The sequence below is a fragment of the Falco peregrinus genome, chromosome 7, assembly GCF_023634155.1.
Source record: "Falco peregrinus isolate bFalPer1 chromosome 7, bFalPer1.pri, whole genome shotgun sequence".
Lineage (NCBI taxonomy): Eukaryota > Metazoa > Chordata > Aves > Falconiformes > Falconidae > Falco > Falco peregrinus.
Window position 1 is genome coordinate 7,219,848 of NC_073727.1, and position 257,335 is coordinate 7,477,182.

The following is a 257,335-nucleotide window of genomic DNA, read 5'->3' on the forward strand; positions in this document are numbered from 1 at the left end:
TGTCTGCTGTGAAACACAAAGATGATATTTTTGAAAGGAATAGTGTTATCCACGTGAATGAAGTTCATTACTGGGGGTTGGATGGAGTATTCACTCGTGTCCCAGGATGGGATATTGCCCTGTCTCAGGTAGAGATGTATCTTAGAGTTGCTTTTCACAGCAGAGATAAAGTACTGAAAAAGCAGGATCCAAATTACCGCTGCTTAGAATGCTTTTCTGACTTGAATCCATGATGTTAGAAAGAACTCCAAATTAAAAAAACAGGTGCACTATGTCCAGAGGCATTTAGGTGCCTAATTGTCTATGAAAACAGTACAAGCTGTTGAAGACCTTGACAAATGTGATTATTCTTAAGGGGAGGTGGCACTCTCCTGCATACTCGCAGCTTCTCCTAAGCCATGACCAGGTATTGCCGCTGCCACCTATTCCACAGGCGGCTGAATTATCACGCGGATAAGCTATGTGCCAAACGCTCTGCATCACCAGTGGGATATCACGTTTTACGGCTCCCATTCGGCAAGATGGCTTTAAAGGGGAGTTATTAAGAAGCCACAAGTGGAATACTTGTGCAGAGTGACTATGGCATGGGTCCAGCTGCTGGGACTGAGGGAAGTCAAGACCAGGAGGCAGTCACCAAGGAGAGACCAATCCAAGGCTCCAGGTGGAAAGCATGCTCAGGAAAACAGAGAAACCAGGGCTATCCCAAACCGAAAAGCAAATCAAGAAATCAAAGAGCTTGTACTAAAAGCCTTGGTTAAAGCTGTGTTAGGACTAGAAGGAGGTCAGGCAGGTTAGCCAAGAGGTAGGAACCATGCAGAGCCAAAGGGGAAGCAAGGCAGTGAAAGCAGTTTGTGGGATTGCTCCCAGTGCCTGAATCAGAAAGATATGCCAGCCCTCAGCCAGTCCGGCTTTTCAGGACACGGACCCCCTAGGAGGGTATCAAGCCCAGCTCCTGCCTACAGAGCTTGGCTGCTTAGCAGGGGCTTGAGAGGGGAGGGTGCGTGCTAACCACACGGATGGTCGGTTTGTTCATCAGTGCGGATACGTCCGTTTACAAGCAGGGAAAACCCATATAACGGCATGACCAGCTCTCTCTGGTTTCTTTTTTTCCATCTTACAAAACTCTGGGGATCGGGTCTTGGGGCAGAATGATGCCGGGGTGTGTGGCGACTGTACCATCCCTCAGGCCTCCCTGGGCTCGGGGGCTGCGCTACAGCCCTTCGTGCTCTGCAGGCACTCCTGCCAGATGTGTTCACAGATGAAGACAGCTCTGTGTTCAGGGCTGCAAAGCAGAACCGAATTTCTGGGATGGCGGTGACAAAGATACGGTCCTTGCTGTGAAGGAGATGGGCACCAGTTGTTTGTGTTTCGTCTCAGTGTGAGACAAAAGGCACGGATTACAGCCATTCCTGAAGCGTAGCCACATCAGAAGTAGAACGTAGTCATGAAATCTGTAGATTAAAAATAGGTATATGCTTCAACAGCTTGCTGAATTAATGGCTCTGTAATTGCCAGGGGCCATTAGGAGGTTAGGCTGCTAGTTTAAGTACAGAATACGATAGGAGTCAGGCACCCACACCAGCAGAAAGATGCAGCAATAACAACATGAATCTGCTTTATACTGATACTGCTAGGTAACTGCTATCTGCAGCATATAACTACTGGAGTTTTAAAAGTCAAAACAAAACCCACCACCTAACTAAAGTATTTTTATTCGCATAAAATTCTAGTTGTAGACCAGAGCAAAGGATAAACATGCTGTGTCTTTCTATGTATTTTCTATGACAGATCAACACCCTTTGCAGTTCTCATTAACCAAAGTGTAAAAAAAAAAAAAAAAAAAAGAAAAACAAAAAGTTGTTTTGAATCGAAAATATCTCAGTTAGCCTTACTACTAGATGTGTGGAAGGAATATGTGTGAAAAACAAACACTGACCAAATAGAAAACGTAACATTCCTGTTTTAAACATCAGGCATGTAATGAGAAAATAAAAATTATTTATGAAGTCAAACGACTTTTAAATCTTTAAATTCCCCACATACCTTCTAGGATTATAGTAACCTATGGAAGGTCATTATAGTTATAAGGGAAAAGATTAAATAAGCACTTAAGCAGACATAAATAAAACGGACAGGTTAAAAGCTATTAAATTGAACATGACTAGAGGGAAGCTTACCAGCGCTGTAAAGGAATCTGAACTAACACAGAAGGAAACAAACACCACGTTGAGAATGGCTGATGAGAAGTAGCAACACTGGAGATACAAAATCTTATGAAGTCCCAAGTCGTCTGTACAACAGAACGTTCTTGGGTTATGAGGAGGAGCACAAAGAATTTCTTAGAGGAAAACTTCTGTAGCAAGTTCAGAGCTTTTCCCCCAAAATAACACAAAGCAGGAGGTAAAATTTGTGTGACGATGGTAAGATAATAGAGTTGAAAACCAGTAGCTAGAAAGAGACCGAAGGGAGCAGCCTGCCATGGTGCTTGCTGCAGCAAGCGCTCAGCTGGGGGGCCGTACCCCTTCCTCCGCCCCAGCTATCCGTCTGTCAAGGGAGAAAAACGGGAGGCTGGCAAAAGGGCTTGAAAATGGAGCATGATTCAAGAGCTAGCATTCTTCCTAGGAAAAACGTCTGGGTGCAGGAAGGCACCACCATCCGAATTGGGAAATACTGGAGGGCAATCAGCCAGTCATTTGGATCAGGAGTGGGTGGGGAGAAATGTGCCCACTGTAGGGGTGTCAGGGGGTGCTGGAGATGCAGTGGCTGCTGTGCCTCCTGGGCCATGGCTGGAGATGTAGCTAGATTTCTAAACTAGTAATTTTGTTTCTCCATGGAAAAAATAAACAGGCAGAAGGAAAAACATACAATGAAAAAGAAACATGATTTATTCTTTTTAGTTACTCTTGTGTTCCAGAGGTGTAGCTCCACTGAATTCACCAAGGGATATTTTTGCTAATAAAGCTTTTAAAACGAGGGATGGATTATACTCCAAGTATGGATATTTCTAAATGTGTCTGGTTTTATGTATTTCTCAATATTTCTATTTTAATTTTTCTGACTTTTGCTTGAACAAAAAACAAAAACATAAACGTTTTTTAACTAGTTCTGTATGCCCAAAGAGACAGAAATATTCATGCTTTCTAGAGAATGAAAAATAGCATTCAATTTTGTGTCTATGTGGGAATTTAAAAACAGAATCAATTAAAAATGTTATGGAGGTTACCCTTTAAAAATGTACATGCTGCCGTCACGTGAAAGTATCTGTGCAACTCCATTCTCTGTATCAAATGCTACAGTCTGCCAAATCCAGATAAATGGTGGTTTTTAATGGCACCTGATGCACCAACAGGCATCGACGCTACTTAATTCAACAGCGTTAGTTAAATGCAGGTCATTGCATGAATTAAGAGTGCATCTGTTATAAGCGATCATTTTTCTCTCCCTAATTTTAATAAGGGATTTTGCCAACATGTTTACTGGAAATATTACATCTTCCCGTGCTGAGAAAAACCCATAGGGCTTATCTATTCGGTTCAGCTGTGTTCTTGTTCAAACAGGGGGTCGGTCACACCACGACTGAAAGCTTGCTGCTCTGCCCAGAGCCAGGTCCAAGGCTTTGACTCCGGCAGGTCTGCAGGAGGGAGAACCCTATTCCGCAGGCCACTGAAGTCACCCTGAGCGAAAGGAACACCGAGATCAAAGATACACCGAGGAATGGCAATCACAGAGGGAATAACCCCAGATTTGGGAAGAAGCGGCTTAGCATCCCGGTTTCATTTTCCATGTGTGCGGTGATCTGACGTGCAGTTACCCCATCAGGCCGGGAACCCAAACAGTGCCAGGCTAGCAAACTGCAAACAGCAAACTGCACGGTGCTGAGCACCGAAGGAATGCTGCGTCCTAGCTCAGGCTGAGCCCTCAGGTGATCAGGCGCTGCATGCTTTTGATTTTACCAGCTAGGGATATTTTATTCTTTTTTTAAACGTCCAGAGAACAAACGCGTCTGACTATTGAGCGTGACACGACATGTCACGACCTCCTAAAGTCGCGCGTCCTGCAGCCGGACGAGGAAGATGCGATCCCGGGTCAGATCCCGGGTGGGAATGTCCCTGCGTAAACAAAAGGCTGGGGCTTGGCGGTGGCGGCAGGGAGAAGGCGGCTGGGAGAAGGGCCGGGGGCCAGCTCTGCCCGGCGGGCTGCGGGGCCGGGGGCCGCCCGGCTGGAGCGGAGCGGCGCGGCGCGGCGCGGCGGGAGGCGGGCGGGGGCGGCGGGCGGGCGGGCTGGGGCAGCGCCGCGGCCCGGAGCCAATCGCGAGCTGCGGCTGGAGCCGCTCCCCGGGCAGCGCCGCCTGCGCGGAGACAGCGCCCAGCTCCCCCCGCCCGCACCCGGCGCCGCGCCGCGCTCGCCCGCGCCCCGCTCTGCCCACGGGGCGCCTATGGGCAGCTGCGGCCGCCCAGGGCTTCGCACCAGCGGCAGCGGGCGGCGACCGCCACCCCGCTTCATCAGCCCCGCGGAACGCAGCTGCAGACCCTTCCCCGCCTCCCTGCAGGTACGGGGCGGCCGGCGGCTCCGCCCGGCCCCGCTGCTCCCGCGGCTCCCTTCCTCCTCCTCTTACGCTCCGCCGCCCCTCCGCGGGCAGCGGTGCGGCGCGCAGGGCCCGCGGGCGGGCGCGGGGCGGTGACAGCGCGGGGTCGCCCCGCAGCACCTCCGCCCGCGGCCGCGCCACGCGTGGGAGCCCGTCCGCCGGGCCCCGCTCCGCGCCGGGCTCCGCACCCCTGCGCTCCCCGCTCCGCGCCGGGCTCCGCTTCCCTCCGGGCCCGGCTCTCCTCCGCGCTCCCCTCCGTGCCCGGCTCTGCTCCCGTCCGCTGCCCTCTCCGCGCCGAGCTCCGTTCCCTTCCGCGCCCCCCTCCCCGCCGGGCTCTCCTCCGCGCCCGGCTCCAATCTTCTCCGCGCCCGGGTTCCCCTCCCGGTTCCCTCCGCGCCCCGCTCCGCGCCGGGCTCCCCTGCCCCCCGTCCCGGCTCCGCTCCCCTCCGGGCTGCCCGGCCGCAGCGCTGGCGGCGGGGACCGGCCGTGCCCGCGGGGAGCTGCGCGGGCCGCGTAAGTAGCGGAGCGGGAACCGGCTGGCGGCAGCGCCCGGTGCCGGTGCTGGGCGCCCTCGGGCGTTACCGGGGTGGCACAGCCCGCGGGGTGCGGAGCGGCGCCCATCGCGGCTGCCGGCCGCCTCCCGGCACAGAACCGGGGGGTGGGGGGGAAATCACCTCGCGCATGGGACCTGTGCCCCTTTGTACCTTCCTCTCTTTGCTTTGGGTTAATGATGGTCTGTGATTATGAAACTCCACGAGGGATCAGCTGTGAGACGGAATCGGCTGCAGATTACTTAAAGTCATTACTTTAAGTCATGGGTTAGAAATCTATCAGTGTGCATATACGCGGCTTTGGGGTTTGGGTTTGGTGGCGTGTTGGTTGTGGTTTTTTTCCCCTTGCAAATGAGGATTATAATAATACAAACCCGTGTCTGTCTCACAAGGAGCTCCTGCTTGACTTTCTGCTAAAGCTAAGGAAATATTTGCACTTTCACAGGTCTTGCAGAATCGGAGTCACAGGTCTTATAAAAAATTGCAGTGGCATTTGGCTGAACGGCTCTTATTTTTAGCACACTATTGTGAAAGGGGTTATATAACTTTCAGTCGCCTTTTTGAGGACGAAATTAACAGCTTACAAGAATTTACACCCCCCCCCCCCCCTTTTTTTTTTTCCTCCAAAAGAGGAGAAATAAACTGAATGAAAGCCAAATGATTAGAGTCAGGTGAATGTCAACCTGACAAGTGACCATGACAGCGATTCTCTAGGAAAAGCCGCAGGTTAGGAATCCCCCCAGTCCTCCTGGGAATCACAAAGCAGCAGGTGCAAGACCAAGCGATGCCTGTGCGCAGCCCCAATTAGCAAGCTGGTTATCAGGCCGCTTCAAGGCTATTTCTTGCTAAACCAGGGAGGAATCAACATCGCGTCAGCATCTCGTCTTCCCACTGGTGCCAATACAATACAGATACTGTGTTCCCTTAGGGGATTAGTTTGTTGCTCGAACTCCAAGAAGTACGCACCGCCTGAAATATTTGCTTAGAAATGCCTGATGTGTTTTAATGCAGATGCTTCGCTTGCTCAACTTGGTGCTTAGTACTCAGGCTGGCCTTTCCTGATTGCTTTCCAAAAGTTAAGAAGAGTAGTGCTCTAAAGATTTTAAAGACATGCCCTGAGAAAATAATTGAAGTAAGGAACAGCAATCTCCTTATTATGGATGGCCAGAACATGAGCGTTTTGTCTCTGTATTTGGGCTCTGAGCAAGGGACCTCTCTCTTCTCACGTTCGTGGTCCTCATGAGCTGCCATCATCCAAGGTTTGCAGGGAAGTCCTGTGTTCTAAACATTTGTGCAGCTGAAGAGAACAGACCGATTTGCTAAGTCTCAGTGGTCTGATGAGTGAGAAACCTAGCAGGTAGAATTCTGCCTTCTCGCCTCTCTTGCCACTCGCTGTTGGTGCAGAGCTCTTGTGTGCAGGGAGGAGGTGCGTCTGGTCGCAGCGAGGTTTGCTCAGCCTTCCGTTGCAGCATGAGAAGTAAGTGCCAGGTGTGTCAGTGAAAGGCATCAGTAAGAGCCCTAGAAGGGTACCACAAAAGTAAATGCCATTAGCCCTAGATTTTTTTAGGGGATTGGTTTAGCTGACATTTTTGCTTTATGTTTGTCTTTCAAATTGCTGTCATGAAACATGGCTTTCAATGTAGAATAGGACAAAGGTATGAGAAGTTGAAGAATTAAACTCCGGAGATTTTTGTTTCGTTCTGTAGTATCAGTTCAGGGTAAACATTAGTATCTGAATTACCAGCTGAACTATATTGATAAATTGGAAGATACTTGGTTTCAGTGACCATTTGTCAACACTTATGAAAGTGTAAGTCACGCAGATCCAGATCATCCTCTTTTGTAATAAATACTTCAGTCCTGCTGTGGTTTTGCTTGATAAAATCGGTACCTGGTAAATTCCAGCTGCTCGATTTCATAGTTCTATACACTACTACTAAATTCACATCAAAATAATTCTAACTCAGGCATCAGAAACTGGTAAATTCCAATTTGGAATTGGTAAATTGGAATGTACCGGTTTCTGATGCTTGAGTTAGAATTTTTTCAATGAGTAGTTCAAGTCACTGCAGATTTACTGACATCCGGAGCGTCTCTTGAAGAGCAGCACAAAAAGGGCTTTTGCTCCACATTCACAGATGCTCATGGGTGTGGTTGTGCATTGACATCAGTGTTGTGATTTGTCTCAGGAGTGTACTTTTGATGCCAGTCTTCCAGCTGTTGCCACTCCATCTCCATATACCTCACGGTGGGCCAGCTGGATTCCTTTAGGATGACTCTAAACTGGAAGATGTGCTTGTGTCCATTGCTGGAAATCCGTGAGACCAGAGCTAGCCTGAAGTAAAACGCTATAAAGTGCATATAGTGTCTTCCACGCTTCAGTGTTTTGCTCTGCGTGCTGCAGTCGGGCTGTGCTGGCTGCTAACATAGGCGCAGTCTGTTTGCAGCAGACTAGTACCGATGCACCACGCCACTGGAAGCCAATACTAACCATTTTTCCCAGGGGTGGGAGCTAGTCCCTGCTGCTTGCACCACTGCCTACACGTGTTACCAAAAAAACCCTCCTGGCTCAGCAGGAGACCACAACCCTGCACCAGACTCTGGCTGCCCTCCGTGCATATACACATACTGAGATCTCTTCAGTTCTAAATGATGGTGGCTATTTTATATTTATTTTTTATAGTCTGGCATGTGATGGCATCCTACATTTTGAGTGGGAGCTTTGGCGATTGCAGACGTGTGCTTGTCTGCTGAGTGGGAGCCCAGCGGCTGGGTTTAGGAAGGGACAACTGGAGCTTCTTGGTTGTTTCCCTCTCACTGGCTGTAGCACTTCCGCGTGTAAAGGTTTGCAAGGCTGTGTTTATGTTCCTCATTGCGTTTGGCAGCGGAGAGAAATGTTGGACTGAAACTTAAAAACTGTCATTTAGAAGTGCCGTGCTCCCCTGGTGCAGCATGGCGGCTGATGATCCGGGAGGCATCCGGAGGAGCGCTTTGGAGAAGGTCCCGCCTGTGGTGGCAGGTCCTGGTCACAGCACATGATGGGAAACACATGCTGGCCCTGGAGCCAGTTGCCCAGGCAGGTGGGAATGTGCGATGCCCGAGGAGATGTGAAACATCCACTTAAAACTTGAAGCTTCTGATTAAAACATGTGAAAACACTTTTTTTTTTTTTCTGCAGTTTTTTGCTTTAAAGTGGATAAATTTTCCATTCTCTGTTGTTTGGTGATTTGGCTGGCATTTTACAGTTCCACGCTTTTTCTTCAGTTTGCGTCTTTGGGGAAAACTATTTTAAATAGAAAAATGATTCAGTTAATGATAAATGGTTATCTTTTATATGAAAGCATTTCTAACTGGAAAATAAATTATTGGAGCAGTTAGGGATCAGATCCTTTTTACTCAGTAACAGAAGGTGGTCGTCATTGCTGCAAAACCTGGGCTTCTCACAGATTCTGGAGTTTTACACACGTTTTCCACAGGGTCATGGTGGAAATTGTAGGGTTTTGTGTATAGCATGAAAGATGCAAAGATCCTCCTTGGTCCGCAACACTGTGCCTGCTCCAAGACTGCTTTTGGATCGCAGAAAATGTTGTGCTGTTTGGAGCAACAGAAACTGAAAAACGAGGGAGCTTCTCCTTCCCAGGTGACTGTATTTTTATTGCTAGAGGTTGTCTACTCCAAACGTCATTCCAAGGCATAGCTGCTTTGTGGGCTGAAGTGTAGATTTTAACATGAATTGTGTAGATTATGGATACGTCACCTGAAACCGTGGTATTCCTTGTTCTCAGTGCATTAAGCCATTTGTTATCATTTTTAGAGAAGATTTCTGAAACCCACTGCAGAAAGGGAAACAGACATTAAGAATCTGTCTTGCTGCGGGATGTTAAAACAGAGAGCGATCTGTCTTTCACTATCTGGTGTGATACAATCATGGCAACTTCAGTTGTTACTTTTGTCAAAAAGTCATCTTACAGCATCTACTTTTCACATTCTGTTTTGCTTTTTCTTCTTCTGGGCATATGAGATTCTGTATTTTTTTTTTTTTTTCTTTGTCGCTGTCTACATAATATCTGTAAGAGTTATAGTGGCGTATTTTAGATTAGTCATAAAACCAAGGGGGATTTACTAAGGTCAGTGTTTCGTAGGGGCTACATTGCCGTATTAGAATTAGTTATACTGTAAACATATGTTGTGTATAGAAATATGCATGCTACTGTCTTTACTAAAAGCTCCTTTATAGAAAGGGAAAGCTAAATTTATCTCTCATTCCAGACAGTTTAAAAGTCATTATTGTTTAGGAAGTGAGTATTTTAAGAAACTGTAATTTGTAATGAAGTTAAGAGGGAATTAAAACTGCGATACATGCAAATACAAGAACTCTTGTAAAGATTTAATTTCTGCCTATTTCGCATTAAGGAAGCGGGAGAAGTAAAGTACACTGGGAAAGGAAAATATCTTATTTACCTTCCAAATTTCATTTTGGAACTAGTTTTTATTGAGTGTGATGGGCAATGCACAAATGCAGCAGCAGGCCATGGATTTAACAGCAATAAATCTTAAAAAAATTCCTGAATTTTTAACTTCTCTTAAAACTTGAGAACAGCATTTGTACAGCTCATGCAGAACGCGTTGTTGACCTTGTCTTGTACAAACACTTGCTACAGTTGGAAAACTGTATGGAGCTGGTGCTACAAGTGAACTAGCTGCCCTTCTTTGTTTGTGTGCAGTTTTGTGGATTCCAGCTGTGTCTAGTCTACCCTATTACTCTGCTTAAGTGCTGGTATGATGATGCTAAATAGCCTGATATTCTACAGTAGTGCTAACAAAAAAACCCGAACAGCATTGTAAAAATTCTGCATGACCGTTTCTGGCATGAAACTACAGGATTTTTCCTGGTGCAAATCTCAAACCTAATCTCATTTCCAGTCAGGCCAAAACACTAGTTTGGCTTACAGTGAAGCGGTATCCTGCCCATAAATCTGGCCAGTCTCCATACAGATAACATCTGGAAAGTTGTCCTTTAAAAATATGTGGGAGAGCTTGGGACAGGGTTTAAATAGTGGGTCAGAGCTTCTATCCAAAATGAAAACATCCCAGCTCTCAGATGTGAGACATCCTTGCTCTAGGCATGTTTTTTGTTATGATCTGTCTATCGTTTGTCAGTTCTCGTTCTGTCAACGTGATTTGGAGCTCAGTGTCCTTTGTGAGGAGCAAGAGGAGGTTGACGGGCAGAGAGGAAGGGGAATACATGAACATGGTGCATCACTTAATGGATACATCCAGTAAAGTCTCTTTATTAAGAGAGAGATGATTATCACTTGTATTTCCATTTAATTTGTTCTCTGGCTGACACCTTTCAGATCACTATACACGATGGCTTTATAATAAACGTGTTTGTTGACTTTGGTCTATATTCTTCATTAATGAAGCCCATGGAAACCTTGCCTGATCCTTCAGTGAGAACAGCTTTTTCCAAGATGGTCTTAAAAGTGAATATTTAGAAACTGAAAGAAATTATAGGCAACTTGGGATCTGTGTAGGGAAGGGTTGTTGATCTGCTTCTCTAATACTCCATTCGGTACTGAAACTGTGCCTTAAGTGATGTCGTAGCCCAGAACTTGTGACTTCTTCAGGGTATCTGAAGCTGAAGATTCAAATGTCACATAAACTTTTAGGAAAATGTATCACATTATTAAAAAATCACAGAAGATATGTGAAAATTTGTTTTATGTAATAACCCTTTTTCTATAGGAACCCTGAAGCAAGCAAGACAAATTCACGTAGTTGGAAGCTGAGCTAGTTTCTGTCATCTGAGACTCTCTTGCTTTCAGGTTCCCCAAGTCCCTTCAGTCACTTACACGAAGGTATTCAACAGCTCAATCCAAATTATTTTTTTAAAATGTAAGACAAACCCCACTTTTGTCTACCATAAATTACTCCCAAATGAAGAGAAGTTTTAAATACAAATTGTACCATAATAAATGCCATTTGGTTTTCCTTTTTTTTTTTTTTTTTTTTTTTAAAGCAGAAAAAAAGTTGCCTGCACTTGATGTTTTTCTTCTTGAAGGAGCACTGACAAAGCTCCTTCATGAGCTACAGTCTACTATTTTCTGAATTCTACATCCAAAGTGCCAGTTGCTTTATTCTTCAACTCAGGTAGACTAGTTCCAACTAGAACAATATTTTTATGTTGGTGTTTCAATAGCTGACTTGAAAAGTGTGATACATGCAAACATGATTTGGTGTACCTATCAGAAATTGCCAGTCTTCTCCTTATATAAATAGTCTTGTTTTTTTCAGTATAAAATCCAGTATTTTAGAAAACTGAAGTTTCTTTGGAAACAAGTTTATTTTGTCATTCCAAGTTGAGCCTAGTTCTTTTCTGGACATCTCTAAGGTTTCTTTAAAAGAAGGATATGATATTACAGGAAGAATGTTACTCTTGTTTGCCAGAGAGCTGTACTATGTTTACTATAGTAAGATTAAAGGAAATTTGAAAGTCAACGCTAGCTCAGTGGGAAACTGATAAACACACGTTGTACTTGCAGGAACACTCTGCCCAGTAGTATTAGGAAATTTATCACTATTTATTTAGCAGTTCAGACTTTATCCGACAAATAGATTTGCTGTCCATTTAGAACTATGCCAGATGCTGAAAGACTTAACATTATGGATGTGATTTGCGGAATCTGCACTATTATCCTGGCATAGTGATCTCATGCGGCTTGGGATTGGGACTCTCATACCTTACGCTCTCAAAAGAAGGAGCCTGTAGCTTATGGATCCTGTTGCTTTCCAAAGCCTGTGGTTTGATTCCTGGCACTCCTGGTTAGGTCAACTATTATAGCCACAGTCATAAACAGTGATTTTCAGAATCTGAGCGAGCTAGACAAGGGTGTAGCTCCTTGGAAACATTGTTCTGGAAGAGGCAAACCCAGCAATGTCTCTGGATCCATATCTGGTATTGGCAGGCTCTGCTGTTGAGATGCAATGGCAGTCCAGACTCGTATTTACTAATGTTTGTTTATTTGTGCCTTGGCCAATGTTTTAACTAGAGAGTGAATTCTGGAGAAGGAAAAGGCCACAGGGATGACTTTCCATTCCCGAGTACGTGTTAAGAGGTCATTTTTACATGGACTCAAATGCTGCTTACAAATCAGTAAGATAGAATAAAGTAATTTTGCTGTGAAATGCATGCAGGATTTTATTTTTATTTTTATTTTTTAGTACATATCAAGAGTAGATGGGAATGCATAATCACAGTGCAATTAATAAGCTACTATTGTAAATGTTTTCGTCCCCTCCAAAATGGCAGATACCTTACAAAAGCAGGCAGCTAATCACTGTGTCCTTCTGAGCGCCAGAAAGGGCCAGTGGACTGTTCCCACCATGTGTTGGTGATTAGTAGGAACTGCAGGAAGGAGTCAGTATTGGTTATGGAAGCTACTGCTGGGAGCTCTTCATGCCGTGTACGCTGATACAGTTATTAGATACATAGGTGGTTAGGGAAATTAGTTGATTTCTAAGCTGCTCTCAGCTTTGAACTGTCTTAGAAAGGAGCCTAAAAAGCAAGGTTCACTCTTTGTATGAAATTTATGGGCTTGTGTGCTATCTGTGAACTCGCCCCAAAATACTCATTTTTTTCTGCTGTTCACGTAAGATGTGAATGTGAGCTGCTAATCTGCTTTGAGATATTGCAAGTCTGAAGAAATCTGTCTCGTCCTGTTCGACACACTTGTGCTGAGGAGGAATAATCTCATTTCTCCCGTGTTCCTCTCCTACCCAAAATGATCTTTAAAGGTCTGTGGATTCACTGGGAACGACCTTTGCCAGCCAGCTTAGGTATCATTTCATTGCAGTCCATGCCTCTACTGTAATTGTGCCCGTAGTACTGTCCAGCGTGTTGTGGAGTCTCCGAGACTGCCAGCAACCATGGGAATTTTCACTTTGGTTTTAGGTGGTCCGTTCAGCCAGTGGAAGTGCAAATGCATGGGTGAGAAATCCCTACCGAGGGTTTCCCGTCTTGAGGGAGACTGCTGTGTGTCTGGCTCCATTGGCAGTCCAGGCTTCAGGTCGTGGTGGGGCTGAGTTCTTCTGCAGGTCTGGCCTGGCAACTTCAGCTGCAGATTGGATTTTTTGGTTTTCTTCTTGCTTTTCATTAATTAAAACAGAATAATGCCTATCTGAACTCTTTTGCTTAGCTTCATCCCCGTAGATAGAGTGCTGGCAGTTAGCTTTGTTGTATACAAACTAGCTCAAGGCTGCGGCAAGTTGCCAGTTAATCTCCCCACTCGGACACCAGCTTCATTTACTCATATAAATAACTGGGTAACAGTCAAATGTGATTGACTTAAGCTGTTACTTTTTCTGACTGTGTAAAATATAGGGAGCTTGAGATGCTAATGATGAGCTTGTTATTTTTTTCCCCATACTGAAATTTAGTTGTATTTGGTGAGAATATTGAAATGGATTTGTCACTGTATTTGTCACGGGTTTAGGTTTATCTTTACTGTTTACAGGACAATGCAAAATTAGTTGGTTTTTATTGCCCTATTAGAATATGCATGGTTAGATTTATATTATTTAAAGAGAGGCTTAATTTCTCAATAAAAGTGAATTGTAATTTAGGATGCTTTAGTTATGAAGTGCTCCAAATCGGATTTTTTTTTTTTCCCCCCAAGATACTTATTTTTCTTTTAAGAACATTTGACAACTGGCTTATTTTACCATGATTGAGGCTGATGCCTTAATTTGGGCACCAAATGCACTATAACTTTTGAACTTCTAGGTGCATGATACAAACTACTGACATACAGCAGTGAGTCGAATAGCAATGCTGGTGGGATTTCGGGGGTGAGAGTGATGCTTCAGTTTTGCTTGTGAATAAGTACTGTGTTCTTGCTAATTGTAAACCTTTCCTAAAGCTTCTGTGGCAGTCTTTTGCTTTCATTGCATGACCAATGTCTTTGAGATGACAGAATCTAATAGTCTCTTAGAAGTGTTAATGGTTCAGTCAGCATTCCTGCTTTGTTGCACTGCAGGTGGTGTCACATTTGCTAGGCATAGGTCTGAACTTGTGCTGAAAGGGTCATCCTGCCCTTGGCTCTGCTGCTGGCCACTAGGTTGTGTCTTAACTTCTGTTACACGCTTTCTTTGTGCCGTCTGGCACGTCTAAAATGGTACACTCGACATCTGTGGGAAACCGGCTCAGAAATTGCGCGGTGTGAATGTTGACATCAGTGTGCAGAACGCTGTATATCCTCCAGCTGACAGTGTCCGTAGGTGTGGACTCCTTGCATGGCGTCTTGAAAACCTCGTTAGTACTGGGTGGCCTTAGTAGTGTAGATGGGCAGGCTCAGTTGCTAAGAGTAGATGATCTTTGAATAAGGTTGTTAAATGTGAGAGGCAGCCCAAAGATCAGCAGTCCCAGATTGGACAATGACATGGGCTAACAGGGATGCTGAGACACTGGAACAGGTTGTCCAGAGCAGCTGTGTATGTCCTATGACTGGAGGTCTTCAACGTTGGGTTGGACGGGGCTTTGAGCAACCTCATCTGTTGAAAAATGTCCCTGCAAGGAGGTTGGACTGGGTGGTCTTTAAAGGTGCCTTCCAACTCAAACCGTTCCGTGATTCTGTGATTGTATAATGAATGCTGTCATTGTTTGAACAGGACCTTATGGGTGGCTTTATGGGCTGTAAAAACTGTTACTGTCATTGAACACTGTTTTGTTTGTTTCTGTTTTTTTTTTTTTTTTTTTAAAGCATTAAAGGCTAAAATGCTTCTATTATAAAATGCTTATTACAGTGCGATACGCATGTATGTAAGCAAATACAAACAGTATGTAAAAGAGGTGACCATGGCCTTATGTGTAGATGCAAAAAAAAAAATAATGATGTTTTGCTTTACTGCAAAGCCTATAAGGATGTGAATTCTAATGCAGATTTGCACACACTGGATTAAATTAATTCCTGCACAGAGGAGTAGAACAGCGTATTACTTCAAGGCAATGTAAAAATACTTTTATACTTTAAAAAAAAAAAGAAGGTAGTGTTAACTGTGCCTTCTGTACAGTGGGAATTTCTGCCCATTTCTGCTATCTTCATTATTTAACATTTCTAACCTGGAACATCCAAAGCTTTTGTTTATGCTTTGCTCAAGGTTATCTACAGCTGTAAAAGAAAAGGGATGACAACAGCTAATTGCCTTTGCACTTTTCTCTTTTGAAAGCAGTGTATCTAAACCCAAGTACTGCAAAGTAGGGAGGAGAGGATTTGCTTCTGATGAACTGAATTATTCCATAAATAGGTTGTTCTGGAACATTTCACTTATACTTCATGTAATTTTGGGGGGTGTTTTCAATTAACATCATATTTAAATGGTAACTTTAAAAACAGCTATGTAAATACTTAGCGTTTATGATAAAAATAATGTAATTTTTTCTGGAGTTATTCCATCGGTTTTTCTGACTTGCATATATTACAAAGGTTAGAATTAATTGCAAATTTGAGTTAAGCTAGCCTTAGGTACTTTGAGATACTGAGATACCCTACCAAAGATACGTCCACTGAAGAGTTGACATTAACACTTCTGAACTTCATTCTTTAAGAGTCACCTTATTTATAGCAAGATAAATGCACTTTCAGCTCTAATTGCACAGAGCAGCAAAAACATTCTTTGGATAGCCTAAGTATTCTAAAATATATCTGATCTGGGAAACCTCAGAGGATCTATTTATTCAAGAAGTTATGAAAATTTAAGGGATGTATACTTACAGCCTGGATTTCAGAATATACAACTCCTGCTTGCACATTTTAGGAGGTATCTTAATTTCTTTTAATGAAATAGAAGGTTTTAAACATCATAAGCTGTATTTTCAAAGAGTTTATAGGACAGATATCATGCCATGCCATGAAGTATATTCAAGAAGACAATCCAAACAGGTTAATGCTTTTATGTAACTGAAAAAGAGAAAAATGCAAATAGTGATGGAGCTGAAAAGTGAGTTAAGGTTTTCTGTGGTCTGTCAGCTTGAACTACACATTAGAGTCCAAACTGTTCGTGGCTTCAGAGTGTGTGTGTGTGTGTGTGTGGTGGTGGTGGTGTGTTCAGCAACCCTTTTTTTTTTTTTTTTTTTTTTTAATTACCTTTAGGATATTTTTTATGCAGTACGTACTCTTCCCCTCACTCTTTTGCTGTTTCACTGTTTAAAAATATTTTTTAACTGGAAATGTAACCCATTTCCTAAGATATACTTACAAAGTGCATCTTTACTGTAAGGTGCCTGGCTGTAAGCTAACGATCTCTTAGGATATAATCCTTTTCTAGGAGTTACATACAACTTGCTGTGCTTAAGGCTTTTCATTAAGCAGTCAGATGGGTTCTGTTGCTCCATAGGTTTCCTTGGTGAAGCATGTGTGGGGGAACCCATGTCAAACTGCTACTAGATCTTATATTGTGCAACCTTTGCAAGTATTCATTGCATCTTAACTCTTGAGATACAATTACTTATTCGCTATTGATTTCTCTTTGAGGGATGATTTACTTTGTCACTACTTAGTCACCTTCATGAGATGTTGAGACAGCAGGCTCTCTCCAAATCACCTTGTGGCACACAGCTGGTTGCCTGGTGCAACGTTGTAGTCAGGGGTCTGCAGAAGGAATGGGCTGGAGAAAAGGGAGAAAGGGAAACGTTGGCATGTTTTTGAGTCTGAGCTTAAGGCAGCAGCTATTGGTATCTGCGAAGAGGAGGGTTGTACTTTTGTAGTTTTGGCTTGCTTGTGTTCATTGGGCTGCTCTGCGGGATATACTAGGGGTGTAGGGAGCGAAAAGCTAAGTGTTTAGCCTTTTTTTTTTTTTTTTCTTTCACTCTTTTTGCCCAGAGGTTTGTGTTGTTTTGCCCCACTACAAAAATCACAAATCAAGAACCACTGTGACATTGCCACTCGTGAGAAGGGTCACCTTCTCATATCAGCTTACCCTTTACTTACAATATGCATCTTAGCCCAACCTTGCATCTACATGTGACTTGCAATAAAACCTTGGCAAATGCAAAAGTTAATGAAAGGAGCATTTTGCTTTTACTCTAGATGTTTCAGCATGATCTCTGAGTAACTTAAGAAGAATTGAAATGTATCTGGCCCCTCTGGCGCTGCTTAAATACACAGAGGTTAAAAGTAGCCTTTGCCTTCTTTCCTTCCACCTATTTTCACTATGTAGAAGACTGGCCTATGGTGAAGGTCAAATGAATTCTACAAATAACACTGTCTAGAGTGCTAGTTTGGGAACATGGAGCCACAAACTTTTTGTTTCATGGTGGGCAACTCAGCTGAAACCTGTGTCTTAAGAGTGCTTAGACTTTCCTCTGCTTAGCATTACAAAGACAAAGAATGTTGCAGGGTCCTGGCTCAGTGTGTGAAGCTGTGAAGAGAGATTAAGCTGACAGGAGTCTGGACTTGCTAAGTCTTGCAGGGAAGCAGGAGAGTACTAGCTAAGGTAAACTCTTTAGTGGTGACCTGCCTAGATGTCTTCCAAACAAACTGAAAGTGCTCGGTGGACCGAGCTGCAAAGTATTATGGAAGTGCGAGTTCTGATTTTCCAAAGCAGCTGGTTTTAAGTGTGGAAATGAGCAACCTAAATAATTCAGTAGAAACGTCACCGTAAGGGCTGTTGAAGAACATAAAAATTAGATGACTGGCATCAGGGATTCCCACAGGTGAGGCAGGCACCTGTATTCCTTGTGGTGTCAATAGGGAGAATTTGGGGTTTAGGCTTATGGTGTACACCAGTCAGTGTGGCAAGGTGGGGAATTAATTAAACTTCAGGTAATACTGAATACTGAATGTTTCCAGACCCCTGCCTCACATGAGTGCAGGCTCTGACAGAGGTGCTGGGGGTAAAAAAGGGGAAAGAAAGTTAAGCAATGCTGTGAGATGCTTCTTAGTGTTCCAGTCTTTGGATGTATCTGCTGAGATGTTCCCTCTGTAAGGAAAAAGGTGCAGCTGAAGGCTGAGGAGGATCATTATGAGGGTTGAATGCATAGGTTAAGTTACACTCTGGAACTAAAGGTGATAAAATCCTCAGAGCTATAAGAAGATGTAATTAGATCCAAAGTACAGCTAGCACATTTTACCCCCTCCCCTGTACTGCCAAACCCTTACGTAGGGAATGGCCCCTGGTGCCAGTAGCCAGAATGTCACAGTTCAGAGCTGGTGAGCCTTTCCGAGGCCGCTGGGATTTCCCGGATGCTTTTGAGGGTCACTGAACATGATTTTACTTTAAGATGAGAAAGTCCTGTATAACAACCAATTTTACGAGTCCAAAGTTCAGCTGGGAGCCGAGCACACAAAGCAACACAGATACGGAATTCTTCATTGATACTGTATTAGCATTGCATGAGGAGAGATTAGGATCAGCCCTTCTTTGCTTAAATGATTTGCCTGGTACAGCCAACTGGCACTAACTCCGTGCTTCCAGCCAGGAGGTGGACCAAACAAGACACTTGTGTTATGAAGCCTGCAATTAATGCACACGTTGGGGGAAAGCCACCGTTTGTTTTAGAAAAACAGTTCTTTGTCACCGCCGCCGAAACTGAACCTGATGACTTCAGATGGTCTGGTATCTCTGAAGTAAACATTAATCAGATCTTAATTTGGTTCAAGCCGGCAGTGTAAGTCAGTTGGGTATGGGGTGATTCCAATTACACTTCCATATGTCTTGCTTTAGAATATATGGCAGTCATGCAGTGAAAAACTTCTCATTTCTTTACATCCCGCCCCCCCCCCCAAAAAAAAAAAAAACCCAAAAAAAAGACAAAAAGTATTACAGCTCCTTCTCCCTCTTCACTGACCTCAATGTTTTACCTACAATGCTCCTTCCTTACATTCTCACTAGATGCTAATACTTCAGGTTGTGAAAAAGAGAACATGAGGAGCTCATTAACTGTGGTGTGTTGATACTTAACTATTGTAGGCACAAACTTCTTAGAAAGGCAGGTAGTGGGAGACTGATCTGTTCTTGGATGTCCCATGTGAGCCTGCTAAATTGCAAAAGCAAGAAAAAGCAGAAAAGTTGGGGTTACCACTGGCTTACAGCATGTTGCTGGCCTGGACATCTTTAAAAAGAGGGAAATTGTTCAGCCTTACGGACACCTTTGGGGGATGCCTTTTTAGCCACAGTTTATAGAACCTGTTCAGATACTGGTGCCCTTGTAGAGCCAAGGGCTCCTGTAGCCTAGGTTAGGGCTAACTAGGCTAGATTTATATATACATATATGTAGGTTAGATATAGGACTAACCAGGCTAGATTTATATATACCTATATATATGCTAGATATACACTAGGTAGAAAAGAGGCATTTGTCCTCACCCCCCTCCCCCCACCTTTATAGCCAGCTGAAGCTTAATTAATCAAAAGTAAAACATAATTTAAAATATGCAAAATAACTAAAGAGCATGATGGAAATGAAAAATAATTTGTATTGGAATGACAAGATATTCCAAGGGTATAAATGTTGTTAATCTATTGTTTTAAGTTACTCCGTGGTAAACATTTTTGGTGTGGTTCTTTTTTTTTTTTTTTTTTTTTTTCTTTCCCCAGCTGTCACAATAATTTATCTGTAAGCATTTGCTGATTACTTCAAACTGATCAAGTGTTTTTAACGGCAGTACTTTTTTTGTCCATCTGAACTGTGTGAAGTACCAGTCAGTCTATCTGAAGACAGATCCTTGCCTGGTCTAAATGACTGTATATTTTAAATCTTAAGGATACTGTATTGATATTCCCACAGTTAAAGTTATTGGCTCCATTGAATTAAAATATAATTTTTTCTATTCACTTTAATGAAGCTGGTGATGATGATGGTAATGAAAAAGAAATTTATTTATTTCTCAAATAAATCCTCTGACATAACTTTTAAATCCATATTTTCAGAGAATCCTCCCTCCCTCCCTATTATTTTCCCCCAGAGCTTACTGGACACAGTGGAAAGGTGTGAGGAGCTTCTTGTTGGTAGAAAACGTTGCAGCAGTGTCTAGTGCATGAAGCCTTGCAGCATCTTCTCATCCTTCGCTGTACTAACCTGTTTCAGGATTCTGTCTTGTATTAAGCTTTCCTTTTGTTTCAGTCCTATGGTAATTCTTTGGCAGTGAGTGATGCGCTTTTTATTAGAACCTGAACATACCTATGTGTGTTCCATCATGGCTTTGCCCTGGGTTACAGCAGTGTAACTGTAGCATTGGTTTCAAAAGCATACCAGAGCAACTGGCTTCTCTCAGGAATAGCAGTACTAAGGGGAATTGGATTATAGTTACCAAATAAAATTAAACAAGTAATAATAAGAGTAAATCAGAGTAAATAAATAACTTGTATTGGTGGTGTACGTTGCTCTTAGGTGGGTGACGCTTTCCTGGCTTTTAGGAGATAACACACTGCAATATCATCCCACCTCTTTAATGTGATCAGAAATATTAGACTGTATCTAGGTAGGGGAGCAGTTCCTCAGAGGGAAAATGTCAAGGAGACACCTTTACTCTGTAGGCTAATTTTAGGGAATTAGAAACAGTAAATACATCACATTTCAAAACTTACCTCAATTTGAGGAGGATAAAGAAGGCAGATGGGAAACTGGAGTTTTATTCCAGTGGGTGTTCGGTTTCTGTTTGATGACAATTTCAATTATTTTTATTTGTTGTGCTTTGTGGCAGAGGGAGGGTTGGACAGTGGGTGCATCTTCACAGGGTATTGCTGTGCTTGTAGGACAAATACCATAGCTCTATGATGACAGCTGTTGACAAACTATTCCACACCTGTTAATTAGAAGTATTACAAATAGAGAGGAATTTGGGTGTTTGCTGTCACAAGGACGATACAGATGTTTTGGTCTGTGCAAACCTCTGCGGTTGGCCTCAGATCATAGAACGGTTTGGGTTGGAAGGGACCTTGAAGATGATCTAGTTTCAACTCCCCAGATCATCAAGGAGGTGGTTGTTCCTGAGCCTGTTCTGCCGTCCTGAGGCCACTCAGATGCCCCATTCAGTTGCTGGTTGTGGACTTTGGTTGCTCCATCGGCCGGTGCAGCAGCACCATTGCCCACCTTCTGGTTCAAAGTGTCTGTCCCTCTGGCTCCAAAGGAACCAGTAGGGAAAAGCATCATATGGCATGATATTGGCATGGTATCAGCGTGATATTGTCTACCCACATTGGCTAATTAAGCAGTTTTGAATTTTCTGCCTTGGATTCAATCCTCAAAGGCAGTTTAAAACCGTGCACAAATTAGCCTTATGTGGGAAACTGTGTATGTGTCTTATGGGCATTTAAATATGGTTTAGGAAACCTAACTTATTTTCTAATTGCTTATAAATAGCATTCTTCTTCAACAAATCAGCTAGGCAATATTTCCTTTAAATGACTTAAATTTTGGAAAACCCAAGACGCTCTGGAGCATTAAACCAATGTTACCTGTTCTGCCTACAGCAAAAGAAGTCAAATGGAGTCTTTAAAGTTCTGAAAGCATCTGATAGTATCTGCATTGTAAGCCTGGTAGGTTCACAGTTAGCAGGTTGCAGCGTGTTACATACAAGGCTGGCTTTGAGTAGTGCTTTAGTGACCCCATAGCAAATGTAGCTTAAGCTGTACTGCAGAATGCTGCCTTTTTTTTGCGACAGCTACCACAAAACCTAAAAGCCTAGGAAGGGAAAAGAGATGACAGAAAACTGGGCAAAAAACTATTAAAAAGATGGTTCTTTGGAGGACAGTAATTGTTCTTTATAATATATATGCGCATCTACTTAAAAGGGAATCAAAGGGACTTTGAGAAGTCATCTGGCTCATCTGCCTGTTAGGGTCCATTTTATCTGATGTCATGTGTGGCAGATGTGTGGTTTTTTCCTTTTGCATCACTTTCTCCTTAGTAATTCTGATGATAAGTCTACAAACGCAGGCAAATCGATTCCAATGCCTCACTCTCTGTATCATGGCGCTTGCTAATAAGGATATTGTCTGAAATCTTATTTGCTGACATTATTGCATTTGCATCCATGAAGAGTATAGACATACTGTTTTGCTCTTTGCAATAGCATTTGAAAGCTATTAACATCACTCCTCTGGTCTTTGCTTCTTTATATGAAAGATCCTTGGTTTCTGCAGTCTTGCCACACTGAGTTATAGTTTCTGTGTATATAAATGTTGTTATTTTTCTTTCTTGCCTCCTCTCTAGAAATTTTCATGGCTTTCCTGAAGTGTGGTGCTCAGAATTGGCTCATAAGCTGCTGTTTCCCATTCTGTATTTGTGCAGCCATGTTTTCAAGTCCAAAAATAGAACCTTCATTTGTCCTTCATGGCCTCGGCGTACGATGAACAAAGTGTGGTGGGCATAGACCTGATGGGGTTTGGTGTTTGAGATTTGCATATAAGTTGGGTTAGCTTCTGCTTTTGGAACTTTTTTAAATTTCCAGGTGCTTGGGAATCTCTTGTCCTACTGTGGGATGTGTTGGGCAGCCGTGTTACTGTGATGACCATTGTGGGAGACGTCAGTGCACACAGAAACAATATAAAATTTGGTGTGTGTGTATGGAAGCTGACTTAAAAAAAAGCTGTCGGTGAAGTACAGAGCCTAAGGCTTCCTTTAGGAGGAATAAGTATTATTCGAGGCAGTTGATTAAAAATAAGAGCTATACATTTGAGATGGCAGACAGCTTTACCTGTTTAAATACCATCTGATCCAAACTGCAAATTATTCAACCTCAATACAATTTCCATCTTTTAACTTTAATAACAAACGGGTAGGGTGTGTTCCCTGATGCATTTGCCTTGCTGGTGTGTAGGGTCCATTATCATGCTTGCTTCTAAGGTCTGGTAACTTTAACAGGCTTTTGGACCTGAATGCAGGAAGCCAATTAAGCGTTTGCCTAACTTCTACAGTGTTAGTTTAAAGCTGTCCTCTCTTAATCAGTGTCTTAATTACTAAAATGGTGTGAGCTCATACCTGTATGAGAGCTTAGTCCTGTCTGTTGATCAGTAAGTATATTCTTTTTAAGCGTGCATGCAGCTGGAGTTAACTGGAAGATGTTAGCCCACGTGGTACTCAAAATGGTCCGGGCTTTGGAGAACAAACATGCCTTCGTTCAGTAACAAGGTGTAAGCTTAATGCACAGATTCTGTGGATGAGCCTGTCCCCTCTGGCTGGCTGGTCACTGTGGTGGTTGTTCCCTTTGACTGGTTGCCAGAGAGACGAGCTGGTGCTCTTTGGCATTGGTTTCACCTCAGACCCCGACAGGTCAGATGCTGTTTCAGCCTTCTGCCGAATGGAAACCTGTCTCCTGTTTTCCTCCTTCATGTATTAGCATCAACACTCCACTTCTTACCATGTCATGTGCACGCACAACTTGTGCTTTTGCCTCGTGAGGGTGAAAATCCGCATGGATTCAACAGCAGGAACAAGGGACCAACTTTTGTTAGGGTTTCAGTGCTCTGTTCTGAAAAGGAGGTTGGACAAGTGTTTGCATTCAAATTGTGTTATAACTTCTGGTAGATATTTGTTTCCTCCAGGCTATTAACCAGCAGATTGGTTCTGTCTCATGAGCATTTTTGGCTCATCTGTTATGTGAAAAGAGAACGCAAAACTATTTTCTCCAGCTTTCACCAAACCACATCACTTGTTTCTCCTTTAATTCAGGTTTGCTTAATTTTGCAGTGCACTAATTGCATGAGTATGTAGCATCTTCACACGAGGGAGGAAGAGCCACCTCACCACAATCTTCAGTGCTAGATTCTGGATCAAGTATGGGGAATCAAGCAAGGGTAGATGTTAGGGCAGGGAGGATGAGGGGGCATGTGACTAATGGAGAAAGGGTGAAGCAGAAGGCATCAGTGCTTCATACATCATGTAGATTATCCCTATGCAGTCTGACCGGTGGCTGTGTTTAGTCAAGACACTCAAAAATCAGACAGTGGGATGCAGCAGTTAGGGTACATTTTTGTGCTTCTTTTTCCATGTTTAGTATTTAGTTTTGCACTACAGTCACAGAGCATGTTTTCGGGATAAGATAAAAAGAGGATCTTTTTAAGTACCCCATCCATTGATCCATTGAGGAGTCGCGATAGATGGTGCGCACCTCTTTTGGAAGCCTAGTCGTAAGTAAGAGCTGTAATGTTTAAGATGCTTGCAAAAACTCGAGTCCTTGTGCCTTTAGAGCAGAATGAGGTTATGGCAGAGAGTTGGTTGCCTGAGCAGACGTGCCTGGTGCCTGTTGGGATACCCCATGTCTCTCACCTGGCTCAGAGGCTGCTGTGGAGGAGCACGCATCTCCCAGAGGGGGTGTCTCTGATGTGCCAGCCTATACGGACATCTGGGATGCCCTTGGGCATCTGAAATGATACTACTTACCACATTCTATTATTATTATTTTATTTCCTCTCACTGCTGTGGCGCAGACTGTAGTCCTGACACCAAGCCCTGTAGATACAAGGGCCATACATCTATAGGAAGCAAAAGCACGCAGCTCTGTCAATCAACGCCACCTTTATCAGCCACACCTTTCCAGTTACATTAGCCTCCTCCACCCTGAAACAGGTAAGTTGGCTGACAGCATTCCCAGGCACCGGTTTGGAAGGAATATCGAGGTGTGGCTTCCCAGCTGGTGGAAGGCAGCCTGCCTGTAGGCTGGTACTGGCAGGGCACAGCAGCCCGGCGCTGACACGGCGGCCCCACTGATCCTGCAGGCGGTTGGGAAGCAGCTGGCACAACAACAACAACAAAAAAAAAAACCTTTTTGGCTGGATCAGCAAGCTTGTCTTGCTGACTGTGTGGCTGCAAGGTTGTTAGTACTGGCACAGAGGGAGCAGGGAGTGTGTGTGTGTGTGCTGGGGGGGCGTCGGGAGCAGGGGGGCTATGGCTCACGGAACCCTGGGCTGGGTGACAGCACGAGGTGGTTTAAGCTTTATTGCCAAGGGGCATGGGTTGCGGTCAGAAATACATCCAGCTGACATGAATTGCTGTTTTGGTTATTTCTCAAGGTTAGACACAGGGTTTTCTCTGTGCCGTTACTCTGCCTGAAAAGCGGGATCGCACTATTCTACAGCGAGTAGGTACAACTTGTATGTGTTTGAACCCACAACTTGCAGTATTCTTATCAGAACGTAAAATGGAGAGGGAAAAGGCGTGTGGTTATTTTTTGGCCTGTGATTATTTTCATTTGGATTCAAAAAACTAGAATAAATGACCACATTAAAGTGTTGGGGAGGATGATAGAGTTTGGGGAGCTTAAATCAGGACTTCACCCTCCACATCACAGAGCCTAGTCACAGAAAAATAACATTGGCTATGGTATTATAATTTCCTGTAGGCACAGGAATTTTATGTTTATTCCCTACATAATAAGCCAGCTTTACCAGAAAGTATGGCTAATGCCTTTTTGTCCTTCCTGCTTTCCCACCAGCCTTTTCTGCAGTTTTTAGAGGTGATTGTTTCTTGTGGGGGGGATGTGAGGCTGATTCTCTGCAGTTCATGTGGCTACTGAAACCCTGAGCGTATGGTCATAAATGGGGAAGATCTTGTTGCAAAGCTGGTTATGAGAAAGAGAAGGAGCATGGCCCAATGGCTGAATTGTTGGATGACTGGTAGTAGTTAATGCTGTTCACCTTGCACTCAGTGGTGTTGGTAGGGTGTATGTGAAACACACGTGACGAAGCAGAACAGTCAGGGAGCTGCCGAGTGGCTCCCTAGCTTTGCCTGGCTCTGTGTGCGTGGCAGCAGGCGGCGTGGCCACCTACCCAGGTGTGCGTCTGGGAGCCCCAGAGGCGCCAGTGTACAGAGACGTAAGCGATGGCGCAGCCCAAAATCAAATGGCAGGCTTTGTAGGTGTGGGAACAGGAGTTTTCTGGATGGCTCACGTTGATTCAAGTGGCATGTATCTCCCTGTCGCCTATTTCTAAAGTGTCTTCATATCTCATCTCTGGTTTCTGTTAGATGCTTTGCCATGGATTTGGCAAGCAGCGTGAAACAAATAAATTATTTTCTTCCAAGGAGGGTGGAGAACAGGCATAGAGAGGACCTTGATAAAACCATGGTGTCTTGGTGAGCTCTTTGTCTTCTGCCCAGTTGTGCTGTAAATCCACTCGGTAGCTTGCATTTTCAAGTCTGTTTCTATTAATTCAAATGTGCCTCTCTTGCTTCCTTTCCTTTTCAAGTCTGCAGTGCCATTGTGTTGTACATTTGCTTAAACCACACAGTTTAATGATTTAATTCTCACTCCTTTTTTTTCTTTTTAGATAAGCTTAAGAGTCCTCCCCTTCGGTCTTACAACAAATATGTAGATATGGAATTATGCACTTGCTCTGATGTCTTTTATGCCTTTCATGTTGTAAAGCGAGTTTGATTTTGGGGGTGGGACGGAAGAAAAAAAAATTCTAATGTGCCCTGTGGTTTTAATGAGCAGAGTTTTGGAAACTGGTATTCCTTAGTCTTTGTGCTAATTAGGAGCTTCTTGGGGTCCCCTAAGAAAACCATTTTTTGCCAGGTCAGCAGATTTTCAGACAGGTGAGCTACTTTTAGCTTTGTCTTTGCTAGGTGCATTTTTGGTAGTGCTTTTCCTAATAGCTTTTGTGTTTCTGTTTGATGCTCTGACATTATCCGTGTTCTTATGCTGCCCAAATCACTTTTCTGATCCGTGTAGAGTTTCTTTACAGTATTGTGCTGGAGAAAAATTACGGAAGCTGAAATAATCACTCAAAGCAAAAGCTGTTGTTCTGAAACTAAGTAAGGGAAGAGAGGAAGCGCAGTCTTGTTTTGCTAAGCCAAATTCTTTACTGAGCCTCCTTTCAAAATACAAGCATAAAAACCCCCATGGGGCTGTGCTTATTCTTGACCTATTGAGGACCATCATGCTACACAAATTGTAGTAGCTGGCCCTAAGGGTTCAGATTTGAAACTTTTTCTTTTTTTTTTCCTCTCCACACAGTGGGAATGAAAGTTTTCAGGAGAAGTGTCGATCAAAACTCTTTATTCAAAGTTGATTTTTCACAGGAAGAGAATTCAGCATCTTTAGGGTGAAAGTACCTGAAGGTTCTAGTTTAATTGATGTGTATTTTTTAGGGCTTTCCCATTACTGAGACAAAAAGGTGTTTCATGTTAGCTGTGTGAAATGACTTCTTGGCTTTTCAGAGTTTAATAATTTTACATTGAAAGTATCTTAAAACCAATTTTTGCTCACTTCACCACCTTCTTCAGAAGGAAAATAAGGAAGAATCCAGAATCTAATAGTTCAGCTGATGTTAAGTGGAAACACAGGCCAATGGTCAGGATGTATCTTTTCCTCCAGTTTGGGCATGAGGCTTTCAATATGTCTAGTTCTCGTGGTGTCAGAAAATATTTTCCACCTAGCCTTATTTGAGATTCCAGTCCTCTTAATCCCATATTACATATAACTTCTTTAAAAAGTCTACTGTTTAGTCAAGACATAGGAAGAAGTCTAGAAAGAGCCATCTGCATGGGTGCATAGAGTTGTTTGTACCTGTGGTCTAAGTCACTTCTAAATTGATGTGTGAGTTGTGTGTGTGATCACTCAGCGGGAACCAGAGCAACCCTATGGATCAGAGCGTTTTCCTTGGGGAGATCTTATTTGGTCTAACCAACTACAGCGGGCCTTAGCACGTGGAACAGGTGGCATGCGGTTGCTGAGCCAACTGAATGGTTTATAGAGTTGTATATACAAGTTTAAACTACTTGTAATAGTTCTAGCACCAACACAAAGCTGTGTTAATGCTAGGAGAACCGTTACAAGGAGTTTGCCCAACCTTTCAGCTGATCGAACGCCCTTGCTGCTTCAGCAAGATCCATATAAATGCTTGAAACCACACTTAAATGGTAGGATTAGTAAAACCAGCATAAACTGTAATGCACAACACGTTCTCTGACTGCTTTGCAATAAGAAAAAAACCCCACCCCAAACCATGAATGAGCAAGCTTTCTGATCACTCGTTCCTCCTTTTCACAATGTTTTGCATTTAATGGTCACACACGGAGATGTTAGCCAGTAGCTAACGCTGTAGTCGTGTCAAAAGGGAAGCTCCATTGGCCACTTCACTTGGATGAGTCATTGCTCTCCATCAAGTCAAGCACTGGGATGAAAGGGAGCCTTGATGTCTTATGTAGTAACACGAGGTCATCAAAGATTACTAGAGGTGTCATTTGTCTGCTCTAGATTCAAGGAAGTGCTGCCTAAGTTGGAGCTGGGGAAGAGGCTTTGAATAAACTTGGAAGAGCAGTGGAGCTTGCCATCTCACACTGAAATTTATAGCTAGATGTTGGCTAACACTTTCCGAGATACCTCCCTGACCTTTCTGAGAATAGCTTGCTGGAAGAGCCAAAGAGAAGAATCTTCAGATTTCCTTTTACTGATTGTCTACTTCTACTGAGCTTGAAAGCGTGAGTAATGGAAAAATATTTTAACCTTAACTGTGGTGACACAGTGTGAATGGCTTATGGCCAATCACTAAAAAAACCAAGGTCACTTTAAGTTAATAAAGAGCCTCTGGGTGCTGTTTGTCTTTTACTTGTGTTTATATAAAGAGGGTCCCCAGTTACTAGCAGTCAAATAGAAATCCCTGAGCCAGGAACTCCCAAAGTTGGAATCTTTCCCCTCTTTGATGCTGCAAAATGATAAATGCAACTGAGGTTCCAAGGCTAAAAAAAATGATCCTGAAGTTGCCTACAGGAGGGGAGCTCTGGCACTTTTCTGTGGGTTTCTGAGCAGAAGAGGTTGGCATTTGCCTCTGTAAGCTTCCTCCCTTCCTCTTCTTCTTCCATCATAGGGGAAGGTATTTGCCATTCCTAAGAAATGTATGGACTCATTCCACTCCGCGGTGCACCTATATGATGAGCGTGATTCCTTGTCACTTTTCTTTCTGGATATTAAAACTGGATCTGCCCACCTGACTCAGAAGGCTGAACTTTCAAATCCAAGTTGGTTCGTCTGTTTCTCGCGCAACACTCCCATGTCCCATGTCCTATATTTGACTGACAGCTCAACTCTGAGACTCTTCAGCTCCACAGTTTCAGTCATTGTCAAAACTACTCAACAAAGGTCTCAACTTCCAGATGGTGAGGAGTTACTCTAACTCCCATCACCAGCTTTGCCTCTGATGTACTAGTCCAGTGGCACGCCACTGAATCTCCCCTCGTTCTGTGAAGGGAGTCTGAAGAAAACAGCTTGTGTGTGTGGTTTTAATTACATGTTTGTTCAGCCCTCTGAGGATGTCAGGAGCTGTGAACAGTAGATGCCAAGTGATTGCCAGGAAGAAAGCTGCTGACTGCGGTGCATCGTAGACAGAATCCTTCTGTGTAACTGCCACTGCCTTGCCATGCGCATGCCGACGATATCTGATTTTGATTATAGTCTCTCCTCTGATGATAGTGCTGTCTCGGGTTCTCCTGGAGACAAAGTCTTGGTCAAGTGAAAACATAAGCAATGGTGTAGTCAAGGGCAAAGTTAGTCTCCCCCAGATTCCAGTCCATTGACTCTTCTTTCTTCCTCATTTGGAGCGAACCAAAAGGCTAACAGTCCTCCTTTAAACGAGCATAACTTGCTGTATTATGTTAGTCTAGACAAAGCAAATCAAATTAATTAGCAGAAAGACTGTAAATGTGCTGTGTAGGAGGACCTGTCATTAGAGTACCTCATCCAGGCTCCTGTGGCTTGGTGTGTGTTCAGAATGATAGCTCTGGTCTTCCTCTCAGCAGAAGAGAAATAGAATAATATGGGGTTGCAATTAGAGGCAGAACTATAATTCAGTCCTGGGCAAGGAGAGGGGGAGGTGAGTAGGAAGACGGCTGCTCTGCAAAGCCTAAGTCATAAAACATAAAATCCCTATTTATGCATGGCAACAGATCCTTCTATGATTGAATTACAGCCTTCATATTCAATAATGGGCCAAGTCTGTAAACCAGAATACCGACAGAACAAATATTTACATTCTTCAGGCAATGACGGGAGGAGAATCACTGAGCGGAGCATGAATCAAAGCCACAAGGACATAGATGTGGGGCAGCCACGTGTTGCCATCAGTGTGAAGTGGGAGGGGTGGGGTAAGTTTCCAGTATTTGGATGTGAAATTTCCTGTAGTACAGGTCATCCTGCTGCATTTCACTGAGAATTCATCTTTTGGTGAAGTGACACACGCTGCTGATGACAGTGAGTAAACTGGAGTTTATCCATTCGTTCTGTGCGCTGTACATTTCCCAGTATAGCTAGAAAGTGCTACTGAAATGTTTAGGTATTTAGCATTTTATGTTGCTATTGCATACCTAATCACAATTTTTTTTGTATTCCTGACATTACAGCACCTGGTAAGTTCTGTACCTTTGATAGTTTTTGAGCATCAGCTGCTGTGATTTATTTTAGTCCATCTGACAGCTGTGGCAGTCATAAACATTACTGGAACATAACAATTTGGAAATACCAATAGACGTATAGTGAAATAAATTAAAATTCCTATGGTTATCTCACAAAACAGCTTGAAAACAAGGATCAGAGTAGTTCCAAACTGATGAACTTCCATCCAGACATCCATTGATGCAGTACTAGGGTGGCCAAGAAGCCATATAGCTCTGAAGGTTTAGAACTCCAAATGTCACCTTTGTCTACAAACTTGTGTCGTGGTTTAATCCCTTCAATCCTGGCCAGCAACTAAGTACCACACAGCCGCTCATTCCCCCCTCAACCCAACACCCGGCCCTGGTGGGATGGAGAGGAGAACCGGAAAAAAGGTAAAACCCATGGGTTGAGATAAGAACAGTTTATTATTTGAAATAAACTATAATAATGATGATATAAGGGAAAGGGAGACAACAAAGAGAGAGAGAGAAATAAAACACAAACCCAAGAAGAGCCAAGTGATTGGCATCCCCTGGCCAGCTGCCCCCAGTTTATATACTGGGCATGACGCTCTATGGTGTGGAATATCCCTTTGGCTAGTTGGGGTCAGCTGTCCTGGCCCTGCTGCCTCCCGTCTCCTTGTGCGACTGCTCACTGGCAGAGCCTGGGAAACTGGAAAGTCCTTGACTTGGGGTAAGCACGGCTTGGCAACAGCTAAACCATCAGTGTGTTACCAATATTACTCATACTAAATCCAAACATACAGCCCTGTACCAGCTACAAGGAGGAAAATTAACTCCATCCCAGCTGAAACCAGGACAGCTTGCAGATGCGCATGTACAGCCAGCCCTCAGAGCATGTGGTTGCCGTGCTTCTCAGCCCTCACAGGTTTAAACTGCATTTCAGTTGCATACCTGAATTTTCTCATGTGGGACCTGGAGTGAGCAGGCTTCCTTTCAGAACAAAGCCCACAGCCAAGTTAAATTTTGCAACAAAGGTAATTACATGGGGATTCTGATGGACCATTAGTTAATCCACAAACAATAATTGCAGAAGGAAGCCGAGTAGAAGCCTGGTGTTCTTAGGGAAAGAAGAAAACATCTTGTAACTCTCCAAGTAAGTTTGAGAACAGAAAGGGATGCAAAATATTACAGGATCAGCCCAAGGGTAATACCGTGCGTGGTGTGCGGCAGTGACTCGGTACTGCCTGGCTTCCATCTATCGCTGGCACAGATAAGTTTTACAACTGTTGGGCCATCTTAGACCCTGAGCAAGAAAATATATTAAAAGCTTTGAGGTGACCCGCTGTTGTTTCAAGGTGTCTTGTATTACAGGTGAACATTAGAGCTCATGAACTTTGGTTTTCTATGGATGTGTTGGGTGCGCCAGTCCACCGCAGTAACCCTAAACACCCTCTTTACCACTCTCACCTCCTGTGGTAGCAAACTGCCGTATCCATCACTTGTGTCCTCCCCCTTCCCGTTTTCTGAAAGACTTTTCTTGCTTTCCTGTATACCTTGGGAGAAAACACACATAGTGTAATGCAGTAGAAGTTTCAAAACTGCCTTGCTGTCCAACTTGTTTGAAATTTGGTTGCTGGATTAAAAAAAAATGTAATTTTTGGGAACTATCAGATGTGGAATAGCATGCTGCTTATTAACTGAAGGGGGGAGGGGGGGGCGGGGAAGGATGAGAGGATTCCCTAGGTTTAGCTTCACTGAGGAGAAAAAAGCTTTTCTGTGAAACTAATCATTCTGGCAACGTACATATGTGCGTGGCATAGACCTGGTTGCGGCTAATGGGCTTAATACTTGTTTTACTTGCTCATTAGCGTAGGTCGTCTGCCCTCTGTCCCCACAACTGCTGTACATTTTAGTTAGGAGACCAATGCTTTGTCAGGCAAATTTGTAAGCAGAGATAAATGTAAATGAAAAGCTCTTGAAGCAATAAATCTATGCCATTTTTAGGACAACTTTATGGAAATACAGCTGCAATGGTTGTGGTAGGTGGCATGTTAGAAAAGAGTGGGATACGCAGCTGAAGTTTGGGGTGTGGGGGAATTTGCATACTGCCTGTTAGAAAGACTAGCCTTAGGATATTGAGATAAGAGTGATTCTTCTTTGAACCGTCTGTCTTTCAGCTCTATAAATAGGATGTTAGCTTACAGAAATCCGTAATATAAACACTAGATAGTCAATAAAATTTTAGATTTTTCAGACGGGAACTTGACTACTCGAGAGTCCTAACGTAGTAACAGGGTAGAATCTTGAATAGAGAGCTTGATGAGTAGAAGTATCTGAGTCTACCAGAAACTCTGGAAAATGTGAATGTTCCTTTTCTCTTGATTTATCTAGTGTTTCTCATATACAAGACAACATGCCACCTATTGATTTTTAGAAGTAATTGCATTTTTCTGCCCATTAAGAGAAGCAAGCAGAAATTCTTCTGAGCACTTTTATGGTCCTCTAACGTACAGGCCTCTGTTTTCTTCTAGAGTAGATCTCATCCAAATCCAAGTGGTGTGAGTACAGTAACGCACATGTAGTGAAGACTAATGGTCTTGCCCTGTGAGCTGGAAAATGAGCCGTGTGCGCTGCGCTGGAAGTAGTGCATTGTTTGACCCTACAAAGCAATAAAGCTTCTAACTCCATCTCCCTTCTATCAAAACTCAGGGAAACCATATTGAAAATTTTCACACAGAACCATTTTCATACACAAAATTATAACATGTTTAAAGAAAAGCTTGCCGAAGGGTAACAAATCTGGATTGATCAGAAGAAAGAAGAGCATTGGTGCCATGCAGTGCAATTGAAAGACGTTGGAAATGGTCCATTCTCAGTTCGTTTCTGACCTCCAGTAAGTCAGTTCCCCTCTGTGCTCAGTTCTGGTCCCACCATATGTTGCTCACCAAGTGAGTCTACAAACATTTGAAGTTGTGTTGCTTAGTCAGGCACTGGTCTTGGATGAGATTTCTATGTTCTGTTGTAATGCAAAAAAACAAAAATATAATGGAGACTACTCATTGCAAAATAGTCTTTTGTAGTATTGATTCTCCAGTGAGGAAGCAATGAAATGAGCTATTGTATTTAAATGCTGAACTTTCCCCATTCTTGTGTTGACTGTCCTCCTTTCCAACAGGCTGAGGGATGGTCACAAATGAAGACATTTGCTGAAGCCACCGCTTCCCTTCTGATTTAGTTTTTCGTTTCCCAAGGGCAGAAGTCTGCTGTTTTCTCCTGAATGAAACACTGCCAAATGGGAGTGTACCAGCTGCCTTCTGCCCAGAAGAATAAAGTTAAAAGTAGGCTATTATTGCTTGCTGGACAAAATGTTCGTGTGGAAACAGAACTGACTTGCCTATTTGGGGCTCTCTATCTCGTGCTGAAAAGCTGAGGAGCACCGAGAAGGAGAACAAGTATCTTTTCAATGTGGTTCACTCTTGCAAAGAGACATCTTTTAGATTCGTAGAAGAACTAACTTTCAGTCCTTTCCAAAAAAACTAGTCTCCTTGTATCCAAGGAGTTTTTTTCTTATTTATTCCTCCCCACCCCCTGACTGTAGCATTCTCCAGAACCAGGTTGGGAGAAAGAAAATCAACCTTATGGACAGAGAGCAGAAATCTGGTTTTATTTTGTGGGTTTTTCCCTCCTCCCGCTCCCCCTTCTTTTCCCAGTGTTGCATGTGCTGCCAGTACTGATGACTACCCAGACACTTCTGAGTAGGACATCTCACTCTGCTTGGGACAGTTCACATGTGCTCACCAGGCAGACATTTGTCTGTGGTTGGCTCTAAAACCACAAGTTCCTGAAGCTGAAATTGCAACAAAATTTAGGAGTTTTAATCAGAATAGTATTCCAAAAAGCCTTTGTCCAGTTACCTGTTAGTGTTCAAGTGGAGTTCTGCGTATTCATGTTCCCCGAAAAATGGCATTGTGGCATTACCAGAACTACTGTAGGATGGCTTAGCTTTTACATTTCGTGGAGCTTTTTTTCCTCCTCTTTATTTAACTTTTCCTATGTTAAAATGAATAATGCTGACACAGTTATGTACTGATAAATACAGGGCAGTATGAAGTTGATAGAGTCTTGCTTCGCTGTATTAATCGGCTAACATTTAGCCTTAAAAAACCCAAGCAAACTCAGAGCATGGTTTCCTTCACTATTTTATTCTAGTTGAGTGATTGCCTTAGTAATTGTATTTCTTATATATGTCTGTGTTTTTTGGGGACGCATTGGTATTTATCATGGATGTAAGTATTAGTGACTGTATCTCAAAGAAAATTACCATGGCTGCCTTCACCAATGCTCCCCCTGCCCCGGACCCCCACCCAGTCTTCTGGAACTCCAGTTCATATCTTGGATATAATGGATAAAAACTGATATTTCAGCTAATGAAATTTTCAGTGACTCTCCTCACAAAGTGCTTGTCCTGGCTCTAAAAAATGAGAAACTTACCTCAATTCATCCAATACTAGTATTACTTAAAAAAATAAAGTGAAGCACAGGTTTAGAAGCTATGCAAGATAAGAAGGACTCAGCCTGTGGAGAGCCTAATCCCATAGATCAGTAATACAGTATTTAAATCAATATATTTCCTGGCAGGGCGTCAGTGCAAAGAGGAGCAGTGGGGTAACGCGATCTCCGATGAAGTGAGCAGCTGCGTTCCAACCTGTGTCAGACGGGCTTGTCTGAAGTTTCTGGAGGAAGGAACGGTACAGCGGTTATAAACATGAATTTCTGGAGGCAGTAAAGATAGATAAGAAGGATAGAGGACAAAATGTGAAGGAAAAGCCAAACATTCGAGCTGGTTAGTTTTGGTGCCGAGGGTGAGTTTACCTTCAAGTTTTCTTTATAATTGCTCCTGTCCTAAAAATAACATATCTGACACATTACACGGTGGTGGATGTGGCAGGAGTAATTGGTTGAGCCCTTGATTCCTCTTACATTTTTGTGTATGGATCAGGAATTCTAAACTTCCAGCCTCTTCAGGGAGAATTCAAGATAAAGCTCTTGGCTGTAGAAAATCTATAGTGAGAGCTGAAATTAGTATGAAGCAGCACCCCTGAGCTGCTCTCAGCTAGCTTCATCTTAGCGTGGTGTCCCCGCAGGTTGTCCTTTGCTCAGTGTGCTTCAGTTTTGTCGATGATGTACTCTATTTCTCAATATTTTACATTTGGTGTCTTCAGGAACTGTCTTGACCAGGAGAACTTCTAATTCCTGGCATTACGGGCAAAATGTTGTCCTCTCCTGAGGCATCGGTGAAACCCAGCCTGCTTCCCCTTTCAAAACGCGAACAAGAGCCTGGACAGGACGGTATGGTCCCTGGAGTGTCCAGGGTGCAGGAAAACCTTCCTAATTCCCTTCAGGCTTCCTGGTGTTCCCCATGGGCATGCCTGGGCCTCTCTGGGGGAGAAGTGTGGGCGCAAGGGAGCGAGAAGGATGGATCTCCTTGGTGGGGGGGAGCGGGAAGGATGGAGAGGAGGAAGGATCTTCATCCAAGCCAGCCAGTGAGGGTACAAGGAGTTCATTAAGTCTAAAAGAAATGTTTTCTGCCTCTACCACCTACTGCTAGGGCTGTGATGCAATGGAATAGCTTTCTCTCAAATCACTATAGAAGGTTCTTAGAGGGCAAGAATGGAAAAACTTCTGGTTGTAATGGCATTAATTACTGTTTTTTAAACAATTATTCCCTTCGGTGTTGCATTTAGTGTTTTTAAAGTGTTGCTTAGTATTCCTAGTACATGGTAACTCTTCTTTACTGCTAAAAAGCAGAGATTTTGTATCTGAATACGAGAGTAACACATTCTAGCTGCGTTACTGGCTTTTGTTTTGTTTTCTTCATTTCATCCCCCCCCGCCTCCTATGTGTTTTGTTGTTGTGGCTGGCTTCAGTCTTGGCAATTTAATAATGAGAATCTATTAATGATGGAATGATTTACTAAGAGGCCCATGGCTCTGTGAAAAGAAAGATACAGTACAGTGTTCTGTTACTGCTGACGTTGAGACACAGGACAAATAGTTTCCAAAGGATACTTAAAAGGGAGAAGCTTTCACCAAATGCCTCCCTTGCACAAAGATGCCTGATTTGTATAGACTTTATGCAAACATTGTACCATTAGAATCATGCCTAACCATTAATAAATTAAATAAATAGCATTTTTGGCTTCCTGGTAGAGAATCTGATATTTCCTGGCTTCCCACGTCTGTTGCTAAAGCCAAGTTTTAGTTCTTTGAGAAGTTACTGCCTGGCTTGTCTTCAAGGAACACTTCTTGTGTCCCATCTTAAAATGCTGAGAACTGACCATGTACACCGTGTTCTTACAGTAATATACATACAGCTGGTTTATACGGATTCTTTTTTGACTAGGTCTAACAGGAAAGTAAGGGGGGAGCAGAAAAACTTCTGGTAACAGGGATTCCCACAGTCAGCTGAATAGCTGATCCCAAAGGAGATCTCTTGTGTCTCTGAAGTTTGCAGGATAGAAACTGGAAAAGAGTGATGCAGATGGTCAAATGTGACCGTGTGTGTACCATGCCACAGAACTGTACCTGATTTAATCTACCCTATAATGTCTGCCCTTTGCTGGTAGTTGACCAGAAACCGTTTTCCAAGGCAAACTCTTCAGCTGTTAATTAAATTAATAATTTTTAAAAAGGAAAGTAGCTCTGAATTTATCGTCTCTCCAGTCATTGGCTCTCATGGTGCTTTTGATGGGTGTAGGATAGGTTTATAGTACTGGCTCTTCTTCCACGTGCGTTTACAGGCTGAATCCATCCTAGGCTTCATGGTAGGAAAGTTCCACGGTAGGAAAGACAGGTTTTGGAGGTATCTTTTCAGTTTTTAAAATTATTGGCTGGGGTTTTTTTTCTGAACTCCTGCCAGGAAGACCTGGTGAAGGGGAGGTGATTGTATCAAACCGGTATCAGAGCACTGGATGCTTCCACGAGTGCTGGTAGTGCCAGGTTCTGTGCAGGTGCTGCATGCTAAAAAAACTATCACAGATCTTTAAGTTACATCTCTCTCTCTTTACATCCACCTGCAACCCTGAAGGAGGCTGATAGTGAAACAGGAATCCCCAGTCAGAAACTGCACCCTGAGCTGAGAAACTGGTGACAGCTTTGCAAACCAGAGGAAGCGGTGGAGCAGTCGCTGGGCACAGATGGATGGTGCCGTTACCTCCTGCCCTACCTTGCAGACCATAGCGCCGGCTTCTGCGCCGGGAGGCTTCTCCAAAAAATGTGCACTTGACTTCTGAGGTTAAATCCAACACTTCAGTTCCCAGAGAGGTGCCCTAACGACCAAACTATAGGCTATTTCGGGGGCTACACTGCTGCCTGTGCTGCTCCGGAGCTGGATTGCTTTCAGGAATGCGTGAGTTATAGGGCCAGAAGGTCACTACGCAAGAGAGAGCCTGCCTTGGTAGATATTTTATGTTACACAGTAATTGGATACAAAGGCGAAATAAAGCTGAGGCCAGACACAGCAATCCTGGGTCTCCCCTCCTAGATGGGTGCCCTGACGTCCCCAAATTACAGAGCTGTGTCCTGGTGTTCCTGCCTCCTTGGCCAAGGATTTTTTACACTCCCGAGTACCTGATAGCCCAGCCCCAGCATGATGGGTTTGTTGAGTTTATGAACTCATACTTGACGCTGATTTCCTTATCTCAAAGAGATAAAAACTTAGCATGTGAAATGTAAATGCAGCTAGGGCTGGCTTGGTGTCTAGTCTAAGGTTATTTTCTGCACCAGCTCACACACTGGAAAAAGGGGTGGGGGGGACTGGCAGCAGCTGGCAACGACCCTTAAGGAAGCTGAAAACTGTCCCACGGGAGCTTCTGCTGGCTGGGCCATGGGCACCCCCAGGTGCAGCGGGGGCGGTGGGCCCGGGCTGGCGTTCCTGCAAGCTTCAGAGGCGCTGGTCTCTCGAGGCAGTTCTGGCTTGCTCGGGCTCAGCCCCATGTTCAGTTCTGTGACATCTAAGTAGGACAGAACTGCCCTGTTCTTGCCAGAAGCCAGATTCTTCTCCAGTACGTTTTGTCTTCCTTCTCGTCCCGCTCTGTCTGCAGCCGGCATTCACCATGTTGCTTTGCATTCAGACTGTGTTTACCAAAAAGTTCTGTGTCTCTGAGAATACTGAGGTTTCTTTTCTCTTTGCATGTGAACACCGAAAAATATATGTAGTCCTTGGCATGTTGCTGGCACCAGGTGACCTTGTTTGCACCCTTACTTGCTTGAATAGGGGGTTTGTGTGCCAGGGCTTAGAAAGGGGTGATTTGCAGGCTAGTAAGGGGCAACCCTGTGATTAGAAATTCCACGATCTGACAGGATGCACATTTGACCTGCTAGTGTAAAATAGATTATTATTCTATTATGTAAACATTTTAAGGTCCAGGTTTGATAAGGATCATTGACAGAAATAGGTGGTGCATTCCTACCTGTCTGTAGAAGTACTTGCTAACGTGTACTGCAGTGTTTCGTTTATAACCTTACAATAGTGGCTTTGATTAATAATGCTTTATTAGTTATAAATGTAGACTTACTGAATAAATCCTACTTACTCTGTTGAATGGCTCTCCATGCCTACATAAAACTATTCCAGTAATTAGAAAATTACTATAATATTTCTCTATATTGTAGAGTTTGAGTTGTGAGCCCTTTGTCAGCTTTCCTGAATTCCTGCGTAGGATTTCTACTTGACCCCACCCCTGACACAAAAGGGAAACGTTTTCAACTCGCATTTTGTGATGAGAAAGGGTGGGTGTGGTAAGACAGGGTTTACCATAGAAAAGAGGAAGGGGTGGGGGAAAGTGTCTTTGTCCTTCTGATGTGGCTTAGGACCTGTGTTGTCCTTTTCCCCGCCAGGATCAGAGAAATGAGACCGGAGAGGCGATATCCCTGCTGAAAAGTACCAGCCTCCCTCCCTGAAGAACAGTAGAGTTATCACCATTGCTTTGTGGGCTTGCGTTTCAAGAGAAGAGTGGAAGAGTAGCGTTGCCATAAGGCATCTTGTGGAGACCCCTAGAAGGTATAGTCCTGTAACTCCTGGGTCTTTTCCTCCTCTTTCTATATAAAGCACAAAGCAATGGGGATCAGTTGTTTTATCTACTACTGAAATGCAGCCATCGGTGCAGAATAACACGAGAACAGTTTGAAAGGAAGCGTGGAACGCTATATTCAACTGAAACTAATTACCTGATTAGGTTTTGGCCTGGCCGTGTGGGTTGACATCCAACGGTCTTGGCGACAATACTTGCGAGCAAAGCCAAGTCTAGTCTCGCTTCGTTTAAAGACTCTGGACAAAACTTCTGGACTTTTATGCAGAATGCTAAGCAGTGTGAAAATAGGCCACTGCTTTAAAGTACCCATGGCTACAGTGGGTGTCAGTGGGCAACTGGCATGGTTGCAGATGAATGGGCTGATCTGGGTTTTAGAAACAGTGGCTTCCCTTTAAAGATGATTCTCTTTCAAGCACACACTCTGGTGAAATTTAACTCTGCCTCAGAACATCCTTCGTTCACAGCTATAGGATTAGCACTTTCTTTTCTTTCAGCGCTTCTCCCCTTAGAAATTTAGTCAAAGCCTGCCATTGAGATCTCATAAACTTAGAAAATCGCCTGAAATTATGTTGTCTCACCTAGTCTGCTACAGTAGTTCCTTCACTTTATCTGCATAGGGGTTAAATGTGTTAGGTCTGCTTTGTTAGGTAAGACGTATTTGCTATTGCTGTTGTTATCTTCTCTTGCACTTTTGCAGCAATGACTCTTTCAATCTGTTGGTGTCTTTGTTTGGAAACAGGCATGTTTTCATGTTAGGAGTATCTATGCACCATCTTAAGTGTCTCTAGTGTGAGACATACCTATATTTACTGGTATGATGGTATTGTTTTCATCTTGGCATCTCTCTAAAGGAAAAATAAATAAATCATTACTTGGAAGGGTTTGAAACTTTACTGGGAAGAGAGGGATGAGTCTTTCATCTGTATGCTATTATAAAAATACAGTTCACTAAGAACACTTTCAGAAAGACTTGAAGGGTCCTTGCCTCCGAATAGGAAGCTTCTGGGCTGCACCCACTTCTGGCACCCTAGAGACCCGCTGTTCCCCCTTCCCAGGGAGAACGGCATGAAGTGAACTGTAAAATGAGTTGTGGCAGTGCACTGGTGAGAACTGACTTTATGAGGAAATTTAGTATGTCTACTCTGATATCCTGGAATCGCACCGAGACACATTACTAAAATGAATTGGACAAGTGGTTGATGAAAATCCAAGAGTTGGTAAGGGATGCTCCACAGAACAAGAAATCCTAAAAGACAACCATAGGAAAAAATATTTTTGCCAATTGGCTGACTATTTTAACTTAGCAACTGGCTTGTGATCTAACCTATTCCTTAACATCTAAAATAAATACTGAATTCTCTCCTGTTTACAAACCTTCTTAAACCATTTGCCTAAGAGGCATCGCGCTAATGAAGTCAAAGTTGTGTTTAAGCATTTCCTTTTACTGGAAGAATAAATCCATCAAGTTTTCGGCCTCCCACAAAGGCAATAAATGCAAATCTGTAAGTTCCATAAAAGCCCCAAGAAACTTCAGAAGTAATTTAAGATAATAAAAATCGGCTTTTGGACACTTCTCGCTACTTCTGTGTGGAATGAGGCTGTGCAGGGACTCGGGGGCTGGGGAGGCAGATGGGAGTTCACCTTGTGTAACCTGGCATTCCCTTCCCTTCTCCCCCGCCGTCCCCAAATCAGCTGTCACGGTGTTGGCAGGAGTCTCTGGAGCCTTCGCTAGCCAGGACTTTGCCCAGCTGTTTGGCTCAGGATTTCACAGAGGAGGAGGAAGCTTTTCTGGCTGGAGCTTCTGTGAAGTCACTTCTTCAGCGATCGAAGCAGCACTGTCCCGGTGGGGGGAAAAGCAAGTAGTGGGAGAGCTCGCAAGGCTGGGGGGGAGCGATGTGACTTTCACAGGGCTTAGCCACTTTGTGATAAGTAATCACCTGAGAATAGAGCTAATCTCCTGGGGAAAGCTGTTGGGACTACAAAGGTGGCAAGATCTCCGCTGCTTCTAAAAGCAGGCGTAGAAGAGTTCACCGCCGTTACAGTTCTGTGGTTTGAAAACGTGTCTCTCCTAACAGCTGCTTGTGTTGCCGTTTGCAGGATGATTTGGAAATTCGCCTTGTCCGTTTTCCTGATGGCAGCGCTGGTTCGAGTCACGGACACGAGGAAAAACCGTCCGGCGGGCGCCATTCCCTCCCCTTACAAGGACAGCAGCAGCAACCACTCGGAGCGGAGGCAGCAGCTGAATAAGGAGGTGCTGGCCTCCAGCCAGGAGGCCTTGGTGGTCACCGAGAGGAAATACCTCAAGAGCGACTGGTGCAAGACGCAGCCCCTGCGGCAGACTGTCAGCGAGGAGGGCTGCATAAGCCGCACCATCATCAACCGCTTTTGCTATGGGCAGTGCAACTCCTTCTACATACCGCGGCACGTGAAGAAGGAGGAGGAGTCCTTCCAGTCCTGCGCGTTCTGCAAGCCACACAAGGTCACCTCTTCCACCGTGCAGCTGGAGTGCCCAGAGCTGGACCCACCCTTCCGACTCAAGAAAATCCAGAAGGTCAAGCAGTGCCGGTGCATGTCTGTGAATCTTAACAACTCGGGCAAACTGTGAGAGCAGGCGTGTGGCTACTGCTTGGTGTTGCCCCCATCAGATTTACTGCTGCCTCCCCTCTCCCACTGAGCTGACTGTCCATTTTGTCACTTTGTTTCTTCTTTTCCTTCTTTTTTTTTTTTTTTTTGGTGTTCTGTTGTCTTTCAGGAGGCATCTCTCGAGCAAGGAGAGGCTCCTTGCCGCTTGCCGACTGGAATAACGCTGTTTAATGGGCTGTGTGAGGCACTTCACCATCAAGTTTCATTATATTTCCAGTGTCATTTGGCGGTTGAATCTGCTGGAGTGGAGCAGGCTGCCAGGAGTTGCGATCGATCCTCTAAGTAACCAGTTGGCTGAAACCAGCATTAAATGTTTCCACTGTGTGGAGTAAAGCCCTCTGCCCTACACTCCAGTCCCCTCCACGAGACGAGGACGCCTTCCCCGTGCTTTGGGCCGGAGCTCGCCGCTCCCACTTGGAAGTGCTGGGGCGCTGCCCAGGGCTGGGGGACGCAGATGAGGGACGAGTAACCTGCGAGAAGCAAGCGAGGCTCTCTGACGAGGCTCATCTCCTCAAGACAACTTTAATTGTGCAATGACAAACGGTTCCGGGCTTCTTGTCTGAAGGCAGATAAGGAGCGAGGGGAAGAGGGCAAGGCGCTGGGTCAGCCACCGTCACCGCGGAGCAGACTGAGGGTGGGTTCTGATGCTGTTGTGGTTAAGAGTATATCCAACACGTGGTCTCTGCAGCAGTGTTTATTTTGTAACCTAGCTATAGTAAACAACTGTTTTAAAGTATTATAGACCTAGCCATGTATATTTTTCTTGTGGCAGAATGTGCCGGAGATTAAAATACGTTGAGTAAGAGACTCGGTTGCTAGGTCAGCTGCCTGGCTTAAAATGGACATGGTTTAACTGGGCTTTCGGTAGGTTTTTGTGTGTTAGATGTGTGTGTGTGTTTCTTACTCCAGGAAAGACAACACCCATGTATGACCTTATATTTATGCCTGCTCAGACCAGGGTAGGTGGGAGGGTAGTGGGAGAGATGCTGAGAACACTTAAGGGAACAATGTTTCCCTTAAGGTATAAAAGCACTGTCGCACAAAGGATAAAATTTGGTCATGGCTGGACTGAATACAAAAGCTACATCAGTGTCATCAGGTTTTGGGAGTGGTGTCTCTCCCATGATTGGAAACCACGTTAATGTGTTAGTGTTAAAGGACAAGCCCATCAGTCAGTGCCGCTGGAATGGGTCACAGCTGTAGGAGCAGGGAGAGAGTAAGTGGTAATTGCTACAGTACTGGTGGTCTGCGCGGGTTTTGAGTTCTACGTAATCAGTGTCGGTGAACACTTGCAGTTCATTTAAAATCATACTGTGTTGTTATTCAGTTGATGGAGTTTAGCATGTCCTGTATAATCTGTTTGTTACAGATCAGAACTGTATTAGTCCCAGCTGCATTAAAACCCCATGTCTCAAAACAAACCAGCCCCTTCCCCCCAACCCAGAGCCCATGCGTGCTCAATTGTCTGAAGCTTACAAATTAAAAATGACACGCCGACTCCCTGATGCATGTCTCGCAGTTCAGCATCTGCATCTCGTGAAACCAGCTTGCGGTGGGAGCCCTTCCCCACCAGCCTCTTCACATGCAGCCGCTTCAACGGGTTAACGTGCCTGGCCCCTGCTGCCAGCCAGGGGTTCAGTGCCACAGGTCGCTGTTCTGTGCGACAGCCGGCTCTAAGAGGCTTTCGGGACTGAGCTCCACCAGAGCTTGCCAAGCGGTTTACGGGGCTCGGCGTGGGCAGGGTGAGGTTGGTCAGGTCTGTTAGCCTGATTACGTGAACGGCTGTGGCTTTTCTGCTGTGCTCTTTCAGCTTGTCAGCAGGGCACGGGGAGGTTCCTCGCACGGGGATTGCTTTATCAGTGCTCGCTGCTGCCCTGCCAGCATCGTGCCAGCCACCAGGCCAGCACCGGTCAGGCCAAGCTCGAGCACTGGTGTGGCTGCGGGGAGCTGGGCGGGGGGGTAAGGTGGCAATAACTACAGTCAAAGACTCCTGGGATCTCAGTCTCCACTTGAAAGAAATGAATGGGAAGTCTGGCATTTTGGACTAGAGAATGAAAAGCACCCTAATAACTTCAGTTAAAAAAAAAAAAAAAAAAAAAAAAAAAAAAGTGCAAGAATCTTTATGTTTAAGCTATGCCCTGCCTGGGTTTTTCACCAGTTTGCAATATGAATATGCTGCAGCTTAAAGCTCCTTCTAGGAGCTGTGTTTATGTAAAAACTGAGTTGAGCTTGTAATGGTTAAAACTGTATTTAATTCTTGTTTTATAAATGAAAACAAAAATGAAGAAATGCTTTAAGTATAATGTAATTATTTTATAGGTCTACTATTAAATTATAGATTAAATAATAAAGCTACTCTAGGGTTATATGGCATCCAGGTTTCCCGGCTTTGCTTCAACACCTTGTGTCCAGCTGCTCTCTCGTCAGTATATTCTCCGGCTTCCTTTTGACCCTACCAGATACAGGCTCACCTTGACAGCTTGGGAAAACCTAGCTACTTCTTCCCTTGTCCCCCACCCCCTCAAAAGTACCTGCAGGGCAAGAGGGAAGCATGAATTGCACTAATCCTAGATCCTGGAGTCGATTCTGCATGCACAAATTCTGGGTTTTTTTGGTTAACTGACAGGAAGGCAACCAAAGCTCCACCACTGGCTGAACTGCTGGCATCATTTGCGGTAAGAGAAGTAACTATTACCCTGACCAAAGTGGTTTTGCTTAAAATATAGCGAGATCCTTATGTAACAGGCACCAAACTACTCAGGGAATGGAAGGAAAAAAAAAAAAAAAAAAGAATGAAGTATATCTTAAGATACAGGAGAATTTTATTGATGGCTGTCAGCTCTTGCATGAATACAGTGTATGTCTGTCCAAAGGTAGGATAGTGTTCTGTGTTCCACCCCACCCCACCCCCCTTTTTTTTTTTTTTTCTTTCCTACCCAGATAAAAAATATTTGCAAAATAATCTTGAAGAAAAGCTTCAGTGAGGAAAGGGAGTTCTCACACTAAGGAGCGAGCCTCCACGTGACCAGAAGAGATGCCTGTCATGGGTCTTGAAAGCAGCAGGAGCACCTAGCGCACCAGGAGCAGGGGAAGGCTGTTGTCCTTTATGGCACTATGACACCGGCATGAACCCTTTGCTGTCTCCTTCCCCATCTCTTGCCTGAATCCTCTCAGGGTCCAGGAATTTCATGGATTTAAGGACTTTTTTTTTCCCTCTTTTTTTTTTTTCTTTTTTTTTCTTTTTTTTTTTTTTTTTTTTCCTTTCTTGTAGTAGCTTTTAAATCCAAGAATTAATATTTCGCTGTGCTTTAGCTACCTGCGTGTGGTCAGGGCCCTCTGCTCAGAACTTGCAAGTGCCTCTATCAGTCGGCTCAAAAGGAGCTCAGGCAGCCATCTCCTCCCATACCCCTCTCTTGTTTCCACCTGCCTCTTCGCCATGCTCCTGCTTCGCCGGTGGCTTCATTGCCCAGCACCCATGTGCACCTCCGCTGTTGGTGGTGCAGCCCAGAGCCCATGTCCAGCTCACCCAGCCCCTTATTGCCCACCTGCTGACCCCGCCATACCGCAGGCGTACGCTGCCATCCAAAACACTCCCACTTGCGGAAATGATCCAAGAGCAAGGCAAGTCTCCTGAGGTAGATGAAAAAAAGCTTTAAATCAGCTAGATTCAGTATTGCTTAGTGATGCTGTGGGACAGGGGAAGGAGGGGGACAGTGAATGTCAAGCTCTGCCACCCCATGGTAGTGTCACCCTGGCAGGGCTCCAGTTTGGGGTTGAGTGACAATAAGTTGGACCTGCAGCTGGGAATAAATGAGAAAAAAAGTGCTGACGCTGTAAAGATCCTTTATCTTCAGAAAGATGCCTTTTTTTTTTTTGAGGCAATGGACTTGCTCTTGGATCCCTTTAAAGTAAGTTGGATGGACATCGGGTACAGCGCAGGTACCAATGGGTCTGTCATAAGCAAGGTAATGGCTTGAAAAACCTATTCTGTGATATAAATCCCATTTGATTGGTGAGTGGCAGACCTGAATGGTGGGAGACATGGTTTTCCGTCTCCTCTTTTTGCTGACTTGATCACACAATCTTCAGAAAAACTCAGCTCCATCAGTTTTCACTTATTCTGTCTGCAGCGGTTTAAAATAGACGTAACTTAAGTAATTGATATAATGGGGTTGGCACAAACTTGGCTTTTGCTTGTTACGCTAGAGTAGGCAATGAAATAATTGCAATGCAAAGACTTGCTGTATCTTCTCTCAATGAAATTAGCAGTTGTTTCCAACATTTTTAGCTGAAAAATTGGGCAAGAAAAATACCAGTCTAGAAGATGTCACTAATTGTATTCCCACTGCCACTGTTGGTTAATATTTAACTAAGTTTTGGAAGTGCTTCGGGATGATGAAAGGTGCTACAAAAAAAGCTGAGCACTATTGCATGGTGACACGTGCAAAGTACCATGCTTCTGAAAGGCATTAATTTGCAAGCAAAACAGCATGGATCTTCTTAGTTCCTCTTAAAAAAACCCAGACGTTCTCAGTAAGTCACATCTGCTGCTCAGGTACGAAAGTCAGTATCTAGCTGCTGCATTGAAGTAACGGTGAGTGATCAGCAAAGGCTCAGAATTCTGTCCACGAGAACTCTCGTAGGACAACAGCCAACTCAAAGCGTGGTATGCTTGATGTTTCAGGAAATGGGGAGAGAGGGGATCAGTGGGATGTTCAACCTCTTTAACACACACACACACACACACACAAACAAAAGAACATTAGTCCAGAATGCTGTAAAAAGCTGAACGCACCACTGAAAAAAAGGACAGTGGTGAAACTTAGGCTGGGAATCCCCCCGGGAGTGTTGTGGATCCACTTTGGTGCTGCACATAGTGGGCTACTTTACTTTGAATGTGTGTTTGAAAACAGGCTGGAGAGAAAGCTACATAAAAGACATGTTCAAAGAGGAAAATCTGTGCAGCAGCTTGTATCTTAAGATCATAACATGGTACCACCAGCTGCAGTCAGCCTTTGACACTGTTCTTCAGAGAGGTTTGCAAATAACTTCCAGCATCCATGCTGCAGATCCGGTGAAAGGGGTAGGGATGTACGTATGTGACAGTGCTACCAGGTTGCTAGACAACACTTTAATGATATAAAATATACGTATAAAGACATTATAATATGCAGATAATACTTTTTTTATGCGTTTTTTGTCCTAATAGCAATTTCTGGAGACTTACGTAGGCATTGTGAGTAGGCACAGGTTACAAGCCTGAGCCAGGTACAATACTGGAAGGCGTGCACAAGCCACAGACCCGAGCGAGCGACAGCAGGGTGGGTAAAGGACTCTGAAGCTCCTCGCTACCACCACCTGGGGAAAAGGTAATACATCCACATAACTGGGAATTACTGTCACTGTGCTTCCAAAAGGCAAGGAAAGAGAAGCCCCGTTTCCACCCATCTGTTCACAAAGTTTTTATCCTTGGTCACGGGAGCCTGAACGGGACAAGGTGGTTAGGGAGCAAACGGTTGCTAGCAAACTGCAGCATAGCCTGACAGTGAAGAGAGAAAGCAGTTACTTCATTATTATTCCTTTTATTTTCATATAAATTAACATTCTAAAAAAATTGAAATAGAAACACTAAATACAGTATTGCACATAGTGATCTTTGTTAGATGATCTATTATTTCATTTAGTATAGTAATATACATACTGTAGGTACTGAAGGGAACAGGAAGGCTACAAATGAAAACATGCTACTGTATCCTTGCACTTAGGAGCAAAGTTAAGAGGAAAAGACTATTGTTTACATAAATACAAACATGGATTTGAATCAGTGCCATTAAAATAGCTTCATTTTTTAAAGTTTTTTCCATAAGTTAGTTGTACCAGCTAATAATCTCTCCTTTTCACTTTCCCAAATAGTAATGTTACTCCCATCAACACAAAATTTTAGAACTCCATTCTCAGTAACTTATATCCCTGCCAGAAATTATTACAAGTAGAGATTTTCACATAGGTTTGTCAGCAACAGGAGACTTGCTTTTCACATAGTGAAAAAACCCATCTTTTCTAGTGCTTGGTATATCTGAAGAATAACAGATTCCTGAGGTCATATTTTGCACTTCCATTTGTGACACCCTGTAGGGTACATTAGCCTCTGGACAGCTAGGAATGTCTCTTGATGTGCTAGATTAGACAGGGAATAACGCAACCCAGCAGGTTAGAGCTCGTTTGCCTCACCCCAGTATCTTTCAGGCTCCAAGGCTGTAAGCATGTGCATCCAATTCAGTCACACACACAGCCTGCCTTCAGGAAAAGTGCGCTTTGAAAGAAAAATGTTATCAATCGGGCTGATTGGTTTGGGGCTCTTCAATTAGGACTGGGGGAAGGTTATTGGTTGAGCAGATCAAAACTGATAGAATTAATTCTGGATTGCAAATAGGAATTAAGCATGTGGTCTAAAATGGAAGCCCTAAGTCATAGGTTTCAATCATTAACCTCCTAGTCAGGGACACTGAAAGCCCGGAGGAAAAGTCTGCAATTCTGTTAAGTGTGAACTTGATGCCAATTAGTTGGTAGGCTCTGGTCTGTCACTAGAACTGGCTGCTGTTTTCTGTAAATGGCAATCCCCATGTGCATCTTTTAATGGCTCTCTAAAGGAGTTTTAAATTAAATGTAAAGCTAATTCCAAAAGGGAAGTCATGTACATGTGGCCAAAAGCCTGTCTGATTTAAGTGATCAGCAGTTAAAACTATACTATATACCTTTTAAAGTTCATGTAAAAGTATTAGCTGCTTCATATATTAACAAACTATAATAGCCAAATCTCTCTCATACTCTATCATACTTCTGTGCTTTTCTGTATTTTCCTGATTTTCACTTACTCTTTTTTGGTTTGTTTTTTTTTTGTTGTTGTTGTTTTTTTTGTTTGGTTTTTTTTTTTTTTTTTTTTTTTTTTTTTATAATGCTGGATTTCTGACCCCCATACCACCTGGCATTCACTGTCTGGCAAAAGATGAAGTAAAAGTATGCTGCCTTATCGATTTTAAAGATAGTTACAGTAAACATCTTGTTCCACAAATATTTAGTCATGGAGGGCAACCAAACAAGTTGGGAAAGCATTGATTATACTGTATAAACAGCACTTAACGATTCAAAATACGAACTACAAATGCCAACATGAAACGGATACAAACAATTCACTAGGAGTAACATTTCTTTCCCTAATCTAAGTGCAGTGCCATGAAGTATTTGTGTTAGACAGATGTTGCCAGTAGGAATGGAAATGTTTTACTGTATCGAGTAGCATTCTTATGAAGTTCAACTTAATGCAATTTGCTGCATGTTCAGAACTGATGCAGATGCCGCTGTTTATGCATGCTGACTTGGCCTATTTGTAATATACCGTACGCTTCACAAAATACCGTTTGGAGTGGCAAAGGGGACGCAGAGTACAGGGTAGGTGTTTCAAGTCCATACCTAGTCTATTGCTGGGCACTCCATTAAAGTGATTACATTCATGAATGAATGTACCATAACACATCAATTGGTGGAAAACTCTAGAGAACAAAAAGCGAATTTATAAAGGTCGAGAAAGCAAATGATCAGGATGATGCAGTTTCCTTCCTCCTCACTCCCCACCCACAGGTGTGTTGAGTTTTGGTAACAATGGCTTTTGCTTTTCTTCTCTCAGATTTTCATACTTATCTTTGCTTTCTGAAAAATAAAATGAGTAAAAGAAAGCAGAAAATTGAGTAAATATTAAACCCCCTCACAGAAATATGAAAAGCACAGAAAGACGCAGGCTAACGCTCAGTTCTACTTACTGCAGAACTGACTTCAGAAATAAATTTCCTTTGAAGCTTGAACTGAAATAGACTGCAGCTACACAATGCTTTTGAAGTAGTTTTGTTCACTTTCCTTTTCACTCTATCAAATTTTCAGTAACACTGAAAGTCCCAGTTTCAGTGCAACTAATAATGAAAATGACACAGGAACAATTAAACCTATGGTGGTTCTCTAAAAAAGAAAAAAATTTACAAAAATCCGTCACTGTCTTTACATTTGGCAAGATATAGGTGAGATGGAGAAATTCAAATCAGTGTTAGTTGGGTGTGGTTTTTTTGTTTGTTTGTTTTTAAATAACATCTTGCTCTGGTTTAAAATAAAATTGATAAAATAAAACCTACTTTATCATTCCTAACCAAGCTGTTACTCCATTTACATTTCTTATGGCACTAATCACAGCCAGCTCTCCCTAAATATTCAGAATAGGAAACAATAAATGCAATGCTATTTTGTCCTGTGTCAGATTATACTAGTTAGAATACAGTAAATTACCACTTGCTTCATTTCAAGGGTGTGTCACAGTAACGTAGCTGTGACTACAAAGCACAAAAGAATTAAATCATGGCTGGTGGGGGGCAGACAGGGACATGGACACATGAAAAATATCTTCTGTTATAATATTTTACAAATAGAATCGATGGGTAATTTCCACATGTATAATTTAAATGTGAGCTGCCAGACTAATTTTTCACTAGAGGAGTGTTTATTTTCTGTAAAATCAGTCATGATCCTAGCAATGCTTAGACAATTATAGTGGAAAAGTTTCACTGAATGACGAGGATTACTCCTCTACTATCACTGAAGTTACTTAGCGGTTTTCAGAAGAATGGTGAGTATTATCTTTTTCTAGGGTTTCTATTCCAAACAAATCCAGATCAGTGCAACAGGAGCCATTAGTATTGGGTACAAGGATCCAACCTGAAAGATGTCTACCTATCACAATTCTTCCTTACGTTTTGTAACTGTAGAAAAGAGAGTGGAAACAGACTGAATAAACTTGAAGACTGGAAACGCCTTTCTGCCTTCTAGGTGCATCCCACAGGAAAACTGGGATGCAGGGAGATTGGTAGGGTGGGCAGTCATATGCTGCTCTTGCTTGTGCTACATCTGTTTTGTCGAGCAATATTTATAGGCAGCATTCAAGTTTGTTCATCTAACACCTTTTGTGGAAATGTTAAACATTCACAATAAAACAGAGCAAAAACCTAGATCAATAATAACACATCTATAAAGTGCAAAGAGAAAAGAAAAGGTAGAATGAGTGATGGGAACAGAAATATTGCTACAATTTTTACTTACAATTCCAGAGTCATGTTTTGGTCTTATATTATATAGCGACTTCCCCTTTTTCTGCCTGCAGACCTCCTCTGCTTCTTTAACTCTGAAGAGACAAAATTTATAAATATACCTTTAGGCCAAAGCCATTTCCAAAGTGCAGTATATAACTTACAAATTTAGGCCTGAGGAAACAACATGGATAACATTCTTCCCCATATTTTCCTTAGCATGCTCCACAAAACAGCACTTGCTCCGTGTGGCTGGCGTGCCGTGCTGTCAGACTCCGGCGCTTACAAGGACAGGCATCATCAATGGTATCATCAATTCTAGTTACAAAAGCAATCAGGACTTGCTGTAGATGAAGATTCAGATGTATCAGGATTTAAAATACACTGGACTACATGAAATGTACCTTTCCAAGCACTCATACCTAGTGCTGCTAAGAAAGCTCCTTTTCTTTTTATGACTTTTTTTAAAAAAAAAGTAAAATCATTCTTAATCTGTTCCTGACCTCAGTACTTCAGCCACAGTTTGAACAAACTGTCTCACCAACCTGTCTTCTCCTTCACCCGATTTTGTTTGCATTTAAAATGGCAAAATAGATTAACCTAGATTTCCAGTCTTCACACTCTAACTTAAAATAAAAAAGGAAGATTACCATGGAACGTGATGTTACCAAGTGACATGTTGCATGTCACTGCACCCATGTCTCTACCCGAAGCTGAGGGTGAGCAGCAAGGCTTGCGTGACTGCTCGGGGTGAACCCACTGGGGCTGCTTGTGTGTAAAGGGAGGAAGAGGTTCCAAAAGTGAGGGTCCACTTCTTAGGGCTTCCTGACTTGGCCAGCACTGCCAAATCAGCGCCTTGTGAAATGCCACCAAATACCACGTTTTCAATGCCATAAATGCCCTTTTTATCACACAGGTAGGGAGCAAACTGTGAAAGGCAGAGGGCTATACTGACTGGGAGCCTGCCAGAAGCAGTCTGCTGGGCTCAATGGCACACTGTAAAATGTTTCTTTACCATTTTTACTTGTTTTGTAGATCAACCTTACAAACACACATGGTTGAAACACTGATAATACACATTTACGTTATGAATTTTCTGAGCTTCAAAGGCTTACATAAAACCTTTGTATGTTATGGCATTAAATGGTGTGAGAGGTGTAATTTTTTTTAACGAGATATGAGAATATAATTTATAAATAAGAAAGTAGAAAATAAAAAATGTAAATCCCATGTTGGCTTGCTCTTGCCCACAATATAGACTTCAGATGGCACTTACTCTGCCTTTTCATCATTATCCAACAGTGAAAAAAAAGAAACAACAGTAAAATGATATTGAAGAAATGATATATCCTTGGCTGGTTCCTTGCAGTTCATCTCCAGACCACTTGCACGTCTGCTATTTCACTGAGGCTACACAGGGCAATGTGAGAATCAGACTTCGTGTTACTATTATTTTAAAATATTTTTTTGTGTGTGTGGTAAGGGCCAGATTTTGAAAATAAGACTCCAGCTGGGTCTGCTAAGCACATTAAAAAAAAATCGCCTTCACATTCATCTTTCCTTTATCCAGCTTCACCAGACACACCTCATTCTTTTCATAAGTTTCAAATTTATACTTTCAAAAATTAATTTAAACGTCCATTCTTTTCCAGCACTTCCAACAAGCTGCTCTCTTCATTTGATGGCCTTATATTTTATTAACGTAGGAGGACATTTACGTGCACAGGTGGGGGGTGAAAAGGCTTTGAAACCTATTCTTTTCAAGCTGTAACACTTTCTGTCTGACTGCAAATCAGATAGATTGCCGCGCCATAATATAGAACAAAAATGTCACACAGCCAATTCACCTTTAAAACATATTTAAATAGATTCAGTAAAAGTGGCAGCCAAAACGTGGTGATAGCTTTAAATAGAAGCTTATGGGAGCGATACAGAATGCAGTACAATTCAAAGACATTTTCCTTTTCCTAAAACACCACCTTTTCTTCTGCTTTGTGTCTACTTACATCTGAAGGAAGAAAAGTATCTGTGACATTGATCTTCCCGCGGTCTTTTCCAAAGTCAGACACATTCCAGCCCATCAAAAGCCACTTTTACAAAGTCAGATATAAAATAGCTTGTCTATCCTACAATTTCCTTTTTTTCCAAATACAGCTATAGCTGGCTCCCTTCACTGGTAGGCATAATTTAAATAAAAAAAAGAAATGTTACTTGGAAGCAAATTAGTATCAAAATCCTGAGGACTCTACAAGTACTATTGAGGTTATCCAAATGACTTTTATAGAAGCGATGTAATATATGCAGGTATTCTGACTACTCATCATGCAAATGACAGCATATGTAACATACAAAAATATTTACCAAACCAGTTCACACAGGTCCAGATGTTATTCTCAGGAAATGTCAGGGAATCTTTAGTTCCAGTCTTTGTCCCATCTAAATATCTCCCCCTTCCAGGATAGATTACCCACTGCTTGCCTAACATACCAGGTCATGAGACAGCTCAGCTCTCTGTGGGACTCATGTTAATTCAAAACAAAAATCCTCCTACAGGACGGCACCGTTGGTGAGGCAGCAATAGGGCTTGTTTTCTGAAAAGCAGGCCCCGTTGAGTGTCACTGCCAGCGTCACATCCCCCAGGGTTCTGCTTCTGATAGAGACATAGCTGTTTGGAGAAAGGCTGTCTCCGCTCCAAACAGCAACGTGCTGATACCAACGCCACTCCGTGAGGAGGTCAGAACTTCTGTGTCCCTTTGATTGCGCTTGAAAAAGCGATCCGCAGCCTGCAGGCTGCTCAGTGACAACCTCGGGCTTGTGCTACCCATTTTTCTGGGATTATGTAAGAGGTTCTGGTCTCACTAGCATGGTTGCGGTCCTCAAGTTTCTGGGAGCTTTTGTGAAATTCCTTGGAGTTTGAGCCTATTTATTCATACCAACGGGAATGCAGAAGATGAGAAGTATTACTCCCTAATGCACTTAAGACGAAGCCGAGAGCTAGCAGCCGCTCAGTTCCAGTTCCAACCATATCACTGACTCACTGTGTGGGTTTGGGACAGCTCGTTGTCTCTTGGCCCCCATCCTGCTCTCTGTGCAGGAAGATTCAAGATGTTGGATAGAGCCTCACTGAAGCAGATATGACCTATATGTGTGCTTCTTCAGCAAAAAATGTCCTTAGAAATATAAAGATAGCATGCAACAGGCTCGTTGTTAGGAGGCTTGGTTTATGACCGTGTTAAAACTGGAAGCACAGAGAACTGTATAAATCTACAGCTCTTACAAATCTACAGCTCTTATCTATGAAGGAAAAGTTGCCAGACTGGTGAAATATAGAGACAAAGGCAATCATTGGCTTTCCCCAGTGCTAAATCATAAACCAGCAGAAGAGGTATCAATTTCTACAGTGCGCAAGTGTGTTTTCTGAAGACAGATCATTCAACTAAATTAGGATTTCAATAAACATAAAATTAAAATAACCTAATCCTACTGGAAGAGCCAAAGGGTATGTTTTGATATGAACATCAGTACTATTTAAACTACAAGGTCTAGAAAAGCAGATAAAAGGCTACCTTTGAAGGAAGGGCAATAGTTTTAATTCAGTCTGAAAATAACTTAATTGCCACTGGTAATTTTTTGACAAATTCTTTGGGTTTTCTCCACTGGCCCTGAATGAGCCTTCATCTTCCCATCCATGAAACTAGAAAGATTTTGGCAAAATCACCTTGGTTCTGTCAACTCATGCCTAGTCATATACTCACAGAGACAAATTCCTCCATACATTCCTCCATACATTTCTCTTGCTCAGGCTTTTCCTGCAGTACTTCCCACCAACTTCAGTGAGACCCTGATCACTGTGGAGGCGCAAGATACTACCCTGAGACCAAAAGGTGCAAAAATTGTACGAACGCTAGTGGTTGTATCGGGAAGACTGGGTTAACTATTCAGCTGTGGCGAGTTCTTAGAGCTCCATGAAGAAATTAATGGATCTAATTCAATACTGGGAGGAAGGAAGAGGATGTTTGGAGAAAACAAGACAAGGGCTATGAATCTGTGAGCCTCCCAACAGTTACAAAAAAAGTTCCTAGCAAAGGAGTAGGGATTCAGTTGTCAGGTCCTATGTAGAAAGATAGGATGCCACCAGGGAGGCTGTGGAAAAAGAGTCTGAGGAAGGTGGGTATTCCTCACCTCCTGAGAATTATGACCCTTAGGCAAAGGCAGGCACGTGTATAGATTGATTTCTCAAGATCTGTTTTCACTTAAACTATTTAATTCTATGCTAATACTTTCTGTTATAGAGGCTCTTCAGCCCCTTTATAGAGCCATTACTCTCAAGTACAACCAAATACTCAGAAGCAAGGACACATGCTCAAGGCATGATCTCAGAGTGGTTAGGATAGAGGTGACAAGGGACATGGTGTCCTCTTGATGAACCCAGGTGGTACAGTTAACTTGGTAAGTGTGATGAGAAAAAATTGCAGGCTTACACTGTGGTAAGCTTCTTTGCTAGATTGATGCTCGAACTATCTGACTTCACACTTTTCAAGTACTTCTCAAACTCTCTTTCAGTAAACTGACTTTGTTCTTTTGCTATCAAACCCTGTCTCATCTCATATCAGTTCTTGAAGTGAGTGTATCATTTTGATAGAAAAGATAACATCAACAGCATTACCTTTAGCAATTTTTGCCTCTTACTACCTTTCCCGAGTAATTTCTTGATTTTGGCTCAATGAGAACATAATCCTACAAAAAAATAGTCTCAGCCTAGAGAAGCAAAAAGTTGCTTAACTCTTACTGTAGTAATCTGAAGAGCAGAGGTATTAACAGTAGTGGACCAAACATCAGGCCCAGGGCAGATTTTATAAACACTTATTAAGAGTGTTCAGACAAAAATGAACCAAAGAGACAAACTTATCTCCTTAAATATTAAATTTAGCTAAAGCATAGCCTGATTTTTTTCAGAAAGAATATACTTTGAAACTGCCCCAACAATAAGAAAACATGTAGGGAACCTAAAACAGTGGGCAATCCATGGATCAGCTATAAAAAGAAATACTCTACAAGTGAATGAACAGCAGGTCACTTACAGAGCCCAAGAATTAAAGTCTAGAAATTTGCTAGAAATTCAGAGAGTCTACTAATTTTCACCCATAACAAAGGAGGTAGTTTCTTATCTCCATCATAATAAAAACTCTTCTCCAGCCCTTTCACCTCCTCTACCTCATATTTATTGTTTGACAAACATATACAAGCTATGCTTAAGTTGAAAGACGGTCCATAAGATGAATAAGCAAGTTACAGTTTGGCTCACACACAGGAAAAAGAGAGCAGCCATCCTTACAAATCTGAAGGACAAAGAATCTTTATCTACCTTCCAGACCAGAAGCCAACCTGGACACAACCTTATCAAGGCTTAGAGACTTTCTGTCATCATTCAATCCACTCAGGGGGGAGCCACTTCCCTGCCACTAAAGATTAATAATTTTATCTGAAGTATCTGTGGCAGACAGATTCATTTCCTACTGGCTCCATCTAGGCTTGCTAGCCTTGCGCTTCACTCGCGAGCACTACGACATGACAAATGTAAGCACGGTGAGGTGGCTGGAAGGTTATATGCCTTAGGTACTAAAGTTGCTCACAAAAACTTCCACAATAAACTCCTAGATATTACTTTTACAGTGTGACAGTATAGTTCATGCAACCCAAAAGATAATTTTCTGCAGTGATTCTGTATTTTTAACATAAAACAAAGCTGAGGTCAATACTCCGTATACTACTAAGTGCTTGTTGCCAGATAAATAAAAGGGGTGTTGCCAAAATATTTTATGTAGGGCTCATATGTGTCTGGGTTGGAGATAACTTGTGTATACTGATAATAGTACCTTTACAAATCAAAACAAATAGAAAAAACCTCAGCAAAAACAGCAAGTGCCAGACACCTTTAAGACTTCAAAAGCAGAAAGCTTTAAAACTCCTGCTTTGAAAATTCTTCTAGAACCATGTGGCTGTTTTATTCTTTAACCCAGTTACTGAAATATTGAAATGATTTTTTGCTAAAGAGTTTCTCTTTAGTGATAAAAACAGAACGGAAAATTGCAATTCCCAACATAAAAGTAGAGCAAAAAATGTAGAGCTTATCCCGCCAATAGGGTTAAAGCGATGACACAGATATGATTCAGCAACTGACTGCAAAGACTTTATACAGATAAGAAGCACATTGTAATGTACTTGGTTCCGTCAAGCTGACTGATGAAACCTAACCTTTGCTAACCAACAAAGAGATTAGGTATTAGACTATCTTGACATCCCTGCCAGCTCCTTGCATGGCTGCTTCAAGGCCTACAAGGCAGACAATGGCTGGCTGAAAGACACAGAGATTAATCATACCTTGGCTCAGAGGAACCAAGGACAAATAGATTAAAATGTTTTAATCTGGCCACTTATAACACAGAGACTGATCTGCAGCAGAACCCTGAATAAGATCCCTCCTATGTCAACAGTTTAGAGCAGACTTTGGGGAATGTATTTTAGATTTTCTTCCATGTGCATCCTGTCAAATGGGCCTAAAATAAGGCTTTGAGGCCAATTGAAATCAAAGCCAACTGAAATGAAAACGAGACCTTCCCATTTGCAGAGTCCTACTGTAATCCACAACACACTTCAAAATATTCTGAAAGAATTCCAGTTCAGAAGTATTCGGTTCTATCTGACAATTATATTCTTGGTGATCTAGGGATTCTGCTCTTATCTGCGTGGAGATATGCAGATGTGCCCAAGGACAAAAAAGGATGTTGTGCTTAAATGTTCTAAAGTTTATAACTTTAGCATTAAAGAACATTTCACCTTGAAAATGTGAAAAAATGAAACTGTTACGGGTGGCTATGGTTCTAATAAGATGCAAACGTGCATAAGCCACTTAAACCCACTTCCTGACTTCTGCCATCAAATTCATATTTCTTTTTCTCATCAAAGTGGCCAGTATTTCAGACTATACCTGGCTACCTTCAGGCAAAATAGAAATCACTTTCCTACAGACCACATATGAAAATTGAGGTTCCTCAAAGAAAAGATAGTCATCACCTTCCATTGTTTTTCTTGGAACTGAAGCCAGGTTGCTCTCAAAGAAGCTGGCTGCATTCTGGGCTATTTGGTTAGGAAATTCAACAGGAAATGATAAGGGACGGGAACAAGACTGGAGGTGAGGGAAAACTAGTAACATAAGCAGCAAGCAAAAGAAAGGAAACTTGTGAGTGAACGGAAATGTGAAACTATGTGTTAGCTGTAAAACATTTTTAAGCAGCAGATGGCATAAAAGGAGGAAAAAATGCAACGTGTAAAAAAGAATGAGAAAAGTCTCACTACACAGTCTACATGGAGAAAGGGACTGTTTTAAAGTGGATATGGACACCTACCCTGGACAGAGGGGTTGCTACATTGGGTATACTGGGGCTACTACTTTGGATAATTGAAAACTGTAAGACTGGCAGTACAAGCAAAAATGAGAATCGAGTGAATAGAAGAGGCAACTGGAAGGAAAAGACAAAAAGTTAGAAGTCATCTGGAGAGCCACAGAATTAGAGAACTCCAGTGCAGGAGATGGGGAAAATAAGAGGCCTTCAACTTTGCTGCATTAGGTGAAAATAGTCATATCAAAAGGTGCCCACACATAACTACATAGTGACTCAGAATGACTGCAGACACAGTGAGGCTTTTTCCCAAAAATGTGAAAAACCCCCCTGCTGTTAGCATGTGCCCTTTACTCATACCAGAAAACATGCACACAGCCGAGCACTTACACTTAATGGATGCTGTCATTATTATGCCAACTTTATGCACTGGTTTGGCAAACTCTCAATAATCAAGGAATCTAACGTCTTCAACAGTTAGGGATCAGCCTGGGTTACAGCAGATTTTAAGTCTTTGAGACTTAAGTCTTCTATATGGTAGGAATCACCATATCCCATCTCACTACACCTTGAACTGTCACACCTAGTTTGATGTTACAGCCATGAGAACAGGCTGCAAACTTCATTATGAGATGATGACTGGTATCTATCTCCTTTTTTGCACAACACATACTAGGATGCAATGTAGTGTACCAGTATAATACACCACCATCACTGGGTAAGTAAAGAAGAGACTTCTGCAAAGCCCTTCTGCTGTTTATGTGGGTGCATTCTGGAATCTGGTGTCATCCAAGTCACAAAAACTAGGAAAGACCACAGATTTGGAATTAGTTTTACTAGATCCTTCACTTTGTTCAAGTTTACTATTTGTACATACCAGCTGGCTTACAGTTGCAGATGGAACTATTTGTTCCTGCCTTACAAAACACATTATTACTTAAAAATGTTAAACTAAGGTATTTAAAAGTAATTTCCACCAAAGATGTGGATTGAGAAACTTATCTCCAAATGCTTTTATTTTTCCCAAACTTTTCCCTCAAAAGCAATGCTAAGAATGAAAGTTACTGCTCTCCTCTCCTAACCAAAATATGATGGTATTTTCATTGAAAAAAGGACTAATTGCTGAAAGTACACAGGGAAGAAAAGAGAAAAGTACTGCTATGTTGAGCAACCCCTCTCAGCTGGACAGAAATTTGTCTCTTTTAAGGCACTGCCTCAAAGGACTGTTCCTAGCTCTGAACCTTTGGTGTGTTTGGGCTTCTTTTAAGAAGATTTTTTCCAATGCCTGTAACAGTATTTTCCGATCAGAAAGTTATTTAAGTTAAAATTTTGAAATATGCTCAAAAAACGGAAGAACTTTCTAATTATTCAATTCAAAGTCACGTAAGCTGCATTCTGTTTTGAAATGTCATTAAGAGTCGTAAAACTAAGCCTACCGGTATGCAATTCAGTCTATTAAAGAGCAATAAAGACATTCAGATTAAAGTTCCCAAGTCAGAAAATGTATCTACCCATAGCTACTTACTAACATACTGCTCGGAGCTCTTAGCTGGCATTACACCAGCATGCCAAGCAAAGTGACCCCGCTAAACATACTCCACATTTTCATCATTTCCCTCTCACGTTGCCACTCCATATACAATTTTCTTCTCTTTCCTTCCAATCTCCAGGTTTCTTTGCAAGTGTGTATTCCCATGTCCCCCGATTTCTCACTCTCAAGTCTGACTCACTGGTTCCTATTATAAGCGTTAACAAAATATCCCTTAAATTACTCTGTGAGGACGTTGCTCGTGCTATGGGATTTAATGCCCTCCTCTGCAAGCAGCAGTGGCAGCTTACCAACATGCTCCTCACTGTGCAACGTACAGATATCCAATGCCAGACTGTAAATTGCTCAACAGCAAGTTTTAAATCATCCTGCCGAGGAGTCTGTAGGGAGACATACCAGTCTTTCTGCAGAGGGAGATCAATGAGCTGTGGAGACACACTGGCCAGGAATCTCCCTTTCATCTAGATATACACAGTGTGACACACCAGGTGCCAGCTTAACTGCTATTCTTAGGGGAACGGGCAACTTTCACATTTGAGACATGAGCGCATTTTTTTGAGTTTATAGATTATTTTTAATGTGTCAAAGATTTATCGTGGGAGTTAAAGGGTGGAATAAAGTCAGCCAAAAGAATTCTCAAGTTTAGCATGATGCAAGATACCAGGGACTTACAGAATTTTACCATCGTGTTGATCCTGCCTATGAACTCTCCTCTGCTGGCATCCCTGACACAGTCAGTCCCTGTTCAGTGACATGCCTCTCCATAAAGCCAAGGGCCAGGCTGAGATTATGAGCAATATATAGCTTGTGTATACACTTACAGGGCACCTATAGCTGTCCCTTCCTCCCCATCAGCCCCCTGCCTCCCAACACAACTTTCTTTCCCCTGTTTAGATAAATCTTTGCAAGGCTGCAGCAGACTACCTGAAGAAACAGAAACATGTCCAGAACTGGAGTGGGCAAGTAGTGTCAGCAGCTCACTTGCACCCAAAGAAAGGGAAGGTGGAACTGTGGCCCTGCAAACATCTTTCTGCCTTACTAATGACCTGTTTCCACTAAGATCTGAACCGGCATCTAAGGCCTAATGATATTGATATTAACCTTTGACAGCAATGGAACTTTTCTTTAAAACATAAAAACCTGCAAGGACTGGCTTCTTTCTGTCACTGCAATGAGCCAGGGTGTATTTCATGGCTGGAAAGAAAAGATGAAGTTTTAGTCCTAAGGATGGATCATTGCTGACCACATCAAGATGAGGTTTTCTGATAAATAACTGTAATTTTAGCTACCAAGGATTTGCAAATTCTGTATTTGATTGCCACAGCCAGCAGTTGCTTAACTTTTCCTTTTTTTTTTTTTTTTCTTTTTCCTTTTTAATTTATCATAACATTTCAAGACTTCCCTCTGAAGGATTATATTAGGTGTTGCCTCATGAGCACTTTTATCTTTTCATTCCTAGGACGTACTACCTTTCCTTGGTTCCTAGGAAAGCAGTAGGGTCTAGGCAACAGTTCCGAAGGCCTGTGCTGGATGTCAAGAAAAATTAGAATACTTCTTGTTCTAACAGAAGTGCTTGACTGGAATACTGTGCTTAACATTGAATATCTCTACCTCAGAAATATAAAGAAACTGGGATGGGGGTGAAATAAAGACAAATTAATGAGAACAGAGTTAATGTATTTACAAGTCAGTTTGTATGAGACACTTGCTCTCACTAAAAAGGGAAAAAAAAAAAGGTATTTGAAGATTGGTGGTGTGACACTGTAAGAGTTTTACTAAGAAGGTGAGACTTTTGCATAGCTGTCACTGCAGCTGTGCATTATCTGACAATACGTATTCAGAGAGCAACGTGCATCTCAGGGTACGCAGCGCCTGAAATACATGTCTGGGCCATGAATATGCTGAACAGAAAGCTTGCAAAGTTCAAAATCATACTCTTGTTTTTTCAAACAACATTGAAAAAATATTAGGGGAAATATGTCAGCTCTTCTTGGCTTTCTTGCTAATCACATGCAAAGTGCAAGCCCACTGACAGATGCCTTTCAAGAGTTTTGAAAGTATGAATGAAAAGCATAGACTACCAGGGATACATTTAATAAATAATGTAAGGACAATGATAGCAACATTTAAAAGCTCAAAACATGCCCTCTTTAGGTTTAGTTGTGGTTTTCCTTTTCTTTCTTTTCTTTTTTGTTGTTTGTTTGTTTTTAAAGTTGCTTAATCAGAAAGATGTTCTATTACATTGAAAAATTTCACTTAAAAGGATACATACACTTAAAAGGATAGCCATAGCTTCAGAAATTTCAACCTGCACAAAATTTTAGAACTTTAAAAACACCCAGATAACAATTTCTATTGGCCCTGACTACAGTGTGACCACAAAAATAGTACCGTTCAGAAAACCTTTTGGCAGACCTGTGCTTTCACTGTAATTTTCAGGTGCATTTTTCTTTTTATTGCTACTGTATTTAACAGTTTGTCATGCATAATTTTCTCTACAGCTGGCATTTTCCAGTTCTGCTTTATTTCAAGTGAGAGAACTGAGTGAAAGCAGTAGAAAACTTCAGAAAAATTAATTTGTTTTTAACGTTGCACCATTTTTCTTTTTTTTTATTTCTTCATCTTCTTGTAAGGAAATACGAAGTCTGACACTTCAGTGTTTATCTTTTGCATATAAATGCCTGGCAAACCAATATACAAGTTGAAATGCCAAGTGAAAAGTGTTTAAAATAAGAACTGGCTGACTGCTTTCTTTAAAACATACACTTTTAATCTATTGGTAACAAAAAGTAGTACTACGTTAGGAAATACCATCTATGAAAAGCCCTTGGGTAAATTATTGTAAAACAGTGTGACTCATATTTGCAGAGACTAAATAAAGAACAGCCTCTATTAACAGTCCATATGGAAAATGGGATATAAAATATTCTAGAAACATTGCCCACAGCATAAAAGTTTATTAAACTAAACACTGAAGTGGAGGGAGAAGATGCAAAAAAACCCTCTAAAACCACCAAGGAGTGAGAAAGAAAGATGATCAAAGTAAAAAAGAAAAGGGAATACAGTTATACATTTAATAAATTAATTATGATAATTAAGGTATAGTTCATGAGGCAGCAACCTAGTAAATAATTCACCAAAGGTGACATGCTGCAATCCTTTACAAAGAAAACTCTCAATCTGTCACTTGATTTTGCTACCAAAGAAAAAATACAGAAAGTTACTTCGACCACTAACATTCTAGCCTACTCTTCAACTTTAGCAACAGGAAAACTTTCAAGAACATCAGCTAGAGGGGAAGATCTGGTTTCTTGAAATAATATTTTTTATTTCAGTGGCAATAGGCAGATTTCAGGTTTCTGTCACCTACGGATCTGTTGATCTAGATTGAGATTCTGGAAACCATCATGTTGTACATTCTTATACTTTTGGGCAACACCTATTTTTACATCAAGATGTTTCTCTGATTTCTCGATACCAAGACACTTTCACATCACAGCATCTTGTCTTGCACTAAGAAAAGGGGAAATGTAAAAAACAAGAAAAAAAGCCTGAAGGACAACTTCAGATACTAGGTTGAACTATGACTGGAAGCAAAATATTTTCTGTGTAAAGGCTTGATAAGACAGTTGTTTTACCAAAGATTCTTCATTTTGGGGAAGATAATTTGTCTTAGAAAATTGTTACTCTTACTGCCAACTTGGCAAAAATACTTTAATTCCTAAAAGGCAATGCAGAGAGTTTGACTTTGTCAGATCTGAAACAGCACTGTGCCAAACCTCCCTGAGAGGTGAGCACAAACCAAGACACCAAAGGTTTCCAAAGCCTAAACCCTGCCTCAGCTGAACAAACAAAACCTAGAGAGGAAGGTTTAAACTTGATGAGACAAGTAACATTTAAAATTCAAAACAAAAATCTACCCATGATTTTTGGGATGGATGATTTTCAGTCTTAATCTCTAGTGACTTCCTGGACTGTGGTTACGGGGTCCTGTCTGTCCCCCTGGGAATGTCTCTTTCAACCCATCAGCTCCAAGTCTGAGTTTGGGTCTCTTTGCTGTTCTTCCTGGGGGTCTCCGTGTTCCCTCTCCCACTGCAGGTCCTTTGTCATTGTCCTTTCCCTCCCCTGTCACATCCTGCACCTAGAGCCATTTTGTAGGTTGTACATGTTCAGTTCCTTTCTGGCTAAAAACACCCTTGTCCTGGGAAGGGCCGTCTGGCAGCCACTTTTTTTCCTCTGCTGCTTCAACACTTCCTCTTAGCATACACATGCGCTGAACTGAAAGAGAATTAAATGATTGTATCGCAAACCCATTCTTCTCTTCAGCTTCAGATGTATAGGAAAAGCAGGAGGAAGAGGTTTTGTGCTTATTTAGTTAATGCCTTTTAAAGAAAAATATTTTGCAACATGAACCCTCTGGAGTAATTTTGTTTGTTTGTTTTTAGAAAAATAGCCTAGCATTTTGGAAATGAAAGGACATTTTTCTTATATCCTGTTCTATAAAAAAATACAGGATTAAATTAACCTGTATTAGGTTGGCAGCTAAATCCCTTCATAGGAAACCATAGTATTTAAATGTCAACTCAATTCCAAAGAGACATACTTAATTACATAAAATTAAGTCAGATAGTCAGTAAAATGAAATAGATCCCTGGAGAGCTGCTGTACTGTGCTAACATTTGCACCACGCTCTTGCAATAGAGGAAGAATGCAGTTTTCTTAACTGTGAGACTGCTCGTTCCAAAATGTATCCACTTATACTAAACATATACAGTATACGGAGCATTAATCATATAGCCACCTAAGGAAAGTTTTCAATAACTTCCTTAACCAGTAATCTGATGTCTGTGACAATTGCATAGAGTGAGCACTCTTGAAAAAGAGGCTTGTTCTTGTCCATTTACCTACAAATGTACTCAAATCAATAACTTAATGAACATAAAGCTTCAAACCTATGCAGGCTCAGAAGTAGCTTCATTATCTGTACACCAAGGTCACTCAAGTTGCTAACAGATGCAAGATTATACAACAGTGTTTACAGTTTCCATGTTTGTATTTGTTTAATTTGTCCTTATATGGCATTTATTACTTTCTAAACAACTAATTAGTTCTTGGCATAATTTTTTATAAACAGAGTGTGACCACAATGCAAGACCTGCTTGCAGAGGAAAGCAAACTTCATAGCTCTTCTAATACATGATCCAGGCACTATGGCTAATTTTTCAAAACTACCGTCTCATTTCCTTATGCCATATATACCACATGTAGTCATGTCCATGGGCTGAGATTTACAACGTGATTCAGTCTGAATCTTTTCTTAACACAGGGTCAACTGACTTGTTCCTTCTGTTTTCCTGCTTCCCTTTCCTTTTTCCCAGCTTCATTGGACAAATATTTACAATATGTCATGTCTCGATACCTTGACTTGTTTTCACTAAATATGCTAATAGGAAATCTTTAATCAACTTTCAGACCTGAAAAAAGTCTCCCATTCCTTGGATTCATAGTAGCAAAGTTGTTATATGAACTGCCAAAAAAGTTGTTCAGGTCATGGACCCAAAAAACTTTTAGCATAATGTGATATTAACGTCCCATTCAAAAATTATGACAATTGGCGGGTATGAGTGGGAAATTTGTTGGAAAAAGCCCCAAAAGACAGACAAAACTCTGAAAGGCATTTGATAGTTCACTAATGAAGTGAGGCTGACTGGTTTCTGTGTGGTTGCTCCCAATAACATTCTCTAAGAAAAGCCTTTGAACAAACAAACAAATGTACCTTTCTTGAAGAATAAGTTTGTTTTCCTTTTTCCAGAAGTCTTTGAAGTCAGAACTGAATTCGTGCCAAATACTGAAGAAAGAATGTGGGGACACCTCTTTCTCTCCCATTTTTGGTTTCATACAGAAATAGGCTGCGGTTTCCAAAAAGCTGTCAAAGAAAGCAAAACCAGCAAATGTTTCAGTACCCACTGCTGCATTTTTTTCTTACTTAACACTGACATTGTATTTCATTACTCTTGTTAGCAGATCTAAAATAAAAGAATATAAAAGCCTAACAGTTCTGAGCTCTTTGTATACAGGCAGACGCACAATATAAGATGATCCTTCAGCGAAGCTGGTATCTGGCATTTATCATAGATTCTGGTTTTGACCAAAGTATTTTCCATTTCAAAAGCTAAAATGAACACACCATCCACTGCCTGGCAAATCCAGACATCCACACCTGCCCATATACTGCTTTTCTGTTGTGCTTAAAGCTGTTTTGAAAACACAAAGTCAAAGCCCATAAAGGACTGTAAACAGACTTCTTCACGTTCTGTTCGATCTACACAACAACACAAGAAGGTAGGTAGGTTAGGTCGAAGCCTCCACAGAGATGTTAAAGCTCAAACCTGCTGTGTACTAAACAAGAAGTGACCAACAGAAAACTGGGCCAGGAGCAACGGTGGTAGAAAGCAGGTGCCCAGCAATACTCTACCAGAACGATCCAACAAGCCCTTCTGAGCTCAACAAAAGTACAACACCATATTAAACACAAAAACTACACCTTGCGTAAGAACTGCTGCTGAAATGCAAAGGTCGTATTTCCCAAACTGAGTGAAGACTGCGACTGCAATTACATTCAACAGCTTTCTGATTTTGAATTGCTTCTATTCTGTTTCAAATATAAAAATATGTAGGAATGTTATAGGAAACCTCAGAAAAAATAATTCAAAAATTAATTGCTTGATGAACTATTATCCCATTTTCTTTGGTTTTTTGTTTTTGTTTTTTTTTTTTTTTTTTTTAATTAATGTTTTGTAAATACTAGAGCGTTCAAGAACAGTTTTCTCATCTAAAGCTCAACATGGAAGCCCATGAAGAATTGGTTATTTTATGGAAAGCTGTCTCTTGAAATGTAGTTGTAGATGCTTTGCTCACTGATCTATTACTACTGGTCAACTCCTATGATAAGTTTTCTATGAAACACATTACAGTTTTAATCACTTCAATTATGGTGAAAAAATGCAATTCTAGTTAAATGGATGGAAATGTAATTTTAGTTACAGAAGTTGTATCTTCATTCATGAACTACTGTATCTGGAGAAAGAGTGCTTTGATAGTTGTTATAATATAAAGTATTTAACGGTAACGATAATATACAAAAATTCAACCACTCAGAAGGGTCAATCTTACAAAGACTCTGTGAAACTGTTTGTCCTAGTTCTCAGGATGCAACACTCTAGTTGTTTTATCCAAAATGAAAAATAAATATCTACATAAATTATCCTATTTCTGTTTATTTCTATTATTATGTATTTCTACTTAAGCCTACAGCTGAAACATTTAACATCAGTTTACCAATCAAATTCTACACACATTTTCTTTTAATTTGTCATTCATTTCTCCATCTGCTGAAGCAAAAAGAAGCTGTTGAGCAACAAAGATGCAGCACAGAAAAATATAAGGGACAAAACCATTGTTGCTGTTTAACTCACTGGTCTGATACTCAAATGCCACCTTACCTGAGTGTACCATCTCTTCAGCGCTCTCAGCCAGCCTACCCTCTGTTTTGCAAGTCAGTACTTGGTTAATAGGGTGTCTTTTTTGTGACTGGGTTTTGCTGGTTTTTGGTGTTTTTTTCTTTTCTCTTTTGTTGTTGTTGTTGTTTTTGGGTTTTTTTCCAAGTGATTTATGGAAGAGTGATAGTACTGATTAAACTAAAATGTTCCATTTTACTTACCTATTCATATTTTCCCCACAGTTTTATACGGGGAAAAATATTTATCAACTATCCTGTGATCCCATGGAATCACTCAAAAAGGATATCCCTCACATTCATCAGTCAGCTGCACTATAATTTAATTTTTTCTGCCTACTTTCACATATTTTCAATCTTTTGCAAGACTGCAAACATGTCAGGGAGGTCTTTTGGTTTTCCTCCCAGCCCCTTCCCGCAGACTCACAGCTCTGGAACTGGCTAATGGGGAAGTCATATAAAAGACTCATTTGATTTTTCAGAATGAACCTGCAATGTTTTTGAAGGAACGTGAGCAATACAGGAAAAGAGAGAAATCTGGAGGCATAAGCTGACTCGCTGGCTTATTTTTAAAGAAGGTCTTTGAATGAAGGCCATTAATGATTTACAGAACATCGAAAGGTCGGAAGTTCAAACAAGAAGCCTTGTTTTGAGAAATGTGTTTTCAAACCAATGTGCAAATGACAATAATGTGAAAAGCATTTGATAGTGAATGGCCATCCTAAACAATGCTTTGAAATTGAGGTAACGAGCAAGAATTCCCTCACAGGAAAACATCTCAAGAAACAGGAAGCCAAGACAAAATGAAATCCAGTCTGTACAGGAGAATGCTCCAAGAAAGTGATCAACTGCAACATTTACTGGAGATGCAAAAGCTTCCATTAGTCTTCAATTATTCCAGCCCTCCTCTGGGAGTAGACGGAGATGGCCAATGTTTTTTTCTCTGGTAACTGAGAATCTCCCTGAAGACCCGGTTGTATAACCAGTACAACTTCACACATGCATACAGATGTGTCTAACAGCTATAACTTAATTTCTAGGTTTATAGAAAGAAGAGTGACGTTCAGCCAGGTTGCTTGCCTCCCTGGCAGTTACTTTGGAAGGTGAGGGACGTAAGCTGTTTGTGAAATGTGAAAGCGCAGCACATTGTCATCGTTAATACCTCACACCTTTCTCATGCCTGGTAAAAACACACAAGACATCAGGTGCAACACATAAGACATCGGGGCACAAATTTCTCTGAATCAAATATTTTTTCTATATATGCAGACCAAACAGTTAAGACAGTTGCTGTATTTTTTTCCAGTCAGAGAGGTCTACCTTTATTTTGCACTTAAGTCTCTTAGAGTACGTTTAAAAGACATATGGAAACCTGCTTGCTATATGTTTGATGCTGTCATTTTTGTAGTACAAGACAAAGTGGCACCATTCATCCATGAAAGACGAAGCACATAAAGTGAATCCAAATGCATAAATAATAAAACATGCACAGCAATAAATCCTCTATATTACCATGCTCTTTAAATATCTGATTTGGAAATGTTTACGTATGTCAAACTAGACATATCTCAAAGCTGATTCCAAGAGGGGACATGCATTTTAAATACAAAGAGAAATTTCGATGACATCACCATAACCCCAAGGCTGGATATCATCCTTACAGACTTCAGCCAGGCAGCAAATACCTTTTCTCTGGTGCTTTGCAGTGGGGCATCCCATTCAAATTTTCCTGTTGATCCTTCAGCAGATTTTGAAGCAAAACATCTGCATATGCCATTGATACTGTTCCTGACTATATATGCAGGCACACAGATATTTGGAATCAAATAAGGGATTAGAGTTCAAAAGGATTTTGTTCCTATACTCAAATTAATTTCTGTATTATACAATCTTGGGAAAACCATCTGACCTCTCTGGTTTCCAGTTCACCAGTCTGCAAAATAAACATTTATGACCAAACAGGTATTGCAAAGCTTGTTTAGTGTCCATTTTTGAAGTGAAAAGGTTCTTACTCTACCAAACCCTTAGCAAGTGTCTTAAAAGAATGTGCATTAGCGAAGAGGTAGCAGTCATGGAAGAGGAAAGGAAAGGCATGCGAGTTATATTCAGGGATTAAAAGAGGTAAAGGAGGTCACTGGCTTTGCTTCAAACAGCCTGACTTTTCAAGCATGATTGAAAATACGGTGGTGATGCTCATACCACTGTCTTATCCTGACATGGCAAAAGCCAGAATTCTTCAAACAGATTTCAGACTGAGTTTCATATCCCTCATGCTGGACCTGAAGGAGAATTAAACAGCATCAGCTCTCCCAAAACAATGGAAGAGTTGCTGATCCCTGACAAATAAGGAACGAAGATCAAGAAAGATGGTTAGTTCCTTTTCTTCTCTTCTAGTTTCCTTGGTTCAAGTGTTTGTGTAATTCAGAAAAATCACTGCAGACTGACATGACTGAACTCACTGCTTACTCAAATGTGGAAACTTGATGAATGAATCACTGGACTTTTCTGTGTGCTCCCTTGTGTACAACTATGAGACTATGTAAATTATTTTTCTATTTGGAGGGAAGGAAGGAAGGAATGGATGCGCTAACAGCCAAACCAGATTTAATCATATGAGAAAGAAAAGAAGCCGTTCACATTGCAAATGGCTCATTGACAGCATTTCTAGCTAATAGATCTGATCCGCCAGGAATATTTAAAGAGCAGCTATGGATTATTCAGTCTTTTTTCATTCCGTTCTGAAGCCAGTTAGCAAGTAGTTGCAGACAATGATTCAGATTGGTCTGCCGAGTGCAATGCATTGGTCAGTTTATAAATATGTACAACGCATGTTTGTACACATGCATATATGTATGTGAATGTATGCAGTAGATCAAGCAGAAAAAGAGGCAGAAGACATAAAGCAGCTGGCAGCTACAAAAATACTTCTTTTGCTTAAAAAAACCCACCAACAAAACACAAGCACTAATGAGACAAATCACCAACACTAAGCAATAGACAGCAGTAGTTGTATCCCAGCACCATTTGATCAGGCTTCAGTGGCCAAACAAATAGCAAAGTAACCATCGGTAAAGACATGCCCTGGCTGACCTTCCTGAGAAACAGTGAACACACATGAGCACACCTGCATCTGGTTTCCCCATACAGCAAACTAAACCACCTGCAAGAGTAAAGATCAGTTTCAATGTGGCTATAGAAGCAGAAAAAAAGAACGTTTCTACAATTCTGCAAGAGGCATTTGGTACCATTTAATGAATTATGTATTTTGGTGGAACTTTGAACCTGGATATTCTTCACTACTTGGGTTTGCCTTTATAAATTATGAAGCATCAATTATGTACATTTGAGATTAAGAACAGGTAGTGTTAGTGGTGGTGCTGTGTTAGTTTTGTGAAGCATTTGGCTTTCAAAAGCAGTTCTGAGCCAGGCAGGGGCTGCTAAGGTACATTTTAGCCTGATTAAAGTCACAAGTGCAATTTCAAACTAAGCATCGTGTAGCAAAAGAAAGTAAAAAGGGCAGAAAAGACCATATGTGCCTCTTACTACTTTAAATCTGACATGAGTTATATTTAAAAACGAACTGAGTTGGCAGGCATATAAACCTGTTCAGGGTGCTGATCCTGAAGTGATGGCTACATAAAGGAGAAGAATACAATATATAGATAATGACACTTGCTTCCTGGAAAAGGTAATCATATGAATTGTCATATTAATTCTTGTTTCATTTTATAAAGAGGAAAAGGCTTTGTATGTATTGTCTGTGTGTTTTCAACATCTGAAAGCATTAATGAAAGTTAGTCTTAAGACAGAATACCGAGCAGTTCAACAAAGTCACACAAAACAGAACCAGCAAGCTGCTGCAGTGCTGGGCTGAGGGGGCAATGCTGTGGGGCATGTGTCACCTCACTGTCCAACCCTGTGTGAATTACTGAGTGTGGCCCAGAGACCCACGTATCCTCTAAACCCTCTAAAACACGTTTCCAGGGCAAAAGGAGGACGGAAACATGGTTATTGAGGTAGCACCAGATTGTAAGGAAAGTTAATATGCGCAGCATCCTACAAAGCCTCTCATTTTCTATTGACATATTTTGTTGAGGGTCCTCTCTGTGCTATAACTTCACTTTCTTCTACAGTTCTATATAACTATAGTTATATATAGTTCTCTATATATATCCATATGTAGAAAGCATATGTATAACTTTTATAGTTATAGGTAACTGTAATATCATTTTCTTCACTTTTTTTTTTTAAGGTATCATTGCCTCTCCTCAGTGCTGTCACTTACACTGCATAATTAAAAGTAGAGAAAATATAAAAACATAGTTTCATTCAAAACACCTAGTACTCAAATGTGCTGGTGAGAAATTTCTTAGGGTCCTCCTGCCCCCCCCCCCCCCCCCCTTTTTTTTTTATAAAGAAGAAAAATAACTTTCTTGTATTAAAAAGAAAGTTGAGATAACATGCCAGCTTAAGTCTGCTGCCAGAATTATTAATACCTTCTTTCATTTGCCAATTTATATTGTGTAACTATGGATTTTGCAATATTGTTCCTTAGAAAACAAAGGTCTCCAGAGATTTTTCCTTTCCTCTAAAAAAAACCTGCCAAACATTTGCAATGTTTTGAATCCTAAGTCATCTCCCTCATCTCTAGTCCCTTGTCTCCTATAAATTCATATTTAGCAGAAAAGTGTTTTATTGCTCCAACTAGATGAAAATCAACAGCTTCAACAACAAAAAAATCCCTCTACCTTTGAGGTACTGGTTTTTTCCCTCCAGCAAAAGCCCACCAAAAAGCATCCAACGCAAAGAACAGTAAATTGGGTTTTGACAGGCTGGTCTGCCTTGTGCCTGAGAGTTTTGATCCCCACCCCACCATACCAGGAATACTTGACAGCTTCAATGTTCATCAACAATGATCAATACAATTAGTTGTACGCATCTATTAGTAATGCAAATGCACAATTTACATATTTTATACTTTATGCCACATACTGAAGGCAGCAGGCCCAGTAAATGAACCAGAGCATATACTATGGTACAGATTGTTAAATTCAGTAGGTATTATGAATATAACCTTGCACTTAAATATTTCAGAAAAACTAAAATTCTTAGAGGACTGATGAACTCGTGGAGTTAGCAATGAATAAAACCTTCACGTATTAGATTGTCGCCTCAACCTCAATTCAAACTGTTATTCCAGGCCCTTATATTTACCTAATTCAATGGGTGGGTTTTGCTTTAGTCCTCTTTCAGGAACAAAGTCCCTCATAACAGGGTTAGCAAAGTAGCAAAATAATATGGCCATAACTGATTTAAATTATAGTTTTGTTGGAAGGTGAATTTGAGATTTTCAAAACCTGAAATGAAGGTATGTTAGCTGGGCACGACGAAGAAATTTGCCAAATCACTTCTTGTTTATATCTTCTGGAAACATGTGGTTATCGGGGATTGTAGTTAACACTACATCTGAAAAGTATTCTTCAAGATTCTCCTTTGCTTGTTTGTGGTTGTGTTTTTTTTTTTTTTGGGGGGGGGGGTGTTTGTTTGGTATTATTATTATTATTACTATTATTCTTCCTATTTTAATTCTCACTCTTCTCTAAAACATTAGGTGACATCCTGGTCCCTTTATATGTTTGCTTATGGTTTGGGATTTTTTTTTTTTTTTTTTTTTTCATCTGATGTAAGCAAATGCTCTGCTGACATAACAATACCGTTTTTCATCTGAGGTGGCATAGGATTAGGTGTTAAATTACGTCACAAGCAGGATGGAACTATCTTAGCAGATAGAACTTATCTGATGACAAAAAAATAGTGTTTGAAAAGCCATTCTGCACAGTCAGGCTCCAGCCCTTTGAAAATAAAAGGTCAGGAAATGTAGGTTAGAGGTATTTTTGCTACCATCACATATCAGGTACAATGTATTCCTCAGCCACAGCTCACCCGATAATTGGAGTTTATGTGAACCCAAAATTCTGTTACACATATTTAAAGTTATGTCTCTGTGAATACATTTCAGATTAAAATATGAATTGAGATAATACATTAAAAACATAATATAAAAAAAAATAAAACAAAAAAACCCACAGAGCTGACCTTGTGGGTTTTTTTTGTCTCTGACCATTGTATTCTTACAGGCCACTCAGGAAAAAAAAAAGCAAACATTTAGCAAGACCTTTCTAATGCATTTTTAATTTGCACGTGCTTTCTTCTGTCATTTTAAAATGACAGTTTTAAACAGGTTCAAACTTTCTCTCAAAAACTTGGCCTGAGGTATTTACAGTTCCCTAGATGTGTTGGTGTTAGCTGCAATCTACCGTAATCTGCATACTTTGCATGAACACGTAGGTTCTCTTTCTCAGAGTTTAATGCTTTTAATTGTGTGTTAGTGTGGGTATCACGCCCGTGCATGCCAGCTAGCTGTTACGTAGGCACACGGACAGCTCTGTGCTAAACTGGGCAAATAAAAAATGAGCGTGCGTAAAGCAATGTCATCCAACACATCTAAGAGAAAACTGTTTTTCACTCTTAAAAAGACTAACATAGGAGCTTCAAATGTTAAATAGCCCTTGGCCAGTTGAACTTGAAGAAATAGGAAATAAGAGGTGGCAGCTGACACAAAATACAGCGGTGGAATGAATTTCAATAGCAGTGATCTGACACACAAGCTGCTAGCCTCAGTGCTGTAAGAAATAGCAAAATGACCCATGATAAAGCCAACTTGTCTCCAGATCTTTCTATTAACATACCTCGTATTCACTGTCTAGTGCAATGAAGGCTTTCTGGGCAATTATTACAAAAGTAAGGAGTTATAATTACATATGGAGGTAGCGTAACTGTTGTGTACTAAGTATTGTTAAAAGTTTTACTGTTTCTTCAGTTTATTGATGTCAGTCTCAGCCTTGTAATCTGCCTGCTCCCGTGGTATGACTCACTTTTATAGCTGCAATTCATGCAGGGTCAAGGTCAGAGTTATCAAACAAAATAAGAAGTAATTTGCTTTAAACCCAGAGGGAATTATTTGGGTATCTAGACAGAAACCACACAGATGCCTTACCGGATTTCATGTACATATAATATTAACCCACGCTCTAAGAACGTTATTCAGTATAGATTAATTTTTATACAGGTGCATTTACAAAAGTATACTCCAAAAATAACCAGTAAATGAATCAACAGGTCTGACTGGGAGTATTGTCACGTGCTGCTTCTATTTTTGCTGTCAAGCCAAACTTAGGTTTCAGTTTCTATTCTTTGAAAATTATAGAGTAAAAATGTTCTAAAATAATTGGGTATTATAGAAACCCCTAACATTTTAAATGTTTTGTGATGCAGTTTCATCTTACCCCTTTGGGATTGCTCTGAAGAGCATTCTTCCATCATTCAGTGTACAGGAGCTCTCTCCACATTCATGAACATGAGATTCCCTAATATCATCAAAAGCCAGCACAACTATGAGTGGAAGAAATCCAGCCTTTGGAGGAGAAAAATGTTCACGGGGGCTTTCATATTCTTAGAGTCAATTACAACAGAATCCCGTGAAAGTAAATTGAAAGACTTCAAAAACTGAGTTGATGAAGTGTCAGATGGAAAAGGTCTTTACATGCATTTTTCAAATGTTAGACATTTATGATTAAACTCCTGACTTATCCCAATACATTCTCCTCACATCAGTGACATTATCTTTGTTTAGATTAGCAGAGAAAAATGGGTAGCGTTTTCTTTAAGGATCAAGTTTAAATGCAAAGGTGGCAGCCGTTGGAATTGATGGAAAGATTGTAATAAATAACCATATCGCTCTGGACATGTGAATCAGCGATACTGACACATCCAAGCAAAGGTAAATAAATTATACTCCTTTGGCCTAGGATACTTTCTCATGTCTGGAGGAGCTGTCCCCATCCCTCCAAAGGATTACACAAAGGTTTCATGGTGGTTCTGGTCTGGGGTGACCATTGTCCTAGTTGTTTCCTCTGGAGCAGAGAAGGAACTTTTCCCTCTCAACAGACTGATTAAGGTAGAACCATCAGGCAGCAGTTGAGAAAAGCAGCGGGTGCAAGGTATCCTGTAAGAAGTGTTCGTTTAAGACACAGTGTGGAAGAGATCTGGCTCACTAAAGCCGTTTCTGAATCTACATTGTTAACAAAGACAAGCAACAAGGCAAAAAGGCTGAGGAAGAATAAAGAGGCAACAATATTATTTTTTTTTTCCTGGTCACTTCATCTCCAGATACAAGAAGCACAGTGGGGTTTCAGCAGTAGGCTGAGGCAAGCCCTGTACTGTGGAGGGGCTGATGCCAGCCTTCCCCCTCAGCTGGCAAGTGCTGTGGAAGGAACAACCCCTATTGTACAAGTTATTACTGGATAGTTCCCATATGAGTTAATGCAAATTGTGACCCAGTGAAACCACATCCCTGACGTTCTGCTTTCCTATTTGCACGTACATGACAACAGCAATGTACCATAATAATCCGTAAAGTAAATCTTAAAATACAGCAAGGACGAAAGCAACACCGGTAGTGGCAAAACAATGTAAGAGAGTAAAAGCAGAGTGTTATCCACATTTAAGTCACAGGTACTGCAAGTGTGAGCACTACTTCCTAAGGCCTTCACAGCGTAATCTGACTTATCAGCTCAGGTAGATGATGAAAGATGAAAACATGAAAGAAAAAAACTACTGAACATGACCAGAAGCTGATGCACAATGAAGAGGCACTGGACCAAATCACACACACACACACACACGCACACAAGCATTTTCTTCGGCTGTAGCAGCGCAAAAGGAATATCTTGAATTTTTGAGGACTACTCAGTGAAACCACCTGGTAGACATAAACTGGAGGTCAAAGCATACTGCCACATTTAAATATTTTAATTTCTGGTTCTTTTTAATTAATTTTATTAGCTACATGATTTTTCTCTTAGTGATTTTTAATCCTGTATTTAAGGCTATAGCATTAGTTTTGGGTATGATCAGACCCCAGTTAAAATAACTGTATTGTTACCTGGGTGTTACTTAGCTGTATGGTTATCAATGCCACATAGCTATGTACCTGTATTTGTACCTTAAATTAATATAATTTCTCTTTTATGGTACAATCTAAGAATAGGTCCTCTACACAAACTGTAGAATAAGTTACATAAAGATGAGTTTATATTGCAGAATATTAGTTCTCTGAATTGTAACCCAGTCTGTTGAAAGTTATATTACTATTTGTTCACACTAGCGCTGAATCATTAAATGCCAACTAATTTCAACCCAATAAGATAAAACCATTTTTTTAAGCAAGCAGCTTGGCATCTTTAAAAGAAACTATAATGCTCTTACAGGCAAAAATCAATCATGCAAATGGTTAAGAACTTGCAGTCATTTGGCAAATATTTTCAGAAAAGGGCAAAGACTTCATCTTTCAGGGAAAGATCAATTACCCGTATTTCAGAAGAGACTTTCTGACATAACTAAACTGCCCGCAAAGTTTCCATTACTGCATATTTACAGCCCCTGATATTTTGTCAGAGACAGGATCCTAAACTAGAATGATCTGATCTGTTTAACAGTCTGTAAGCTTCTTCTATACACATTTCCTTTGCTCACCAAGTATTTACTTTTTGCTGATCCAACTAATGTATACCTACAGTCTGAAATGTATTACCGTGAGGAATTTGAGTCTGCATGCCGGGAGCCACACAGCAAGAAAAATAGACCTAACAGTAAAGGAACCAACAAAGGATGAATGGCCAAAGAGCAGCGAAAATGGGGTCCAACAGTAGGGTCTTGCCTTTCAGTTAAAAGCGTTGTGCTGGTTTTGTGGTTTTTCTTTTTTTGTGTGTGTTTTTGTGGGTTTTTTTAACTACATACCTCTCTCCATTCTGGGCTTTTCACCACTTTATTTCAATCATTAACTCAATTTTCACTTTAACTTTACAGTTCACTTTTGGAAACAATCAAAACCATTGTGTAGAGGGTAGTGAGGTGGGAGGAACATTTACTCTTTTAAAGGATTACCAGACTTAGGTGCTACGTTTCTAGGTGTTGCTTTTCAGCAGTGCCATTGTACCGTACTGTCTGCTATTCCTCTAAGTGTCATCAACTTGTCAGCTCATAAGCAGGTGTAAAGCTTTGTTCCTAAGTCTTGTGTTCAGTGAAGCCAATGGAAGTCTGGGAAGATTGTTGTGTCAGGAGTACTTTTTTTGCAGGGAGTTTAAAGGTAAACATTTCTCTTCAAAATTTATGTCATTTGTTGCTACAGCAAAGAAAGCAACACCACACTGCTAAATGGATTATTAAAAGTCCTGAAAACACAAAAGGTGCCTGGGAGGCTGCATTCAGGAAGCACTTAAAAGCCTAAAAATCACTGGAATGTGCAAGTAATGAGAGCAAATTATAAAACAAACCAAATAAAAATAGCCTGACACAGGAAGATGACCTTTCCATACCCAGCCACACACATCTTACATTCCCTAGTTAATACGTAGGTCAGAATGCAGAAAGTCCTGTCTATATCTGTTTTAAAAGAAGTCATATTCTCTTAATGCATTAAGATTTACTAAAGAACAGATTAAATTCTCAGATTTGTTAAAATCAGTGATGTACACAAGCCATGATAGTGAGCAACGTTTCAGTCTATCCAGCCCTCGCTAGGCATCACGGAAGGAAAAACAGGTGAACAGTTTCACCCCAAATCAAGCCACCATTATACAGGGCTGTTGTCTTACTGACCTACGTTATCACTTCAAGCAGGGTTATACTATCTGAAATATTAGAAATAAAAGGATCTGTAGTGTTCTTAAGAGGTTCTCAGTACACATTGCCTCTTCCATGAATTCAGTATGAATAAACACAGCACTGAAAATGGCTCAGTTTACTGCACTGAATTCAGAATGTGATGCTTCATTGTTTGACTGAGAGAGAGCAGGAAGAAATGAAGATCATCTGTGTCTCAGGTCTAAACCAACTGTCTCCAGTTCAGTTTGTGAATGATTCTCAAGATGCTAGTCCAAGAAGAGACAAATCATTGTGGATAGAGGGGAAGAAAAAGAAAATCTCAACTATTTCAGTGGAAGAGAGATGAGTGTTACAGTCTGGATTGATTTTCTTCATAAAAAGACCCTAATCTAGAAACCTTTCAAGATCAGAAGCCAGTCCTGGGTAAGGTAATATAAGAAAGTAATAAAGCTACATGCTATTCCCTCACACTCAGGCACATAGAGGTACCAAGGCAGAGAATTAGGACCTTCAGCTTCCCTAAATGTTGTTTCTGGTAATTCTAGTCAGGTTGTTTAGCTGTTGTTTTTAAAGAATGAAGTGCAAGAAGAGGAGTAACTAGCTTATTTCTGATTATAACCAGCAAGATTATATTGCTGCTGTTGCTATTGCCTTTTACCCCAGCACAGAAAACAAGTCATCAGCTATCATGTAACATTTGACAATAACTTTGATGTCATCTTGGTTCCTGCTTGCTGTGATTGAACCCTGTCTCATTTTAAAATTGTTGTAAGTATCCCTGAAAACAATAGTGCTTCTCATTTTTTCTCACAGCTTAAAGCAAATCACGTCTTAAAAGGCAGAGATATTTAGACCTAAATAAATGAAAGTGCAGAAAACAATGCATTTGATGCGTGGTGCAAAGTGTGCTGTATCTCCCAACTTTCAAAGATGTTAAATTTTGTTTAAATGTTATATATAGCTGTATGAGTTGAGCATATAGCTATGTGTCTTGGGACAGAGGGCATAATCTAAAATAATAATAAAAAGTGCCCAATTGTGAGCTCCTAAAATATAGCAGCATCTCTTTCCCTCCTCCTCTCCTCCTCCTGTTTTATTTCTTTCCCATCCCCCCAAACCAGTGGTTTTTATTTTAACTTGTCAAGTATTTCACAGTTTCTCAAGCATTTAGCAATGAGAATCTAATTGGAAAGTGCCAGGTTCTTTTTTATTACACTTTATCAATATTCTTAAGGGAATGATGTAATTGTTTGGGGTTTGGTGAAGACATTCCATGTCACTTCAGTGTTAATACCAGGCTGGAGCCTTCCTTGTCTGCCTGCGTAAGCTAGATAAACACAGACCTGTGTGCTTTCTTCTCATCTCAGGATACTTAGAGAGATCTTGGAACATATGCCTATTGCGAGCTAAACATTTCACTTTTCATTTTATCCGTGTGCCAGAAATCCATTCCTTGGATAAACACTTTACATACTGACACTTTTAAAGTCACTAAACACGATAAATAAAGAGAGAATACATCATTTCAAAAGCGATTAAACATTTTCTCACTTGTGACAAATGAACAGCTATACACTGTATGGAGTCCCTGGAGCAGACATTCCATTTTCTTTGTCTTTATTTTGTGTGGAAGATTAACTTTCCATTTCAGCTCATCTGTTGCACAACTGAGCTTTTCTAAAATACACATTGCTGCATTTTCCCCAAATCATTATTCATTTTAGAAACATTTTTGTTGTTATTGCTGCAAGAGTCTGTTCTTTTAGACTTTTCTATTTTATGGAGATATCAGCTTTAATATTTTGTGCCCAAAATAACAAAAAAAAAAAAAAAAAAAAAAGAGAAGAAAAGAAAGAAAAATTGTAGTTTTTACTGAAAGCTAAAGAAATGTTATCATGGGTAGACCTGAACTTACACACGGGCTGAAGTTACCCACTTCAAAAAAGAAAATCCAAGCACATTAATCACATTAATTTTGCTCCATCTAATCCACCACTTTTCCTTGCAGTACTTGCTTGCCTAGTCATCCTGCGCATCACTGTTCTACCTATGATTAACCAAATGTAACTAATCTTCTATTTAGCTTTTTAAGTTCTCATCTTCTTTTTCACCCACCCCTGGACAAAAAAGATTTCAAGCATTTTATTTCTGAGCCCAATTAAAGATCTTAGAGAAACAAATACACATAATACTAAAACTATACTATGAAGCTGTCTTCAATGTTTCAACAAATACCACTAATCTGATGAAGAATTTCAGTGCGACAATGGAAGGAAGAATGAAAGAGAAATGTAGCCTAGATAACAGTAAAAAATAACTTTGCCCTAATGTTGTCCTAGTGTAATTCCTCATGTGTTCCACGAAAGGTTTTGCATGTGAAGTTATCCTTGCTAGATATTTATAGTAAAGAGGAACAATGAACCTGAAATTTCTGCTTTGACAAACTATGTAAGAGGAGCTGCTACACTCAACATAGAGGGAGAAAAAAAGAATTAGGACAAGTCAGATGGAACAGACCAAGCTGAATGAGAAACCAGGGTGCAGTTTTGCTTTCTTCCCCTGTATTGTGGATGCTAGTTACACCAATAGGAAGTTTTTGATGTGATAGTTCCAATGCAGTTAGGGGAATAAATAAGAATGGAGAGTGAATTAGACAGTGAAAAGTCACAAGATTTCTGAACAGCTTGAAGATTCCCCTTGTCCTTAGATATCTGTCAGCTTTGGACATGTAATCTAATCTATTTTCTACAGGAGAAACAGTTTCCTTAAAAGAGCAGAGAGAGATCACAAGAATTTTTTCTAACAGCAGTTTCTTCTCTCAAAGTTTTATTGTGAAGGAGATTTTTAAGGATAAGAATTATGTAACTCAGCAGTTAAACAAAATTAAGAAATGTCAGGAATGCCTTTCATACGCTTAAGCAAGAGGTATGATACTAAGCCAAAGCAATACTCCCTTTGTTCCAGTTTTTCCATCATGTTCCCACATCACTGATGTGCTACTCAAGGACCTATGACCTCCTCACAAGTAAGAGGGGAGCTTCTTGTGGCAGAGGAACATTTACTCTTCCCTTGGCTTCCTTTTCAGGTACTATCTTTAGTACATGACCCAAGGTATGGTGCTGTACCAGGGAAGATCTTAACTGCATGGCAGCATTACAGCAGGTAGCAAATTTGGTCAGCAGGGTCATAGAATGGCTAATAAACCATAGTAAAAACTAGAACTTTTTACAGTGGTATATTTCAGTGGAAACCTGTTGTGAGACTTCCCAGCTCTAGCTATAAATAATGAATATTCTTCATTAGCGTATATTTGGTGGCGGTTATAGCAAGTACAAAAAGAAGATGCTATTTGTAGTGAAAGGAAAACAAACACAGACTGTCAGTTTCCCTAAATCTGGACTATAAATGGTGTGTGTCATAGTTTGGTCTTTTGCTGGGACAGATAAAAATCTGTCCCATTTAACCACTGCTTCTGGAGAACTTCTGGAGAACACTGCCAAAAAATCAAAAGAAACCACAAGTTGTGCAATGCAGTGAAGTTCCCAATTTTGAAAACTCTGTCAACTGCACACATCTGTAATGAAATTTAATGAGGTATTTTGCTTTTTGCCACAAAAAAATTATTTGAAGATCTATTAGCAGTTCTACAGAGGAAGTCACATTTAATTATACATATCATTAGTATATTAAAAACTGGATTTCCGTTATTTTAAAGCAGATATTTTATAAGCACAGGAAGTGGTACCTAATGAGTGGAATGTTTGGGGAATGTTACGTGCCTGTCAAATCACTATGATTCTGGTGTGGCATGAACAGTTCTCGCTCAGTCCAAATGGTGTATTCTGAATTTATTTTTCTATAAGGTATATGCATTTTCTGAAAGACAAGAGTCATATGCAATATTTCTCTAAAGGAAGGTTGTGTGTCTATCTTCCTTCAATTTTTTCCCCTAATTGTCAAATTAAAATTTACAATTAAAAAGTATTACTTAGTTTCCAAAGTGCATTTCTTTCACTATTCAACAATGCAATAATGCTGGCTACCAATACAGCAACTTGTACCAAGACACGTTTTTCAAAGACAGGTTTTACTGCAATTGTTCTTTCTTACCTTTTATGTGCTTCTGTCAGCGACTTCTCTTCATTTTCTTGGTCTATTTTAGCTGTAGAAATACAATCAAAAAATTATTAGCTACAAGGTGAAAGATAAAATTGTTTCAGATTAATGTGCATCATAAGTATGTTGTATAAAATGAATAGAAACCACCTGGAGATATACTCGTACCTAAATTCTGAAAGAAAAAAAACAAAAAAACAAAACCAAAAAACCCACACACGAACAAACCCACATGAATTTTGATACCCTTATTTAAAAAAAAAAAAAGAAACAGCAAAACCCACAACCACGAAAAAAAAGCCTGCAAACTTGAAGCAAGTTTTGAAAATTAAAAAAAAATAAAAAAATCTTGCAGTACTATAAACAACCAACAAGTCATGAAAGTGACTTAAAACCAGATCTTAAAGAATGAATCTGAAAAGTGAAAAGCTATAGGAACAGGTATATATGTATATATATATATACACACACACACACCAGAAGGAGGAAAAGCTGAGTGAAAAGCAGGAAGGATTCAGTCTTAGAGCTTTTCTAAATTTTCCTTGATAGTTACAAATATTATTAGCTCTCTTATCTTTCCCTGCACACACCACCTCCCTCTGCTCACATCAGTTAGTGAAGTGCTAGAGGCATAGCAGACCTCTTGAAAACATGAATGTTTTTATAAGAAGGAAATTGTAATTTGGTGATCATGTGACAGAAATTAAAAATATGAAACTGCCATTGCCACACATTGGTGTGATCTATTTTCCATGTGTTGTCTTGCATTTTATTTTGTACCCATTTCACTTAACTTGGGTATTCTGATCCACAGAATCTACAGGAACATGCGTAGTAATTTAGGCATCACCGATGTGCAAAGCGATAGCACAAACTGCTCTGTGCATGTGTGCTTAGGTGAGATTTGTACTTCTATAATCATTCAGGTAGCACAACTCAAGTCCCATTTAAGATCTCTGCTTTAACCAAAAGCCTTTTAGTTTGGAAGTTGTTTCTTCTTTTCAGTCAGCCGGACTAATGCAGCCTGCTAATTTTCAAGGAGAATTTTAGGCTTCCCAAGAGTCAATGGGTTTGGGGATACAAGAAGGCTCTGAACTGTCCTGGAAATAAACGTCAATGGTACAGAATTCACATAGAAATCTAAAAACAAAAAATAAAGCTTTAAGCTATTTGTCATTCCACTTTCTGTACATAGCTCTAAAATAATAACTCATTAAAATCACTTTGATACATTGCAGATACATTGCCTGTGATAAAGGAAATCCTCATTTTAGATTTGTCAAAATCGAGAAAGGCAATGGGAATATCTGGGAGCAAAGATAACCACTATTTTTCTGTTACAATGTTTTAATCAACAACACTTTACAAAAATACACTAACACTAGAACAGATATATGAAATCTGTAGCAAAGATACACAGATGGACTTTCCCTCTTTTTTCCCAGTCAGAACAAGGGTCAGAGCTGTCTGATGCTGCAAATGCTTTTTATTAGTAGCAATATAGTCTGCTGAGGAGGATGAGCAGTGCCTGGATGCTTGTAGCAGCAAACATTATATTTAGCAATTGTTATTTGAAGACTCAGGCTCAATCATTGTTTCGCTGAAAGTGAAAAAAAAAAAAACCCACCAGCAAACCACAGAAAACTTGAGGGAGAGCTGGGTAAATGTTCTCAAGGAAATTTAAGAGCACGTGAATCCTGCCTGATTACAGATTTCAATACCGACTTGAAACTCAGCCCAGATTCTTCAAAAGGTTTGTGAGGGCTCACAACTCTTTTGAGTGAACTTGGGCCCAGTGTTGAGTGAATCTGGGCTGACTTAGAGTTTTTCTTGAAAGCCTTGCCTTGCTTTGGATATGAAACCAGGTGAAACCTGGCAGCTTTGACAGAATCTCATTAAGAATTTTTTTTCTCTTCATACTTCAATCCTGAGAGTCAAGGTATGACTTGTAAAACCATATGGTGCAAGAGAGAAGAAACTGGATGAAGGGAGATCCAATATCTCATCCTGCATTAACACTTTCACTAAGTATCTGCAGAAACAACTTTTAAAATAAATAATTGTATACTGAAAAATGTAATTTGGACTCCTTTCAGTTAAGTAATGCTTAGAAATGGAGTCAAGCATGTTGCGGCCTAGTCTTTTAGTACAGGCATCATATCTCTAGGATATAACTCTTGTTATAATTTCCAGGATTGATGGGTTATAACGTTGTCTAATCTGTCTAGTTTGCAGTTTTTTCTTTTTATTTCAACTCTTCTGCACATGTTTACAAACAATTATTTATCTACCAACAATGAAGCAAATATTCCACAGTTTACTTTTTCCAAAAATGCAAGCACAGCGTATATACTAGGTTTATCAAAGGATGTGTCCCCATTCTGGAGCAAATTTTATTTCAATTAAAAAAGGAAGTTACTATGGTCCAGAGAGGAAGGAAAGAGAAAAATCCTTCAGGTATCTGTACTTTCAATAATTTTGTAGAGAATGGGTATTATAGAAAAAAAAGAATCTTGAGAATCCCTGAATGATGCAGGTTCATGTAACAGCATCTTTTTTAAAAAGTAATAAGTACATATGCATAAGGCACCTACTATACCCACAGAGGGAGATTTCATCCTGCATCAGATTACCTCTTGGCATTAAACAGTCTTGCGAGGAAAGAAATCTCTCTAAAAGAGAATAGCCTTGTAGTCTGTTCCAAATACGTGATGACACTTCTAAACCTTTTGCATGTTATCAGAAGGATATTATTCAAGTGTAAATTTGACATGCAATCCATTTGCTTTCTCATTGTTCCAAACATAAAACAGTATAAAAACAATTCTGCTCCCACAAGACGACAGGTGGCACCAGTGAAAGAGAAGAAAATACAGTATGTACACTCAGGGATCTGTCCTTGTCCAAAGAAAATATTTAGATGACAGCTTTTGTAGTGGTATATAGCGAACATCTGAGAGCTGTGGGCAATGGCTGGTCAAAGGCATGCACTGAAATTTAAGCATCAAGGGAAGAAAGCCTCCTCTAAACCACAAAAGTCTTACTGTCACCTGGATACTGTGGAGTAACTATTAGATGTTGAAGCAGCTGGAGATTCCTATACTTTCTGGAACTGGCCACTAATATGACCACCTGATATTAGTGGTTGTTGGTATTTTGCTCTGTACTAATCACCCCATTGGTAAACTGCTTTCAACTCATTTTTCCTGTTAGAGTAGGGGAGGGGAAAAAAAATTCTGGTATGACAGATTCGGTTAAAGTGTCCCTGAGTGCATGAGATTTTACCATTTCGTTCAGTATAATGTATCCTTACTGTCACTTCTTCCTTCAAAGCAGTTCATCACAACTGTATAGTGCCTGAAAAGCACTGGTTTGGCATTCTTCCTTCTTGGCACCCTATACAATTAAGTGCTCAGTACCAGTTGCAAAGTGGCCACCTTGGGGCAACAGTCTTGGGAGAAAAGTGTCTTTACTTTTACAATAGAGAACTCCTCTCTCTATTGTATTACACAACAGGTGAAGTAAAAAAGGAGAAAATCCCTACTGGCTCCACAGAGATTCTTCCATGGGAATGACTGATACAGGAAAATTGGGTCATTTCCAGGGATACCACAGCAGCTGAGTGCACCTGAGCACTCTGTTCTGCCACTAAAATTTCTCTTTATCTCCATCCTAAAGAAGCAAACTTACTTCAGAAAGTCCTGTGGATTTCCTTTGGAAAACATTAGAAGTCTTGTAGTCATCCAGTAGCCATATCTGTTTCATATGTGTTCAGAATCCATCAGCTGACCACAGCAGCGACTGCCTTTTCTGACATGGAGGAGTTCCCACTCTTGGGTCAGTTCCCAAATTAAAATATTTCATATTTTATTGACTCATCTTTTATCCAGCTCCCTACTAAGAGTAATTTTCTTGATCCTTGACACTAATTTATTAAACCACCTCTAAATACACTGTTCAAAATCTATTAGACTACATCATACCAGGAGATACTAGCTCCTGTATTTCATGTAATGCATCAGTAAGCAGAGGTAAAACAGTTTTACATCTCTGCCTGCACACACTCAGTATGTTGTGTGGCGTTATATGCAGCTCTTGTAATCCTGAAGGCAGACATACATATTCTGTAAAATCTACTTAAAAGGAAATAGTTAAAAATATGCTCAGTTCATATTGAAAACTGCCATATAAAAAAAAAAAAAAAAAAAAAAAAAAAAAAAAAGAACGAACATTTTAGAGTGAAAGTGATCTCTCATGGAGCAAAGCTACCTTATCTACTATTTACAGCATATACTGAATTAGTTATCTTTTAACTTTTTCCTTTGAAAGCATCTTTAATGCCTTGTTGGATGATGTTCCACTGTTTGCCTGCTTTTTCCATTAAGATACCTTCAGATTATTTAAAGATGGTCTGCCTTTAGAACAAAGTCTATACTTCCTAAATACTTTATATATTTGGTCAAAATTCAAGTACATTCCTTCCTCCCTACGTCATTCCTTACTAAGAATGAGGACTGTGCTATATCCAAGACCCTTCAATAAATTCTTCTAACTATAGGGTATGTGTATTTCTTCAAAATTTACTCACATCAGATGTTCTAATTTCTATCTTATCCCTTTTCATATTTGCTTAAACGTAGTGCTTGATAGTTTATAGTTGGGGCATAAAACTTGATTTCATGCAATTCAAAATGAGGTTACCGACAAGGGCTCACAAACAAAGTCTAGTTAATTCACAAAACCTCTATTATCAGCATATAGCCACATTCCAGAATGATACATGCCACTGTTTGGTCTGTTTGCTCTGCCAAATCTTTTAGATTAGAGTCCTGCAAAGATTACATGCAAATTTCTGCAAAGGCACATATATGAATAGCCATACTAAAGTGACCTATGCATTTATGAAAATCTGAAGCACCTCACAAAATTAAATGTGAGAAGTGTACAGAAACATTCTAGAAAATAATGGTATTTAATAGAACAGTGTAATTCACTTTTCTGCATAGTCCTTTTTTCTTTTCCTTTGCTTTAAGAAGGCTTGAAGATTAAATGGAGTTCAAAGATAAGGACGTAAAAGCCATTTTTTGATCACAAATTGTCCCCTCTGATGTCAATGGCAAATGACATTTTGGATGTATTATGCTAAAATCTCTGCAGTAATCAATCCACCACTCTGCAAACTAAGAACATTGCCAAGTATCTCCTCATTTTTAGTCCAATAAACTTTCTATATTAGTCTCCTCCAAATTTAACCATTATAATTCCTGCATCAAATCTGATTTTTAAGAAAGATTATTTACACGAATATAGCAATTTTCTGCACGTACAGACTACTGTCTATATGGACAGATATTACATATAATGTCTGTTGTTTCTATTAATAGTTGTTGCAATTTCTTGTTTGAAAGTGCTACATTTCCCTCTTTATTGTCTTTTCCAAAGGATTTAAGAATATTAAGAAATATTTTATCTAACACTAACAGGGAGGTCAAAGACTTACTGTTTTAAACTGAGACTATTCTGCCCCTGTGCTATATATGTGTTCCTGAAAAGTTTGTAAAAATCTTTTTTACTGAAAAAAAAGAAAAGTACTGCTAACACTTCTACAAACCCTTGCCGCAGATTTACCAGGATCTTTAAAGAGGACATTTGGGGTTTTTTTCCACAGTGGTGCTGAATGAATAGTAGCTGGGACTTTGAAAACATACCAAATATCTCCTCTGGCAGAGTCAAAAAGCCAGTAAAAACCCAACAAACCTAAACTAAAAAGTTAGTTGAGGGATAGACTTTCTTAAAAAGTGTATCCCATGAGTTCCTGACAGAGGCCACAAGGATACCTTCTGTAGGTATCTCGTGCATGGGAAACAAAGCGAAGCAGAGAGAAAACACTGGATGAACAATCACCACAAGCAAAGGCATGTAGTTACACTGGTAGTAGTATCAAGGTGCAAGGTTTAAATTTACAAGACCTCCAAGAGAGTTCCTAAGAGAATACCTCAATTCTCCTTTGTAGCATGTACTTTTAAATGCCCCCAGAAAACATAATGCAGCTGGTTTATGTGGCAATTCGCATTATATTCAACACTATGTTTTGAAATACCTTGAAATACCAAAGCAGAATAGCAAAGACACCAGGGTCAGTAGAAAGCTCATGAGAAAAAACCCTCTTTCTTTCCCCCTTTAGACTTCTAAATGTGTTTTGCCTCAATTTTTGGATTTTTTTGTTGGTTTTCTTTGCACATTTTATTTAATAAGACTAATGTGTTTGGGGACATGGGTGGCATTGGGAAGAATTAAGTAGCCATTTTAGATGGGAACTATCAAAAAGGAAGTGGGTTTTAGGGAAGATTGTAGATGATCATTAACTTTTAAATGATGACAGGGGATTGTGCTTAGTGGCTTTGTAAAAAAAAAGAAAAAGAAAAGAAAAAAGGCATTAAAACTTAAGCTCTAAAATTGGATATGCAATAATATCCAGGAATTTCATGAGAAAAATAGACTGAAAGCTAATAGTTCATAAGAATTATGAGTGTTGTTCATGTGCAAATGTATGAGATAACCATAGTCACAAAACAAGTTGACTCCAGAAATTATTCCATGTAGACCTTGCAGGTCTACTCAAACAGCATTCAAACGCCCTCTCAGAGCTTTCGTCCCACCAGAACATTTTGCTGATAGTTTGTGGAATGGTCTTGACCCAGTGATTACCGTCTGTTCTCACCGTCTGGCCCCAAACCCAGTTGCAATTTAAGCTATTTCTGCTGAACAAGTTTCAAAGGGCTATGAGTAAGAAGATGCACGAAACTGCCATCCCTTCAGATCTCCTGATCTCTCTTAAGGGAATATCACATCTTTGCAGGTAATTGAATACAGGAATGAATCTGAGTAATCTCAGATGGGAGGCAACAAGAATCCTTTCATCTGCTCATGTCCTAAATCCTTTTGGTTTTTTCCTCTTATTTAAAGTGTTAACTAGTATTTGTTTATAATTAGCTATGAATGTGCTTGCCAGTAACTTTCAAGTGAAGCCAGTTGTTTTTTGTTTCTTTGCGTGGCTTTTTTTTTTAGTTTTTTTTTTTTTTTTTTTATTTTGACAGATACAATGCCTTCTCAGTGAGTCATTAGAGCTACGTTGCTATAGTTTTGAGAATTTCTGTTTACACTGCACAAAAATCTAAGTACATTTGAATGTTTTATTACCAGGTATATTCATGCTAAGGCGGCTTTGCAAGAGAAGAAAGTAGGATTTCTTCTGGGAATCCTATCAAGGCCTTATATCCTTCTGTGTTTCCTATGACAAATTCATAGGAGGTTATGAGCATGAAGAATACTCACTTTGTCTCTCCCCTTTTCTAAGATACATACATGAAAAAGATTATTTAAATACTTCATTCAGACTCCCATTTCTTGAAGATAACTGGGGCTTGAGCATCTGATATGCTAGACATTTTTGTGATTATGTTTTTCCAGTTTTTTCTGTTGAAAATTGAAAAGCCTATGATAAGTTAAACATATACATAAACGTTTAGATTGATTCCAACCAATTGCACTTCATTATGACTTTATAGTCTCACACAACAGGAACAACAAATTATGTGCTAGCCCCATAGATGAGGGCCACGATCCATGGAACTACATCTTAAACTCTCAGTAAGTACATGAGCACTGAAAGTTGATCTTTGTTGAAAGTTAAAAAAATTTAAACTTAACAACAGACTCTATAAAAGAAGACTGACTCTTCAAATTAATAACTGTAGTAATTAATAACCAAACAAAAAAAAAATCCTCAGCACAAATCCTATCTACCCCTCATAGATGCTGTGTTTCAAGGTGCGAACTCTCCACATTTTGCTATTTGTGTCCTCTTTTAATCCATCTCAGGCAGCAGTCTGGTAAGAAGCTAGGTTATTTTTACCTCAGTTTTCACCAGCAAGTGCTCCAGCTACACCACTCAAGTCACAGATGGCAAAGGCAGGGACTGGCAGAATGAAGAATCACCTGCTGTAGATCAAGTTTGAGAACATCTAAGGAACCTGAAGGTGCACAAGTCCATGGGACCTAATGAGATGCATCTGTGGGTCCTGAGGGAACTGGCAGATGAAGTGGCTAAGCCACTATCCACCACATTTGAGAAGTTGTGGCAGCCCAGTAAAGTTCCCCCTGACTGAAAAAGGGGAAATGTAACCACCAGTTTTTTTAAAATGGTAAATAAGGAAGACCTGGGGAACTACAGCCTGGTCCATCTCACCTCTGTGCCGTGCAAGATCATGGAGCAGAATCTCCTGGAACCTATGCTGAGGCACATGGAAAGTAAGAAGGTGATTGGTGACAGCCAGCATGGTTTCAATAAGGGAGAATCATGCTTGAAAAATGTGGTGGCCTTCTATGACAAGGTTACAGCATTGGTGAATGAGGGAAGAGCAACTGTCGTCATCTACCTGGACTTGTGCAAAGCATTTGATGATGTCCCACACAACATCCTTGTCTCTAAACTGGAGAGACACGGATCTGATGGATGGACCATTTGGTGGATAAGGTATTGGCTGGAGGCTCACACTCAAAAAGTTGCAGTCAATGGCCTGATGTCCAACTGGAGACCAGTGACAAGTGGCATTCCTCAGGGGTCCATACTGGGAGCAGCACTGTTTAACATCTTGGTCAGCAACATGGACACTGGGCTTGAGTGCACCCTCAATGAGTTTGCTGGCACCAAGCTGTGTGGTACAGTTGACACGCTGGAGGGCAGGGATGCCGTCCAGAGGGACCTTGACAGGCTTGAGAGGTGGGCTGAAGCTGTGGATGCCTCATCCCTGGCAGTGTTCAAGGCCAGGCTGGATGGGGCTTTGAGAAACTGGGTCTAGTGGAAGGTGTCCCTGGCCATGGTTGGAACTAGAGGATCCTTAAGGTCCCTTCCAACCCAGACTGGTAATTTCAGTAATATGCTGTATTTTTCAGAATATTTTGGGGTGGATGATTTGTACCACGCTATTGTTCCACTCACATATTGATCTGTTCACAAGTGATGCCAAAATACTCTACCACACCTGTGCTGTCTGCAATCACATTATTGATTCCTACAAAAACAATTAAATGAGGTCCTACGCCAAAAGCACAAACAGCTGCCAGCCCCAGTCTAAAGGTTTGGCCTTTCATGGACTTTGAGGCAAGGTAAGGCTAATTCAGTGAAGCCTCTTTAGTGCTGCAAATACAATATAATCTGAATTAGGATTATTATCTAATAACACACACTAGTGGAGGTGCTGACATCTGAAGTAGGGACAAGTTTATACAATACTGATGTTAAACTATTTATTAGCATTAAGATGTCAGTGTGAGATTAAAAAAAATACTTTCAGCACTCAAAGAACAAGTTTTAAAAGCTCTTTCAATAATCCAACAAAAAGAATACTAACATAAAAATGTAAACAATCATGGAATTAAATTGTTCAAGTGTGAATTCTTGGATCTTTTGTTCTAGTGACTTTATGTTGCTCGCTCTTCATATCCTTCCAATATTTTATTCTGAAATGTAGAAAACCCTGGGGTTTTTTAATATTGTTATCAAAAATACTCATTACTAATACTTAAAGTAATAATCTCCACGTAAACCTACCTATCTCCCACCCCTTAATGTTCTGTGCATTTATTTTTTTAAAGAAAACCAAAAACTTTATTCATATATATTTCTAACGGCCTTTTAGTCATATTTTCCTCAATTTTTAGAAAAACTATCAAATAGTGCTATGTTGTCCCTTATATTAATCAAATTATAAAAGCAACATTTAAAGAATATTAAATCTGCAAAATCAATCATTCTGGGTTAGAAAATGCCAGAATGAAGATTACCCTAGCAGCATTCATTTCGCAATCATCCACAGTACTTCTGGAGCCAGCAACTGAACCCAGCCATCCAAGACTCAGTCTGATGCTTTAGTCTCATTCACAATCCATCATTTGATGATGCACAGCCTTTTGCTGCTTGACCTAAAAGAGCAAGTCACAGCCAACTATCTGGTTGCAGCGACAGCGGTAAACACAACACACTTTTGATTTATACACTAATTTACTAACGGTTTGGAAACTGGATTCCTGAATGCTCTTCCTGGCAAAAGAGGGAGATGGTTACAGACAGTTCACCCAGGAGGACAATTTTAGCATCTTTATACTGCAAGATCATGAGGATGTGTCTAGGATTTGGGCCTGGAGAAGAGTCTGTATTCTTGGGTCCAGCAGAATGAAACCTGGGTCTGGCATTCACTAGCAAGAGCAGAACTGTGGAGTTTTGCATAAAACGACTACGAGGAACCAAAAGGTTGAATGACTACCTTGTATTCCCAAGCTTACAATCATACTGGAATTATTCCCAATGTTTTTAGATGAACTAGCTAAACATCAAACAATTATGTTTTCCCTTCTTCTATAAACAATGCATTCTAGTGTTCAATTCCCTTACACCATAACGCTTTTTCTAAACTCTAAAAATAATTATATTGCTTTGGCTTCTGAATACAATATCGGACAACTTGCTGAGATTTGAAGTCTGTGACATTTGCAGGATCTATAGAATCTCAATGGAAGAGCTGTGATTCCAACACATCTCTTCCCAGTTCCCAAACCAGACTTACTTTCCCAAGCTTCCTGCTTCTCAGGCTGGCAGGAACGCCCAGCCTAGCCGTAGCCCCAACAGCAAACACCCAGAAGGTGCTTTTCACTGCATGTTTCACCACAGTTTGTCGTTCATGCACACCCAATTATTTCAACAGGAGCTGGGTATCATATCAAGTGGGGACAAGGTAGAAAGGATTACTGCTAACAAAATTTCTCTACAAACTGCATGACAATTAGCACCCTCAGGATTTCCCCACTGTCCCGTGTGTCAAGACACATATACCCCAGAAAAAGAAGTAATTTCTGAAGCTTTTTGAACTGGTGGATGTGATCTCTGATGTTTTTGTGTCCTTATCTATCCACAGCTACATACAGAACAAAGCCAACAGGGTTCCCAAATAGTTTTCTTTTGCAACCTCTCTTATTCAAATTCTGATAACTTGTTAGGAGTAACTCAAGGACAGAAAACTTCAGTGAATGTGTACCTTATACTGGGGAGATTCAAATAGGACTTTTAAAATGCCTACCATTTGGTCTGAATAATATTTCATTGGAAGAGGACTGTTCTCCTACATTTCACACTTATATTTTATATCACTCAAATACTGGAATACTTAAATGTTTAGAAATATGTAACAAACAATATAATTTTTAAAAGCCTTGTATTTTCTGACAATTTTTCTCCAATCTTTTTTATTCTAATATATAGCTGCTCTTTTTTTTTTTTTTTTTTTTTTTTTTTAATCTCTTTTCCTTTTCTCTTTTAAACCCCTGGGCAATAGAGAATTTCAGGAAAAAATCTTAACTTTTGTGAAAACAAAAGAACCACATTATATACTTTGTGACTGATGATTTGCAGCATGTGGACCCAAAAAGAGGACAGAAACCATGGAAGAACAGTGAGGACTGCCTTGGAGGTTCTGAGGCACGTAAAGCCTCAGAAATCAAAAGCACAGGGTGAAGCATGCTTGCAAATATCCACTAAGCCAGCGTAGAGAGGATAGGACAGGTAGTATGAACGTCTGCTAAGTAGAATGATAATTTTAAGAATGACCCTGAAGTCCATCAGAAAAAGAACTGGCATCCTTTTTCTAATTTGCTTATTTTAAAGAATATGCCAGTTATTTAGCCTACTGACTTAGGCTGACAAAGCAAATGCTGAGCAGCCTCAATCATATATACCAGTAACATTTTCATCTAAAGCGTTACAACTCTGAATACATCCTTGCCTCTTCCCTTTATCTTTTGAATGAAATGATCTTTACAAGTAAGCTAGTAATACCAAACCTTTTCTTGTCCCTGATGAATCTAATGAAAGTATTAATGTTTTAAAAAAAATATTTTCTATGAATACATTAATAGTAACAGTCAGCTAGACTAGTTACAATGACTTAAATCAAAGTTATATAACCGTGCCTGACAATAACTATTCTTATAAAGCAGTGCCTTTCTAACCCCCTGCCAAGGCTATTTAATTTGATGTCCAAGTTTTTTTGCCTATGGGAAAACCATTTTCCATTTTAGCTGCTAGGAACAACTATAAGTGAATATGCTGTAAATAACTAGCTACTTTGAACTTTTGGGTCCTATTATGCACACAAGTTATCTGCTCTGAAAAGACATCATATAAACATGCCAAATTATTCAACCCTATGAAAAATGCTTTTCATCTGAATTGTAAGTTAAAACTTTTTCTACTTTAGAGAAACTGGAACTTGAAAAGATAAAAAAAATTAAAGCTTGATTTTTCTTTGCCCAGAGCATATGTTATATAAACACAAATCCCCAAAAGGTGCCAAGAATTGTCCCTCTGTTTTTCTAAATGATCATGTGTGCAGTCTAGCTGAAAAGACTCATCGATTATGTCTACATAAACAACAAAAGCCCTTAGAAAAAATATCTAGATCAAAAGCCTGTCAAACACTGAACAGGAAAGAGAAATCCTGCTTTAAACATGGCCTCTTTCAAGTCTGAATTCAATCCCATGAAGTAAAAACAAAGGATTTCATAATGAAAGGTATTTAAAATTACTTTATTTTTGGAACTTAACCAGGGATTCTTTTTTTTCCAATATGGTAACCTTTGTCTTACACTGGGACAGAATTCTGCAAAATGTATCTTACAGTTTTAAATAAATGTAGAAACTGTTTAGTCACAGTCCACTGTTTTCAATACACATTTGCAATTATTTTCATTAAAATGCAACAATGTTATTTTACTGACATTATGGGTTTCTCCTTTTGTCAACCACCCGACAATACCCACTGTTAACTAGTGAAAAAAGTTCTTAACAGATAAGATACATTTCTTTTTCTCCTCCCACCCTTTTTTCCTCACTTTCCTAAAGTACAGACACGTAATCAGGAAAGGAAATAGCATATCCCTGCAAAACCAGAACAGATTACTATATAGCTTATATATAATTATGCTCTGGAAGTCACAGTCAGAAATCATAAAGTAAGCTAAAGTGCAGAGTCAGATACTTTGTAAAGTATGGTTTCTAAAAGAAGTGAAAGAAATTTAACAGATATACATCTGATGAAATATAACCCTCATGTTTGATTTCCTACTCTGTTATTAAGGTTAATATGCAAACATATGGCATGATTTACAGTGTACCATTAGTGATCTCTTTCAGACAACTTGTGATTTGATTGTCCCCTATCTATCTAAATATAAATAAATATATAAGCCTAATGGAAAACACTTGCTACATGTTTAATCATGTCACTACTGTAACATTTGTATGTCATGTACGTAATCAGAACCCAGTTATAAATCAGTTCATACCTACAATTGCTGGAGACAGCACCCTGTTTGCCAGGTTTGGCTTACAGACATGTCTTAGAAAACACAAGTTCACATTTGATGGTTTATAATGGTGGATTTTCTCAATTTTTTCACTGTAATTGAGAGTTCTGTAGGTTGGATCAGTATATACCAGAACATATGTACTCCATTTATAATGTTCAGATAATTGGTCATCTTGGATATTCTAACCAAGAAGAGATAAATGTGTATCTGACTGGCCTTTCAAACAGCGCACATTCAGTTAATAATGATTTCTATGTACGATAGCTCACTAACAAATTGTTAGCTCTAGGCTAACAAATTACTGACAGCTCCATTGAATCCGCACTAGAAACAGACTTTTCACATAACTTACCTTTTGGTAGACAAGAGGTCTGTTATCTACTATAAAATGCAATATCAAAGCAAACAGAGCAGCAAAGTGGTCAAGAAATTTAAAATTACTTTGGTAATTATTTTGGTAAAAGTACTCAATCAGGCCATTGTCAGCCTGATGCATTGAATTCTAACATACCAAAAAGTGAACTGGTCAAACCAGAGTATACCCTTTTGGAGCAGTATTTCAAGAGATGCTTTTATATACCACTAGTTGAAAACTGAAGTTATCTATACCTCTTATAGTCTTGCAAAGAAGGGTCTAGTAAAGCACTGAAAGCACAGTCTATTCATTTTTAAAGTGTTTTCTTTCTAGCACTCAGGATGGCAGTTCATCATGGATATTTCTAATATATTTTCTCTTGCTGTGTTTTCCACTAATCACATCCAAGTACTTCATATGGGTTTGCCTTCTATCTGGAAAATTTTAACTACTTTTGCTATGTTCTATGTTTTTGGCACATACAAAAGAATTATCTCTTTGGAAAGAAGTTAATGGAACAGATTCAGCTTCAATAATTTTGCAAGGAACAAAGGTTGTAAAATTGTTTTCTACTGGAATGTTGAATTTATCAGAAGATCACCCACTCAAGCCAATAGCATTTGTCTTTGCCGTCATGCAAAACAGAAAGAGTCACCTACAGTACAACAGAATCATTTTGCAAATCTTTTAGAACTGTGTGGCATCTGATTAAACTAATCCACATCTTTCTATGATGCCAAAATAAACAGTCCCTTTCCCACAATGTATAAACATTGTTCCCATAACTTTCCTTTGAAATGTCATGAAAAGGTTAAGTGACGTTTCATTATTTACCTTGACTAATGAATTGCTCCATGTTGTCTTTGAAAGGCTGGAGGTGCTCTTCTAGTGATAGCTGATAAACTTTTGCTGCTTCTGTCTCACATACTGAAATTGAAGTAACAGATTAGTTTAGGATGACACATCATAGTATGGATCTGCAGACTGTAATAAAAGACACACTTAAATTACCACATCGCCAGTGAAATTGCTGATAATGTGTGCCTCAAACACACTACTTCAAGTACAAACACTATAATAATATATTCAGAAGCAGTTATGTTCCTGGTCAAATATTTTTGCCCAAAATATACAGATAACTTGCGGTCAGTGTGTTAGTTTAAATGACTGTAGCAAAAATTACAAAACCACTCTTTTTTTTTTTAAGAGAAAGACAAATTTAAAAAGCTGAAATGTATGGGAACAAAATTGCAAACTCGGATCCCATGCCACATTGATGTACCTGGTCCCAGGTGACAGTGCCTGAATAAAAAAAAAAGTTCAGATGCAAAACCTGCACCAAGTAGTAGGAAAGACCTTGATTTAATGAGTAAAGCCAGATGAAGGCTTAATATATGATAGAAACAGAGACACAGTGAAGTGTCTTGCATTGTTCAAAAGTAATAGTACAAAATGATTAAAATGAAAGATAAGATACAGTCAGGGCTTTCTATCAGAGACCTTGGAGGAGGACAGCTTGGTTCTTGGTCTCACCAGAGACCAGAACAGAGAAGCTGGAGCCTGAAACAAGCCCTGACACAGATTATTCATTGGTGAGGTGGTATTATCATGCTTTCACCAACTATCCAAGCAAACCTAACACTAACTTCAGACTGTGATAAGTTCCCATCATTCAACAGAAACAAGCCCTGCTTGATTCTACCTCAAAATTTCCAGTAAAAGAGCACACAGGCAAAAATATGCATTTTCCTTGTTTACACTACAGGGCTTCTTTCAGTCAAACAGGACTGTTACTATATTTCTAAATACAGAAGACTGGTTAGGCATTTGAAAAACAGATTTTGAAGCAGCATAAAGTACTATCATAATTATCTACTTCAAATATAAATGATGTCTACACTTGCATCAATCCAAATATCTACAGATGAGAATTGTAGTCTGCTTTTGAAGACTGGAAACAATAGGCAGTTGTTTCACCATTATATGCTTTGTGGTTCTGTAATATTTGAAAAGGTTCTTAAAGGAGAAAAAAAACCCCAACAAATCAACCAGTTGTCAACTTGTTCTTACTTCAGAGAGCATGAATTTATAATCTGTTGAATAATACCAGTCTCTAGTTTACTGCAAAAAATGAATGACATATACAAAAATCATGGTAGAGCAATTAAAGATAACATAATTTTATAATAAAAAAATAAAAAACAGACGAAGATCCAAAGGTTCATTAATTTTGGCCAGCACTGGTTAGCCAACCCACTACAGATCTGTACCTAGTCATTTAAGCTAGAGTGCCAAGAAAGTAAATATATGCTATGGTAGTCAAGTCTTTGTAATCTATCAGCTGTGTAAATTGATTCACCTTTACTGTACTACTCATCTGGTCTGCTATATCTGGGGCAAATCTTTGGACAATGCAGCTTTAGATCTCATAAACACTGGTTAATAATTTTTTTCTCATAGTTGTGAATATACCAAAAAGAATTAGAGATACCAATTTTTTACATGCACATATACAGAAAAGCAAACTGACTCAAATAATTGCTAACTCCACACAAGTGAAGTGACAATAAAAATGACAGGTTTTAAAATACTTTTTGTTTAAGCTTAGAGGAAAACTGAAATAAATACCAGCTGATATTTAGGGGGGGGAGGGGAAACCTAACATGAGTATATTTAATTAGAAAGGTAACCCTGTTTATGAAGCAATATTAAAAAAACCTAACAAAACAACCTGAAAACCCCCACAAATACAGTCAAATGGACAAGCCTATAATGTTTAAACAAATCTTAGTCGACACATCTGAAAAAGGGGAGAGGATCCAAATGAGTGTGAATTTTCTTACAGCATATGTTAGACAAAAAAAAAAAAAAAAAAAAAAAAAAAAAAAAAAAGAGAAGTTATGTACTATTCTGTAAAGGAAGACATTCTGGTGATGGCATATAGAATTTCTATTAATCTTTTCTCTCCTATTCAGAAATAAGAGGCAGAGCTGAAAGATGCTATAGAACCTCCCATAACATTTAATATTACCAAAATGCCATACCTTTTTCCAGAATATGGATTGAGTATTCTTTACAGCAGTACATTATACTCACTTGAATTAATGTCTGCAGCTCACGATGAACTCCTGATCTCTCAGCTGATTTGACAGAAGTATCAATCTTATGGAGATATATACCGGCCAAAAATCATAGCCCATACCCATGCCAATAGCCTGAAGCTATTTTGAAAGACTACAAGGAAATGCAGGGATATACTATCTTTATATTACTCTCTATAGAAAAGAAAAACATGTAATATTGTCCGAAAATATGTCTGTTCTTTAACCATTCAGATGCTGGAAGCTCTCCCATGGCTGATTTGTTTGTGTGTATGTGGGCAAAAGGGAGTACAGCTGATGATCATTTTGTTTCTCCAGTTTTTGGTGGAGTTTGTTTGTTTGTTCCCTCCTTCCTCTCGTTAAAAGGCTAAAATCAGTGATATTCAGAAGGTTAACAGGTCAGGTTCATTTTTTACCCTAATCCTGCACAAAAGGTGTTTTAAGTAAGTTAAGATCCAAAAGAAAACACGGGGGAAAAAATTATCTCTTTCCTGCTTCATATAAAATGTAAGATAGCATATGTAGCACCCAGCTTTTAAAAATAGGAAAATTTCTGTCATTATTACCATACTAATTTCAGTATTTTGATGCTTAAAATAAACTACTTCATCAGATGCTTTCTTCATTAGAGAATTAACAGGACTGTTAGCTCTTACTAAGTTTCTCGGTTCTGCAAGAGCATTAATAGCAGAACTGCGGTCTCCTGCACAACCTGCCGGGATATATCACTCATTTATCATGTTCTTTAATTTGTCACCAGCGTATAAAGCCCTGCTATTTGGATGAAATACTGTTATTCCTTTATGTAACTGAAGAAATTAAAGTGCTAATCACATGAAAAGGAATACAAAGCAGTAGACAGATATCAGTTTTTCTGCCAAGTGAAGGAATAGGATACTGTAAAAATGTGTCAGAAGAGTATTTGATAACTTCTAAGCAATGTGGAGGTGAAACATGAAAAAAAATAATGTGAGAATATCAACATTTGGTTTTGGGGGTGGTTTTATACTTGATTTTTCTTTTTCCTCAGCTTCATACTCAGACACGTTTCTTTCCATGAAACAGCCCAGCTAAACATCCCAGATATCAAAGCAGTAGGTTGGTAAAGGGGCTTTGCTGTGACACAGTTTGTAGTTTTGTCTGAAACAAAAGTTCGTCTTTTTTTTTTTTTTAAAAGACACAAAATTTGCTGTTACCATCCCTAATCTCACAGGTTAAGTTATTCTCTCATCTTGCGAGATGTTTACACAACTGAAAAACTTGGACAAATCTAGTGTATTCCTAAACTGGGTTTACTTTAAGCAGATCCTAAAATTTCCCTATAATGCAAGAATTGAAAGGCACCACAAATGAGAACCATGTAGGCAGTTATGAAACCCAAGCAGTCGGTAGAAGCTTATCTCACAACATGGAATTGCCTAAACGGGAATAAAGAGAGATAAAAACTTGTTTGTATTGCTTGGCAGCAAGGTGAAGGTTTCAGTTCCCTGTAGTCCTGCATATCCAGTCCTCATGCAATGATCTCAGACCTTCTAAAGAGCTCAGATCCTGAGCAGAAGTTGGCATGGGCAGACACACCTCTGACCCTCTAAATCAATTTAAAACATATAAACAGTGTCTCGGTCATTTGAAAGGCCAATAGTCCATCTAATTTCATCACCTCTCTAACATCATATGCTGCAGAGGACTGTGTGTGATTTTCCAGAGAAGCCATATAAATGGATTTTTGTGTGATCTAAATTTTGGGAAATTCAAACTGGTAGCCCTTTGCCCATACATACACAGATAGCGCAAATGCTTATGAACTGGAACTGGCTGTGAAAATCTGTGTTCAAAACTGGTTTAGAGATTTAAAAAAATTTCAATTCCAACTGTATCCAGTATCTCATGAATCTCATCTCACTCTCTATTTCTATGTTAAAATACCATTAATTGCCATTATTCAAGGTACTGTGTTATCTTGCTCATCCTTTTTTTATTATTATTCTTTTAGATCAATATGCAAAAACTATATAAAGTTTCACAACAGCCACTATTGATTAAGAGACATCTATACAAAAAGGAATAAAGTCACAAAAACATTCTCTGCCTTGTACTAACACTCTCAGTAAAATATTCTGGTAAGCCCTCTAAAATGTGCGCAGTCTCATTATCAAAAATAGTTGCTTTACCTGTTAAAAAACGAGAAAAGTTTTCAAGATTCAGAATTCTTAATGAGTGTTTTCCACCTATTTCTGAGTACTAAATTTTAGCGCTTAGAAGCACAGATCTCTTCTAAAATACGTGGGTTTTTACAACTTGTGTGACCAGATGCTCAGATGCTCTTCAGGCTTACTGTATTGTCTTTGGTCAGGATAATGATGGGCAGCATGATTTTGCTTTCAACACCCTCAAAACATAAAAACAATGAGCAAACACCACCACCACCACCACCATCACAACCCACCAAGAAACCTGGTAAGAAAGCAAGCAGAACTGTGGATTATCTTGGATAAGCAATTAACAGGTCCATTGGGCTGGTTTGGTTACAACTTCTGAAACCACATACTGGTCTATAGAAGTCCTATAGACTTTAGGTGGATTTTCAAGACTGTTTAAGGTACTTCAAAGCACAAGTTGCAGTGAGATTTATTTTTTTTTTTAATTCTTTAATGGAGTTTCAAAATTATTTCCTTTAATTTTCAGAGGGTGTGAGTGCCCTGGCTCCCATAGATATGCCTGTGTCCTACTTGCCTGAGAAGTATGTAACAGCACAACCACGGTTTTCACAGCTTCCTCAGTGCTTTCTGGATGCCTTACCACTGCAACCTGTGACTTTAAAAGAAAACCTAGACTTTATCTAAAAGAAACAATACTGGCCTCAGCAAAAGACAAACTCTGATGAACTTGGCCACAAGAACAGAAAAAGCTCTTAATTTTCTTTTATTTATATATTTTTTTGAATTGTAAAGACTTACACTAAAAACTGCTGAGTCTTCAAGGGCTCCCATAGACAGCTCCTTGTTTGGAGTTTTAAGGACAGTAAAATATGACTCACAGATTGACTGAAAGCCTGGCTTTAGTTTACATCTGGTTTAGGTTTAGGAGTCTGCATGCTGCATAGCTGCAGCAATTAACCCTTTCAGTGATACCTGAACAAACAGCTAGAGTTGGTGGATGCACAGCTGTCAGTGAGTAGGCAAAATTAAAGATTTAATTTGGTTAAAACAATAGCTGTTTCTGTAAAGGTAAACTTGATGGATAACTGTAGCATTGACCAAACTGACTAATGTCGCTATATTATTTGGTTAATAATTACCTTGAGAGATTTGGCATTTTGTCATAAAAGACTGAAGGCATCTTTTCATTAGGATATGCATCTCTAGATTGTATAAGGAAAGATCCATTCCTTTATTCTGAAAAATCTTCATTCCCATTTATATCAAAACTATTGATAGAGAATAACAGAAACACAAACACTTCAAGATGTCTTAAGACAGAAAGTTTTTGATGAGGCAATGAATCCAAACTTTTCCAGAATACAATTTTTTCTCCATTTCATTTCTCTGTTCTCCAGCTCCCTGTCATCTCTTGAAACAACTTGGAATACCAGTGTAGAAGCACATTTTTAAAAAAAAAAATAGGTTTTTGAAAAACCCGATTTAATTTCATCAAACTTTATCTGTTTAAAATATAGATCACCAGACTAGACTCAAGACCTTTTCCTTAGCACTCGATTTTAGGAGAGCAATCCCTTCCTTTTCTGTTATCTGTAGTGGGTCCCGAAATGGCTTTAGGTTGCCTGACTTTGTTAATTGAGGTTGAAATTAATATTGCTTCTGTTCTTGATCACGAAGTGGCACTGAAATGTTGCCAAAGTCTTAGCCCCATAATCAGAACTGTGATGGAAACAGAACGTCTTGTGAATATGAAAAGATATGAGGTATGTGTGAGAGGGGATGACGTGCAAATAGAATGGTGCACTTTTTGCATTTTTGCCTCCTAATGTTAATATTACCTATGAAAGAACTAACAGTGGATGTAAACTTATTTTGCAAAGCAATCCATGTGCCCCAGACATAGAGTTGGCCACAAAGTGAAAAAAATCCATCTCAAACTACAGCTTGGCTGCACTCTGAGGGTTGGGGCCTCTTCCTAGGTGCGGGGGTGACCATTCCTGAGGCAAGAGGAATGATTTGTCACAAGCTAAATAGAGATCACTGTGTGGGAAAGAAACGGCAAGGGGTCAAAGCATAGCACGCCTACCACTACTCCAGCTCTCAGTCCAGCATTGATACCACCCCAAATACAACTTTTAAAAGTCTTTTCTGTTGCAGAATATGGCACTTGCAATGCTCTGAGTCACACAGCAGGTCTTAAACTCAAGAGCACATACCAGCTATACAACCAGCACATCCAAGCTGAATAGCTAATTCTAGGCGACCGTAAGAAGCACAGAAAAAATAAGGAATGTGTATTTTTTCAAGTTACTGTGGGACTTTTCCTGGCACATATTTTTTTAAAATACAAAGTGCTCAGCAAATGCTTAACACTTTATAAACATTCTCTGTCAGATTTATTCCAAATCAGAGATGTACTGGGCCACACAGCCTAGCTTCTTATCAGTGGAGACTTTTCAATGACTTGCAAACACTCACAGTAGGAAAAAAAAAAAAGCACCACCACAAAAATAATATATAATTATCATAATTATTACTTGTAATCAGTTTTCAAAGATATCGAATATGACAATATTATGACATGTAAACAAGTACTGACTTCAACTCAATTTTATGTCTTCATTATACAGTATTATTCATCTTTTCAAAATTCTACTAGTCAGATTTATTTTCTGCCTGACATTATTTCTAATTCCCTTTTAGCTGACCCTGAGCAAAAGTTTTGCAATAAGTGACAACTGATGGATTAGTTTTTGATTTGCAAGAATAAACTTACAATTATAAGGCTAAAATGTTACCGTGTAGCCAAAGAAAGTTTCTAAATGGTTTTAACTTGCTCTAAGTGTTTCATAAATACCGTAACTCTCACTGCCATTTTAGTGTTATAGTTCTTTCCTAAATGGAATACGTCTTGAAAAATTTCATGGGCCACAAATCCAACATTTTCCTAAACTACAATAGTGCCAACGGTGTCAGAGCAGAGAGGATTAAAACATTAACTAAATCAATACATGTTTTCCACATATTTCTGCCCCAGCTCTGGCATTCTGAAGTGCCTAGAAAAATATACTACTAATAATAAATACACAACACAGGTCCTAATCAGTGAGAGTCACACCCTGCTCTTGTGACCCTGGATGCCCAATTTTCTTTACATGGTGAGTTGATTTAAGTCATGTGGCAAGTGCTAAAGTTTCTTCTGTGGAATGACATAGGAACAGAAGTCATTGCTTGGCATGACTGCATCAAGGAACGTTGCTGACAGCCAAGAGAGATCAAAAGCAGATCAAGTTGCTTAACAAACTATATGTCACTGAAGTCAAAAAGGCTAAAGTGAGAATCCTGGAGAGCTGTGAAATCTGGGAGCAACAGATGGAGCCAAACTTGCTTGGTTTGTTAGTAAAGAGATCTACCTGTTGTTTGGTCTTCTATCTATAAAAACTTTATCTCTGGGATCTATATTATTTTAAAAAACAAAACAAAAACCCTGCAGAATTTGGAAGGTTGATATTACACGGTTAGTGTAGCTTCTACTATATTCTAGAGGACTTTTTTTTTTCTAATAAAAAAAATTATAAATTTCTGTCTTATTAATCTTGGAACAGACACACAGCATGCTTTCTGAAGGTCTTTTGGACTTACACTTTTAATCTGAAATCTTAAAAGATACTTTCTTTTCTAACATGTACAAACTACAAGGCATACAGTTCATGAAAACAGGCAAAACCCTCCGCAATCAAAAAGGAAGAAAGCATACAAGCTTGAATATCATGAGTGTGTTTTCTTTTTAAGCAATCAGCATAACTACTCCTTTAATACAGATATAAGCCCAAGCTCAGAACTGTGAAAGAGCATGACAATGAAATTATTTTACAGAACCAGAAAAATTATTTATATCTGCACATTCCTCTGTGTGGTACATAAATACTGATGTATTTAGATGGAAAAATACAGCATTACTAGAATGAACTGCTATTCTTATGGTTAATTTTTTTTTTTTTCATTTAACTTTACTTTGTGGGTTGTTGTTGTTTTCTATGTGGCCCCATAATTTTGTGAAAAGATCCTTCTGGGTTGAAATTTACTTTTGAATAATGATCATGGGAATTTTTTAAAGTCAGAAATAAAGGATCTGCAAAAGCTTTTGCTCCTGGGTGAACCAATACACCCTTCCTTCATTGTACTAAGTGTGATGTCCCTGTGCTTTGTTTGCAGGGGATTTGAAACTAACCTGGGCAGAATATCCTTAAACTGGTGATGCTGCCTGCATCAATGTTTTGTGCAATTTCCAGATTTTCAGTGATAAAAGAACAAAGTAAACACACACACCTATAAACGGTGAAATCATCTCATGAAATCTTCCACCTAATTACTGATGAAAACAGATCCAAGGTTACAGTCTACATCTCAGTATAAAACTGGAATGCATTCATAGGCATCTACTTCTATGGCTTTAAAGTCAGTATTTCCCCAGGAATACTCAATACTCATTTACTCTCACTGACTTCAAAAGGAAAGGATCATATTTAAGGTTTTGTCAGAATTTGCCCAGCATCTTACAGTCTTCTTACATCTCAGTCATGTAATGACGCACTTGCTAGCTCTAGTAACTCATAAGGTTCCAGATGCGCATTAGCAAATCTGGTAGCATACTTTAAAAAAAATGCAGAGGAAAACTACTTTGGAGCAACTTTATCCATTCAGCTAAAACTTGTATTTAATTTTTAAAAAGACTGTCATTAAATTTGCTTATCTGTCTCACCAAAGGCACTACAACAATTAAGCTATTGGAATAGCCAGAAATTTTAGTGAATGCTCTTGCAGTCATAATTTTTTTTTAGCACAAAATATTTTCAATGTAGAGTTACACTTGTCTTTGGAAAAAAGAGATAACAAAGCATTTTGCATCACTCAGGGCTGATAAGGAGTCACAAATAAGATTGCAGACTGGTATTGAAACTGTCGCTTCATGTCTAGGAGAGGATGCAGAAGGGGGTCGATGCTGTCCCCAGAAGAGTTTATACCAAAGGGAATAGGGAAAGAGTGGTGGTGTCTGCAGTTATTCATCAGTTTCATTAACTACAGAATCGACTGACAACAGAGACTCCAGCCTAAGGGTGGAACTGGAAGCACAGAAAGAATTCAACTGCAGTCTGATGGCAGAGTGAAGCGTGTAATTTCCATTTTTACAGATCCCCTGCTTTGATCACTGCACAGTGTGGATTTATTCCATAAGAGATTTATATGCCTGTGTGCAAATTTCAACCTTGATCTAAAAATATTTAACCTTTCTTCTAAATTTTTGGTGAACTTGCAAAGAATAACATCTGCCCCCAAGGATTTTCGTGAAAATGCCCTGAATTCAAGTACCTTTTTTCAGTCAGACCTAAGCATCTTTCTTCTCTACGTGCAAGTTTGAGATCAGCCCTCAGATTATTTGACAGTTGCAAGAAGAATAGAGATAAATTTTCATGGCTGAACTGTGGGATTTTTGCCCTCCTAGATTGTTCAGGGCAGCAAACTGGTACTGAAGTTCACTCCTCAGTACCACACTAAGTGACATTGATACAACTTCAAAGATTACCTCTGAATGTTTAAATAAATTTTAAAACACTCAGACTGAAAGGTTGATGGGGCAAGAAGGTAAGGTCAGATATCATTTGGTAACCATGTTATGTTTTTGTTTTGATAGAGAACCTTCCATCTCAGGTTGTTCAAGGACTAATTGTTTACCAAACCATCCTTGGTCTCTAGACACACAGCGTTCGAATCAGCAAGGCAAGAGAAATATAAAGATCACATCACTCCTTGATTTGAATCCTTCACTCCAAGATTTAGCATAATGGTACATAAATGGCCTATCTAGCAGAGACTTAGCAAAAATATTGAAGATCATGGATATTTTCGTCCAAACTACTCTTGCTTAACTTAAAATTAGTGCTTAGTTCCCAATGTTAGTAAGAAATGTATTAAAGTGCTTAGTTCCCAACGTTGATAAGAAATGTATTATATGTGATACATGTTCCTTATTAAAGTCTGGCAAATACATCTTATATTAAACTTGCTGAGTTCATTTAAAGAACTCATTCCACAAGCAGGAGAAAGAAATTCTTCCTTTGTATATTAGTTTTTAGTAAAGTCAGGCTATTTCAACTTTCTTTATCACCATAAGATAATATGAATTAGCTGCTAGATAGCATTCGGGCCTGATTCTCAACATTTTTTTGTCATAGACATGGTCCAACACTTTGCAATTCTTTTTGTAGTGAAAGACTGTTGAAATTAGTTTGAAAAAAAAAATTGTTTGGTTTTGAAAGAAAAGGTTTAACCTAACTGGTTTGATGTTATTTGTGTTAATAAGCTCTACCAGGTTATCTACAGAAAATTATGAACTATTGCTTAAATGGTCATAAAAAAGCAAATCAAGGAAACAAAACAGTAATTGAGGAGTCAAAACCACCCAACTATTTTTATACTATCATCAAACTTCTCAAAATTATACAAATAGTGATAGCAGGGACATGTTGATAACATGGAGCTAGCTTTAATCTAGGTTCAGTACCTCGCAAATCTTTCTTCATTTTGCGGAGATCTTTCTGAAAGTCTTCAAACTTCATTTGTGAAGCCTGGAAGAGATCTTGTGGGTCTGGAAGAGGAAAGATGCATTGTTCTTTTCCAGCATCCTGACAAAACCAGAAATGAACAATTAGTTACATAGTGCTCATTACTTCTTCATATACTAAAATATATAACTGAAAGCACAAAGAATATTTGTGCACATTTCCTCATCTTGGCCAGCCGAAGAGCAAATTTAGTGAGTTGACTTTTTTTAACTTGAATTTAAAAGAGCAAAATTAATTCTTACCTCATCAAAATTACGCAGATAGTATGAGACAATGTAAGACAGAAGACTTCTGCTGTTGTCCTGTATAGAGGAGAATAAAGTTTGCTGTTACTGAAAAACACAAATTCAAAAATGGTAATTCAAGTAAATGAAATATTCTGTGTAAAGCACAGAAAAATACTTTGCTGATTTGTTGCCTTCACTACAAAAAAACCCTCAACACAGTGAAATACAATTTATTAATTAAAGAAAGTAATAGATGTTATAACACTTGTGTAAAACCACTCCTGATTCTGGAAATTTACATGACTGTAAACTGAACTCTTCCATTTTGAAATTTCCAAAGAATGAAAATAGAATTCCTTTCTGGGTTGATGCATCAACATGTATCACAACATTCATATTGTTTTATTAATCTATAACTATAACCAAAGCAAATAAAGGAAGTTATTTTTCTAAATGACATTTTGGCACTTTTGGGGGTCTTTGGGGGAACTCTCTCATTGCTTCCCCTCTGCTATTCTTTAATGATACTTCAGCAGAAAGTCCTTGATTTGAAGAGTATTTTTGAAAAAATGACATTTTCATATGTTTTCAGAAAACTATTTCTTAAGGACTTTTCTGATTCATCAATAGTAAATAAACTGCAGATGTATCTTGCAATTGCAAGGTTAATGGTCATAGTATTTCCAGCAAATTACATGCTGCAGACCTGAGTCACCAACCCAAATTTAGTGTACTTAAATGTTCTACGGAGCCAAATTCTAAACTTGGTGGTGTATCTAGAGTCAACCAGAAGGTTCAGCTAAAGCAAGCTGCCCTAAACACATGGTACTAAGGCTTCATTCACATCACCACTCCCTTGGCTTACAAAGAAACCAGCAGGCCAGAATGAAGTTCCTCAACCCTGTTAAAGGCAAATGGCTGACATGGTCTCCAGTCCAGGGCAAACAACATCCTGCTCACATTCCCTAACCCAGCAGCTAAAGCAGGCATATTAATGAGTGAGGAAGGAGGGAAAAAAGCTCTTCCTTTTCTGATGCTTTCAGAACAACAGATCTTGACAATGACTCAACTAGGTAGATGTAGGGGCCACTTTAAAGCCTTGAGAATTATTGCTATAGTCTTTCTCTTACCATTCTCTACATTCAGATGAGTCTTTTCATCATAGCCCTAGAGACTCAAAGATTATTGTTTCTTTGTAGACATAAGCAGATACTGAATACAACTTGAAGCTGAATAATCAAAGCCAAAAAAAGTGCTGGTAACACACAAGCTCCAGTTTAGCACTAAGCGAGAAATAAGACCACTTATTTTTCTCTTTACTCAGATGACTATATCAGACAAATCTTAAATCAATAAGTACTTTCTGTGATTACTCTTTATTCTGGTGGTTCCATGCTCCAATGTGAAATGTATACTCTGAAATCATGATTTATATAAAAGGTTAATTTTGGGTTATCCCAAATGCCCAGGATGCCTATTCAGTCATTTTCAGGAGAGCCTTTTTTTTTTTTTTTTTCCTTTCACAAATATTTTGAATCAGCATTGAATCACAGTTAACTTTCCTTTTACAACTGTAAATACACTTTTGTAATACACCATTAAAGTGTAAGGATCGGAGTATTGCTTCTGAATAGTTAAAACTATGAACTACGACAAAAGTCAAATACATATCAGATTAGGAACTAAGACATAATTTAACGTATCTTTGTTTGTACAGTAATGAAAAGAGATGGTTTGTCTTTGGATTTCTACAGAAATGCATCTAATCCTTGAAGTGTGAACCGCTAAGTATATTAACAAATTAATTCCCTTTGACAAGTCTTTGTAAGTTTCACACTTAATTGGAAATGGAGACAAAGTAAATTTCTGAGAATTTAATAATTTCAGGCTTACAGGAAGTCTAGAATCAACTTACACTGCTCTTGACATCTTTCAGTTTTGGCAGGATATCTAGTCCAAACCCATCAGCCTGTCCTCGTGTCCTGTTTCCACCATTCATGTAATTTCCAAAGGCAAGAACCAAACCCAGGACCTGCATAACGCCTGACCCATTTTTCAATGTCTAGAAAACAGAAAGAGAAACAATTCTCTGTTCATACTCTCCACAAAATTTACAGTTCATAGTATTACTGACAAGTAGATTTGTTGATACTGTGATTAGAAATACTATTTACATAAAAGCTCAAATATAGGGAATTAACAACCTTCTACTGCAACATGTAGAAGTACAATAATTTCAATATGTAATCTCTTGTGGATGAAGAATGTTATTTCCAAAATAGGTACTTAGAAAAAAAAAAACTAATAGGAAATCTATGCAATATTACCAGAGATGACCTGGTGAGAAAAAAAATAGGTATTCCTTAACTGATGATGATATTATGAATGGTATATTTAATTTAGGAGAGAATTCTGCAGGAAGTTCATAAAAAAACCATATGGAACAATTAAAACAATTAATCAAATAAAACTGTTAAATGGTGAAACAACTACAGAAAATATTTCAATTAATACTGTTATGAAAATACTAATGAAACCTGCATTTTAAAACCATGTTTTTGTTTTGTATGGGACCATGAAATTCCAGTAATCTTTTCTAGCTAGAGCCAACATTGCCACCTTTAACTAATTTTTAATCCCAGTGATATTATTTAGTTTCACACTTCCAAAATCGAAGCAGACACATGGTGGGCTGAACAGGCATTCATCTGGAAAGGAGGGATATGGTCACTATGAAGACAGAGGATTTTGCTTTAACAAAAGAGGAATGTCCACTGTTTTCCAGAGACTGATACACATTGATGGCCAAAACATTATATAGTTCAGTACCAAAAGCTAATCTTAAAGTTCGCTTTGATGTTGAAGTACAATCATAAAACATTCTATTCTGCTATCCTTCAGATTTAATGAGTACTTAAAGTAAACAAAGCAAAAACTTTTGAAATATGAGTACAGCTTTACAAGATTAAATATCAGAAATCTAGCTCTACCTTTCCACACAGCACAACCTACCTCACACAGTTTCTGTAACAATTCAAGTTTGCGACGGATTGAACAAATGCTTTCTGAAAACGTTGATTGGAACAGGATGCAAAATACACGTTCTGAAAAGTTGGGAATTAGTGAGAGTTCATAGAGGAACCTGTAGAAGTGATGAAAGATAATTATAGGAGTCACTGTCAGTAGGAACAGTGGTTTATTTTCTTTTATAACATCTCTAAATAGATTACTATAGGAGGAAAAATTTTCTGAAGTGAGCAAAACTTCTTTCACAAGTATGTTCTTACTGTTCTGGCTTATCCAAGGACTTGGCGTTTTCTTTTTCCTTGGATGTCTTGCTATGCTTTTCTATTTTTTCTAATTCATCTGACTGTGCTCTCTGGAATAAAGGAAACAAAATAATTAAAAAGGTTTAATTAAAAACCCAGTCAAAAAAACACAGATAAAGATGCCCTTGTAACAAATCATGTTCTCAGATTTTTCTTTTCCTTCTAGCATCTGTATGGTAGAACTACTTAGTCCACAGACTGACTTTAAGTATAAATACATCCGATGGAAAACAGAACATCTTGCATATAATATTGATACTAGTACTGTACAAAAGATTTATTCGTTCAACTGAGACAATAATCTTCATTGTCAATCCCTTTTCTTTGGCTGTTTATAAGGTCTTTGGATCAAAAAAACTCTCTTCTTGAGTTGTATTTCTCTTTCCAAATCTGTTGGGTTACATTTGAATGCAATCTGATCTTTAAATCTATGCTTAAATAATATCTTATTTTAAACTAAATGAAAATAAGTTTGTATTGTTTACTGCAATTTAAATTTTAATTGGCATTTGGAAAACACTATGGAACAACAAAAATAACTGATTTATAGTGGAACTATCATACATATCATAATACATGAGAACTACTGCATGCTACTTTGAAGTAAAATGATTTTCATTTTTATCTTAATAAGCCAAAACAATTACATGTAAAATGCCTAGTTTCTTGGAGAACCCTGTGGCACATTGTGCGGTCTTTTCTTCAATATTCCAATCAAAAGAAACAGCCTCACTTCTTTGTGTTCCATGCTACAATGAAATTATTTTTTCCTACTGCAGTACTGGAAAATTGAACCGCATGGAAAGGAATAAAATGGAATGGAAATTTCTCCTTCTGACCCTTCTTTTGACATCCATGGTGGTTTCAAATTAGATTCAAAACATGAATCTGTGCAGGAGTGAAAAAAGAAGTAAATATATCTACCTTTATTCCTTTAAGAAAACATCACACTCATTTTTTTTTTTTTTTAGCTTACTCCATCACAGAACTTGAAGACAATAGTGGAAAATTATATTTTGAGTACTTAAATAATGGCAAAGCAAAAGATAGGCTGCATCTGCTTTCTTTCTTGCATGTGTTTGCATGATCAGCAGAAGAGGCATGAAACTATCTCAAATCATACTGACTCCACCAGCAACCTGAAATCAGAAAGTCAGGTTTGGACAGCTCTTCTGAGGTTGCTGAACATCTTTTCATGTGAAAAGGAAGAAAATACTGATGTGAAACAGAAAGATGAAGAGATTGAAGAGTTACTCAGAGCAAAAGCACTTCAGAGTTTCTCTGATTACTTCAAGAAGCCTGGAAATGACTGCAAGGCCATCTGTCTAGAATACTACATGTGCTAGTATTTAGCCAACACCTCTGTGGATGTTCTTCAAGGCCCATCTTCTCTAAAGTAGCCTGATCTTACCTATGAAATACTCCAACAGATAGGAAATATTGCAGACAACTTCATTTCCCCTCCCCCAGCAATAAACTTTGTTCTTGGCTAAGGAATTATAATGGTGGTAGCACCTGTATCGCAGATTAATAGAATATTTGAGGTTTGAAGGGACCTCTGGAGATCGTCTAACCAAACTCTCTGGCACAAAGCAGAGGCAGCAACAGCAGGTTGCTCAGTATCAAGTCCAGCCAGGTTTTGAATATGTCTAAGGATGGAGACCTCATGACCTCTCTAGGCAGCCTGTTCTACTGTTGGACATCCTTGCAGTGAAAAATGGTGTTTCTAGTATTAAATGGAATTTCCAGTATATCACTTTCAGGAGGCCCTCTACCTCTTGTCTTGATGCTGGGCATCACTGAGTCTACCTGTGTGTTCTTTACTCCCCCTCCCCAATCAAGTATTTCTACATGCTGATAAGAGTACCCTGAGCTTTCTTTTCTCCAGGCTGAACAATCCCAGTTCTCTCAGCCTGTCCTTATATGATATATTCTCCAGGCCTTTAATCATTGTCGTGGCCCTTTGCTAGATCGCTCCAATACATTCATGTTTCTTGCACTGGATTGGACACAGCACCCTGGATGTGGTCTCACCGATGCTGAGAAGAGGAGACTAATCACTCCCCTTGACTTTCCTGGTCCTTCCTTGATCTATGAACACTGTATTGTGTCTTTCTCAGATAACAAGGGGTAGGCTGACACTAATTTACCAGGTTTTAATTTTAGCATAATGGCAGTGGCCCATCCATAACACCTAGTTTCCTAAATTCCCTACCCCAGTATCACTTCTGTATAAGGAAAAAAAAGAAACAAAACCAAAACACCTTGGGAATTCATCCTACTTTTCTACATTTCTGTCAAGGCAAGCATAGGGCATACACAAGAAATTATAACAGCACATCTTGTTTGTATAGTTCTATTCTGAGAGGGAGGAAATTTTCAAGCTACTAATATCAAAAATGTATCAATTTTTAATCTTAGAAGATTAATCAGGACACAGAGTGAGGACTAGGAAAGATGCAACTAACTGCAGAGGTTTCCACTTAAGTATTGCAGATGCTGTTAAGAAGGACTTGCTTTTGAGTTTGCGTTAGGGAGCAGGTGTAGATGGAACATTTCTTCACTTCATCTAGAACGTGCTTACCCAATAAAAAGTTAAGAGAAAAAGAAAGCTTTAATTTCTTTTCAAATCAGTAAAAACTCTCTTGGCAACATTTGAAATCTTCAGATTCTAGAAATCAGAAGGATGCCAAGAGAGCTGGCATTGTCCCACTAGTCACATTGTCAGACCCATGGTGGTCTAGTTATGCAAATGATGTGACTTTGTAGGAAGATCTATTTAATTTATTCAACTTACACTTAAAAAAATTATGTATTCAATTTCAACTTGGTAATTGAGAATGAGTTTTCTGTAAAAGTAAACAAGTTTTTGTACTAAAAGGATTTGAATTAAGTTATATTATTTCTGGCCAATCTATAAGGTATATTATCTACTATTAAACTGACAGGAGACCACTAAAAACTTTTTCATAGTAAAGAGAAGAAAATATTTTAGCAAGGAGAGGAAAAGCTAAATGGTTATGTGCAAATTCTTTAGAATACATAGCGAGAGCACTCTCTCTTCTGGCCTTATGCACACAGTGAAGTATTAGAGGGCTTATCACAGCACTGTATTATATACGCCCATATTCAAGCTGTTAATGTTTCTCCACCAAATCCCACAGGCTCACTATTAGGCAGACTCACTATTCCTTATTTAAGCCATTATTCTCAGATTGTGTATGCAAAGAAATAACAACTGGCAAAGATACAAAGGCTAAGCACGATCCACTCATGGGTGGGCCTGAGCAAAACTCAGGAAATATGGTTCACTCTTCACCCAAATTAAGAGGTCCGAGTATGTGGTGCAAGTTCAGAATCAAACCCAAGTTTCAAGCAACTAGTTTTGGCTCTGGTATCCAGAATTCTGATTTATGTGTATTTTAAATTACGATACACAAGGAATAAGGCTGGCACGCTTTCTGCACAGGTATTATTTTAAAATATTTCTCAGAATTGTTACTAGTTAACTTTACGGTTAATATATATCTATTCTCTAACTTGCAGACAGATAATTAAAAAAATAATAATAAAAAAAAACCCACACAAACTTTTATATTGCCCTCAGCCTTTGTGTCAAGGAAGAACACATTCAATAGATAATTCTCAGAAAAGTCATTAATCTGATGGCATTAGTACCTCTTTGAATGTCACTGACATTTATTTCCTTGAATTTTAGCTATTATATAGAATCCTAAATGGAACAAAATAGCATAACATACCAGAATTTTATATTAACTATATCTAAAAATCAAACAGCATTAATCTGATAGAAATTACTGCAAAAAAATATACTGCTTTACTTTAACTCTTTCCTACTTTTGTCAGAGTATAAACTTACTCTATATTTTGTCTTATCAAAGTTCATAAGATCTATTTTTTCCATTTCACAACATAAATCTTAGATTTCCTGGTTAGTTTTTTTTCCCTTGCAACAGAACCTTAGCTCTGAGTTTAGATCAGTTGAAATACATGTACATTTTTTTAATTTTGATGTGGAATTATTTTTTTTTTTTTGTCAATTTGATTTTCAAAGTCAATGTTACATCCTTCAAAAACATCAACTGACTTGTCTAAAGAATGTTGCCAAAAATAACTGCAACAACAAGGATATACAGAGATACACAGGTTAATAACAATTATCATAACCCTTTGAAGCTGGGTCATGTGTCAGAAGTCAGGTACAATCTATAGTCTTTGCAGAAAACATATTAAGACATTGCATTGTAAATGCCTTTTTTAAAACAAAACAAAACAAAACAAACAACAGCCAAACAAAAATACCCCCACGAGGAATAATTGAGGAGAATGTTTGTATTTCAGTGGCAGGGCAGAGGCATGCACTTCAGACTTCTGGGTGCCTTTCACTTGCAAATGGAATTTTGAGGTTTTTGAAAGCATTGACCCAAGTCTTTAAAAGATAGAGACAGGGTAGTCAATTTACCAGTAGTCAAATTAAGAAAGTATATACATTTCATTTTGTGATGTAACAAGATTTGAAAAGGGCAAATGCACAGATCAAAGATAATCCTTTGATACAATTTTTGATCCATTTTTTAAATAGTTATTTTCACAATATAGTAAAGACAGAAGCAGGAAAAGGCTTATCTTGTTTGTGATACTTTAGTTACAATCTCAGCTGCTAGGATGCTGTTTTCAAAGTAAACATTCACTTATTTGCAAATAAGTAACTTTCTCATCACAACCAATATGGCCTAACCACATAGAGCAAATTGTCAACTCCACTGAATTTTATCTACCTTCTCCCTCTCTAATTACAGCTGCCACCTGAAGGCATTGCTATTAGAGTTTGTAAAAGCACAATTAAAGTAAGCATTCCACACCTAGTTTCATCTATTAAGACCCTCTTATTAAAATTGTCTAGATCTTAAAACATAGTTGATTATCAATACATATTTAAACAACATTTTATAAAGCAAACTACACAATCATGCATAAGAGCTACGTGACTGCACTACACAAAGCTGCAGTAACAAAGTCCTCACTTGATGCAATACCTCTTAATACTGGTAAATTATCGAGGGCTTGGGTCTTTGATGGGGTGTGGGTTTCTTTGTTTATAAAAACTCACTAAGATGTATACAGTAACTTTGTGGTTTAACAAGACTTTAATTCCTCAGTAAACAGGAATTGAGCCCTCGGGACTGTGGCTTTTGAAATTAGGGTGTGTTTAGGTTTGGAGACTGCCCAAATTTCATTCACATTTAAGAAGGGAAAGCACCATGCCAGACATATGCAATCAGAAAAAGTGATTACATTCTGAGGGAAGATTGTAAACCAAATGCTACCATATGTTCCATACAGATCAAATAGAAAGGCCGAGAACTAGTGCAGCGGTATTTAAATATCCAGAAAAAAAAATAATCCCAATCCAATACATAAACAAACCCTGAGAAATAAAATTTAATGGCTACAAAGTAGCCACATGAGGCAAAATTATCCCCAATTACAACACAGGATGAGGCTGAGAAATAAGGGAGGAGTCAAACGTGCCAGGCTTTCTGGTACCACCCACTGCTTACACTTTTTTATTGAACAATATTGTTATAATTAGTCAAGCTGTCAAGGGAAGGAAATATTTTGACCAAAGACTGAAAGTAAAAACAGAAAGTAAAATTCAATTTTAAAAAATGCATCTTTCAAGATACAGCTCTATCAAACAGAAGATCCAGAATTAAAATTCAGGCCCCCTTATGATACCATCCAAATAAACTGGGGTTTTTATTTTGTTGTTTGGTTGTTTGTTTGCTGGGAGCTTGTTGGTTTTCTTTCTGTCTTGTACCCAAGAAATTATAGTGATAAAATCGGGCTGATGTATCTTCTATTCAAAGCAAAGAAATATATTGTAGTCATTCCAACTTTTTGAGTCTTGCCTAAGATTAACATATGATATTTTCCTTAATCAGGACAATATTTCCTAGCATTTCCTGTAATTAGTGAAGGTAATGACAAAAGGAACACAATGGCATTTGGTTACTTCAACAAACTGCAAATTTACAGGTAATCTATTATACTGGAACTCTGAAGCATATTGGAGATGACATTAAAAAAACATTTGAAAAATATCCTATTAGTACATTAGCCACATGGGAGGACTATTTTTTATAACCAAAATAAAAAATGTCTTATGCAATATAAAAGAGGAAAGGATGCAAAACTGATCATGAGGGCAATATCTATTCTGTACTTCTCACCACACAGTCTCTCAAAATCACTCATGTGTAATATATAAAATTAATTTTTTTACATGCTAAGGAATGTATGGAATGGGATATAGCTGTGCTGTGTAAATAAGCAGTTTTAAAATAATGTAAAATGAAAATAATACAGGCCAAACAAGAAAAGCTACGCTATAAGGGCAAGAAGTCTTTAAAGATTTGGGGGTAGTTAGAATAGGTTTCCCATTTGACCATTACCTTCCTAAGCAGTGTTGAGCAAGTTAATTCTTCAGGGATAAGGTATGAGTAGAATTGCTCCCTAGTTCTTGTCAGATTTCTGGTTTTAGTTTTGTTTAGCTTTTTGGATTTTCTATAAAGCAGATGAGAGTTCACTATTTCTCTCTTCAGACACCAAAGTGGATTATTTATGAGAAATTTCATACATCAACAAATAATTGCAATGTAGGCTGTAAAAAACTAGAGTCTAAAACCCAAAAATCTGAAAGGTGTAAAAGTAATTAATATATTTTCAAAACTTTATCAGGGAAATAAAATCCAATACAAAAGCATAGGTTGGCCTTCAATGCCATTCTGTGGCGCACAGTTTTGTTTCATGTTTTCAGGTTCTTTGGAGGGTCAACAGAAAGTCTCTTTGCTCGTTCCAGAGGTGCCCAGCCAGACCTTCATGCATTCAGGCAACGTGCTCAGAGAAAGGGTAACACTCACTGGCTGCAGCTGAAGGCAGAAACATGCTTCTGAGATCTACTTTTTTGAATTTTGCATGTGACTGGCTTTGTAAAGCTTTAGACTGTGCCTAAGTATATTCTGAATCCCTGATTTTGTATACCTAGTGGTCAAACACTCTCTGATGATTAGTACCAGATATTTCTGAAGCCTCCGGCAGTTTATACTGCTTTTTATTACTTTGACTTAGAGTAATCTTTTTCCTTTCGAAGAGTTAAAATTAATTTTGAAGAAATCCCGAAATAATAATAATGAAAAGCTACAGTTCCACAAATGGAATGATAACTGTTTCTAAAACATATTTCTTTTTAATTTAACAGCATTGTCGTATTAATGAAATTGCAAAACAAAGCCGAAGACCTGGAGTGCGAGGTCTGGTATCTATTGATCAAAGACTGCCCCACCCAAGACAAAAAGAAAGGAGTAAAACCAATTTCTGTTTAGTAATTTAGAAGTTGATTGCGTAACATAAAAATATATGCACTATATAAAACACACAACGGCAGTTAATACATATTAAATGCTTAGTATTTTGGTTGCTTTGGGGAAAATAAAGTCACTTCAAAATAGGACATGTTCTACAAGCTTTCTGAACATTGCTGATGCAAAACAAAAATATCTTCACACGGGCCTCAGTATTCCTACATTATATGGACTTTCTCTGAGTACTCACATTCTCATATAGGGCTTGAAGGGTCTCTAGGTCAACCACAGTGTTGTCCAAGTTCACAACAGCTATAAAAAAAAGACAAAATAATTAGTTGTCAGGATGATAATCCAGCTGCAAAATAAAGACTGAGCCCAATACCCAGCAATCGTTTTTATGACCTACTGGTCATACAGCTTAAGGGGTTTAGCTTTATTAATGCCTTGAATAGTGCTGTTCCTAAGACTATGGGCTAGAAACCTGGTAGAGCCAGGTGTCAAGCGTTAAAGAATTCACCTCCCTCCCCCCAAACACACAAACAGGATCCCACGAGTATGGCCGTAGCCAGAGATCAGAGATAAGCTTTACATCAGACTTTCATGGTCCAACTGAAAGCATTATAAAAATTTGTAAATCTGCACCACGGCCACACACACACACTCACAACACAAAGCTCATTCCTGTCACTGGTTGGCTTCAGTGTTAAACTGATTAATCCATAAGTCAGCTAGTTAACTTCAAAACACCTGACAAGGGTCAAGTCTTCTATGCACTAAGCCGACACGTTTAGTACAGATACAAAATATGCCTTTCCTGTTCCCAACCAATTCTAGTGCCACACACATACTGTATTTTTTCAGCATCAAAAAGCCAGTTCAACAGCACAGAGACAGTGACGAGACAGTGATTTCCACCTACCTAACCTGGACAAAAAAAAAAAAAAGTGGCACACTTTTAGGAACACAACCCTGACTCCCCTCTTCTATTAGGAACACCTCATGAGGCATAGGAAATATTTGTGAAAATTAGTGAAGAATTGTTCTCAGCTAATACAACAAATTATTTTAAAGATAATACTTTTCAGTCTTCCTCTTACATATTTTTTGCAAGTACACTGAGCATTCATTTAAAAGGCAGATAAATCCAACATTCCTCACCCAGTTTTCAAATCTTTACAGAAATGCAGAACGTTGCATTAGAACATATCTGATGGTAATGAATCATTTTTAATTGCACCATACTGGTCTGTATCCTATTTTGCACTTCATTGATTTGTACCCTTTTTTAAAATGGGCTCTGCATGTACACTGGTACAATAGGTGGAATAAATCCCTAGGCAAGATTAATCTATAAAGTGCAACATTGATCAGTGATAGAAACCCAGCACTAGGTCACTTTATGTCCTATAAATCCATGTCCTTAACTGTCACAGAGACATCCTGTGTATACACCGAAAGACTACAGACAGTATAATTCAAGCCCATGGGTTTCCGATTGCTCTAAAGCATTTAGAGATACCACTCTGAGTCTGGGACTCATCATGTTTCCCCTTTCCATGCCCGAGACATAGTTTCAGTTACAGTATAAGAAAATTATAAACAAAGAAGTGTTCATCTTGATTAAACTAAGCAGGCTACACCGTATCTCTAGGCGCGGCACAAAGCTGACTTTTAGGACTGAAACAAAAAATAATTAGGAATTTTTTTTAGGTTTTGGAAGTAATATTAAAAAATAGGGATTTTTTCCATTTTTCCCTTTACCAGAAATCAAGAGAATCTTAAAGATAATGGCAATATCAAAGTTAACAGTTTAGGAAGCAACATGGTTTTTGTTTTGTTTTGGGGGAAAGGGCACATGCAAAAAATCTGCTACTAATTATTTGGGATATTTTAAAACTCCTCCCCCTGCCCCAAGTATAATAATTGTTGCAACAGAGACTTAAAGATGCCCCCTCAACAAGGTACTGTAACATATGTTGTATTTAATAATCCCTGTTGCTCAATAGGACTATCTGCATGCTTAAAAACATGCCAGATCTGCCTTGTAGAACTGGAAACTCAAATTAACATGCAAATAGAAAGCGGATCTATATTGGTTTGGCAGTTTTATTTCAAGAAAACACGTATGTCAAAGCCTATATACAAACAGCTTTATTAAAACCAGGATATATTATGAAACTCCATTTGTCTTATCACTATGTTTCAGCATTCTTACACTTACGCAATGGTTTCATATATGAACACATTCCCAACCCTCCAACTATTTATTTTGAGTTGTGGCTGACTTCTCCCCGCTCCAACCCCTCCCCTTCCTTCCAGAGACTGTCTGCCCCTGCATTAAGAAATATAACATAAGTTCCTGCGCTGACTTTTGCTCAATGTTAAGATCACCCACGGATTACTCAGGGAGCAATAGAACACTTTTGTTTGAATGCTTGCGGGAGATAAGAGAACGCCTGGCAAACACGATGGTGCCAGGTCTGTGTACTTTCAACAAAACAGGTATGCAGAAGAGTGTACATACTTCAGGGAGCTGCTTAAAACAAATCACTCCGAGACAAGAACTTGGAGAAATTAGTATATATGTTTCAAATACCCCTCCTCCCAAGACAAATAGATTTCTATATATTTCATCTGAAGACATATGTCTTCATAAATAGCGCCCTAGCATCCTGCTGGGATTTTTCAGTGTTCACCATAGGTTTGCTCCCCCTACTCTGAGGAATCAGGAGATGAGCTGTTCCTTGGTGGTACTGCAGCACTGTCATGCAGAAAATGATAGTTGGCAAAATAAGTCTTAACTGTTGCATATTTAATTCCATTATCTAGACAATTTGACCCAATAAAAACAATGATGTTTCCTTCTGCAGCCAACCTTACTAGCTAAACATGCCCCCTCTCAACAATCAGCATGACTACACAAATATCTAACTGAAGGATTCCATAAGCAGTGGCAAAATAACAATGCAAAATATAGAAAAACTAATATGCTCTATGAAAATATCCTGACTTAATGCTACAATTCCATTATACTTCGATGCAAACATCTGGAGAAGGGTTTATAACAGTCTTGCAGACACTGCATATTTCTACCCATGTCACTATTTTAGAAAGTGATTTTTTTTTGTTTCACAGTTGACATTGCTGTTTCCTGGTCTTGACTACTATGAAGGGACCTTTAATAGCCAATGTATCATCCAGCCTTTCTGATACACTCATAAAACAGCAGCGAAGAATATCTGAAGGCTTTTACTCTAATAGAAACAACTTTGTTTTAATCACATCAGACTTAGGCATTTAGTTCTTACCTCAAAGTTTTCATAGTTCTACTGTTTTCCTACATTCCTGTTGTCACAAATAAAACCAGCAAGCCAGCACCAGTTTAAAGCCCCAATACTTTAAAATTACTCAATGTACATGTATATAATTGTGTATATATACACACATATACAGATGTGATCAAATCAAATTTGAACCAAGTACGTCCAGATACACACAAAATTATGCACAACTGAAAATAAAAGGAACTGCAACACAACGACTTTTCTTTGGTTTTTGTTTTCCAATGCAAGCACTGGTCAACAGATGATTACAGAAAATCCACCCAGTAAAGAGAGAGGTTGAAGAACAATTGCAAAGTGTTGCTTGACACTATCAAGGACAGAGGAGGAGAAAGAGATTTCAAAGCATTTGGAGCCAAAATAAAGGCTTCAGGAATCTCTCATCTGTCTTAAACTTTCCTGATACTCTAATTGTTTTCCAACGAGTATCACTGGGATTGTCTTATGCAGCTGCAGAATATAGAAGTTTTAGCAGAATGGAAGAGGAGTATCCATACCATTATGCATTTTATAATATAAATTGAGTCAAAAAATAAATTATGCAGACTTAAAATAACAAACCCAATTTAGATACTAGTTTCAAACTGAAAGGACAATAAAATATACGCAAAAAGACAAAGACTTACTGTTCTTAGTAATAGCAATTAATTTGCAAGTCTGCCTAGGCACCTTAGAAGACACTTCACCTGAGAGAAGGAGAATATTGCTGCTAAAAAAAAAGCAAGATTAGTGTAAAGCACACAGCTACATTCAAAGGCGTACTTGAACTCTGAGAACAGATGGACCTTCTCCCATATACATAGAAGCTGATTTTGAACAGACATCATTTAAAAAATAAACAACACAAAATCCACATCAAATCAACACAATGAATAATCACCACCCACATGTTTCCAGGGAAGCACAGTATGCAACCGGGCCACCAATGGGAGCAAATTTTTTTGCCAAGCAAATACAATCCTGAAGAAGAAAGGCATGAGAACACACCAGCTGGAAGCTGGAGGATGCACAGTGTATTCTCATGAAGACTATAAAAGGAAATGTGTGTGGTTTGTTTTCTTGTTGGTTTTTTTTTTTAATTATTATTATTGTAAGCATTACTGTTGATTATTCACATATCTGGAAGCATTTGAAATACCATCTACCACTAAAATTTGATAGGCAGTATAGACACAACAAACCTACACTCGCGTGAAGCTGTGAATCTACATCCACCAAGAGTATCACTCACATAAACTGTTACAGAAAACACAAAGTCCTACAGCTGCCCAGTGCTTGGAAACTCTGTTCTGTTTGTAAGTGCAAAACTCAGGAATTTTCTTTTAAAATAAAAAGGCCAAAATTCAAAATTTTCCACGGAGTAGAATTTCAGGAAGAAGAAAAAGAATTATCAAACCGATCCTGTGGATCGGTCTTTTATGTCATAAAAGTCTCATTAGCACAGTTCTCACGTATAGATGACTATCAGAAGACTGGTATTCAGTCCAAATCTTGGCCTTATGTCTTCCCTTTTCCCAGGACAGGTTTCAAATCACAGTCCATTTCTCTTGCTTTTCCAAGTATGCTTCCTACGCTTTTCTGTCTCTGGACTCTAAAAGCGAGTGTCCTCTTCTCAAGCCCTCCTAGCAGCACTGCTGTCTCTCCAAAAACTGACAGCAATTTCCAAATCCTACTGGATTGGTAACAGATTACAGTTTAACTCCTCCAAAAGAAGCAGTAACTGAAGCAAAACCACCTAACATTTGCAAAAAGAATTCTGAACCAATCCTGCTGTGCTCAGATCCATGCTTCAGGGAGGTAAATGAGCAAACCCCAGTTCTTCACACTGACCTGACCACAACTGATTTCTCCATGACTCTCCAAAAACCAAGCAGTATCACTCCAAGAGGTCATTCCCTTTTTCCTCCTGCACTTATTTGCATCTTTACTTTCACATCTGCTCTCTTTCTTCAAAAGAGCACCAAGAGTCTCTGCAAGACTTCACATCTCCACTGTCAAATGGCAGCAACAGACAGTCACTTCAGCAAATTACCAAGGCAGACTGATTCTTCTTCCCTGAATGGAAGACCTCCTACTTCTACAGCAGATAAATCATGGTATCGCACAGTTCTGTGTGGGCCACAGATCTGGGGGTTTCACAGCTGTTCTGCCCATCTGCAACTAACCTGCACAATTACAGGATCATGAGAGGTTTCAGCTTCCATGGTACTTTTTCCTAACTTTCATCTCCAGGTAATTCTACTTTATGTTAACTGTTAAGCCATCTACACCCCAGGAGTATTGCTGAAGAGTCAGAGAAACAGAAAAGGCATTAACCAGTTTTAAAACAACAATGGACTTTGTTGTTATTAAGAACCTGTATCTATACTATATATGACCCGTAAGCTGTACAGAAATAGACACTCCAAATTACTACAAAATTTTGACGCACAACTGTAGCATTAAAATTCATTCAACCTTATAGATGTTTTTAAGTAATTGTACTTGAAAATTTGATGAGACATTAATTTTCAAATATCTAAAAAGGATATTCAGAAGAAAAAAGAAAAGGCACATGAGTAGATGAGTAGGTTAGTGCGTCGTCATATTATATTAACTTCCTTGATGATTACTTCTGAGTTAATTAAAAGAAAAAAAAAAAAAAAACAAACCCTCCAAGAATACCATACAGGTAGTAAACTTTGAATGGTCAAAAACCACCATCATTAGAAAATATGGGCAAAGAAAGCCTTAGGCAATGGAGAGCTCTGATACAAGAAACACAAGTCAGACAGTATATAGCCTGGTCAGCTTATGAAATGTTTCTGACAACAAATTAGAGAAAAAGAACAAATAAACTTGTTTGTTTGTTCACTCAATACAGAATGGAAGCCTTCACTGACAGACGTCTCTGGAAGAAAATGCAAGAACAGTATACATGCAAATATAAGCAAACCAGGGGAAAAAAAAGTCTCAGTGGAGACAATTTAATCAGGTTCCTTGGAACAACTGACAGCTGAACTGCTCAATTCAGGAGTAGAAAGAACCCCACGTGTCTCAACATTCTCATCATCAAAAGAGCCAAGAAAGCCTTAGAAGACCAAAGCACAGCAGCTTCCTTTTCTGCTGTAAAGACTATAGTTTGATGAAATATCAAGCTACTTGCAAAGTAAACCCAGATTTAAATCCAACTTATTATCTGTATTTAAAAATCAACCAAACTGCAAAATGTGAGGTCTTTTCTTGCCATTTTTATTGGTTACATAGTAAACCACAACTTCAAAAATTACTGTCCTTTGCCCTTCCCCTCCACCCACCCCACCCCCCATGTCATCTTATTAGCATTGTTCATCTAAAACAGCCCCACTGCACGAGGATGTGTTCTTGTCTGTAATACTTCCAACAAATTGGCAACTACTGCTATTCCTTTGGGATTCTTTTTTATCTCAAATGATAGAAATGTGAATCCCTTAATGCAGAAAGTTAAATCCCAAATGGGCCTCTGAAATAAAAGTTATGTTTACATAAATATGGAAAATACAGTGGTAAACCCAAATGTCCCTGTGCTAATGGAAGCTGCAGCAAAACGTACAAGGATCATGACTATGTAGTTTTTAAAGATTCTCAGAAAATAAGTGAAATAAAAGAATATGTAAAATATAAGTACCTGGAGTTGCACAACCTACAGAAAAAAAAATTATTGATAATGGTTAGATAGGGGATGGCTGCTCTGGGTAGAGTTAACATGAATGAGAAAAATTTCATATTACCACCTACCTGCTTGCCCTCAGTACCTTTGTGGCATGTTTATCTATTAGCAAATACTTTAAATAAGTGCACAAAGCACAACGGAGATTGGATCTTCAACACAAGTACGTATGGCATGGATCAGAGGCAAGAAGCAGCACTTTAGAATTGCTTGCACACAGTTTTACTGTGGCAGTAATTCACCTTGATCTAAAGCTTGTGTAAGAAACCAGAACAGTATAGAAAATTTCCAAGCAGCAGCCATGGATTAAGCTTAACTGTTGCTTCAGATTGTTTTTAAAGGACTTACAATTTTTAAATACCTTCAAGAACATGCACTCACATTTCTGGGAAGCAATAAAATAAGAATCAATTCAGCAAGATTATGCATTTACAAAATTTGCCTTAACAGAAGTAGGAGACCTTATCCAAAAGAGTGAATCTTTACTATCACTTTTTGTACAGATTCTTCTCTTATAAACATAGTTCAATTTCTTAGACATTTGTCCTTAGCATTCCTATTCCCTAATGTTGTATTCCTAATATATAGCAATAAAATTGTATTGACAGAGCTTTTTTACATACATAAAACTATATATACAGACATACAACAAAATACATAACTAGATTTTATATATAGCTATACATAGTTAATATAAACAGTTACATTATGTACATTTCAAACAGTCGTCTACTATGTTAAGGACAGCAGATATTGATTATGTGAAGCCTAAATTCATACACCTATACACTTTGTTTATAAAAAGTGTGCAAGTTCAGTTCTTAGAGAACAAATATATTTTGTTTGACTCAGTATGTCGCCTTCTTGTCTAGGCAGGAAAAAATACGGAGACCAATGCTGTAATCCTTTCAGAATAAAATGTTTAAATACAAACATGATTGCCATTGTAGACTGTTTAATTTAGAGAGATTGTATTTCAGTTCTAGTTTTGAGAGGTTTGCTGATTTGCCTATAGAGAGTACTTCAATGCTTATCTTAATTGTTTAGATAAGATTTGTTTGAATTTGGCAGGTGAAAAACCATGGGTATAGGGTATAGGAAGGTTGACAAAAGACTAGTTTTTTACCAGATTACACTTATTTTAAACTATAGTGTGTAGAGAAGCAAACAATCTCCATGAACCTGCCAGGGGCTGGTCGCTTGGGAGTGAATTTGAAGCACAAGATTGACTGGTAGGGTTCAACAATTTCAACAAACTGGAAAAGACTACCACTATAACTCCCAAAACACAGCTTAAGGCTTAGCATAGCACACAAATGCAAATAATGTAAGACATTTAAATACATTGGTGGCTGGTTTGTGGTTTGTTTTTTTTTTAAAAAAAAGTACTTCATGCTTATAGTAGGGGGTTGCTGTTCTCTAGGCAACCTTCTGTCCTCAAATGTATTTTAAAAAACATTTCAAGAACAAGATTTTAATGTAAAATTAATCATTGACATATGGATATATTTTACATTTATGAAATTCTGTTACAAAAAATAAAATTTCTACTATAAAAACCCTACAATGTTATTGGTTTTTACTTCATTATCACCTTGTACTAAGCTTTTTTACTTCCTGATTAAGGTAGCCATAGCATGGCACAGGCATTTCGTTTAGAGGTTCTCAAAAGGAAACTTGTCATACCTATCAACTCTATCACTTTTGGTGGTGAGACTACTAGAACAGAATATCTGAGGAATATATTTTTGGGATGTTTATGTGACTGTATGTGTTTACAGTGCATGTTATTAAAACAAACTGCACAAACACATCAGCTACAAGGCACATATGCAATAGATCTGACATTGTGTATCAATCTGTCTGCAGACAGCTATGATTTGTAGCTTTGCATTCAAGAGTTAACTGAAATAAAATTTGGGTTTTCTGTGTTAGTGTTTGACTTTTCTTTTAGATCCACATAGGCTCTAATGCTTTTTGGTCTCTATTTCAATGACATTATATCTGGGAGCTCCAAGGCTAATTGTGGTACCAGTGATGGTATAACTGTGACAGTCAAAGGATATATGCAAGTCAAACTTTGCAGAACAAGGTAGCATCTCTTACTGAGTGCAGCTGGAAGGAGTTAGAAAGACTTGTTTGGAATACAAACAAGCCTTCAGGCTTCCAAGTAATCGAGACTTTTAATTACATGTAGATTTTTTTCAGAATTCAAATTTGCTGGCTTTCAGTTTAATTCCACCTTATCTTTTAACATTAGAGTAACTAAAAGTAAACAAAGTCATAGCCAGCTCTGAGAACTCCAGACCATAAGCAAAGGGTCCAGCTTTTTCTTTCATGCTTTAAGGAGCTCATTCTAAATGAAAAGAAAATGCAGGAGGAGGAGAAGGAAATTTGTTTGGAATTCACTGACAAGGATGAAATGTAGGTTTAAAGTAGTCCAAAGTGAAGAATAAATGTAGATTAAAACTATTCCAGCTATGGGAAGAATAATTTATTACTTATTCTAACATCATAGTCACTAGAAGTACACTAATTTTTTTGTATGGGATCTCTGTATTTCCTGCCTTACTCTGTGACCATGAACAGCTCTAACAGTCCCAAATATTTCCATGTTCCTTATGCACATTCCACTACAATCATTATTCTAATCTATCATTGAACCTCTTGATTATTGATTATCTTGATATTATATTTTTTTGAGATTATATGATCACGATTCATCCCTCATAATAATGGCAAGTGTATACCAGTTTTATCAGTTATATAGCACTTGGCAAATTTATTTAATAAAGTTAGCAGTGTAGTTAACTAATGTATGTTTTTTCCAAAAAATATATTCTCTACATTAAGCAGCTAACTTAGATCTTAGCTTTTGTGCTTTCAATTTACCCACAGTTAATGTACAGTTAATGGAGCTCCTGGTGTGTCCAGCTGGCAATTTAGAATACTTATATTAAATTACTTAAGCGTCAACATTAAATGAGTTAACAACTGCCTAACTCATAGATCTGAAAATTTAATGGCTCATAAAACACTACCAGCAAGGAGAGTATCTTAGGCTTCCACAGGAATCTGCTCTCAGCTTACTGCAACTAAACATATCTTTACCAACAGAAAAAATAAAGATATTAGAAATATTATTAATCCTCAGTGAATTCCACGTGACAATGCTAACGGGACAGCTGCTATTCCCTGAGCAGACCCAAATTCAGCAAAGAACTGTCTGGATTACACTCAGTAATCACAATCAATGACTACATAAGACTCCTTGTCTCTCAAGGAGTAACTAGAAGTCAAAACAACCTTTGGACTACAGCTATCACTGGACGAATATCAAAGAGACCAAAGGCAACCGCAGGATAACCTCAAGAATTTGTCCTCCTGTTGAATTGCTTGATCTATTTAGTTTATACAGAAGAAAGTTAAGAAGCAACTTGACTACAGTTCTTATGCATACCTGCATGTGAAGATATCTGAAAGTAGATGGCCCTGTTATTTCACAGAGCAAAAGCAGGAAGGAATGATGTCTGTAAATTAATCTGACAAATTCCTTACGGAAAGAATATTTTAAGTGTTAAAAGTGAGGGAAATTAACCTTTTGAACAATGTTTCATGGGATATATTGACTTCTCCATCACTCAAGGTATTTGTATGAAATCCTAGACTCACTGAAGTCAATGGCAAAACTATCAGTGACTTCAAAGAAAGCAAAAGGTTGAAGGGTCAGAATTTCAGCTGGAACTCAAGATCATTTATACTGCTAAAATGTTCATATTTATACAGACTAATACCTTGAGGCAGAAATTAGCAGGCAATATTACATGACTTTCATTATTTAGCAGCCAGACTAAATGCTTAGAATGATCTTTCTAAAAACCTAGAGTTGAGCTGCATGTTTGCCCTTTGCTAGGTCACTCGGAAGGTCTCTACTAGTCTTCTCTAACATCAACAAGCCTAAATCATTTTACCTAGACTACGTGGAATGTTGCTACCTTTTGATGATCTGCAATAGAAAGTACTGCAAGTCCTTTTAGCCATGATGACATGCACAATCATTCAGAAACAAACTTTCCCTGCTTGTGGTTCAAGCTAGCCAGTTGTGTATGATGATACCAGGATCTGTAGTAGCAGAGCTAGTTAGAAAACCCTACATGAAAACTTACAGGGATTCAGAAATCAGGCAAAGTTAGTTCTCGTTTATCTATAATTGCTGTACAGTCAGCTGTTGCAGTTACAAGTCAAAATATAAATTTTCTTGCTCAAGAATTACAATCACAAAACATTCAAGAGTTTCATTTCAAAAGCAAATTTGCCTTTCTCTTTGTCAGATGGTAGTATCTTACCAAAATAAAATTACACACTCTGAATTTGTGCTCTGAATAAAATTTAAAAAATTATTTTTGGCACAGCAAAGAGCAGTTTTGATGTAGCTTGCTATTCTACATGTCTTCCCAGTCTGATGTCTGGATAAACACCAGGGATTTCATCGTACTAATGCACATTAAGCCTTTCACCAAATATTCTGGAGTTACAGTATTAAAGAGCTACAGATGCTAAGAAAATGATGTAATGATCTTGTGATATTTAGTCCATGTTCTAAGTGTGGTGGGATTATGAAAATAATGCAAAAAGACTTTTGGCTATGTAGATGACAGATGACACAGCTTTACTAATTCAAATCACAATACTGTGATAACTGAGGGCAGAAGGATGTGTGTTTATGGTTTAAGTTCCATCTTTTTTCACGCTCCAAAGTGTTTCTCAAAAGCTGGTATTAATAACTCAAGGAAATAAAGGCTGGGAGTGCAATAAAACCAAATATCTAGATATCTAGATATGTGGAAAACCAAAATACCTACATTATAAAAAAAAAAGATTATAAAAATAAAAATAAATTAAAATTATATTTGGAATCACCTATGTGTATTTATTTCAGTGTTATGACTGGATTTGCCCTACTGAGGTCTTTAAGATTACAAGAGACACTGCATGTTGCTTCGGTTCAATGCCATTGAGCTACACTTTGTGTCCAGGTGGCTAAAGCCAAATGCAGCTTCACTAAAATCAGAGAACACAACACATTGCTTGAGGATGTTTTCTAAGAAGCAGCAGAACAACAAAAATAACCTTGATCTCTCATTGTCTAGAGACCACAACAGAAGAAGAGAAAGAAAAGAGCAGGATAAACCCAGGTACCTCATCAAATGGCAGGTACCAGAGCACCAATGCAACAGCTCCAGCGTGAGAAGCCGCGGGCTCCCAGGCTACATTTCACAATTTTTGCAGTAGAAACCCCCTACTTTCCCCTGTACTGTTTCTTACCCTACCAACGGTGGACGATGGATGGAAAGAGCAAATAAATCACTCTCCCACCCTTCCAACACTCTTTCCCTTCCTTGCACTCCAAACCGTTTCCCAACGCGGATGTTCACTGGGTGAGCAGCATGCCAAGCAGCAGCGCTTTGCTCAAATCTGGAAAGCAGGGTGAAGCCACAGGGTCGAGCACCTCGCCCGACAGAGCTGGGGTGGTGGGCTCCATCCAGGACTGTCACCAGCAGCAAGGTGGGCTGCAGTTGCCACCTGCTGCTGGGAGTGGGGACCAGGGCTGGTGGTCGCAGCGGGCAGCATGCCTGGCGAGCGTGGACGGAGGAGAAGGTGGTGCAGCAGGGAGGAGGGAACTCCAGGTATAAACTGAGAGAGAGGAGTGAGAAAACTGAGCTAGATAAGCAGAGCTCAACAGACAAAATCCAGGCTGCACACATGATGTGTTTCCGTATAGTTTCTGGGCATCTAACCTCTGCAATGGCCAAATTTATATTTACGGATGGATCTGATGGCTGATCCAAATGTAACTGAAGGAAGATAATCAGTGTGACACTTAACAATATGAGGTTGTATATGGTGCCCTAATTGCTACTGTAGAAGAGTGGCAAGGAATACTGAAGGAAAGATGAGTTAGTCAATGCAATTTTAACAGATCTAACGTTCCCTGCAGAGGGAGTTCATGCCTACACAGAAAAACCACAGTAAGTACCCTATTACAGATCACTCAACAAGCACATTAATAATGATTTCTAAACATTAAAAGCTGCACAATGCAACATAGAAAACATAATAGCAGAAGGTTTAATCTGTTAAGTACATTATGCAGAGTCTAAATTTCAGGGTATTACAATTATTACTCAAAGCAACTAGGTAGAAATGCCAAAAGAGGCAAAGCAACACTTGATTTACTTCCGAACAAAGTACAAAACAGTTAGAGAAACCATAACCATCTTAAATTAAATTTCTTTACAGGACAGGGGAAAAAGGTTGGGGTTTTTTTTTAAGTATTACATAAAATTGGACTTTCCAAGGAGGAATGACATTAAAATGAGAAGCCAGTTAAAAAGGTAAAAAAGCTTGGAGGTCAGAGGAAGCTTACAGGTGCTACATTAGAGGTTCAGAGAAAAAAAATAAATCATCACCTGAAAAATTCAAAAGCACCCCTTTTTTTCCCCCTAGTCTCTTTATATCCCTAATATTCCTGCTTCCCAAAACCACACACATAATTAAAAGTAAGAGCATGGGTGACACCTGTAATTAAAATATGTTCTTCAAAAGGTGGAAATCAGCCAAAGAAAACAGAAAAGCTGTCTTGTAAGTTCAATGTAAATTGGACAAGAACAAAAGGGTCTAAAACGGACTTGCCAAATGCATAATGCTACTCATAAAACTGCTTTCAAACACATCAGATGTATGAAGCCTGACAGGAAACAGTTTGGCGTGCAGATAATCTAGCTGTAAAAAGAACACAAAAGAAAGACTCAGAAAAGGTTAAACAAAGTATTTGTGTTAGGATTCAAGAAACAGAAAAGGTCAAAGAGGTTCTCAGACAAGTTCTGCGCTTCTTGACCGATACATTTTGAGCACCATCTCAAAACTGAACAACTTTCAGAACATACAAATGCAAATTTTAAGAGGATTCCTGAGATGATGCTGGAAACTACAAAGCAGTCTGTCTGACTTCTGTGCCTGGGAAGTGTCTATGTATTATACGGCAGAACAGCTCTTTTAAAGAATATACAGATAAATGGATGTAATGAGAAAGAGAGGTAGCATGTCATTTTGTAGTAGACACTGGTGAGCAACAAATTAAATAGTACTGCTGTAATGGAATCAATTAAGGCAAAGGTAAGGCTGAACAGACTGATACCCGATTTGCAAAAAGCTCCTCACAATGCTTACCTAAGGCTTCAGAAAAATTATACCGTCATGGGATAAAAGAAAAGGCCTACTCAGATTAAAAAGAAAAACTGCTCAAAAAAATAGGAAAACAATGAAAACAGATTCATTTTTGTAAAAGTACAGAGTTGTAGTAGTGGAGTCTTACTAGGATGTCTGCAGGTTCCCATGCTGGTTAAAGAACATAAGGTGGTAATGTTGGCAGATAATAAAAGCCAGCCATTTAAAAACTAACCACAAACATGTACAAAAGGATGTCTCAAATATTTAGTGTCAATACATTGAACGTAGATGGAAAAAAAAATAACCCAAACTGTAAAATGCGATGGGTACAAAATTAGCAACTATTGCCCCAGCAAAAAAGACAGATTTTCTTCATAGCTCTCTGAAAACTTAAGCTCAATAATCAGCAACATTTAAAAGGGCAAACAGAATGTCAGTAGCAATACAGAAAAAATGAAGGCAGAAATAGAAGATGATGCAATACCATGGCATAGGCATACGATATGGTGCATGTGAATCTTAATAGTAGACAGTCACCCCATTTGCAAAGAGAGGAAAGAAAACTATAGATCATAGACTGGTGACAAGGAAAAAAAATCAATAGAAAAGATAATGTGTATGAAAGTAATTCCAAAACAACTTTTCAATTTGGAGAAAGAATACTACTGCAAAAAAGATAAAATAAGATAAAATACAGATCTATTAAAATTATGTAATGAATGACCAGTGCCGCTCACCTATCCCAACCCCCACCCCCAGTTTATCCACACAGGAGATCAGGTACTAAGCTAGGTAGGTCTCCATTTGACCTAATATGGCATATAATTTTAATTACTTCCTTAAAAGAGGAATTATAAGGAATATACAGTAAAAATAGGTACACTGAATGTAAAAGAAGAAAAAAAAAAAAAAAAGGTACTCACCTTGCAAGTTTTACTAAATCCTCATTTTAAATACCTTATGTTTAATTAGATTTTAACAACTATGTACATGTGAGTGGCGTTAATTTTTTTATACAATTTTTGTGTGTATAAATATATTCAAGTATAACACCCACATCAAAAGATCACAAACAGACTGTTTTGGTAAACATCCTTTTTCCCCTAAACTTGTGACTTAATGAAAAAATATGTGACATTATTACTGGAAGGTCTTAGTCAATTAATAAGAATTTCTTAATTTTCATAATGCTAAAATCTCTGCGTAGTGTAGCAATGTATAAAAGTATGACCACTGGAAATTTTTTCTGCTGTGGGAAGACCAGGTGCTCTTTTTCTCCATCCCTCCCCTGAATTTTTGCATGGTACCAATGCTAATAACATACATTTTGTTGCTTTTATGCTTAGAATTTTGCAATCATCCCTCTTATAAGTGACTACATGGTACATGAATGAGAAATAACAGTACCGCTTTTTTTTCTTTTGGGAGAACAGAACTTTCCTGAAACTTTTCTCTCAAACTTTCAAAGTTAATCAGACTTCCAAGAAAAAAAAATAAACTGTTTCAACTGAAACAACAGACAAACAATGCAGTTACAGTTTCTTACAAAACTTCTCTATTAAATTACATTCATATGTTCTTAACAACAACAAAAATCTTTAATTATCCAAACTATCCAATGTGGCAGTAATTAGTGTCTGCTGATTCAAATATCATGAAAAAACTCAATATGATTTTCCTCATTTAAAAAAACTAACTGTAAAATGTATTTTGCATTATAGAAAACTGGTTTAATTCTATAAATTTATTTTTAATTGTAAATTCCAAGGATGTATCACATAAAACATTCAGTTCCTTTCTTAGTGATATGAGTGTTTCTGTCCATTATCTTGATGTGTTGCATGCCTACTTAAAGGAAATTATAAACAAGGTTGTATTTTTTCCTTAATAACTGCTGCTATTACTTTATTGGCCTCTGATCACTGTGAATTAAGTTTCAGAAAATCTCAGAGGATGGAAATGAGACTTGAAGCATGCTTTCACTACTCACAACTGGCTTTCAGGGGCTTCAGCCACAGCTCAGGTGTTTATGGCACATCCATTAGAACCCCCAGCTATCTCCAAGGGCCTTTGTTGTCCTCCCTCACTTGCTGCCTCTGGCAGGAGTGGCCAGACAAGGGCTCCAGAATTACTTTTGGCTGCTTGGTACATCACAGTGTGGGCATACTAATAGCTCAAAGCAATAGAAACATTTGCAGTGATACATATGTGTGTGTCACTCTAAGTCTAGTCTGTCTTTTATAAAAAGTCATTTTGTGTATCCCATTGTTTTCCTTACCAATAATTTCACAATAGGAGCTTGTAAAGTAATTATATAAGCAAATAAAATGTGTAAGCTTGCTAACAGCAGGCATAACGTAACGAATATGGTAGCATAAAGCTTAGAAGAAATAGAGGAATAAGACAGGATTACGGTGTGAAGTTTTGAGGAAGTGCTAGTTCACAGGACAGGAAAATTCTGGACCAACAAATCTTTTCTTGGTAATATCTCAGAAGAATCTAAACACATGTTGGAAAGGATATCAGAGGGGGAGTTTAAGCCACAATCTTTTAAGGTTTTAGGCAGCTAAATGCACAATATTTGATTACGAGAAAAATGTTTCCAAAAAATTCAGTTTTCAACTAATAAACCAGAAGAAACAGGCAAAGTTTCAAACTTTATAATTTGCGTGCACTGGCTGCAATCACTTGATGGATAACTCCTTTAATTAAGAAATACAGGCTTGCCACCTGAATAAAAAAAATGTTCTATACATTTTCTTACATCCAGGATTTTTTTTTTCATAACTTAAATGGACAGAAATAAAAATTTTGGGCAGCTGATCTACCATCCAGTATAACAATGTCCAAAGAACATGTTCCAATCATGTATTGTTTTGTTGTCATTGGTTCTTTAAAAAGTAAAATGTCTTTTGTGAAGATACACATTCTTGACAAATATTTCAGTATCATGTTAAGAGTTTCAAATTATTTTCCTCTTACACATACATTGTTATTAGGGTAAATAGTGCTCAGATCACCTCTGCACCTTAGATAAACTAATAATGAGTCTTATTATTCAGATGTTAATTCATTCTTTTCTGATTGCTTTCCATTTAGAGCATCTCTTGGACCTATGACCACTGAGACTATGTGATACTTCAATGCATGAAGAATTCCTGCAGAGAACATCAAAATAATGTAGCGCAAGAGACATTCTATCCTCCACCTCCAATGAAATAATTTTATTAAGCTTTGACAGTCTCTCCTAGCTCATAATTTCTATGTGCTAGTGTGAGCAGTCAAGTCAGAAAAGAAAACCAAGATTTCCTCATGTTTCTTTGTCACTAATAGACAAATACTAAAGAATAAACATTTATTTTGCTCACTAACATTTAAAGTACATTCACTTCCTGCACATCTGTCTTGAATTCAGGCAAAAGATACGTCTGTTGTTCAAAGTTGTACTTCTGCTAGCAGAGCAAGCTCTGCTGCAGATACAACTCTCACTAAAATAATCTCAAATCCAGATTAAAAGGTTGGGCTTTACTGGCTGTTAGGTGAATCTGCCTGCCCTTTCCATAACTATTTTTCCTATTACATTATTTTATATAAGCTCTGTTTCTAGCAGCACTAAACAACATGCTGAAGGCTGTAATTAAAAATTAAAGCCTTGGTCTTCCATACGTTTTTCCACAAGTTTGTTCATTTGGTTTTTTTTAATTTTGTTTTGTTTGGTTTTGTTTAGGTTTTGGGGTTTTTTTGTTGTTGTGTGGTTTTGTTGTTGTTTTTTTTTCTTTTTTTTGGGGTGTGTGTGTGTGTGTAGGTTTGGGGTTTTTTGTCATCCTGTCCTGTCCTGTTGCCCCCCAGTTATCAGAATGGGACAGGTTACCTCCATCAAATTCTGTAGATTACCAGTGTCTCGGGGGTGGGGGGATGGAAATGACTTCTTAAATGAGGATATAAGAAAGGTGGTCCAAAATACAGAGGCAGAAATCTCCAAACTACTCCCAACAGAGCCAGGGCAACCACAAAGTGCTATGCAAAACCTTACAGAAATTAACTGTATTTAGAGTATCGCAGCCATGCCAGAGGTAACACCTTGCCTGCAATAATAAACCCTCTTAAGGGAAACTTACTGAGTTGGAGAAGATTACAGACAACTTCAAAAGTTAGAGAACTGCATATGCCATTTTTGCCAGACTTCTACTTTCAACATTTACAAGGCATTCTCAGACTAAGATGGTCTTGGTGAATAAAAGATTACGTTCCGTTTTGGAAATAAATACCAGGTAAAAAAACTGACTGTGCAGTAAATGTAATATTTGTCTGCATGAAGTATAAAAAATTGCTTTTCATCTGGCTGACATATTCAGTTTAATTTTTGCTTCTACTTTTACAGACGCGGAATTTTTTGCTGTTCTTTCTGCACTTGTTAACAGCCATAAAAGCTCAAACTTGGAGGAGAATACAGTGAATCTTTATACCATTGGGGAAGGCACTGACAAGCATGTTCTCTGCAACATAGTTACAATTTCAAACAGTTGTTCACGTGATGACAGACAACTTTGTTAACAAGAGTGCTCTTAAATTAAGAGACATAGTCCCTAAATGCAAACTCAGACTTAACATGGAATTACATACTAATGTACAGGGTGCTCATCATAGAATACTATATGCAGTTAAATGGAACCTTGCTGAATCTCCAATTTAAGCACACGCTGCACCTCTGAAATATCAAGAAAAAAACCCAAATGACTACTGTTGAAACCAAAGTCTTTTCTCTAGGAATAAAATCTGAGCTATAAAGGAAAAATATGTAAGAAGTGCTTGTATGGCATTTCTCAGGCTTTGTCTGAATCATGCAGCCAAATACAGCTATATTTCCAGTGGGAACATAATCCTGGATAAAGGATATTTGTGGTATAGCAAAAATAAAAAAGCAAGCAAAATGCCTGGATAAAGCGTTTTGCATAGTTGATTGTAAAAAACAGGCATCAGTAAAACCGTGTGTGAAACCAGAGAAACCATGAGAAAAGGACTCATTTTTGTACTAATAACATAGAGAAATGGCACTGTGACTAAAGAGACCAGTATTTCTTATAGTTCTAGCCTAGACTTCATAAAATAGCTGGGAATTTCTGTTAACAATTAGAATCCACTAAAAAAAAACCACCCCGTAACAGCAACAAAAATCAATCTACCCTACTTTAAAGCACTACTAGAAAGACGTACTAGAGTTCAGTACAAATGTGCTCTGATTATTACAACTATTCCTTCCACACTGTAAAAATTCTTTCAAAGCAGCTAGGGTTTGGGAGTTTGTCTTCGCAAACCTACCTCAGAGTCAGGAGCAGACAAATGCAATTCTACCAGCAGACACTTAACACTGATTTCATCATCATCAAGAAAAGCTATTTAGCATATGTTAGAATATTCTAAGATCTTCCATTAAATCCCATCTGGTCACACATGCATGAAAAAGTAGCTAAGTGTTCAAGATTAGTTAACAAATATCATAAATAATTCTCAAACTTTCAAGTTTCCAAAACAATCTTTCCTCAAGGATTGTTTCTTGCAGACAATACTTCAACATTGTTTTGTATCTTAAAAAGCAAACAAAAATAAATAACAACAAAAAAATCAATGAAACAACAAAAAAATTACAAGACATTGATAGAACATTTGCCTAGGTTTCAAGTTATTTTAAGCTCTTCAGTTAAACACAATATGAATCAAAACTTCAAATTATAAATTTATTAGGTGAATTAATACCCAGCACAATTGTTTTCCCTTCTGTTCCTGTAACACTTTGAAATTTGTCTAAATCAATAAAAGTAAAACGCTATAGTATGCAAACCAAGAAATATACTGAATACCACATTGCAGTGGAAGTTTCTCTCTCTCTGGGTGCTTTTTTGTGGCCAAAAAAAAAAAAGGGAAAAAAAAGAAGAAAAAAAGAAAAGGAATAAATTAAAATTTTCCTGCAGTCTGCATGAACACCACATCCCATAGATACACTTTAAAGCAATATAGGGAATATTTACAAGAAAGCCTACAAAGACAGTTGCCTAGTACCACAGATTGTTGGGGCGAGCGTAGTTTCATTTGCCTGGCTTTCAAATTCACAAAAAATCATTGCTTGAGATATGGGTAAATGTACATGGCACTGTACATTAAACATAGTAAAAACTTAAGACCACCACTAAAACCCTGGGCCAGGAAACTAAGAGCACTGGTCACAGGTTTTGTAGCAGTTATTGTTGTACATCTTAAAATTCATGTATAAAGAGCAAACATATCACTTGCTTATTTTGCTCATGCAGCCACTCTTTAAAATTATTTTAATTTTTGATAGGACTGCCTCGTTAGTATATTCAAGTCACAGCAGGTAAAGCAGTAACCTTTAAACCCAAAAGACATGTAAACCCCTTACTTTTTAACAATCAAGTAAAAATAGTGCATACATGAAGGTGAAGCTAAATACTTGGGCTTGTGATTTTATAATTTCTCCACAGGCTCTATGGTTACATCACTCGGAGAACTCTGCATGGAGTGACTGATGCCAGAAATACTTCTTGGTGAGATGTCTCCTCTATTTTCCTTGCCCCCGACCATGCAAATTTCTTTCCTGCTCCCCACCACTTTTCCTCCACGCCTATTTTATGTTCATTAAAAAAAAAAAAAAAAAAATTAACACCAGGATCTTCCAACCATTTCCACAAAGTCCTCCATCAGACAAAAGTTCTTTCATGTTTGTTCAATCATTTCTGCACAGCAAGGGAATAAGAGTGCTCCTAAATTCCCCTTTGCAAAGACTTGGTTTTAGAAAACAGCTATTGAAAGAGGAATATACAAAATCTGCACACAGCTCTTAGATGATCATGTGTGCTTAATATTGTAATGGGATAAAGGTTAAGTATAATATTGTTTGACCCCTTCAACTACTGACATTCATGCCATGTTATTGTTAGTGTTGCATGTTAAGCAAGCAAATTTTCAATGAACTTGTGTTGGCTTTACCACAGACACAGATGTTAGGCGGACTCCTTTGTTCATAAGGTTCTCATTATTAACTGAAACCAAGTTGAATATTTGACTGAAGGAAAGGACCATATCATTGTTTTCAGATTTTGCTCTATGACTTAACTGAACTACATCTGCCAGCTTTGGAAATACCAAGTACTTCTTGGCGCCAGTACTGGCGCCTTGCTCTATGACTACCATCTTAAGTGCATCAGCTTAAGGAAGTCTAGTAACCATCAAAACAGTTTAATAAAAACTTAAAATTGTGATTAAGAGTTACTCACTAGCTGACAGAGCACTCTGAAATTTGTTCTATTTGTGAATAATTTCACAAAATAAGCAAATCATAGTAAACTGAATGCATGGCTGTAACTACGTAGCCTAGAAAGTTCACAAGATGTTTTTGTGATTTATGAAGTCTGCGTTATACTTGAAACCACATTTATTTAATAGATAGGCTGGCACTTCACAGGATAATTCAATCTGCTTCAAATCTATCCAAAGCCTTTGGGAAACATAAGGGATGCTCTGACTATAAATGCAATTCCACTTTTCACCTTTTTGCACTACTGTCTCTTAGCATAAATGTGAAAAGTATTACACTCACCCGAAAGATCTCCCTTTGTAAAAAATGCTGCTGCAGATGAAAGAACTCCATCTTGTGCTAACCCAAATACAGGAACTATTTTATATAGCAAATCAATTAAATGTTGCAATTTACTTTTCTGGATATGTCCTGAGGCTATATGAATTAAAATGAACAATGCCTCAAAATTTCTTCCTCAGAAAGACCAAAATCAAAGTGTCTATATTTTATACCATTAGGTGACAAAACCTGCAGATGGCAATTCTCCAAATAAATAGTTTTATTTTCTATACAGAATAACGGAATATGTTACTAGAAAGGGGAAAATAAATGTCAGAACAAGCTATTTTCAGAGAAGTAGTGTGAAAAAAAAACTTCTTATTAATTTACTGTACATCTCAAAAGATAGAAATAATTAGGATTTCCAGATTATTAATGATGTGACCTTAGCTAGAATCAACAATACTTATTTCACTTACCATGTTGAATGTCCCTCATATCTAAATGAAGGCTAGACATCAATATTCCAACAGCTTGAGACCTTTTGTTACTTAACAACTTGACAACCTGCCAAAAGAAACCCAACTATTAGTATTAATCTGCAGGAAAATGTATAAGATATTTTGCATTATTAATGACAAATTCAAGAAATAGTACCTTGTAGTCTATACACACATAAAAATAAATATTTTTTTTTATTTTTAAGTTTGCTTCTGCTGCATAAATTCATCACAAGTGTAACTATGTCACCTAGTTGAATATTAATCCTAAAAGAGTCACTATAAAAGTTCCCCTAGACTTCCTCCGCCATCAGATGTACACTTTCAACCTCACACTGATGTTACTAAGTGTATGAAACAGGCTGTCATATAAAAAAAATTCCAACTGTGTCTATCTTGGAATTGCTTTAGTTTCCGAAACCACACAATGATTTCCATCTTTGATGTAAGCTAAAACTGTGAGAATTTGTATTTTATTTGAGTCTTTGACGTAGTAGATGCCAATATGAATTTTATTTAAAAAGCAAAATAACCATGTACATATTGGGGTTTTCTTTAATCACTTTTAGGGTATATAAAAGGTCTCAAAGCTTTTTTTTTTTATTATTTGTTTTTAAAAGAAACAAAAGAATAAAATGAAGCCATCACAATGTCTTGCTTCAGGGGGTTAAAATTAGTCACTAAAATACACTTTGTACATAGTTGCTTTGCAAGCATAAAAGCAAGAAGTAATCCACAGACTTTCTTCCAGAGGGTTCTAAGCTGTCTGAATTCAACTTACTGTAAATTTTATGCCATCTGTATGAGAAGCAAGTAATGCCAGGGAAGGACACTTATCTGTAAAGTGTTGTGATTCTAGTCAAAGTACTTATCAATGCAGGACTACAGCCATTATGTAGATGGAAGAGGTTAATATTTAAACTATTCAGTTTGCTGAGTTTTACACTGTACTAAACACACTGAAGACCACCTTTGCAAATCTCTTGGAGGAAAGAATAAAAGCCAGATAATTACAACTGTAAGTTCAAGTTCATTTTACATTGCAGTTTAAAAAATCATCTGTATGCTTCCTAAGTTATACAGTTCCTACCTCAGGACCAAAGTGCTGTATCATCTACAGTCTCACTGGCACAATTATTTAGAAATTAATTAGTAGAAATGAGATTAGAAAAGTAGAATTAATTTAGCTAGAATAAAGAATGCGTGATCCAATTCACATTTTATAAAAAAACCAAAACAAAACATAAAAGTACCCACAAGATGTTTGCCCTGTGGCCAGCTTTGATTTGTTTAAGTGTTCAGACACAGGTTTGTGTATTGATGTTTGAGCAGTAGCTGAAAAGAAGTGAAAGTCTGACCCAGACCTCTGCCACTGTGACTACTTAGGAGAGGGAACGAGAAACTCACGGTGCTCGCAGTATAGGCTTTTCTGAGGATATGGTTGGCTGGCCAATTGTTTTATTACTTCTTTTCTTCCCCCTTAAACCTTCATAACCATCATTTATGACATGTTTCATCCTCCTTTCCTCATAGATGCCTAACTAGTTGCAATGAAGTGAAAACACAACATTCTGCTTATGAACTGAAAATTTGAACATTAGAAACCAAGTATTTCATAGCTATCACTCACATGGTTAAGGACCTAAATTCAAGGCATAACTATTGACTTCATCTGTCGGAAGTTAGCAAGAAATTCTTATGTAATTGTCTAACCCATGTAATATATTATTAGGAATTTAAAACTGAAGTCAAATGGACTGGAATTTGATGTGATAGCTTTTCTGAATTCAAAAGGGAAAACTAACATATTTCAGAAAAAACAGAATATCCCACACTATCCTTCTAATATGCTATAATAACTCTAAAAGTTTTTTTTAAATGGAGCATAAATCTCATTTAAACCTTGAACTGAGATACAGCTGGGACAAATAACATGAGATTTTCTTGTGGTAAAAAGAAGCTATTATCTATCTATTTCTTTGCAGCTAAAAAAGGTTTACAAAATAAAATAGATCTTGGGTAGCAAGGTGCAGATTGACTCTTTCTCACAACTATGCTGCAATGTAAATCTCTAATAATAACCAAACAAGTATCTTGCATTCTAAGAGAAAAACAAAATGGATACAAAATTTCAAAAAGAACAGAAATTCATCAACTACCAAGGCTTATTTCCAGAAAAGACAGAGCAATGTGAAGAAACAATGTGGTGCATTACATAAAAATTCAAAAAATTCTTAAAGCTGACAAGAAGGAATTTAGTATGGAAGATGCTGGGGAAACGACTGATTCCAGCTCCCATCATTATTGCTTTTGCTCAAGTCTGAAACATCTCATAATAATATAATAATTTAAGCTTGTTGCTGTCATCGGCATATAGAGGGAGTCCTTTGTTGCCTGTATTTTGAACGAGAAAACTTGCCCAAAGCTAACAAAAATTGTGAATTAAGAAATGAATGCAAACCTGTTCCAAGAATTCTATAAGGAAATAACAGTCACACAAAGTGGCAAGAGCTCATCTGGACTAAATATGTATGTTTCTTGTCACTCATATTCTTCAAATATGAAGTAGAAATGGCATTGGTGCAGGCTGATATGTTGGCCAGGAGTAAAACAAAACAAAAGAAGAAAACTGAGAGTAAAAGATCTTGGTTTAATGGTCTTCCCCAAAACAATGTTCCAACTGTATTCAGGTGTACCCAGGGAAGGGTTCACAACTTGACATTTCCAAAGAAAGCCAAACCACGCTGTTCTTTCTTGGAGGCTCAAAGAGCAAGGATGGTGTGGAGCCTGTTGCTAGTGATCTCCCACTTCTAATGGTGTCAGTACCCATTTACTACTATATTGGCTTCAAATTGTGAAATCGCTCTTTCTACCACCTATCAGCAATCTAAAAGTTCAAAGATCTACTGAGTTTAGGTCTACAAACACAGCAAGGGGACGAACACTAGAGAAAAAAGAACCAAATATATTAACTACATTGCTATGATGCAGGCTAGAACACAATTTCTTAGGAGGCATAGTTCCCATCAATGCGATAGGACCAGATTTAATGGCCTAGTAAATCCCTTCAAGTCCTGTGCTCTAAAAGAAATCTGACTTAAAAGCAGGAAAAATAAGTTGTTGGGTTTTTTCTGAAAGTAAGCTGATGGACAGGAGAATAACTATTTACTGAGTGCCGCATTTTGCCAATGATTGAGGGGGGGGTAGGGGGTGTGAGGGGAGGGTGCAGGGAAAACAGTCTTCAATAAAGAATAGGTTGTCTTTGGTGCCAAAGTTCTGAACCATGATATCGAAAGAGTGCCAAAGAGCATGGCTGTCAGGTGAATAGGTGCAGAACAACAACAGATAAAGCACTTTTATGTACTAGCTACCAGTTTTTTCTGGCTTTATTTAAAATGTAAGTTTTCTGTCAACTTTTATACTAATCTCTATTATGCATTTCATACCCATTTCAGTCAATTGCATGAATACTATAGTTTCCTCCAACAGAATAGCTGTAACAATACAATACAGCACTAATTCAGAAAGCATGAATATTAGCATAAAAGCCTAAAGCAATTCCCACTTTTAAAAATAAAACAATACAATAAATCAGCTGCATAGTCTGGGCCTACAGGCTACAGACGAGTGACGCCATTTAAAGGCGGAACAACAAAAGCTTGATAAATCCAATCTCTACAAGGTCTAAAGCCTCAGACACAATACACAGCTCCTTTTTAGTCTGGATTCTGGAACTCTGCTTCAAACGTTTTTTTGTTTTTTTTTTTTATTAAATAAAAAGGAAGCTAGAGATATTATCTGCAGCCTGAAGTCTAGGACAAACTTTCTAATTGTTGAGTGGTCCTCGTTGTTAAGCAGTAAACAAACTACATGCCAAATTTGTTCCTGACTGTTTAACACAAGCAAAAACAAAGAGCTATTTAGTGAAAGGTAATGTGAGACACATGTCTGATGAGCATCCTGAAGCAAAAATAGGAAGATTCCCTTTCCCCAGAATAATATGTAGTTAATGCATAGAATTTTGCAATGATTCTTGCTTTCTGGTTCTGGTTTGACCACCAGCACTAAGGGAAATTATTGCAAGGATTTCACTGGTTAAGAAAAACTACTGTACGTTAGGAAAAGGGCACACGCAAGAAACTCCACTGTACAAGGGCCTATAGCTTCTAACCATCACAGAGGATGCAGAAACCCCAAAGTTCCAAGCAAGATGTTAAGAGACCGAATCAGGGCAGTAAAGCAGTCACCTTCTTGCTGGGCATTGTGACAACAGATCTTTTCTGTGAATTCAAATGTATTCCAAACATAAAGCTGTCAATCACAGAACTGGACCCATATCATATCTTTCACATGTATATTCAGATACAACAGAATAATATTATGCTTTTATGAGGAAGGAGGGGTGGGAGGGGTGGGGTGGGGATGGTGTCTGGTTTGTTCTGGGTTTTCTTTAAAGGTAAATCCAGAAGTACCATTACTAGCCCCAAGTCAATTATGAGAATGGAAACAGGGACTACTTCAAGCAGCAAGGTCATTTTGGTACAGTAGGAGATCAAACTTTCCTATATAATACTTACAAAAAGAGACCCAAACCCTCCCAACCAACACCTGGTCCGGGCTGTCCTAAGGGCATATCCATGCTGATGGCACACAGCGAATTAACTGAACTCAACTTTTACCACAGAATATCCATCATGAAGTGTATACTTTGAGCACCTCTTTGTCTCCTACCCTAATGAAACCTGGAATCCTCTCTGCAAACTAACTGGTTACTTTCCATGCTGAGGAGTCTCATAATCTGTAAGGAGACAGCTAAGTTTCAAAATACTCTTTTTACTGTACTCCCAGATGCAAGTTGTTGACATGTTATGCAAATTAAGACAGCCAAGCAACCGTGTCTGCCAGTTCGTGGATGCTGTAAATTTATGCTTGAGGGTAAAGATTAAATGTAATATTTACTTTTCATTCATTTTATCTATTACTCTCCTGTACTTTCATAAATAAAGCTTTTAACGATACATCTAAGAAATGGTTCATGTCCTTTTATGCAGTTTTATCACTAAATAACTTTTGTTTGAAATGAATATCATAAAACTGTTACTGTAGAAGTAATCTTTTACTAAGAGATTGATACCCCAGTTAATATCCCTCACTTATGACATTAAATGAAAAAATACTTAGCTTGCTCTGTTTCAGATACACAGTAGTAAGTTAGATAAGCATCATGTTCCTCAACAGAAGGCTGAAAATAGTAAAATGTCCCTTAACAATATTCTAATGTTAAGGACTCAAGTAGGGGTTGGAGTTAAATAGAAAAGTTTTAAATCTTTTGTTTAGAAATAGATCACAAGGGGTTTAGTTTTCCATACCTAAATCTCCTCTTTAGAGTTTAGCTCATTATTACATACCACAATTATAGTTATTCCTTCTTTCATCAGCTAAAGGACCAGGGTACCTAAAGTTTAGTTTCTATGTTATTAGATCTTATAACTCAAAATGTCTCTGTGGGTTAGTAATGGAAACGCATGTTCAGATGTTACAGTATAAACTCTTTAAAAGAAAATACACCTCCAAACGCTAAAAATCCCTTAGAAACTCCGGTCTGTGATGCAGACAATGCACTCAGCAGGCGGCTTTTGCAGGTGATCAACCCAACTGCTATGAACAGCCTTGTCACAGTGTAGTCAAATTAGGCATGCAATTACACACATGTTTTGCAAACTCGTGCAAAACATACTGCATGCCCAAACACATTTGAAATTAACAGTCTTAATTATTTTATAAAAAGTTAACACATCAAATCAGGTAGAGAGACATGGAAGAAAGGGGTGGTGGGGTGGGGTGTAGGAAAGGTTGAAGAATGCAACACACCCTCCCCCAAACTAAAAAAAAAAAAATAATAAAAAAAATATCCCAAACAGATGTAAGTACCCACTATGATATCTAGCAGGAGATATCAACAAGAAAAAAATAAACAAAACCCCATGCTGTGAAAGCTTCAGTGTTCCCACTTTTAAAGGGGGACTTATGGTTACAGTCAAAAGTGTGACATTGTTCACTCTACCTACTCCAAATATATATAACAATTTTTTTTTTGTTCTTGCTGCTTTTAGAAAATTCACCACTAAGTAACAAAATATAGCCAGAAGTAAAAATCTGTGATATCAGTACTTCTTTACAAATAATAATTTTAAAAAAAACCCCTTAATCTCTAAAACCTTGATTTTCATCCTTATCGTAAAAATCTGTTTAATTAAGTCAGCTAGGATCCCATAGTCATACAGACAAGTATATTCACACTTAAGGTGAACAGTGATTTTTTTTTTAACTAAATCATGGCCACAGTACTAAACTCTTAATTTCAGGGTGCAAGATATTCATTCCATATGCACATTTAATTCTGAAGCAATTTGAATTTTCTTGATGAGATTTAAAAATTATCATACTATAAAGCATTGGTTTTTGTCTCCTTGGCAATATCAATGTGGACAGAAAGATAAGAGAAGAAATGTGCATTGCTATCTTCGTATTATTCTTCTTCCCTTGATGTCACCCAATATTACAATATCCACTGCACTGAGAGTCAGAAGCACTGCGGGGAGATGGAGAAGAAAGTATCTGAAAGGTGTAGAGCTACTGGCTATGGAATGTGAGGTGGACAACCTCCCTGGAAAGACAGCTGTAACTAAGATGCCTCTACTTGACAGTATCAGGTACAGCAAGAATCATACACAGCCCAGGGTGGCAGCTATCTTTCTGCTGAAATTCAAGATATGAGTCGTGCTTTTTAGATATACAGCTTTTAGTCTCACAGAACAGCTGCAGCTTGCTCAGTCCAACCCAAAGCCTCTTTTTCTCTTTATTTGAACAAACTTTCAGTAAGATCTTCCCCTGCAGAGGTCTTCCAGATCACAAACACAACAGGGCCACTGTCAGATACTCTACACAGTTCCTCTGGTTAAGAAACGAATATAACCTTTCTTGCCCATACAGAATCTGTAAGCAGAAGCAGCATCTAAAACAGGTCATTACATCAGCAGAACCTTTCAGTGCTGGGAAGGATACACAGACAAAATACAGAAAGCCACAGAGCTTTTACATGACGAGTTCACAAGATTGTCAGACGCGAAGCGCACATCTTCATTTTTAAACTTGCAAATATATGATCCAAAGAAAAACAAGTAGGAAGGAAAAAAGAATGAGAAATGCATGTGGTTAATAGAGGACATCAACCTGGGAAGCCTTTAACAGGTAGAGATATTTGATCTGTAGATGCAGTCAGGTAAAACTGTGCTTGCAACCACGTGAACTTTGTAGATACAGTTATGAAACAAATAATATAACAACAAAACGTGCAATAAGCCATATAAAGAAGAGAATGAGAGGTAGAAACAGAGATCACATTCATACAGCATCTCATAAAAGAAATTATTCTTACAAGCCAAATAAATGAGACATTTAAATTTCATAAATAACTTCATGACATCATTGATTATTTGCTTGTATAAATAACAAGGATGAATCGATCAAGTCCTCTAAAATTCCTGTTTGTGGGGGTAGCAGAACCCCAACTGTATCTCTGGAGAGTACATAAAATGGCAGTGAATGTCTGTGCCATTGACACAGGTAATTAATAGATCAGTAAGTGTGGATACAGAAAGCTTCTTAGGACAGTGCCTCCACTGTTTGCAAAGGGTATAAACCCTCTGTTTCAGAAAATTATTTTTCCCTTTATGTCATTCCTTGTTCATGAATAAACATGAATAATTTCATCTGTTAACTAAATATGGCATTTACCTTATTTACCAATACTTATTTTATATGGCATTTTATTCTAGGGCTACTCAATTACCACAGATTCTTTATATTCAACTTAAAAATTCAAAAAAGCTGAAAACATTAGCTAAACAGCTTTACTGATACATCTTGTTTGCATCTAAGGCTTTTGAAAAAGAATGAAACTTTAGTAACCTATTATTTATTTTCTGGGTTGGAAGGAGGAGATTAAGATTTTAATGTCAATAGAGTAATAGCGGACTTTCCATATGAGAATATCTTCAACATTTTTATTTCATTTACATGATATATTATAAACACATGGTCCACTCTTGAAAAGTTCATTGCAGTTACGTGTATTTTCCAAAAATACGGTTAGAGGTTTATCAGTAAAGCTTCTACGATGACTGTTCAAGAGTTAGGGAAGCAATCTATGCAAGTCAGCTCAGCCCCTTCTTTATATTTATTATGCTGGCAGTGACATCAAGATTTTCTCATTATGTACCATTTGCCCACTGAACCCATCCAGTGCACACTGGCTGATGTTTGCCATGTAAGTACATTTTGAATGTAAGTACATTTGCCATTATTCTTGAGTATGTATGTGACCTCGGAGTCATGAGGCTATCCTTTTTCCTCCTGCTTCAATAATTACATGGTTTTTAAGTGCTGCAACAATGGGCAAAAACATTTTTTACTCAGGTTACAGCCTAATTTCCTACATAATCATTATGAACTGTGCTCATTCCATACAGTCCATGCTAGCTATGGAAAGGGCCCTAAGAAAATTACTATGTAACCAAAATTAGTGTTCTAACTGCATGGCATGGCTGAACAAGACACTCCAAGAGCAAGTTTTTACCCTTTGAGTTAAACACCACAGGTTTGATAAGATCCACTATTTGCCAAAAGGAACATCCAGGTCAAGAATACCCCAGGCTCACAACAAGTTTCTGAGAGAAATTAAACAGAGTAAGAGGTAACACAGAGTCAAACCTATTATACTCTATATTTCCACCTGTCAGATCTCTTCAGTTCTTCAACTCCCTCCCCAGTTAATCATCTTAATCTTCCTTTCCTCTCTCCTCTTGGCCCCTGTTTTCCAACCTGCCAGTACAAGGTTAGGAAAAAATCTTCAGAATTATACCTGAAGTCTCTTGAGCAAAAGGAACTGAGATATAGCCTGTAGAGTGGCAAATTTAAGAAATCCTTTCTACAACTAACAAAACATGTATCTGATACATTTTTTGCATATATCAAGTCTATGAAACTACATGGAAATGAGAAAAAACAGACTTTGTTTTCTTCTTAACACTGGCAAAATGAAGGAGACACCCAATGTGTGTGTGTGTGGGGGAAACCCAACCCATCAAAACTTGCTGCCTAAAGAGCTAAATTTTGGCAAAGTTATAGCAACAGGGACCTATAATGAAAGCCAGACCACGTTAATAGGTAGCAATGGCAGCCCCACCTATAATACAGCCCATAAAGGACTTTCTTTGAAGATTTAGTAGGCATTCGCATTGAGTGAGCCTGCACACATTTACAGCAGCTGAGAATTTGACATATACATTTTAACAGAGCAAAATAAATCACAGCTTTTCCCATAGCACCAAATGAGAGACAGTAAGAATAAAATCACAAATAAATATTAACACTTCATTTTTGCTCTTTCTTTAAAGTTCTTGGATGGATTTTAATACAGCCTTCATTCAGTGCTAGGTGTAATATTGATTTTTTTATAATGTTATTTATTTATATTGTATTAGGTTATTTGCAGATGATCATGCCAAGGAAAAAACAATTGGAACCAATACTTAGGTAAGGTGAAATTAGCTCAGTTGTTAACTCAAAAAACCCAAACCAGCACAGATAGTTTACCACTTTAAAAGGGGTCACTGTTATAGAAATAAGTATATCATGCATATGTATATACATACACAAGCAAACATATGCAAACATGCTCCGACATACAGCATAAATACCTCTGTCTGCAGAACAGCAGCCTACTCCAAAATAATGAAACTTTCACCTACTAAAACATGCCCAAACCATCAAATCTTTCTTCAGATTAGCTAGTATTTCCCCCCCGCCGCCCCTCGCTCTGCCACGTGGCCTCCTCTGTAAATGCATTTTTATTTCAGCTTAAAATAAAAACATTTCTTTATTAAAATCAGATATTTATGTAGCGTACCAAATACTTTATGCATTTGAAAGGTATCTGTGCATTTTTTCCTGACTACTATTTCCAGTGTAGCTAGTATTTTACATCCAATCTACCTAAGCAATACATCCATTCAGCACACCCGCACATCAATGCAAGGAGGAAAACCAATTGCCAGACTAGAGCGTTTCTGGAAAGCAGCAGCGTGAGCTTTGTGGATCCTGGTTCTGTTCTGTACAATGCTTCTCCGTAGCTCAACAGGTGACAGAACACATCTGCTTTGCATAACACATCCCTGTAAAAATCACTACAGAAACACCATTTGTAAGATCTTTACAACACCCGTAACTATCATAGAAGCCATGTAAGTCAGTAACCACTTAAACAGCACTTGGTGTTTCCTATAAAAACATACTTGTGGAATTACAGCCATGCTTTCCCCAAATAACTGTTTCTTCTGCTAAACATGGATGGACTTCATTATCGAAGTGTTTACTGCGGTACAAATAAAGAGAATTTCAAAAATGAAGGCCTGCATTCCAAACCACTGAGAGGGCATACGTAGAATATATTTGCAAAGCTGTTCTACTTCAGTTGTCTCGTGTCAATACTAAGAAAAACCTAAACTGGATTTGCAAACATGAACATTTAACTTTGACATCTGCAATAAATGATAGCTCTAATTGCAGTCTAATGAAAGCCCGTAATTATCTGTTTGGTTGATCTTGTTCCCCCAGATACTACAGTTCAACAAATCAGACTTTAGGCAATTTCAATTGTTGATCTTGTTCCCCCAGATACTACAGTTCAACAAATCCATTAGGCAATTTCTCTCTCTTTTGGAAAGCAATACATTTGTTTGATCACCAAAGGAAAAGAAACACACAGGGGATTCTCTTCTGTCAATTTAGGTCGCCCACAGGAATGCTCATTCTAGATGACGGCACCTACTCAGACTGCCTTAAACTTCTGTGTCGAAATGTGTGTCATAAACAACTTGCTCTTTTCAAAGTAGCTAAGAACAATTAGTCATTTCCATTTAATTTTATCTACATTTTCTTTATTTATTGAGAACATATCTAGATTTTTGACATTGCAAGAAAAATAAATACTCAACATTAAAATCCACATGCAATGTTTATTCCTAATCACTGTCTCTCTTTAACCACTGTTTATGTTACAGAATTAAACAGTTGCCATTTTTGCTATTTAGAGATTTGTATCCTCAAACCTCATGAAATGTGAAGGGACTGATAGTTCGTAGGCAAAGCACTAGGTATACACTTGCACTCTTTCCTTCCCCCCCCCCCCCCCCCTTAAAGAGCTACCAGACTACTTTAGCTAAGAATACCCATTAAAAGGGGCTTTTTCTGGAATCAGGGAAGAAAATCAGAGATCTTGCGCTTTGGGTATTTATTGCAGGACAGCGTGGCAGGAGCAGCACCATCACTTTTCCTCCCATCCCACATACAGCCTAGTGCAGCACGCAGGTACATGGGGAACAGCCACACAGCGTGGCTGCACTATCCTTCCCTTCTGTCCAGATAAAGCTTTTATCCAGCACCTTGGGATAATTGTCATAACTTCACTACCAATTCTGTTGCCTGCAGCAGGTCACCAGCACAGTAAAGAGCACCTGCACATTTGTATTCCTGACCAAAGTGTGGGGGCAAGTTCTCCCAAACTACAAGGTGGAGAGGTCCTATTCAAACGTAAGATCTATAGCATGGAGATTTTTAAGAGCCCTACTGTATATACAATGTGGAAAAAAGATCTTGTACAGCTTTACCCTGTATGTTAAACGATGATGGAAAGAATAGCCTAGTCTTGAATTAAGTACCAGAATGTAAAGATGAGATAAAACAAGAATTGTAACTGCTGTTAAGCATTCTACATAACATTCTCCTCCATAGCCTGAAAGTCTTATTGCAAATTAGTTATAATACCTCCACAATTCAATTTTCACACAGATACCAAGATTACAGCTCTCTAGTAATTTAAACATTCAGATTCTACTCTTTTACCAAGGGCTTAAATTTCTATATTTAAAATATGCTTCTTATTTTTATTTTATTGTACAGTTCCATTTTAAGAAACCAGACTGATTAATGTTGAATTTTCCCAACTGTGCTTGTCATTTATTGTATGCGTAAACTTCATATTCTACACAACACAAACTTAGAACTGTTATGATTGGTATAACATTAGTACTTATATCATTAAACATAATTTGTCTCTGAAATCATGGTAATTCATATAAAACTCATTATTTAACTTATAAAATTAATCAGAATAATTTATATTCTACTAATTGCACATGTGCAGTCAATTTCAAAGCATCATATAAGCACCTAATTATTTTAGGTTTATTTTTGTTAATTTTGAAGTGGATAAAGTTAATATATTTTTAAGGAAATACTTGAAGAATAATTTATAAAAAGGAGATCTTTAGTCTTTAACACGCACAGTTTTGAACCCCATCCTACATTCTGTTTTTTCATTATATTTCTACATAGAACATATATGTGTATATATATATGGTAACAATTTCACACCAGGCAAAATTTATTTCCGCTGCATGCAAAAATCTGCCTTTTATGTAAAAACCAGCCTAGAAAAGATCTGAAATTAAATGGGTACTCACTTGTTTAGTCTTTGTTTTTGTAATGGTGTCCGAAATGGGTTTCTTCCTCTCTTTAACAGCTGTTTTAGAAAACAGTTCTTCAAACTCATGATAATCTATGGAAGGCTCTTCAATTTTTTCCCACACAAGTGAAGCACTAGAATCTCTAAAGTTAAGCAAAAGACCTATGTAGGGCAACGTCAAACTAAATAAGGTCATAAATGGAGGAATGTAGAAAATAAAATAGTAGCGATTCAAAAGTTGTTGCCTAACTTCTACTAGCAGCATTTTGGTAAGGTATACTGTTGATTATCCCCCATACTTCTTTGTTTGCTTCTTTGTTCATGCACGAGAATTGTCAGGCTAATTTATATTTACCCACTTTACATACACAGGAATATAAACAGGCTGTATACAGGTTATAAAACATACAGACATGGACAGAAAGAGAAGTAGAAATAGACAGTTATCAGCAGACCACCTGTGTGACAGTGGCAAGCACTTGAAAAGAAAGAAGAAATTCATCATTAAATAACAGTAGAAGAGTTTTACAATCAGTACTCAGAGACATAAAGAAAAGATTAATAAGGAAACTTCTTGTAAGGACCAAGAATGATAATTCACAAACAAACAAAAACCATAAACAACCAAACACAAGTGTATCAAAGTCATATCAAAGGAAGGGCTACCAGAATAGCTTTATGCTACCATGCAAATAAACTGCAGTTTGAATCTGCCTGCTGAGTGTATAAGGTGAAATAAAAGGATTTCTAGGTCACTAGAGAAAGGAAAGAGGATAAAATGCATTCAGCATACATCTATCTAGAGGGAAGACACTACTAAAACTCACAAGCTGCTCCAGAGAGAGACCAATGCTATCTTGAAAGTTGAGGGGAAGCACAAATACAACATTTTAAAAACCATCTCACAGAACACTTGTTAGCATATAGTCGTATCGGCTCTGGTCTGTAACCCCAAAAGCCAGCTGCAAACACTACCCTGTCATATGCTGTCATGTGCAAATAGCATTACTCAGAATTTGTGCGCTTTAAAGAAAATGGGCATCCCATTTAGATATCCAGCTACAAATAAAATCCTGCTTGCACTGAGGTTCTCTGAAAGACCTGCCTAGTAGTAAATACTTTTGCTCGTAACTTACAACACTATCAAGACAGTTGTAAAGTGAAAGCACCACTATCTACACAACTCTACAACTTACCTTTTACTGTGGAGCTGAATTCTTGTCCAGTAAAGAGGCTTCATTGGCCGAGAAGGCTCTATCACATGTTTCCTGCTCCCCTTCTCCTGATTCATCCCCATTGCAAATAAACCAGATGGTAAGGGAGGAGGAAGAAACCCACAGCCCTGTGGGACTGCTGGGTAGGTGCTGCCTTGGGCTGGTGCTGGAAGGGGTGGTGCTTCTCCAGGCAAAGGTGGTGGGGCTGGAGTTGGCATCCCCAACCCAGGCAAAGGAGGAGGTGGTGGAGGGACACCTGCACCAGGCAAAGGTGGTGGAGGAGGTGGAGGGAGGACACCTGCACCAGGCAAGGGTGGTGGAGGAGGTGGAGGGGGGACACCTGCACCAGGCAAGGGTGGTGGAGGAGGTGGAGGGGGGACACCTGCACCAGGCAAGGGTGGTGGAGGAGGTGGAGGGGGGACACCTGCACCAGGCAAGGGTGGTGGAGGAGGTGGAGGGGGGACACCTGCACCAGGCAAAGGCGGTGGAAGGGGAGGTGGAGGGGGGACACCTGCACCAGGCAAAGGCAGTGGAGGGGGAGGTGGGGGAGGGGGAGGGGGAGGGGGGACACCTGCACCAGGCAAAGGTGGTGGAGGGGGGGGCACGATACCCCCTCCTGGCAGAAGCGGTTGAGGTGGTTGCAGTCCTGCTCCAGGCAGAGGTGGTGCTGGAGATGGGGGTGGCATTCCCAGGCCAGGCAAAGGAGGAGGTGGGGGAGGGACACTGGCCCCAGGTAAAGGTGGTGGTGGTGGAGGGGGAGGTGGGATGCCCCAACTGGGCAGAAGGGGTGGGACTCCTGCTTCAGGCAAAGGTGGTGGTAGAGGTGGCAGTGGGGCTCCAGCACATAGGAGAGGAGGGGCTGGAGGCAACATCGGTGTCTCCCCACTTGGCAGAGGTGGAGCAGGGGGGTGGTGGTGGCATCATGATGCCTGGCAAGGAGTGGTCCAGGTGTGGCACTGCTGAGCCAGCAGAAGGAGGGAGTCCTGAGCCAGGCGGGGGTGGTGGAGGTGCTACTCCTGCCATGGCCATGGGAGTGGCAAGGGAAGGGCCCTGTGCTCCAGACAGGGGAGCAGCTGGTTCAGTGGCTGGCAGTGATGGGGGAATGCTACATGTGGGCTCCGGGGGCAAAGAAGGGGGATGTTCACTAGAAGTCACATCTACAGTACTTAGAGGCTGGTGGGAAACTGGCATTTCAGTCTCTCCTTCAAATGCAAGGGACAAATTAACTTTGGGTCCTGGAAGAGGTGACTGCTGCGTACTCTGCACTGATTGGCTTGCATCCAGTGGCACTGAGATTAGCTTCGGTGACAGAATTAAGGATATTTCAGAACAAAACGTGGGCTGTAGTTCTAGAGCTGGCAATTTCTGAGTTGGCCCTTCACTTTTGCCCCCTTCTAAATGCGGTGGTGGGGGTGGCTGTGGCAGTGCATTGGCTGAAGGCATTGTGTGTGTTAAATAATCCTCCGTTGGTGATGTTTGTACAGATCTTGCTTGTGACACAGTCCTGGGTGCTGTCTCTTCTTCATTCGTTTGAAGAGTCACACTGCTGAGTTCCCTGCAGACTGTGTGCGTGTGCTTATTTTCCTGCTCCCTCCCAGCAGTCTGTACCTCTGCACCAGGGAACTGCTTCTCTAGTTCTGCAATTTTGGTCCTCAGATCCTCAATAGTTTGTTCAAGTTGTTGGATGACACTGGCACGCTCCTCAGATTTCACCTTCAAATCATCCTTTGAAAGAAAATAAATAATAAGCACGAAGCAGTTAACATTCTTCACTATATAAAAATTTTGAATTTAGATCAAGAGTATTGGTATTCCAGAGGTTGAGAAATAAGCCAGTTATGACAAGCTGTTAAAAAGAGAGGTATCAGTTTAGCTAGCTGCATCTTACAGTGGAAGAACATAGCTTAGGAAAATAACTTGCTTCAGTATGAAACTACCTTCATCAGTACGAGTATGTTTTAGACTGCGATTATATGTGACAAAACCAAATAGCAGCAGCAGCTCCTCCCTCCCTCCACAGATCTGGACCAAGGAAACAACCAACCACTGAACACAAGTACTGCAAGCGTTTGTGTACACATGGATATGCAGGCATGGCGGTGGGAAGGGCACTGCATTATTTCTGTTAACTGAAAATATATTTAGCGTTTCTTCAAAGGGATTTGAAACATCTTCAAACAGACTCAACATACTACTGACAGCTGGGTTTCAATATACACCTTAATGATACAATACGGATTAGGAATGTGGAATATAACAAATGTTAATTTCGCGAAAACAGTTAATCTCCAAACAGAGTAATTATGCCTTTCTCCATCCAGCATGCTCGGGAAGGAAAAGACGACAAAACTAAGGGAGAATGTTCCTCCCACCCAGAATTTGTAGCTCCTCTGCCAAGGGACAGACTGTGAGTAACATTCAAAAAGCTTCCTGTCTGGGATGGTTACTCCGCATTTGACAGTTTCCACATTATTTAGATCTTTCTCTGAAGCATCTGATCCTGCTGTAGACTGAGTAGAAGAATCGTTAACTTTAAATGGCACAGTAATTCCTACATTTTAAAATAAATGCCAGTAACAAACTGTACTAAATTTAATGGATGTGTGCTTTTATCAAAAAGTACTAAAAGAAGCAACCTAGTCCAGAAATAGCCATTTGTGCTTATTCAGGAAAGTTAAACAGAGATAGAACAGACATGACTTGACAACACAAAATATTTTAATAAAGAACTTATTACTTTCTAGCTTCATGCATTTATTTTTAGTACTCTTTTTTTTCCTCTTTAAATTTGGAGTATTGGTCAGCACTTCAAGCATTTAATTAAAATTAAGTTTGTCATCCAACAGGTTTCTCAAGTGCTTACAGCAAAACAGTTATTTAGTGCCTTTTTGTTCCCTTTTATAAGATCATAAGTTTCATGGATGAGGCTGTAGGCTTACTTCATAGGAAATCTTTCAAACATTCAGATTTTATAGGTCTTGTAAAGAAGCCTACAAATAAACATACAATACCTGATATACTAATTGCCTTGATTTGTTTCAGGAAGGTGATGTTTTAAATCTCATCCTTTGACACATGAAACATTTAAAAGTCATTTTTCTTTCTGGAAAATGAAGTTGTAACTTCCAGCTGGGGACTACTAATAGAATATATGTTCATTAATACATAAAAAATTGTTTCTGCACAGAATCGATTTTCAAACATAAAATTTCAGGTTTGTGTTTATCTTAGAGTTTCCCAGCTGTCCCAAAGCAATCCCAGAAATAAAACAGTAACTATTACATTTAAACCAAATAGCTTGATTTTGAAGCACCTTTATAAAAAACTTACAATCCTCTACACTGTTTGAAATTTCTAGAATAGTGGTTTGAACCAGAAGTTATGGATAAAACTAGGTCTCCTTACCAAATTTAAAAACAAATGTGAAACAGAGAAAGGAACAACGAAAAAGTTCTTCAGTGAATAAAGAAGGAATGAACATAGCAGACAGTATTCTGTATATATTAACAGTATTATAACAAGGAAAAAAGGAGGAAAAGGACATTTCCATTAAACTACTCATGGTGCTTCAATATACTATTTCCTTTAATAACCCAATACTTTGTACTAGCAACAGTTTTGCTGAAGAACTTCATTATAAAGAAGAAGGAGACAATTCTTTATTTCCTCTGCCCTTATCCCCCTACCAGTCACCTGCAAATACAATAAGGCCTGTCAATTCTTCAAAAGGCAACATTATCAAAGGAAATGTGTTCTGAGGATTAATAAAGGCCACACACCAGTTTCCAGTTATTTGAGAACAAATCCAGTTTCCCCAGACTGTAACTCTCCTAAGCTCCCATTTTACACTGTAAGAACACTCCACTAAGGGTTTTATGACAGATACAGCTTCCCCATTCTATCTGATTTGGAAAATTCATTGACAAACTGAAGTCAACAGGATTAGACACAATATTAAATGGTTCTGAAGAGATTTGCCTTAATGATGGCTGATCTCAGAACAGTTCATTGTTTTAAAAAACTCATTTACTCAGGAGATTGGATTAAACTTTTCCCACGAAAAAGATGCAATCCTCGAATCCTGAAATTCTACCTGAAGTACAAACACAGGGGAAAAAAAAAAATAGAATTCACTGTTTTACAAGAGCATTTACCCTGCAGACCATAACATTTCTTTCAAAAGAAGTATTTTTTAGAGTTTTAAAAAAATGGGCAATCAAGTGAGATGATTGAGCAATTCAGACAAGAAACAAAAACGTATTGATGAATTAAAGGGAATTTTTACCCCATGCCCTAAGAAACATTTTTTTTTTTTTTGCTGTCCTTGACAATCAATCAACAACATATCCAGGTTTTCACAGAAACAGCATATTACGAACAAACAAGACTTGGTGTGAATGAAGAGGTATTTATCCAGTGGAAATTACATACTTTAAATTTACTTGGTTAAAAAAAAACCAAAACAATCAACATGCCAAAACAAAGCCCTCAAATATTTACATGTTTCAGTAATTATTTTCGATAAATAGAGGTATTTTTAGTTTTGACTTTTATGATGCCCTCAAGCTAGTTTAATTAGATTTCTGCCTTTCCCCTAACAAGAAGTTTAAAGTTTTCCTCTAGATCAGAAAGGACTGCATCAACCAAACATGAGCCACAGTATGTTTCTACTATCCTCAACAAGGAAGGAAATCTAAAATATATATGACCAATCAGAAATGAAAATTGGGCAGTTTTCTCAGAAGAATAAGCAAAGGAAGACTTATTTTTTCATACACGTAAAAGATGCTCTAAAGCTGTTGACAAGAACCAGAAGACCCAGGTAAAAAACCCACATATAATGAAAAGAAGTTTCATTTCTAATCCAGAGGACAATTCCACAGCAGAAACCTACAGGGTTTAAAAGAGATATGAGGGAACTCTGTCTTGCCTAGAGTTCTTACCCAGGACCCAGGTACTGTGGAACAGTCTTCTTTCTGTAAAGAAAGAAAGAAAGGTGGAAGCTTCAGCCTTGCTTTATCCAGGTGACTTGAGTGTTTCTCAAACAGGTTGTACATGTTCCATGCGCAATTAGTTGGATGCTCAGCCTGGGACTGCTGGCCTGACTGTGCTTGTGTTGCACCGATAGGCTTGTGTGTGTACAGTAGCCACCTGATCAGGGAATACTGGCTTTACTGGGTATAGGTTGTGCACTTGGACCTGCATGTGTACCAAAAGCCTGTACATTACATCCAGTTCATTCCAATCTTGTCATGTTTTCCACATGTGCACATCAGATGTCCAGCACAAAGCTGATCTGTATAGATAGAACATGCCCAGGATCTTTAAGCATGTAAAAGCTCAGACTGCAGCTGCCTTCACTACGGAGTCTGACATCCTAGCTTCTCAGATGAGTGAATGAAACATACAGATCCTTCTATAACTAAATTTCCAGGCAGAAAAAAACCACACACAAGTGAAAATTAGCCCTCATCTCTATGTGTGTCTCTACGTCTATATCGTATATTTCTCTATGTCCAATGATTTCAACTTGCATTCACTGATACACTTTATGAACAGCCAAAATGTGTCTTTTTCTTCTGAAACTAGAATGGCAGCTCTTAAAAGTAATTCTGGACTATTTGAAAAATAATGACATATTGTTTAGTTTTAGAAGTTACTAACTTATACTATTACAAGACCACAAGTTGCATCAGCAGTTTGATAATTTTCAGTAATTTGTCACTTAGTGTAATGAAATTTCCTCTTTGGATGGAATTAATATTTAGATGATAGGATTATACTTCTTGGTTGTTTTTTTTTCCAAAACCTTTACCTTTTAGTTTACATCAAAATTCATGAATCAGTCTATGCTGCTACACGACAGCAAGCATGCACAGGGAATAGAAGCATACAGGTGAAGAGGATTAAGATGGTAAAATAAGACCCCTTCAGGTCTTCCAGCGAGTCAAAACTTGGTGGTACCAGTTACTCAGAAGGATGCTCTTTCCAACTGCTCTGTTAATAAATACCCCTTTCCTAAACAAAGTGAAAAATTTAAACACACACACACTCACCGAATGGCAAAAAGTAGCGCCACAGTAAGAATTTAATTCAGTCAGAGAAATGTGATCTCTATTCATGTTTCTCTCCTTAAAGCTGTCTCATTTTCAAAGCTACTTCTTGCAACTGCAGGGCAATGTTAAGAAAAGTAGACAGAACATTCTAACAGGCATTTTTAGTGCTACAGCAATTGTCAAATGAGAAGTACCAATGGACACTTGATTTACATTCAAACAAAATAGCATCTGTCTAATGAATTTTCACATTTCACTTAATCCTCAAAGCCCATTGCAGCATCTTAGTTTGACACCAGTAGAAGTTGAGTCAAAAGCTGGCAAACTTGCCCATAGCATCAGGGACAGCTGCTGAAGAAGAATTAGTATTAGATACTAATTTCTTCCTCAAAGGAGGAGATTAAATTTTTTTGTGAACCTTTTAGTATACTAAGGTGCACACATGGGGACAAAGGATATACATGTTCACAATAGTCCACGTTTCTTCCTACAACCACAAGGAAACACGATGCACAGCTCCCCAAGATAGCATTGAACAAACAGGCCCTGAGATAGAAATGGTGTAGTGCACTGCGCTGTCAAAAGTGATAAACTGTCTGGTGAACGTGAGCTAACCTCCCACTCGGTGATGCATTGCAACACATGGATTACACCAGCACTGTGCTGGCATTGGGACTATTCTTAAACTAAAAGGGCTAGGACATGCCTAATCAACAAAGAGGTTTTCTCATAACCTATCATGGGTAACAAAAAAAAAAACAACCAAAACCAAAATACAAACAAACAAAACCACAAAGCATTACATGCAGAAATAGGCAATTGTTGCAGTTCAAATTAGCAAAGATAGGATCAGCAGGGAGCACAGACCTTTGAAGAAAGATGCATGCATTATCAATACCAACTTGTACAAGCTGGAAATCACAATAAAACAGTTTTTCAGATTCTGTTTCTTGAAGCTTCTCTTTCTAAGAGTTTGAATTCCTTATCCCTGGGCCAAGTGCATTTTAAAGGATAAGATCCCAGTTTTTACAGTTCTCAGTAAATAGTAAAAAACAGAAGAATCAAAACCCAACTTGAGATACATCAAAGACAGAAAGAGTATTCTCACTGTAAGCTGTAAGAGTCGTAACTAAGCTGAAATATAACCTTAGGTTACCCCCAAGTTCTGCTACAATAGGAATTCCAAAATAATTTTTGTAGACTACAGACTAGACAAGATAAAATAAAATCTCACAGAACCACTGACCACCCTAGGAGCTACGCAGCAGTCAAGTATAATTACCGTCGTCTTACATAATATTACTTTTAGCCTGCACAAATAGCCTTTTTCAGTCTGATTGCCCAGAAAGTTTTAGGCCTGCTTTACTTTAAAAGTACCAAAGAAATCAACTAAAATCCAACACCCCTGGCCTCAAATCTTGAGGGTTTCTTTCCTAGCATACATGAAATATCATTATTAGAAAAGCATGAAACTATACAGCAGTAAACAAGAAATATTTCAAATAAGGCTTACCCCTCCACATAGCTTCATTTAGCCCAGAAACAGGTTTAACTGTTCTGTCACTCAGCCAGTGTAAAACAAGTATGTAAATGAGTCTGAGCATAAAAAAACTGGGAAATAAAAAAACCCAAACCCACAAACAAAACAAAAAAAAAAAAACCCACAACCTTGAACTTTGTTAATTTTCATATAACCTTTTGCCTATTTCTGCTGTCTTTTTAGGTGTTCTACTGTCGATCACATAGAGACTGCTGGAGTAGAATTAGCTCCACTTGGGTCTTTCAGCAGATGAAGAGATAACTAAAACCTAGGCCCCTACACCAGTAATCCAATAGGTACCTTAAGAGTCACAGATTTCCTTAAAAGTTGGGATAGAAACTGTTTTGGATTTATTTTCTGCTCAATATTTAGACTTTATTGAAATGACTGTCATGTGATGAATCACTTCCTTTCTTCTATTGCTTGCGTTTGTCCTAAAGTATTATGACTCGAAAAGGTCTGGGTGATTTTCCTGTGAACCCAGGCCAAGGCAACCATCCATGTCAGTCTGTTAAAACACAAAATACAACCTGGCATACCTTGAACATTAGTACACCGCCATACTAGAGAAAGGAGTTGAACTGTTTCACACCAGACATTTTTGTGATTTTCAGTTCAACTGGAGATTGACTGGCAGCCTGGGAAGTAGTCACTGTGTAAACTACCTCACCTATCATTAGTTGTGTGTCCCTTACAGGGAGAAACTGTACTAGTTTTCATGCTAGAAATAACAGTTGCCAAACTATTGCCCAAAATGTGAACATTAATAATCTAAATTTGAATGATTAAGAACACCTTTAACGTCCAGTACAAGGAATCAAGAAAGCTATGATTTTCCAGGTGAACTTTGCCACATTCTGATAAGCAATTGTCCCGAGTATGATATTTCTACACATTTGCCCTTTTTATCCAAGAGTTCAGCCAGACCGCAAAATGGGAGGTTCACATGTTGCTTTTGTTTCAGGCTTCCAGCAGGGAATAAGCAGCAAAAAATATCCGCAGTAAGAATAAATCTTTGTAGAAAGGGATGAATAGTCTTCACTACCCTGAAATACGAGCCCGCTCCTCATGACAGAAAAAGTTTGGGGAAAGGAATCAGACCCTTCACAACTGTATCCACAAATATGCTGAAGGCAGGAGGCTGGAGGTCAGTCAGCTTCCCTAACTCTTTGAAAGTGTGAAGGCTATATTAAAAAGCAAAGCTGTGCCATTTTGGGTGAAAAAGCATTAAATAAAATCAATCACAAACAAATCATCAAGTATGAGCTTTTATTTTAAGAAGCTAAGTTAAAACATTTTAGTATCAAGGACATTAGAAAAACATATTTTTTCTCTTCAGGAAAAGTAGAATATTGAAAACAAAGAAAGTAATTAAACGTTCAAGAATATAAAGCCAATTTTAATCAATCGTTTTGAACTTATTATTTAAAGAACAAATAAAAAGAAAAATATGTATTAAAAGTACAGAAAAGAAAAAAATTGATCTTACTGTTTTAACTTATACCAACCTAAAATGCACAGCCTAATGATAACTATCTTTTGATCTGACTATAGGTAGAAGTTATACCAGTTAGTCTGTTTTGTATCCAAAGAGTAGAAATTCTTCCCAACTTAAAAGTAAAGCTGTCATTTAGATATAGCAATATACCATGGTTACGGTCGGTTTTTCTTTCAATTTTTTTTTAAATAATTTTAAATATTTCTAAATTCTAGAAATATTCATTTTTACTAAGAAAAGCATTTCATATCTCTATTCTGTGCATAGGGTCCTGTGGATATTCTCAGGATCGACACCACTGTAAGGTAACACTTGATCTTTAATGCTGAGAGAAACAGGTTATCCTAATGCTGAGAACATGGCTCACTTTTGAGTGGATGACGTGTCTCAGATAGTTAAGCCAACTTGGCAAATGAGATCAGTCTGTCCTGCTAGGAACGTCACAAGAAATAATTTTCTTTCAATGACCAGATATTTTTTGGAGACACATTTTATGGAACATGCATCTGTGTGTGTATGTACACATATGCACATACATGCATGCAAACTTATACACACACACTTTGTCTTGTTGCTTTCTTGTACTTAATAAGATTTCTTCATCTGTTCTCTTCAATTTCTGTGGAGTTCTTTTAAGAAAACTTTGGAAGGTTGGTAAATACTACACTACCTAAAATATTCTGTGTAATCCAAAAACAGTATCGTACCACTGAATATAAAAAAAACTCTTTCTTTTCACTTCTCTCCAAAAGGTAAGAGGAATTTCATACGTAACTAACCAAACTTTCAACTTTCAATTAAAACCAAAATTTGTGAGAAGAGGACTTTCAGGATTTTCATCTGAAATAGGATTTTCATTTTTTAAAATTAATTAAAGAAAATAAATTGTATTTTAACAATTAATATGTACAGCTCTACTAAACATTTTACTTTGACCAGGAATGCATAAGAGTGAACACTACCTAAATGTACCTATTTTCATGAGTAAAAAGAGCGAAGAGTAAAGGAGAAAAATAGAAAACAACTTAAAACTGTATTTTGAACAAGTGTATACCTATCACACATTTCTATTCACTGCTCCCACAGAGAAGTAACAGTGCTTTGCTAGAATTTTACGAGAAGTTTGTTCTAAAAGGCAAGAGAAGAAACATAATAGTACTCAGAATCACACTCACGCAGACAGAAAAGAGGTAATTCTTCGTCTCCAAACCCTATCCCATACAATGGGAACTCTCATCTCTTGAGAAAGAAGGAGAAAATGTCTCACATTATATCCAAGGATTTTAAGTACCACCAAGTAATTTTGGTTAAAATAAGTGAGTTTGCCAGTTTTACTCTCTTTTCTCCTTGTTTTCCCCTCAATGACAGAAGAAAGGGGATGTTTATAAAACCTCTTTACCTTCCATTGACTAGAATATGCAGGCACACTGTTTAGACATTATTGTTGCCTGAACCCTAAGGTTGGTGCTAGTTTTCAAAGAAGTTGTATTTAAAATGACAAAAAAGTCTGTCTGGTTTGTCTAAGTATAAAGAGCAGTCAAAATGGAAAATGTGGAATGCCCATTCTGATTACAAGACACAACATTTACATTATGCCCTGTCATATTCTCATAGGAGTCTGTGGTATAGAAGTGAAACTAGATGAATCACTCGAACTTGACCAGCAGTTTCTGAAGAATTGTAATCAATGCCTTAAAGTACACAGTATTTGAACACACAGGAAATATATGTGCTTTTAGAGCACACATTTTCATCTCCTTAAGCTGTTATCAAAACAACACATCATAAATGTAGTGAGACTTAGCACTTTACCACTGACTAGACAAAGCAGGAAGCACATATTAGCACTGCCACATACCCCTCCTCAGAGATGAGCAAAGAGTCCCGAGAAAATCAACTAAACATCTAAGCTAGACTTGCTTGGAGGAGGATGGTGGTAGGGAAAGGATTAAACAGCATAACTTCCTAATGTGTATTCATCCATGAATTATTCTATGATTTTTATATTATTTCAGAGCTATCGTGTCACTTACCAAACCGGAAAAACAGAATAAAGAGCCTTTCAAATTGAAATGAACATATAAGTAAAACTTCATCTTGACATTAAGAACAAGAATACAAATCAGAACAAAGCAAATTTTAGCCTCACCATGGCCAGGGAGGAAGAGTGAAAAAATGTGCTATTGCCAGTCCACTGAAAATTATACCAATGTATTGTTCCTTTTAAAGAAGCAAGCACTGCCTTCAAGCAAAACAATGGAAGTCAATCCAAGTATTGTGAAGTCTGGATATAATACAGAATACTAACATTTGTTCTGAGAATTAACTGCTTTTATTTTTCTGCCCCACAGGCTTGACATACTATACTCCTTTATTTATTTTTATTTAAATATGGAGCCTGGGATTTATATTCTATGTATGTCAATTACTTGCTTAAAATGATGTTCAATGCACTTTTATCCTCCCTTTTTAAAAATTTTTCCCTCATCAGAACTAAACGGAAAAGATCCAGGATTATGGCTGAAGAAATGAGTTTCATATCCAACAGAAAACTGACCTCTTCATTTAAACGATGGTAATTCAGGAGTAAACCACTTAAATTATCACTACAAAGACATTCATCCAGAAGTCTTGTAGACCAGATAAAATGTGTTTCCTTCACTGGTTAAAAAAAAAAAAACAAACCACAACAAAAAAACAAACAAACAAACCAAAAAAACCTAAACTTAACAGTGATGGAACAGAAGTTTCTAAACATTTGATCTTTCAAGATGACTGTTAGTATTTTTAGGACATGGCTTTATTACCTTTGAGAGACCAAGAGACGCTGTGATTACTATACCTTGGTGAGATTAAACACAGTAAGTGTGCATACCTTTTTACAGGCTAACTTATTAACCACCAGAAAGCTACCATTTTCTGACTAAAAATAAATAAAATAAAAGACAAAAAAAATAATATTCTCACTCACTGTAGGGTATCTGCAGGACCTCCTGAAAATGACTTGTAAGTGCCTTGCACAGCCCATTCAAAAATACTTAGCTGCCATCTAGTGGCTGAGTAGGCCGACTTCTTTATGGTGTCTTCCAGGCTCTAATTAACCACTTCTTCCTTCATTTCTAATTTTTCAGCTTGTGTTCTCATCCTTCGTTCAGAGCCTAAGAAATGCTTTCTTAGAAGGAGTTTCAGCAAGAGTATCCGAGGACAGTGTTTGAATCACAAAGTTCAGCTAGTAGTCATATAGGGAGAAGAACTAATCTCTCTTTAAACTGTATTGAGGCCTCAACTCAGACTGCCTCACTTCATTATTTTTTTTTTTTAAATAATTCATTGATCAGCTAGTTTTAGAACATGAAAAATCTATTAGTTCTTATTAGGCTTTCTAAAAAGAAACCAAAAAGAAATCTGAAAAATGCAGCACATTTAAACTGAAAAGTAAGTTCTAATATTAAGACTCAAAACCAGATCTCCATTACTACAATTTGAAAATTCTGCATAAAAACTGTATCTCATGAACATGAGCATAAAAGACAGAGTATACCCGATCTGCAATCGTTATGTCCTGGCGTGAAGTTCAAACAAAGGTTAGATTCCCCTTTACTGCCTGAACAAAGTGTTCGGCACTTCAGCAGTGCCTCTGACCCCAGCAGTAAAGCCTCCTGCCAGGGTTCTATCATCTTTTGCTTCACACAGACTTTGTTTCCTTTCTGTGCATTTTTGATAAAGCATAATTTGTTCTCAAGGCTAACAAGAAAAAACTACCTGCCTACATATGCTTCCTGATATTCACCCACTTTAAGCTACCATATCCCAATTCTAACATTACACGTTGGACATACAGTTAGAACCTAAGTCCCTGACCATGACATATTGCAAACCTGACTATTTTTTGCAAGATAAGAACAAAACTGTTTTACAGCTCTGATTTTTTTTTTAGCTTTTTGTTTTCTGAGAATGGACTATGCTGGCATGATGTTGCAGGAAGTTGACATTGATACAGTTCTCCTTAAAACAAAATATCCAATTCTATTTGTCAGGACAGAGGACAGAGACCATCAGTTAGCTATAGCATTTACTTTGAGAAATACAACTGGTACAGCCTTCACTATCATTGGATTCATAGCAAAAAATTCCAAAAAAGTTTGCTTCTATCATGCTCCTTTCTTTCCTCAGTGAGACAACTGAGTATACTAGATCCTTGTGAATACGTCAAACATTTTTGTTGGGTTTTTTTAACCCAAATGTGTACCTTCCTCCCCAGCCCCTGCTGAAACCTAAGACTTTAGCTATGATACTTTTGTAGGAAAAGAACTGGTTTAGAAGATCTGTTCATTGCCTTCTGAAGCCTTCTCCTCCCCCTTACAAAAAGTAATCTGGCAAGTTGCGAATGGACAGGAGTGACACACATTCCCAGGTCACTGGATCCTTCTAAATTAATATCTCAAGAAAGAAAACGTAAAATGAATCAGTGTAGAAAGAGTCACAGCCACAGAATGGTTGGGGAGCTCATAAAGTAAGTTCCCAGTTTTTCTCCAATTTCTGCTGAATACAACTGTTAAACAGTCTCATCTACAGTTTGTCTCTACCCTGATGAAAGCTATGTAATACCAAAATAAAGCGGCTTTTAGAAACTTCCCATTTGTATTTTTTCTTTTTGTATGTGTAGTAGAATAATGTCATCATTTCAGACAAATCTTACATTTACCTTCCTTATCTTACCTTCACCTGTAAAGAATCTTCTTTATGACATTTCATTTAAGAGAGAGTTTTGAGCAGCATGCATATTTCTGAGACAAAATCTAGCTGTGACATTTTATAATAATGAAAAGTAAATCCCACCCCCCCCAATATTTGATATTTTCTAAATAGACTGATCATGTATTTTTCTTAAGAGATTTCACAACCTTTTTTCTTGTATTACTAAGTGTCAAAATTGGAACATTTCAAGTATCACTAAGTTATTACCCTAGGGAGTTATAACAATTTGTAGTTAAAGACTAGAGTAAGGAAAAAGGTCCCTGCTAGTTAGCAATACTCTAAAGAGACACACCAATGTTTTCATACGCTTACAGTATTTTTCAAAGGAAAGTATATTCAACGTGGGAAAATGTGTCCTGTGATTTAAGATTTTAAGGCTGGCATTGTTTCCCTATAATACTGTTGGAAAGTGCACCAATAGATAAAGCAGTAGAAATCTGTCTTCAGTGCCTGAGAACTGCCAAAATTTTATCTGGTTGTTGCTACCAGTTAAAGTACATGGTGTTCCAAGAAGTTGTATAATTTTGGTTGAGGGTTTATTTGTTAGTTTAAATGGGGTGAACCAAACCAAAGTGAACAAATGAGCCAGAAACATTACAGGTATAAGAATTTTTTGATGTCAAGCTGTTCCACTGTAAATATAGTTTAAATATTCAGTGTAAACTATCTCATAACCAAACTGCTGGAAACTGGAATAGTCTGGCAAAAGCTCATCTCCTGAGACAGTATGAGGGAGACCAGCCATTACCTATGGCATGAAGAAGAATACATTACATCCGGACTCTGACTTTCAAATAAACGTAATGAGCGCTTTCTTTTTAAATTTCTATGATACTCAGAATAGACACTTATCACAAATGATCAAAAAAAGAAGAAATTTAAGAAATTTGAAATATTTTTATAATAAAGCATAAGAGAACAATAAATTTACGTGACTTTGAAACAATGTTACGTTTCTGTTCTGTGATGTCCCGCTACTAACCCAAGCCTATTTTTTCTTTAAATCATTTTACAATTCTAAGATGCTTTTTGTTTTCCTTTTTGCTTTCTGGTGAGACTCTGTTTTTACCTGCCATATAGCAAAATCAAGCAAACCTGAAAACAAAGTTAAAACAGCAAAATTTGCAAAGGTGACACAAAAGATTGGGGGTGTGAAACAGTAAGGAAATTGGCTTTTGTGCAGAAATATCTAAACATCAGGTTTGAAGCTGGAGTTTCTAAACTGGGACATTCAATTTTTCTTTTCTTCCTTCACTAAATGAGTTAGGCCTAACAAAGCTGTGTCTGTTTGCACTGGGAAGACTAAGCAGACATTGTTGCTCCTCTGGCAATTCAAAATGGGGACTTTCAACGACTGCCAATTTTTCTTATTTTTTCTCTGCTTACCAATTCCTCCACTAAAAACAGGCACACCCCAATGCCCTTGTTATTTTAATTGTAATTTTTAATAATTAGTTATTTTGGACTCAAAAGAACAGTCTTAGAAACTTTAGGAAATTATGCTGCAAAATATGCAGGTAAATGTCTAACATTGTAAAGGTACTTTTATATAAAAGGGATTTTATATAAAAAAGACCCTTCCAGTGGCAAGAAAGTATAGAATCCAGGCTCTGTCTGTGTTACTAATGCTTTTAATTTAGAATTATTCTGAAACTTTTAGTTAACACTTTATCCTAAGTGATAAATTATCAGCATCATGTTGCATTAGCCTTTTTTCTATGTCAATATTGACCAGCTCCAATTATTTTAATAACATGTGGAAAATATCTTTTCCCAGGGAAAGGAGAGGGAAGAAGCCTGTAAGTAGACTTAGTTGATCAGTTTCAAATTTTACACTAGGGCTCTCTTCCTTTGTCACGTATCAAAAGAGAAAAATCACCTACTTGGCTAACTCCAGGCAGTGCTTGCTTTTCTCAGAAAGAAAAACTATGGACAAGCTAGACAAAGAACAAAGGAGACTAGATCTCTACTAGAAACTTTTCATAGTATTTCAGCACTTTAAACAAGTTCAAATTACACCAAGAATGATCTGAGTGCAACGGAGGATTTATCTACAAAAATTATGAAAAAAGTTAGCGTGCCCATTCTACTTTCGAGACGTTTTAACAGATTGATATAATATACTCAACTGTTTGGGACTGTACAGAAACATTTTGAACACATTAAAACATTTTATCCACATAGAGTTCCTCAAATTAAATAACTTCCACTCTCATTTTCAAAAGAAACCAGAAGTATGATGACCTAATACAGCATGCATTCAAAACAGTTATTTCTGCTCTTCATTGATCAATAATAGTACAGAAATAAGGAAATTCACATGACTTCATCCCTCTTGCTCAATGCTGATCTTTTATGGAGATCTCTAACACCACCAACAAATGCAATTCAGTAACTGGACCACATAAAAGGATACTTTTAAAAATAATAAAAAACACCAACTTGAAGTAAAAGTTATTTGTTCCAGCCATCAAACAGTGTTCTAGTGCTGTTGGTTAAACTTCATTCTCTTAGCAAAATAATCAGGTGTTGTTTGTTTTTTTTTAGGTAAAGTACCTAAGCATTCATGAACCTATTCCCATTAATTATAGTTCCAATAAAATAGGTCTTTTATATAAGTTTTTTCTTGTAATGAATTAAAATCCTAAACTAATTAAATATGCTTCTTACATGCAATATCTTTCTGGAAGTATAGGAAAAAGTTCTTTTTCACAAGAAATACTGCAAAGCATGGCTACTGAAACTTGGGTGACCAAATTATAAAAATAACATGGGACAAATGCATTTTAGTTTAAACTTAAAGCATTGCAATGTAGAATAATTCTGTGATGTTATTTTAATTAACGGGGTTTAGTTTTTAAACGTTGCTAATTATGGAGGTTGAAGAATTTAGGTAACTGACTAGAACTCCTTTAATGTTGTTTGGCAAGACAAAAGCCACTAGGGTAACATGAGCATGGTAGGGCAACTAGGCATAAAATCCTCGATTGAACCTGGATTAAATTTGCAAGTCTAATGATGAGGCACACATTTCACTAGGCATTCCTTATTTTCTCCCTCAAAAGCAAATCACTCATAATTTTCACAAATGTTACTCAAAAACCCCACAAAAACCAAACACCACAAAGAAAAAAAAATAATCAAGAGGAGCTGGCCACTCCTTGATCCAAACCAAGATCTAAGGAAGCCAGAACTTTGTCTTCCTCTTCATGACTTCCAGAACAATTGAACAGTTTTATTCACTAGGAAGGTAAGTCTGATGCTTGTCATCAGAGAGTTTTCACAGGAAATAGGACAGTCTTTTGAGGAAACAAAATGTGAAGTTCCTCGACTCATTCAAACTGCACCACATTTAATGAAGAATATAACGTGAGGAGTGATGTGTAAAAAAAATAAAATACACTGTGTTTATGTTGAACAAGTCCAACCCAGACCAAATCTTCACTATCCCAGTATTACATTGTCTCCTTTTGAAGTCCAGCATAGCACCCTAAATCTGTTCACCTACTACTACTGCTATAAGCTTTCAGTGGAGAAGCCGAAAAGAATCTCTGCTACTATTACTGACATGAACTTTTGTAGATTAGCTAAAACAACCAAATCTTCTATTACTATTCCTTTAGTAACACCATCAGAGCTCCAGAACCAAGTCTTAACTTACTTCTGAGTGAAATGAACAATAACATTTTACAAGAATCATCTTAGACAGGCAGAAACCTTCAGTCTCTGCACGTGGATACACTATGGAGCATATAAGTATCTTGAAATAAAAATTGAGAAACAAATGCACAATTCCAAACGTTTTTGTTTAGAACATTCAGTACACAAAACTATTGCAAAAATGTCTGAAGTACTGCTTTTCTGGTCTTTTTACAAAATTATAGATAAAACACTTCTATTAGAATCTTACCTGTGCCTGCTGAACATCTTCTGTGCATTGTTTCTCTGTTTCTAGGACAGTAGATTTCAACTCTGAAAAGAAGATACAGATTTTTAAAAACTTATATAAAAATAATCCATTGATCCTTCAAAATGCACATTAATAATTTCATGAGAAAGGGTAAAGTTTAAAAGAAAACAAATGTTAACTGTCCCATGTTCCAAATTATCCATCTAAAATTAACCTAACAGGTTATATGCACAAAATAAAGTCAGCCTGATCTTAATTTGGAATATGTGTATTTTGACTCAACATTAAATACTGTCATCTGAAACTTGAAAGGAATCTATTTTGATTGTCAAAACTTCTGATTCAAAGAAAAACAGTTACTTATGACTCTATTTTACATCTTCCACAGGAGGTCAAGGGGAAGATTCTCATGTTTGTTCTTCCCATCCAACCTAATTAAGAAGTATTTCTGTCTTTAACACCTGGGGGTTGTGTCTGTTCACAAAAGGCCAAAAGAACCTGGGAGCAGAATGATGACTGTTGGCAGCTATGTTATCTTTTTCATATCCTCCACTGGCCCTCCTTTGCCCTGCCATCAAAATTTGAAGTCTCCATGATGAGGTAGATAATGATACAGTTCTAAACTCACACTTTAAAAGTGTGCTTGAATGGAACCGGTCTTAGTATTGCAAATGCATTTTGAGAAATCTCAGTTTCATCCTAGCTTTATTATTCACTGTCTACATCATCTCAGTCTTACAAAGGGATAGTTTGGGACAATACACTGATTGTGCAAGTGTACAGTCAGAGCTTCCCACAACTGGGAACATTCAAACTGAGGACACAAAACTAATTCTTCACCTTTGTACTGAATTCCACACACTCTTTTTTGGGCAAAGAGGCAGCATTAATTTAGCTCTTGAAATTTTGACCGTGCTGAAAAAATGAAATAAAAGTAGTTCATTCTAGTGTATCTTCTTTATTTTTTTTCCACTTTGGAATAACTAATGAGAATCCTAATGAATATATAAGCATTCCTTCACTTAGTTACTGTCTTGGGGGGCGGGGGGGATATTTGTGCCAGAATGATGGTTTTAAATGGAACTACTTATCTCCAACTATCACTGTAACAGTGAAAAATAAAATAGCAGTGAGACTAAGAACTTTTATCTGTGCATTTTACTTGGAAAATGAGAATCAAAACATAAGATACCACACACATGCCCCAAACTAGATTCACTTTCTTGTTTTAAAACCTGGATAACAATTATTATATCTACTATAATACTAGTCTTTGATCTCTCTGTTTTCATAAAAAACATTGCAATTTAAACCAAATCTAAGCACAAAAGAAATTACATTAAAAGCTTGATTGTGCTAATATTTATTTTAGTAAGAGACAGTTACTGTACATTCCCACGTTGTTTCTACAATGCTGTATTTTGATGAGCTGCTGGATAAAAGTAGCAGCAGATTTTGTGCTGGAAATGGCACAAGCATGTAACAACCCAACACACAGTCAGGGCCCTCAAGCCTTCCAGTAAGCCATTGCAGAGAATAACAGAGATTTCATTTATTTATGGAAGAGAGAGAATCTTGTAGTTGTCGTCCAGAAACTCTGGATTCATAATTCCTAGACATTTGGCCTCCTCACAGCATTCTGACAATCCCGGCAGTTGGGAGGCCAGACATAAATTGCCAGTTGCAGTTAAGCTGCAAGGCTACCCCTTAAATTTAACAATCTTCAAACTTTTAAAATTTAATTTAATTTTTTAAGTATTTACTAAAACAGCATTTCAAGTCTTGTCTGTCAGAATTGTTCCTAGTCATAAAAAGCGGGATGAGGATAGGTTGTTGTTAACAGTAAATAACTCATCATCTCTCACTAACAAATTTTTAGTATGGATGAATCAAGCCTTGTTGCTGGCTTTTAGGTAAGTCCATTTACTGAAGAAAATTCAGGATGCTACTGACGAATTGGGCACTTACTCCTCATCGCAACCAAAAGAACCCCACCAAAACCAGTGAAATATTATATTCTAGGAAAAGTTATTAATGTCTATTCTGAAGGAAGGGAAGAGTATTAACACTTTTAAATGAAGCAATTGTGAGATACTTCTTATTCAAATTATCTGGAAGAAATAATTTTTTGGCTAACCCTACCTCAACTGATTTGCAAAACCAGGAAAACTTCACTAGTATTTGGGCATCTCCCCAGGGCTTATATACATGTTTTTAGATTTCTGTATGGTTGAGAGAAACTTTAAGATGTTTGAATATTCTAGTACTAGACAAGACACGTACACACACAACTTAGAATGTATCCTGTTATGCAAACTGTCATAAACTACCTCCCTTACTCAAAAGTTGTTAAAAAAAAATAGGAACAGGCTGCTCTAAGTATTTGTTAATATTAAGCAATTTGACAAAATTGTCTAGCTTATTTTTACCTCAGCAGGCTTTGTTCTAAAAAGGGTTCTAAATATAAGCTGAGTTCAGGGTGATAAAAGCAGATAATCTTAAGGTTAGTTTGCCAAAATTCACCAAATAGACTGTATTTGCAGCAAACAGGGTTTTATCTTTGTTAAGCAAAAGTGAAAACCCAAAAGCAACCACCACTGCAACAAAAAATAGTTTAGGAAAGGAAAGGAAAAAAGCGCCATATGACAAATGAAACCTTCCTCTTAACCCAAATAATTCCCACCCACCCACCCCCCCCCCCCCCCCCCCCGTTGTTCATAAAACAAAGGAAATAAATATCTGGACAAGCTTGGTTTTGTTGAAGAGACTAACATCCATTTCAGGTTGTAAACCCACAGAGAGATTTAGTGTTTCATTTTGCAGAAGTTGTATAATCTTTTGAGTCTCCGCCCAGGCGGTTAGGACCAGTCCCGTGGGAGACAGGAGAATGCCTGCCTACTTGCCTTTTCCTGTATGTTAAGTAAAATAATGTCATCAGCAAAACACTAAAATTATTGAATTTCAAGTACCCTGGTTGTGTTTAGATTCAGGCAATGTGCTGGGGTGTGGTAGAGTTAAATACCATTAAAATGTGACAGGAACAGATTTTGGGTATTCGGATGGAAAATTAGTGGCATACACTCTGATCTTATTGGTGCTATTGACTCATTTTGTCTAAAACCTTTTCTGAATCCAGAACTGAAAGATGTTTTTTGGCATAAGTATATGTTGACTTGAACCCAAAGTCATATTAGGTGTTTCCAAACTTTAGTTTTTTTAATATATAGCCAACTAAAAAATCCCCAAGAACACAAAAAAACCAACCACCAAAAAAATCAAAACTAATTTAAAAAAACCAAAACAACCAACCTGAACACAAAAAGCCCAAAATCCCCTGACAAGTTTAACAGCCCTTTCTTCATACCCACCAGTGCTCTACATGACACAGAGCACACAGTAAAACTATTTAATATGTACTATATTAAACAGATGATTAATTAATTTGCTAATTTAGGAACAGATTACCTAAGACCTCGCAGAATTTCCTCTTGCCTTACTTAAAACTTGAAGTCCTAGTACTGTCCTCAAACTAACATGTGTATAATAAAAATAAACTACATAAAAATATCCTGCTACTTTCTTCCTGGATCAACAATTTTGTCTAAAATGGATGTTTTAGTTTGTAAACCATTGTCTCTGGTATTATTGTATCTGATTAATCCATATGGCCAAAATTATATATAATGCAAAAAAAAATAAAATAAAAAATGCAGCTACTCCGCACACAATAATTTCAGCCCTTTCAAAAATGCTTGCCTCCTACACCTTACAAAAGGGGCATATACATAAAATAATTTAGTTAGAAATTTTAGGGAAGATATTTATATTACAGGCTTCACATGAGACATCACTCACCTCCAGGTTCTTCCACATGGCAAGCATGCAAATAATGAAACCAAAAGTTAAATTATTTATCTACCTGAATTTTATGCAGAACAATTACAGGTTTTTCTTTTCCCTCCATGCCCTACACTGTAAATTCACACCAAAACCCAAGTGTCAGCACCTCAATTTTTTGAGAACTTTTTATGTTCCATTTAGAAATAGTCACAATACACAATTTTACATTTTACTTCTAATTCTATTTTCTTAACTTTTTTGCAGTTTTTGAGAGGGCAGTGGCTGAGATAAGCAACAGACAAGTACTGTACACACTATATCCATGCAGTGGGTATAATATTAAATAGAAAAACATAGGATGGAAATAAATCATGTATTAAATGAATGCATTTAAAAATAGTTAGTATTATCCTCTTGGTAGTAATACTCTTCCAAATTGGTAAAAATACTAAAAATCTTTACATTTCAAAATATTTTATGTGATCAATATTCGTCTAAATTATACAGCAACAAAATTGATGGCCTCTACCGGGCTAAAACTTTAAAGTAAAATAATAAGATATTCACCTATTTGTCTTTCCAGTGCAGAGTATGTTCATAAATACTCTGATCGCACAACCATTAGCTAAGCTTCCACGTTGAGAAACACAACCTGTCCTCTCAAGGCACACGGCAAGGAATTCTACTACCACATATAACAGCACTTTCATTAAATACAGCATAAAAGAGCAGATTGTTGGTCAAAAACTGGACTAGCCCAACAGTGCAGCACTGCTGCATTCCATACCCTGAATTGCATCAGTGAGATGGATGCAGAAATGTTTCCTTGACCTCTAATAGAGCTGCTTTGGTAAAAGCCACAACATAAACAGAATAATATAGCAGTACTGAATTTTTGTTGGCATTACTTCTTTTGCTTGTGAATACTGGAATAAGTGATACCAGTAAAAGTGAACTGTTGCCATGACAAACGGTGTCCATGCAGAGAATACTTTGCTCATATTCCAGGGGAAGTGGTAGAGAAGTCCCAAAGAGAAGCAAATCTGAAATTAACTCCACCCAAAGCCTACAATCAATATAAAGAGACCTCTTGAAATAATGACTTAATTCTTCAAATCTGAGAAATGCAATAAAATGGTTGGTAGGAAATGGAAAATTTGAGAACACCCAGTGGCTCTCTGTGTAGGTCATGGGGATGAATGTATCCTAAAAGCATTGAGAGCGATTAAATGCTAACGCAAAGCTAAGCCTCCATGTGGTATTTGCCCATCAACACTACTAACAGAGAACAGGGTTGAAATTCTCTTCTAAATGTCTTTGTCAGCTACAGAAACCTTTTTTTTTTTTTTTTTTTTTTTTTTGCTTTGTTTTGATTCTCAGCTTCAACAAAGCTTTTAATGAGTATGCAGATTTCAGAAATTTGGCTGCTAACGTCACAAATGTTAACATAAACCGACTTTGTGAACAAGACCTCAATTCAGTTTTCAGATGCACTTTTCCTACCTCTCTGTCAGCAAGGGACTGATGACTCCACAAAGGAATGTGTTACACCACTCTAATAAAAATAAGAAAAACTTCAGAAGCCCACTAGTGGTATACTGAAAGTTAAGAAGGGAAAAGCACCATGGCTTTGAATGTATGTAAACTGGAGAAGAACAGAGGTTACAACACCTGATAAAATCCATTTGTTAACAGCCAAGATGGGCACCTGGCATCTGCTGACTAAAAGGCATGCCTTTTTGCTGAATATTTTTTATTAGATTAATAGTAGCTAAAATTATTTCTGATGCTAATCCAAGATCTTAAAAGCCTGGTATTTGTTGGAAATTAAGATATTAAGTTTATATCCTGGATTCTAAAAGACAGTAACTCTACCCCATGCCATACATTATCTCGTATGTGTCCAAGAACTATACCTTCTTCTGTAATGTTGAGCTTTTGTTCTTCATCTGGAGGTTTGGGTGGCGGCCACGCAGATGGAATTCTCCTTGGAAAGCTTCCTTCAATGTAATCTGATGAATGTGTGGGTTGGCTAACTGCAGCCCAAGTATAAAGCTGGTCTTGCTGTGGTTATTTAAAAAAAAAAAAAAAATAATAAAAAAAGAAAAAAGTTGAGAAGTTCATATAGAAAGATAAACTCAAAATATCAAAGCTTTTGTTTCCAACACAAATAGTTCAATATCCACCCATATATCAAGGCACACTTGTTTTTATGCTCTTCATCTTCTGACAAAGACTGAACATAAATCTATATAAAAACAATTTAATATTTCAGTTTTGTAATTACTTCTATTAACAATAGAAAATATAATCTTTTAGTTTTCTACTGCACAATGAAATGCTAGAATTTAGTTCAGAACTTTTTTTGAGTATGAAGAACTCTTTGCCACTTCTTTCCTTAGAGAGATAACAGGTTCTGTCCATCATGACCATACTTTACACATGGCTAGTTCATAGGTTAGAGAAAAATATTTCAGTTCACAGTCTATTTAATCTTTTTACACCAAATACACAAGCAAAAAAAAAAAAAAAAAGCAGCAGCATTATTTCAGCATAAATTAAAACTGAGGCATTTACTCTTTGCGAACATGTTTTTGTCATTTACATTTCCATATTCATAGAAAGGCAGCTAAAAAGATGGGTTTGATTTTAGAATAAAATAAAACAAAAAGCCCAACAACAACAACAAAAACAAAAGCAACCCACAAAAAAAATCCCTAAACAAAAAAAACCCAAAAACCAAACAGCTAAAAGTATTCTCAATCTTCTGGGCTCAAATCATATTATATCCTTATTACTTAATTTTGAGTTTGATTCACTTATTAAAAGTAGGAGGCATCCAGACTGTCTGATGAAAACTAGGGCAAACTTGTGCTTTAAGCCAATAGAAAGATTTTAGATGAGCACAATACAAGTAGTTATTCTTGTGACTCCCAGTATGCGTCAACATGCACATCTTGTGATTAAGTCTTTATAATACTGTAAACTGTATAGAGATCATTCACAGCAACTGCATGAGTATCCTAATAAATAATCTAGAGATACGCAAAATATTGTAATATGTAACTGGGAAAAAAAATAAAATCACAGGATGAAAATATAGTCATATCACACAGTAATATCTTCTTACAAAGCCTGTGCTCATAACACTTCATTCACACTATTCATAGTCTGAGTAAAACATTGGTAGCATATATTTGTCCTGAATATTTCATTTTAAATACAAACCTTTTTTTATTATTTTTTATTTTTATTTTATACAGATACTAAATATTGAAGAGACATGCAGGGGGAAGAACAAACTAATTTAAGACTTTTTTTAGGATAATTGTTATTCCATGTGACTAAGCTTCTACTTGCCTAAAAATAAGTTGTGATAAGACCGATGATATTCTATTCAGAAAAACTTATTTAGAACAAACAAATGCTGATTATAAAGTAAAAATTCTTGGTTTACAGGGGGTGTCTCAAACAGTAAGGGTCAAAGGAAGCTCCTTAGATCTCTCCAGCATGAAAAATATAGCAAAAATCCAGCCAGATACACAAACCTTAGATAAAGGTTAGAATAAATGGATAAAAAGCTTAATACAAATTGACATCAGGTTCTTTACATAGCCCTGAGCTCTATGTTCCTTGAAAAGCCTACCCTTTTCCCATTACTATGCTGCTGCATTTGAACATCCAAAGAGGCTTGATTAATGCAGTTCTTTCAGGAACTTACTACTTTCCTCTAATTCCAGCGTTGTAGAGGCTATGTATTTCTGGGTTTCAGCCTAATTTCCAGTACTGTGGGAGTAAAAAGGAGAGGAGTCATAATACCTGTGCATACTGTGTAAAGAAAAAGAAAAGCTGCTGGATTTGGCTGATTCTCTAGTTTCTGCACCATTCAAATCTCAAAAAAATGCAGAAGAGAATTAGATGTTTTTAAAAAGTCAGAGGCAAAAGAGAAGAAAATTTTTTTGCCCACTTTACCAAATTAGACAGTCTGTGGAACACAGGGAAGAACAAGGTCTACAGAGGGTTAGCTGGGTAAGCACAACCAGTTTTCGATGGGGACACATGTAAGGTTATAGGGCAATAAAACAGAAGACAGAAGACTGTAGATAATATTGACATAATATGAACGAGGAAGATAAACAGTTAAACTGTTCCTGGACATGATATTTCACCACAGCAGTTCTTGAAAGACATAACATAACCATTTAACAACAGAATTTTAAAATATGACTCTGAATTAAGATGCATCAAAAAATAATCATGGTATGTCTCAATTATTGTACAGATGGGATACATTATGAGGGTAATAAAATACGAAGTACCTATGTTCTTGCTGATAGAATTTACAGCATATAAACTATGAACAGTTATAAATTAAGACATCACACAAATCCATAACCTACTCCCAACCCAGCATGGGAGCTTCATTTGCAAATATAAAAATACTTTTTGGTCTGTGTTGTTTTTTATTTTGGGATTCTTTTCATTCACTATTCAAGACAGAGAAGGATGACAGAATAGACTCATCATGTAATAGAAATTTACAGAGGAAAATGTCAGCTTGCAAAAATGCCTTGAATGGACTTGCCCTACAACCAAAATGCATCCATGTTCAACATATAAATAAGGCATTTAACTACAGCTATATTCAGATTACTTGCAAACTTATAACTTAAAATATGAATAACCCGCATGACAGAAAGGTAGTCTGAAGGTCTGGACATCAAGCTAATAGTCCTTAAACGACACTTAAAATGGGAAAAGATTAACTGTGTCTCCACTTTTATGCCCTTCAAAAGAGATGAATCATTTGAATGTCCTAATTCCTACTCACTCAAACTACCATCAAAAATCAAATCCTCTTTATCTTTTGTCTTTAGCTTCTCGTCAGTTAACATACTAACCCATCTCATTTCTCCTTTTCCAAATCTGATTATGTCATAAATGTGCATGATTATTAGAACATTTTTGAAGAAAGATATATGCATCCAATTTCATGCTGAAGTGTTATTCAAGCAAAAGAAACAAAATAATCCAAATTAAAAAAAAAAATAAAGATTTGCTTTTGTCATTAATAAATGTAATACAAACCTCCTGAAACCTGGACTTCCACATCCAACCTTTTATCCTTTAATCTTCTCATTTCAGAGGCAAGTTTTGCTATGTATCATTCTAAGTACAGCCAGTAAATATTCTTACCGTGATCGAGCTTTGAATACATCCAGAATTTCCTCTTCATCTTGCTAAGACTCCACTATTTAGTGTTTAAAACACTTCTCTTTTTTCCGGGGGGTGGGAGTGAGAAATATATATCTCCTTGTAATGAACAATCCCAGTCGTATTTATTCAAACTCATTTCTGGGCAGACATTGAAAGCTTAAAGCTGTCTGAGTCCAGCGCACTAAACATGATGTCAAGAAGAGTTCTCATTTCCACACATCCTTACACAGCACTTTCCATGGTTCTTAAAACTGCAGAGCATTCGCACATGGGAGAGGCAAACTGCCTGCAGGATCTGATGGTACCTAATCAATAGACATTTTACCACTTATAGATGTTGGTGTTTAGAATAGAGTCACAGAGAGCCAGGTCTGTAGTTTAACTCGCTCACTTCCCAGCCAGCTTTTAGTAGACACAAAGAATGGCTTTTTGTAACAAATTTTCATTCTCTGTACCACAGAGTTACACTTCAGGTACATAATATTAAATATTAATTATGCTCCTTCACTGCTTGAACTAAAGATGCTTTCCTGCAGATCTTTAAATATAGAAGCCAATGCTTTAAGCTACTCAAAAGAAGGGCCTCTAGCAAACGGCTTATAGAAGGAGGCTGGTGGACCCAGAACTGGGGCCATGAGCTAGACCTGCCACAAACATCAGGCAGTGTCCTAGTGTACCCTGAGCTTTCAGAAAAGGGGTCACACATTTTTCACACAAAGAGACCAGGTTTGTTCCCCAGGCCACAGCTTGAATTTGAAATTAGCATATCCCCCACTGTAGGAATATAAGGTGCAAGTTTAAACCTATGCTTTTGGCAGCTGTGTTGCTCCTGGAAATATGCAGTTAATATGACCTTCTGCTCCACACTTCTTCAGTTTTTAACCAACTGTTCACCTGCTTTCAGTTCAAAGGACAAAGACAGCCATTGTGAAAAATGCTTACAAGAGGTACAAGAGATGGAGTTGAAATAGCAATGAACGTATACACATCTGTCCCAGCCACTTGCAAAAGCATGAATTAGCAATGTGAGAATCATGGGGGGGGGAAGTTTGACCGGAAGTATTTTCACAATTCTCAAGGAGGGGGGGGGGGAAAAAAAAAAAAAAAGTGTAAAAACTAAGTGCAATCAGATCATGCATGGTGAGATGCGAAAGGTGAGGCAGTACAGAAGCACGCTGCTATCAAAAGTAGCCTCTGCTCTTCAGCTCAGCAAGAAGTAAATGCGACAAGTGCATTTGCAGTATCTCTAAACTTCCTTATACTAGAGTGAATTAGTACTAACACCCCTGATGGCTCCTGTGTTAAGCCATGAAGGAATCAAGCCCTATCTTGCAGGGCATTTACTTACAAATAGTAAACTTGATCAGTTCTTCACTAGAACCCCAAACATTCCAAGTTATCCTGAAGAAGGACAGGACAAAAGGCTTGGCATGTCTTCAGACAGGTATAAATGGGCCAGGAGTAAACACAGAGTGGTAGTTACAAGAAAGTTCTTACTTATCAAATCAGTCTGGATGTGGACAGCCTTCCAATGGTAAGAGCTGGAGGACTGGGGAGAGGAAAAGGTATAACTGTATTTAAGAGGGAACAGGATAAACTCATAGACAAATTACGCTTTATAGTACTTTGGAGAAGCAGGGACCAGACTCCATGACTCAGAAGCTGTTTTCCAGACCAAGAGCTCCAAAAAGCTTGTTCCATGTTTGTATGTAACTGCTTGTGATTTAGAGTATTTCAAGTGCATGGAAGGAATATTTTTTTTCCCATTCACAAAGTTTAATCATTCTAATATACCACGTATGCAACCTCTAAAATGAAAGAAAGCCAACTCCATGTTCCCACTACATATAAATAGTTAATTGGACCAGCAAGATTTTAGTTCAAGAAATTAGAGCCGAACTACCTCAAAATGCTCTTATCAGCAGGAGACTGATTTATTTTAAGCAGCTTTTAAAATCAAGAAATCAATACTATCAAGAACAAGGAAAGTGGTTTACTTTTTGAGGAGAGGCTCGGTAACAAAGCTCTGCCTGATCACTGAAAGAACCAGCGCAGTGATTAAACATGGCTCTGGGATTGTACTACCTTTGCCTGTGCTAGTGCACGCAGACACCTTCCAAGGGTGAAAACCAGCAAGTCAGTCATAATACTGTCATATATAGCTGAAGTAGCACTTTAGCCTCATGAACTAAATTTGATGCATGAGCATTTTGCTTGAGTGATATATCTTCTTTTCAGAAAACCGATGCGCTTCCACAATTAATTTAAAAACACTTCAAGTGTCAAAAAAACCAGGAAACATTTCTTTCCCATGAAACGACTTCAACCTCTTCAACAAAACAGAACCAACTTGCTTGATCCCATGAAATTTTTTTCTCAGAATTCAGTATCATATCCTGGGGATATGAGAGGCCAAGAGACCCAATAGCACTGTAGTTAGGGCCCTCACGGGAAAGGAAATCAGGGAATTAAATTTCAAATTTCCACATCTATTCTCATTCTACTCCAATGTCACTGTCTTGGTCTTCCTATTCCATAGTAACTTCTACATTTAATACAGCTGAATAGGTTGAACTGGTTAGCTTACCACAAACTTCCCTTGGAACACTGGCTAGCCTTCCATAAAACAGAAGAACCTCAAGATCTTGCCTTTTTACAAATCTGACTTGAACTCCCACCTGGAAGATCACATCCCAGCATGTCCTTTCTCATTCAATCTCCAGAAACCCTCAATTGAGGCAAGACACTTCTCCAATAGGTACTTGTTTGAATTTACACTGACACAGTTGTTCAATGTTTGGATTCTGGCAAATTTGAGTTTTTCAAAGAAATCTGTTTCATTAGAAAATTCCTTTCACCTCTCTTCCATTTGAAAAGGTGATTAAACATACTGTAAGAATGTCCTGTTGAAAACAGAGACATGCAACATACACCAATACAACTCTTGCTGTATTCTTCATTATAAGCTAGAAAAAAGACATTGTGTTGTGACTGTCATTCTTAAGAAAGTGAACTAACATACAGAAAATCATAAAATATAAAGGTGTCTTGAAGTGACAGGGGAAACATCACCTTCACCCTGTGCACAATGATTCTGAAATTTTTAAAAGGTTCTTAAACAGTTTAAACTTAACATCCAGTATGTTCCTCTTAAAGCAGTTCTTCATAATAACAAGCAGGTAAGCAATGCTCTCTGCAAAAACCAGCATGAAAACCTAGCAACATCCTACATATAAAATACCTCAGTTGGAAGTGTACGTACAGTAGCATCACCACCAGTAAGTGGAAAGGAGAAAAGAAAGAAGGAAAAGATAAAGCTAGAAGACTGCAGAGCCAGATGTAACAACTATAAAATAAACATGCAATTAAAATTATAAAAAAGGAAGCAGGGAAACAGCATAGCAGGAATACTTCGGCCCAGTGATCATCCAGCTGTTTCCATTTTATAACTCAGTAATATTTGGAGTTGCTCATCACAAAAGACAGTATTCACACAGTGTGATTGGGCAATGGAAAAGGAGACATGGGGACTTTGATTTAGCCAAACTCAACTGCCATGGTAACCTACATGACAAAAAGATTCAGACAGCAGATTAACAATCTGTTTTCTTTGCTCTAATCCACAGTTTTCACTTTTTAACTTTTAAAGTTTTATTTACTACTGACCCCCAATATCCTGCCGTGACAAATTTCATAAAACAGGACTAATTCAGCCTTACCCATTTAATTCCTGGGTGTTGAAAGCAAGCTTGAAGAAATGCTGCATTGGTTGCCAGGTTTGTACTGCAGTTTGGAAGAGAAGTTCTCCTAACCGAAGTCAATTCTTGGGAAAGTTGCTCTCTGGAAACTGATCACTGCTGTTTCGGCTCTGTGACTTCTGAGAAAGGAGTCTGTCTGCATTCTGTTTACCTACTAATTTTCAGACTGGTGTAAACAGTGCAAATAAGTTAAAATTAAATAAAGCCTTCATGCCACTGAATCCGCTTCCATCTGACCTGCAAAGTCCCACAATGTGCTAGTAGTCAACAGCAAGAAAGCAGTAAAGCAGTGTCTTTGTTTCCTTAAAAAGCATTTGCACCTCCACAGGTGGCCAAGAGATAATAGGAAAACAGCCATTTTTATAGCATTTCCCATTCATGCTGTCTGTCTCTCTGCTTCCTTGTGGAAACTGATAAGCTAGTTAGGCATCATAACTATGAATATCACCAGGGCAGTCCCCATCCCAAACAGTCAAACAGGCCTATATATAAAATCACATCATAACACAGTAAAGAAGGACGCCCTTCAGGTGGTGTTCATTTAGCTCATTATAGAATATGCTGAAATAACTTATAAATCAAGAAGGCATTAACAGCAGTACTCAACACAGTAACTGCATTCAAAAAAATAGCTGAAAAAGATATAAAGAGAGCAAGCCCAAACAAAATGACACTAGAAATATAGAAAGATGAAAGCTTAGTATGCATTTCAGACACATCTGGAAGAAGATATTTCTTGTTAGTGCCACATGAAAAGAGTTATTGTTGGACCCTTCAATAGAGTGTGCAATAGAGATTAAGTTCCCCAAACAAGGTGTATGGATACAAAGGTATGCTCAGCTTTCTTTGCAAAAGCACTTACAAAATGATAATAGAGAGCCTTTATCACAAAATCATTTAAGTTTTCACTAAGAATTGAAGTGGTTTAAACCTAATATACAGAAACAACACACAAAACTGCTTGGAAAGCTTATAAAAAAAAAAGCAGAAATCTGCTTTTTTATGGGAAATTTTATGGGAAAAATGCCCATAACTTAAGACTGCACAGTGTGAACTGGAAAATCTGGAATAGGAAGTCATAATTAAGAACTAAACATCCACAATGTGTAATATTGCAACTCCTGGATAAAATGCAAACACCCAGTAGAGTCAATATTTTTTAATAGCACAGTGAAACTAAAGTTGCCTTGAATCGATAGGGAAATGCCAGCTTCTTTATTTTGGTGTGAGAACAGTTCAAATTCTAATGCAAATGTGTATAATTTATATACATTACTGATGGATCTCCGAAGATATCCATCTTTTAGCTTCTGTGATACATCATTTACAGAGGAGCTAAGCAAGAAATGAGATCTCTCTTTGTTGAAAATTGTGATCCTCCAACAGGTGGCTTCAAAACATCCTGTGGTTATGTTCTTGCCAAAGATGCACTGTTTAGCCAGCACAGCCCTGTGTTTATTTTACTCTAGTAGGATAATATAATGAGGTAACATGCTAAAAATCTTAGGAGTACACCTGCACTACAGAAATACAATTATTTCATACCATGACACAGCCATTCGGGACTGACAGTTTTTCACAAAGCATTAATTTCTTACATATCATTCAGTCAGAGGATATTTCATTTTGTTTTAATTTTAAACTTTAGAAGCCCTTTTGAACAAGTCACAACTGTTAAAAAGGGAAATATTTAAAAGGCAAGCAAGCAATAGTTACTCAAAAGGCAAGAAAATTTCCAGAGAACATTCTTTGAGTAAGGTTTTGCTAACCTGTCTTTCTGTAACTTGCCCACTTGCTTGGCCTTTTTTTTGTTGGTTGGTTGGTTGGGTTTGGGTTTGATTTTTTTTTAAAAACTGTCTTTCATAAAGTACTAGCAGACAAATGAAAGGCTGTAAAGCTAGCCTGACAAGTAAGAAGTCATGATGTCCATGAGGCAATAACTAGCAGCCTCTCCAGAAGAGAGGAAACTAGCAAAAAGGGCATCATATTTCTAGACAGCAAATCTATTGTACATTTACTGATACTCTTTACTTTGTTAGAAGAGTAGGTAGGAAGAGCTATAGTGAAATCTTCCACTGGTTCTCAACAGCAAACATCTTTAAAAACCCCAGCCCTGTCTACTTCTGTTACTTTTAGAGCTTTGTTCAACTTTTATTTTTCAAGGCTAATCTTTTATTCTGGGCATCTGCCATAATATGTTTTGAAAGAAATAACTGATAAAATGGGCCAAGATAGAACATGAAAGTTTTCTCATAAGTTCTTAAAACAGTTTTAAAGTTTCTGTCCTTTGGACTATGACTTGAAATTTGACAGAAAGTTCAGAACATGCCAGGAACATGCCATTTCAAATCACCATTAAAATCCAGCCAAGATCTGACCAAGTTATAAGCCTCTGAAAACTGGGCATCGTCCTCACATAAATGTGATAACAGCTGCTAGTTCTCTGAAGATGTGTGCTTTCATTGGGTATTCAATGGTCCTTCATGTTTGTCATATACTAACAAAGGAGTAAGCACCACATCCACGAAGTGTAATCTACACCAGAAGTACAAGGGCTAAGAATTTAATTTAAACTGGCTTCCAGAAACCATGATAATACTAGCCCAAGAAACTAAGAGCTGTGAAAGTTTTCTTTACTATTAAGGCATTGCCTAACTGCAGTCAGACAGTGTGAAAGAGAAAGAAGTAGAAAAGTTGTGGACAATTATTTAACAAGGTGAGGCAGAAGTCCACACTGAAGCCTGGAATATATTGAGAGAAATTAAAAAACAGATCTCTTGTGTGTTACTGAGAAAACAGACACAAGATTTGGATATACAGTTGTAAGACAGGAAGAACTAGAGGTGACCACCGGGTATGAGTAATAAAGACGAGAATATAATCAGAGTGTGCAATTACAAACATTTCAAGACAGCAGAGAGTTCAGCATTAGCCATATTAAATTAAATACACTGGAGGACATCCAGAAAAGGAGATCAGAGTAAGAGAATAAGACTTTAAAATAATCTGTTTATATTCATCTTGAGCCATGAGCCATAGATCATACAGTGAACAAAACTTACTGAATTATTTTCATAAACTGTAACCTAACATCTTCAAAAAACAAAGCCTGTGGGACCATACTTAATCAAAAGAGGAATCATGGATTTTATTCAACACAAAAAAAAGTAAATTAAGTCTCAAATACATAGGATCAGTCACAAAAGGAGAAAAGGAGGGATTCAAGGAAGGATTTCAGTAGAAAAAACATTGGCAATTCTGCAAAAAAACATGCTAAAGGAGTGACCTAAGGGACTTTATAAGAACCAGACTAAGACAAAAATGGAAACAGCCAAATGAGTAACATTAACAAACAAAAAAGCACCAGAGCTGGTTGTAGCAGGGAGGAAGGACAACAAGGCAGCAAACAGACCCGGCAGGGACCAGGACAGGGTTACAGGATCTTTGTTGATGGCAGTTTCAGCTGATTGAAAAGGACAGAAGCCAACTGGAGGCAATCCAGGACTGAACTGGAAGCACATCTGATGAACTCTGAGATGAAGGAAGAATATGGGACTGGCTGTGCTCCCAATTTGGGCCTAAGGTCAAAGATGATGTATCTCTCAATTCTAGACGAGTGATATTTAGGTATTACTTAAGGATACTCTAATTCCTCTGTCTTTGAAATTAATGTATAGATCAACATTAAAATCTTGTTCTAATGAATTAAAAAAAAAGAAAAGAAAAGAAAATGCAAATAAGAATAAAATCAAAGTACAGACATGGAGAGAGATGCAAGAGGGGACACGAGTAACAAATATACATGTCCTTTTTTACGTAATATACAGCACCACCATAAGTCTTTTCACACTAATTCTTAATGGTTTCATTTCCTTACATAACTATTAACATTTATTTTCTGTAAGATATTTTATTTACTCATTCTAGAAGCAAAATCAGCTAGGAGAAGCCTGATTTTCAAGATGTCAGTCACTAGAGTTTATAATGTAAGTTCTAAACTTTTTCACCCTCATAAGGCATGTAACAGGCAAGTGTTCCTGTACTGTGGTCACCAAGGCTGAAGCAGAAACGTATTCCCAAACTCAATAGCAGCAGCTCTCACCTTTGTGCCGTGTGAAATTCAGTTGCTAAGATCCTAGTGTTCAAAACAGATTTATACTCCTTTGAAGTAGGATTCACTATTAGTTGCATACACAGGGCTTTACACTACCTCTGACAATGTTTTACAGGTCCATGACCTAGCAGAGGACTTACAAATAATTCAAAAAATAGTACCAGAATATTTGTGGTTTACTGATAATCCAGTTCAAATTAAGATCGCTGCTAAAATAGCAACATCTTAAATTACTGACCCTGACATGCTGTTCACACGGCACTAAGCTAGGCTACGGTTTGTTTTCAGAAAGTCCATCCAGTTGGATAAGGTCAATGAAAAATAAGCAGAATAATTATCTTACTCAGACAAAGTATGGTATACCAATTAACAAAAAAGCCTCTTCTGTTTCTTTCCAAAATTTTTATTTGATAAAATCTGTTTGTGAGGAGAAAATTTTTAAAAAATTATATTGTATTCAATACTCTAAAAAAGAAGATATTAGCTGAATATATAATAAAACCAAGAGAACTGAAACTACTGCCAGACTGCTTTAACAACCTGAAAAATAAAAGATGTGTCTTTTCCAGTAACTTTATTAAGTGTATTTAACCATAAACACTTTCAGATGGTGTGTGATTATAAGTTGCCTGAATAACCCTAGTTTTATAGTCACACTCCATTTTTCAATTAATTTCAAAAAACAGTTTGAAAATGTTTTGAACTTTTAAAACAAAAAAAAAAACCAAAACAAAACAACAAAACCAAACAAACAACTACAAAACACCAAAACCACCACACAAACTTTGACTATTATTAGAGGGACCATGGAGTGATTTTGTAGATAAGCTGTATTATCTTGGAAAGCGTGTTTGTTTTAAGAATTATTTGAACAAATTTATTACAACCATTTTCCCTTCATCAGTTGTGTTAAACTATTCTTCAGGAAAGATGAGAAAGATCTAAAGAGTTTAAAAGACTCATGTTCTCTCATATAGATGTCAATAATTTTTTGAGTATTTCTAACCAATCTTCAGTTCAATGTGTAAACCAGGGATGGTCTTAACTATACCAGTAAGTATTAAGTAGATAAGTTAATATTTGTACACTATTTTGAATTTAATTAGTGAAGAGAAAAACCCTGATTATCTTCAGTCACGGAAACCAGTACAAAGAAGTGTCAAAGATAACATTTAATGGCAAGGTTCATAAAAATAACTCCACTGTAAAACTTCATGGGTTGAAAAGTGTCATACAGTAGAAAGACGTCCTAATGTTAAATCCATTAGGCAAGAGAAAGGAAAATATGTTAGACCATGTCTATGTCACAGTTTTGTGATGGCATGCAAACATGGCCAATAACAGCACTCTGGCCAGATAGCGCAAAGGCACGATACTGTCACTGGAATGCCAGCAAATTTGCCCTCAACCCTACACTATCTTGTACCAGAAGCCTTTTCAGTGGGACAAAATTATGTAGCACAGACATCCCAGTTTGGGTTCTGTAAAATTTTGTGACATGCTGTTTTCTGTTGTTCCTTTAATTTATTTGGTGAAGCAGCTATTGGATTGAAATTTCAGTAGTCCTATAGAGCGCTTTGATTCAAAGAAAAAGACTTAAAGGAAACAACAGGTAAAGAACAGTCTAGCAGACTAAGATATGAGTTAAAAAGGTAAGAAATCAAGTAATGAGAGCATCTTTTTAAACTTAATGCTTACCTGATACAACAGTGTATATGCACAGAAAAATAGCTTACCACTCTCATAAGGGCAATTTTCATTAGAAGGACTAACAGAATTCTCAGGACTGGTAAGTCATTGATAAATCATGTCCTGCTTGGCAAAAAAACCAAAACCAAAAAAAAAAAAAAAAAAAACCAACACAAAACCAAAAAACAAACCCAAAAACCAAAACCCAACAACAAAGTCAAAGATAACTTCTCAGTACTTACATCAAACGTGGGTGTACTTTGCTGGGCACCCTGATTACATGGTTCTCTGAAGCAGTCAGTGAATGGAAGCAAAAGACCCATTGCAATAATGCGAGAACACAGTTTTTCAGCTTCTTCTTGTGGTGCATTTTCCTGCTGGCTGAAGAGCTTTTCCAGCAGAGTTCGTCCTGTCAAGGTGATGACACAGATCAATAAGAATTTGTAGCTATCTATAGGACACAAAGATTAAGGAATTACAATGTCTATTGAAAATCTCAACTATTAGAACTAAAATAATGAAACGAAAAAAGAATTATTGAAAAAAGTCTTTAATATAGAATACTCCTATATAATAATTTTAACTGATCTGTAGCCTGATTAATTAGGATATTCAAGAAAATATACATTATGTTGGCTGCACCATGGAGTAGGAACAAAAGCCATGAGATGCTATTGTAGCACCAGTCTCCTATTTATTTGTATTATGTCATTGTCCTGATGGGAAAACCAAGATATTACCAAGAAATGCAGTAAATTTTTCCAAGGGTGACACACAAAGTTATAACAGAATCAAATCCCCCAACTCTTAAGAGTGAACTTTTGTATTTTGAATGACAAAAGGATCATAGCCTTTAAAAGATATTGTTCTATTTCTTTGAGGAAACTCTCAATAAAAGAATAACAACAAAAAACCCAAACCCAACCAATCAACCAAACAAAATACACCCTGATAACTTTTCTGTTTAAAAATTGTATTTAATACAGCTCCAGTGCAGCTCCAAACTAAGATGCAGTACCACAAGCAACAACAGAGAAGTAAAACTTTTGAAAAGTGAGAAGAGACTTATTCCTATTATAGGACCAGATTTCACGATCAAAGTGTTTTCTTTGTTATCTCACCACAGAGCATGAAAGGAGGGCATATGTTATAAAGTACATTGCAGGAGACTATGCCAGAGGTTTGAAAGACCATTATGCTGTGTGCAGCTAGCCAGAAAAAAAACCTACAAAAATTAGTTACATACGCAGGCTGCAGTAAAATCTATATTGTAAGAATATTAAATTGCTTGATTAAGCTCTAAAATGTCAAAAGATGCCAAAGTTCAGATTTACAGGATATAGATAGAGATGAAATAGATCTACTGGAAGAGAAAAGGCAGATGGAGTAATAAAGTTAATTTAATGTTTTAATATTAAATAACTGAATACAATTTGTACCTAAATCAGTTTCTATAGTATGATTTTTCCATTCACTCACTGGAAGCCAAAGGTATTCTCCAGAAAAAAAAACATACTGCATTAAGAAAGTATTTTATTATCATTTTAAGTAGCAATAATAACAACAACAATAATGTCAATACTACTGTTATTTTTTTACATAGGAATGCAAGATTTCTGTCTGAATGTTGATTAAAAATGTAAAATTTCTCAGGCTTTCTGAACTTACCAAAAATATTTTTCTTTTAAACATCTGGATGCAATTTAAAAAGGGTATTGCAAGTGACATTTAGCCCAAAGTTTCTGTATTATTTTAACTTTATGTGGCAATGCTAAGACTAAAGTAAACAATAGATTAAAATGTTGCAAGTTCTTCCTACGATTTTCCTCTCCGCATCTAAAGATCTGTTAATTCTGAATTATTAGTCCAGGTTTCCTAGCCTTTTATTCGACAAAATACGATACATTTAATGGGATAAGCTAGGGGATAAATTTGTAAGAGACACAAGTTTTGTTATGTTTGCTGATTAGTCTTCCTCTGTTCCCTGATTTCACCACTTATAAGGTGATAGCAACATAATTGCTTATTCAACTTACCCATCTATTTATCTAAAGGTACAGTTTAGTTGTTAAATCTTCAAAGTTGTTAATTAATTGAAGACTGGCTTTCTTACTGACTGATATGCACTGTGATTTTTAACAACATTGCAGCAATGTACAGCACCCTCCTATGTGAAGAAAGGCAATAGTATGAAGCCATGGAATCAAAGCGCAAATAGGGAGCTGCTGCCAGACATGTTTCTGATTTGGTTTAGTAATTTTAATTTGGGGTTGTAGTTGCCAATGCTCAGTGGTGCTGTAAAAGACCACTAAAAAATACCCTTGCTACTGCCCTCTTACTGCAATAAATGGGTTCTCCTGGCTTTAAATACTGAGGTTGAGCTATATAAACAAGTTCTAGAAAAGAATTAGAATACAAGACTTGCATCACACTATCACCAAAGCACCAACAGCTAGCATTTCTGGTAGCATTCCTGGGGCAAAGCACATCGTATTACCACAGTATCCCCTTTTAGCACTGAGTAAAGTTCAACAGCATGGAAAGTTGTCAAGTTATAGGAAACTGCAAGTAATGAAGATGAATGAGGAAGCCAATGCCTTACACTTACCAGAAGAAAAAAAAAAAATCAACACCAGAACACTCTGCACACACAAAAAAATAGGACTATGTGAGAAAATGACACATTCTTCTTGCCATATTAAATATTCAAATGTTATTCATGACTTTTGAACGTCAGACCTGATACTTTTTTTGTCTGAATGTTTCAACATGTAAATAATCTAGTCATGTTTATAGTCTCCTTCTGCACATCCAGAAGCAGAATAGCTCTCTTTCCCCCCCTGCCCTGCCCCCCCCCCCCTTTTGCTTGAACCTAATTAACAGGAATAACATCCGTAAATGACAAAACAGGAAATGAGGCAGGTTTTTTTTCTTTAATCCACCCATTCATTTGTTAATTTCTGTAACACTTCTTAACAGTCTCCCTCAAGATCAAATACTTCCTTCAGAATCCTAGTCACCATTCAGTTGCTGTTTAATTTGTATAGCAGTTATCAACTACCGTTGCTTAGTTATTCTTAAATATTGCTTAAACATACTTTAGCTTTCTTACAATACAGAATAAGCATATATGTAAAAAAAGTCATTAATGAACTTAGTTTCTTTTACTGTACTCTGTATTACTTATGCTATTTTGTTCATCTGAACTTGAAGCATTCTCTCCAGTGTATTAGTAGTCTTTGAATAAACAGGGTAGTAAAAAATACTTAATTATATTAGGCAGTGCTTTTTAACCTAAAGGAATCAACCATTTAACTCTAGATTCAGTACTGTTAAGCTGTTCATTGCATGAAATGCCCGTTGAGACAAAAAACCAAAGGTTCTCAACAGCAAGGTAACAACGTTTGGATATTGCTGTGCTCTAACGCAGATTGTGTGCTCCTTAGAATTGCTATGGAGATCTGAGGACAGACACAGAAATTTGAATTATAGAAATACATTTTGCCAGTTAACACATTTTACCAAATGCAAGCTGAAAGAAAGCTCAATTTTCAATGCATAGAGCATAGTTTCACTGCAAACAGCTGTGAAAAAAAGTCTGCATCAACAATGAATGGGTTATATGTTTAAAGCACTGAGGAAAATAACAGACTGTTAAACCACTGAAATTTTGTGCCTAACCAGCTAGGACTTGTCATCAAATTAAATGGTCATTACAAGTGTCAGAACAACCCACCCCCTGTCAGACATAAAACCCAGTGAAAGTTATAAAGAGGACAATGCATATTCTCCTTAAAGGCCAGCGAGGAGGTAATCCCTACCAAAGGAAAGTGCGTTAATACCTGAGAATGTCACTTGTTTCCTCTAGACACCACCACACCGTGCTGCACCGCCTGATGGATGGAGTCGCTGCGGCACTGAGCTCCAGACAGAGCTGAAACTTTTACATGGGAGAGCATTTGAACATCTCTGCTTACCAAGAAGTAGTTCCTCCCTTGTTAAGGGCACCTGATATTTCTCTTTCACATACTTTCAGCTACAAGCCAGTTGTTACTACAATGGAAGCATTCCAGCTCCAACGTCCTCTGCAGCCTGGGTAGGCTGGTGCCTAATCTGCCCCTACCTAACTGCCCTCTTGCCCTACCAGTGCCTGTACTGGTGCCAAAGCAAGAGAGATTCGAGGAGCAACTGGAATCACATTTATGATTTTGATTCAGGGCAAGATGAGGATTATATTTTTGTTTAGGTATAGCAAAATATCTCTTTAGCACTGTACTCCACAGGCTTTTAACTGCTTCTGTTTGGAACCAGAAATAGCTTGCCAGCGTACTATTGATCAGCACTACACATCCGTGGAGTTAATTTAAATTAAAATGACTTTGTGTCTATATGCATGAAATTGACTGTACAATGTTAGTCCTTGCATCTATTAGTTAAACAGCAAAACCAAAATCACAGCCATATTTAATGTATAGGCTAAATTCCTGTCAACTTCAACTGCAAGATTTTGAGGTACAATTTTTCATCTTTGGTTTATAAATAAAATGCAGCAACAATAGCCTTTCTCCTCAGACATAATTAATCACCTCATATTTGTAACTTCCATGAAATGATACTTTCTATAAGTGAAGATGGTTGCAAATAACATGGAATAATTAGATGATTAATATTTTCATAATTATTAAGCTATCATCTGATTTCTTTTACAGGGTTACGTGGAATGGTAAATCAATTTGTCCTGGTTGCATTTACATGTCATGAAAATACTAAAGAAGCAACATGTCTCAACCTTTTAGAGAAAAAGAAAAAAAGAAAGAGATCTAAGTTCCTATTTTTTGTATTTTAAACAAAATTTTCTTCCCAGATATCCCAGGTGATGAATTTTCTGAAGCTTATTGTTACCTTTCCCTTAAATATTACTTTGGTGAGAGATGAGAGGCATACTAAGTTTTGAATTAGAGAACTGCAGCTAAGTTTCAAACTTAAATCAGTATTTTGAGGATCTTGCCAAAACCCTTCAGCAAATAAGATAACTATAAACTTTTAAGTTATTTTTTAGGAGCTTAGAATGACTTATTAAATCCCAGTAAGTTTTTTTTATTTTCTTACAAAGGATTACAGAACTAATTAAGTAAAAGAATGCGAACACAAAATTAAAGTTTTAAGTATCAGGTACTCTGGCCTTCTTTGGATATTTTGTGATACATTTGCTGCCACAGCTGAACCTGGGTCTTCTGGTTCAGCTTCCAGACTCCATGCTCACCACCTCCATGTCATCTGTTGCTTCCTCCCGTTCCCATGAAGAGGCAGCACTATTATCTTATCACCTCCTATATGGCGTTACAGGTCTTCATCCCTTCCCTATGACCAAGACTTGAATAAAACTGTTCATCAAAACCACTTCTGTGGAACATGTAAGCTATTCGATGCAGAATGAAAATTCAAAAGTTCTAGTATGGTTTCCATTTATGCTGTCTCCCTTTCTGAAAAATGCAGGTAATTGTATTCTTGAATAATCATTTTCAACTTCAGATTTACTGCAACCATATTTACTCAAATGCAAGATGGAGGGAAAAAGGAACCTACCCCCACCAAAATTCATTCATAATATCAAATATTATTTCGTATGATAAAGAAGCATTGTAAAATATCATTATGTATGCTATATAAAATGCATATGATAATTTCATATAATAATCCCACTCAGTACTGACACAGCCACAAATTCTCCCTTGGCCTGGAGAGGTGTCTGAGGCACACACACACACTGAGGCACTGCACTACAGCAGAGCTTGCAATAATGTTTCCCTGAGGATTGTGCTGTTATAACCTCACATTTATCTTTAAAGATGTGTCTCTTATTCTCCTTACATTGCATTTGCAAAAGCCCAGGAGCACAACTGTCAGTGAAAACAAGTTGAGACTAATGATCAAGATGAGTTATATTCCAAAGGCTCCCCCTTCTGCTGGTCTCCCATGATTTTTTCTTCTAGCAACCAGAGCACCACACCACACTTTCACCATTAGCACAGCAGCTGCATCAGCACATCTTAACCTGACCGGAGATGGTCATTCTGGTTTAGTTTTTCCTAAAGCAGAGTGAACAGCTTCAGTGTAACACCAGTTCTGAACGCCCTATTGAGAGTTACATCAAGGGTTAACTTCATTCATGCAGGTATTGCTTACATCTTCAAAAGCTGAAATCAGTTTGCCTTCTTTTTCCCCAGTTTACTCTTTTTTTTTTTTTTTTTAATTATTATTTCCAGTTTAGTGAGATCAGAAATGCTTACACAGCAAAAAGATTTCATAAGCTTTGAAGACAAAAGTACCATAGGCCTTGCTCTATTTTTGGGAGATAGTACAGAAGGAAAAAAAAAAAAAAAAAAAAAAAGGAAGAAGAGATGGAAAAAATAGTGAATTTTCATTTGTTTTCTATTAGTCCTACAATATATAAAAAAAATAAATGTAGCCTTCTTAGGGTTTTTCATTTAGAAAGGACTCCAATTATGAACATAATTCAATAAATTAAAAAAATAGACAGAACAGACAATAGTAAAAGAAAAGGCCCATTTCCACATCATTGAAAAGTTAGGAAATACTATACTTCAGATATCTGCTACCCCATATATATCTAAAGCATTCCTTCCTTCCAATATTTGTCTGTCTTCTTTTCTACATATCTTATCATCAAGGTCATAACTAAGACAGACCTAAAGAATCTGGCAAAGCACCTGAACTGTGCAGCACCAAACATTCCCCAGAATGCGGGAAGAGGACAAACACGTCCAATAGACAGAAATACTGCAAAGATTTCCATAGCTGTAGATGAGCTAGTAACTGCAACTACATGTAATTTCTTAAATACTTTGCAGTGCAAGTTTTACTCATTCATATTCTCCCAAACTACACAGCAAAACTTGCTGAATCATTTACTAGGGGCGAATCAATCACACTTCATTTTCACCTTTCTGTTTAATGTACTTTCCTAGGTCTCAAATACATAAAGTGCTGAGTGACTAGTATTTCATATATAAAATTAATACCTCCCTTGAAGGATCAAAAGTATTACATTTCTTTAGTATTTTCCTTTAATTTCCTAATCTTCCCAAATTTCATGTTCTACAGCTAACCTGAACCAGACAGCCTAGATATAACGTGCAACACAGGACTGCTGAGAAAAAAAAGAGGTTTTCAAAGGTGCACATGGAATCTGGGCAATGAAACAGCACTGGAAATCATTCTAGCCATCTCTTCTCTTCAAATAATATGTCCAAGTCCTGCATAACTACATATTAAATACACATTTGCACTAAAAAGTAACAAATTTAGCATCTTTCTTGCCTGAAGACTGACCTGGGAGATTACGCCCAGTATTCCAGGATTAGAGACTTCATTTATTATTCTTTTTCACTGCAGATCTTCTAATCCTCTGCTGATTTAGATTGGGAAACTGTTCCAGATCTCTCATGCTGTGGGTCTGTTTTGGCTGGGGTTTGCTGCTGTTGTTTTGGGGGGTGGGGGGATGTGTGTGTTTTTGTTGTTCTATTTTTTGGTTTGGGGTTTGTTTGTTTTGTTGTTGGTTTTGTTTGGGTTTTTTTGAGAGACTGAATTTTCATTGACAGATACTTTCCTAAAACCATGTGACAGTTTTCTCATAGCCTGTTACATAAAACATGGAAAACCCACCAAGCAACAGGCCCGTACACACAACATGGTTTCATAATAAAAAGAAAAAAAATAAATCTAATCCTTCCACTACGAATAAACACAAATATGTTGCAAGCCTAATTTCCAGGTAACATAAACCTTAAAAGTAACAAAACTTTTCAAGGTTTAGCATTATGATATAAATCAATATAGTTCTGTCATGAAGATACCTCCTTTTATTCTTATTATCAGCGTAATAGCTAATACCTGCATTCACTGCTTGTATACAAACATAGGCTTCTAAGGGAAAAAAAGAATAGAGCTTATATAGAGATTTAGTTATATATATACATTATATATTACTATAATATATATACACTATATATTAATGTGTTATTTGAATATATATTTATATCTTATATTTTAGTATTTAGAGCATTACTAAAGTTAGGCATGTGTGGAAATGACTGAGAGGACTGTGCTTCTCTGATGTTCTGCTTCCAGATTTCCTGGCTCTGTTCACATGGATGGTATGAAGTGAACCTGCATATCATCTTCAAAGGCAGTAGTCAAAAGCAGAAACTCTGTCTAAACAAGAGAATTAAGAAAAAGATATATATCAACATTATCTCCCCCATTCCCCCAATTTTCTATGCCTGCCTACATGCAGTTCAATGCAATTTCAAAGTAAAAAATATGTATTTATTACATTCCAGTGAAGAATGTATCGATTGATTACATTCATAGACTCTTCAAACAACTAGAACAAAACTATCATTTAATAATTTCACATCTCTCCGTCCTGCACCTGATTATCACAGTAACCATGTTTTACTTTTGCCAAGCTGTCTGAATCTCTTTTACACTATCCCGTCTCTTAGTACCCTTTCTTAACTGTCAAAAATTTTCCATGAAAACTCCCGAGTAGTTCTAAGTTAGAACCACAAGATACCAAACCCTAACTCAAGCAATTTTCCCTCCCTTATTTTAGCCCCACAATTACCACTAATCATTTAAACAGATTCCAGATTGTGCAAGACAGCTTGAATAACTGTATCATTGAGATTTCAACTCACTCAGCTAGAACAAGCCACCCATTACGCAGTTACAGAAAGAGATTCACATAATGCTAACAGCTTCAAGTGTTTGAGACATCCCAAAAAAAAGCCAGGGAACACATGTGTGTGTGCTCCTTTTTGGAAGCAAAGGAACAAGCTGCCACTAGCAAAAGAATCCTGCTGCTGCCCCCAGGGCCACCACAGTACACGCAGGTCAAAAGCGGCATCTCATACAAATGCCCCTGAAATTCTTCCAGGAATGCCTTGATGAAAAAAGTAGAGGTCTGGTAAAATTTGAAAGCGGGATTCTCCAAAAATAAAGATGACAAGGAAAGGTCCCAGTTTAATGAAATTAAAAGCCACCCTCGAAAGGATGTTACAAAGAGTTTTCAAAAAAACCCCTACTCACTGTTTATTCGTAGTGTCCCTTGATTGAACCAAAGCCATATTTGAAACAGCTTTTTCAACTTGGGCTGACTATGAGACATGGCAACAACATCAATTTCAACATATCCCTCAATGGTTTGTATAAAGATTACTTAACATATTCCATATTTGCACAAATTGTGCTTGACGGAGCTGAAACAGTCAAGTCAAAACCTAACTAATGCAGACCTTCATCCTGATGAATGAACTTCCGATGACAGCCCAGTTCCTAATTTTGAAATTTGTGTTACAATACAGCAACATAAAAATTTACCAAAAATTTTACTTGGTAATGAAAACATCAAGTCCTGCACCCAAAGGTTAGGGCCTAGCTGCACTCCTCTGTTAATTATACAATAAACTTCAACAACCTGGCCAAGCCTATCTATCACAACACTAGGCAGCAGTAGGCCAAAGCAAAGCTGTTTCTCTCCAGTGGCAGTGAAGTAACATGGCAGAGTCGTTCATCAAAACCGCCAGTAATTTCCTTCAGGTAAGTGGTCTGCAGTGTTGCCATTTTGTACGGAAACTCAGATGAATTTCTTCCTACCACTTTTGCATTGTCTAGAAAGCAGCTGCACATAAAAAAGTTATCAGTGTAGTCTTATTGATCTTTGCTAAAACCGCGCTGCATTTAGTTTTGCTTTTCTTTTCCCTTTTATCATATACCCAATAGCTAATTATATCTTATAATTTCCTCCTTCAGGATTTGTTCCAAAGCCTTGTTTGTTGCTCAAGTCAATTTTAAGATGATTGAAATTGCCTCAATCATTTGCAACAACAACAATATAGTACTTTTTCTAAAAGCAGGTATAACAACTTTGCTATCACCAGAGCTTCAAAAGATATTAAAGTATTTGTGATGGCTTGTGACAGTGCTTTCAGAATTCTTGCAGATTAGCAAGTCTCTGAAGCATTCTGCCTCCCTAGCTTGAACATTAAGTTCCCTGAAATTTTGTTTGCACAGTGACTAAGGTTTTACACTTTTCCCCCACACTGATTTTTTTGACATATGACATACGTATAACAGGATAAACTGAGACAAAGTATTAAACTATGCTTTTATCCCTACCTTTCACTACATATATCATATATATAGTGAAAGGTAAGAATATATCTTATATGTCACTAAATATCTTTCAGAAGCTGAAGTTTTTAAATACCAAACAATTCCCCAACTATGATACAGCAGTGGTACACAGTACAAAACACCTTTCTAAAAATATAAACTAGGTTCACCCTCCCACAACATTATATGACACGTCTCCTTTCACCTTGTTCTCTCTTCAGCTTCTAACGCAGTGTTACTGTAGATTACAGAGGTATATTTGCTAAATCTTCCCTAATTATAGTGGTTTATCTAAAAGAGAACCAATATGTGTCTGTCTACCGAATCTTTTATGCACCATATGCATCTTTGGCAACTTTCATGTTGTGTTTTCCAGGTGCTTAGGTTCCTCTCAGCAAGTATTTAATTCTGTCCATCTTTACCCTTTCAGTTTCTGTGGTGATTTGCAATGTGAAAGCAATATTCTGTGCCAGGTTCTCACAGACTGCTGGAAAGCCACAATTTTTCTGTCTAGCTCTTTAAAGTAAGAAGCTCCTTTAATGTCTTTTTGGGCAACTATTACTAACAGAGTCTTTTGTCAATCCAAACCGATACACACTGTTCTTTACAACCCGATTTTGTAAGACTTTTTTATTCCCAATGGTTCTACATTTCATTTGCCATTTAATGCAGTCTGGCCTGTCTCTACCTTAGAAGTAAATCCAAGTATTTGCTTAAGCAGCCACAGGTCACAAAACATGACTGAACTAAATTAGCAAGCCTCTGAAGTGGGACAAAAATAGCAAATTTCTTTCAACCCACCCATTAGAGCCCCTAGCATGCCTTAGCTTTCTTTCCTCTCCGAGACCTGTGCACTCTGCTCCAACTTTAATAACTGCTGACTTTTTAATATATATCACAATGTACAAAATATTTTCTTCTTTGTATCCATTACAAAAAAAAAAAAAAGTAAGATGAAGAAAGGGGAAAAGCAGAAAATTAGAACTATGTTCCATGAAAAACATACGCATACAATTGCACATATTTGCACAGATATTCTTCTAGACCATCTGAACAAAACCAAAACACCCCTCCTTTGCTGTAACCGGATCTTCATGTTCTTTCATTGATGGAATCAAATATTTCCCTCAGCTATTTCTCAGCATACTGCATTGTCTTGACTCTGCATGACAAAATAGTGTTTAGATACACACCCTCTATTATGAAAGCAATGTTTTGGTTTTGATTTGGTTTTGTTGTTTTGTTTTTGGGGTTTTTTTTCTTTTTTTAATGAAAACCAACTTTTATGTCATGACTGTTCGCAGATGTTAATGTAGTTAATTATAGTGTTACTGCAGTGTTAACTTCTTTTGTACTGTGATTTTTTCCTTATCAGTGCGAGGAAAGCATATGAGTTACTTTTCCCCTGGTACATACTGCCTATTGTGCATCTTCAAGGGACATCTGAGCCAGATTTTGTCATCAAATAAACTCTAGAATTAAAGCTGCCTCCTGTAATTAGTTCCACAGTAAAGTCATCTATGCTTCCTCCTGATTCAAGTTCACACCAGGTTCAGAGCTCTGGCACTCCTGATAAATTTCCTATGGATCCTGAAACCAATTGATACTTTTACTGACAAATAATAACATCTCGATAATAAATTTCATTTGTGACTAGGCTTTCCTGCCACTGTTTGTCTGCATATGTCAAAACACTGAAAAGATTAAATTCTCAAGCATTTTTTTTGTGTTTATATATTTAATTTTATGTATATTAGCATTTATTTTTATAACTCTGATGTTGTTTACACACATGCACACACACAATCTCATAACCACTGTCTCTTACTGTTGCAGAACTGCTAACTGACTTCATGGTTTTATCATCCATACATCTACAGATGAAAGAAGTCTTGTTGTGTATTTAACTGAGAATAAAACAAAGTTTTGCATCAGAAAACAGAACTCACTTCCTAGTCATTGTCAGAAATCCTAGCTGTTTCCATCAGTATGAAGAAAACTTATTCTGGACAGCAGCAATATGGAAATAAAATGAGGAACAGTCATTTTGTACTCAAGGCAACACAGACCATCTCCTTGTCCCTAACTTCCATTATAGGAAATGCAATGTAGGAATACAGAAAGTTGCTGCTGTTTAAAGGAAATAGTGACACAGCTCCCGATCCCACTTTGGCCTTTTCTAAAGCACTTAATGAAATGCAACTGGCCTTGTATTATCATATGAAGAGGCAGGAATGAGGTGACACCATGTTAAGTTCTCACATCCTTCCATTGCTTTCCTTTCACAGCTTCTCACTGCTTCTGCCTTGCTCCCCTTGTATCAACGCGCCTCATCCCCTAAGATAAACTGTGTGCATAAAAGTAAGTTTCCAGAAACTGTTGTATTATTCCTAACTGCTACAGAACGATGTTTTTAAATGTACCTAAAAATAATCAAAGCCACAGCCACAGAAACGCCTACACATATATGCTTCATCACCACTATTCCTTACGTAAATCCAAATTTTGGCAGTAGTTTATAAGCAATACACTTGACCATATCCTGAGCTTAAACTACAGCACAAACAAAATATCTTGGGTAATTAGCATTTTTGCATTTTCTATCACTATGATTCACCTTAGAACTTTATCCCTTATATGCAGGCAGCCTAAAATATTCCTAGAGATGCTTTTCACTTCCAGGTTTATTTTTCTATGCACATTAGAGCATACAGAAAAAAGCAAGGCCTGCTTCAAGAAATAGATTCTTTTTAGTGCAGACACCTACACAGTTGTTTTGTGGGTTTTTTTTTAATGAACAAACCACCCCCTCAAGCTATTAAATAATTTATAAATAATTTGAAAAAATAATAAAGCTCAATTAGATCCAAGAAATATATTCAAGCTTCAATTCCACATAACTGTTCCCCCTGGAATAATCCACTGATCTTTTCACAGAAATCACTGAAGCACACAATGCCCTTTAATGACCAGTCCTAGCTAGATCCCATATGTGATGGTTGTTATACTGGTACTGTGTCTCAGATCCAAGCAGACCTGCATGGACCTCCAGCTATAAACTGTCCATTTTCCCTTCCCTCTTTGCATCCCAAAAGAGACCAACAGGCAACTGAGACAAGAGATTTCTACTCCAGACTAGAGTCAGGCTGCCAGTCAGACCTCAGAACCAGGTTGCTGCTCAGAAAGAGCTTGTCCAAGAGAAGCAGCACTCAACCCCATAACCAAAACCTCCTGCTCCCAATGAAGTTCTAGATAAAGATAAAAGCATTAATCGTGAGATCACTTCAAAACAAGTCTGTGGTAGGACTGCATTCCGGTGACATTACTCGTGTCACTGGGATTCCCATATTGCAGTGTAACATTAAATCAACTTATTAGCATTCAGCAGCCTTTCAATAACATATGTCAGTCCATTTTCAAATACATTTTACTGTAGTTGCAGTGCAGTACTGCAGCCCTTCCCACTCCCTCCACCTCAGGTTTGGGTTTTCTAGGCAAAAAGAGAAGACCTTTCCCTACAGGTGCTTACTAGCAACATTCAGTGTAGTGCGTGATCCTGTATCACATGAAGGGTTGCTGTTGGGTAGCTCCATTAGTTGAGAGGAGGCTACACTGCCCTGCCATCTGATAAAAGAAATTTGTATTACTGCTAACAAACATCATCAGTGAAACCGTAAACCATAAGTAGTCTTAAATAATAGTTGCATGATAAATAGCCTCCACAGGATGCCAAGAGATACAAATCTATATTGTGTGCATTGTCACCTGAATCAGAATGAAAAACAAAACACCACCTTGAAAAATTATCTAAGACAACATAATTTATGTCTCAGAAACAAACTTTCACCCTGATTTTTCAAGTTTTCACATATTTATCTATACTAAGACCTTTGTATATGCCTGCAGACACAGCACTGGAACTGCAAGTGGGTGCAGATGACATTAGCACAGTGGAGAAGTGAGATAAAGTGGCCTTTGTGAGAGGCAAGCCAGCAGGCCATGGAAATCAGAAAGTGACTGTGAGCACACAAGCATGGGACTGACTTCAGGTTTTGTTTTATGGTAACCAGGACTTTTGTTTGTTTGTTTCCTGTTTGCAGCTAAAGCAGGACAAATGTAAATCTCTGAAGAGAAATCTGAAGATAAATGATCTCCTTGAAAGACATTATGCAGCAAGTGTGTTACAGCCAGCCAACAGAGATTAGAAAGGGCATAGGTTTGCCTGGGTCAAGTTTAATTACCATCTGGGGCAGCTGATGGGACTCTTACATTCAGTTTATGTAACAGACACCCTTACTAGCTCCTCTGCAATCACTGCACCTCAAATTAATGCGAGGATAAACTCCTTGTTCAATCAATCTGTTAGCTCTTCTGTTTCAGTTAGGTTAATGTTTGGAAACATAAACTTCATTTTCCCAACAAGATCCTCTCTTAATGTTAGTACAAATCATTCATTGCCACATACTGAAGTGAGAGTGCCAACCCTATTCATTCAGGTCCAGCTCTTGTCCTCCAGGGACCACAACATAAAAGCCATGGCTCCACCGTGCATCAGGTAATCTAGAACTTGTAATTACTGTCACTGCAATTTCAAATACAGCTGTCTTCATCATAAAAGAAATAGATCTGATCCCTGAATTACGGAATACCTGTAAAATTGTCCACACTACTTTTTTAGCCAATGCATCAAATCTGAAATGCCATATTTTACTTATTTCTTATATAAAACAAAATTAAAATACGCAGTCTCTACCATTCCAGTTGTTGTCCTCCATCTACATTTTACGTTAAATCAGCCTTAGAAGAGTTCATATGGATCATTGTGAAAACCAAATGGCACACAGCCAAGCCACAACATAGTGCAAAAGTAGGCCAGTCATCTGCATAGAACCTGCCGTCATTAACATAGATGACTACAGTGTTGTGGAATATTTTACTTGATTCTAGTTAGAAATGCAGAACAACACTGCAGTCACTGCACAGCAAGATGGGATTTAATGCTCTAGGCAAGAAGCTGATATTTATTTATTTACTTTATGATAGAAATGAGCCACTACAAAGCATGTTATTTCTAAAAGCCTGATGGTAGTTCCCAAATTGATGTATCTCATGCACGCAATTAAAACAAAACATTTTTCAGAAGCAGTATTCAAATTACAAGGAAATTATTTCTGTAATTGTTCCTGTGCAGGCTGGTTTAAATAAAGAGGTTTTTCTGCTCTTACAGCAATGGCAGTCAATCTATGGAAGTGCTAATGTTACATTTTATGCCCATTTTATATACACTAGCTGTTATTTTTATATGCTTGATAATTTTCAGCTTGAAAGTATGGTTTTAAAAATAAGAATTATCAAAAAGAGATGAAGCATTATCACTTCATTTCCAGTTCCCTCAGTGCAAGCTTTTCTGCATGAACTGAAAGGTATAATTGTCCTGTGCCTGTAAAGACAGCTGGTATGTACATGCAAATAAGGGTCACCGTAATTTCCATAAGAGACAGAACTACTGTTGCATTGGACATTCGTCCCTTCACATTAACAATCTAAAATGTTGGTGGGAAAACATGATAAAACAAAAATTATTAATAAGTAAATCAAAACCTTGTGAAGAAATGTGAAAAAAGTCTGTTTCCTGGAAAACAGGTCTCTAAAAAGTAATTCCGTGTTGTTGAATCTTACCACATAAAATTTATTTCCACCATAGCACCACCATTAAAGAAGTCTAATTGCTGATGATAAATTTAAAGTTTTGCTCTTAGACTTGTTTATAATCTGCCTCACATCCATAGTAAAAACCAAACAAAACAAAAAAAAAGTGCTTTTTATATGCTATGAATCTGAAAGTAATGATCACCTCAAACTGTGAAACTTTACATAGAGGTGCCCGGAAATAAATCCATGAAAACAGGTGGAAGGGATTTAAAACACACACAAAAAGATTCAGCTCATTTCACAGGGGGGTGGCCTTTTTTGTGTTAAAAACTTGAATTCTAATTTTCAAGACTGAAATTGGGGATTTCTGTTGAAGACTACTGAAGAATGAAAGTGTTTTTGTGATTTGAACCTGGAAAATAATGTTAATGCTTTACCTGAATATTTCAAACTCCTGCTGTGCAAAAAAGCCACTAATTTTAATTGCTGTTTCTAGACAGGTTCATTCACCAATATTACTGTGATGTCAAACAAAGTAGAACGTGCATAAAGAAAGCAACTATAAATGCAGGTGATTATAAGTTATATAATTTTTTTTTAAATCCACCGTATAAACCAAGATAGTCGCCTTATGCAAAAGTTGTTGATAGCTTAACTGTTCTCTTACATGTGACTTGTAAATCATGTCATTGTTCCCTTCCTAAGCCATATGATTTTGTTTAGTTTTCATAAAAGCACAAAAAAAATTCTCGCTGCATGTTTTGCAAATAGCTCAAGTACATATGCGGTGACTGTGCTCTTGCATCTAGAACAGACTTCCATTCAAAACATACCCAATTATAAATGCAACTGTTTTAATCTTGTAACGGATGCTCGCAGGGCATGTTCTCTGTATTCTCTTAGTTCTACAGTTTTCTTAAGTGAAAAATAAATGGAATATGTTCCTGAGTTTCTGCTGTATACATACCTCCTACGTGGCAGAGGCCTTCTCTATTTGTGAACACATTAGCTTTAGATTGAAACTTTGAATGAGGCAGGAGGGAAGAGAAAGGGGAAAAAAAAACCTCAAAGTGCAGGAAAATATAACTATCTATATCCACCATTTAATTTGTAAACTCTATATTCCTATGCCTTTGAGAGAGGATGCAAGCTGCCTAACAAGCAAAGTAAAAGATTGCTTTCCTGAATGAGTCACCTTATGTAGCCTGAGCAGCAGCCTGCCACAGCTACCAAATTGTACTACCCACAGTTTCCTTCCCCTTCCATTCTCCATTTTATGCTGCCTTTTCAAGTCATTTACGTTTTTTTTTCTCTACTTTCCCCCTTCTGAAGGGGAAATTGGTTCCTTTCTGTAGTGCTGTCCATCTGTGCTTGCATGGCTTTTTCCTTTTTGTACTAAGCAAATCCTCGTTGCTGCCTCAGTCTAACACCAGGTGCAGCTTTCAAATATTTACAGCACATCAGAAAAGTGCCTAGCACAAGAAAACCCCCAACAGGATCACAGTTACAGAAAGCTTCACATCTGAAGCATTTATTTATGCAGAGAGCTGGTCTGCCTACAACAGTACAGCTCTTAGAGTTTTTCAACAGGAATAATTTAAGGCATCCAGCTTTTTCCTACGGGATTTAGATAAAGGAGAGAAGCAGAAAGAAAAACTTAAAAGGAGTTATGCACTTCCTTCGCTGGCAGTACTGCCAGGCTGACACTGAATAGAGAGGCTATGCTTGCTAATGAAATGTGACTGTGTTTGCAAGATCAGGCCTTCGATTTTAAAACTGTCAGCACAAGTAAAGACAATAGTACATACAAAAGGCTGAATTCAAGTGTTTTAAATATATTTTCAAAGACATTCTGGGGAGGAAAACCTTAATACATGTCACTCACCTGAAAAGACATTGGGAAATGTCTCTGTAGAAGCCTGCACCCCTGAGGACTTTCTTGAATGAGTCAAAGGCACTCTTTCCGTTTGAAATTTCTCTCTAAACCCCTTGTGCTCCAAGTAGCCTGCAGAGCCCACCTTCTGCGTTATCTCGCGTTTGTGATTAGATACCTCTTCTGTCCAGTCTGCGGAACGACTAAATAAACCTGCCAAACTAGCAGACCTCTGCTTCTTGACTGAGACCTTTTCTTTTTTGTGAAAGGACTCCTGCCTTCTTGAAAAAAGTGGACTCTGGGATGGGGAAGGAGAAGGTGAATGGTTGGGAGAACTCAGTTGCCTAGTTGTGGTTTTGATGTAACAAGGATTAATTAGATAGGGCTTAAAGCATCGGGAACCAAGCATCGGACTGCCTGCTGTCCCCTCGGAGGACATAATGCCATTTTTCACTTCCGTGGATAAACCAGTATGCAGGTCCTCTTGACCGGCGGATGGAGTGTGTTTCCCTTCCTGAGTGTCAGCAGCATGATCACAGACTGCATCTGAAACACCATCCTCTGTTACTGAGCCCTGCAAATCAACAGCCTGCACTTCAGCAATTTTAGTCTCAGCGTCTGCTACCGAGGTTGGGAAGGGTTGTGTGGAGCTGTGTGTCTGAGACCCGTTTTCTACCGCAGTTCTATTTAAATCATCTTCTAGTTCACTAGCTACACCATCCATTCCAGCACTGAGCTGTTCCTTTTCCTCAATCAATAGCTTACGTTCTTGTGTTTCAAACAAGCTGTTACCAGGAGAGCCTGAGCCATTTGCCGTTTCTTTCAGTTCACGTTCAGTTGCACAGGAGACAGGAATGTTTTCCGCAGTTTCAGATACCGCTGGAAAAGCCCCCTCACTGTCTGGGCTCCTCTCTTTGTCAGTGGTAGTTACTGAAAGAAACCGTTCAAAATCTAAGGGGGCTGCTTGAGAATTAGCCATGTGTCGGCCCATTGTTTTGGTGACAAGATCCTCAGTTCCAATGTTAATTGCCCCCTGCTGCTGCTGCTGCAGTCTAATAGCTTGCTGGATATCAGAAAGCAAATCCTCTTGTTCTGTGGCTGAATGGAAACTGTATATATCCGTATCAGAGCCAGAACTGGTCCTTTGTCCATCCTGTGTCTCCGCCGCAGCTGGGACAGTTTCATTTCTGATTTCAAAATGTTCAACATCTGTGTCTGAGAGACCCCCTTCATCTGCAGAGATGCTTATATCTGGAGTTTTCGTAACAATTGAATGAGTACTGTCCAGCTCTCCAGCCTGCAAGGCCTGGCTTTCCAAAACATCCTCCCGTGAACTACTATTCCCATCTTTAGCCTTGGACAGATTTTTTCTGATCCTCAGATTTGAAAACACCGAGGCCCTCGAGTCCGACTTACCCTTCTTCTTAGCGGATTCACTTCCTTTTGCATGCTTCCCCAGTCCCCTTCTGCTTCCCGATACCTTCTTTGTGCCATCTGTATCCTTGGGCCCAGAAGCATCCTCTCCTCCTTCATGCACATCACCTGTATTTTTCTTTAGCTTCCCATCTTGATTCCCCATGATTTTTCGCAGTGCAACACCTTCGGCAATCAAGCCATGCTCCCGGATTTCATTCCTTTGGCCTGCCGGCGATATCCCCTCTAGCGATCCAGGTTTGTTTTCAAGCGGTGGTGATGCAAGTGAAGCAAATGCTTGCTGTGCCTCTCTCCCATCTGCTAGAGCTGCCTTTTTGCATAATGTGCTGCTCGCACTGGGCTCCGCTGGGACATGCTCAGTACAGCACTGAGAGCTGCAGACAGCTCCTTCCAATGGCTGCTGCTCGCAGAGCTGCTGCTTGCTCTCCGGGCTTCTGCTGTACTCTTGTTCCTTTAGGAAGGACTCTTTAAAAAGTATTTCCTTTATAAAAGTGACTTCTTTTTCCACGGTTTTTATTGCCTGCATTGCAAGCTCAGCTCGTCACCAAATCATTTATAATTACAGAATTTCAATGTTCAGGTTCCTGGAGGGAAAAGGAGAGGGGAAAGAAAAAAGAAAAAAAAAGTTAAAGCAAGGTACTTTAATTACTCTGCAGTTGTTTAAAAGAATAAACTAATAACCTTGGAAAGAGAAATATTATGATTATTTAATAGTTTATAAGGTGCTTAAGCATATGCTACTTTGACAGATTACACAGTACCTCTGGTGATTTACATGTTTACCTTTTAAAGGCCACAAAAACATGATAGTTAACATTAAAATGAAAGACACTCTGAAAGTAGATAGAAGAAAGATAATAAACAAAAAGTTCTTTCCACAGTTTTAAAGACTTGCACTTAAAATTCAATGCATTATGGTAATTACACTATAAAAAAACTCCCACAATTTGTATTCTGAGAAGGTAGATATACTATTATTCCCCAGAGAATCAACTCATCAATATTAAAACATACCACCATTGTTTTCCCTGATAAGAACATCTGGCATGAAACAAGATAAAACAAACAAGAAAAACAGCAGTATTTAAATGCTACTAAGGAAAAGGATACAGTAAAGTATTCCTCTATTTCACCCTATATATTTAATAATTGATTTGGACACCGTCACATTGCTAACAGTTTTGGAAACTTGTGGAACAGTTTTAACCAGTTGCTTATTCTCTGGTTTTGGTTTAGTTGTATAAGCATTAATACTTCATAAACACATTTCCTGAACTTCCAGACAGGCACTCCCTTCCCCTTTGAAAATTTAGATTTAAAATAACTGGAATAGGAACAAAAAGGCATAAGAATGCCAAATTGCCAAGCTGGATCAGTTCAGCAGTTCAATATCGCGGTTCAACACTAGCCAAGAATTAATTAGATTCCTGTTTATGATTTATCATCTCTTAACTACCTGGTCTATTAGGTCCCATTTCTGTGAAAGTCTTTACCTATTTTTCACACCTCTGAGCTTCTTTACTAGCAATACAACATTCCGGCAAAACACATCCTATTGGTTTACCTAACTCTTACTTTTAATATCAGTCTCTTCCTACAAGAGGTTTCCCTTGCTTTCCTCTGCCTTAATACACATTAAAGATGAAATATAAAAAGATTATCATTTACACTTTATAAACTAGGCAGGCACACTCCACACACACAAGTTTGGGTTTTTTTAAGGGATGTCAAATACCTTTACAAATCTGGGCTGGGGTCATTGTTAAATAATCACTGTTAATTCAGTTTGGAAAAAAACCAGCAGTTTCAATAATACTTTTATTTTGAAATTATTTTGAACTATCATAATTTTTTCCTTGTGCTTCTTGGTCACTTACTGCTCTGATGTAAGTCCTGTCCTGAGGGGCCTGTGGCTCAGGCACCAGAAGCCTTCTTTCTACAAGGACCCAAGTGTTTGAAGTGGATCAGATGACTTTGTACACTCAGTGGGTTTTTTGTTTTTGGTTGTTTTTTTTTTTTAGTTTTCACTTATCTGATGAAGCGCTGAAACTTTTTTTAAAAAAATTTTCCTTTTTAGCATTCATAAATATAATAGCAAGAGGTAGTATAGCAAAACCTGCAAAAGCATATTGAGTGATTTTTGGTTTTTTATTCTATTCCTGCTTTTGCTTTCTGCTATCCTACTTAGTTTCTAATTTGTTGCAGTATTTTACAGCATTATTACATACTTGCAAAAGGCTTTTGAAAGCTCAGGTAATTTTAGTCCATCTGAAGATACACAATAAGAATCACTTTAGGCACAGTTTGAGGGAACTGTATTAGTAGAATACTGTCTTGATGGGTATTTTCACTGACTAGAACTGACAAGGATCTAACCCTTGATTACAAATGGAGCACATGTAGCTTCCAACCCCATTTAAAAGCTCTTTTCCCACTAAAATCTGCCAGAATTTAACATAGGGCAGAAGTAATATAAAGTTACTGTGGAATGAACGTGTAAAGGAAATGTAGAAGTAGTGTGATCTGAAACATTCCCTTTCCTTCCATCTCTGTAAACTTGTATCACAAACTCAACACACTTCCGTTTCAAGAAATGATAACTCACCAGAAGTATTTACACTGCAAATTATGCTGCAAACCCAAGCCATCAACAAAGCTGGGGTTATAAGACAGTCAAATCTGATCTTCATTTTTTAATTAGAAACTAGAAACTTGTAATTAAATTATATATCTGCACCACTTCCTAGAATTTTTCACACAGCACATCCTGGCAAGTTCTTTAAAAAACCAAACACTTAAATGTATAATACGAGTTTAATTATATCACAGTAAAAATTATTCAGTTTTTCCAATCTGCAGCTGTAATCCTAAAAAAAGCCAAACCATTTTCTAGATAGTCCCTCTGAGTATAATATTCTAATCATCATGGATTCTAACCAGGATTTCTGATCTATATAGGAAAAGAGCATCACCAAAATGAGCATACTTATGTGAACCGAGGCATGCATATGAACATCAAAGAATTTGCTCTGGTTATTCCACATAAGGCATAGAAAAAAACATTAAAAAAAAAAAATGCAGGGGCAGGACACAAGTTACCCCAAAGTGGCAGTGATAGACACAACTCTCAATCAGCATTTGCGGGAAAGTACAAAAGGTTGAAATTAGCCAAACATAAAAATAAATGTTAATATTTTAGAGTTTGTTTATTCTCAAGAACCTGAAGAAAAATATGTTACTAATAAGTCAGCAAGAAACCAGAAAATTTCAGCATCAGTATAAGCTACATTTTAGAAGCTAAGAATGTATCCAATATTCTACACCAAAAAGAGAGACTTACATCAGAAAGTAAATGGGGAAAAAAGGGGTTTGAGGTGGTCAAGAAGGAAAACTAATTTTTAAGAATAACTATAATTCATTTTTAGCTTGCTACAAATTGTCAAGAGAGACTAATCTGTGAGCCTGCCTACCTCATTTAATATTTGCCAGGGGTCAGTCAAAAATACCAAGGGGTGAGGTGGCAGGCACAGGCCTGAGATCCCCCACACCCCTCATGCCCTCCGCAGCTCAGGAGACATGACTGGCAACACACAGAGGAGAGTCAAAACTTACAGTCAAGATGCCTTGTCCTTGCACACCTGGAGACTTCCACATTAACACGTTCCTATTAGAAAAGGAAGCCCCTGTTGGGAGACCACAGTTATTTTCAGAGGACTGTTAGATCTACTGCAGCCTCTGTGGGAGGGTGGGCAGATCCCCCAGCACTGCCTGCCCACCTGCCCTGAGGGGAAGGGCTGCCAGCAGCACGGATTGCCCACACCTGGCCACAGGGTACTGCCCCCTGGCCCGGGCTGGGACCATGGTGGGAGTGTTCCCCCTCAGATTCCTCACCAAAAGGCTGGGGTTTGACACCCTAGTATGTCGTAAACACGGGGTGCCTGAGGGGAGAGAGGGGTGCCTAGGGGAGCCTGCATTGAGGAGACACAGCTTTCTTGGGGTGAATGAGTTTTCCCCATGATTTATTTACTGTGGTATTTCATTCTGCTCTCAATAGTAGCCACCGAGCAAGTCCCTGCAGAGTGAAGAACACCCCATGACTGCCATTGACATGGCAGTGCTGCAGGCCATGCCTGCTGGGGGCCAAGCCTCTGGGGCAGGGTTCGGCTTCACAGGTACGGTCCCAGGGAAGGGTTTAAACTACAGGAGTGCTGGCAGCACACAGAGTACTCCAAAACAGCACCCTGGTAGTAATGCTGTGGCTACCAGCACAGAAACACCAGTGCCACCATGCAGTAAAGGTCACGGGGGGGTAAAGCAAACGCACCTCCAGAATGAACTGCGCCATGTGCCCTGCACGTACCCCAGTACTGCCCTGCACGTTGACTGGGCGCAGGTGCTGTACATGGGCTATTAACCAGCTCTGCCAGCAGCCCAAAGCAGCTGGTCAGGCTACGTACACATATCTATATGGGATCTGTGCCCCCCTTCCCTGCTGGACAGGCTCAGTAGCTGGGGTGGGGGGAAGCTACTGCAGCCCAGGGCAGATGGTCTCCTGAGGGTGAGCCACAACATGGCGGCCCAGGGTGGAGGCCTGCTGGAAGAGGCTGAATCTCATTCTTCAAGGCCACAGGCAAGGCCGTGGTTGCCATGGGCAGACCCTCTGCCTCTCCTTGGCACAGAGGAGGTCTGAGGGTGCGGCAGCAGCCCCCCAAGAGCTGTGGCACTGTAGGGCAGAGCATGGGTGCCATGGCAGTGCACTGGGAGCTGGGATCTGCTCCCCCGGCACTGCGGCTGCTCCAGTCTCCCTTCACCCCGCTTCTTGAAGGGACAGGGCGACTGCTCGGAGAGGAAAAACAGGGACAGCCAGGGGATCCTCACCTCTACCATACACAGCCTGTAGAGATTTAGTTTTTAAATAGTGGCTCCATGTGCATGGGTTTGGGTCAGAGATAAAGGCACATAAATTAATGGGACTGTTTTAAAGTACTCTGGTGTCACATTACGGATTGGGTTATCGTCATGCAAGCCCTATGAAGAACAGTTTATTTAAGCAGACCAGGATAATATTCCCAGCCATCTATGTGTTATTTAAGCTTGATTTTGCTAAGCAAGGTGAGGGCTCATTCCCGTTCAGTCCGGTGCTGGAGCCAGGTCTCTGCTCCTGCTGTCCTGTGGCAGTGGGAAGCCTCCCCCAGCTGCCATGCTGAGCGTGCTGGAAAAGTTATCTCCCCAGAAAGCACTGACTGCCATTAAATACTACCTTAGACTGCCAAAGCCATGCTCTGAGCAGCTGAAAATCATTTCCTGCTCCCTTTTTCAGCTATAAGGAAAATTATCTTTTATGACTTGACAATCTCTAAGAAACATTTCCCTATCTGACCGGCAAGGGCCGAGTTAGGTGACCAGAAAAATATATTGTGGATGAAGAGCCCACAGTGGCTAGGGATGAAGTTGGTCGTGCCCTTGCATCATTTAGTTTCTGGTGGATGTGAGATTCTGCTTTTTCTCTTAATACTTGTCTGAGCAGCATGAAATCACACCTCATGCTTTGTATTTATATTATGTTGAGGTGATGAAGCTAATGAGAAATCTGTTTTACCTATTGAAAGATTTCTTTTATAAGGAGCTTGAACCCAGCAAGCAGTGATCCTAGGTGAGTGTACGCCTGCTACATAGTGCTGGACTTTCTCCCGCATAATTTCTAGCTAGTGACAACTAACATTTAAAATTAATGTATCTAAACAGGGTCTCCAGCAATGCAATGTTTGCCAACTACTGTGCTGCAGAATGGCCACTGGTTAGGAGCCAAAATCTTTGTGAAGTGCTTAACCTCCTGGATTTCTCACCTAAATGCAATAATATATTTATGCATTGTGAAACAGAGCTTTTTTTGTTTAAAAATACGATCAGCTCAACATAGCAAAAACCATACGCATCCCAACAAGCCTTTTTATTGTTTTTCCCCAGCATTTCCATATTCTTGCTGCTGCTTATTGTAAAATATACTTTTAAGCATAAAAGCTATATAGAACCTTTCATAGCTACTTATATAGGAGGGGCTGGCAGAACAGCTGCACACAAAACACTGCTTGAATTCCAGCAATATATGCATTGCAGGTCAGGGTCAGGTCACAGAAACAGTCTCCAAAAATCCAGGCCTCCTCAAATACTGCAGCCAGGGACTCTTGTATTTGGACAACAAGATGCTATGCTAGTATTGTAACAGAACTCAAGAAATAGGGAAGCATGAAAGTTTTATTCCCTATTGCAGACTGAAAAGTGAGGTATATTGCGGCACAGCTCCTGCTTTTCCTTGCACAAAGTTAATTTCAGACTAATTTTATTTCAAATGCAGATACCCAGCAGTTGTTTGCTAATATACGCTAAGCAAATTCAATGTAGCACAATGTAACCTGCATCATGAAAAAAATAATTAGTAAAGTATCTGCTGATCAGGCTATCAAAGAAGCACAGATGAGACAATTTCCATCATTTAAACCATTGTAAAGTACAGTCAAAATCAGAGCAAGAGTCTAAGTTATAGATTTTATTTTCTAAGGGAGTTAAATTTGTGCAATAAGGGTGTTTCTTCAGACCTCTTAATAGCTTTTGAGCACAACGGGGAACATCAACCAAACTTTTAAGATGATCATTAAACCCCTGCAAAATTCACACACATACAGAACCAGTATTTGGGTAGAGGAAGGGAAAGATAAGCAGAACTGACTGTGTTAGTTGATCAAACATGATTCACATGATTTAGGACTACCCACCAGAAGCAAGCATTTCACAGGGAAAAATAAGAGCAGATGAGATTTATTGTACTAGAGGATTGAGAAAAGAACAAAGAATACAAATCTGTAGGAAACTGGGCCGCCTCATTTTCATTCTTTAGAGAAGAACATATTCTGTTAAATCAAGCAGAAAATTACATATTGTCTTTTTGGTTTTCTTGGAACACTCCCAGAGTACTTAATGACAGGGCTGAAAAATGTGGACTTTGATCATATCAGTGGACATTTTGCCTGCAGAGAGCCCAAAATGCCATGAAACAATGGCAGATATTTGAGCCTAGTCCTTTTCTGTAGGAGGCAAGGGATTAACTTAAGTATTTAGGGATCTAATTTTATCTTTTCTACTGCAACAAGTATCTACTAGAGTGAAGGAAAAGCTGACAAGAATCAAGGTTTTTTCCTGGGATTCTTCCCTAAATTTTTAAGGATCTCAACCAGTGACATGGATTGTTTTTAAAAATATGTGGAAAGGGAAAAACAAAATCCTATTTTACCCTCCTCCTTTAGGCATCAGTTTCTGTTCCATTGCAGACACTCACACACGTGTGGATGTACAGAGTTTGAGTCAAATAAATAAATAAATAAAAAGCTATTGATCAGCTTTCAGTGCTTTTTAAAACAACAGGCAACCTCCTACCAATCGCCAGAAATACATTCCCCCTAGAGAGAACAACCCTGGGGCAAGCTCACTTTGTAAACCACCTGGGGAAGTTTACAAAATGGGATGGTTTTGAAGATAAGGTAATATTTTTGTACAAATTTGTTGCATTGTCTCAAATACATTTAGTAACCAAAATGCATTTTTTAATAGGATTTCCATAAACAGATTTGGGATTAAACAAACCCAAATTGGCAAAATAGGGAAGAACTATCTCTTTCCTCGCCTTTGTGTTACTTTAGTGTGGATTATTAGCAAGGGAACACTACTTGTACCAATGAACAAATGTGAATGTCCCTGTCTCTTAAAGAGTTCATAGGATGATGGTCTTTGCAAGTAGAGTGAATAAAGTGTACTGAAAATGAAATTATAAACCAGCAACAAATGCAGAGAAAGATAAGCACTGAGAAGCCAGAAAGGAAAGGAACTCTGAGGAATCCAAAGGAAACCTGAAGCAGTATGTATCACTTATCTAATATTAGTGTCACATGGTTTTACTTCCTTGTAAACATGTGATCCATGTTGTCACACGATGATCAGCAAGAGTCATCCATATGGAGGTTCGTAACTGCTGTCTTCAGATTTCTGCCTTTACTTATCTCCACAGTACAGCTCAAACTGAAATTACTATAACAATTACATATTCAAGTTTATGCCATAAGCAGAGATTGGGGAAAGCTATTGTGGTGAATAATCTGGATAGATGCAATCTCTAGCATATATACTGCTAAGAGCTGCTGATGCACAGGGAATAGTATTCTCCACTTTAAGGAGTCCTCTCCTCAGTAAACTCTTTGCCTTGTCTATACAGGTGCAGCCTTACCTGGCCTGATACTTTTATTTTAGGGTTTTATCTAATTTCATAAGAGGGGAAAGAGAGACCAGGAAAGTGAGAGGAATTAATGAAACCTGATTCAAGACCTTGAGATCTACTCTTGCTGGACTTCGTATGCAGAAAATAAGGCTAGCTGTAGAACTATTTAGTACACTTAAGTGTAATTTCCTGAAATTAATCATTTCTACTGAACACTAGTCCTTTCCACTAAGTTCCTGTATAAAGGACACAAGCAGAGCAGCTTTATACCCCTCAAAGTACTCCAGAGTTGGATGTTGTTATTGCTGCAATTAATTTCATCTGTATTCAAGAATTTTGTCATTTGCCTTTTAACTCTGCAGTATAGTAAAGCAGCTGTCTTGGGAGACAGCAGCAGTTGATCAGCCACAGCATCACAGGACGTTGGCTGGGCTACAAGTCCACCTAAATACAGTATTTGGTAACGTCCAAGCAGTCCTGACTGCCTGACTAGGCTGAACTAGCTCAGGAAGGACTTACCCACACTTAGACACGTGTGACTGTGTAAAGTGGGCTCAATTCATAACTTATGTTTTATGTCCTTGGCTAGGCCTTAGCATGAGGAACCCAAAGCCTGATTCACACAGTGAATTCCCACTGTTTTTGTAGTAAATGGCTTTTCTTTTGTGAGCTGAATAGTTATCACAACAAGCTGAGTTCTGGTGCTGATTGTCCTTAGAAAGCAAATATGTTGCAGGTGAACAGCTGGAAATCTATTTGACTAGAGCAAAACAAAAGAATCATGGTGCAGCTGAATAACCTAGATGCCCAGATAAATGTCGGGAAGTTTAATTAGGATGATGATGTTTTTGTATCAAAAGGATTATGCCACACACAGAGGCCACCACTGAAATACAGCTTTGGTAGGGCTAAATACACACAGCAACTAGTGTGATCCAGTTAGGGAATGAAAAGTCCCTCTCATGAGCAATGGCAAGTTAAAATTTTACCAGATCACTGTTTCCACTCACTATACCCAAGGTCTTATATTTTTTTCCTCCTCAACTTTAACATCTTAATCTCACCAGGTATCTAATATCAACTGTCCTACTGAATTCTTTGTCCTGAACAACTCTCCTTTGACTTCATCTCTACCACTGTATGCAAGAACTCTGTGACGTCACATCTTGTTTCATGATTTCCCCATGGTCATCCACTGACCAAGAACATTCCAATATGCTGGGTGAGCTGCTTCTAGCTACAAAATGTCATGTCTTCTGCTGTACATGTTTGCCTTCATTTCTTTGTCTGAAATTGGTTTTTACTTTGAAGACCTACATTACTTTGCCAGTTTCTATTGCACTTTCCCTTGCAGTGCCATTTCATCCTTCTGTGATCCATCCCCATTCTATCCTATATGTGTTAACTGCTTTGTCCTTAAACTGGGTATCATCACAACACTTTTTTTATCTTTTAATCCAAAATCTTCTTCACTTTACCTACATTCGCATCTGTGGCTATGATGGAAGGAACTACTTCCATCTCTTGATAGATAGCCAGTAGTAAGTCCATGAATTGCATAGGACTAAACATCTCTTTCTTTCACCCATTACTGTGGGTAAGGAGTACAACAAAACTATCCCACAGGTTTAGAGCTTGGGTATTATCATTACTTTTACTTTTCCCTCCCATATCCTAGCTCTCTGTTAACACCATTAAATGTTAATGCCCCTGTCTCAAATACTGTCAAGACACGACTGAACATTCTGTATTCATCATCTATTTTATCTGTAATTCTTATACAATTTCCTTTAGCTTTATACAGCAGATTCATTTCACCTCTGTGGGAACCCTGAACTGGGTTCCAGTCATCTTCTGTGTCACAATCCAAACAGATCTGGTTAGAAACAGAAAAGAAAGAATTAAAGACTTGCCTCCCTATCTTTTTACAGAGTTTCCACTGAGAAAACATGTAGAAAAGAGATTAAGAACAATTACTTTTAACTATTACAAGCTTCAATTCTGAGAAAGAATGGCAAACAGCATGGAGAGTTATAATTCAGAAAATGCTTGCACCACCTCTCAAGGTCTTAATTTCTCCTAAATCATTTCAGTTTAAAATGTCACAGCCTACAGCACTTTAGGAAATTAGTTATGGAACCTCAAGTAATACCAAAGCATTGATTTATGCAACAGTTGGCAATAAAACTTTGAAGCAAACGTTTTATTATGCTCTGTCCCCAGCCTTGCCAATGTCATCATATTAAGACCTTACATAAAATTATTTAGAAAATAGAGTCCTTCCTAACATCAAAGCTGGTCAGCCTCACTCATCAAATGACATGAGATCTATTATTCCTATTTCACTTGTGTTCAGCGAAGATATTCAAGTAAGCAAGATTGAAATGCTCAGTAATAGTCCTAAATTTAACTTGAAGAGACTTTGTGTGAACTGCCAATATAGCATATTTTTGTATGTGTGTACAATAAGAAAGATAAAACTTCTTAGGGCATAATTCATCATTTTATTCTTTACAAGATGTATTCAGCCCTGAGAAAAAAAAACACCACCTGGGGAAAAAGATCAAATGTTCAATTAACAAAATTCTGACAGTCTTTTCTGAACCAGCTTAGTCTTACCTGGGGCGTTATTACAGGAAGTGTTTGCTTTACTAAAGTAGTGTTAAGCTACCTTAGTGTAGCCTAAAGAAAGAGGGAAAAAAAAATAAGTCATGAGAAAATTCATGGCTTATAAATAGGCAATTCACATTGTCATCTGGGACTTGGTTTATTTGCCTCTTGCCAGAAATCTTCCCAATATCTACAGGTCCTGAAATATTTCTGTATGTATCATCTTAAAAAAAATAAAAAAACTGGGATTTGGACTGTTGATACATCTGGTTCAACATCATACCTCTAGCAGTGGTTAGTACAAGGTTGCAGGAAACACCTTAGAGGTAAGAAATGGGAAATTTTATTCCCCGAGTCTATCATCCAGGTTGACGTTAAGTCCTTAGACAAGGAGGTTGGTTTGATTTTTTTTTTTTTGTCTTAAAACTCCAATCTTGTGCTGTAATTTAGGGTGTTCTTGCTATTGTATTAGCTGCATTTTGCACTCACAGACATGTCAGTCAAAGCTGGGGCCAGTTGCACCAAACACTAAGCAGAACATTACTACTGTTCCAACCCCAGAAAGCTTAAAGTCCAAGTAGACTAATGTATACAACCTCATTAACTCGATTACATTTGTTTACTTCCCTCTGCCTTTCACTGCTGTTATTTTTGCACCACAGTGCAGTGAAGAGGCATTTGATAGATAAATATTAGTGGCTTTCCAGAAATTATGAATTTGAGAAAGATTCTGGATACAGAAAGGATAGACATCCTGGCTTAGTAAAATCAAGTGGTCATTTCATGTGTACAGCACCACACAAGTACATGTAAAGGTGGGAAAGAGTAAATTTGTCAGCACTTTCAAAGCAAAGGTCAATAAGCTACAGAAAGGCTCAGGACAATACAGAGCATATGCATCACTAACATGGGATGAAAATGGACATGAAAAGCTCAATCACAATGTAGTGTTATAAGGAAGTGAAGGAAGATAAAGGAAGAATTGGAGGAGGAAAACTGAAGACAGATGGAAGATCTTTTCGGTAACACATCATAAGGGATTATTGCCTTGAACTCTCTGGCTCCTGGGTGGCTCAGCTGTGGGCCTAGGCATTAGCGTTTTCATTTCACCCAAATACACAAACTCTCAAGCACTGAAAGAGCAAGAACACCTTCACTGCCTCACAGATACCAAAATGCTGGACTTTTCCAGCCCTGTTGCAGGAACACATAATTACTCACATTGACATGCTAAGCTTTGTTTTCAACCCTTGCTGTTACCAATGCGGCATTTGTGGCAAGGTACCATGGCCAAATGTGAGTATTCAAAGGTGAAAGCAACTCTTGTCACAGGATCCATATTGACATTTAGCCCACATGTAGATCAAGGGCTTTCTGTCCACTAAGAACTCTTGGGTTTTTTTTTTGGGGGGGTGTTTTGTTTTTATCTTGCTTTTTCTGTTCCACTCCACTGAATTTACTGTTATTCACTTCCGTTATGGACTATTCATGATGCTATTGTTTTTCTTCCAGCATCATGTCAATATCTGATTAGACACAAATATGCTTCTTCTGTCCCCTGTAACTCAATACTGATCTAAAATATCTCAAGTGCCTTAAGAGGGTTCTAAGCAGTCTAATGTTTCTGCTTGAAATTTTGCATTATTGGCAGCCTGGCATTTCACCCTCTGACGTGAAAGTCCAGCTGTGTCCCAGAGAGGAAGTTTAATGGCATGCAGGTTCTAAGATTTTTCTGAAATTAGAAGTCAAACAATTTCCATATATATATATATATATATATATATAAAAATTGTAAAGATATTTTTGTTTCAACTCCTCAGCACAGTTACAGATCCTTAAACCGGCATCAGCCCAAATCATTTATTAATCGGGTGGCTTTTATTGTGAGTTAAACCCTAACTGCATGAAAGATTTCTGAGACCTTAAGGCAAAACCCACACAAAAGTCACTTTTATTTATAAGTATACATGTATCTTGACACGGCTGCCTTGTTCCTTCAATTAGGATCTGGTCCAGTTGTGTTCTAGAACCCTTGATACTCCAGTTGGTGTAGCTTGAAATGAATAGATCTTGCCTGCTGATTTCTGAGGAAGGCATACAGAGAAAAGACAGCAAGACCTTGTTCATGGTCTAGAAAACTTCCTTACACAAATAATAACATGCAGTATAGCCTATGTTTCAAAGAGATAGAATGTCAAGTTACTTAAAAATTCCTTTAATTATAGTGTGTGCTGTGAGCTATTCTTTTTCTTTGTAGATTATGTTTTATTCCACATTCACTTCTGGTTCTATTATGAAAATAAGTGCAGAGAAGTAACCCTTGAAATATTTATGAGTATAGGCAAAGGCATCTTTAGAGAACGCAACCTTAAAGATCCCATTAAAAAGGCAGCCTGTATGTAAACTGCTGTGCTACAGAGTAGAACATTAAAGACACAGTCATAAAGTTTGAATGGAAAAGAAATAAAGACCCAGGCTGTTGCATGAAGCAGGGAAACCTCCAGATCAGAATATAATGATTAAAGTGTTGGAGAGAAATTAATTCAAACACAATGAAACTGAGTTTTCTTATGTTCAAATGTGAAGACATCATCATAAGAAATTTAGCATCAGTAAGGATTACAATTTTGAACATGTAAACAATTATTAACTTTGGATGGAACAAAGAATTCTCTTATTCTGCAAAATGCAAAAGAAGTTTGATGCAGGTCAGGGGAGTGTATTAATGCAAACTGCAAAAATCCTTGTAAATGTTTGGTATGATTAACTTAGAAAACTGCTGGGTTTTGGGGTATTTTTGAGTTGTCATCTGATGACTAAAATTAAGATACATTACAGAAATGTAGACATCAAAAATTTCAGTAACTGGAACTAGTTACAAGACTTTCAGAGCTGTCTAAAGTTCTCACTACTTAAATGTCTTTTACCTAGCACATCTCAATTTTTGTTTTATAGGCCCATTTGTTTAACAACTACCTGAAAGTGTGTTCAACCTCACTTTCTTCTGTTAAAACAATTTGTTAGTAAAACCTCAAATACAAAGTGCTTCTGAATTCTTCTGCATTCTTGAGCACAACTGGCTTCTTTACTGTATACTGGGCTGTATGTAACTGGACTATGTGGTATTAGTTATCTCAACAGTTTGTGGCTTTTGCAAATATTTCATACTGTCTCTGTTGCTAGAAACATCCACAGAAACTGAGTTTATGTTGTTACCCCATCTATCATCCCAAACAAGATTAAATGGGTCTGATGTACTAAGCCACCTACTTGGCTGGTTATTTTTAAACAGTAAGGGTACAGCTTCATGTCTTTCATCAGATTATCTCCCCACTCCAGCATCTTTAGACAACTCATAACTTTGCATCAGTTAGAAACGATAAGGATCCAGCTTCAGCAGATCAGTTGCAGATCTTGGAAGATTGAACATGAGCTGCTGTAACACCTCATTACCTGCTATTTATTAATTTAATGTACTCGTTTTCTTGTAGGATTTGTGTTTAAATCAAAATCCACATCCAGCGTAGTTAGGGCAATTACAAATTTTTTGACACGACACCAAGGCTATTTTGGAAACATGATATAAGCCTTTTTTTTTAAATTAATCGAGTACCTATTTTTCTCAGATCCCCCACCATGTCCCCTCTTGGCAGTGTGCAGGAAAGAAAAGAACTTTTGCAAGGAAAGAAAAAAAAAAAACAAACACCCAACCCAATCCATCCGTTCAAGCAGGTACCCTGGGTCCCATGAATATAAGTTAGTCAAGCATTATAGGAGCAAGCTGATGACCCTGCCCTGTAGGCACATAGGAGCACAAATGTTGTGCTGCTAAGGCAGCAAGGCTCTTGCAACTATGGTGGAGGTATGGCATAGCTATTTCTCTGTTCTGTTCCTCTTGCCTACATAAGCACACAATATAAGCAGGCTATGGAAGAAAGAGAAGGGAAACAAAGGACCACAGCTGTCATATTCTGTAGCTACTGCTTGCTTTGAGCATATTCCATATATTCCACATAGCCAGGAGCATGCAAACAGCATCAGGTGACAATAAGTGAAGGTAGCTGGAGGTTGGAGAGAAGGAGCTAGCTCCCTCTTCTTTTCTTTCCTTTCAGTAAAGTAGTATCTTAACATTGTATGCACCCTAACTACCTGCCATAAGCCATCCAGTGCCTGATCTTAAAAAAAAGAGTTATTCCTAAATGGCAGATGAAGTTTAGAGTAGTCGTCTGAGCCTGTAAGTATGATCTACTTTCTAACAACAAAAGAAATTTATCTTATGCACTGGGAGCTTTATAGGCAGTTGGAAATTCAGTTACATATTTTCTGCTAACTTTTTAGATCTTCCAATTTCTCTGAAAGTATGTGCATATGTCAGTGTGTTATGACTGAAATATATTTAGCTACATTAACACTTTTGGAGGTAAAATGCAAGTGTACCTCTGCAGCTGCTCCTAGTTCAGCCATCTCTGGCTGGCACACTTTTCTGTCTTTGGTGCCATCCATGCGACACTTCAAATAAGTCTCATTCACATGTGTATACAATTCAGGTCACCTCTTTCACTCTTCCTTGATATAAATGTCCTTTACCCTTATGCACAGCTGGTTACTACATGGCATTCCTTCTACTCAGAGGGTGGAAAACCTCTCAAGAACATAAGGGAGTTCATAACTGCTCCCTGGGGGTGGCTATAAGCTAAACCCCCAAATTCAGCCTTCTTTCCTGTGAGATAATTCCAATATATTCCCAGAAGAGTTCCAGATACTGCCAGCAACATGTGAGCCAGTTAGCCTTGTGTCCAGCCAGAATCCTTATTTAGCAGCTTATTGTGTTTTTTTCCTCAGCTTTTAGACCATTTCTATAATATACCTTTAATGAAAGTAATAATAATAATAATAATAATAAAATGTTCATAATGCAGCCTTACCTTGTTTCCTGCCAAAATGTATTCTGATTTGGATTCAGCAACTTCTACTTGTGTTCAGTAGTAACATTTCCACACAGACTATACTTATGTGAGAGTCAGACTGTCTGGCTTTTTTGCTCTGGGCACCATTTCCAGTCACATGAACTGGGAACAGCTTGATTCAGATGTTAACAGTCACTGACATTTGCAGGAATGTTGTTTAAAAAAAAAAAATTATAAATGCCTTGAGAAATTTCACTGTTTAAAAGACTTATCACAAAGGTTATTGAAAATACGATATGCATGTTATTTGTCAGGAAGAGTAGCATAATATAAGTGTTTACGGTAACACAACACGTAGCCATGTGGTATGTTAAGAAATTAACCATATTGAATAAAATTCCGTCCTGGCTTTCACGTCTTCATAAGCTCACTGAAGTAGGACTTGCATGAAAATCAGAGAAGAATCTGACACTTGATTTTAAACGGATGTCAGAGTTTGAGAAATTGAATGGGATGAGTTCCACCTCTGGATGACAAAAGTGATGAATTGGAATAAATCTGTGACTGGCATATAAGCTTCCAGTAAACTCCCTTCCCTCTCCATTTATTTAAAAATATTTTTCAGTTTTGTAAAAGGATTTAATTTTATTGTCTTAGATCAGAAGTTCTCCGTCAGGTTTGCAACATTAGAGGTTTAGGGACAGGGAAAACAACAGATTTGTAGTTTACATTTCACAGGACTGCAGTAATGGGGAGACACTCAGACTGTAGTTCTTGTTTTTCCCAATTCATGTAATTCTTTGAGGAAGTCTCATGCTCAGAAGGTGACCTCCAGGGGCATAGCAATGTCCCTGAATCACTGTATTACAGGATAAGAGGTAGCTGGATCCAAGCATCTGACAAACTCTTACTCCTCTCTGTGTAAATGAAAGTCACGTGGATTACTTTAAGCCTTCCTCCACCCAAGAGGTACTTCATTTCTGCAGTCTCTGGTCTTCTAAAGCAAATGGGGAGGGGGGAATAAAAATGAAGGCTTCATGAAGCCTAGAAGGAGCATTTAGAATTGTCAAAATCTTTTGCCTCTCGAGATCAGTGAGAGAACAAAAAAAAAAAAAAAAAACCAAAAACAACCACCCACAACTCACACCCAGTTAAAGCAGACAGATTAAAGCAATACACAGACATTGTCCCTTTATAATCTTTGCATGGTTCTAGGAGCATAATATTGGCATTTTTCTAAGGGGAAACAGAGGAGGGAGGAATTAAAAAAAAAAAAAGTCACAGAGCCCTTTCATCTTTCTCCATTAGCATGGTTGCCACAGCTCTTACACCTTCAGCCAAAGAGGTGCCCACTGCTAAAGCAAGATTCCATTCTGTGCACAGGAGGAAGAAGAAAAGGATAGGTGTGCAGTGGTGCAGAGTAGTTGCTCTAACACAGCTGGTAAATAGCTGCTGTCTAATGTATGCTTTGCAGGGAAAGGTTAGACACCTTTTGTGGGTGTCAGACTTCCCATGTACAAATCACCCGTATCATACTTGTACGTTAAGTTAATCCAACGCTTGCCAGAAAGGGGCTGATTTTGTATGTTTGGTATAGGTGATCAAAGAAAAGAAGCAAAGCCATTTACTAAGGGATAATCTTAACTGGATTTTTTTTTTTTTTTTTTTTTTTTTGTTCAGAAGCTAATGGTGATCTAATTTGGTGATCATATCCCTCAGAGATTAATTAATGTCAGGAAACTCCCCCTTCATATGCATTTCAGATACAATAAGCATATAGACCGAATAAGCGTGAGCTACATGGCCAGTGTTTGTGCTTCCCCGAAATAGCTAGGGTATGTAGTAGGTAGTGTTGCAGTAAAAGCTACTATCCATGTGATGTAGCATCCACACTGGCAGATTTGTCTGACGCCTGCAAATAACTGAGAATAGATGTAATCTTGTCATTTCCTTTGCTAATTCTACTGAAAGAGCTATAATTCTTGGGGAAAGCTAGATCAGTCCTAATCTTGTATACACATCTCAAAAGCTAGGTATAGTAAGGCAGCTAGCAGAAGACTTGTTTCATTTAGTTCGTAAGAACAAGAAGATGTTGCTGTTTCTTTGTCATATTTTCAGCCTAGATTATACTTAAAGAATTAAGTGTTCCTCTAAAAAAACCCAAACCACTAGCAAAGAAACATAGTTTTAGCCAAAAGGTGTGAAATTTCAATTCTGTAGAAGCAAGAATTTCAGCAGACTTCACATACAGCCGTGAGAACATCACAGTATTCCTGCTTTGTAAGATCTCCTCCCCTACCTTTAAAGGAATAGACCTAAAGGAGATTAGGTATCTCACTATTTTCTCCTCTGCCTGCATCATCATCATTTAGACACTGAATTAGACAGAACAATATCTTTATCATCTGAAAACTCCACAGTCCAAAAGAGGGTGATTTGTCTTGCCTGTGTGGGTTAGCAAGGTTATCATGAAGACATAATTTGAGACCATTTCATGAAGTCAGATTGTGAAGTAATGAATTATGAGAAGATATTTGGAGGAAGGACAACAGTACAAGCAAGATATGTTGTACTTGTATGTATACAACATACAAGAAGCTATGGAAGTGCAAAAAACTATCTTTTGTTTAAAAAACAATCAAACACACACACACACACACAAAAAAAACCCCAAAACAAACAAACCCTACCTGGTAAGATTGCTTGAAAAATTGAATGGGAAAATTTCCCTTTGAATTTATTTTGTCTGTAGAACAGTCACAGCAGTAACTTCAACTGAGACTGAATATGTTCCAACTCAACAGCCTACAGGGCTCCCTCCGGTTATCAAACTGTGTGTGGGACCCCCTGAACTTATGATCCAGTTTTCAATCCCCCAAGGAGGGAATGCACTGATCATTTACAGAGTCACCCATATGTGTGGATTTTGTGTCTTTACCACCACATAAGCTAGTTTAACTGCAGGTGCAAGTCAGAGAAACTGCTCCCAAACCTGTTTTTCACCAATTATCAAATCATCCTATCTTAATGTTAAGGTCAATCAAAACTGATGGTCTACAAGGAAAACGCCTGTATGGAGGTGTTTTGCTACAACATGTCTCCAACAGTTCTAGTCAGTCAGGAGGGTAAAGTGGATCTTAATTTGTTGTTTCTACCTGTCAAGGAAAAAAACATATAGTGAAGTTGCCATATATTTGTAGGAGTGTCTAGGAAATTGCTACAATGGAAGAGCAAGCCAGAGGACGTGGGTTTGTTTGTTTTCTTGATTGGTTTGGGGTTTTATTTTGGTTTGGTTTTTTTTAGTGCAGGACAGAAATACAAACCCAGCTTTGGTGAAATGTAAATACAAGATAATATGCATTCAAATCACTGCCTTGCCAAAAGTCATGTCTAGGGTAGAAATATAACGGGCTAGAAATATTTTTTCCAGTGTCCAAAGCAGTATCTAGAATGAGATGAAATGAGAGTAATTGCACTCTCCCCTTACAAGCTGTTGAAGGCAAGCTACAAATGTTATTTCTTTGAAATTGAGTCACTAGGTACAAAAGCTTTTGTGAAGAAAATGCTTGCAGGGGTTCTATACCAAGTAGTCAGAACTCTGCTTTCTTTATGTGATGCAATCTCCTCAAAGGAGGCAATTTTTACAGCCAAGTACATTGTAATAGCCTTGATATTGGCCCTTCATAGGCTGTAAATGAGAAGTTACATTAGGTTTTGAAAGTGTCCACAAATTCTAATCCTACTCCAATTCCCAAAATGGGGCTTTAAGACTGACAGCCACACAATAGGAAATTTAAGAACTGTAACTTGCAGCACATCACTGTTTGAGAAATGCAGAGCAGTAAACAAGGTAGTTTTAATAAAGGAAATGGTTTCTGTAAGTACACTTTCCTTTGCTTGAACATTCAGCACAGAGCAAGCTCTTTCGCAGCTTTCAAATCCTATGATATAATATTTGGTCTGATTTCTTGGTTCTGCTAGATGTGTGATGTGTCAGCATTTGTAATAATCCAGGTACTGAAGTTCTCGCATATAGAAAAAAAATCAGTATTTTAAACTGAGTTGCTGAGCAAGATAGAAGAGTACCAAGCAGAGATACTTAAAGGACACATGAAAAAAGCCAGGTTATGAACAACATTGTTTTTATATATATATAATATAATGTATATATATATAACATCTCTATAAATTTGTCTTTAGTTTTTAGCCTTTATTTTACCTTCCAGTGATTATTTCAAATCCACTCACTGAAATACTGCTGAACATATTACTTCATCAGAGCTCCTGCAGAGTGCTGTGTAGAGGAAGTTAAGGTAGCTATTTTGCATAAGCAGCTTTTTTATACACTACAAAGCATCCTCAGAACACCAGATGGATATTATTAAATTTTATGATATCCTGTACAGAGATAGCATTCATTTTATGGAGACAGAAAGAGTAATAAAGCAATTAGAGTATCAACTTAGCCTTTATATCACATCCTGCATTTCAAAGGCTAAGGCAGAATTTCCAGAAAAGTCCCATATTTTTGGGACAGACAGGACTACTGTTGAAAAGGTATATTACCTTAAAAAAAATAAAATAAAATCCCACTGGATAAAGAAAAGGCCAGAAATAGTAAAGAATATGTCTACGGTAACTATACTACTGAGAAACATGCAATTCTTACTCTCAGCTCAAAACAGCAACCTCATTGCCCAGCTAGCTGTTGTCAGCTGCCTGAAATAGCATCAGGCAGGATTTCCTGTGGCTTTTCCATGTATGTGGGCCTGAGGAGAATCATAATCCCAGTATATGGGATATAGTATATTGCCTCACAAATCAGGTGCATGTCAGTGAATGTGCTCTCAGTTTTAACACTCCCTACTGGGTCTATCATGCAGCCTCTAAAAGAGAAGAATCGGCGTGATGAGAAAAAGCTAGCAAGCAGACAAAGATAAAAGCTAGACTGATCATTAAGTAAATAAAGTTGTTGACTTCACTTATAGGAAACTGTAGAGTTGTTTTCCAAGGACTGGGAGTGTTCCACAGTTCAAATTGAAAGTCCATTCTAGCATCTGTCATTTTCTGAGCTGATCATGGGTAATTCGCACAGCTGAACCTGTAACACTTTGCCTGCTCAGCAAACACATAAATCAAGAGGGGCCCAGCAACAGAAGGCTCACAGGTGCCTTGGTACTGTTACATCCCTTTTACAAGTGTGGGAGTATGGACAGACAATGCACCTTGCCAAAAGCTGTCCAGTAGTTAGGGAACAGAACTGCCTCGAGCCCGTGTCACTGAAGACCACAATCCTTAAAAGAAGCCACCAGTTTAACTAAAGCTCTGTCTCTGTTTTGGGTCCCCCAGCCGGTCCTTAGACTTCACAGGAAGGTCTAAAGCCGTACCTGCTTGGTAATGCAAGTCGCACTGAATAAGGCAGGCACTCTGTTTAAAAACAAAGAGAGGAAGATCTGGCTATAAATCCAACCATCTTGTTTTAACTGCTCCTCAGGTAAGAGATGGAAAGGAAATACTGTGTATCAGGAGCCACATCAAGATATATTCTCTAACATTTGTTGCAAAAACATACTCTGCCTAAAGCTGAAGCTACAAGTGTGGTGCTGGATTTTCTCACATTGCCTTTCGAACCAACTCATCAAACCTGAAGTTTGCTACTGATAAAAGCACAGTGTTTTGCTGCAGTTTGCATGGTTTATATGCCACTCCCTGCCTATTCATTTCTTTTTCTTCACTCAGCGCTCAGTTTCTTATAAAAAAAAAAAAAATTCCTATGAACATTTTCCTCCCTTCCAGCAACCTGTGGATATTTTGAGGTATACACATGAAGTTTTGGCATAATACTCCTATTCTTGAACTTAGTAACATTTCTACGTTTTAGTTTGAAATAAAGCAAGTTACATTTTGCTTCCAACCCTGAAGATGTAAAACATTAGCTCTATAAACAACATGTTTAAAACAAAAACTTCCATCCCTGGAAGTGTTCAAGGCCAAGCTGCTTGGTGTTTTGAGCAAGCTGGTCTAGTGGAAGGTGTCCCTACCCATGGCAGGGGGGTTAGAATAGATGATTTTTAAGGTCCCTTCCAACCCAACAATTCTGTTTGCAGAAGTCTTCTTGCAAGACAGCTTTATGGTGTAAATATAACTTGTAACAGAGGTAAAAATAATAAAAATAACCCCCCAAACATTTAAGCAATTCTGATTTAAATGAATACATAAAGATACATTACTTAAGTCTTAAGATCCAGTAGAAGTCTGATGAATTCACTAAAATGGCAGAAGACTTACCTTCTGAAGAATCAGCTTGGAGGCTTTCGTTTCTTTTTCACCTTGTACTTGATCAAATGCTTATAGCACAACTTAATGCTGACTCCCTCCACCTCTGTAGTAAAAAAAAAAATAAAAAAAAATCTAAGCACTCCTATAGGTTTGGCAAACTGGACAGCACTAACATCTGGCTTTTTGCCCGAAATTAATTGGAGAAGTGTATTACAGGCTGTGTTCTTATCATCAGCTGCCAGGAAGCATTTAGATAATACTTCTTTACAAGAGAGAAAGGAACATTTTTTTTTTCTTTCCAGAGAAATACATGTACCAGATGATATTGTCAAGCAGATAACAATTAAGAACAGACTGCTGAATATCAGAGAGGAAAAAAATTTATACGATTCAAGTTTTGCTTTAAAAAAATGTAATTCCAAGTGTAGAGGGAGAAAATTACCTTTTCCTATGGATTTCAGGGTGAAGAACCCACTTGATTAAAAAAGTATCAGCTTTAAGATGCTTTGCCTAGGTATCTTGTTTGAGCACAGTCAGCGTAGTCAGACCTACTTCTTGCTCTTTTCATAGATGATTAAGAAAAATCAGCATTTCTGCAGGGTTGTGGAACTGCACCTCTGACTCTTTACCATCCCTCCTGCCTCTGCCACAGGTGTCCCAGTGCTGTATTAATGCTGTCAGCAAAGGATTTACATGTATCCTTCTCTGTGGGTTGTGCTATGACTCTACAGGGAGGAACCAGAAAACAATAAAGATGTGAAAATATGGGAAAGGGGGAAAGAAAGAGCTCCCTGAAGAGCATTACATTGAAAGCCTCTATTCTGCTAATGGCTATTAGCATAACAACTTATACGATGCACAGATATTAAGGTAATCTCTGTTTATACCCTTAAATGAGCAGGTAAAACTGAGCATACACACCTCTTACCTCTGGATGAAGGTGGATGACTGTTGTGGCAGAGAATAGAATGAGACAAAGGCGAAAACAGCCGAAATAAAATAAGGTGAAAAGAAAGATAAACAGGCAAGAGAGAAACTAGAATAGAAGTCAAAAAGAGATTAGGTAGAAAGAATATGGGATAAACTTTTTTTCTTTTCCTCCGCTTATTTGCATCACATCACATATCCGGAAAGACCCGGAGTAGTGGGCATTCACTAAAAGCACAACCATCAGCCTGGTTCCCTTGAGAGGAGGGTCCCAGTGGGCTGCTTTAAGCTATGGCAGCAGGAGCTTCTCCCCAGCCCTGGACCAGCCATGCATCTGCTGTGGCCGGTGGGGAGTCAGGGCTTAGCCTGGCCAACAGGGCTGTGCAGCAGGAGAGACGCCTCAGCATGCTGCTAAAAGAAGGGGCTGTGGGGAACAACCACACTCTTTCCAGAAAGAGCGAGCTGTTGAACTCCTTCCCATAAGATTAGCAGTCCTGCTGGCAGAGCAGAAGGGTTCTTTTTTGCCTCCTCGCTGGTAGCAGATCCTCTCTGCTCCGCCTGCACAGTAACATACAAAACTGTGAGGGCTGGCGCTGAATTCCTCTGGACCTGTTTTAGGCAGAGCAGATGTAACATGGCTTCGCAGTCCAGAGCCATACGCTATAGGCTGGGAAGCCAGCTAGGATGATAGCTGTATTATCCCCAGTCTTTTGGCATTAACACTGGTAAGCAACCAGTTTTCCCCCATGCATACAGTCTTTTAAATCATCACTACAGAATTTACCGTGGGCTGGTCTGGCTCCACTGGGCTGATAAAAATTTGTCTCATACGCAATAACATCTGGTGCATATTCTGTAGTGCTAGAGCTACACTCGGCGAGGTTCAGCAAACTCACAGCTATGAGCCAGAGAAGGTGCTGCCTGGATAGAAAGCTGGATGCATGCAGGGTAATGAAAACAGGAGACACCTGTGGCACAACACAGTAATTAGAGTGTAAATTGAGATTAATCCCCAGGAAAATCTCTATTTAGGCACTCACTTCATTTCAATCAACAGCAGTGCTACAGATTGTTCAATAATTTCCAAATTCAATTTGGTGAATATTTTACTACACTAAGCTAATAATTTCAGATTTTTGTCCCAAAATGCAATATAAATGAGCACACACATAGCAGGCTTTTCCACCTGTGCAAAGTCCATTTTTGTATCAGTTAACTGAAATCATTACAGAGCATTTAACTCAGCCATGAGACTGAGGGTGATGACCCCAGTATGAAAATATATATATATAAGTTCCTAGACTTACCTTTTAATCAAATAAGGTTTAATTATTTCTGTATAGGCAAGCATCTGAATAGCTGGTTGAACAGCAAAAAAAGCTGTAAGTTGGATACCACCGGTCATGACTGTCTTGGTTTAACCCTGGCTGGCAGCTAAGCACCACACAGCTGCTCACTCACTGCCTGCACAGTGGGACAGGGGAGAGGACTGGAAAAGGAAAAGTGATAAAACTCATGGGTTGAGATAAAGGCAGTTTAATAGGTAAAGCAAAATAAGGAATTCGTTCACCCCTTCCCATCGGCAGGCAGGTGTTCGGCCACCCCCAGGAAAGCAGGGCTCCGTCAAGCCTAACAGTGACTTGGGAAGGCAAACACTGTAACTCCAAACATCCTCCCCTTCCTTCTTCTTCCCTCCACTTTATATACTAAACTTGATGTTTCATGCGGCTAGTTCAGGTCAGCTGTCCTGGCTCTGTCCCCTCCCAGCAGCTTGTGCACCTGCTCACTGGCAGAGCCTGGGAAACTTGAAAAGTCCTTCATTTAGAGTAAACATGACTTAGCAACAACTAAAACATCAGTTTGTTATCAACATTATTCTCATACTGAACCCAAACCAAGGCATTGTACCAACTACTGAGAAGAAAATTAACTCTATCCCAGGTGGAACCAGGACAATCAGTCTATCAGCTAGGCTTTCAGAAGGAAGCAGTTGGAGTTAAGCTGTGAAAAACTTTGTGGAAGTTTGTGTGTTTGTGATCATAACGTGCCTAGCTGTTTCATTTTATTTTCACGTGTATTTGTTAGGCATCTCTGCATAGTTTGTTCAGCAAAATAACATCTAGGGGGAAAAAAACCCCAACAAAATCAACACAGTTCACAGGCATAGGTTTTCATTAATGTTTATTGATGGAGCAAACTAATTAAGTGGAGCTAGGCTTAGATACCAAATTAAGAATCTAATGCTGAAATTGGGAATCAATATCCCTGTTAATATTGCCAGTGACGTCAGCAGGATGGTACTTATGTAAGGGTATATAGGCCTGCTTTACTATTCTGTGTTACATTCTTTTCTTCTGCATCTAAATAAATGAGTATGGCTAAGCTAGCAACTTACTTAGAAAAATTGCTATTATCCAAATATACCTTACAGATTTGGAATCAAGTTTTTCTTCCCTAAACCATGCAACTCCAGAAAGTGAGCATTAAGGAAAACACCACAGTGTAACACCAAACCCACAGAAGCTGTCAGTGCTGCAGCTTTTAACAATTACCATTTTTCTCTTTCTGTTCCCAAGTTTTCCTTTCCTAGGTTCCTTCTCTGATCCTTCTTTTTGTATATCCTGAAACTGCTCTCTTTCCTCAAACCCCAGTTATTTGTTCTTCCACTTCTTGGCTCTTGCTCTTATTTTAAAAGTGTTTTCTTTTTCCATTAAAATGATATGAAACAATTCACACCTAGAAATGAATGTGAAAAACCTCCAGGTATGATGGTGGGAGCGTTGAGAAGTTACAGTGCTTTCATCTGTCATTTGGGTTTAACAGGGGAAGAAGACTGTGAAAAAAATGACAATAATTTACTGACAGGGCAGAAAAAAGCAGATTATATAGGCTAGAGGCTATTAGGTTTTGGGTAAGTAGAACCTGAAGGACAGCAATATATTAAGGCAAATATTTTTGGAATTAAAGAGTTTGTACTAGGGAGGGGAAATTATCTTTCCTGATGTCAGTGGCCCATGTAAATGATGCAAAGCCTTAGAGACCCCAAGCACAGCAGTGTTTTTCAGGGAACTCAGTTTAGTTGTGCACAGAGCCTGTGGTGAAATGAAGGCTCCTGCAAAAGGTAGTTTACTGTACTTCAATGTTAAATGAAACCTGCCTACATCCAACAAGCAGAAAATCCAAAGCCTGAGATAATATCTCAACAGTTTCTAGTTTCTGAGACAGGTGTATCCATGTACTTGGGGTTCACAGTATCATGTCCTCTGCCCTGAGGGCAGCTTTCTAGTCAATGAGGGCATGCCCTTGTGTAAACACAAGAGTTAGCAGTGGTACAGTGATTTTGCAGCGCAGGAATTGGTTACAGATGCAGGAAACCTGGTGAGGGTCCACATCCCAGTTACCAGGGGCTAAAGAAGGGCATGAGCTGGGGGAGGTGGGAAGCAGCCCCTGTCCACTTGCTGAGCCTTGGCCATAGCCAGTCAACATTGCAAGGTACACAGTACATGGCTGCAAAGGCGAACCTCACCTTCCAGTCCTTGCACCCAGCAGCCTGTATGTGCTTTGAGTTACGTGGTCTCTGGAAAGGGAGACCATGGAGCAGGTATTCAGATGTTGCCTTCCTTACTCCAAGGTGTGTGCCTTGGTTATTTGCCTGAAAGGGTGCCCTGAGAGTTGGCAAGGTGATGGAGGAGGATGTAATAAGATGGATGTTTTTGCTTAGAGACAAAAATCCTGAGATGATAGTGAACCCTCCTGATTAGCTCCAGGAAGTTCTGCCTTTGAAGAAAACACCAGAGGAACAATTTAGGTAGTTCTGTCACAGGTTTTCCTTTTCCTTGTGATATGTAATGTTTAATTACATGTCAAGAGCAATGATTCAAGAACCATGAGCAATAACTATTTTACCAAAGAGCTACTTTTCTTGGGTTTTGCTCATCCAGAAATTAGAACTTAGGAACAAATTCTATTTAACATCATGCACATTTTGTGGATGCTGTGCATGGTGTAGGTATATATAGATATATAGATACAGGTACTCATATAGCTATACATTTAATGTAAAAGACAACAAGCAAATTTAACAAAAGAACATATTTAATCCAATTTAAGAATCTAAACTTTAACAAATTGAGATATCAACTACCTTGATGTATTTTCATACTTACTTACAGCATTCTTTTTGGAGCTAAACTGTTTCTGACATCAGCCTGAGGACTGGACAGCACTTTGCTGCTCATGCAGTTGTGAGGATGTCCTGGGAAATGAGCACGGCACTCCATGGCACACTGCAGTCTCTCAACTGGTCATGCAGTGCCACCTGCTTGTACTGCTGAGGTTTGCAGAAAAATAGTACAGCTGAAACCAACTACTTCTCCAACAGGTTATCAGAGAAGTGATTTGCTTGGTTTGTTGGGAGGAAGAAGGGTCGAAGGGTCGTGTTGTCATCCTCCACCCCCTCCCCAATATGTTATTGCAGCATCACTTGTGTATAGAATATTTCAACATGTAACTATTTCATTTCAAATTTAGAAGGGCCACATTTATTACTATGATGTACAAAACGTTTATCTGGACAACATACAAAGCTACCAAACTTCTAACAGGCAATTAGAAGCGATGCTTGAGAAGAACAATTACTATTCTTCTACATAAAATTGCTGCATAAAATGTAATTAACCAGAAAAAAAATAAAAAATTCCCCCTACACATGACAAGATCTAATGGAAATAAGAGCAAGATGTAGCTACCATTTCAGCCCCAGGAAAATACAAGAGTGTAAGCGTGCACATCAGAGCCTGCAGCAGTAATGCAGCCCTGTTCAGTGGGGCTGCTCCCACAGGTAATAGAGGGACACCCTACAGTTCATAACCAGATTGCAGAACGAAGTGGCAGTATGGTCAGCCTCTACGTAACTATGCAGGTATGAAGTAACCCTAGAAGTAGCTTGAATGGTGGCTTTTTGAGAATTAAAATTACAGTGTGGCTTCCCACAGTTGTATGAAAATCTTGCTTTCTTTCCGTAGATCTGTATGTCAGGTACTTATGCAGCAATCTGCACTTTCATGTAATCAAACCAAAGCCAAACAAAAATAAATATTATTCTAGCACTTACAGCTGCAGAACACAAATTGAAAACACAAACATTAAAGGCTTAAAAAACAAAGTCTTGATTACATAATTCCTCATACCTCCTGGATTCCTTTAAAAATAAATAAATAAATATGTAAATAAACAAGCAGGCTAATTCTGGGAGTACTCATGCATGACATTTCCATTTGTAGTGTGGAAAATGATTGTATATCTTAGTTCAAAGCACTTTCCTTCAGAGAGAGAGTTTATATATACAGCCTTTGGCAGAGGAGTGATTTTTTACAGGTCTCTGAGTGCCCTCTATAGCACGTAACAGGTTAAAACAGTGATGCATGATACCAGCACAAATTCAGGTCCTTTGATAAATGTATAAGGGTTAATATTTTATAACTAGAATCTTCACTTCCATCTGATCTTTGAATTTCTGTTTGACATTAGAATTTTTGGACAGTGAGGATAAGAATTTGACCAATACAGGTCAGCTTCCTGCAAAAGCAGAGGAGCTCTCTGCAGATGTGAGGATCAAATCCATTAAAAACCCTACTAGACTATCAAATATATTTTTTCTTTATTATTTGTTAGTCTGTTTAAAAGGATTTTGTTCTCTTAAGCAACATACAAGCATCCTTAAGAACACTTTTAGGATCACCTGTTTTTTTTAGAACAACTTGAGTACTATCTGTGTGAAAACATACAAAAATCAGTGGATGGCACTGTTGGCTTACAGGTAGACAATCATCTAACATGAAATATATACAGATTTTAAGGTTAGCTGTTTTTACTGGTTTAAGGTTAAGGTTACTGGTTAAGGTTAGCTGGATTTACGTTTGCCTAGCACTGCAGAATTTGCTATATTTAAGCAAATCTATCTTTCTTAAAAAAAAAATGAAGTCTATAATCATGCTGAAACCATCAAAACTGAAGGTTATTTAATTCTGACATTTGTTGGCTCACTTGCAATAGAAAGTGTTTGGATGCAAATATTAGCCTGATAAAAGTCACCCCTGCAGTCACTGCAAGGAACTTTCTAGGTCTGGGAACACCAACAAATAGTCTGATTTTACCTCTTTAGTCCATAAACACATAGCATGAGGACTTGGCCTACTGAAATATCGTACAAATGATAAACTTTCCCTCTATAGGGTATTTCAGAGACTTTCTCATTCAGGCTTTGACGACTTTGTCTCAGCTGACCACAAGTTCCCTGAGAACCCTTGAACACTCCGCGCGTCTTTGAAACAAGGTAAGCCAGAGAAAACAACATTGCTGGAAAAGCGTAATGTGGTAGGGTGTACGGAGAGGTAATGCAAACCCAGTGACAAGGCAATAATCTTCACTGGAGCACAGCACACCAAGCTACTTTAATGCTTGGCAGCATTTATTCTGTGCTGCAGCTCTGGTGCTGCGTGCAGTAGGGAGGTGGGATCCTGCAGTTCTTTCTTCTGCAGATTGTATGCTTAGGCAGAGGGATAAGGAATTGCCAGGTACTTTTGCCCTAGGTATACAGGCTGAGGTTTGCTTCTTTCACAATGGGGTTAATTCTATTAAAAATAAGTATAGTTTAAGGTCAAACTTCTGCTTTGAACACAACCCAAAACCCAGTCTCAATGTCAAACTTAATTTGAACTGACACTGTGGATACTGCCTTGTAGGCTGGTGGCAAGCTTCCTTCCCAAAAGGGGAAGGATTGTTGCGAGGGAGGGAAGACACAGTCGCTCAATATGAGTGATCAGCAGACTTCGTTTATTGTACCTTACAGTCACCTTTTATGCCTTGTTATAATTAGCTCATACATATTACAAAAGTTAAGCTCATTATTGGTTAGTTGCCTAAATACCAAGCCCGCCCCTAGTTTCTCTTCTGTAGTTATCTGTTCCCACCTGCAACATTCTTTTCCCACCGAAATCTTCCTGTTACTGTGTAACAAGAACAGCCAAAGACAGTGTATTTTTGCCTTACTTCAGGTAAGCTGAGAGCGATGTGCATTTTTGTCCAGCCAGCTGGACTATGTCTATGTGACCCTTTTCAGCTAGCCAGTTATCCACAAAGGATGAAGACCCCCATCTCTATGTGGCAGAGAGACCAGGCACGTGGTACACCTAAGTACCTTGTGCCAGCGCTGTGGGCTTTACAGCATGGCTTGCAGTCAAGTCAGCCAAGGGATCCTCTCCAGGGTGAGACCCCACGTAACACAGCAATGCTATTAAAAGGTTGTAAGTAAACCAAGACTCACCTCATCATTCTGGCAGAGTGGCACTGCAGGCATCCCACCTCAATATACACGTGAGGCTACACGGAGCTAAGTCAGAAAGCCTGCTAAGGCTCCCGGAAGACTTTAGTACACTACCTGCATTATGATTCTGGGTATAAGGGAAACAGAACCTGAGGGCCTGAACTAGCATGCACTGAACACAAGAGAAAGATTCCCACTGAATTTGATAGGGTGCCTTTGTCCTCGGTCCTAAATTCAGCTGGGACAGAAGGGGAGCCATGTCCATGAATATCTGCTAGGGACAGAGGGAACAGAACCTCCTTCCTTCCTTCAGTTCTCCATATTAAGATTTCTGCGAAGTCATTCATGTTGTTACACTTCATTGAAACAAATGTTTAAAATATTTGCCATTTTAAGATAGAAGAAAAGAGAAAAACCACCTTGTTTTTTAAACTGAGCACTGTAACTCTAATTTATCAAAGTCCTGGAAAGTGGAATGAAGACAGGAACTGAGGAAAGATGGGGTTTTTGGTTTGGTTGGGTTTTGATTTTTTTTTTAATTCTCTTGTCTTGCTGAATAGTTCACCCTACCTTACTTGGATTAAAAATAATACAAAGTTAAAATACCTTCTAAGGGATTTTGGTTTTGTGACTCAAAGGTCTTAAGGCAATTTTTTATCCTGACAGATAATGTATTTCTGGCATGTCTGCTGCATCTCCACACTTCTTCTAGGCACCCACTGTTGTCATGGCTACAGTATCCATACTCTGGAAAATAATTAATAAATAAAATCTCTTTCAGAGTAAGGAAATATCATATTCGTTCTGTGTATGTGAAAAGTAGTTTTTTTGCACCTGACATGTTTTAGTATTTCAAACAATTTTTAATTACCAGAATCATGTTTAAATCTCCAGTTTTATTCCCACAGATTTGAAGCTGGAATATATTGAGTCCATCCAGTCAACAACCGAGCTCACAGCTGGACACTGCTGGCACAGTAAGCAGCGCTGAAACCTTGAAATATACAATGAATCAGCGTCTCTCCTCACTATCCTGCAAAGGGAAATCTCCCCCAGAATTTTTGTACTTTTCAATGCAGAAGGGTCTGAGACTGCTTAATTTATGAAGACCAAATATTTATAGATGTAAGTAGCATGGGCAGTGGGGACAGAGTCTATGGTGTAACTCCATTATACACAGAGAGATTCAGCTTTAGCAATACAATTAAAATGATAGGTTTTTAAATGTAACCTCAGAATAACTGTGCTTACCAGTAGATGACTCCGCTTTGAGCCAACTCTTCCAGCCTCAGGGACTGAAAAGAAATAGCACAGATTTTTAATTCTTTCACTACTGAGTTCTATCAAGCTAGTACAGCTATAGACTGACAAGAATATTATTTTTATTTAAGTTTGCATGAGGCATCATGCCTTATCACACAAGGCAGACAGTCCCCACCACTTTGCTCATGGCCGTTGGGAAGCTTTTGGAAAACTCAGAGTGCTGTCCTTGTCACGTCATCCTCCCCCTATAGCTGCTCCCAGAGGTCTCCACTCAATTCCCTCAGCCAAATTCTCACCTCAAATGCGCTGTCCATAAGCAAACACTTTCCCTGTGGTGCACAGGCAGAATACAAGTAGGGTGCACAAGCTGCACAGCTTGCTGTCACTTGCTACCATTCTTCCCCCAAATGTTCAGAGGAAGCCTGCTTACATTACTGCACAGCAGAGGGTTTCTGTAAGGTCAAACCTTGGCTTCCACGACGCTTCCTTTTGGAAATGCAATAGCTCCTCTGCCACGTCACGTATAAACACTGCTGCTCTGGATATTGTCATAGGTGTCTGATTCTGACAGATTTCATTTCTTTTTGGCAATAGCAAACCTACTGGCTAATAGAATTTAGTGGAGTTTTAATCAGTGCCACCAGGCTGCTCGCAGACATCTGCCATACATTTCCCACATCTGACAGCACTTTTCCCCAGGCACATGCCATTTATCAAGGAAGGAGCGTGATGTTGCCTGTTACCAAAACGTGTTCTCTTAATGCATGTGTAATGAGGTGGTTAATGCTTTGTGAGTAGGAGTGCCTAGCCCTAATAGACACAGATACGCACTAGATGGTATTATATTGAGTCATCCTGCACAAGAAATACATATGTATATTTGTGTAAAAAAAATAATTTTCCAACTATGATTAAAAATTGATTAAAATATTTTTCTTTTGGTTTTTACTTTGCAGCTGTCTGTTAATCAGAGGAAAAACAAAACAGAAAAATGTGCTGCCTGTCACTGTTGTGGTAATATCAACACAGAGAAGTTCATAATACCTAAGCCCAAAGAATGCATTATAACTAAACATTACAAAGGTAAAAATAAACACGTACGGAAAGGATGGAATTGTTAAAAGTGATGTATGTATAAGTTAAGGGGAAGGCTGAGCTGATCTGCCTGATAGCCCTCCTGAGCTCAATACTATAGACAGTAATTCCAACCAATTTATAATTTTTGTGTGTTCTGGACACACTGCAAGTTCTTGCCTTCTGGTATAAGCAAGAGTACAAGACCTACAGCTTTTTTAAAGGCAGTCTTTCACCTTCTTTGTGAAAATCAATACACATTTTTCCCTTGTTCTCTTTTTTTTCTCAGAAGGTCAAAACACCGACTTCTTGAACTTTGCTATACAGCATCTCTGCAGGCTGAAGCTGCTGTTGGGACCACGCTGTCCTCCAGGTCCAGAAGCCCAGGATACTGAGCACTGCCTTCTCCAGTTGCACAGCTACCCAGCTCCGTCCTTTGATTTTCTGTTTCTTTCTAGGGTTTTCCTGTAACTAATCAATACAGACTGCTTGGTACAGACAGCTATATCCCTGCTCAGGATTATTATTTTTGGTTTTAGGATTAGCAGGAACCCCAAGATAGTTTTGCTTAGTATGGTTCTTACCAGGGAAAACCTCCTTAACCTGCACATTTGTCCCCAGCAAGGGCCAGGCACTCTCATTTCATCCTTCACAAAGCACCTATTGTAAAACCCACAGAGAGCTGCAGCCTGTGCCTCCTTGGGTTCCCGCTGACCTGGCATGCAGGGCTATAGCCACCTCCTTGATTTAGGACTCTGGGCAACCTGCTTCACTTCGGTGAGATGTCGTCTAGTAAACTGGAATGGTCTTTGAGACCACAGAGCCCTCTGCCACCCCCTGCATAACTGCTGACACAGTAGTTGTTAACTGATCTGTATGTTTATGGGATTAAAGGATCTGGTTTCTTTTAGCATCAGTTTACTCTGTTGCTATTAGCCTTATCCTCTTCTTACAATTAGTCTCACACCAAAGCCCCAGAGTTTAGTATGATCCAAACTTTGGAAATTATCAGAGTTGTATCTCAGTGGTGTAACTGGAAACAGTTTGTAAACTTGTGCAATCCTTTTGGATTACACTGAAAATGGTAATATAAGCTTGACTGTAAGAGTTTCCCTTAACACAAGGATGATGAATGTGGCAGGGGAGTTTCCAGAGAAACATATGCAAAGCATTACAACAGGGGAACACAAAGCCTAATCCCAGTAAACCTGAGATGCCTGCACGCTTCAAACCTGCCAGTAAATGCCTGGCAAAGCAAGTGATTTTAAACTGGAGCTATTCACAAGTATTGTAGAGAGCAAACACCCTTATCATACAAGCAATTTTTGGCATTACCATTTAACCCCGTCAGCAAAACTATTGTGGAGAATATATTAGAAAGAGTGAAAAATGTATTTGCTTAAGAAACATATTAACACTTTTAATGACTGTTCCACCAGAAGTTGCTTAAAAAGCAGCCAAAATTAAATATTTTCATGAACCAGTCCCTTCATGAAAATGTTACAAGTCAAGCAGACAATTAGTTCTAATAGTTATAAGTTCAATAGTTCAAGCACGCACTTTATTTTTTTCCTCAATAAGATCTCTATGTAGCTCTTGGATTTATAGATCATGACAGTCACTACTAGTAGACAAATACATAAATTGAATATATTATACAACAGCCCAATACTGGCCACAGAATGGATAAACCTATGGATTACACAAATTATGGGCAAGTTAAATTTGCTCTCAGTTACCTTTTTTGTAAAGTGATAGAAACAGGACAAAAATCTTGTATAAACCTGGGATGTTAGGGGCTGATGAGCCAAAGGCAGGGCAGTTAAAAGTTGGGGGTGGCACAGAATGAAACTTCACCAAAATGAATTAATCCTGAAAAGTTCTGACTTCTTTTTTGCTTTCTGAACATGCCTGGGGAGACTCTCAATGGAGCATGAAGCTGCTTTCCACCTAGAACAGTGACTCTAAATGCAGGGTAAAATTAGCACCCAAGAATCAGAATGTATGGTGCTTTGCTGCGCGGGGACACCTGCCAGCTCAGGTGGCGCACTGTGCAAAAAGACCTGGCTCTTCTGCTGTACCTGTTCCCTCACAAGCGGGGGACTGGGTTAGGTTGGAATTTGTTATCAGCAGCAAGTGTGTCAGATTGGAGGAGGATTAGATGCTATAAGAGGGCATCATATTTATGTACATATCTAGACTATGCTGACTATTATTCTGTCATAAGAAGCAATACATGCAGAAATAGCATCCTGACTGGTAAATCTGTGTGCAACACCTGGCGATAGAGCATTCCATATCAGCACCCTCTTGTTCAGTGCAGCACAGCAGTTGCAGTTCTTCCTGCATGCTCTAGAAGGATTATCACTGGTAAATGGCTTGTTGCTTATAGTTTAAGTTCGGGGGGTTGTGTCATCCCGGAGTCAAGAATTATCCAAAGAGAGGAGGTAAGTAAAAAACCATTCAAGACAATCTTAAGGATTGCAGCAAGGGGTTTGGAGCTCCAGCTGATGTTGAAGAGAGCATCGGTAGGAGTGGGTGTTAGTAGCATTGATTTCTTCTGTTACCAGTGAGTAAGGCTTGAAGATCACCAAATCAAACAGTTTAGCTGGCAGTACAGATGATGTTGTTTGGCATCATGATGTAGCCTTTGATTCCACTGAGCGCACACCAGTCAATTCTAACTAAAATCCACTAGGATGTGCAAAGCACTGAGTATGTGTTGAGATATTCAGTGATGCATTAGGTGTGGAGGTGGAGTTCAGGATCCTGCGTGGAGGAAGCAGAGCCATAAGTAGGATTGCAATCCTGGTCTTCAGGACAGCTAACTTCAGCCTTTTCAAGGACCTGCTTGGAGGAATCCCATGGGTTAGGCTCTAGAAGGTATGGAGGGAGGGGTCCAAGAGAGCTGGCTAATATTCAGGCATCACTTTCTCAAAGGTCAAGATAGGTGCATCCCTAGAATGCAAACAAAAAAGGGGCAGGAGGCCTGCATGGATGAGCAAGGAGCTTCTGGCAAAACTCAAACAGAAAGAGGAAGTTTATGGGATGTGGAAAAAGGGACAGGCCACTTGGGAGGATTATAAGAACATTGCCAAGACACGTAGGATTGCAATTAGGAAGGCTAAGGTCTGTTTGGAATTAAATCTAGTAAAGGAGGTCAAGGACAGCAAGAAGGGCTTTTTCAAGTACATCAGTAGGAAAAGGATGACTAAGGAAAATGAGAGCCCGCTGCTGAATGAAGAGGGTGCCCTTGTGACGAGGGATACGGGGAAGGCGGAGTTACTGAATGCCTTCTTTGCTTCAGTCTTTACTGCCAATGGCAGCCTTCAGAGCCTGAGAAACCTGGAGACAAGAGAGGAAGCCTGGAGAAAGGAACACTTTCCCCTGGTTGAGGAGGATTGGCTCAGAGATTACTTAAGCAAACCTGACACGCACAGATCCATGGACCCTGATGGGATGCACCCCCGAGTGCTAAGGGAGCTGGAAGAAGTTATTACAAAGCTGCTCTCCATCTTTGAAAGGTCAAGGAGAACAGGAGAGGTGTCTGAGGGCTGGATGGAAGCCAATGTCACTCCAGCCTTCAAAAAGGGCAGGAATATGGACTCAGGAAACTACAGGCCGGTCAATCTCCCATCCATCCCTGGAAAAGTGATGAACAGCTCATCCTGGAGGTCATGTCTAAGCATGTAGAAGAAAAGGTCATCAGAAGTAGTCAACAGATTCACCAAGGGGAAATCATACCTGACGAACCCGATAGCCTTCTGTGATGGAATGACTGGCTGGGTAGATGAAGGGAGAGCAGTGGATGGTGCCTACCTTGACCTCAGCAAAGCTCTTGACACCGTCTCCCATAACATCCTCGTAGGTAAGCTCAGGCAGCGTGGGCTGGATGAGGGCACAGCGAGGTGGACTGAGACCGGGCTGAAGGGCAGAGCCCGGAGGGTGGTGACCAGCGGCGCAGGGTCCAGCTGGAGGCCTGTGGCCCACAGTGTTCCCCAGGGGTCAGTGCTGGGCCCGGTCCTGTTCAACTTGCCCATCGGTGACCGGGACGCGGGGACAGAGCGTGCCCTCAGCACGTGGGCAGGTGACACGAAGCCGGGGGGAGCGGCCGATACACCCGAAGGCTGCGCCGCCCTTCAGCGAGGCCTGGGCAGGCTGGAGAGCTGGCGGAGAGGAACCTCGTGGGGTTCAGCACAGGCAAGAGCAGGGTCCTGCCCCTGGGGAGGAGCAGCCCCACGCACCGGTACGGGCTGGGGCTGACCTGCTGGGGGGCAGCTCTGCGGAGGGGACCTGGGGGTTCTGGTGGGCAGCAAGTTGCCCGTGAGCCAGCAGTGAGCCCTGGTGGTCAAGGGGCCAGCGGGACCCCGGGGCGCGTGAGGGGGAGCGTGGCCAGCAGGGGCAGGGAGGTGACCCTGCCCCTCGGCTCTGCCCTGGGGAGGCCGCACCTGGGGCGCCGTGTCCAGGGCTGGGCTCCCCAGGTCAAGGGAGACTGGGAACTGCTGGGCAGGGTCCGGCGGAGGGCTACGGAGGTGATGAGGGGCCTGGAGCGTCTGCCTCATGAGGAGAGGCTGAGGGAGCTGGGCCTGTTCAGCCTGGAGAGGAGAAGGCTGAGAGGGTGAGTGTCAAGATGATGGGGCCAGGCTTTTTTCTGAGATAGCCAGTAACAGGACAAAGGGCAATGGGCACAAACTGCAACACAGGCAGTTCCACCTGAATATGAGGAAGAACTTTTTTACCTTGAGGTTGCCAAAGCCCCGGCACAGGCTGCCCAGGGAGGCTGTGCAGTCTCCTCTGCAGACATTCAAAACCCTCCTGGACACAACTCTGTACAACCTGCCCTTGGAGAACCTGCTTTAGTTGGGGGTTGGACTAGGTGATCTCCAGAGGTCCCTTCCAACCCTGACCTTTCTGTGATTCTGTAATTTGCTGATAAAGCTAGTTGTTTTACACTTCAGGTGAACTTCAACTGAACTGTTGCAGAATGACTCATCTAATGGGGACACTTAACAGAGGCCCTCATGAAAGAAGCTGTCACAATTGACTATAAGAGGCATCTCTACAGCTAGCTCAGATTAATACCTCTGCTACAGATATTTCAAGTCAAAAGTCAGGATTCATCTTGCCATCTGTTGTAGACGGGAAAAATGACTGCATACACAAAATGGACACTTTTTTCCAACGGTTTGTGTTCTTAGATTGGAGTTTCCAATATTCTATAGACACAAATAAGCCTGGCACTGCACATTAGGCAGGTCAGTGGTTGCTTGCTCCAGGCAAGCTCTAGATTGAAAGCTAAATTGCTTCGTTAAGGTATCCATGTGCTCAAACAAATCCATCTGCCTTGTTGATGACATACTTGCCTTCAAATCAGACCTCACTCACATCTAGTCGGCTTGGTTAGATAAAGTGAGGCAGGACATTCAGCAGTGTTGCACCTTGCACATGCTTACCCAGCAATGCATGGGGAGAAAGCGGTGATTGGCACAGGAATCTCCTAAGGCGAAATAGCATGGACTACCAAAAAAACTGGAGGTGATTAGAGAGGATGCTGTTAGACAAGGGAAGGAGAAACGTCAGTTTTGTAATAAAATTATATGATAAAACCTTCTATTTAATAACATATTTCATAAAGTCTTGATCTATGTTTGGAAATTCCCTTGTTTCCGGGTGTTCTCAATCCTAATTTACCTGTATTGATTCATAACAGTGCTCTCGCTGTGCCATAATTTAGTTTATCCAATTCTACCAGATTACCAAATAGCTGGAAGGATTATTGAAGTAACTTTTTATTTTTTTTTAATTGTTTCATTAAAGTGGCGAGCAACTGCAATGCAAAGGAATTCTTGAAGAAAGCGATCACATACAGAATAGATGTGGCAGTCCGGTAGCTCCAAGTCTCCTGACAGTAGCTACCAGTAACTGATAGTTAAACTGGTGTTAGACCTGGTCACTGAGCCTGGGTGGTTTTCTAAGTAGCACTCAGCAGCAGCTGAGAAACTCACCTACAAGGACCTGTCCTCTGCAGTGGGGAAGGGGTAGTTGTCTGATGGCTTTTGCAGCTCCTTTCTTCTTTGGAAAGAGCAATAATAACAAGGCTAACACCACCCTGTATTGACAGATAGAAAAGTCAAGCCACTCGAATAGAAATTTATGAGGAAAGTTTAGAAGATGACATGATGTTACTCTCTCTTGCTTTCTGTGTTAAGACTACTCTCTATGTATGCTTCATATATTTTTGCAGCCACCTTTGCAGTTCATTTTTATTACAATTTGATAGTTCTTACCATTGGAGATATTTCATATCACCTGCCAGTCTAGTCATTCTCCTTATTTTCCTACAAACAACATATAGGGGAAGGGCTGGACATTCTACATGCCCTGTTAGTGTTGCAGATCACTCAAGCAAAATATGTCTCTATTCAGGAGAGAGAAATCATACTTAGGCTTGAGAATTAGGACAACTTTGTTTCATTACACAAGTCAAAAACAGCTGGTGAATCTGATGCTAATTCTTAAAGTGAAATATGTGGAAGTCACAGGTTATTTTCTTCCATGTACGGTTTCTGTCTTCTTTCCCCCCTCCCTCCCATTTCAAGAAAATGCTGATGCTTATTCTCAGAGGGGAAGACGCTGGCAAAAAACTCACACAGCTTCACAAACCAAGCAGTGTGCTCAGCCACATTTATGTATTACGTATTCAGAATAATTATGGATATCCATAATAAAACCATAATTACGCATCAACCCGTAGCTGCCTCACGTCATCTTTCTCTGCACTCAGTAGATCTTTCTTGTTAACAGATATATCCACTTCTCATTTTCTCCTGTCTTTCTACTGCTATGTTTCTACAGGGAACACCGCTGTGGTTGGAGCAGCGTACAGAATTTTTCAATTGTATAGGCTGGATTTATGTCTGGGGGCTCCTGTCTTGCCCTCAATCCTCATGTATGTCAAAAGAAAAAGGTATTTTCCAAGAACATAATCTTGACAGCCCGGCACATATAGTGGGAAGGGGAAAAAAAAAAAAAAACCAAAAAAAACCAGGAGAAAAAATACTGTTTCCACAGTGTTTGTAGCCTTTTATTTTTATATACAGGAAAGGCAAGAGGCAAGTATTTCCTCATTTCTAAAATCTGTTGATAACATCATTAATAAGTTCAAGGGACTCCTGCAAGTGTTCTTATACTTTCTTAAAATAATTCAAAAGCCAGGCACATACATTCTGTGCAAGATTCCTCCTTGTTTTGAGTGTGACTGCCATCTTTAATGTAATTATCATTCAGACTGGCTACAACTGGGGTGATAAATCCTTAAATCTGCAAAAAGCAGCTAAAGTCAAGTCAAGGGTTTTGATTGCATCATGTTAGTTGGACATTTTGATGCTGCTCTTGCTCTGTATCCCCAATGGACATTTTGGAGAAAAAAAATAAATCCCATCTTTCTTTCTCTGAGATAAGCGTGTTTTAATTTAAGCCATGTAGAAGTCTGCCAAACAGCCATACTTCATAGTTACAAAAAAATAGTTATCCACTATGTTTCAGAGCCACAGGTCAGTGTAGTTAAGCGATAGTGCAAACTCTTGTTGAAGTAACTGCAAGAAAGCAGGTGGAAGCTTTGAGGAACAGACTGAGTAACATACCCTCAGGTTTTGTTCGAGCAGCATTACTTTTCCTTTGATCCTAACTGAATGACACACACACACAAAAATTGCCGGGAAACATTTCCAATAAGCCAACATTTTCCCATACTTCCCCACTGACTTCACAGGCAGAATAAATGGCTTCAGCAGAGACACAAACAACTCACAGGATTCCACATCTAGTTGCATTAAGTAGCACACCCCAAAAGCTGTGAAGGGTTATACCAGCTGGCTGGAAGAAATGCTGAAAAACACAGCATATGGGTATTTGTACAATAAAGCAGAAGTAAATTTCCATTTTGAAAGCCTCGTCAGGAAGCAGCTTGCTGGCTGGAGAAAAGGATTTGTGCTTTTACATTTTCTTCTTGCATCAGGCAGATGTATTTAGCTGCCAAAGTGGCAGACATTACTCTGGTTACAAGTCATAGGGAGAGCTTATTGTTTTATTTAATAAAGCAGTCTGAATGATATTTATAATGAGTGCAACACAGAACCCTTTGCATTAAGGCGGCAGCTGAGGGCATTCAGAGAATCAGGAATGAGTAGTTTTTAAAGAAATTATATTAGGGCTTCTGAACTGGAGCTGGATATACAGTTTTGAGGTACCTGCATTAGGAGCTTGCTTTAGTCCCAGACTTTTGAATTGCTTAAAAGCATCTTTAAAACTTTAATCCAGGTTTTTAATCTATAGCTATTTGTCTTAGCCTTACTTGAAGCAACTGATGTTTGAAGGCAGCACCAATAATTCCCAAGACATAAGGTTTTCGTTGCTGGCATCCCTGTAACAAGACCTTGGTTAAGACTATGCTGGACATTTGGGCCAACCAAACCTCCCAGCCCATTTCAGCCACACAAACCACTGTGAGAGGGTCCCAGAGACACCAGAAACAGCAAACAGCAGCAACTTCCACCTCAGCTGACACTTCCATTAGCTGTACCAGTTTCTTTCTTCCTATCCTCCTCCCTGCCCCTTTCTTTCCTCTTTTACAGTGCAAATAGGTGAGTTTATATCAGCTGAGAAGGCATTCCTAATCTGGGTGGAGAGTTATTGCTTTCAGGTGACCAGTTACAACTGCTACTGTGTGTTGCCTCCCATCTCCCCCCAGAGCCTGGCACCAGTAGCTCAGTGTAATTCAGCTGCCCGGGGCTGGAGGAGTGGTACTCAGCCGTTTGCTGCATCCAGCTGTGCTCCAGCTGCTTGAGTTATTCTATGATCCACAGCTCACACTCATTCCTGAAAGGGTGACAATAAATCTATTCCATCCTGGAATGAAAGGAAGGGCGATGGACGGACAGGTGAAATTTGATGGTGATCAAAAAGAAAGGCTCATGACACAAGCAGATAGTGAAGGACATACAGCAAGAAAACAGTTTACCTTTGTAGTAACTACACAAAGCGAAACACCCCACTTTACAACGTACATTGGTTTTCCTTTTAATTTATGTGTGGTCAATATCCAGGGTCTTCCTTTTGTTTTTTAAGATTTTGTGTATTTCCTCTAGTACTTTACTGCAGAGACCATCATATAAAGCAAAAAATATTGTTTCTAGCTCCCTTTGCTATCAAAGCTACCTTTACATTCATGTTCTCAGTTCAGCAAGAAGGAAAAGAAATTGAATCACTGCAGGAAACTCCTCCAGCTACACCCATTGCTCACATGCCTTCTGTTTTAAAGTGGCTGTAGATATGACACTCAGAAATCTGTAGGTGATCACATTACATAACAACAAGTGCTCCTCGACGTATGGAAAATGCATTTCCCTCTGTTACACGGCTAGCCTTTGGGTTGGGCTGAGGGAAAAGCTGGAGATGCGCAACCGCTCCGTATGGCCAGGCATGTGTGGGTACATCCTGTGGTGCGCGAGGTGGGGAAAGTACTTCAGCCCCCACAGTTTGTGCTTGTGGAGGAAGGTTTTCGAGAATTTCCTTCAGGATCAAGGGAAATTGGAGAAGAGCTGTTTTAATGAATCAAATCTCAACAGTGGGACTGATTTTCTAAGGCGCTCTGTAACTTCTACTCACCCTGATTTTCATAAGAGGCCTGAATGCCCTGCACATTACAGAGCCTGAAAGGACTTGTGGTGTGATGTGGGAACCTCTCAGTTAAAAAGTAAACCCAGAAGTGGAAGGAAAAGAGAAGGAATTCTGACTTTTTGTTCCCATTCACTTTCTGACCGCCTCTTGGGGTGAGGCACTCAAGTGGAAATCTCTTCCCAAGGCTTCTGCACAGTGTGTCTGTCCCCAGTTCCTTGTGGTGGCACTGAGAAGACTAGCCCATGTCTTGGTAGGGCACTGGAAGACACAGAGTTAAAAGCTCAGCATGCTATCTCTTTCAGTAAGGAGCAGAATTAAATGTATTAAAGTAAAAAAGTATACTGGATATAAATGACAGCTGTGACAGGAAAATGAGAACAACTTTCATGTTTTTATTGCTGCCTCAGAAGCAATTGATAAACATTACACTTCATATATAAATGAGCATGTGTCAATATATGACAACAAAAATAAATTACAGTGACATAGTATTAACTTTACAAGGTTGTACAAAATTTCCAAATATGAATAGATTTCAACTTAAAAATTTGAAATAAGTTAAAACTTCAACTATCCTGAAGACTTGAAAAATATACATACAATTTCACTCAATCACATCATTTACAGTATGATTTTTTTTAAGCTGTTTAGTCTTATACACCCATATATTTTTGACTGTGTTAGTGGAATACATCCTGCTATATGCAGCTTTACTGCACTGGGATAGCAAAAGGGGTTCCCTGAGGGCACAGAACAGGCTTTGAGTGTTTATATTTTAAGTAATTTGATTACATTTATTAACTAGAAATACAAAACCAAAGCATTATTTATCTGTCCTATAAAGAGAGACTGATTTATTTGCTCTTGCTAGAATTTCCATTGATGCTAATGAGAATTTTGAAGAAGGCTTAACAGCAGGATTGAGCTAAATTAAGTCTGTTCAGCCAGGATGAATTAGGTCACATTATTTAATGAAATATTTGAAGAATATCTGTTTTGTATTAGAACTCATTATAGGCTACATAGCTAGTCATGGCTATGCACTGAGATATTTGCTTCCACTACTAATAGGAAAATATATTTGATATGGTACTTTAAAATAATAGGACAGGTTATGGACTGGTATTTTTAACACCTCAATTATATGCACTTAATTATTTTATTAAATGCTATGAAGATTAAAAGCACTGGGCCAACCCCCTTATCTGTGAGCACATGATAATTGAGAATGCTGAGGGTCTAAATCAAGCCGTAAAATAAGGTAAGGTAGAGGAGATTCATCCCCCGACAGCTGGATTGCTCCCTGTGCCTCAGACCGCCTAGTTAATCTAAAGCCGGAGCAAACAGCCTCTGTGCACCGTCAAAAGGGCAAAGGCTCGCTAATGCAGAAACCATTAGCGAGGAAACAGAGTAAGGAAGTAATCTGAACAAACTGGTGCATGTGAGAAAATTGCTCAATTGTCCAAAATGCAGGAAGACACTCGTGCAGCCAGAGGTGAGTCTTAAACTGTCTGTGATGAATCTGGTAAGAAAGGAAAAAGAAATCCACGATGTCTATTTGTGCGACTAAATTTTCTCATCTCTGAATATGCTAAAATGCCAATCAGAATGCTGCACGAGTAACCTGCAAGCTTTCCTCCAAACAAATAAACGTTGCATGTACACCATTTAAATGAGAATGAAAAAAAAAAAAAAAAAAAGTCCTAAAAGGGCCAGAGCAATTCCTCATTTCCATTTTTCTCTAATGCTATTGGGAATAAAGGCCACTGCAGTTGACAATGGAGCTGGAAATGATTTTAGAAGCCACTGTTTTTGCTGTGTGACTGCACTGCCATTGGGCAGCAGGAAGGGGGAAGGGAACTGGAAGGAGACACACAGCCACTGCTGGCTTGCTGGGCTCGCTCTAGGCTCTCCCAGAGAATTCCATCGCCGGCTGGTGCCCGGTGAGGGGAGGCTGTGGGTGTGCGGGCGGAGGTCTGGGATGCAGCACAGCCCCACGCGTGGCACAGGGGCCTGGCCGCCCCCTGCCCGGCTCGGCTCGGGGGGATATGTGCCTTTCAGGAGCACAGCCGGAGGCTGTCCAACAGCTGGAGCTGGGCTTGGATCAGCCCCCAGAAAAGGCTGGCATTCAGCGCTGCTGAGAGGGCGCACAGCAATTTCACTGAGCCACTGACTGTGTCATTAAGTGGATTAGCAGCAGCCAAAGAATATTGTGGCATGTGAACGGAGTCAGAATTTCCTCCTACAAATCCGCATGTAAAGAGAGTCCTCCCAGGCTGGGGGGAATGACAGTTTCCCCAAAGGAAAGGATCTACACAATGAAGACTTCCAAACACTTTCTCTAGGTTATTTACCCCTCCTGTAACTTCTAATCTCAAATTACTTTAATGAAAAAAAATTACATTTTTTCTTAATTGCTTGTTCGGTGTTCTGCCCCTGCGTTGGGTTTCAGAGAGGAAAAGAGAACATGGAAATCTATCTCAAAAGTTCAAGCAACATCTAGTGGTTATGTAAACCTTACCTCACCAACTGCTTGGCACACAGCGTATTATTGTACGATCAGATAGGACTTTTATATCACATCATTTACTTTTTATCTTAACTAGCAAGCCACTCTACGAGCAGCAACTAAAGAAATGAGTTTATCAGCTTATACTAATGCAGTTGTTATCAGGAGCACACAGGGTAAAAGTCATTTGTAGACTACAATAATATATTTGCAAGGAAAGTTCCACATGGGAAGGTGCCACCTGATTAGGTTTATGTGGAGGGGTAAAAAAAAAAAAAAAAAAAAAAAAGGTAAAGCATCTTGGCAGGAGAAAACCTTTTAAGAGCACAATGTTCCACCGTGATAGTTCAGCGAGAGCCAAGTTTTGACAGCGCATTTTGGGCTGACACCCATGCAGTGAAAGGAGAAATATGAACCCTTGTAGGACATCTGACCAACACATGGCCATCCACCTTCTGCCCTTAGGACTGCAGCACTGGTGGTCACTCCAGAGGGGAGGACGTCTACAAAAGCATTTGAATCTGTCTCAGTATATCTTCTCTTAATCTTGTTTTTATTAGCTGCCAAAGGGAAGGTTCCTTTAAAACAATGCTACCAAGGAAAACAATTACTTTCCAACACTATCCACCTCTACCCTTCCAATTAATGTGCTAGTATTTTGCAAACCGCCGTCAATATGAGCTAGGACCGATTATTCTTTCTGAGAGTTTACCAAGACACAGAATTTAATTAGTCAGCAGAGGTACTGCTGTGCAGCAAGGCAGCTATTAACAAAAAAGGGTAACTTGGCCAATAATTTAAAAAATGCTAATATTTTGTAGAGTATCAGAATGGCTACAACTATATCAATAGATACCAGACATGGAGTGAATGCTCACAAACTGTCTTTTTACGTAGCAGAAAGTGAGGGTCTCCTTTCTAATGCTTCCTAATTATTTCATCAGTTTACAGTAAGTTCAGCTCACTGGTTTTGGCTGAAGAAAATCAGCACTTGATAAGAGGTAAAACTGCAAATCCCGTCTTATGAAAGCGATTTCTGAGCCACTTAATTACTGTGTGTAATTTTCCCACATATTTCAAAATCAGAAAGAACCAGGAAAATGTCAATTTATTTTAAATATTCAAGCCTTGAAAGTATATATTCAGATACTGTCCCTGGAACTTGTTTTGTTCCATAATCAAAAGACCAGAAAGCTTTCAAGTAGCGGGAGCATGAGAACATATCAGGAAACACATAAAATATGTTCTTCAGATTCCTGTAATGTTATCTCTGTTTCTATCACCAAAATACCCGCTGTCTCCAAATAGAAGCAGGAAGCTTATGACTCTCTCCTGTAACAGCTTGTCTTGCCTGGTGTGGTCCCCACCCTTCCCGCAGCAGGGTGGAAGGGGCAGGAGCTCGCTTCCAGTTTCATGTTGGGCAGGAGTCCCACAGCTGCCAGTCAGCAGTCGGGTGGGAAGAATGGGGGTAAGAGTCAACTGGGAGAGGGGACACCTCTGGTAACCCAGGGATAATTCATGTCAAAAAGACTACGTCTCCTTGACTGACATGTTCTAACATCTACAGCTTACAA

General features: G+C 38.7%; 2 protein-coding genes across 6 annotated transcripts; one reads left to right on the forward strand and one right to left on the reverse strand.

Annotated features, from left to right (window-relative positions):
• The first annotated feature begins 3,548 nt into the window (after window positions 1-3,548).
• Window positions 3,549-44,573, forward strand: GREM2 (gremlin 2, DAN family BMP antagonist). Of its 5 annotated transcripts, none has more exons than XM_027789127.2 (3): window positions 3,552-3,922; window positions 39,364-39,526; window positions 41,655-44,573. In XM_027789127.2, the coding sequence occupies exon 3, from the start codon at window positions 41,656-41,658 to the stop codon at window positions 42,160-42,162; it is 507 nt and encodes a 168-aa protein (XP_027644928.1). In that variant the 5' UTR covers window positions 3,552-3,922; window positions 39,364-39,526; window position 41,655; the 3' UTR covers window positions 42,163-44,573. The 5 variants fall into 5 exon arrangements, with proteins under 5 accessions (XP_005239189.1, XP_027644928.1, XP_055667001.1 ...); XM_055811026.1 differs by lacking the exon at window positions 3,552-3,922 and adding an exon at window positions 4,369-4,549; XM_027789126.2 differs by lacking the exon at window positions 3,552-3,922 and adding an exon at window positions 34,061-35,214.
• Window positions 44,574-47,766: 3,193 nt separating this feature from the next.
• Window positions 47,767-211,475, reverse strand: FMN2 (formin 2). The gene is made up of 19 exons (XM_055811133.1): window positions 209,503-211,475; window positions 192,008-192,174; window positions 178,904-179,051; window positions 173,148-173,209; window positions 156,288-157,110; window positions 155,368-156,178; window positions 154,170-154,314; window positions 141,565-141,652; window positions 119,483-119,544; window positions 111,806-111,897; window positions 111,531-111,660; window positions 110,434-110,580; window positions 108,534-108,593; window positions 108,231-108,351; window positions 97,243-97,335; window positions 82,626-82,677; window positions 66,051-66,200; window positions 51,339-51,420; window positions 47,767-49,907 (listed from the first exon to the last, which is right to left on the reverse strand). Exons 1-19 carry the CDS (start codon window positions 211,448-211,450, stop codon window positions 49,881-49,883), a joined length of 5,208 nt encoding a protein of 1,735 aa, XP_055667108.1. The 5' UTR covers window positions 211,451-211,475; the 3' UTR covers window positions 47,767-49,880.
• Window positions 211,476-257,335: the final 45,860 nt, after the last annotated feature.

Coding starts and splice junctions, on each gene's coding strand:
- GREM2 (XM_005239132.3), top strand. CDS start 41,656: ATGATTTGGAAATTCGCCTTGTCCGTTTTCCTGATGGCAGCGCTGGTT.
- FMN2 (XM_055811133.1), bottom strand. CDS start 211,450: ATGCAGGCAATAAAAACCGTGGAAAAAGAAGTCACTTTTATAAAGGAA. Junction 110,581..111,530: donor TGTTACAGAAACTGTGTGAG/GTAGGTTGTGCT, acceptor TCTGTTTTCTAG/ACATTGAAAAATGGGTCAGG. Junction 108,352..108,533: donor ATCTGCGTAATTTTGATGAG/GTAAGAATTAAT, acceptor TGGTTTTGTCAG/GATGCTGGAAAAGAACAATG.